Here is a 288,358-nt window from a genome sequence, read left to right as displayed (position 1 = left end):
AATCCCCAAGTTAACAACGACATTTCCTCATCATCTATTTAGCTGTTTTTGTGCCCATTACCTGCCGGTAGCACAAGATTGTTTCGAAAGATATCCTTGTAGGGTGCTGGGAAAAATGATCTACTGTCTGTATTGATGGACAAAGCATCATAAAGTATGGTTTTGTGGTCAAGGCCATCTTGTCTTGTTCCAGTCAGAACTTTCCCAGAGAGGTCTTATGTTTGAGACTCAGACTTAAGTCGCTCTGAAGTCGCATATACAGCTTTATACAGCTTTGGACTGGCACTCAAAAGACTAGAAACTTAACTTGGACTTGCGATATAAGGCTTTATTTGTAACCGTTTTCTTCGTGATCGCCTCTGTCTGATCTTCTGTAATATATATATATATATATATATATATATATATATATATATATATGAACTAAACTTTGATATTTTGTATGTCAAAGTTTAATTTCTATAGTGTTGTCCAATGAAAAGATATAATGAAGTATTAACAAAAATTTACTCACTTCTGTGAGATATTGTATACTGTATGTGTGTGTGTGTGTGTGTGTATGTGTGTTTGTTCTCGATATTCACATTTCACAAAAAAGAGACACAACACGCTCATGCTACAGCAGGGGTGGCCAATGTTAGGCAACAATTTTAAAATGGGACTCCTGAGATTTGGCGACCCACTTCAGTTACAGGCAATAGTTCTGCTCTGGTGACCAAGGAGCTGCGTCGGAAACCGATGTGCTAAGAAACAGCTGAGCTGTGACTGAACTGGATGTGTATTTGGGATGACTTTCAAGTGTCTTGCATCACTGGTGAGTGTCTTTGATTATCTGTCATGTCAAATAGTGACATACAGTACTTTCTGTTGTATTCAAACTTGAACTTTTTTTTTTTTTTTCTTGTAATACAGATGTCAGGACTACTTGATCTAGTGTAGTGGTAACTTTGTATTGATGTTGTACTGGTGTTAAATGGTTTCATTGATACTGTATCAGTCTCAAGAGTGCAATCCTCATGTTATAAATATGTTATAAGGTCATGGTCAAGTTTATTCATGTAGTACATTTACTACAACCCCAGTTGTCTGAAGTGCTGTATGATCTAAAAAAACATATAATGTCCAACAAAAAATGCAATAAAACCAGATTTTTTAAAAAAAATAAATAAGAAGAAGAGGCAAATGCATGACAGGCTTAACTGTGCCTAAAAGCCAGCACATAAAAGTAGGTTGTATGTAGGGACTTGAGAGCCTGAGAGTGTCTCAGCAGTTCCGACACTTAGTAGCATATTTTTATAAAGTTTAGGAGCAACTACTGAAAAAGCTCTTTCATCCATGGTTTTGTGCCAGTAATATAGCATATCATCCATTCATTTATTCATTTCATTTTATTTTGAACATTAGAAAGATGATTACAACAAACGGAAAAAAAAACAAATCAAAATACTGTTCAAAAAGGAGTGGGAAGAAGTTACAAAAACGTATTGAATCCCACCCCCTTTGCTTCAAACAATTAATTTTTTTAAATAAAATCCACGTTGAAGACCTTTTTGATCTAGCTTGTTGCATGTAAAGGCTCAGACCATTCTGTATGTGAGGTTTGCCAAGTGTAGGAAGGTACAGCTGAACATTATCAGCCAAGCAGCCAATTTTTAACTACAAAATATAAAGTAAAAACCATGGCATACCTAAGATGGAGCCTTGCAGAACTCCACGGTGGAGTGAGGCTGCTGCTGAAAAGGTCCTAACTTACAAGTAAAACTAAATTCAGACAACAATTCTGTAAGGTAAACTCCCCATGAAGAGCAAGAGAAACTTGTATGTAGATAGAGAGACAGATGGACATACGGACGGATGCCACTGGCAGCAGTGATGCATGTTTTGTGCAGCAACCCCAAGCTGGTAACTGTGATTAGAAATTAAACTACTGGCTAATATTAACTTGATGTGTTTATCTAGGACAGGGCTGAATTAAAGATAATACAGTACAAAATCTACAGAAAGAAAAGAGTCCATTTTAAAATGACACACACTTTCTTTACACAGGTCACTGCTCTTGTGTCTCCAGGCAGTAATTTCTTGTTTCCATTGCCAAATCGTGTCAAATCTATCTTGAAAATAAAATACATTGGTAACAGTTATAAGTGAAACTCCACAAGCCTACTAAATATCCTGCAGTTCAAATATCATTCTCTGGAAAATGCAGACCAGTGGCAACTGCCTCGGGCACTGTCAGTTACTGATGCAAGTTTTACTGTTACCTCAGTAAATAAAGTGAGTTCCTAACGGGTCACTGTACCGCGTCTCCCTGAGGCCATGTTCAAAATACAGAGGGAATGACAGGGGGTCAAATTAGAAAGCAAAAGAGTGACGCTTATTGTTATATCCTAACTGTCTCTGTTTCCTGAGGCTACAAATCACAACTTCTTTTGAAGATAGTGAAATAGTTGAACTGGACAAGGGCAATGCATCTAATTGTCTTCCTCTAGTAAACGTTCCTTTAGGGCTGTCTTGAGTTTGAATGTTAAAGCGTTATCTTTGTCACTTGGAGCATCTCTACAATTGAAATTCAGATGAACATATCACCAGCAGTGAAATCAATTGTATACATGCTTTTTTCTTTCTTTCTATATTCATGTACATACATGAGTATGATTCTGTTAAACTGTGTTACTCTGCTGTCCTTTTGCATACACCAGTGCATGACAAATGCAGGTTATTTCTCAAACCGACCTGTAACATTTCTAATTATGATTCTTTCCCACAGGAACGGCTGGCTGCCAGAGGCTGGAACAGTTCACTGAACTTCCAAAGAGCACAGCTGTTATCTTTGACTGGCGGTCAACAGCAAAATTAGATCTTTAGTAAAAGGTGGATTTAAATTTGGTCTGCTAACAGGCAACGGGACTTCTTTTCTAGGGTCTTAAAGGAGGTTCACCTCTGATGTAAAAGTTTTCTTCAGTTCTATACCTTCACCTTCGATATCTGATGATAAACAGAGGCAATAACCAACTATATATATATATATATATATATATATATATATATATATATATATATATATATATATATATATATATTAATTAGATATATTCAAATTATCAGAAATATAGGAGCATGTGAGTTCAAATGCATGTATAATCCATTCCACAAATTAATTAGAAGTCAAATTTAGCAACTTTTGGTTAGAACTGTTAAATTATTACATTTTCCCTGAAAATAACCAAGTTCAGTGAAGTGGATTGATTGTACTAGTCTAGAAGTCTGTGATGAATGCAGCACACAGAGCTTGGGTTGGTATAATATTTCGAAAATATTCAAACTCATGTTTAGATTTCAAAACCCAAACTGACCTTGTAAAGCATAATTCATCGAAGCTGCCTTGGTTCCGGCATTTGTACTCCTCACCAAAAGAATCTCAGTAAAAAAAGACTTCACGCACAGGGTCAAACTCTGTATGAGACTCAAGGTTAGCTGAGTTCCAACTGTATTAACACCTAGCAACTGTTGCTGCTAGTTGGACACCACATCAGTTTCACATCCCAATGTTAAAACAGCTGTTTCACACTAATACTTACACCCCAAAAGTGTTTTTCCCACAATCAGAGGAGTGTTGCTGCTCTGCAGAGTTCTTGTCACATGAGGTCCTGGATTAAAACAACAGGCCTCCAAGTACTTATTTAATATAACACAATTCTCTCACACTCACTCACACTTTCAAGCTTTTTCCTTTTTTTTAAATGATGCAAGCTTTTCTTATCGATTTTTTTTTTCTTTTTAAAAATGATACTCATTGGACTGTGTTTGTTCTGTTATGATTTCTGTTTGTATGTTTTTCCTTTCAGTTAGTGGCTTCAACTAGAAAACTAAGCCAGCAGCACAATGAAATGCTAACTTATTTTATTTCATTGACATCGAGTATACAATTTAGATAAACTGTAATGCAACCAAAGCCAGAATTCAAAAATGCTTGGGAAGAGACAGTCAAATATTCAAGACTTCCTGTGAAATTACTTTTTGTCTAAATTGTTTATGTTGAAGTGTGTAGAATGCAAATACATAATACAGATGTAGGTAAGGAGAAAATGTGGTATGAGGCAGCAGAAAGAGGAAGGGAGGGTTAATATTGATCATTTCAGCCAAAAAACCCTGTCATAGATGAGAATATTCTATATTTGCAAGAAAAACCAAACTTTCCAAGGATAGATCAACATCAGGACTCAGCACACACTGCTGCCTGCCCTGAAATATGCATGCAGTTGATAAACTTATCAAATTCTTTGCTATCTGAGAAAGCAGTCAAAAAATATGGTTTTAGGCTAGAGTTCCCATATTATCACAAGCATTTGCACTTTACATTGACATGGCTGTGAAATGTGCTTGTCCCAAAGACAACAAAATAATGATATGAGAAGAGCACAGCCATTGTGTCAACTGTCATACAAATGATCTTGTGGCCCTTCTGGACAGAATATGGCAATAGCACCATGATGAATTTCTGACCCTTACTGGGTAGTTTTGATTTCCTACCCTGACCAAGTTTCTGAAAGTAACATTTTTTCCTTTTCTTATTGGTGGGTAAAACAAACTGAATTAGGAAGGACTTTCAGAAGCATGTCAGGGAAAACAATTGTATACTGTATAAAAAGTACTGCTGGGCAATAATTCAAATCTTTAATCACAATTAATTGCACATTTCTGTGATTAATCATGCCTATTCATTTTATACAGTTGCAGTTAGAATATTTCTTGTAAATCTCAATTTAAACATTAATTAAATTAAAAAATAAAAAATATATCACAACAGAGTATAACATGAACAAGTCAGCAATGAAGACCTGCACAGAAGGCTGAATTTCTAGCCATCAGATGTTTTGTTGCTGAACTGGACAAAAAAAAATTACAATCTCAACACCTCCATCTTGTGAAGCAGAACCTAATTTTAAAGAATTTTAAAACTTAAAACTTTAAAATCAAAAGAAACTCTGTAAAACTGGAGAATTTTGGCCTTTACACTTTCCGTAGTAATGCAGTGGTACAAGTGCAGTAGCTACATCGAGAGCGAGTTTTCCCTGCGTGGAAGTAGCAAAGATTCTGAAGAGAAACAAACTTCAACAGAAAACCGGTTCATGTCAGCGTTTTAGCTCCACCTGAACTACTATAAGTGGTTGAGACTGGTGACCCCCTCCTGTGATCTAAACCAGAGCAACCAACTCTGAAAAAATTGTGTTAACATACAATAAAATAAGTATCACCATTTAACATTCAGCTAATGCGGAAACACTATAATAATGTGCCCAGCCCTAATAAAACAAAACACCAAAAGAACTTAAATTTGCTCATGTTATAACGCAGTGTGTGGGTAAATCAACTGCTCCTCAGTAAGACTAACATAAAGAAACAACTCAGAGTCTTAGATTTTAGTCTGCAAAAGCTGCATACAAACTGATGCAGTCCAGCCCATTTTCATTCTATGACAACATATCTCATCAGTGAAGAGTGTCATCATTTGAGAGCATCCGTTGCTACACAGCTTGCCATTATTATGAGGAAAATGGATTCCCATGTTTATGATAGCAGACTAGTGGACAATCAAGATGCCAGAGTGATTACAAATACAAACTCTGAAATTATTTTCAAACATTTATTTACAGCTGCAAAATCGTTATGGCTTTATATAGAGCCCATAGATTGTCTACTGGATGAAGTTCAGTAGAAACTGAAGGATGTAGCAGTACAATGACCCTAAACATCAAAGTAAATACACTACAGAGCTACTTCAAGCTCAGGAAATCTGCCCTTTACAGTAGCCCAGATTTTAACCCTTTAGAAAAACTGAGTGATGAAATGGTATGCCAACAGTGCTGTTCACAACAGACACTCAAAACCTCAGAGTAATTTTTCAGTAACGCTCCACTTTAACGTTGTCTGTTCTCCAGTTGCCCCTGACAGTTTACTTTCAAGCCGAGGCTTAATCATCAAATCCAAACAGCTCATGCGTTTGTACTCTGAGCACTAGAAATGTTTATTTTTGTATTTATTAAAAATTGTATAAAAAAGATTATAGAATGTATATGCAGATATTCATATATATTCTACATTTAAATCACAATCATATTAAATTTTATGGCCTTCATGGAGAAAAACTTTTTTTACCTACCATCTATGTAAAAGACACAACCTTAAGGATCTTGTGGTTCAGTCTTATTTTAGTTTTTATCACAGCAGAGGTAACACTGCTATGTCAAAAATAAAGTATTTAAATATTTTAGAATTCTAATGAAAATCTGAAAACATTACAGGGTTTCACAGCCATGACATGTTAAAGACTTATTCAGTGCTGTATATCTGCACTCATCTTCAATTAATTTCAGTGGCAAAACAACATGGAAAAACCTCCAATTATTCAAAACATCTGACAGTTTTGACTTGTTTATGAACCTCACATCCTCATGTTACGGTCTAACCTTTATAAAATCCCACTTTTTACTGTATTAAAATGAGTGATGCTGACTGTCTGGCATGCCCTCGCTGGCATTCATTTCATGCATTCAAATCAAAGCATACTCTAAAGCATTGTTTCTGAATCCTGGTCTGTTGGACTCTGCATGTTTTAAATGTTTCCAACTCCTGCACCTGACACAGATCAGTTGAACTGCTTGTCAAGTTTTTTGTAAGCATGTTTATTAGCTATACATTTCAGTTAAAGTGCGGAAACATCTTAAAACATGCAGGGCAGGGGTCCTGCGTGAGGAGCAGGACTGAGAAACACTGCTTTAGAGGCTGATGATTAAAATGTTTTGTAATTGCAAAGTGGGTTATTCTGCATTCCTGTATCACCTCAGTGCTCTCTGAATGCCTGAATGGGAGGAGGACAAACCAAAAACATACACCTCCCTCCTGGTATGGAAGCACCTGCAAGTTCCAACACTGAAGCTAAAGGAGCTGATGGGGGAAAGAAGGAAGTGTTAAGTTGACCTTGCTGCCTCTTACAGACAAACCTGGACATGTGACTGCTAAATGCACCTTACAGATGGATGGAAGCCATTATCAGCAGACCAAAACACATGCATTAAGGCTTTAACTCTAAATCTGCTGTCTACAACTGATCATGGTTTCAAATCCAGTTTTAAGCATCCCTACATCAATATCTTCTTCTCTGACACAGTTTCAGTCTCCAGAAACGGGCTGCTTGAGCACAGTGGGGAAAAACTGCCTTCCAGTCTGCTTCTATCTTGTTCCAGGAATTAACATATTCAAGTGACATAAATAACTCATGGCTTAAGTGTTACCACATACCTGCATGACTTCAGCTGGAAAGTTAAGCCACGTGCATCACACTGAGGGAAACAGTGACATAAGCATAGCCAGGTCGCTAATGCTGTAGCTGGACCCATAGGCACTGACAAAACAGTTCAGCATTATGCTCGTCAATTTTTGCTTCATTTGTCTCTGTATGATGGCACGCACTGAGCCGTAATGTCCACACACTGACAGCTAGCTTCGAATACACAAGCCATTGCACCCCTGCAGAGAGGTGCTTTAATATGCAGCTAACATAAGAGGTCAGCCTCGGGTTGATTAATGTTCCCTGATGTCCTTAAAGCTTTTCTTTCCTTCTGTATTTTTATCACACTTTAAAAGAAAGTACAGATCATTTGAAAAACATACCTTTAGGTAAATTTATGATACAAAATGCTCAATTTCTAATATTATAAATGCACATTTGAGTATGTAAATACACAAATTATGTGTCATATATATGTGGTCCTATATAAACACTTTACCTACATAGAAGGTTGTGACCTGTTATAACTTTTTTTTTCGGCTTTTTTTCAATATTTGGTAACAGAAACTAGAAGCACACAGAGCGAGCAGACCTCTGCCAAGTATTTATTTATTTATTTTTGTAAATAATTGGGGACATTAGTTTTTTGTTTGTTTTTTTTTTTGTTTTGTTTTGTTTTGTTTGTTTGTTTGTTTGTTTGTTTATTTGTTTGTTTTGAAGCGCCAAAGGCAAAATTAGGTCTATCTCCCCATTGGGCAGGTGCAAACCTATGTCACAACCCAGTGGTCACATGACCATAAACAGTTAAAGCATGCAATTTATCTCATGGTTTTAAGTTTCCTCCATTGGTTTTTGATAGAAAACCCTGTGCTTGTAAAGAATCCTTTAAAAAAATTCTTGGATCCAGACAGTGATCAAAATTTAATCAGTTGTTCCTCCTTTCACATCAGACATTTCCTAAAATTTCCATCAAAATCCATCCATTAATTTTTGAGTTATGTTGCTAAAAGACAGATGAATAGACAGACGTACAAATAACCTCTGCCTTGGTGGAGGTAACAATCAAACATAGCCATTATGCAAGGAACACTATTTTTAAAATCCTGTGTGTTTAATAGTTCATTTATGCTTGTTTTAGTCACAGTACCATCAATCAGCTGCTGCTCAAAGAGATGTCACCTTGTTCCACTAATTCTTACAGGAATAATAAGTCATACATGTTACAGAGAGGGCATGAAAGACAAAGGTGATGGTGGATTGTTTAATTTTAGTATTAATCAGTAGTGAGTTGCTAAACCTTAGAAACTGGAGTTTTTATCTCCAGTGTTCATTACATGCAATGACTCACAAACATTTCAGTGTTATTGCCCCACTTTTCTCTGATACTCATAGGATTGTGCTAAAATATGCATCTCACTGAACATTGGGCTTAAAATAAAGCCACAACACTGAAGATGAACATGTTTGGATGAACTGAATGATCGGGTAAGAGAGAATAGTATTGCTCGCTGATTGATCATTTAGGGATTAAGATAGAATCCTGCATATAAGAATTCTTATATTCTTAAATGAGTCAATTTGAATTGGACTATGTTTTATAAAAATTAATATGATATTTCAGAAATCCACAACATTTGTGGGTAATAGTTGTATGATTAAAGCACTAAAAGGGGGACCAATTCTGCAATGCAGCTTCATGTTTTTACCCCTTTAAAAATAAAAAATAGAAACTTAAAAACATTAAAATAAAAAAACATCATCTTTAAAACTGTGATTGTGATAGTGATAAAACTGTGTAGTACACTACAGATTAAAGTAAAAACAGTACATTTTTTCTTTCTAAACTCATTTCTCAAAGCTCCCAATATTACTAGTAAATAGTAAGCTATGTTTATCTATGAAGAACAAAATCCAAAATAAAATAACTTATTAACAGCTTTCCTGTCAAATATTGAATCTCAGAATGAATGTTTTTGGTTGGAAATTTCCCAGTTTGGATAAACCATTTACCACACTGGATCATTGGAAATATGAATAGTCATAAAACTGAAAAAGCTTAGTTTCTTTGCTTCTGAAAAGTTAAACTTGTCAACATTTTCAATAAATTTTGGACTCACATAAAGACTTAAAAAGACTGATTTTTACAGTTACGCAAGTGCGGCTCATCTAAGTTTGTGTTTTGTACTCTATTTCTGTTCTGTTTCATGTCTTGGTATCCCCAGGGGACTGGGGAGAGATCTTCTACTCAGTAGCTGTGCTGCCAACCTTGCTTTTTGATCATTGTTTGCTTGCCTGGGCGTGTGTTGTTGTGTTTAATTTTGCATACATATATTCATATATATATATATATATATATATATATATATATATTAACTAAATACTAAAAGCAAAAGCATACTCTGGATATTTAGACATTTTGGTAAAATTTTGCATTCCAATAATTCTTAATGCAGAAAGGAAGGAAACATATTTATGTAGCAGTAGGTCACTAAGACTCTGCAGAGGCTGGAGACAGCAACTGGAGGAGGGGCTAATTGGTAGTAGGTATGACTGCAGACTTTCACTCTGCTCAGATCCTTCATTCACACTCCACTGGAGAGTTTTGATTTCCTGTGCCTTCAGGAAGATCGACTTTTGTGGGGTTTTAGCATTGTTTTAAAATCTTATTAACATTTTAATTCTGCCATAACTTGTTAGTAAAGATGGAAAACTTGACTTTTATGTGCTTTGTTTATTTTTAGGCATAGCACTGATTGTTGTTTATTTTAGTTTAGTATTATATACTTCATCTTTATTGATTTTATTGTAGTATTGGATTTGAGTTTGTTTTGCTTTAGAGTTTTACCATTCTGTCTCTTTCTGTTTCTAGTGTTGCAGCTGGTGTGGTCCTCCATTCACCAGTGTGGTTAGGATACTGGGAGTTCACTTTAGATGGTGATATGGCTTGTGGTTGCACAAAGTTATTTGTGTGGTGTTTTTTTTTTTTGAAATGTGTAAGAATTATATTTCTTTTGACTACTTGGGATACCCCCAGTCCCTTGGCAGTGAGTGGTTGGTTTCCCAGCCGTAGCACAACTGTCTATTGTCTTGTCCTTTCTTGTATGTGCTCTTAGAGTTTTAGCTATTATAAAATAAATGGCATGTGTATGACCCACACTGACTGCTGTGGCCTCTTTATTAAAGTCCCTGTGTGCTAGTGCTTCTCACATAGGAATCACACATAGGTTACACATAGGAAACAGACTGGTATCACCCATAACCACACAAAAGAAAAAAAAAAGAAAAAAGAAATTGCCAACAGCAGCAAAAACTGACTCACTCTTTCCTCTTTCCACATATACACAAATAGAAAACATAAGTAGAACCACTACTACTAACTCTAGAAGCAGCACTTTACCATTGATACCGCTTTATTTCAACTTTTAACATTTTCAGCACAGTTGCATGCATAGCTGGAGTAAGAGTTTGACTTGGCCTGGTGTACATATCCAGGAGGGTAGTGTAGTCATTAACGGTCAGAAGCTGCTAAGCTGTGCTCTGTGTGAAAAAAATATTGAAAATATTTTGCTGTCTCTAACTTTCTCTCTGTGAGATTAGATGTATAAGCAAAGCCAGTTTCATTGCACAGATGTAGTGTTTAACTTATTTTATGATGATTTTCTTAGATCAAGCTAAAAATGTTTAACAAACTGTTAGTTGACACACTTTGTCTTAAAGTGTGTCTATATTAGGACACACTTAAAGTGTGTCTTAAAGTTGGTAGAGTGCTCGTCTTGTAGCCAGAGGGTTGCAGGTTTGATCCTGGCCTGGAGAGCTCATGTCGAGGTGTCCCTGAGCAACACACCGAACCCCAGATTGCTCCTGATGCGTCGTGGTTAGCGCCTTGCATGGCAGCTTTCGCCATCAGTGTGTGATTGTGTGTGTGAATGGGTGAATGTGATGTATAATGTAAAGAGTTTTGGGTATCATTTCAGGTATAGTAAAAGCACTATATAAATACAGACCATTTACCATTTAATGGACTGCTTTTGAGTCACAATTTCTAATGCATTTAGAAATCTAACAAAAGAAGCAAATAAACAGTCTAGTCTAGTAGCATTATTAGGGTGTATTAGTCTGGCTTTTAAAAATTCATTTTCATATGATGGAGGCTGGATTGCATGTTTACATGCATTTTAAAAGTCTAGTTTGGTGTGACTAACACTAATAATTTTTTCCAAGTGTCATTTAAACATAGCCACTAATAATGCCTTAGGATAAAACATGTCATGTCACTCACAACTGTGCCATGCCCCCAGTGTGACCCAGAAAAACAAACCACTTGGAGCTGTGAATTTGTAGTTATGAATATCTTGATCTAGTCTCATTAAATACAGCATAAACTCAATGTTATTCCAGGTCCATCCTTATGTCTCACACATGTAAGCCTTTTGTAGGCTTATTTAAAGGCAGTAAATGATTACAAGTAACTTATATCCATGTCTCAGCTTTTTCAATTTCACATTTTTATTTATTTATTATTTATCTCTAGGCATGGCTAACAGTGTCTTCGCTGACCCTGACAGGAAAAGAACAGCCTTTAATAACAGACGTCTAACTCTGTGGGGAGTTCCTGTTTGATTTCATTGCTTGAGGCAAAGCTGTCTGAATATTACCCAAAGTCCCCCTGTGCCATGCCAGGATGCTCAATCTCACTGTCTATGCTCGTCATATTTTTATTGGCAGCAGGAGGACTGGTGAAGCGGGTGAGCATGGGTGTGCATCACTGTGCTTGAGAAGCTGGGCTGACAGAGGTGATACACTGCTGGAAAAGATCATATGTGTTTGTGCATCCACATGTGCAAATAGCAGGAAGTTCTCCTGTCTGACAAACCTGGCCAAGTGGTCAGAATGAGAATATTTCTACAGTGTCCTTTAACCTCACAGGTCAGACATTGCTGTGGAAACTCAGCAGCCCAGTAGAGACGTTTTTAAGATCCAAGCAAAGCGAACTGGCCAGCTTGCCTCATAACAACACTGCTGATTTGTTGCAAACTCCCCAGCCTCAATCGCCTCATCAATCAAGGCTGCAGTCCTGCTGATGGAAACACAAGCACTCAGAGATCCTATGCCCTCTCATGCGATACACATGGCATTATTGCACTCGTATTTTATTTATGCCCACTAACAGTTTTACGTCCCAGACCTTGGGGATGATAATGTCCATGTAGCTATAATTCTAACATGATTTTGATAGGAGAAATCAAAAACGGGATGTTGCCAGGGAACCATTCAGAAACTCTAGAGCAGTTGGAAATGTATATGTGTATGCAACTCAGTGGTTATTGGGCTCTTTATGACAGATCAATAGCACTAAGATGCATAAGATGCAGGCCCTGCGTGGACTTGGGCATTTTTGTGTGCAGTAGACTGCATCATGGTTCATGATTTGGTTGAGGTATTTTTATGTGATGAATTAATGACAAAGTATTGTTGAAACACAAAATAATAAACAGCAATTATTTCCTTACCAAACAGCAGGTGTGTTTGTATTTGAATAGGTTGAGGACTATTAAAAGGGTCATAATTGCTGTGTTGATTTTGCTTATATATTAGTTTTAGCTGCATTTTTTGCAATCAATATAAAGGGTTTTTTAAATTATTTATTTGAAACATCACCATCCTGTTAAAGCTTTCACTATACTCGGTTAAGTGCACAGTTTACTTTCCACTAGTACTTCATCATGAGGAGTTGTGAAAGCATGAAAAGAGTCTTGAAACACAACATGCACTTGTAAACTGATAAATGAACGAATGTAAGTTGATCTGTAGAGGTCAAGCCATGTGTTGCGTTTAATAATCTGTATGCATAAAATATGTTTTGAACTTTTTTGAACAAAAAATTGTCACCGGTGAGCTCAATGGTAAAAATATCAATGTAAAATATGGATGTTTGTGCAGTGTGTTTGAATGTGTAAAGTTATTTTACACATGTTCAAGCTGCTTAATGTTTGTGTGTGGATTGAAACACATATTTGCAAGTAGCAAACATTGCTCACAAATGATTTTACTCATTTGTAAACTGCATAATACACATTTGTAAACGGTGTGGAACTATTTTCACTGGATAGACTGGAGGGTTTTGTTTCAGATTTGCCCTCATATGAGGTTAGGTGGAAATTACAATCATGGGGAAAAACTGCCAAATGAAAAAGAATTCTCTCTTTTACTAATCATTTGGCTGCAGAGACAAACCTATTTAGGGTTAGGGTTAAAGCTAGGAGAAGTTTCCACTGGCTAAATATACTGCCAGTAAAGCAGAACAGTATATAAAGTAAGCACTATATTAGAGAAATTTAGAGAGCATAGACACGTAACTATGACTAGCAAAAGCATAGTTGCTGCAGTCAAAGTCAGACAGACAAGCTAGAAAATTGTAGACTGTGTAATAGGTTTATAATATCACTGCCCCATCATTAAGGCAAGTGTAGTTCTGACTAATTGCTTTTTGTACTCTATTAAATTGTGTTTCTTAGATGTTTTCTCATCAAATATAAGACATTTTTTGTCTAAATCTCTTAACTAAACCAAAGCAGTCTCAGGAGCCAGTTAAGATAAAAAATATGGTACAAACAGGTAAGTAGGATTACTTCCAAATCTCACAAGACCATATGTACAAATCAAGTACAAGGCTTTAGTGCTTTAATCAGTTTCTAGATAAAAAAAAAAAAAATGCAGTTCGCTCCTCCAATAATCCATATCTCTCTTATTGATGCTTATCAAGCAAAATCATAGGCTTTTATACAAGCGTTTCTCAGCAGGGGCAGTACCAACCCTAGGAGGCATTTAGAGACTGTTTGGGTGGGGGGTGCTGAGAGCAATATTTTTAAAAGGAATGCGTTGAGGTGTTCTTGGGGAAGTTTGCTTTGATTGTTTGTTTGATTTTTAATGATTAAAGCTGGATTTATACCTGCAACTGAAGCTGGTGAAATGTGCTCTCGCTTTCGAGCATATGATTACAGCGTTGTGTTGCAGTTTCTCTTCCACGGTAACCACACAAATTCAGCAAGAAGCTCCCAAAATCCAGAAACACGTAATCACAAACCGACCAATCACAAGGGAGTACTGTAAACATAATCCCGCTGCAAGCAGGGCTGCACATCAGGTCTGAAAGAGGTGTGCATCGTGCCTCCACAGACCTACGTGGAGCATACGGCGGTGGCGACGAAACCAAGTGCAGTGTGAGTATAAATCCAGCTTAACACTATTAACCAATCAGAGTCTGGAAAAATTAGGTCCAACATCCTATATTCACCTTAGAAACACCAATGAAGATCCAGAAAAAAAGGGAACCTAAAGGTAGTGTATTGAAGGAAGAGGGCGCAGTCAAACCTAAAAAAGCTTTTCTTCCTCATTTAAATAACCTGGACCTTTGTGATGTATTTCCAACTACTAACTTCTAACAACTTTTTTTTTTTTTTTTTTTTTTTTTTTTTTTTTGCAGTGTTAGAAACTTGAAAAAGTGAAGGCACAATATTATTCCTCAAGTTAATCATTTATCGGTATCATGCAAAATATTTGTTTAATACGTATCTGTGCTGACCATATCAGCTCAACTGCACAACAAGGAAGAAGTTACAAATTCTTTGATACTCTCTGGCCAACAAGGGTAGGATTTCCTGTTATTTCTCTTTCTCCTCATATGATTATATTTTGATCATCATATTGCTAAGCTTTGGATATGTAATTTCTATTCACACATTTTCACTGCAGGTTTTTTGTTTTTACTTGTTTTGATGATATAACAAAATAATAAACATTAGGGTTGCTATTCAGCGAAGACACTTAGGGGACATTCACACCAGCCCTTCTTGATTCAAATCCTAGTCCTTTTGCTCAGTATAGTGTATAAGAGACAGTTTCAGTATCGTGTATAAAAGCATTCCAGTATAGTATTTGAGAGTATTTCAGTATAGTATATGAGAGCATTTCAGTATAGTATATAAGAGCATTTCAATAGAGTGTATAAGAACATTTCAGTATAGTGTATAAGAGCATTTCAGTATAGTATATGAGAGCATTTCAGTAAGGCAAGGCAAGGCAAGGCAGTTTATTTGTATAGCACATTTCATGTACAGGACAATTCAAAGTGCTTTACATAAAACAAAGGCATTACAGATATTTAGAAATAGTAAAAGGCATCAACACATAATCACAATAAAATAATAAATTACATTAAAATGGTTAAAAGCAAGATAAGTTAAAAAAGTATACTGTATAAGAGCATTTTAGTATAGTATATGAGAGCATTTCAGTATAGCATATAAAAGCATTTCACTATGGCATAAGAGCATTTCAGTATAGTGTATAAGAGTATTTCAGTAGTGTATAAAAGCATTTCAGTATAGTATAAAAGCATTTCAGTATAGTATAAAAGCATTTCAGTATAGTGTACGCGAGCATTTCAATATAGTATATGAGAGCATTTTAGTATAGTGTATAAGAGCATTTCAGTATAGTACATGAGAGGAAATTTCACAATAGTACTGTATATAAGAGGCAGTTTCAGTATAGCGAATGAGATGTTTTACTATATTGTGTGAATGATTTCAGTAATATATACGAGAGATTTTAATATAATGTGTGAATGACTTAAATTTCACATGTGTCTGTGAGAGGGTAATTCTGAATAATGTCTCAAATGGCCCCTCATACATTTGTGTTGATCGCTAACTTTATGGTCATAATTACATGTGTGCTACCTGCTTGTAGCAATCAGGTAAAGTAAGATCAGGTAAAGGTTAATTCCTTTAGTTTGACAGTTGCTCACACACTAACACAAAACAGACAACTTATTTGATTTTATTTACAGCTTGTGGCTCAAGATCAGAAATGCGATCCTTGAATGTAGGAATAGACCCTCCTTTTAGCTAAAGCCTGGTTGAAAATCTCATAGTGGTTCTAAGGGAGCACAGAGCCAAACTCAGGGCTGCTCAAAAGAGCACACTGACTTGTCTGAGTACCAGCAAAAACTTGAAACTTTCACATCCAACCTAAACGCAGTCAAGATAGCCTTTTATCAGAACAAGATCCACAATGCTCCCAACACACGACAACTGTTCATGGTGTTTAACTCTCTTCTATCTCCACCACCTGCTCAGCCTCCCACTGTGCTGACTGCAGAAATGTTTGCTTCCTACTCTACTGAAAAGGTCGCTACCATCAGTAACCAATTCACTGAGCCAACTCAGCCTTACCAAACCAGCTACTGGTGCCTCACTCTGCTCTTTCCTCTCTCTAAATGAGGACTAAGTCTCTAAACTTCTAGTCAACTCAAAACCCACAACCTGTCCTCTTGATCCTGTTCCCTCTGACATCCTGCAGAGCATTTTACCTACAATCAAAACTGCAGTAACCCATATTATCAACTCCTCTCTTAAATCCGGTGTTTTTCCCTCTGCCTTTAAGCAAGCTCGGGTTACCCCACTGCTGAAGAAACCCACACTCAACCCAGCCCAGGTTGAAAACTACGATCCAGTCTCACTGCTTCCATTCATGTCTAAATATACTAGAGTGTGCCGTCTTCAGTCAGGTCTTACAGTTCCTCCAAGACAACAACCTGTTTGATCCATACCAATCTGGCTATAGGCAAGGCCTCTCTACTGAAACTGCTCTCCTGTCAGTTACTGATTCCCTACGGCTTGCCAGATCCACTGGTCAATCCACAGTGCTGGACCTGTCTGCTGCCTTTGACACGGTCATCATATACTGTTCTCCACACTCTCGGAGATTGACATCTCAGGATCTGTCCTCTTGTGGTGTATGTCCTACCTCACAGGAAGATCATTCAAAGTACCTTGGCAAGGGGGAATGTCTAAACCACATAGGCTGACAACAGGGGTGCCTCAGGGCTCGGTGCTTGGCCCTTCTCTCTTTTCACTATACACCTCCTCACTCGGTGCGGTCATTAGCTCTCATGGTTTCTCCTACCACTGCTATGCAGATGACTCAGCTTTTCCTTTCTTTCCCACCTGACGACACAACCGTCTCAATGCGAATATCAGCATGCCTTGCTGATATCTCCGCATAGATGAAGGATCGCCACCTTCAGCTAAATCTGTCCAAGACTGAGCTTATTGTTTTTCTAGCCAATCCTTCCTTACCGCCACAGATAAGCATGCAGCTTAACTCTATCACGCTTGTGCCTACGTCTTCTACCAGGAGTCTTGGTGTCATGATAGGCAACCAGCTGATCTTTACGGACAATGTTGCCTCAGTTGCTCGATCTTGCTGATTTGCTCTCTACAACATCAAGAGGATCAGACCCTACCTGACTGAACACACGACCCAGCTCCTGGTTCAGGCTCTGGTCATTTCATGCATTGACTACTGCAACTCCTTACTGGCTGGCCTGCCTGCATGCTCAGTTAAACCTCTGCAGATGATCCAGAACGCAGCAGCACGTCTGGTCTTCAGCCAGGCCAAAAGAGCTCATGTCACTCCACTGCTAATTGCTCTTCACTCGCTTCCAGTGGCTGCACGCATGAAATTCAAAGCTCTGCTTCTTACAAAACAATAACCCAAACGGCTCCTGTTTACCTCCACTCCTTAATCCAGAGCTACACTCCCTCTTGACAGTTACGCTCTGCCAGCAGAAAATGCCAAGTGCTCCCACCACAACGTGGCACAAAATCAGTAGCTAGACTCTTCTTCTCTGTTGTTCCCCGGTGGTGGAACGATCTACCAAACTCCGTCCAATCCGCAGAGTCCTTATCCACTTTTAAAAGCAAGCTAAAGACTCAGTTGTTTAAGGAGCATTTCCACACTTAGACTACCGTTCAAAAGTTTGGGGTCACTTCCCTATTGAATCCCATGGCAAAGTGACCCCAAACTTTTGAACGGTAGTGTAGCTTAACTCTTCTACTCAACAGAATGAGTTAGAAAAAATTGTCCAGCTCTCTGGCTCAACCAAGTACTGAATAAGCTGTGTACACTTATACCCAAGTTGATATTGATTGATGAAATCGTAATGTTTGTATTTAAACAAAATGACTTACAAAAAACTTAAAAAAAAAAAAAAAAAAGTTATGCACTGCCTCTAGCACTACATGACAGCACCTGGGTCCAACTGGACTCACAGCATTCTGACTACAACTTAATGATACGTCCCATCTTGTTAGAATTCTTGCTTGTGTTGTTCTTACCCCCAAATGTAAGTCACTTTGGATAAAAGTGTCTGCTAAATGACTGCAGAATAGTAGAATAGAATAGAATAGAATAGAAAATCCCCCGTTGTATTGGCCTTTATTCATCCAGCAGTCTTGGGTGATGTGTCGGTAACAAATACAAATGTTGGTGCAACTCTTTGGTTGGCTCCCAAAAACAAATTCCATCCACTGTTGTCTAAATGTTGTTTACTTTGGGAATTTGAACAAATATAGCTTTCCCTCACAGCCAAAGAAGCATTCTTGCATGACATGTTTACACTGTAAAGCTGTGTCCACCACAGTGTCTTCCGCCTTACACTGAGCAGTGAAGACAACCAATAACTGAGCATAAACATGCATTTATGTGATGAAAAAATTGTGCCGTTCACTTGTCCGATGACTATTCAACAGTATAACACTGTAGAAAGCTCAAAAAAGTCGAAATGGCATAATAGGGCCCCTTTAATGCAGCGCTGCCTCAGGAGAGGAATGGAATACATTATTTAAAAGGTCATTTGAGTAGTCCAGCATGAATACAAACTCAGTCCATAAGAATGTTGCACCCCTAAACTAAAGGTGTCGCCAATCGTCTAGCGGACTATCCTAGTGTGAATGCAACCTTAAACTACATTCACATTGCAGGCTAATCTGAGTTTTTGATCCATGTCTTCATATCTCTGACAGTCTGAACAGCACAAATCAGATTTTTTCCAATCACACCCAGTCCGCTTTCTTATCAGATCCATATCTGATGTTTTTCTAAGTGACCTCAGTCTGAACGAGAACGTCCCCTTTCATCCAATTTTTACGTCACTGAAGTGAGACAGATGTCACAATCTGCCCAAGAGAAAGTGGGATGCAGCAAAATATAAACAATAAACAAAAAATATATCATATTTTTGTTGGCTCTGATTGCACAACAACTTCAAAGTGGAAACACACGCTGACATGTGTAGCATCCATATTTCCTCCTATAAACGCATGTGACATCATCGCCTCTTCTTGAGCATGCGGGTCAGTTCAGGTCCATAAACTGTTTAAACTGGAGTCTGATGGAGTCGAGCATTATAACTTGCAATGTGAACGTAACCTTAGACTACATTTTAATAGTGGAGGGCGGTAGATGTCCTGGATAATGGATATTGGGGCACTGGCCCAAAAAAAAAGGTTGAGGATTATATGTTTAGACAGGCTCTTACTCTTGTCTGTGATGGGAGACAGAAAAAGCCCTCTTAACTTCTTTTTCTAAGAGAATTTATTGGTCAAGACAGGTTTTAATAACAAATCTTGTTCTGGTAGAGGTTAGGTGTGCAGCACAAGTTACCAAGCATAAAGTGAGCCATCACAGTAAACCTGAAAACCACTGGTTAAAGGTGTTTTGTGGCACAGGGCCCATACAGTCTTCATATTGGGTAACGTTATTGTGCTGTGTCAACTTTTCAATCTCTGGTTTGTTCAGAGTCAGGAAAAAGAAAGTCTGTTTCTTTATTTGGTGATTTATTTCAGTTCTCTGCCATGCCAGGCAGTTTGAGTACACTTGATTTGTTTTGAGCTGTTTTGTTGAAAAAGGCTGTGGAATTGTTGAGGGTTTTGAGGCACAGTCTAAATACAAACTGGAGCAATATAACAGAACAAAAGAAGCTATAACAGACAGAAGGGAATAATGGAGCAGCTTAACCAGGGTTCTGCGTAAATAACAAGCTTACTACAATTATATGATGCTCTGTTAGCTTAATGATAACATGTTGTGAAAAGTCAGAGGGGTATACATTAGACCCTTTAAGCATTTCAGAATTCCACTTTCTTTTACTCAGAGCCGTATCACAGAGAGGAAAGATTAATATGCCCATTAGGGTCAAATGGTGATAATCACTGTCTAAAAAATTTGTCAAGCCTGACAGTCTGGAACATTTTCATTGCTTTTAGTATTTGATGCCACCTTTAACCATGCGGATGTTGAAAAGCTGTAAACTATAAGAACTGACTAATTAATGTTGAAGTCATTGAAGAAAAAATACTCACTTCAGGAATTTCATATAATTTTAATTAAAAAAAAATTAAACTTGTAATATAAAAGATTTGCATACATTAATTATACATTTATTTATGTGTGAATTATTTCCACATCACATAATTTCAAACTTTTTTATGATTAATAAGTTAAAAAATTTTTTGAAAACATAACACTGAAGTCTGAGTTTCATGGACTACGTTCCAATCAGCTTAAACACTCAGAAACCCCAGGACTCGGTTGATTAATTTTACTGAGAACTTGTGAAACTGCAACACAGTACATAAAATATCTGCATTACTAAACAAATAAGCATGGCGCGGAAGCAACAACAGAGGTTAGCTAGGCGAGCTATGTAGCTATCGTGACAATAATGCAAGCAACAAAAACGTGAAGCTAATTTAGCCAGGTAGCACATGATAAATATCTTGACAGTCTGAACATACACACAAGCTTAAACTCTCAATAGCTTGATGATACAAAATAGACACTATTCACAGACATGCTTGAGCAAGAGGAGAAAGAATAGGTCAAACTGAGGAGCTGACAGTTATATGTGCTCACACAACAGGAGCTGGAGACTGTATGATAAAGCCTCTTCCTGATTTCCCAGCATGCACTGCTCCTAGATTGCTCTAACTAAACCTGAACTGAATGAACAACACTTTAACTCAGAGCATAACACTGAGCATGGGTAGGAGATAATGTTATACAATCTTTAGTTTTCCAACATTAAAATAGGCATGCATAAAAGGCTAACTGTTACAGATGTCATTGTTTTTAACAATTACTATTTTAAACATGGGCTTACCTGCAAGCATCAACTTGCTGCTATTCTGTCTTCTCTTTTCAACCCCTGATGCTTGCTGTCTTCACAAGGGCATGTCTAAACATTGTTATCTGAAAACCTTGAGTTTGTGGCATAATCTAACACTGGCTTAATTTCTTTTTCAAGCAATTATGTTAGTTTTGTTTTATCTTTACATTTCTAAATGTAGTGATTGTGATCATTATGACTATAGTGATTTTTTTATTAGTCCAAAAGGCTCTCACCACAAATGTGAAAGGAGGAAAAGAAACGGCTTTAACCCTTGAAATCAATTTTTAACCAAACTTTTTTTTAAATAAAAGACACTTAACAAAACATGGGGTTTTTACTAAGTGTTTCTTTTCTGAACTGTTTGACTGCCCCTTTGCTTTTTTTGTTTGATGTGACTTACCCAAATGAAAACCCAGTATCAAGCTGCAAACACAGTGCTTGGAATCAAAAGTCCCTTTGTGGTGAAACATGTTTAAAGTAAAGCTTATAATTAATTTCTAACAGAGGAAAGTTAAATGTAAAGCATTCATGTCAAATACTAGTACTAATGAGAAAAAAATGCAGGTAACCTGAATGTATGTAAGAGGGCATGAATGTTTTTTTAAATATATCTTGCAGAGCATTCAGCCAGATGGTTGATGAATTCTTGCAACATACTGCTGAAAATTAATTGTTTTGGTCCTTTCAATTCTATCTTTCCCTTCAACAAAAATATTTTAATTTTGTATTAATCACATTTCAAGAAATGCAAAAATTAATTGTCATGCAGCACAAAAAAAAAAACCTGACTCGTCACACATCCACAAGCATACACAACTGTGTTGGTAGTCATGTCTCTTCCATAACTGAATGAATAATCTTTTTTTTTTTTTTTTTATCAAAGGTGGAATTTTAGAAACACAAAAGCTGCAATAATATCCAATCTGTAATGTAAAATTGAAATTACAGATAGCAATGTAGCTGCCTTCCTTTTGGTGTCAATAAAATAGGCCACCATCGCAGTCATATTTCCTAAAAATACATTTGATTTTTTAAGCCTAATATTATTATAGGTTTGGCAAGAAACAGATATCTCTTTTCCCATAGCTGTTTTTTTTTTTTTTCTTTTCTTTTCATGCATGAGTCAACCTGAGTATGCCTTTATGTTTCACTGAATCTACCTTTAATTGCAAAAGAAATTTGTGCGTGCTGTATTGAAATGAGAAAACTGAGGTACTTATGAAGAGCAGGCGTAAGCCTTTAATTCAATAACACAGCAGATTATAGGTAGCTTAGATTCTACCTTTGCGTGTAGCATTCCCTGTGGTGAGTGGATCCATTTGACCTGAAAACATGGTAATTGGAAAAAGGGCAGCATCTAATAATGTCACAACAACCCCCATGAGTATTTAATCACACTAATATATTTGCAAGAAGCAAATTCACAGGATTTCACCCTAACCTTTCCAGGGTTGTTCTGTTTTTGAAATTTGTTTGTGAAATGAAATGGAGGATGATCTAAAATGAAATCAAGTTTTCCCTGTTTCAAAATAGAATAAAAAGAAATAGAATCAAACCATTTTCTGGCATTTGTGTAAAAATTGTTGAAGCAACAAATCTCTGGTTAAGCATTTCCCTTGGCAGCATTTTTCTGACATCTGATACTCTGCTGCTGTGAGGAGACATGTTGTTCTGCAGTACATAGTGACTGAAGAATGTTGCAGTAAACACAAAGATGCACATGAGGTCTTTTTTGTTTGTTTTGTTTTTTTGTTGCTGTTGCTTTACTGCTGACATTCCAAACTTTGAGTTGATCATCAGCAGCAGCAGTTTAAGTTGTGTGCTGCTACATGCTGTTAAGTAGGTTTGGTTTCACACAGAGTGGAAGCTGTTTAAATTTTGTTCTATCTTCAAGGCTTTTTCCTTCCAATCAAAACTTTAATTTGACCTTAAAATCCCACATAAAACAGCACTGTGGATTGTGAGTCCAGGCAGGAAATTAAAATATATAGTTATATTTTAAGGAGATGCAACATTTACTGGATTTGTGAGCACCTGCACAGTGTCAAATTGGCATCCATTAAGGTGGCATTGTAAAAAAAAAAAAAGGTTTATTCAAGTGAGATAATCCTCTGTCCCAAAATATGCCATTTAAATGCAGGCAGAAAACGAGTACAATTACGTTCAAAGAATATGTCATTTCTCATGGTCACTGCATGCAAATGATAAAAATCACATCCATTATGAATATGTATCACTCTGTGTATTTTGGCACCAAAAACTAAAAAACAAAATGCTTGAACATCAGCCTGCACACATCTAGTGAACAAGCGCAGCTCACTTAGCTAATAAGACGTTAAAGAGGACCATGTTTACATTAGAGAAGTTCTACAATTATTTTGAGTTTGCGAGTGAAAAAGACAAGGGTAAACAATGACATGTTCCTGGATGGCAACAAATATTAGCAGCAAAAACGGCAATTCAAATTTCAAGAAACGTCTGCGAGCTGAGCCCAGCTCCATAACAAGATTATACTGGTTCTACAAACCCACAACAGCAGCTAGGTGTTGATTCAGCCAAAGCCACAGGTCTAATGGAAATTCTTGTATGCTGTGATGGAAATCTGGTAAAGAAGATGATACCAACTACTATAAAGCTGCCATCTTTCCAGGAAATTAATTAATTTCCTAAAATTTAGTAAGCCAAATGCATTAACTTTAATTTAGTGTTTCTTTAAATGTTACTTTTATAAATAATTATCTATATTATCTATCATTCACCTGCAGAGCATCACATCATAAACCAGTACATTCTAAAGAAAATGTCTGGCATTTTACCAAAGTACACAGTAATACAAAAGATATTTAAGATGCTACTTTTCTTAGCAAGTATTACATTAAAATAATATTACCTTTTGAGGCAGTAATCTCTAATTAGATTAGTTACTTTTAAACCTGTTTTCCAATGTTGACAATCACATTTGCTCCTATGTGGAAGCGCTTCTGTGAGACCTAGTTACCCCATGCACCTGCAGAGGTGGCACTGTACAAGATATAATTATTAAAGATTATGAACAAAAAACAGATATTTCTGTCCTAAACCTAACTAATTCAATCAGGAAATGGCAAAAGTGTTGTCATGTTGATAACTAGATGTGACAGTAAACAACTTTATCTACCACCCTTCCCCCACCACATGCAACAATCTTAATTATCAGATAATTAGCTTAAAGTATCAGCTAATTAATCCTGATGTGCAAATATTCAAATCCTGATTAGATTTTATAACTTCTTACATACCTAAAAGTCAGAAGTACCATTCAGCTTACTACAAAAATACAATTCACACTGCAACATCCAACCTCAGAAAGGGTCTTCTTATTTATCTTTGTTGTCATTTTAAATTCCAACACTGGAAAATGGGTTTCATAACGTGATACTTCTAATCTAGTAATGCAGAGACAAGATGTGCATGGATCATAAATTTAGTCTAACCATGTATAATCAGTCAATAGGATGCCACATGTTCAGTTGTGTATAACGTCTGCATAATTTTACAGTCTTGCTATATGACTTGTGTTAAGAATTGGTAGGACATTTTTATCTAAACCAGGTTAAATATGTTTTGCGATCCATTCTGGGATTATAGAGAAGCGGCATCATGCCTGCATGCATGCATGATTAAAGATTAACAGATAGCCAACACCATGAAATTAGAATTTTATTAATGTACCGGAAACATTAGCATATGAATGTCGCTAGCTTTGCATATGCTCATATTTGTAGTCTTTACTCACGGTTTGTGTTCCTAAATCTCAAGAGCGATTTTTGGTATCCCTGAAAATGAGTCCTCACGAAGCATCACTATTACAGGGAGTGATATAAGCAGCAGTAACAAAGTCCTTTCTATGAAATGGAGCCATCTTAAGGGTTTCCTGACAAAGAGCTGATTAATGTTGTTACTGAATAAAAGCCCATGCAAAACTAAGTGACTTTCTCCACTGTGTGAATCATCTTCAGTGCTCTGTTCCTATTTTATTACTGCTTCCCTGTGAATTATTTTCCCATCCAAATAACTCACTTAAATGATCTGTGTACAAGGGCAGAAATTAATATATGACCTTCTCAAGTAACATCCAGACAGGATCTCACACAAAACAGAGATGTGTCAATAAAAACGACAAACCTTTATTGAGACTATCATTTTCCTCCAACACCATATCCATGACAAGTATTGAAGAGGTGGTTATAGAGGTAGAGATAGCTGCTGTGTTCTTTATATGTAGCTGGAGACTGTGAACATGCTTCTTGCTCTTACTTAGTGATAAAGATGTTTCATTTCATTCTTTATTACAATATCACACTCCTCTGTTTCTTCATTTCTGATTTAAAGTATAACCTGTACAAGGTATAGATCTTATGACTTCCTTTTTAAAGTCAATTGATGTTAGAATACAAAAGATTCTTCTTACTTTTTCCCCCCATTCCTCGTGTGGAACAATGACATTATTCATATACTATTTCAGCATGCCACACAATGAGTCACTGTCATAATTTGACAAGTGTGTGTGTCTGTGAGAGAGAGCCATTTGTCCATGAGGATGTCGTATGGGGCCTGAGCAAATGCAGATAAAGTCACTTCAAGTGTTCTTGGAACAGACGTCGCTTCTGAGCCACAGCTCAACGCACTAAAATGACCTAACAGAAGAGAAGTGGGTGAGTGGAATTTATAAACCTCTGAGTGGCATGTTCAAACAGGCAGGAGGCGGGGGCGAGGGGTTGGGGGGCTTCTTTTTTCTTGATTTTAATTCTTTGTAAAACAATTATAAATGTTTCAAATTGCTCATTTTTAAATATTTGTTAGGCAAAAAGAAAGAAAACAATCACAGAAAAGGTTGTTAAGTTCTCAAATCATATGAAACAAATGACTTAAAACATATTTTCCAGTCTAGTCATCAGACTAATGGCATAATTAATCTCAATGTACGTCAGCTTAAAAGTCGTGGTGATTTTTTTTCTCTCTTTTTTTCTTTAATCACATCATAACAATTTGTAATGAAAGTTCATAGTTTTGTAAGGATATGTTTCAAGTAAGGCTAGACATTACATTCACTACATTATTTACCAGCTAAGTGTAAAACCACTGCTCTCACACTGTAGTCAAACCCATGTGAAAGCAAAATCAATTTACTCCACCTCCGCCCCTCCAACCTCCAAAAAAAGGGATTATGTGCTGGTTTGTAAGACATAGCCTCTCTCACTCTGGAGTGTTTTCAGAAAAATTATGTCATGTATCTTCTCAGTTTCTAGATACATAAAATGATCTGGCAATCTGGATTTTTTTTTTTTTTTTGGGGGGGGGGGGGGTTCATTTTTCTTTTGGCTTTTCAAAAGAGAGCTTTATGGATATAAATGAAATGCATTGTGGATATAAAGCTTGCCTTGATACTTAACTATTGTTCTTTCTTTTTACTGTTTTGTTATTTTTTCAGTTTGGTTATTTCTTACCTGATAAGGGGGGCAAAAGAAAGGGGTATAGTAAAGAGAAGGAGACAAAGATACAAAAGACAGAAACCAACAGCAAGAACTGTACATGCAAAACCTGAACAGAAAAAAAGACAACCAGCTGCAACATCTGAAAAAAAAGTTAACAAAAAACATCCTATAGCATCTGTAAGACAACAAAGCAGAGAATCATCAGGAGCACCTAAAGGAAGACATAATTACAAAAACATGAACAACAACCACAACACCAGCTACAAGTAAATGAAAACATAATTGTAGTTATTAGTTATTAAACATGTAGGACAACACAGTGACTGTATATCCACCTATTTGTGAACAAGAGTGTATATGCAAGTATGTGATTGTGAGTGCAAAATATAAGGAATAAGCTGTGTTTAATGATACAAGTAATCAAGCCAATTTGACAGTGCCTCCTCCAAAGACTAGTAGCAGAAAAATAAGGCTGGAGTATTCAAAGAGGCCTCCAAATTACAGAGTCCTATAAGTAATTTGTTTATACCCTTGGATATGACCCGTGGCTTCTTGTTAAGTATTGCCTCTGCAAACTGCAGGCAGAAAATATGACTCATTTGAGTGTCTGTATTATATCAGAGCAGCAGCTTGAGCCATGCACTTTGTGTGACATGAAAGTGAAAACAACATAAGTGCCACAGCTATCTACTAAAATACCTTAATCTAAATCTGGTTGGATTTAAACAACAATACCTCTTTAAAGTTGGGTCACTTTTTGAGATACTGGGGTCCGCCTGCCTCAAAGCTTGCACAAATCAATGACAGAGAATATTACAATCATCATATGTGCATGCTTTAAATTTTAGCCTAATAGTATGAAAGTTAGTATACATGGAAAGGTCAAAGTTTTATAGCACATACTTTTGTGAGACAGTAAATATAATGGATTTGTCTTTTAGGATCAGAGTATACCATGCAACCTGAAGCTTTGACTCTTTTAAAAGAAATAAAAAATAAACTTTATAGCCTCAAGCTTAGCCTGCAGGGTTTGGCTGGTGCTCAAGATGGACCCATGCAATGGTATATGTGCATTGTTTTTAGAAGGGTGAGGGCAACAGGGCAGCAATTGTTTTCCCCTCCAGGATAGTGAAGGGCATAGGGTGCTTGTTTATCTCAGCAGCAGATAAAGAGAAAAAGGTTGTAGAAACTCAGTGAAAGATAAAGCCAAAACTGAGAAAATATATGATAGAAACTGACAAGTGCAAACTACATATTTTTGTGGCAGAACATCATAGAAGTACATCAGTTATTTTTCAGTGTGACTGAATCTTTTTTTTTAAATCAATTAATGCAGAAATTTGTTTTGGTTTGTTTTTTTTTGTTAAGTGTGGGAATTGTCTAGAACTGCTTCTAAATGCCATGGTTTATTTTGACAAAGAAAATAGCAGCTTCTTGGCTGCCCACAAGTGAGTAGCAGAAACCACCGAGTGTTTCACATTTAGCATGACTGATTTAAATGCCACGCCAGTAATTGAAGTAGTTGTTTCGTTGTTTTGTTTTGTTTGGTGTTTTGTTTTGTTTTTTGTTTGTTTGTTTGTTTTTTTGTTGTTGTTGTTTGTTTTGTTTTGTTTTATTTAAACTAACCAGATAATGGAATTATTATTTTTAGCTTTTGGCACACCTACTATTAACTGTACAATGAATTGATGCCCACATGGTTGAAGACAGCATTTTCTTCCTTTTTTAAAAAAATGGATGGTTATCTCTTTTTTCAGACTTAGAATCGGAGTTTATTTGAACACACAGGCAGCACCAATGGAAGATGTTTAACCCCTCTAAATACGTACAGTAAGTCTATGGCTTTGCCTTTAAACTAAACATAGAAGGTTTGGAACAAAGCCTTGGCACCAGTCCGGAGGTCAACACACTGTGGAAGGGAACACAGATGTTCCTTTTATTAAAGATTCAAAAGCTTCTGTGTGTAGGAGTACAGTTGTGTAGGAGTGGGTGGGTCAAAGAGTTACAGAAGGCTGTGCAAACAGATGAGAAGTAGCTCCGTGTCTATTTGTGCATGTATTATTAGTGTCTGTGTTTGCTGACAGGTGGGGTTGGGGGGCAGCTCTGGTTATCTTACAAAGAAGTGCATAAGGGGAGAAAAGAAAGGATAACCAATAACAATAGAAAGATTCAGATATGGTTACAGGACAGGATTTTCAAGACTTAAAATAAATGTTTAAATATGACCTATTCAGCATATAGTAGATTACAGTTAGAATAAGACATTCCCACCATATCTCAGGCCCTTCTTGTCATTTCCCTTTTGACATTGATCTGACACTGCGTCATTGTTCAACACCTCACACTCCCTCAGCTCACATCTCATGGGGCAGCACAGACAGAATTCATTGCAAGTTTAATGCCAGAGTTACCATATGTCACACATCTGAAAGTAAATAAATACACTGAAGTCTAATTGTACCTTTTTGCACTGTATTTCAATATCTCAATTTTCAGATAGAAAACTGGCCAATCATATTTGATGCCAGGTCACAGCAGAAAACAGTGGAGTCCCTTCTTGCAACAGTAATTCCTATAGCATTTGTATGTAATGCTGCATATACTCAAGTACAGTGCATGTTTTAATTCATACATTTCTTAGTGACCACTTTTATGACATAATTTCTAATTAAGTACAATAATGATCATAAATCTTTGATGCTCCTTTTCTAGAAGTGGTCTGTGATTTTGCCTATAAGTTCTCACTTGAAAAGAGTCCTTTGCTGACTGATAATAACGTAACATCAAAAGAAAAGAAGAAAGAAAACCATTGTGTCTTATGATCTATGAGTCTCGGTTCTTTTCAGATAATACTATCAGCTACTGTATTGCGTCTAGCCAGAATATGGTAATTTTCTGGACTCTTCATAATATTAAAAATGTGTATTTTTGTCTTAAATAGACAAGAAAACAAAAAAAGTACCACATGGAAATCTGCATTTCAAATGGACAGAAATAAATATTAGAATATGACTATAGGGGCTGTGTGTTGGCCATGTGATGAACTGGCGAATCAACCAGGATGCACATTGCCTCTTGCCAGGTAGCAGCTGGGATAGGCTCCAGTTCCTCCATAACCCTGAACTGGAATAGACAGGCACAGAAAATGGATGGATGGATGGACGTACGGATGGATGGATGGATGGATGGACAGACAGAAGATATATTTAATTGGAAATAGCAGCGGTAAAGTTATAAATGACTGTGCAGTACTCAGTTTGTATTGTGCTATTTTTACACGTTATGAAACAGGTTGTAAGTTTAAATAACATCAGAAATCTTAAACTGAAAGCAACATGATGGACCATTTTCACACCCGACTGTTAGTTAGCAGCCCAATGAATCAGTTTCAGCTTACACCCCTAAAGTGTCATTTTTGGACATGGAGTATCTTCCGAACTAATAATGTAAACCAGAACATGTTTCAATATCAGCTTGGAAAATATCAGTGAAAAGTTTTACTAATAAAATGCACTACCATAACAGTATTCTAACCTAAATGGAGTACTTTTAATGTATAATCTTAACTAAGTCATGTAAAATTTTAAGAATGTAAAAGTTGTAATAAAGCAGTAGACCTCAAAATATAAAGAAAATTAATTTAAACAAGTGAGTGAAACTCAACAGACTTAAGGTTAGTCTTGAAAATTATTCCTATCCTTGGGAGTCAGGTGACTATTTCACACCTTCAATCTCCTTACAAAGTCTATGTCATCATTGCCAAGCCTGCACCATACTATCAGGTTTTAATTTGTCCAGTAGGTGCATCTTTTACTGCGGGAAAATTATTAATGGCAAGCTGGAAGCTGTAGAGCAGTTCCTCATATGTCGAAAAGTGGTAATAAAGGGGTACCTAATATGTTAACCAAGCATAGGTATGCAACATGTTTCGAATGAGAGAATGTGATGATCCCTGAGGAGGCAAATAAATGGACTGAAGCTTCAAGAAGACATGTGACCTAGTTGGCTTAACCTGCCATTGTTCAAGTTTGGTCTCAGAGCCAGCTGTGACACATCTTCAGCTGTCAACTACAATCATGGGCTATAGGACAGATGGAAGAGTAAGAGACTGCATAAATATGTGTGCTTCTCCAGATTGTCTGTGTAGGCGAAGATGTCAGCTTTAAGTGCTGCACGTCTGTGTGCAGCCTGGCCACCTGGGAACACTCTGACCATATGCACGGTAATGTTGGCAGACCAGCAGTGTTAACGGCAGGAGAAAGGCTATTCAGCTCTGCTTACTTCTGGCTTGGCTCCTAAAGTCTAGACAGAACTCAGAGACAGTAAGTACTGAATCCACATCAGAGACAACAGAACAATTTACACTGATCAATATCACTTAAATGTCAAATGATTCAAAGTTGTATAACTGTACAGTAATTGTGTTATTGTGCAATTTAAGTAAAAAAAGTAGAGTATTTTTATGTGTAAAATTAATAACAAATGGTTAGGATTTATTGCATATGAATATAGACCCCTACTAAACCCAAGTAAAGTCTGCAAATCTACAAAATGAGATTCACTTAATATGTTTTTAATGACAGACTAAATCTTCCTTTGCATAGAAGAAAGATGTTCTGCAATCTTTCAGAGAAAAATTCTTTTAGCTACTCTGTGCTGGAGGGGATGTCCTGCTCAATCTTTGTCTTTAAAATACTTCAAAAGTGCTCTGTTGGTTACAGGTCATAGTTTTTACATTTTTTACTTTAGAAATCATGATTTTGGCAGTGTGCTCTGGGTTCTATCTTGTCAGAATATTCCCTTTCTGCCAAGCTTCTGTAGTGTGGGAGTCATCTTGTCGGTGAGTATGGTGGTGTTCACGCAGCTGTCGATGTCATCGGATCAACACCTTCTGTACTCATTCAGTCCAGTATCATCATACTTTCATATTATCATTGTAGCTTGAAGCTGTAGGAAAAATCTTAATTAGGAAAAAACTGCGTGGGGGTGGGGGCCTTGAGCCTCATTTATACTCTACGTTAAATACATGTACGCATACAAACACAGCTTCTGCATCCTTATGTGCATATTTTGTCTGTCTTCAATAAGTAAAATGTAAAAATTGTGTGTGTTCAAATGCAGTGCTTGACTAGAGAAAAGTAAGTAGAGGAAGCAGGTGCGGATCTACAGACTGTCCTTTAAGATTTAAGATGAGCTTAAATCAGTGGTGTGCAGCTCTGGTCCTCCAGGGCTATGATCCTGCAGGTTTTTGGTGATTCCCTGATCCAACAAACGTGATTCAGTTTAAATGGCTCTCAACAGCTTGTAGTTAAGTTCTGCCCAAGCCTACATCAAACATGTGTCTGCCTCCTACTCAGCAGCCGCATTCTGTGGTAGTGCGGCTGCTGAGTAGGAGCCGCACTCTGTGGCAGTGACTCACTCGCATGTGATATTTCCCTAGTTAGTTAATTCTGATTACAGTAAACATGAGCACAATTTATGAAGCATTTAGATGTGAAAAAAATGCTGAAGTTTCAGTGACAGTTTTATGTGATCAATTTCACAGCAATGGGGCTGATCAATTAAACCACATTACATTCTGACTGTCAAACTGGGAAAATAAGAAATTGGCCACAATACGAATAAGAAGTTAAATATCTTCTGATGACTTCTGTACATGTCTGGAATATTTTCTGGTTTTATGTTATATGTTTCTTGTGGTTCTGTGTAATCATTTTCCAATTTTGATGCTTGCAAGTTGCAGTGCAAAGACATTAGATGTTAACCAACAAAATAACATTACTAACTTATTAAGTTATTAATAAAATAACTTTTCAGTAACTGTCTACTGCTTTATAAATGTAGCAAATTTATGTTATTAGTAATTATGATAAAACATAATGACATTCTGTAATAGAGAAACACTCTGAAACTGTACTGGACAATTCTAATAGTCTCTGTATGTCAGTGATCACCAGCTCTGGACCTCTTGGGCCAGTGTCCTGCAAGTTTTTAGAAATCTTCCTGCTGCAGCCCACCTGATTCAAATAAAATGGTTCTGCAACAGATTGTTGTCAAGTTCTGGACAAGCCTATGACTCATTGATTTGAGTCAGGTGTGCTGCAACAGGGAGGCATCTGATACCTACAGGTCACTGGCCCAACTAGTCCTGAGTCCTGAGTTTTTAGATATATAAAAAGCAAAGCTGATTATCTGAGGAATCTAGTTGTCTTCAGTTTTGAGAAACAGCATGCAAAAGCACTACATTTGGATGTTTGACAGATGTTTTGCTACACAGCAAAGTGATTGTTGTCTGCAGCTCTTTTAAAACAGACGGCTGATTTTCATCCTGTATTGTAATATAAATTCTTTTTCTGTACTTATTTAGATTTTTTTGTTGTTGTTTTTAAGCTTAAATATTGTCTTTGTTATCTTAGAAGGTACAATAATATCATCAATAGTTTTAAAGTGATTTTGTGGATCTGTAGTTCCATTTACATAAAAATAATTTTTACAGACTGCACTGCGGACATCCTCTGCCACCCTACCTCTAGATCCACGACTGGGAGTACATATGGACAGAAAGGAGTTTCCCCATTCTGGATTAAATGCCCTGTTTTCACTGTCCACTGTTCTCTAGTTTTGGAGTGCTATTTCTTCCTTATTTTTCTCTCCCTTATATATATAATGCACAGGCTTGATGGCTGAGTGGTATGTGCAATGTGCAATGTACAATTGACCTGGTGACATTATACTTTATGACAGACTTTGTCTGTGACAGGGTGGGGTTGTGCATGAAGTGGTGTCCTTGTCTTTAAATCCCATGTGTGTTATAAACATTTTTGTACTTTCTCACCACCTTGATCAGCCGTTCATTAAAGCTATCTGTTCAACCTCGCATCAGTGGAAAAGCAGAAGTGACAACTTTCCACTTCACGCATTTCCACGTTTACCATGCCCACCTAAAAAGTCCAATCAATCACACAATAGTTGTTGGAGCACAGGAGCCCTTTTCACCATCCCCAAAAGAGTGGAAAAGGCGACTTAGAAGGCAGCGTGACCAGACGATACCAAAAGGAGGACGAACATTGCGCTAGCTAGCCTTCCCAAGGTGGAAAGAGCTCAAGAAGGAGAAAGATTTTAAAAGGGATGATCAAGTTGCCAACTTTCTTCGCAACAAGTAAATTAACAGTAATGCCTAAATTAGCCTAAATTAAATTCAATTTTGTTAGACAGTGCAACAGTAACAGTAGTGTCTACGAAAATACAACAGCCTCTTCCATTTACCGGTGATATTCAGCATCGCTCTGCCCGGCGATGTTTTTAAACCTCCTGCCCCAGTTTGTAATGTCCATATGCTTAACCGTTTCACTGCTGGTCGGTTTTCATCACTATTCCTCACAGATCATGTGTTTCCTGAGAGTCATGACACGGATAAGCTTAGCTCTTGGTTTCATTCCACCTGTCAGACAATTTTAGATGTTGTGGCTCCTTTTAAACCCAGGCTCCCTAAAACTAAAGCTGAGCCGTGGTTGGATGAAACAACTTGCGCTGTCAGACGCCAGTGCCGAAAAGCTGAACGAAAATGGAAGAAGGATAAACTCCAGGTGTCGTTCCAGATTTTAAAGGACTGCTGGCATCATTATGAAAAAACTGTGAGAGATGTAAGAAGAAAATATCTGTCTGATATTATTATGTCAAATCGCCATAAGCCTTGGGTTTTATTCAAAACAATAGATTGTGCTCTCAATGTTCCTTAAAGTGTTGGTATTGATCCCTCAATTAAGGCATGTGAAAACTTTTTACATTTCTTTGTAGATAAGGTGACCTCTGTTAGGGCTCAGATTCCGTCTTCTGTTCTTGACCCATCAGTCTCTGTTCCCTGTTCTGCTGTTTTTCACCAGTTTGAACCTGTCTCTTTGTCTTTTCTTTGTGAGATTGATGGTCATCTGAAGCCCTGAGGTTCCCCTACAGATACTCTCCCACCACAACTATTCAAAGAGCTTATTTCCACTTCAGGACCATCGGTTCTTGCTGTTATTAACAGCAGTCTGTCCTCTGGTCAGGTTTCTAAAGAATATAAGCATGCTATAGTCCAATCTCTGTTCAAAAAACCCAACCTGGATCCCACCATTCTGTGTCATTTCCGACTAATTTTCAAACTTCTTTTCATTTCTAAAATCCTCGAGGGGATTGTTTATACACAGATAAAATAGTTTTTTAGAGGTAAATAATGTTTTTGAGATTTTTCAGTCTGGTTTTAAAATCTCTTCATAGCAATGCGTCGGCTCTACTGAGGGTTTTTAATTATCTTTTATTAGCTACAGATTCTGGTGGCCATGCAATCTTGGTTTTACTGGATTTGACAGCAGCCTTTGACATGGTGGATCACAACATTTTAATGACTCGTCTGGAGCATTGTGTTGGCATTCATTGTACTGCCCTGGAATGGTTCAGGTCCTACCTGTTTGAGAGGACATTCTCTGTTAAATCGGTCCATTTCCAGTCATCCCCTGCTCCACTATCCTGTGGTGTCCCCCAGGGGTCCATTCTTGGGCCTTTGCTCTTTTCATTATACCTCCTACCCCTCAGATCAGTTATTGGGAAGCACAATTGTGCTTTCCATCTGTATGCTGATGATAGTTAGGTCTATGTCCCTCTTAAACGCAAAGACTCTTATTCCTTAGAAAAACTCTTAATCCTGGATGACCTTAAATTTTCTCTATTTTAATGAAAAGAAGACGGAAGTTATGGTTTTTCTCCTGTCAACTTGGGTCCTCTGACACAGTATTTTAAAACTGATGTGACAAACTTGGGAGTAAAAATGGACAGTGATTTTAACCTAGACAGGCAGACCAGTGCAGTGGTGAAAGCTAGCTTCTTCCAGCTGAGGCAGCTGGCAAAGGCCAAACACATTCTTTCAAAGCAGGATTTTGAAATAGTAATTCATGCTTTCATAACAACACGGCTGGACTACTGCAATGCCGTATACTTTGGTGTCTGTCAGAAATCTCTGTCCCATCTGCAGCTGGTACAAAATGCTGCAGCACGTCTGTTAACTGGAACACGAAGGAGAGAACCCATTTATCCTGTTTTAGCCACACTGCACTGGTTGCCTGTTCTTTTTAGAGTTAATTTTAAAATTCTTTTATTTGTTTTTAAGTCTTTAAATGACCTTGCCCCCCACAACCTCTCTGAGCTGCTTCACATGTACTCCCCCTTCCGGTCATTTCGTTCAGCAGATCAGCTGCTCCTGGAGGTGCCGAGGACACGGAGGAAGCTCAGAGGGGACAGGGCCTTTTCTGTGGCGGGACCAGAGATGTGGAACTCTCTGCCGCTGCAGGTCAGACAGGCTTCATCACTGTTCAGTTTTAAATCCCTTCTAAAGACCCACCTTTTTTCATTGGTGTTTCACCCAGTATGAGTTTGCTTTTATTGCTTGCACTATTTTTATTGATTTAATTGTTTTAATGATTTTTTAATGATTTTGTTGTTATGTCTTTTATGTAATGTTTTGTTGCTTGTACTTATATTATGTTCAGCACTTTGTTCAGTGCCTGCTGTCGTAAAGTGCTTTAAAAAATAAAGTTGGCTTGGCTTGGCTTGCCTAGGCCTCATTGGTACAGAAGTGTATGTTAACATGGTTTTGGTCGCTTTCATAGTCATGGTAAAGACTGGTTTTTAGTCGCTGTAAAGCCAGACTAAAAGCTGGTGGGAAGGCTTTAAAAGCTGGCTTTTAGTGTAACAAAAAAATCAGTGCTGTGTTGAGACCAGTTTCCCTGTCGAGATTTGTTTCCCCTTTGAGAACCATTCTTCCTTCTAAGCACAGAGGAACAATATCTGACAGTGAATTTCCATCCTACAGATCTTTTCCCCCTGACCAATTATGATCCAGAGGGAACTTCTTCAGCTGAGTAAACACTATTAACTATCAGAGAACATGCTTAAATCAGTGTTGTCGAGGCTTTCTGACAGCCAGCAGCTACCGGTGTTGCCATACGTGTTTGAAAAAGTGAGATGCTAGAATGAACTATACGTTAGATTGTGATCCACGATTCCAACGTTAGATGAAAGTAATTCTTACACAATGTCCCTTCAAGGACACTGTTCAGGAGGCTAGCTGCTGCAGGAAATAACTGCTCTGGAACCTTTTGCCAATGTTGTGTCCAGGATCAGAGGGGTCGGCTGTGATTCTAGTTTCACTTCTCCAGGTCCTGGAGCTGTACAACCCCTGGAAAGAGGTTGCTGCCAATCACATTCTCTGCAAATTGCCACATAAATCCCTTGATTTATTTTTTTTGCTTTAATTTACAAAGCCTAATAAAACTGGAGTTTTGAGATACACTGATACAGATGGGCATTATCTGTATAGTCTTTACTGATAACCACTATGTCAAGTCCAAGGCGTTTGTCCATATTCTTTTTAACAGCTTATGTTAGGACCTGTGGATGTGAGGGAAAAAAAGACAAAACAACAGCCACTGATGCTGTGTAAATAATTGGATTTATTTATTTATTTTTATTTGTTTTGTCAATACAAGTCAACACAAACAGAAAAAGGCTCTCATAAAAATATGAGAGAGGAATGGGACAAAGAAATTGTGCTATGCACATGAAACATATTCAACACAGCCAGGCTCAGGCTGAAAACAAAAAGCAAACAGCAAACCTTACCAAATAATATATTCAAAATGGTGTACACTGGCACCAGCCCATAACCCTAGTGCATCTGTAAAGAGGTAAGTACTTGTTAAAAGAATTTGCAGTGTATCCCAACTTACCAACACCTCAACCTCTCTCCGTAAAGCTTTACCTCAGAGGGAGCTAGCTTGCCAGGTGTGCTCATCTTATCAAAGGAAATCACAGGGGCACTTAAATTTGTCTTAATGATTGCAGAGTTTCTAACTTGGGTGTAAGTGATCCCAGAGGAATTCATTTTTGCTGCACTGAATTTCTACTTAGGGACCTGTGTTTCCAGTATGGTTTCACCAAAGTATTTTTTTCTATCATGAGAGGAAATACTCTACTTGTGCACCTAGAAATGATGCAATTATCGAGGGATGACACAATATTGAATCATCTGACATTTAAGTAAGACTGCACAGGGGTGTGCTCACTTCTGCTCTATAAAGTACTGTGCTGTATGCAGTGAACTCTAATGAGAATAAATGGTGGAATAAGGAGTCTCATTTCCTCCACTGAAGTGTGTTTCTTCACATGGGATTTGTTTAATGTTGAACTTCTGTACGTTTTCTTATTCTCTCCTGTGTCAATTAAAACCAGAGTCAGTCCCTATTGAGTGAGTTTTAATATACACAGCAGTGTTCGCCCAGATACAAGCTCGATGGATTCAGAAAATAAATCCACTCCTCCAAAGATCCAAATCCTCACTTTCTTCATCAATGTGAACACAGTACTTTAAATCCCTACACAACTAAGAAAACAGACCCTTTAGGGACTTAACACAGTAATGCACTGTAAGCTAAGAGCATTATGCTATTTCAGATCTCTGTAAATTGCTTTTGTGCAGTGAAATAAAAATCATTAATTCAGTGTCAGGAATTGTTTTTGCAGCCCCCCAAGTCTCTTTCCAATCACTGGCTGAGTGTTCAACAGTGAGGCCATGTTCCTTATCTGTCATGACTTTAAGATACAGGAAGTGGTACTGGAAATGAGTCCAGTTTCCCCTCTCCAGCGAGAGAGCTTTGTGCTTTAATTGGAGCTCTATTTCAGAGGAATAAAGCAACTGGCAGTCACTATGCCTTTATTCATTGCAGGCGATGTATGTGGATTTTATTTCACAAAGGGCTTAATTTCCCGTCCTCTGATAGTCAGTTCTAAATAATATTTAAATGGGGAGTTGACAACACTGCTGAACAGCTAGATGACAGAATGGCTGGCTTAAAACACAATTTGAACAGTAGCAGCAGGCAAAGCAATTTTGATAAAAGCCAAAGAAAAATTACAGAAATGTGTTATTAAAGCCCCTCTTTATTGTAATCCTTCTAATTGTTATTAATTCTAAAAAGGCACAGTTAAATGTTGGAAAATCAGCGATTCTACAGCAAACGTTAGCTGATGTGTCTTATGGCTAAATGATATTTTTTGTGATTTTGCCAATATCAAGAACAGACAGTGGGCCAAACACAGCAGAAAAGGCTTCCTCACATCAGACGAAGAGCTGGAAAAGCTTCAGGCAACAATGGAGTTGGAGTGGTGGGCTATCTGGATATTCATGGATCACCTGATACTAAATGAGGCAAAGTTCTGAGCTTCTTCCACTCCAAGATATATAGATATTTTTACAATACAAAAAAAAACATTCAAAATATGTATGTGCAGCTATCCGAGATCAACATTTTAAGGGTTTAATCAGTCCTCAGGGAAAGACTTAACAACATAACAACTTAACAACTTCAGAGCTCCGCGGTGTCTCAGCACCTTCATCATCACATAACTTTTGGCAGATTTGTGTGCTCATACATTAACCAATTCTAGTGTCACCTTTCCCTGTGAGTCTCAGATGTGCTAACAAGTTGAAAACTGGATTTTCACCAGAGGCAGCCTTTAACCGATTCAGATTTCAAGATATGTTTTTCCTTCTTTATTCAAAGGCTGGGAAGAAAACGGTTTTAGAGAATGTCTTAAGTTTTCAGGAAATCCCCAGGTTTCATAAGTCGTTTTTTTTTTTTTTAATATTAATTATTTATTTTTTTTTTTTGCATGGATTGGGTTTCCTCTGGGTACTCCAGGGTATATCCCAGCACTCGTCTATTGGCAGCTGGGATAGACTCCAGCCCCCCTGTGACTCTGAACAGAATAAAGTGTTGCATATAGTGGTTATAATCAATGGATGGATGGAAATTTTGGGGGGTTTACAAAACGAGGAAACCACAGCAATGTCTAAAAACCAGCAAGTCATTTATCACACTACAAACATAAGATTGTAACATGAAAAGTAACATTTCTCCTTCTTTATCCAAAATCAAAGATATCCAGATTTTGAAATGCATAAGTATTATTTTATTTTATTTTTTTTTAGTTTTGATGCCAGATTTTGTATTATTTTTTTGTAGGTCAGGATTTATCCCCATGACTTAGGCCTGGTACACACATAAAAGATTATCAGGCTGTTTTTGTCCCTGTTTTGCCCCTTCCTGACCCAGGATGGCAAACGCCCAATTCTCTTGAGTCTTATAAGATTTTCTTATAAAATTATCCTTTGGTTGGTGGTGTGTTAAGAATGAATTTGTCCCAACAATCCACTCCAAAACAGGTTGTGGCGGACAATCCAAAGTATTGAACATGTTCAGTATTTACGACCAAAGATCTTTATGTGTGTGAGGAAAGCAGACGACGTCTGAGTTGTGACTGTGGATGGTGACGTGGAACAGAATGTAGCCAATCAGAGAGCGAGCTGGCTGGGGAGCAAGGAGGGATATAAAGTCCGTGTTCATGCTGTCTCCCACTTTTTTCAGTTCTGGCTTTTTCTGTTAACAAGACCACCATCATTCCCTCATCCTGTATGTCCTCTTCCATGCTGGGTGTTGTGTTTTCTGGGTGTTGCCAAGTTCTTCTTATTCGTTTTTTTTTTTTTTTTTTTCAGCATCTTTATGTGTGTGTTGTTCTGCGATGAGATTATTGGAGCATACCACACAGTATGATCAAAACTGTTAAATGCCTGATTTTTTTTATTTTCACGTGTGAGGTCTCGAACAGATAAAAATCTCATAAGATTAAAAAAGTCCTTATGTGTGTACCATGCCTTAGATGTTCAGATTGAAATATTTCTCATTTATTTTAAAGTCAGAGATTGTTTAGTTTTGATTGTTAGAAAAGAAAAACTTGTTAGAAAACATTTTTCTGCTTCTTTGGTAAAAATACATTTTAAACAATTATGCATTTTAGCTTTGTTTTAGTTTAGTAGTGGGTGTGCTAATGACAAGATTCCCTGTGTGTGTGTGTGTGTGTGTGGGTGTGTGTGTGTGTGTGTGAATGTGTGTCTGGTTGCGCAAAGAAATTCTGTTTGTGGTCATAAAGGTGTCTCCTTATTATCTAATATTAACCTTTATTTATACAAGTAGTCCCATTGAGATACCCAGTCTCATTTACAATAGAGGCCTGTTTACCTAACTTAACTTGCATGTCTTTGGATGCCACTTTCCACCTAATACATCATTGATATTGCTGGTTGAACACAGAAAAAACAGTTAACAGAATGCAGAATATACTAATACAGAACAATTCTATAACTACAATTACTAAGGCACAACCCTGCAAGGGAAGCTGCAAAGAAGCAGGAGAAAGAGCAATTCTATCATGTCTCCCACAGGAATTACTCTCTGAAATTTTACTCTTTTTTGTAGGACAACACTATAGAAATTAAACTTTGACATACAGAATATCAAAGTTTAGTTTTCATAGTTTGGTGTATATCAAAGCTTTATTTCTATAGTGTTGTCCTACGAACAGATATGGAATATTTTCAAAAATGTGAGGGGTATACTCACTTCTGTGAGATACTTTATATATATAATTATTCCATTCTGTTATTCCATTTGGCATTTGCCAGAGAACACCAAGATTGGCAACTTTGCCACTGGTGCCCTGTGCCCTTCACAGATGAAAGCAGGTTCACACTGAGCACATGTGACAGACGTCTGGAGACGCCGTGGAGAACGTTCTGCTGCCTGCAACATCCTCCAGCATGACCGGTTTGGCAGTGGGTCAGTAATAGTGTGGGGTGGCATTTCTTTGGGGGGCCTCACAGCCCTCCAATTGCTCGCCAGAGGTAGCCTGACTGCCATTAAGTACCGAGATGAGATCCTGAGACCCCTTGTGACACCATATACTGGTGCAGTTGGCCCTGGGTTCCTCCTAATGCAAGACAGTGCTAGACCTCATGTGGCTGGAGTGTGTCAGCAGTTCCTGCAAGACGAAGGCATTGATGCTATAGACTGGTCCGCCCGTTCCCCAGACCTGAATCCAAGTGTGCACATCTGGGACATCATGTCTCGCTCCATCCACCAACGGCACGTTGCACCACAGACTGTCCAGGAGTTGGCGGATGCTTTAGTACAAGTTGGAGAGGAGATCCTCAGGAGACCATCCGCCACCTCATCAGGAGGCTGCCCAGGCATGTAGGGTGGTCATACAGGCACGTGAAGGCCACAGACACTACTGAGCCTCATTTTGACTTGTTTTAAGGACATTACATCAAAGTTGGATCAGCCTGTAATGTATTTTTCTACTTTAATTTTGAGTGTGACTCCAAATCCAGACCTCCATGGGTTAATAAATTTGATTTCTATTGTTAATTCTTCTTCTTCATTGTGTTGTCAGCACATTCAACTATGTAAAGAACAAAGTGTCAAAGTGTTTCACAAGAATATTTCATTCGTTCAGATCTGGGATGTGTTATTTTTTTGAGCAGTATGTGTATGTATATATATATATATATATAATCTTAAAATTTGCAAAAAAAAAAAAAACTTTTTCAGATATCTACAAAGTGAAATCAGGATGGGGTCCTACTTAGAACAAATGCCACAGCCATTGTCTTTGTCTCAATGCTGTAGATAAGGTCTTAGTTTTCGTTTTAAAATGCCTTCGGTAGCTCAATTCTTGAGAAAGACTGCACGTTGCCATGATTTCAAATGAGCTGGAGACCAAGTGTTCCCGGAGCAATGCTCGGGCTGACTCAAGCACTCTAACCATAGCGCTCCAAATCACACAGCAGTGTTATCTGCCAGAGGATACAATCAAAGAAACACATCAAAGTTCAGTCTCTGAGGCTGATCTGCTCACATGTATGCCCACAATATGGGCCTGGTTATGAACACAAATGCAATCATCAAATCACTCACTAATTGCACATGAATACTCTGCAGCATGAGTCATAATGAAAGAGCAATTAGGCCTCTATCACTGACATGAATCTAACATAGATCTGAATTTTATGCAACAATAAAGGTATCAGCAGGCTTAACACGTGCTGTCTTGTCTAGCATAACTTTCACACCTCAGGGGGGAATCAGTGGGCTTCCAGTCCAGCTGAATGTCAGTACGTTCCCTCTTCCTTTTTATCATCTATTTCAACTTTTCATTTACACCACAACCTTTCTGTTCCTATTAGTGGTGTGCCATGTGTGACATCCGTTGCCATTTATTCCCATGCCTGCGACCAATCCAGAACTAATGTGCATTTCACCCCTGAATATGGGATCTGTGTGTGTGTGTGTGTGTGTGTGTGTCTGAGTGCAAGAGAGGGTCTGGTTGTGTTTCTTGCTCAGCATGATGGTATTCTCATGTTGCGTGTAATCTGTGTTAATAATGTTGTGGGAATTTAATCATGTGTTGCTGTAATAATAACCCTATCTCAGCCTGCCTCCCTGTATCTATCCAAATTTGAGTGGGGGGAGCGCCCCGTGAGGGGGCCCCGTTTTCCTAAGATCTGTTTACATGAGACTACAGGAAACTTTGACACATGAATACATATTAATGAAACCATTAAGTCACTTATTCACCATCTGATTTACATTGCAGAGCAGAGAGGTCCTAAATCAAAAGGATTCAAAACATTTTATAAGATTTGCAAATTAGATGAGACAAGCTGTTTATTTCTCAAGGATGCTGTGGCTTTTGGCCCTAAACTTCATTTTAATCTTAATTCCTTCATTAGGCAAATATGACAGTGGCTGCTACTACACTAATGCAATTTGTCGAACATCTCTATGAAATACAGAAATGTTTGCATGTGGGTGCATGCATTAATATAGCCTCAAAGTAAATCAACATATTTATATGACTGTAAACACACACACACATACACAAATTATGCATACGCGTTTTAATCTTTTTTTTGGCCAGAATTTCTTGGCCTGAAGTTGATGTTGTCAGCTCTGGACTAAAGTGCATTGCCATTCAAAATAGTGACAGAAATAGTTGTTTAGATTTATCCAATCAGTAATCACTGGTAAACCAATTCCTTCCAGCTAAGTCTGGAAGTCAACCAAGGCAGACTGGTGAAACTTCAAGGACAGATTACCTCAGGGGAAGAGAGGCATGAGTTCAGAAGACATTTTCAAGAGATCTCCAAGGAAGGCTGTAGATCAAAACACAGAACAATATCTTCAAAGTGTCCTGAGAGGGGAGAGGAGGAGACTGTTAAAATGACAGTGGCCAGGACAGAGATCAAACAAGAAAGAATATTTATTCAAACTACACTCAGGTTTGTGGCATTTGTGGCATCCAAAGTCTACAAAAACATAAAGAGGCTTACAATGCATCAAAAAAGAACTAAATGTGGAGTAGGAGAGAGAAAGGACAAGAGCAGGGTACTTTGGAAATGGAAGTCTAAATCAGACCCAGAACATCCATGGGATGGATCCTTCATTACTTCAGATTTTTGGATAAAGGCTTTAACCAGAACTTCACTACAACCCACTCTTTGATGATGATAATAAGTTAAATGGTCCAAGATAACCAACGATAGGAAGAGTAGAAGAAGACCAAGAGAAAATCCTTGGCTCATGTTAAGAGAGACAGTTAATGGATATTGAGGACAGAGAAGTGACCAGTGAATTTCTTGAAGCACCCATGGGTTAACATATGGCTAAACATACTCAGCTAGCAACAGGGACGGAGCGGTCATCAAGAAAACAGGGCATTTTCCTGGTAGGCCAACTTGTTTTTTGGACCGACACAGAAAGCCCAAAAAACACACCCTGATTAGAGGATGTGCACTACTCTAATATTTATCAATGCGTTGGAGAATAGATTTTTATTTTACTAACAAATTACACCTTTTGGAAGTGCTTAATGTGTCCGCTCACTGATTCCTGCTAACGAACTAACTAATCGCATGGTTTAAGGATTTGTACAGTTGATATTCACATTCAAAGGAGCACAAAGATCTCTCGTTAGCATGATCATATAAGGGCTGGTTTGGGCTTAAAAGCCAGGACCAATTTTTTTTTTTTGTTTTTTTTTTTCTTGTCCCAGTCTGCTCCTTCAAAGATTTGGTTTTCCACCATTCCTTACCATTTTTGTTTTGATTTTGAGAAAGATTTATATGTACAGCAGGGTCAGATTTGGGCAAATAAATGGGCCCCATACCAAAAAATCCCTTATGTAACATTCTGGGTGTGTGGGGTTGTAGAGAGAAACTACACTAATTAAGATGTTATGACCACTATATTTAAAAATTTGGTGTCATTGAATTGTGTAGTCTGCTTAAACTGAGCTTTAACATGGATGTGAAGTTGAAGCAGCAGAGGAAGATGATGAGTTCAGGGTTCTTCTCATTTTCGTGCTGTTTATGTTTTAATATTGACTGTTGCATTCATGAACCCAGCATTCACAGTCTTTATTTTCAGCTAAATTTGTAAATCAATTTTGCAGCTGTATAACATTGTGGGCATTTTAAAACTCTAGTTTGTGTTGTTATATTTAATGTTTACAGTTCTTAAGGCCCATTTATGCGTATATTATAGGTTTGGCTGGTTCAAACATCACTGCCCTCATACTTTCATGCCTCTCTGAGTTAGCATTGTTAGTTGTTAGTCAATATATTCACCAGAGGACAGTGCAAAGTTCAGAGTTCACCTCCAAGTTCTGACGTCAATTTTAGACAATAACAAACATGGGAACCATGGAGGAGATGTTAATGTTCATTCTCAGAAAGAGATTTAAAAAGAGGTATTGTAATCGACGGTCGTGGCCTGTGTGGCCATTAAATATGTTACTGCTTCTTCTTCTTCTTCTTTGTTACTTTTGCGGGTAGAACTATAATGCTCAACACTGCCCCTCTGTCAGTGTACATATCTGCAAGAGCCCCAAAAACGTACCAAATTACGCACATAAAGTACACAGAAAATGGATGAAATGCAATGTATCTGTGTTTGCGTAGTGCATAACTGGACCTTAGCCTACCAGTTGGAAAATCTGGCTTGAGTTGCACAAAACATTCAGAATTATCAACTATTTTTCTAAAAACACTTTTAGAGAGATGGGTGATGAAATGATGTCAGAGTTAGATTGCAGTTAAATTTATGTTGATCTCTGTGATTAGCATGAGAAATTTTCAATTACTCCTTTTACAGGACCAGCTGTGTATTCCTCAGAGTACTCCAGTTGGTGGCAATTGCCTCTAAGCTAGTAGCTACCTGTGAAGAAAACCCAAAGGTTAAAAAGCAGACTGAGTAAGGCAACAGAGAATGAACTCATGTTATCTTCACACCCTGTTGAAGTATTTGACAGTAAAGGTGGTTTGGATTCAGTAAAAATGATGAACAGCTCAATACTATGGGCAAAAAACTGCTAAAACAGAAAATAGAAAATTTGTTTAATCACCTAAAGAGGTATCACCCAGTGAGTATGCAAAAAGCATGACAGTGCAAAGCCGATGCAACTCAGTCAACCAGTCCTTGCAGTGCAAAGAAAAGTATTTGTGGCTCCCACCTCATATGAAAAGCATTCAAAACAAAAGATGTCGATAATAATAGCAGTTTGAAAATACATTGTGACCCTTACAGTCAGTACAGCATACTTTTGAAATTGATAGCATTAAAAACTATGTATCATGACCAAGATCAAGACTGAGCAATATAGAAAATATTAGTGTGATAATATCTATATTTTTTGCCATATTGCTCAGCCCTTTGCTTTTATAAACTAGACAAGAGACATTAGGGCATCAGTTTCCATGAAAAAAGGAGGCAAACACTGTGATCTGTGAAGATAAGCTGTCTCCTTTTTTTTTTATAGCGGAAGGTTCAGAGGTCTGCAGAAATGTAATGAAATGGCTCTGTGGTAGCTGTCTGCTGAGGAAAACTTGATGACTCTTTAGTAATTTCTTTTTAGAACCAAAGTAGAATTGGTTTCACCACCAGCCCTGAACCAGCACTGGAGCAGATTTGGTAGAAGATGATTTAAAAGAAACGACAGAAGAATTCTATAGAGCAGAGTTTGACTCTTAGTAACATGGAGGGAAGTCCAAAAGGTTGTAATGAAGGCCCCGATACCATCTGATCCCAGATGAAATAGATAACACCAATGTGAGAGAAGATGATGAAAAAGATATGTGGATCAAGAACGGGGAATCACAGGGGTCTTAGGATGTGGTGAAAATGATATTAATGTCCAACCAGCTAATACAAAAGGGTAAAGAAGAACAAGGGCAAATTAAAAGTTGACATGTAACTGGAGCGTGACCACAACCCACAGGACATCAGACGAATGAGAATTGACTATCTGGTTATTGAGCTTTCTGATCACCATGGTCAGAATCAGGAATCCCTGAGCGTCAAGAGCTATGAATAACCTAAGTGTAACCACTACATCTCATGCACAGGAAAAGTGGAAACAGAATCCTCTTCACGTGAAGGGCATTTAAGGGCTGGAAACCCTCATGAACATGCAATAACACCAGCTTGAGGGCAAAAGCAACAAATACTTAAAAAAGTGACTGAAGTGGTGGCATCTTCTGATGATTCTTGTAAACGTTATCTACTTGTTTGGTGGTATCTGCCTGGATGGAGGAATGTGCATGAGGCAGAGCCTGGTGGAGTAGAGAAGGACAGAATCAGGATTTGTATGCAACAGGAGGAACCTGTAGGAGGAGTGTGTCTGGTCGGTCTGTCGCTCTGTGATTCTCAGCAGGCGGAGAGCAGAAGCTCCCTCAGTTGGAGGAAGAGACTTATGAGTTGTATTGATCACCAGCTTGTGTGTGTGCTGTGACCAAGGAGTGAGAGTTACCAGCGGGAAAGTTACCAGCTGAGGATTCTGAAGAATTCATCAGAAACTGAGAGTAAACTGAAGAGATAAGCTCAATGGAAGCACTTGGTGTTATATATATATATATATATTTATATAGATAGATAGATAGATGTGTGTGTGTGTGTATTAATGCTTGGCAACGATTACAATTTTTAATCGTGATTAATTTCATGAAAAAAAAGAACAGCTTTTAGCTACATTTTACTCTTTAAACAGAAACAGTTAAAACATTTCTTTATATATATATATACAAGTGTATGGTGTATGTGCCCCTAGGGTATGGATGGGTTTGCAGAGGAAGACGGGTGGCTGGTAGTGTAATGCTGCGTGCGGTGCCCGTAGGGGTTAAATATTAGGGTGGTGTTACAGTGTATGTCCTGTTGCAGTGCCCTGTGGAGGTGCAGTGTGGTCTAAGTGGCAGAAACCATACACCTGTTTTAGGTTATGCACAGTTTGGGGAGAAGGACTGTGATGTTCACTCCAGAGTGGCTGGCTATTGTGATTCTTGCTACGTGTTTCTGCCTTTTACTATATCTTAATATCTGTAATGCTTTTGTTTTATGTAAAGCACTTTGAATTGTCCTGTACATGAAATGTGCTGTATAAATAAACTGCCTTGCCCTGAAAGTTAGAAAAAAAGATTTCTATATTGTGACTCAGGGGCTTTGTCATCCTTTGATTCCTGACATTGGGGAAACACACATTCACCTCCGGGGGAGACAAGTGTTTGCATATTACAATATGCAAACACAAATTATGGCTTGCCGTGTCCACCTGACAGCATGAACACAGACAAACAACTCCTCTACTGAAAGCTCTCATCTCATAGATTCCAAAAGTGTAAGTTTCATTTCCCTATGACCAAGATTCCCTGAACCAGAGGGAAAAGAACGCCCAGTTTATGCTTCACATTTGTAAAACCATCATAAAATATCTTAGCTTTGCTGTCTTGCCTCAAAACTTATATCCACCAGGATAAAACAGCATTTAGTTAAAAAAAAGAAGAAAAAAAAAGTTTCCTGTCCAAAAATCACAATTTTCTGCCCATTTGCATGAGTCGTTCTTTTTCTTTTTTAAGTGTCACACAAACATGTCTTCTTTTGATTGTTTACATCAGAGGCACTGCTGCAGCAAGGCCAGACATGGAGGAAGAGACAGTGGGCTGCAGGCCTCAGGATGTGGTTTCTCTGTGTTCAGAGCCAGAGAGCAAGAACTTTGAAAAGAAGAAGAAGAAGAAGAAAAAAAAAAGACGTTAATTGATTTATTAACATGGTAATAACATATTAACATTTTATACACACACACACACACATATGTGTTTTATACACACACACACATATGTGTGTGTGTGTGTATATATATATATATATATATATATATCACATTACTGCTCTTGGACGATCACCTTTCTTTCCCATCATAGAAAGGAAGAAAGAAAAAAAAACAATCTTGCGTGTTCTGCTGCACACAATACATGAGTATCATGTAATCTGCCTCTGATATACCAGAGCATGAAGGGATTACTAAATGTATGTACTGTCAGCTCCATCTTTGCAACTTGTGCTTGAAAATAATCTGCACCCATTTAAACTGGGCTATACAGGGACTTTATCTTGTTATTTTGCGATGCAACATAAAATTAATTGTGTAAATCTGTCTTGAAGTGTGTTAAAATATTTGAAGTGAGCAGTAAATCAGTAGTCTGAAAGAAATGGTACCAAGGAAAGGTCTGAACTTTGAGGCCAGTAGTTGAAGGGACTTTTAAAAATTTCATTTATTTGTTAGTAGAAGTTGGTAAATGCTGTGACCCAGAAAACAGATGAATGTCACTGGGTAAAGAAGTTTGAAGTCATGGAGGTTACTGCAGCCAAATTTAAAATCAGTATGTGGCAGATTACTGCAGAACAGACAAAAAAAAAAAAGGATAAAAAAAAAAAAAAATAAACTGGTGCACTTTCCTCAACCAATTTTAAGAGACCACTAACTACTGGTCAACGACTGAATCAACGACTTTCTCTGATATTAATGTTGTGGATTAGAACCAGATGATGTATAATGAAAAATCAAGTTTTACAAATGATGTCTGGATGTGTGATTGTCTGGAAAAGGACGGCATCATGTTGCCAGATACCTGAACAGTCCAAACAACTGTGTTTGTGACAGCAAAGCTGGCTGTGCTCCCCGAAGCCATCACTGTTCTTTGGCTTTCTAATGAGAGACGCTGCTGTTTGAGCATGTAGCTTCAGCACTGAGGCCAACCAGGACCAATGCCAAGATGATACAGGAGTTGGAAGCAAAACAGACATACACCTCCTCCTCCAACCTACATGACTTGTTCTATACTCATTGATTCAGATGGGTGAAAAATTAAAATAAGATCAACATAAATTATCTCAGTGAGATGAAGGGTCACCATAAGCTGCCTGAACAGCTTTACTGTGCATTGTGGAACTGTGTTTGTACTAGAGAGGTGGCAAAACATTTCTCATTTGTAGGTTTTTGGTAGCGGAGAGCTTTGATCAACTATTCAGCTCAAAATCTCTGAGGAGTATAACGGTGCTGATGGATAGGCAGACCACTTATGAACCAGTGTGTGGAATCCTGGTTGTGTGGTTGTTATTGGAGAAGATTGTTTTGCTAATATGTTGCAACTCTGGAAGATTTAATTGTTAATCTATTCATTTTTCACAATTTCCTCTTCTTCACTGCTGTGTTTGAAGCCATCAAGTATATTCATGTTTCATTGATCATTTTGGACTGCTGGGTTATTTTATGCTTTTTTTTTCCTTCTATTCTTTTTTTCTATTTGAATTTAACCTTGTACAGCCTGATATAGGAAAAATTCTCTAATTTTGTTCCACTTTAATTTAATCAGTCTTTACATTTGATAAAGCTGCAGCTGCATCGTTCTAAAGGGATATTCATATTCACCCTGAAAGTGGTTGTTTTGTTTTAGGCAAGCCTGGAACTTATATAGCATGCCATCTTTTTTTGTTTTACCTTGTCCTGTCCAGCATCATGACAACCTTATGGATACAAGGCTCCACCTGATACTTAATTACTATTATTATAATTTTTCAAAACCTGCTGAATTTTTATATATATCACCATTTCCGGTCTGAGTGAATGCTGGCGTGAATTACTGCTGCTGTCTTTTTTAAATCTCTATTTCTGTGATGGTCATTTCTCTCCTGTTTACGGCTGCTCTGTTTTCTTTAACCAGGGATCATATTTTATCGGATTACCCAAGTGATGCCTTGGCTTCTGCTCGTCTACTGGTTTCCTCTGGACCTGCCTGCTGAACCAAAATATTGATTGCCAGGTTGGCTTCTTGGTTTATATTCTATTGGGCTGCCTTGCTCCTCCTGTCCTGCTCCAATACTCGGCTGCTGATCTTCTGAAACTTAGTTTTTCTCTGGTCCAACTCAGCTCGACATCATTTCTCTTGCTTGTCGGAAACATACCGACATTGAGTCACAACAAAACTTCAACACTGATGACTCCTCATCCATCAACTCCCTCTGGTCTTTATCTCGTCGTCAACCAAGAAATTCCACAAGGAAAGTGAACCATAGTGTACTAGCCAGCCTTGCCAAGTCGGCTAATCATCTGCTCCACGATCTCATTACTGACTGCAAGTATGACTTTTGGAGTCTAACTTAAACTTGGCAACAACAAAATGACTCTTCCCAGCTGAATGAAGTGACTCCCTCTGGGTTTCTTTACATCTGTCAGCCCCGTGTTACAGGTCGCAGAGAAGGTCACGCGATGATCTATCACAAGAATTGGAAAGTCTCGCCGGGTTCAGTGCCTATATATCAGTCATTTGAGTTTCTGGTCATAAAACTGAATGGACCACCTCCAATCATAGTGGTCACTGTTTACTGTCCACCCAAGCCCAACTCTGACTTCATCAATGAGTTTTCTGCTTTCCTCACCCATGTTTCCTCCCTGTCATCATCTATAATTCTGTACAGTGATTTCAATGTTCACATTAACAATACTCATAATTACCTTACCTTTGGATTGTAGCAGTTTATAGAGTTCCACATGCACTTAAAAAGCTGATCTCCCCATCTCTGACCACATGCTTGATGTCACATTATCCAAACCTAAGTTATCTTGCACCATCCCTTTTCTTAATATTAAGGACATTAACCTAACTGAGCTGGCCACTGGTATCACAAACTTTCCAAAGCACCTATAAATAAAATGTATTATTATTATTATTATTATGGACTTGATGGAGGGACAAAGACGAAAGAAGAGAGCGAGTGAACAGAATAAAAGAAGAGAGAGTGAAGGGGACATTACACATCCTAACAAAGTCCAACAGTGTTCAAACAGACCTTGTGATCGCAGCAATATACTGATTTTATTATGCAATTTTCAAGCATAGGCCTGAAAATGGGCACAGGGCTCAAAGGGTTTAAATCAGTGCTTATGGTAAAAACACATTGACATCAAATAGATAACTGGAGCCCCTCCTGGAGCCACTGCACATATTTTCAGAGTGAGTTTTATTATATTTTGACTTTCTACGCAGATAGAAGCACTTAAATAAAGTAACAGCCGACCTGTGGCTGGTCAGTGACTCACTTCAACTACTATATAGTGTATTTATTTCTTACGAAGTGTTGGTTTAAAGGAGAAGATGCAATGCAATACAAATTATGCTGTGTTTAGCCTAAAGCTTTAATATTTGTATTTTTAAGGTTAATAGTTATCATATAAATCCAATGTTTTATGACTGTATTTTTGCCCCCTACTATAGCAGATGCCAATTCATGTTCTCTTAAACTGTTGGTCAGTGACTGCACATTAATGTCATCCATGGGTTTCTATGAAAAACAAAAAACATTTTATTTATCCCAGATAGAAACTGCATTGAAGTAGGGTGTATCTACTCTTAAATATGGTTTAAAAAGATTGATTGCTATATGTACTATAATGAATAATAATAAATAGGAAACAGCTGATCCTCTTGTTAGAGAGGGACAATGAAAACGTTCTTGCTGTCTGAAAGTACTTACTGAGTGGCGAATGCTTAAGTATTGTATGTTGGTAAATTTCTGACTCTTAACTTTGCCTTTTATTTTTAAGTGAATGCCAGTCACATAACTTGAAATTCTTTAGTTTTCCTTTTCATCTTTGAACAAAACAGCAGCCTTGCCCTTTTAAAATATTGAAGGTTTTAGATAACATGCAGCCCAGTTGTGAATTTTACCAACAGTTTTACAATTTCTAAAGCCATTTGTTTTGAATAGAAGGTAGAGTTCGATGTAGTAGGTGGGTTGGATGGCTTTTAATCAAATGCCATTCTTTTTATTTGCCTTCACCAGTTGCCCTTACTGTTTTACCTTTTTTATTTGGACTCTCACTTTCAGCAACATTAGCTGAAGTTTGATAAATAATAGCAGACCACATTTATGGGCATGTTTTAACAACATTCTGTGGGAAATCTAATTTTTCAAGTGTTAACAGTGTGTTCATTTGTCGATGGCTTTAATAACAAAGTAATTATGTGTTAAACTAATGTGTGCAGGATTTTCTCGACGTTTTATGGAATATAGAGTTCATTCGCATCTGTTAGACACAATTTTCTTCTTTACATGGTTGAGTGTCAGTTTGCAAGGAGTTGGCTGAGGTGCAACACCTTCTCTCTCATTAGGTTTACTAAACAGGATAATGATTCCCCTGAGAGTCTGCCTCTGTCACTCTGCATGCCCCGTCACTCCCTACACCACCATCACCATGGTGATCAAAGCCACATGTGCTTGCTGCTGTTGTCGGCAAGAAAGTATGACTGTATGGAGTGTTTTTACAGTTGTCACTCTGCTCCGAGCTATGGCTCTGGGGGATTTGAATTCGTGCTTCAAGCATTTTAAACAAACCAAGAAAACACAGCACAGTTTTTTCTTTCTTTTGTCTGACTGACACAGATTCAACTAAAATGAAACAGAAATTAGCAAAAACTGAGAGCATTTGACAATATAAATAAAACAGTACCAGCTTTGTTTGCAAAACTATTTCTGAAGAATATATATATATGTATATATATATATATATATATATATATATATATATATACATACATACATACATATGTATGATATGTATGATCAGGAAAAAAAAAATTGAATCATGCATATCATGCGAAACTTAATTTATTTTAGTAAATCAACTTGAAAAGGTAAAGTAATAATATATAGACTCATTATATGCAAAGTGAGATATTTCTAGCATTTATAATTTTAATGATTATGGCTTACAGCTTATGGAAACCCAAAAACCAAAAGTGTGAAAAGGTCTAAAGTTGTTGTATCTAAGTGCCACACTCTAATCAGCGTCTTAATCCCAAACACCTGCAAAGGACTCCATTTAAAAGCATTTAAAAGGTCTCTCAGTCTATTTCAGTACAATTCACAATCATAGAGAAGGTTGCTGACCTGACAGTTGTGCAGAAAACCCTCATTGACACCCTCCAAGAGGAGGGAAAGCCTTAAAAGGTAATTGCTAAAGAAGTTGGATGCTCTCAAAGTGCTGCATCAAAGCACATCAATAAAAAGTTGACTAGAAGGTAAAAGTGTGGAAGAAAAAAGGTGGAACAACCAGCAGAGATGGCTGCAGCCTGGGGTGGATCGTCAGGAAATGGCCTTTCAAAAATGTGGCCGAGCTTCACAAGGAGTTGACTGAGGCTGGAATTAGTGCTTCGAGATCCACCACACAGACGGATCCTGGACATGGGCTTCAAATGTCATATTCCTCTTGTCAAGCCACTCCTGAACAAAACACAATGTCTGAAGCTTCTTACCTGGCTAAAAAAAACATGAACTGATCTGGTGAGCAGTTGCTCTTTTCTGATGAGAGCAAACATTGCATCTCATTTGGAAATCAAGGTCCCAGAGTCTGGAGGAAAATGGAGGGGCAACAATCCAAGACATTTAAAGTACAGCATGAAGTTTCCACAGTCTGTGTTGATTTGGGAACCATGTCATCTGCTGGTGTTGGTCCACTGTGCTTTATTAAGTCCAGAGTCAACGCAGCATCTACCAGGAGATTATAGAGCACTTCATGCTTCCTTCAGCAGAAAAGCTTTTAGGAGATGCTGACTTTATTTTCCAGCAAGACTTGGCATTTGCCCACATGCCAAAAGAACCAAAATCTGATTTAATGACCAAGAGATTACTGTGCTTGATTGGCCAACAAACCCTTCAGACCAGAACTCCATAGAAAATCGATGGGTCATTACCAAGAGAAAGATGAGCCACATCAGACCGAGCAAGGCAGAAGAGTTGAAGGTCGCTATTGAAGCATCCTGGTCCTCCATTACATCCCAGCAGAGCCACAGTCTGATAACATCCATGCCACGCCACATTGAGGCATTAATTCGTGCAAAGGCAAACCAAGTACCAAGTTTAAATGCACGACTGTACTCTTCAGATGGTCAACATTTCTGTTTCTATTGATTTCATGTAATTTAATTTTCAGAGATTATGATTTTTTTTATTTTCATAAGCTGTATGCCATAATCATCTAAATTATAAAGAGTAAATGCTTAAAATATTTAATTTAGCATGTAATAAGTCTATATCTTATTTAAATTTTTTAAATTTAATAACTAAAATAAAGTTTTGCACAATATCCTATTTTTTTTGTTTCACCTGTATGTATGTATGTATGTATGTATGTATAGCTTGAACAAGTAGAATTATCATATAACAGACAAAAAAGGTGAGAAATATATATTGAAAATTCTGTTCAGTCTGAAATACTTCTGTAGATAAAGCAAGTAATTTTTTTTTATTTAAAGTGTCAATATATGTACTTTTTCTAAATTCCAAACCTGGTCATTTATTAAGAGAGCAGCACAAATCAGCTGCTGCACAACAAACAGAAAACAACACCAAACCAAGCCCTGCTAATTTGTTGTGACTGCCATGAATAAACATGCAGAGCATTCAGACGCAGGAAACCATTCAGCTGTTTGAAGTGGGACTAAATCGGCGCTTTGGGACAGATAGTCAAGCATTCAATATATGTTTTGATATTTGGCATGATTACCAAATATGTGGTGTTTGTAGCAAGGGATGCATTTTCTGCCTTTTATCATTTTAACAACAACAACAAAAAAAAAAAAAAAAAAAAGATGGAAGCAAACATCAACAAATCTCTGCAAGATAGAACAACAAAGACAAAGAACTGAAAGAGGGCAAGAATTTACACTGGTGTAATGCAGCAGTGATCAGAGGAAATACAGACAAGACACACAACACCTGCAGTGACAGATGGAGGTAGACCCGGTAAAGAGAACACAGGGCAACAGAGCAGCACAAGCAATGAAAGCAGACAGAGATGAGAGAGGAATAATAAGGAAGGTGGGAAGAATTTATTGCTGATTTAAGTGCTGCTCACCAACACACACTGCTTTTCACAGATATGAAAGTTTCATCAAAGATGGGCCTGATTTGATCAATAAACAGGAAGGAACAGTGAGAACCCAGCTTGTCCTCGGACGACACTTTTAAGGCATTGGTTTACCACCATCACTGTCTCCTCTTGGATCTGAGCCCAAAAGCAAGGTGACTCAGTTTGAGCAGCGCGATGATTTGTCGGGCTCTGCCACATAGAGATGATGGTCTATGGTGCAGGTTCACAGAAAAATTCACCAGCATTCCCCACACTTCAGCCTATTAGAGTGACAAAGTTTGGGAAACAGCTCAAGGTTTTCTTTGTTGAAATACAGAGCAATTACAAACAATTTTTCAATCCAGATGTACAAAAAATGTAGAGACTATCAGTCACATCCTGGGACCAGATGCCAGGAAAACTGGCAAAAGAATTAAAAAGGAAGAAGTGCAGCTCATAACTACCCCAAAACCTCAACTTACTGACACACGTCTCACACGTCGGAGTGAACAGATGCACTTTAAATGTAGTCAATAAAGCGGTCTACATAGGTCTTGTAACAGCTCACCTTCACTAACGTAACAGCAGGGGTTAAATTTGGATTTCTCATGTGGGATGCTCTATGGCTTCGGGGCTTTCATGAGTGCATATGTGTGTGTGTGTCAGCAAGTGTTGGGCCAAATACAAAGGCCGGCATTTGAAAAGAAAACAGTTTTTAGACATTAAAGACTTATTTTTTCCATGAATTGACAGGCACGGTCTGATTTGTGCTGACAGCCCTCTGCTCTGAAAGCTCTGCACATCAACCAGCTGGTGACAATAAAAGCTCTCTCTCCTGTGTGAGTCTGCATGATATGTAAGCATGGTGGTTTGAGGCTTCTGCTAAAAAAAAAAAAAAACACAAAAACAACAGAATGTGTACTGACTATTTCTTTTTTCTTCAATAACATTCCAAATATACTTGGAAACATACACTCATTGGCCACTTTATTAGGTACATTAGTCTAATCGCTCGCTAACACAAATATATAATCAGCTGATAGGTTTGCAGCAACTCAGTGTGTTGAGGCATTCTGACAGACTCAAGACTTGCTGAAGTTCAAACATGAGCATCAAAATAGGGAAGAAAGCGGATTTAAGACACTTTGAACATGGCAGGGTTGTTGGTGTCAGGTGAGCTGGTCTGAGTATTTAAAAAAAAGTTCTGATCTACTGCGATTTCACACATATAGAGGAAATTATTTAACAAAAGTCTGGATGAGCAGAAATCAGAATTATATTACAACTTGTAGATGTGAGAGCAGTCACACAGAGTCTCTTACAAGTCTAAGTGGGGCTCTGCAAAAGCAAAGCTCGGCAGGATATGTAAAGGGTGGATCACAAAGCAGAAGAATCATTCATCCACACCAAGTGTGTTGATGGTTTTCTTCTTTGTTTGTTAGGGTCCAGCTGTCCTGAGGCTCAGGGAGAGGTCAACCTACAGTTCTTACAGTGCTAACACTTCTGCATTCAGTGCTCTTCCACTGGGTGACAAGCTATTATTAAAAGGTTACACAAGCATGGCAATGCACGATGCAGTTGCATGAACATGATTATATGAAAATTGCTTTTACACACACAACCATCTCCACGGTTTAGAGAGAATGGTCTGAAAAAGAGAAAATATCAGTAGTCAACAGATGGTGGGGTCAGAATTTGGTGTAAACACCCTGAAAGTAGGGGTCCATCCTTGTATCAATGGTTCAGGCTGCTGCTGGTGTAATGGGGTGGGGGCTATTTTCCTGGCACATTTTGGGTGCCTTAGTACCAGTTGGGCAACATTTAAACCTGACAGCCCTCCTGAGTATTGTTGCTGACCAGTTCCATCTTATTATCACCACAGTCCACAGATTCTCATCATGGATGTGCAGCCAAAAAAATCTGAAGTAAATGTACGATGCTGTCATGTCAATATGGACCAAAATCTCCCAGGAATGTTTCCAATATCTCTCCCAAAGAAGCTCCAGGCTGATCAAGACCTCTGACTTACCATAAAGTAAGAAACAGATAACTGGGATCTTTAATAATTTTATCAGATTAAAGATTTATCAAGTTAGATCCTATTGGTATCTTCAAGAAGAATTTACAGATTACATCATTACATCTGAAGATGACTCAAGCAGACATGAGCTATTGTATCTGAAATATAAAAATTTTAAACCTGCTTTACGGCAGCTACAGCTGACAGTGTGCATGTGTTAAAATTGGCTGCTGTTGCACTGCACTGCTCAATATTATGCAAGAAACTGCTAAACTGAGATCCTTTCGATGCAACAGTTGAACTCTGTTCTTCACTTTGTCACACCAACATCACTAATAAGGGCTGGGATCATTCCTAAATAATCACAATCCTAATCAAAGCCTAGTTTTGATTCCAAAGTGGTTAAAAAAATAAAAGAAAAAAAGACGTAACATTACCTGTAATTTGATAATTCAAAATACTAGTATTTTTCATATGAAGCCATGTCATACAAATTTTTTAGTTATTTACAATACACTGATGCCCAGGCTGCTCTAACATTAACCTGCACACATCCTGACTGAGAGGTAACCTTTACTTGCAAAATGGCAGTCTATCTAGAACCTAAATGGTGGTCCTTTCAGGACCAGGATATGGCTCTTCTCCATTACTGATAGAAACTGAACCTTTTTTTATGGGTCTTTGATACTTGATATGTTTAATGTCTGTTTCAAATTGTGTTTTGATTCCCAACCCCACTTGAAAGTAATAAAGGTTAGACATTAAAAGTACATAATTTTCTCCAAGATCTTGTATTGATGATGGGAAAGTTGGGTTATTGCACAAAGCCTTCTCCAACACCTCCAAAAGATTCTCAATGCCGCTGAACAGGATGCTGATCATGCTGTGTCCGACCTCATCACTCCTGATGCTCTTACACTTACTGCTGCGAGCCCATTGCCTGCTGCGGCCGCACACCTGGGAGGTAAGGGGGGGTTGACACCAGGAGACATGGAGGAGGTCGTAGGAGGACAACCCAGCAGTATGACTGCTATCTGCTCCTTTGTGCAAGGTGGAACAGGTAGAGCACTGCCAGAGCCTTACAAAATTACCTCCAGCAGGACACTGATGTACATGTTTCTGCTCAAATTGTCAGAAACAGATGGCGTGAGGATGGTATGAGAGCCTTGAGAATTGTTTTAAAAATTTTCTACAGAACTTGGGTCATTTTTATTTTGAATATGATTCTGAAGACTCCATGGGTTAATGATTCTGATTTCCATTCATCACTCTCCTATTATTTTGTGCATAACACATTCTGCGACGTAAAGAATAAAGATTTTCAACTGGAATATTTCATTCATTCATTCAGATCTAAGATGAAAGTATTCCCTTTATTTATTTATTGAGCAATGTTTTTAGAGGGTAAATTGAGTGCATAAAAACAATTTCTCACCTCCTTTCTCAATATAAAACTTTTTTTTTTTAAATTTAACCCTTATTTAACCAGGTCCCATTCAGATTACAAAATCTGTTTTTCAAGGAAGCCCTGGCCAAGACAGCAGCAGCCCCAATTTCATTACACACAGTAGTGGTTAAAATAACTAATCAAAAAACATAATATATTACATATATATATATATATATATATATATGTAATATATGTAAAACTATATATATATATATATGTGTGTGTGTGTGTGTGTGTGTCTAGAGGGCAATAGAATACAGAAAGCATAGTTAGCCGGACGAGCAGTTTTAGACACCTATTGAATCAGCTTCTTAGCACTTTAAGACATTTTTAAAAGCTCTAACTGAGCTCAGTTCCTGCAGTTTTAAGTCTGTTTGTAAGCTGTTTCAGGCTGCAGGGGCAGACATTTTACAAGCTTTTTGCCAAATTCAGTGTCAGTAAAAGAAAATCATTAAGCACAGACAAAAATTACTAGGCTTAAATTAAAGTCAAGTAGGTAGGAAGTAGGTGGGAAGCAAGCCAAGAATGGATTTATAGATAAAATAATGCCAATGTGGAAGCCTGTGTATGGATAGGGAAGGCCACTGAACTCTAACTGGCATAAAGGGTGCAGTGGTAAGTGAGAGCTTTGCAGCCCATCACAAACCAGAAGCCACAATGGTACAGACTGTCCATAGAGCACAAGGACTGAACAGAGGCATGCATATACAGCAGGTCTCCATAGTCTATCAAGGGAAGGAAAGTAGCTTTGACCAGCTTTTTTCAGTTAGATAGGAGAAACAGGATTTATTCTGCCACTATCAGCAGTAGATTAGCAGTAATCTTTTCTTTTCTTCACCAAATTCCATAAATGATGGTTATAAGCAGTTATATACAGCAGTTCTCACTCTGTGACTCCTGTGGAAAAAATGGTGATAAATCTGTTGATCTGCTTTGTAGTCCCCCCCCCCCACCCCCCCACTTCAAATCCTCAGACACATTTTTTAACTTCCTCTCCCATCAAATGAGCCAGGATTGCAATCTGCTACACAATATGTTTTGCTCCACTTTATTAGGCCCATAGATAAACCTTGTGGATGGAACACAGGCTTGTGAGTAATGAAGGCCCCCTTAGCATAACAAGATCCCACCCTCCTTATACACTCCTTCCCCTCTCAATTTGCAGCATCTATGAGTTTAGCTGGTTATTTTCCTGATTTCCTTTCAGAGGACTGTATCTGCACAGATGCTGTAACAAAATGTAGTTGTTTGTAAATCTTAAAGGCAAACCCAATAGTGGAATGAGCAACGAGTAAAGCAGCATTTCATAAGTCATTGTTCTTTTAAGAAGTTTTACCTCTCATGCTTTAAGATTTGAGACATTTGAAGCCATTTTTATTATTTTTTTAAATATCAACCCACAGATTCTCAATGAGGCTCCTGTCAGGGGACTGTGAGGGCTGCTTCAAAAGCCTCAGCTCATGTTCATAGTGTATTTTGAGGTGTGCTTTGGATCATTGTTCTGTTGTAGAAGCCAGCCTCTCATCAGTTTCAGTTACATCCAGAATTTGATATTTAGTGGAATCCATTCTTTCCTCCATCTGTTCAGCGTTTGCTGTGCCGCCAACTGATGCAAAACAGGAACCACAGCAGAATATTTCCACCCCCATGATTTATAGTTGGAAATGTGCTTTTTAATCAAAATCCGGTATTTTTATTTTTTCTTCCTCTAAGACATACTCTGTTTTTGTGAAATCCAGATGTTGCTTTGCATATGTAAGATGGTGACTTCCTCCTTGGTATCACAGGTAGTGTTTCCTTCTGATGATTCTCCCACATAAACCGTGTTTATACATGGAGCCTACGCAGCAAAGTAGCTCACCAACATTTCTTTTAGTTAAAAAAAAAAAAAAAACAACAAAAACTTTAAAAGCATCTTTGTAGTCATGTGGAGTTTTTATTCTACCTTTTACCAAACAAATGTACAGTTTTTATCTTAGAATTATCTCACCTGCAATTTTTCCGTACCGTTTTCTTTTGTTTTGTTTTTTATGATCAGTAGACAATGCAAAAAACCCTTTGATAATCTCAGCTGTTTGTGACATCAATTAGCTTCAGTTTGGATCCTGAGCCTGATTAGAAAGGTGTGAAGAGTCAAATTATAAATGTGCGCTTGACTGACCCGTCTTCCAATGCATGAGTTAAACTGTGTTTTCCCTTTGTGCTTCGGCAATTATAGAAAGCTGTTTTATTGCGTTTGCTGCAGAGATAGTTTCACTTCTTTTGAATTCATGAATCAACACTTATTTTTCCAAAGGTTTTTGGATATATTTGCAATATTTGCATACAATTATATATGACCGTTCAGATTAGAAAAATTTACCACTTAACAATTCATAACACGTGATGACATCAGTCTGTTTGGGGTATTATAAATAACCTGCATAACTTGTGCATCTGAAGCAACTTTAGCATGTTAATTATCCAGTCGTAACATCAGGGCAAAGCCTCAGAAAGAACATATTAGGCATAAAAAGGCACACAAACAGTATAAAATCTCCAAGATTACATTGTTTTGCAAGCTGAGGAGCGATAAGGAACAAAAAGGTAATTCTCAGTGAGACTGAAAGGAAACGGCTTGTTTGAGACCTGTTGTATTGCTGTACAAGGACGTATGGAAAACTGGTCTGATTTTAAAGTGAGGCGTGCTGCAACCAGCTAACGCTCTATCAGGGTCTCTGGAGGAGTTTAGTAAGCAACTGCTCTGCTCTACCAAACGGCTGTTTGCATCACTGGGGAGATGTTTGTCTTTGGCTTTCCTCCAGATGGGGTGCTGCTCCCAGCGCTGAAAATATTCACCAGCTGCCAGGCTACAGCGAGAAGACCTTGTCAGATAGTGGGTTAACTGGTCTGAAGCATTCTCCCTCCCCTGACTTTTCAGTTCCGTCTCTGCTCAGATTATATGATGTTTCTGGGCTTAATCCTTTGTATATTTATGTGCAACTGATTTATGTTTTAAATGAGGCATATGTTCTGTGCCGTGCTGTTTAATGCCTTTTTTCCAAGAATAAAAATGAGCGATTAAAGTTCACACATGCTCTTCGCAGGCTTTGAGTCGGCTGTGAATTTGAATTAGAACATTTAACAATCCAAATGTACAGACCCCATGGCAAATCTGCATTTTCATTATCCCTACAGATGATTGGGTAGTCTTTTATGAGGAAATCCACTCACAAATCCAGTGAAAACTGAGGCAGCTGTGTGGCCAGTTTTGCACTGGAGAACATGAAACCTTCTAGGATCCACTGACAGATTCAAATGGGAAAGGAGCCAGGTATAGTACTATGTCAGCTGCACACTGTCCCACCTCAGGTATGAATAGAGCCCAAAATAGCTGTTGGTTTTGCAGTGGACATCTACAGAGAGAATTCACACGATGCTCCCACACCTGTCCAGCTGCATATTTTGGGATGCACACACATAGAAGACCGGTGATGGTGTAGATACAGAAAGAAAGGGTTTCAAAGATCCTGACTCAGAAGAATTTAAAGATAATCTGAACTCTTTGCAGCTGTTGATGGACTCACACCATCCTCACTACAAATGTTTCCATCCTTTACCAGCATGTAGTGCTACTAACCAGTGTTCTGTCATTGTTAGGTTGAGGTAGTTTTCATGACTTTGTCCTCAGCTCCTTCAGTCGTGAATCCTGTAAGGATGGTTCTGCTCAGTGAATGGGTATATGTTGGTCTAATGATAATGGACATTATAAACAAAAAACACACTAACAGCCACATAAATCATAAATGTCATTTGATTTATGACAAAGATGACAAGAATTTACATTTATTTTATTGTAAATGTTTCTATAAAATGAGTACAAATAAAGACAACAAAGAAGCGTAACATACGAGGACTCAGAGGGAATGTTGAAGACAAACTGCATCATTTCTGATGATTTTGCTTCTTTGTACATTTAGACAATATTTTATTCCCTTTTACAATAATTGATGTCTGATTGTTTGTAAATGTTCTGTCTCACACAGATAATAAACTAGTCTAGTCAATAAACTATAATAAACGTCTGACTATTATAATACCTTTAAAAAGGATAATCATAGATTAAATTATTTTTATAGATTTATTTGTGGTTTTAGAGATTTTTCATACAATTAGGCCAATACACTGAATATATATAAAAACAAAAACATGCAGGAAACAAAATTAAAAAAAAACCTTTAAAAGAAACGGAATTATAAACATGTTATAAATCAAAGTAGATGTGGATATATGTTTAAAGTCTTTACTTGTAAATGACTACTAACATGCTTATGAAAATAAGTAATGTAGTTAAGGTGTAAAAATGCTCATCTGAAGGTTTTTTTTTTATCATGTTGCATACTCCTAAGTAAGAAAAAGTGCTCAGCAATGCTGCAGCTTTATGAAGAATTGCCTTCTTGTTTGGGATGAATGTGGTACGGCCAAGTGTTATTGGCAGTGCACTTTGCTGGATCATATTCTGCTGAATCTTTCTGGGTCCTTTTTTTCCCTTTTGAATTATAATCTGTGACACTAATGTGCTTGAGTATTTTTTGAAAATCAGTCCCTTCATGGGGAACTTTGTAGGATATTCAGAGACTTAAAAAGTGACCAGCTGTTTCTTTAAAATATTAATAATGTCTATAATTTGCAGGAATGTCTGACTCTTTTTGCGTATGTACTTTGTTACTGAAAAAAAGGAAAAGAACCATGAAGATCTTTTGGAAACATTCGGATCATCTGTGGAGCAGAAAACACACCATGTGGTGTTTATTATTTCTGTGTTGAGAAACAAACCTCACAAAGCTCTGAGTTTGGCCAGGAGAGCCTCTACATCTGCCTCTCCATTGGCGTCACAGCTGCTGACTGCAGGACCAGAGGAGGATGGCTGAAAGGCGGGAGCCTCCTCGTCGACATCCGTCTCTTTTTCCATCACTCTGACCATCTCCCTCTCCACCACCCTCTCTCTGTCCAGCCCATAGACATGACCAGGAGCGTTCCTGTTCCTACGGCCTGACTCTGAGCTTGCAGATGCCTTGATCCTGGCTGCAGATGGATGGCCCTCAGACTCATTACGAGCCTCCTTGGCAGGAGGAGCTTTCGCCACCGCCGAGCTCGCATTTACATTCTGCCGCGAGCGAGACCTTTGTAAAGGTGCCTTGTTTTCTGTGAAGAGGGGGGAGAAACGGGGCAAAACGGTGAGTACAGCAGTGAAAGTGAGGAGGAGGAGATGCGTGACTGACTCGTTAAATAAATGGAAGGCAAAGAGGTTAATCAGATTACAGATTAAATTACAAGGAGCAAGGGAGTGAAGAGAAAGGGTGGTGATAGTCATAATGCAGCAAACATAATAGTATTCGGAAAGTAATGAACATTTTAGCAAGCATATGCACATGCAAAACAAATGTGAATGCATACACATGAGGCCAGTATTCACACTATTATTCTGGATGAATAGCCACAAACAGTGTGTATACACACACACTGATGAGAACGGATTTTCTGCAGCAGTCTGTGGCGTGCAGCCTGCTCTCTATGATGAAATGGATACGGCTGATCAGCTGCAAAACAAGCTCAGACACAATGTATGTTGGCCTTTTCCAATCTCCTAGAATTTTTCCTGCTTTTCTTTAAGTACAAGCTCCCACTCTGCTCTATCTTCCTTGTTTCCACCATCATCATCCATTCTCCTTTTGCTGCTCTTTGTCTCAGCCTTCTGCTCTCTCAGAAGTCCTCTCCATATTTCTTATTCTTCAAAACCTACTCCCAGGTAGACAGTGGAACAGAGCGACGTCCAGATGCCAAAAATCAGACCTGCATTCTGAATTACAATCCCTCTGAGTAGATCCAGACTTCATCATCAGCATGTGTGCACTGGAAGGAGAGGCTCAAATCCATATTCATGTGACCTTGAGCGTGAGTCTGAGAGGAGCAACGCGAGGAAAGACGGCGCTGCATTTAAAGTTTCCTGAGCCTGAAATGCCTGGCAAACAGGAGTCAAAACAGCAGAGCAGAACAGAGCGACCCGCTCTGTCAGCCAATCGGTAATGAGTTTGGAGCGTGGCCAGTCAGTCATGACAGTGTGTTTTATGGGCCGCCCTGACGAATGACAAGGAACGTCCCTGAACACAACCTCTGACAAATAAATAAGAATAAAGGGAGGAGAGCAGGCGAGAAGGACCCAACTGCAATATTAAGCAAAGACAGCCAACAATCGCACTCTCACATTCACACAAAAAGGTAAACGAGGCAGTGAGGGGCTTTTAAAGGACAGAATGTGTAGTGTGTTGCTTTGCTGGTGTGACTGAACATTTATAACAGATGAGGATGCAAGTCTTCAGATTACTCCCCCTTTTCACCCTCTCTTCCTGTTGTAGCATTGTAACAGCTAATAATTACCCCCCACTGTCTGTCCGTTCGCTCCACAATTTCCCTATCACGTCTTGCTCCTTTGTCCTCCTTCAAAAAACCTGTCATCTGCCCCCTCCCTTGCTGTTTGCGTCTGTCATAGCGACGTCCAACAATCACACTCTTCTGCAGCAAATAATACACTCCCGGATCAAGAGCTGTTGCCGTGCGAATAATCAATTGTATTATCAAATATTTGCATTTTGATGTCTCGTTTACAATCTTAGACTTGTGGGAAGAAGTAGAATCATCAGACAATAAATGTGACAAAATTCAAGTGTGAATCTTGATTAGCATGAATTACCATTTCACTTTCAGCTCTGTGTGAACCCATGATTATTATTTATGAAAAAGTACAAAGTGCCGTATCATGACATGATATACATTTACACTTCAAAAAGAAATGGAAAATATACACGCTTGAATGAGATCTTTTATCCTAAAGTGCATTTCTGCTCTTCTTAACAGGGCCACGGCCTTTAGTGGTGAACATGATCAAAGTGCTGGCAAGTTCAGTTTCTTCTCACTTTGCTTGCCTGTGACACCTAACTGCCCCTTCCTTTGAAGCTTCAGGAGCGTCTCTACAAATCTCTTCATCTAAGCTGTAAAACATGCCTGAGAGATGTAAAACATGCCTCATCTCACAGGCTGCACTCATTTTAACAACAACTGACAAAGGACCTGTAAGGGAGCTAGCCGAGTCAAATTTGATACCAAATTGTTTCTTTGGATGGTTGTGAATTTCAACAGGATAAGTGAGTCTTCTGTTGAACACATGATGGAAGGAGTCCAGGTTTGATGCTCTCAGGCAATTATGCTGTAGATTGAAGAACAGCCACACTTACCATTGGAACAAAAGTTTAAGATAATCTGAGGTAGTATCTCACTTTTTATTTCAGTGACACCATCTAAATAGGCTACTATCAAAAAGTTAAAAGAGCTCCATTGATTTAGCATTGCACTCTTAAAACAGTGACGGACAGTTAGGAAAAGAAAAAAAATCAATAAAGCCAAAGATCCAAACTGCTGAGACCATTACCCACAATGCAAATCAATGGCTGAAAGTTAAGTAACAAATTTGTGAGTATTATGTTGTAGCAGCTAAAGCAGTAACCAGCAGGTAGTTAGCCTTAGCTTGGTGGAAACTGACTAGACTTTGTACAGCTCACTTTGGGGATACATAAGTTCCATAAAACGTTTCCGGGTGTAGCGTCAGATGTGTAAATGTAACTATAAACATGTGTGGTATCCACAGAAAGTTCAGAATCGCAGCTAACAGCTCAGCAAAACCATTTCTATGACCACCAAACACAGTTAAGACAACAAACAATTCAAAGTCCAGGTACACAAAGTCCGAAAAACATGTAAACACAGATGATGTCTCTCCATGAACACGAACAAACGGCTCCTCTACTGAAAGCTCACATCTCACAGATTCCACAGCTGGAAGTTTCATCTCGCTATGACCAAGATTCACCGAACCAGAGGCAGAAGAAGTCCTGATTTATGCTCCATGCTTGTAAAAGTCAGAAAACATGTCTTACCTTTGTTGTCTTGCAGAAATTAAAACCACATTTATTTAAAAAATAATAAATAAAAAGTTTCCCGTCCAAAAATCACAATGTTCTGCCATCTCTATGAGTTTTGACTGACAAAAATAATTATCGGTTCTTTTTCTTCTTTCTTAAGTTCCAGACAGAAAACGTGTCTTCATTTTAATAAACCCGCTCTCTCCTGATTATCAAACGCACCGCTGCAGCAGGGAAGGGACACATGGATGCCATGTTTCTGTGATCAGAGCCAGCGGCCAGCAAAAAACAACAAAACAAAGCAAAACAAAACAAAAAAAAAAAAAAGGGCGATTAAAAAAAGTAACGGCATTAATTGTTGCGTTAATGTGCAATTAATGCGTTAACGTGCCCAGCACTAATATATGTATTTATGTATATATATAGCCGATCCGTAAAAGCATCACGATAAAAAAAAAAAATAATAAAAAAATTTGTGAAGCTCCTCATTAAAATGAACATAATTAAAAGATATTTTCTTGGAATGTCTATTTTTAGGGTTACTGTCATCCATCCAGTTTCAACTCTATGAACAATAATTGGGTGCATGCCCTTGTAAATGGAAAGGTTTCTGTTTTAGTTGTTGCTTTTACAAAGAGGAGTAGCACACAAGTAGCATTTGCAGCTTAGTGTCCATGGACAAATTACTCTTTAAAAAAGAAACAAAAATCCCAGCTAAAACAACACTGAAAGCAGAGCTGCTGTAAAAATATTACAAATTAATTTTTTTTCTCCTGTTGCATTTTTGTCTAATTGTGTCCTCATACAGAAATGTTAAACTCTTACTGATGTAGTAGTAACCAGTACATAACATCTCACCCTTACACTTTGATGTGGCAGCACTTCACCGGAAAACTTTTCCTGTCCGACAATTTAAAGGAGCATGAGAGGTATTCCTCTATTCCATCTTCAAAAAGTAGCAGACAGCCCTTCACATTTCCTTATGTAAGATCATTTGCTCCGTTTATATTTGCTCCTGCTGCTGATGCAGATGAGCCTCCACTCGTTTCTCTCCCTCCACCCCTTTTCCGCTCTCTTGATGTCTGAAAAAGTTAGTAGGGAGGCGAGAGACTATGAAGTCATCAGTGCACGACTCTCACTCCTTTATCTTCTTATTTCTGTAATTGCTAAAGCCAACAATAAGCACAACTGCATAAATAGCTGTGGAAAGGCTGATGCAAAAACATTGAACACATGAAAAAGCCAGTTGGCCGTTGAGTCTAAGCCATGGACACACTGTGATTGTGCTAAACCAGTCTGCCACAGTCCTCCGTCCAACACTCGTTTAGTTTGCTGGAAGGGAGGCTAGCAAAGAAAGAAAGTTGAAAAACATGGGGGGGGGGGGGGGGAAGGAAGGAGCTGGCAGACTGAGCTTCTTCCGCTCAGCTTTGCTATAAAATGTGTCTTTAAGCTGTGAATCTCAAAGTCCCCAGCCTTTTACCCAGCGACTTGCTCTGGTTGTGTTGGAACAGAAGACAAAGGAAATCGCAAACCAAACAGACGTATCGCTGCTCTGAATGGTTTGAGAACATCACTGGGAATTTCAAGATGGAACAACAGTAGTTCGTTACATGTCTGATAGGATGGCATTTGGTTGAAATGCAAAGGGCCCTGTCCAATAGAGAAAAAGGAGGTTTTTTTTTTTTTTTCTTTCTATCTGCAAATAACCACAGAGAGGAATTCACATTTTCCTCTTGTCAGATCATTTGGTCCATTTGCATTTGCCTCTTCAAATACGGATGCAGATGAGCCTTTCCTCTCATCTGTCACTTCCACCCTGTCTCTTCGCTCTTATGAAGTTTGCTGTATTTGATCACTTTAAGAAGACTCATAAAAAATAAGACAGTGAAGAGACTTTCCCCCCTCTCTCTGTCTCTTGCTGAGGAGTGACTGACACGCTGAAGTTAGCAAGATCAAACGCACACTTCTACACCCGCAATAAATCAAAAAAACGGCAAGCTGGCTTGGCAATGCGCTGCATGTTCTGTCTAAATGATGACTATTTGCCCTGTTTTCTGCATCTACAAGTGGACTTAGACACAACAACAAAATAGCAGCACTGTGCAACACTTTGAAATAGTGCAACATTTTCAAATGGAAATAAAGTAGTGTACTCTTCAATCACAGTGCTTTCACATTTATTTCCTCGCAGCTTTCCATAGCCACTGTTACTGTCTTCAAATTGCTTTTTTCCCCTTTCAAACTTAAACACAATGCTTATGATAAAAAATACTCACAGCTGTGAGTCTGAAAATGGAGCTACTTTAACAATGTATTACTTCTTTTTCGCTCTCTTTTTTGAAAGCAAGTAATTGAATGATTTAATAATATGAAGTTCAGATAAATGAGTGACAGCTCAGCATGAAACTGAGCCTTGTGGCACTAATAAGATAAGTTCTGTAAAGCCTTGAGAGCAGCTTGTTTCTATCTTGTTGCCATGTTATTTTGTTCAGAGATGATTTAATGTGCATTTATACAAACATGATGCTTGAATTAAAATGTGGTTTATAAAATGAACTTGTAATTGAGCTGTTGTGCTTTCTTAATCATATAAATTATGCAGCTATATTAAAAGTTGTAGGTCTGTTTCAAACAGGCAGAGAAGGTTTAGTTATTACCTCCGCCAAGGCGGGGGCGTCTGTTTTTTGTAAAGTTCTCAATGTTTCTTGTTAGCAGGTCCTTCACAATGTGAATAGACATATGCAGCTAGACAATGCGGATAGACATTTGGACATTGGTTCAGTCCTACTGCAACTAGACTTAAGCTTGTTACATACTTTGCAAGAAGCAAGAAGTTTGTTTTGGTACAGTTAATTCATACTCCACGAGAAGTTTCGTCCACGATGGGGTGGAGATAGCTGCAAGGGGATGTCTGTGTTTTTATGTGCAATGAACAACTGACCCGGTTATTTCATATTTAATGAGAAACTTCATTAGTGGCAGGGCGGGGCTAAGCATGCAGTGGTGTTTATGTCTTTTATTACCACATGTTTTATACGTTTTTTTACCTTTCTCACCATCTTGATCAGCTGTTAATTGAAGTTATCCATTCAGCTTCACCCAGAATCATCAATGCGGAAGTGATAACTTTCCGCTTCAGCTCTTCTGCATTAACAATGCCCACCTCAAAGGTCCAATCAATCACACAATACTTCTCTGAGCTCCACAAGAAAAGAGTTCTGCTTGGCTGATGTGTCGAGAACAAGCTGCAAACTGTACCCATTCATGTCCGAAAGAGGAAAATAACATCATTTTGATCTTGTGGCCTCAAGAACAAGAAAAAAAGGTTCTTGCAGAGTATGTAACAGCCTTTAGACTTTATTTTCCCAAGGGGAAATTCCACTTTTCCACAGACCGAGCCCCTGGACTCCCATCACCATGTAGAAAGTAGGCAAGCAAAACTCCTAAATGAAGCAACCTTGAACATGTTGGTGACGGACATAAGAATCCTGTCCATGGTTTGCAATCAAAGAGATGATCGAGCAGTTCAACCCAGAATATCATGATAACTACCAACCAGAGCAACTTTTAAAATTAAAAGTGAGCCATCATCTTAATTGTCTTTATTAATAGACAGCACATTACACTTAGAGATAACACCTCAAGAAGATGGAAGCTAATGTTGGTTTTATAAGAGCAGCTGCATGCGCGCGCACACACACACACACACACACACACACATACACACGTAGAGAAACTTGAACTTGTCTTATAGCATTTGGGAGACTAACATCCACTATTTTTACAATAATTTCAGTAAACTATGAGTTAAATACAGTGCCAATAGATCAGTAATGATGTATGACCACGGCGTGGAGTCTGGGTAAGTGGTTCATAGCAGAGAAGGGGGGCAGTTCCCTGACATTTATAGGTCACACTATGACTACATCCATGTCATAATTTTCAAAATGGACATGGTAAAGGTCTTTGCACACAATATGTACATAAGATATAAATGTTTACACCCACAGATCTTCAATATGTCAAAATTTGTGCAGTAAAGTGTGTGCATATCCATATATGTTTGCCCATATCAAAAGCACATGACAAAGTGAGCAGGGAGTTGGAAGTGTTGTTGGGGTGGTTTGCTGCCTAAATCCAATAAGAGTGATGAAAGGGCTGAGCTGGATGTCCCTCAAGTCCTCTGCCCCTCAGATTGAACCCAAGCCACTGTGAGCTGCAGCCAAGCATGACATTGTGTTAGCATGCCTTGGTGGATCCAACAGCGCTTCAAAAGCAAGCCTGCTTCCCTGTCACTGGTACTGCTACCCGGCTCATATTGACTCACACTGCTCAAGACGCTCAACTGAGAACAGACTGTAGCACAATTATTACACAAAGCTTTTGTTTGAAGGATCACAGGTTCAATCTCTTCGTTTTCATATGGAAAGATGCAATGTTTCACACAACACTACATGCCAATAACATCATGACATATGTATTCATACAAGCTTTTTAAAAGGTGATGTTTTGATAGCGAAATTAACAATATAAAACTAAACAATGAAAGGTACATCCAATGTTGCCGGAACAGCAAATTATTGTAATGTTCTATTCTAACATTTGGAGAGATGTAAAACAGAGATTTACACCTCTGCAAAATGGGATAGGGAATTAAAAATCTGGACCGTACATCAGAGCATGGCCAGCAACAGTGCAAATGTGCAATTTGTAATCACTGGTGTAAAAACAAAAAGGTACAATTATTTACAATATAAACAAAGAGTTTTGCCTGTACCACAAAAAGTGAACACACCTGGCAGATGGTTGTGGTGAGCCAGGCTCTAACTCCTGCTTTAAAGTAATTATATCTACATGCAGGGTAATGGACTGAGAATGTTCCTTTATACAGAGACATCACCACTTCCAGGGGTCTCTCATCTCTCCGTGTGTCTGCTGCACACACAGAAAAGCAGACATCAGACGTAAACACAGCAAGGCGACCTGACAGACTCGCATCGCCGCAATGAAGCAAACACATACAAAGCACACACATTAACAGTCTTCTCTCAATAAGCACTGGCTATTTCATGAATACAGCCGCATAGGCGATGTTCTCTGCGGCATCTGGCATGAATTAAACATGTCTGGGTTTCAGGCTCTGCTACCTGTTGTTGTTTGTGTGGTTACTGCTGGTAAATATCCCCAGCAGTCCTAGCCTAATACATATGTATTTCTCCTCAGTGACTTCACAGTAACTAAGGTTTTCTATCAGCTGCTTTCTCCAGCAGTGTACGCCTGTCACACACAGGGAGAGGATAACACTGATCCTTTACATGCATCAAACCATGAAGCTAAAACACAATCGCAAACGCAGTCTCAGACAAACAGAACAATACATTTCTGTTATCTTTCAATCAGTCGGTTCCATGGACTATTAAACCTGTTGACTTAGGAGTTTATGCAAACACAGACGATGGACTCGCCCTTTGCTGTCGAATGAGACTGCAGCGACGAACTCAGTTGGCAATCCGAAAAAGGTTTCTGTTTTTCCGTGAGACATTTTTAATCATGCTTTCATTTAAAAAACTAACAGTTTGATATCAAGAACTTTGTTTTTCTGGAGCAAACTACAGCACATAATTCATGGCACAAACTCAAGAAGAGAATACATTTCAGCACCATGAATGCTTTACATTTCTTGTGCATTTTGCCTGTATCGAGGTACTGGATATTGCTAACTGTAGTTGCATAAGTAATGTTTTAGTGTATGTACTAAAAGTCAGCTACAATTAGTAATTTGGACATATCTCTGGGGCACTTCAGTTGCTACTGAGCCCAACATACTGCTAAGGTTGTTGCTGAAAAATTTAAAAAGAAACGGGAAGTATAATATTTACATTTAAGGAAACTCAGTTTGACAAATGAAATATTTCGCTGCTTTTTTGCAGTGTAAAAATTAAATCACAAGCAAGTTCTAGATTTCCATTGCTGTTCCTGTACATATACACGGTTGCCTTGCACCGTGTGCTAAAACATATCCTTTTTCATTTCCTTTTTTCAGTATTTTTAATATTTTGCATGATTAGGCAGACATAACACCTTAATGTGCACTTCTGTTCCAGATAATGGGTAAAAGATGATTGCTTGGGCAGGAGGTCATCAGTATAATCTGTGGTTAGGAGCGATAATGAACAGTCAATAATTAATTAAGCTAACTTATTTTCCAAAATGTAAACCAATGGGTTTATGTTGTTGCACACAGCCTTTACTCACCATGTATCCATGGCAACATGATGCTACGTGGCGTAGCATCATAAAAGCTTATATCTGTTTATGAATCTAAATTTAACATTAACGTTTTCTGAAAAGCTCAGTTTAAAAACATGAAAACATATTGATGTTTATGTTCACACATGGTCACATTTGTTGTTTGCTGTTTTTGACTTAAACAAAACTTAAGTCAAAGAAATAAAATTAAAGATCTTTTTCTTCCAATTTTATATTCTCAGGTTATACAAAAAGAACAAATGATGCCTAAATTATTCAGCACCACCACCTCCTCTGGGTGACTAGAATTCAAGCCCATTTTGGCAACACGCAACAGAATCATCCCTCTTTACATTAAAAGCTGATTAAATATTTCTACCTCCAATATAAGATTTTTATTCTTTGTCTCCTTTATTCCCTCTAAGGTGTTTCCTCTCTGCCATTGTTTGCACTGCCAGCCGAGGGCTTCTGTTTAACACTCAGGCCGACTCTGACAGCTCTCAATATGCAGGGCCAGTCCTGCCAAACAGACTTATGAATTCCAAACAGCCTGGAGTCATGCTCCATATTTCATTGAAGTTGAATATTTAAAAAGATCAACCCACTCAAAACCCTATAAAACCTATCGTTCTGGGGCCTTGTGTCCTAAAAATAAAATCGCAACTGCCATATCGCATTACAGACAGCCACATCAGCCACCATCTTTTAAACATTTCCCTCTCTCTGTTCCCCTTTCTTTCCTTGACAAAAGCCATCTGGTAACCAGCCCGTCTCCATCAACACAGGTTTCACTCTTTCAAACAACTGTACTCTTCTTCATGCCTCCTTTTATCTCTTTCACTTTCTGTTTCTCTCCCACTGTCTGGAAATCACAAGTTTTTTTTTTTCTTCTCTCTTTCTCTTTGTTGCTGCACTTACTCTCACCTCTCAGCTGTCCTCCAACCTCATCTCTTCCACACAGACCACCAGGCTAGAAGAGATAGTTCTCAGTTCCCTTGCAACAGCAAAATTGGACTAGTGTCTCATTTCAAAAAGTGAGGAAAAAAAAAAGGTGACATGTCAAAATAGAGTAAAATTACACAAGACAGGCTTTAATGTAGCCTGCCTCTCACTGCAAAGTCTCAGTCAGATCAAAGTGGCCCAGACCCACCTTCATACAAAAAAAAAAAAAAAAAAAAAATCAACACTGACTCATCAAAATAGGAAGTGCATGAAAAGTATGAAAGCTTAAGTTTATGTCCAAACTACGCAAATAGCAAAACTTTGCACACCTTTTTCTTTTTTTTTAAACTTTAAAATAGTGATAAGCTTCTATTTCCCATGATATCTGTAATGTCATAAACAGAATTAGTGGAAATCCATTTGCGGTATTTGTGTCATAGTGCTCTTACTAAAACTTCTGTCAGTAAAAAGGACATTAGCACTTAAATGTCACCAATGATTGATTAATCATGGTCAAACTAAACCGAAGTCACAGAGCAACTTGACTTATAACTTAATATTGACTGATGTCAACTGTATTATGGTGGGCAGTTATAAACCTTAAAGCTCCTCTTTTCTAATAATTATATGACATTGCTTGGTAGACAGGTTAGACTTCAATTAATACTTAAACCCCGTCAGATATGTCAGAAGACAAATGCACCACCAATATATACCGAACGGACTGAGACCATTGTTGGCTATGCTCAGATTATCTAAAAACTTTTTATATATTAGTTACTGTGATTAAATTAGATTTGATAACAGATCTATTTAACATTTCAGTGAACAAATATCAAAATTTGACCAGATATTTACTCTTAAATAAAAAGGGCTTTACAAGAAAAAGTCAAACTTCTGAACAAGGCTGCAATATTTTCTCATTAATGTTGAAAATTGGTGACCACAACATGTGATCAGAAATCAGCATGAGAAAGGAAAATACTTGATTAAATAATTTAAATTCAACAACACGCAGAAGTGCTGAAATTAATACGTGTTCACACATGTAAAACAGGGACAGGAATAGGTGTTATTAGTGATAAATAATGAAAAACCTGAGAAATGTTGATAATATTGCAAACCTTTGAAAAATAATTCTCATAATTTCTTTTTTTAAATGTGTGCTTTTGTATATTCTGCGTGTTAGTGTTCTTGTTTAAGCAACATGATGATGGATGTTTCCAATGAAACTACGAAAACATTTCTGAAGACTATCAAGACCCAGCGCTGCAGACCACAGAACAGGCTTTTAACAGACTGGATAAAATTTACAGTATGCAAATTTTATGCTTCCACTTCATATCAGATATCATCCTTGATGAATAATCATGATGCACACATGCAAAAAGCCTGTGGGCAGAAACATGTGCACATACACCCGCCCACCAGTTGGCAGAAAAAACAGAAAAAAAAAAACAATCAGATCACATCAACACATACCAGAATCAAAACTGAGAGAGGCAAAACAGGGTGACAATAAATAAATAAATAGTATCATGAAACTCTAGATCTTTACATGGGGTGGTGCCTTTTATTCAACAGTTTGAGCCACATTAGAGACAGGTAAATAAACATCACTGTACTGATGTGTACATCAAAGGAGGAAACTGGAAAGAGAAACAGAGAACAAAGAGCATGTGTATGTACAGACTGACACCATTTCTATCCTGTTGCTGTACGTGTCCAGCTCTGGTTTTTGAGGGCTGCAAACTTTTTGGTGTCTCCCTGATCCAGCACACCTGATTCAAACTGAATGGCTCTCCTCCACAGCTTGTTGCAAAACATCCAAAACCTGCAAGACAGGGGCACTTGAGGACTGACTTTGGACACCCCTGCTTTATGTAAACCAGTTTCTCCAGCTGCTTCAACACAAAAGCCTCCATAGACTAAATAGAACTATAAGTAACTTTCTGTTGACACACTTAGATTTTTATTTGGCCGCACTACTGTCAAAGTGTAAAATGCCAGCGTTGTGTGTGTGTATATTGTATATATATATATATATATATATATATATATATATATATATATATATATATATATATGTATATACACAGACTACTTTGGTTAATGAAAGAAAATCTCACAATGGTCACAGAAATAACTTGAATTCAACCATGCTTCAACTCTATTATTTAAAAAAATAAACTCATGAAACTATATATAAGTATATATATAAATACACACACACATACATATATATATATATATATATATATATATACATACACATATATACATATATCATGGCTATATATACTGGCAGGGGATGTTAGCGATGCATTAAGATTGGTTTTTTAAATGCATCAGAATCGAATTGTGACGTGCCTAAAGATTCCCAGCCCTATGTTCAATAGAATAACAAGGAAATGTATGAAATGTAAAAGTATTTCCTACTTTGATGGCCCATTTTTTTTACTCTGACAGTAATAGCTCCACTAATTAGAAAAGATTCGAATGGGTCATGTCACAGGCGCTACATGTTTTTATCACAATGTACTCTATGGTTGAAAGGCTTCAAAATATTTTCTGCGCTTTGCACACACAAAGTTGGGTGCTGTGTTAGCATCATGTTGAGAATAAATCCTCAAGTGTTATGTGAGTTTGAGGGTTAGCCTGTCTATTTGTTCTCAGCAGTTTGATTCTGAGTCATCAGAGAAAAGAAAGCAAAATCCACATGGCATCACCACAGTGCTTTGGGCTAATATTGCTATGCTCTCCTACAACCATCGGAGCTCACTGACATATCAATGCAATTAGAGTCATGGATGTGTCCCAGTGAAGGTCAGCTAGCACCACTCAGACTAACACAGAGACAGCAAGCAAGTGAGAGAGCCAGGAAAACAGGCTGAGATGAAACAAATTAAGTGACAGGGCAGCATAGCTGAGTTTAGCTCTGCTTCTGTCCAGGGGCCTCTAACGCCAACTCTTACACTGGCCTGGCAATTAAAAATACATGCATCAATGATCTATGCAACTCTCTGAAGAACATAATCATAGATTTACACATTCAACACACATGCAAACGAGGAATGCCATTTAGCAGTGTGCAGCAAAATGCATTTTCATTGCACATTTCCTATACAATTAAACTTGATGGCCATTTTTTTCTTTTTTCAGTTTTGCATTCAATAAACCTTTAATCAATAAAGTAGACAAATGATGCAGTGAAACAGGAGGCAGTACACATCTTGGCTAAAGGGGACCAGTTCACCCAATCACCTCAAAAGATATAGATCTACCCAAAGAAAGCTGCACTTCATCACAAGCTCCAAGTCATCTGCAGGACAGACATCAGTAAGCCAAAGACAAGAGGTGCTGATGGAATAGGATCATATTGACTTTAATCAATAGGACTGAGAAATATCAGATCTCTCTTCTGATGAGGACAAAACATTTAAATTGTGAAGCTCCATTTTGCAGGGGTTGTTAGCAAACACCCAGGAGATACATTTAAAGCTAAGTGGATGTGTAGCAAAGACCTCAGTGCCAAGGTCTGTGCACAAGGCTGGTATAGATGTGTAGCTTTTTTATTGTTATTTTAGCTAATAAGAATCCCATAACTGATTTAGCACATCTGTGTTGAATTGATGGCTTAGCACAGAAATTAATATATCATTAAATGACGAGTCTTTAGGTTGTAAATGTTTTGACTAACATTATTTTGTAACTTGAAGTGTTGATGTATGTTTGTAATTTTATATGTAATTTTATTGGTGGTTTTGATTGATTTGTAACTTGGTTTGCTGCTGTCTTGGCCAGGACACTCTTGTAAATGAGATTCTTTATCTTAATGAGGTTTTCCCTGGTTAAATCGCTCTCTCTCTCTCTCTCTCTCTCTCTCTCTCTCTCTCTCTCTCTCTCTCTCTCTCTATATATATATATATATATATATATATATATAGAAATATCCTTAACTGATTTAGCCTGGAGGGAAAAAAAATTAGTATGAATGTATCATCCATCTTATGCCCACTGAAAGTTCCCACAGAGCCCATAGAAATCCATTCTCCCTTTAGACATTGTCTTTAGACTTTGTGTCAAGAGTCCATGGGGGCTTTACTGTGGACAGTAAAATGGATTACTACTATAACTGATTGGCAGGGGAACAGAAAAAGTTTGCAACACAGTTAAAGAAAAAGAAGCTTGAAGTAAAATTGTGTGCATGTGTATGTGCCTGTGTCAACACTGTAACTCAGAAGTTTTAGCTGACAAAGTACTGGACCTGCACACAAATACATTATTTTGGACTTCAGTGTCAGTTTTAGCCCTGACCCAAAGAAATATGTAGAGGAGATGTGGAACAACAGGTGTTTGCAGTGTGGGGTAATCATCTTCTCTGTATACGGTCTAGCTTAAAATCAGCATCTGAAGTCTTCTCAAAGATGAAAACCTTGCAGAATTCAAACATATTGTCAAACGTATACACCCATTCAGACGCAGAGGGTGTCAGTGAGATCGATGTGTTGGGCTTGATGTCTAAAATACAGCTGCATTGATTTAAAATGGTTAAATCAGGGCAAAGCTTGAGGAGAATCACAGCTAAATCGATGAAAGTATTTTTGTATAAGAAAAGCTTGAAAGATGAGCTTTTTCTTTCTAAAGATGCTCATCATGTCTGTTATTTGTGTACTTCCCTTTCTTGTATCTACCAGTCTTGTCAGCTTTGTGAAAGTTCAGTTCATTACCAACCCATGCTCAAAAATAAAGGTTAAAAAAAAGATTTGGGCACTGCTTGCCCTACATAACATTTATTTGGCAGGATAACCGTTCAGACTGAGGAACTGCGAAAATGTGAAAGAGATGAAGAGAAGAAAGAAGACACGAAGACAGTCCACCAGCTGTTTCAACATTTTTTTAATAAAATGTAAAGAAATCTAAAGAAATCAATTCTGTTCATTCGTTTAAAGAGAAAAAATAAATAAATAAACTTCAAAATGTCAGAGGATGTTAGTGAGGCTTAACCTGTTGCTACTTCATGGCTGGTGGCTGAGGATGTAGCTGTGCTGTTTGAGGCAACATCTTCAGGAATATTCTGTCTCTTCATTTAAATAGCAAACTATTAAATGGAATCGGGATTTCTAGAAATGCCTGAGGGACAAGCTGGAACGCACCTGTTCTCCTGTAGACTACAACACAAACCAATCACAGTACGTGAAGGTATGAAACTCAGAGTCGGACATGCTTGTCTGAAGGATGGGGGCCCCTGTAGGGAACTGCTGGCCCACAGCACTGCAGACTTTATGATGAAGTCCGTGCACTGCTACGTTTTCTCATAACTTTGCCACCATCAACCTCTGACAGTGAAAGGAGATGGTGGTGGACGTCCATGATAGACATCTGGAAATAAACATAAATTTGCTCATACAACTACCTGGGTATTTACCAGAACAATAAACTAGTGTGTGAATTTTAATAATTGATTTTACTGTTGTCCTATAAACAGTTTTTGTTTTGTTTCAAGTTGTTTTACTTTATTTTATCTCCTGCTGCATCAAGAACTTCGCAGGAGGAGGAGAAGGATGAAGTGGTTGATGAAGATGATGATTATTGCTATTATTCTTAGTATTAATCAACTTGGGTGCGACATTACTGATCTGTTGCTCAATAAATCAGGAAGTTAAACTCTGACTGAGCAATATCTGTTTATAACAAAGTGCAATTACAGCTAAAAAAATGCAACATTTTTTTAAAGGAACATTACATACGACTGTTGGCTTAATTGTTTTTCTTACTTCTACATCATTACTTGGAAAATTTTGTGCAATATTTCTGTATTTGTGTGTATGTTTTATTTGAGGATTGTTTTTTAGCATCTGGTCTATCTCCTTGCTGCTGCAATAGTGAAATGGTCCTCGCTGAGGGACAAAATAAAAAGATTATTCCATTCTGTCTACCAGACTTAAATCAATACAGGTATAACTCAAAGTATGGTGAAATAAAGTATATATATATATATATATATATATATATATATATATATATATATATATATGTGTGTGTGTGTGTGTGTGTTAAAGCTAATACATAGGGTACCAACCTGTATTTTTAATCTGCACAGTTACACCATGTATTCAGCATAATCACTGTTGTGGGTTTGTTTTCTTTAATCAGCCAATGAGGAGAACAATAGCTCAGTGTGAAACATCAGAGCATGCAGAAGGTGCCTGCAGCACAATCCTACTAGTAATTATCACAACACCAATCAGCAAACATACAAGACAAACACAAGAACAAAGACTAAATCGAGAGAGGAAATAAACAGTAAATAACTTATAAAAAGACAAAGCACCATGACAGCGTGTAACACCCTCTGTCTGGAAACAGACAAGGAAGCTTTGGTGCTGCTGTCTGCTGCTAGTATTGATCAGACTAGAGATATAAAACAAAGGTTAAAGCACAACTATGTAGGCATGTGTTCGAGCATGCCTCTTGACTAGGTTGGTAAACAACATTTATATCCAGCTGACACTACCTCATTATGATTTAGCAGAAAGTAATAGTAAAATCAGAAAATGCACTCTAATATTCTAAAATAAATGTCAGTCCCTGATGGCGGCACCATTACCAAACTTAGAAAAAGCAGACCTGTTATACACCCACATGAAAACAACAACAAAAAAAGTGTATTAAAAGACATGTATTTTATTATAGCATGAAATTGTTTTGTCTAAGAAAAGGCACAAAGAAATAATGATTTGCACATCTACTATGTCAGAGTACAGGACAGAGGCACGAAAGGAGGATTTATAACTAAACCTCAAGTGAGCCTGAGAGTTTTGCCTTGTTAAGAACATGTCACATTTGTAAATGGAACAGCGAACTCCAACAGAAGCAATTATGCTAAAACTGCAAAGAAATTCAGCAAGACACACTTCCACTTTCACACAAAGAGAGACCATGTGGTACAAAAGATTAACAAGAACCAGCAACAGGTGGAAAACAAATTTCAGATGAAAAAAATGTGACCCACCCTAAACATTTTTCAGTATACATTACACGTCTCATTGCCTTATCTAACTGTGAAGTAGAAAAATTGTTATTTCATTTAAGTTAAAGCTCCATCAAAGTCTTGACGGAAGTCATATTTATCAGCTACATGAGCCAGTGATTACAGACCTGCAAATCTATTATTCTAATACTTGACGGGTCTTTTTCTTGAGGTTAATTGAAATTAAACAATATATTTTCCAACACCAGCAGACAGTAAACATTACTCATTACAGTGAACCTCTGATGGTAAGACTTATCAAATCGATGTTGGCTCCCACACATTCAAATGCTGTAAACTGAAGACCAAACATACATGAGCAACAATAAAGAAGAAATAGCATGAACAGAGTGTTGACTCTGAAAAGGGAAGAGTGAGAGCAAAGTACAGACAAAACCAACTCATATCCACGGTGGGAATTACAGTAGTCACTGCAGTAATGCTTGGCTGTAGCTCTGGGCATGCACAAATCAGATTTTGTTTGCGCTGATTTCATATCTGCCAAACCACTTGGCGAGGAGGCCAGGCTTACGTTGTTATTGGAGCTGCTCAAGTCTGGACATAATCAGACATATCAAAACCCAGAAGGAAGATAAAAGGAGAAGAACCAGCTCACATATCTGGCAAGATCCAGGGGTATTATCCTGTAGTACGGCAACACACGTTTAGTACCGGTCGACAGAAAAAAACATATCTTGCTCAGATAAAGATAGATGAAGATTAATCACAATAAAGACAGCTTTTAATTGATAAAATTATTATGAGGAGGCCAAATTTGGCATCTCTGATAAGAACATCTTTGAGTAAAACCTAAAGCCCAGTACACACGAACTCTGGTATTTTGACAACTAGAGATTTTTCCATGCATATTCTATCATGACATGCAAACAGAAGACACAGAGGAATTATGGCTTATGGCGATTTTGGGGCACTAAAGCCAAGCTTTTTCAAAGAGAAGTTTGAGGTGAAAATTTTAGGTGACAGTTTAAGTGTAGACCAAAACACTGAGGGATGACTTGCAGTTTAAAATTGTGTTTGGCACAACACAGCAACCAGACCATCATTCTGCTTTGACACTGGACAGGACAAGTAAGTAAGTAAATAAAATTGTGTTGCTGCATCTCCTTAGTTTAAAGTCAGAAAAGTGCCAATCTCTCCTCTATATGACAAAGGTTAAAGGAGGCAAGTAAAAAGAGGAATAATAATCAAGGAATATATTACAGTCATTTAGCAGACGCTTTTATCCAAAGCAACTTACAGTGATTGGGCAGTAGCGTGAAGGATCTTGCCTAAGGACCCAACTAGAAGGTGTTAATATTCATCATGTGGAATCAAACTCTGGTCTCCTGCATGGGAGACGGATGCTCTGCCAACTGAGCTATCACAGAGATCCAAGAATTTACAAATGAATAAATTGTATCTAAAGAAAATTTCAGATTTTGCATATATATATATATATATATATGTATATATATATATCTACATATAGAGAGAGAGAGAGAGAGAGAGAGAAAGAGAGAGAGATACCATACATATGATACACACTGAGGAACAAGCCCTTAACACTCAGAGTCAAACATCTTTCTAATGTTACATGGCTTGTTTTCTGTTCTTCTCTTGTCTTTTTCTGTTTCTGTATTGGTGTTGATAAAAAAAAATAAGTAGTTTGTGTCTTACGTGCAGTTGACAGCAGAGTTCTCTCAGTTTGGAGAATCAGGAAAAAAATCAGACGGAGAAGCGAAGCTACAAGTTAAACAGGGAATTTTAGAACTATATTGTGGATTTTTAGTCACTTTTGTTTCAGACAGCTGTTTAATTATACCTCATTTTCGCAGGGGCAGAACATCCACATGGTCCTTCTAATCGCCTTATGCAAAAGTGACGTGGTGTAAAAATCCACAATATAGTCCTTGTGCAAGCCAAAGGAAGGTCTTTAAGGTCTGAATTGTTTTAGATGGCAAAAAGATTACCTCCTCTCATGTCACCCTTCATAGTAGTTTTTGGGTTTGCCTTTCAGGAAACCTTCAGATTCTCCAAACTGAAAGCACTCTGATCGAATTTACTGTGGGTAAAACAATGTCTGCTCCTAAACGCTTCAGACAGTCCCACTTCAGAAAAAAATATCCCCGCTGGCAATTATAATGTATCAGAATACAAAGAATGTTCTCACTGAAAAAATCTACAACATATTTCTTTCTCTTTTCTCCTTCTCTTCAATTAAACAATAAGCAAATAGAGAATGGCCTGTACTGAAGACCTTGCAATCAAGGTCTTCAGTACATCCAAACAGACATAGCTTTGTAAACAGATATACCTGGAACAGACGAGTAATCAGTTCAGATATGTTCTGAAACCGGCTTCTGTGTGGTGCAGGTTGGTGACTACAAATGGTTCACTGCCACAGGTGGATGGAGTAGGGAGAAAAGAGAGAAATGATCTTAGTAGAGACCATGTTTTCTACTCAGCATGTACAAGCTCACTGCTGTGAATAAAACACAGAGGATTCAGGAAGGACGAAAGGAAAGCCATAGGAAAATGACAGCTGAGAAGGAAGAATATTTTTTCTGTTTGTGCAGCGATACAGGAGTAGGATGGCCGATGTCATTTGAAAACACATCCATATAAAGAATAAAGATACTTTATATTTTTTATGCAACTACACACTTGCTACTGTTTACATTAATTTTCTGCTCACCATAGCAACAGGAACCTGACAAGTAGCGCCTAGTACACAGCTCAAGCTTATTAATTTATTATACTTGACTACCTGGATCTCATTATAATCTGATTACATGACCTGTTGAAGTGATGTTTGAAACAGCTGTATACACGCAGTTTTGCAGTTGTAAAATGGCCCCGAGACACAGACAAGCGTGCACAGACACACATCTTGCTAATGTCTCCTCCTCTGTGGCTCCTTTTCAAAATGCTCGTGGCATTTTATACAGGAAGACTGTGACGAATCTTGACAGTATATCCCTTGTTACTACTCCGTTTCCCTCTTTCTCTCACCCCCTACTTGTCATGCAGAAGGTGTTGCAGTGGCAAATAGGCGAAATGCCATATGGTGCAAGGGCTTTGGCATTTGTGTACACAGAGTGAAGACGATGAGGTCTTCATTATTTGTTTTTTGGACTACTGATGCATATACGGTAAGCAGACACTGTTGAAAAGTTTTTTTTTTTTTTTTTTTTTTTTCTTTGTTTTGAGTGTTCAACTTCACAATAACAAGAACTGAGAATTTAAGACAATGAGAAATTAGGTAAATTCAAAATACATGGCAGGAATAGAGGGCATTGCATGTGAACAAGAAGAGAGCTGGAGAAGTAATGAGGGCAAGAAAAACAAGCTAACGGGAAAAGCATGGTTGCATGAATGATGGAAATTGATGAGTGGGAGAGGAAAGGAGAAAGAAAAGGTGCACAACCTGAAAAGTCTCAAAGATGGGGGAAAAGGAGAGTGGGATTTATTTTCCCCTGTCAACAGCATTTAGGGCTATAAACACATACAAAGCTTCTGCTTCTGGGCACTGGGACAGTATTGAACATGCTGCGAATGCGTGTGTGTGATGGATGATTCTCCACATTTCTGTAGTTTGTCATCAGGGTGTTGGCCTTGTCATCACCTGGACTGAGTCTAATTTTCCCTCAGAAATCCCAAACTAACAGCTAGAAGTTCAGCGCTGGTCACTAACACTGGTGCAAAATTAACTAATGTTGCTGCTTTGGTTTAGAATATACAGTAAGATTAAGAATTAAGGAAGATATTTTCAAGTAATAAACTTCTCTGATCCCTCTGTTGCAACATCTTCAAAGAGGGTATTATGAATAAATACTGGCTATTGCAGATCAAAGAAAACTAAGGGAAAAAACAAAATTAATTGTATGTTTAGTGTCTAAACAAGCCCTAATGAATTGCATACAACATATATATGCTAAATACTCTGAGAGGTGCTCAGAACAAAGATAGTTGTGCCCGAGTCTCAAAAGTTCATTATTCCCTTTTTCTCTCTCTTGGACTTAAAATGGCAGCTAAGATTTTAAAACTGCAACATTATCTTCCCACTGCAATGTGGCCAATTAAAGGTTGCAAAGATACATGAAATGTTCTGTCAAATGAGTCATAACTGTGTGTGTGTGTGAAGATTTGAATGAGCGAGAGATGGAAAAAATCTGACAATTACAGGCACTTTTGAGAAAGTGGAACTGCTAGTGTTTTATATCATTTGTCATCCTGGTTTTTAAGGAAAGCGTGCGCTGTGTGTAACGAACAATATGCAAAACCTCAGTCTGCAGTAGCTCACATTGACTTGAATGAAAGCAGCTGTACCATTAAACCGAAATTCTAATTCATCCTGCCCAGATAAAGATCTAGGGATGGGAACAAGGTATAGTAATTAATTATTATCATTTAATTTGTTTCATGGTTAATAATTTATTTGCCAATTAAATGCCCCCCAAAAAACAAATAATAATAATAATAATAATAATAATAATATTGCCAAGTGACTCGTATTTTTTTAAATCAGTTACAATGTACAGCAAAAGAAATTTTAAGCCCAAATCTTCAAACTAAGAGGCTGGAAATAAATATTTTCCCTGATAAACCCAACAGCAGAACGCTTCCACAGTAAAAATAGATATTTTTTTCTTCTTTATCCTTGATGCTATTCAGTGTGGACTGAATAATGCAACTATATAATGTTTATTTAATGAACTTTGTAATCACTGACAAGTTGTGTGTTCCAGTGGACTTGTTTTTGGGCAGCTGCCCGTATGTCCAACTTATTAAGTGAGTGACCGAAACAGAAAGGGAAAGAAACTGAAAACAGGGAGGGGAGGAGAAAAGAGTGAGAGCAATGCCTCAGATGCCTGTAGCCTGCCAGTTTGGCTCTGGCAGACAGTGACCTTGTTTGCATGATTAGTGGAACCACTGAGGCGTGATTGGCCCTGTAACATTATTCTCCCTCTCTCCTCTTCCTTGCTGTCATCTCTTATTTATCAGTCTTGGTCTCCTTCAGTCCGCGTTTTCCTCTTTTTTATCCTTTATTTGAAAGCAGTTTGACCAATAGTTCAATTTATTTAACTGCATATGAAAAGATATTTCTTCCTTTGAAGACAGGGATTTCTAAAGCTTTACACTAGATTCAAGTAAGATCTGTTGGCAGCATTTTAACAATTTCAGCTATCACAACAGAAAAATACCACAAAAAAAAAAGAAAAAAAAGAAGAAAAATCACAAAAGCAAAGATCTGAACAAAGATAATAGTAAAGAATCTAAACATGAAAAAAATGTCTCATCTGGGAGACGAATCTCAGTCATCCAGGTCATGGTAAGTTCTCCAGCTCCGAACTGGCCTGAAAGAAATTTCAATATGATGACAAGATATTGTCCATCTAGGTTTTGTTAGAAATTTAACAATTTAAATGCAGTCAATTATATTCCATTAGAAGTTATTAGGATGAATTGAGTGGATTGTACAATAATATTATTCTGGAGTCTCCTGTACAAATAAGAATTTATATGAGGTAAAAAAGAGAAGAGGAAAATAAATAAATAAACAGATGGCACTTGAATTGAAGAAAAGATTGAACTCAGTTTACAATAAAACAGACTCACTGTGGCATTGTAGTTAAAATACACCTGGTGTTCTAGTCAACATCACAAGGTATAATTTTCTCAAAATAAATAAAAACTCAGTTTTAACACTTTCATCACAAGATTTCCCTAATATTGCCAGGCAAAACAAAACAGTCTCCACTTGTTTTAGCTGGTCAGGTCAGTGTTGTCTATCTGAACATACAGATTAACCAGAATTTTCCAACATTAATGTCACAGTTGTCCTAACAGGAAAATTAAATCATTACGTTTATTACTGGAAGGGGTTCTTGAGTCAATTGGTGTATCACAGTGGTCTCAAAAATCAATTATATCGTTGGCATGAGAGCATATCATGTAATTTGAGCAAGTTTCTTATATATTGCATTAGAATGGAAAACTATTTGCTTACGTATATATATATATATATATATATATATATATATATATATATATATATATATATCCTCCTTTGGTTAATTTCTTATTGAATTGTATGAATCCCTCCCCTCTCTTTCATAGACCTGAGAAACAGCTGTGTCCTTGAGGTAATGATTTGAGATGGTTTGACACAGACAGACTCAGGTGAAGACATTTGAATGACAGGGGCAAAATGGTGCTTGACGGGCAACCAGTTAGGGGGTGGTTTCAACTGTCATCTCTGTCAACATGGGAACAGGAGCTGGATGGAGGGAAAACTGCGGGAGAGCAAGTCTTTGAAAGAAAGGAGATATGATGGGTAAGCAAGTGAGAGATTTTAGATATGACGAAGAAGATGAAAAAGACTGTGGTATCCATCATTGCTTTAGTTAGAAACAACAGGAAATGTCTGAGCTCAAATTGTATGTCGTTATACTTTAAATGTGGTAGAATATACTTGGAAGTGTGTTATGCTACACACACACAAAAAGGGTTTACAATTTAGATGGAAAAAGAGGTTCAATGGCAACATCCCAGGAAAGAAACACGGGTTTGCTTGGAGTGTGCATGTGAAAGTATTGTGTACATTATATGAGGAGGCATGTGTCTTGACAGCCTTGGTCCAATTTTATGCTCGAATCAAGAGGGACTCAGTTTGTACTGTGTGTTGTGTCACAACAATCACAAACAATTTCTAACTCCTTTAGTTTTCGTCATTTTAATGTTTCATGCTTATTTTAAACAGGTTTATTATATTAATAAATTATTCTACAAGGACTAAACAAAACAGGTTGTTGAAGTGGTTTGTTTACTTAATAAAAACATGAAATGTGCAATTTATGTTTCAGGATCTTTGAAGCTCACGAAGGTTGGATGTAGATCACTGATATACAGCTAGAGATGTTTTGTTGGTACAGTTAAAGACTTTGCTTGGGCCACTTAAGGACTTTCCTAAAGGTTTTATGAAGCCAGTGTTTGCAACTGAACATTTTTACCCAGAATTTATCCACATCATTTCCCCCACCACGTGTTTGGGATGAGGTGATCACTTCCCTGATTATTTCACAAATATCATTTACAAATATGGCCAATGGTTAAATCTGCACTTCATTAGATCAGAGGAGTTTGCTTTTAATAGTTTGAGAGTCCTTCCTGTGCCTTTAGACAAACTTCCAGTAGATTTTGTTTTAATAAAGAATGGCTTCTCTGTAACCAAATCCTAATTAAAAGCCTGATTGGTGGACTGATGCTCTGATAATTGCAGCCCATAAGGTTTTGATATCTCCACAAAATAGCATTATCTCTCATAGCCACCAAAAGATATGTTCTTGGTGGCTGGTTTATCAAAGATTCTTCATCTTAGTTTGGCAGGGACACCTGATGTGTGTCACTACTGATTATGGAATTAATGTAAGCATGCACTAGTTAATACCTATGAAGTGTGGAGCATGTGAAGAATTACTGACAGCAGAAAGGATGCAGTTGTGTCATAACCAAGAGTCTGACTGCTTACTAAAAAGCTATAGTCCACTCTTTTAATTTCAATAAATTTACAAAATTGTCCATAAAAAGGATTGTCATTAATTAACATGTGTGCAGATTGAGTGAAATATTCGATTTTAGGATACGTCTGGAGAGAGAGAAAACTTTCTAAATGTATTATAAATGCTAAAACATTCAAAGGTGATGCACAACAGAGACAGTTTGCATTTCACTGCTGTCACATATGCAAATTAGGGATGAAATTAATTAAAATAACACAGTAAGGAGATGCAGTGTGAAATGTTAATTGAGAAGTAGGCTGAACAGAAGAAGGCCCATGTTTCACACTAATGTGAAACATGAGCAGAGGCCACCAGCATAATAAAAAGAAAAACAGTGAAACTTTAGCACTGGCAGTAAAGTCTGAGGACAGATGAAAATGCCTCTTTAGCAAAGAACATTAAAACCAAAAAAATAAAAAAAATGAGTTGGTTCTTTTTACTGAATCATTCATTGAACAGTTTTATTAGTTAAATCATAAATTTAGACAAAAATTTAGAAATGACTTTGATTAAAACAAAATACAGATGCATCTGAAGGATAAATCTTTGGTGATTTACATGTGCCACACAGCTAAAGATTTTATGCTCCTCCTTTTTGTCGTTGCTTTTCAACACAAACTCAATCTGCCCTTTTTTGACACATTCTTGACAGCTTAGCCATCTCAAACATCTGCTTAAGCAGCTTGCAATACTCAAGTCTTTATCACACCCTTTATTTAATTCTAGATGTTTATCCATCACATAATACAATCAAGCAAGAATCTAATCAGACACTGGATTTATTCTGAGACAACATGCAGCTATTCATTAAGAACAAGAAGTCCTGTAACAGATGGTATGACCCCCACAGATCACTGATCTCAAGAGCAAGTCAGCTTGGGATCATTTGAAGACTAATCCAACAACCTAAACCCACTGAAATGAAGAAAATTCTTCTTGGGGGAAAAAAAAAAAACCTACCTACCCAGGGCTTAAAAAACAACTGTGCACAAATGTATCGAGGGGAATCGATGCTGTTTTTTAACACAAGTGGACAAAGCAAATTCTGACTTAATTTAGATTTTTGCTGTTTAAACAAGTTTTTTTTGTTATTTGAAACTATTAATGGCTTTATTTTTTTAAAACATCTCCATTTAGCTTCCAAACACAGTAAAGACTGTATATGCACACACATTCACACACAGACACAGACAGGGGTAGCTGTGTGTCCAGACAGCCAACTGTGTGCCAAATGTTTAATGAACATCGGCTGGCACACTATCATGAGCAAACTGGACCACAGCACTGTTTGATGATTAGCTACAACCCACGGGGATACACACACACCCATGGATAAACACATAGTTTGAATCAATAGCAAGCATTCAACATATGCAGAGCTAATAATTTGGTTACTCCCAGAACACACTATGATAGCAAATCTATTTGTCCTTTTCATTGTTTCTCTTATTATTTTTAACTTTATAACTAATTTTGCTTCACTTTTTTTTTTTTTACTTAATTTCTCATCATTACTCACTGTCATATCTCAAAATTGTTCTTCCTTTTGATCATCACATTTTTTATTTCTTTTCTACTTCTAAAGAATGTGTCTACCTTCCCACAACATTGTCATAATTTTTTCTTGTGACAAATAACTAGTCAACATTGACAGCAAAACAAAGAGGTTTAATTTTTTCTGGGGGATTAAAAAAAGAAAAACTCTTTTGAAGCAAATGTAACAGGAAAAAGCATACCTGATTTTCAAATATGTATTAGTTGTGTGAGTCAAGCTCATTTTAAGTCAGCTTAATGGATAATATGAGATTTCATTTTAAAATCAGTTCAGATAGTTTTTCAAATAAAGACAAAAACCTACAAACCATGTTGGTTGCTTCAAATTAGTTTACAACGTTGTTGTTTATCTGTTAGCATTAATCAAAACTCTAGGTAATAATTACATTGATGCCAATGGTTTTGTAGGTACAGGGTTTAAAACTGCATGTATAAAAAAAACAAATCTAGTTGATGTTGGCAGACAGGAAATATTTTGTGATCTTTAAATTTGCCGAATGGGTGCTGACAAGAGCAGGTGTATCAGTACAGAGCTTAATGACATCTATTCAGTGGTGACACATTTCTTTTAAAATCATGACTGTCAATCTCATGACCATCAAGGTTTAAAGGATTTAATCTTTGGGCAACGCCTGTATGGATGCCAAATTCTATGGCAACCTGTCCAATAGCATATATTTCAGTCTGGAACATAATGGTGGATTAACTGAGCAAAAGACCAGCTGACAGATGGAATATCAAACTGATCTATCAAGCCACATTACCAGCCTTAAAAATAAACCTGCCAATACAACTAACATGAATATAAATATAATTGACTGGAAGTGGTAAATTACTTTGTTATTACAATGTGGTATGAAAATATCTACACCCCAGCAGTGACATGTGAACTTCTACACCAACCCATGTTACTATATGCCAGTGGCAAAGAATTTAAACTTGCACATGTTGTGCAGCTGTTGTGCAGCTAATTATCTATTTGACATGATACTTTCACATGAACTATTCAGACAAAAATAAATTCCAGGACTTTTTCAGAACTCTCAACGATTACGATTTCATGACCTCTCAAGGTCTGGAAAATAAAATTTTCTAGGGTTTTCATGAGTACGAGAACACTGTGTTAGAGATCTTCTTACAATGTTATACCAGGCAGGCAACACCCCTCATGTACCCATTTTCTAATGTTTCATATTTGATGCATTCAGCTTCTGAGTCCTATTGCATGATGATGCCTTCTTGCCCCTGCTGGATACCTTTTAGACTGCAATGGTTCAGACATTTCACGTGGTAATAAACATTACTCATATAAGGCGCATTCCGACAGAGAAGTTCTCAGAACGCAGTTCTAATAACTGTCCTAGTTCTAAGAACTACCTTCTCCTGGGGAACTGTTTCATGTCGCATTCGCACATGAGTTGGGGGCGGTAGCGGGACCGATGTGACGCATACGTCTGCGACAATGACGTGTGACTTTAGCGCCAAATAACAACAAAACAAAACCCGCTAAAAACAAAACAACACAGCAAGCTAATATGGAGAACGAAGAGATCGTAGGGTTCATGACCTGCTTGATGGAGAAGTTACTGATGGACGATACAACCAGGCATCTCACGTCGAGGCTGGAAGACTCCTGAAAGTCAGAAGATGAAGAATCCAGCGGCAGGAGATACGCCGCAGACAAAGGAGACGACATGTAAGTTTAACTTATTAAACATGCAGCGATTGTATACGTGTCTTATGAGTAAACGTTTCAGACGGTTTTCTACTGTCTGTGTTGAGCAGATTACAATAAGTAAATATTTCAGACGGCGGGTTTATTGTAACTCGTGTTCTGCGTTTCAGACGTTGCTGCAGCTCATTGAACTCCTCACCGTCCAGCTGGTCCGGAGCAAAGCTGATAACTAGTGGAAAAAGGTTGTTCTCAATTTTACCGATGAGCAGTGGATAGAGAATTTGTGTATGTCCAGGGAGACATTTCAATACATCTGTGGCCGCCTGAAGCTGCACTGGAGAGGATGGACACAACCACCTGCTGCAGATACTGAAGGAGATGGAGAACAGCCTGGATGCTTTACCTCCTGCCTTCCAGCTAATCACAACACACCTCTTCATAATAAGCATCATGTTCTGGAAGTTCGACAGACAGAACATACATGTATACATGATGTACACAGTTAAAGAGAAAACGTTCCATAGAAAATGTATCATTTCATTTTTTTTTTTTTTTTCTCATCATCTGCTATTAAGCTTTGTGTGTTTTATGGAATCATCAGTAGAAAGGTGAAGGAGTAATCCGTCAGTGAAGGGTTGGTTGTGACTGAGTTATGGTTTAGAATTATGAGGACATAGTCACACAGATTTAGCGTAGATGAAGGTAAAAATATAAAAAGGGTGGTGAAATGTTTACAGGTGTGTAATTTGTGTCTACAAGTATTTGATGCCAGATGTTGGTTAAACATGATAAACTTCGTTCTGTGATATGGAGCATATTATAAAGTTGATAAACTAATGTAATTTACACCCAGGGATAAGACTTAAAATGTAGCAACCAAAGATGGATTATTTAATATTTCATAGCTGTGATATGTTAATAACTACTCAATATTTTTATTAGCTAATATTTTATAGATGTGACCAAACCACATCTAACAGACACAAACTGAAAACTTCAGACTCTTTACAAAGTCATTTATTTTTTTTTTATAGTGAATACAGCAGAGCAAAAATAACTATTTACATGTGTGTATATGCTCTGCATATACACACTGGCTTTTCCTGCCGCACACAGGAGTCATTTGCTGCGCCGTTGCCCGAGTAGGCATGTCGGTGGTACAAGCTGTCCAATTTACTGTTTTTTTGGTTCGTCCCGCTCCGGTTGTCGTGGTCCTTAATTTATTTGTAGTGTTGTGTGAGTTTTCTACGTGCGCTGCTTCGCGTTATCCCGCGTTCTCTGACTGAGAGCTGATCGTCAGGAATATTTTTATATTTCGCTGCGAACCTTCAAAACCTCTCTGAAAATCCTCAGAAGAGCTTCGACCTCCTCGTCGGTCCATTTATCGCTTGCTCTGTTGTTGTTTTTGTCCGTACGTGCAACCGTGTTTTTAAATGTGGCGGGGACACAAAATGCGGAAATCTGGCAAGGGGCATAGCTACCAGTCACAAAACACCTACGTCATGAGGGTTCCTATAGAACCCCGTTCAGACCCTGCCTCGGAGCAGGAGCTAAAATGGTTATAGGAACTGGGGGCTTTGGTCCCTAGTTCCTATATGTCGGAATGCGCGAAAAAACGGCCTGGTTCCTGAAAAGGTTATAGGAACTGCAAAAGGTTCCTACAGTCGGAAAGAGCCTATAGACATCAGAGAGCGGCTTCTTGCAGGAAAAGCTTTAAAATGAAAAATATGTAGAACAAAACAATTACAGGCTATTCCAGTTCCCTTAAAGCAGGATTTATGCTCATGTGGTGTGTGCGTAGCTGACGATGGTGAAATGTGCTCTCGCTCTCGAGCGTAAGGTTACCGCGTCGTGTTGTTGTTTCTCTTCCGAATCTGTAGGTGGCAGTAGTACTGGCATCGGGTGGTAAACTCCACAGGGCTGAGTTCTCTCAGTGGTTCACTTCAGTTCCTGTAGGTATTTTCCTGTTTTACAACAAAAACAGGAGTCGACGTGGTGCAGTGTCTTCACAAGCTCGTGGAAGCAAACAAAATAAAAGTATTGTTTGTTGCTTTTAAAAATGGCCGTTGCCGCACAAATTCAACAAGAAGAAAACACAATCACAAGTAGACCAATCACAAGGGAATACTTCCGTGTAACCGTGCCGAGTAGCTGGGGTGCACGACAGGTCTAGAAGAGATGCACATCAAGCTTTCACGGACCTACGCGGCGCCTACTGGGGTAATGCGGTAACTGACCTTACGTGAATGCCACATGAGTATAAGTCCGACTTAATTCAGTTACTATTTTCAAACCCAGCATACACTCTCATTTTAGATTTTTACCAGTAAAGTTTGCTGGCTGTATCTTACATGAGTGTGACAAAACTGAGACAGACACTGGCAGCCAGACATAGAAAAAACCCAATTTAAACTAACTTTTGCTAAGGACTTAGCTCAGAAAGTCGACAAAACAACAAAATTAGATGATAAAAGAATAATAAATATATACTTGGTAAAGTTGTAAAACACTAGCTTCATCCCTGTTGCTGGTATTTACTGGATGAGCTCAGACCAACAGCTGACTCATGGACCGTAGGATTAGTCTATGATTAGCAAGTCACAATCACATCACAACCCTAGCACACAAAAAAAGCAACTTGCAAATTGAAGTAATAAAAAGAGGTTAGATCATGCTTTAGACTTATAAAATCGCTGAAAAAACATCACATACGCACATGCAAATAAACACAATTACTCGTATTCCCATTCTTGCTGTGATTATTGATTTTTAAAAGACCTAAAAAGCACTGTAGGATACTCATTCATTACCACATAAGGGAGAAGAAATGTGCTTGCTGTTGCATCAGTTTGAAAGGGCAAAAATAAAAGCAAGTCAAGTGTGAAAAATTCTAATGAAATGATAACCCAAGTAGTGAGTCAATAGTTCCCATAACTACAGCTTTAATTAATCCTTTTCCATCACACAGTGTTCCCTTATGAGGTTTGAATAGTATTCTGTATAAAAGACTTCATCCTTGTTTCCAAAAAAAGAAAAAGGATATGCTGGATAACTCTTTGGTTGCGTTACATATACACATAGGTAAGTGATGAAATGTCTTGCAAACACCGTGTTGGGCTTTTCTTGATTGATACTTTTGTCTCAACTATGTCTCAACTTAGTTATTTTAAGGTGTTATGGAAGCAGCGCAAAGCCCTTACTTACCCAGCTCAACCTATTTGTATTTTTCAGAATTTCAAGATTGATTTTAACCTGTTTTTATTAAAGCAACAACAAAAAATAAAAACATCAGATTAGAAAAGACTATGTGAATCAGGTATATCTACAAATTACTGCTATTTTCTCCTTCCTCAACTCTTCTTCTCTTCATTTCCTTTGCGCTTTTATTCGGCAGCATTCCGTCAATGTCACTTTTGTTTCAGCTCCACCAACTCATAATGTACATGTGCACAGACACACGGAAAAAACGTATTATCTGCGACACTCAGTCTCTGTACTTTTGTGCCTACAAAGTCCTCCATTGTTGTGACAGAAAAATAGCCTGCTCAGAGCTGGGCATCAAGGAGTCCTGACAGTTTAAACATAAATGCCCACTCCACCTTATATAAAAAAAAAAAAATAAAAAAAAAAAAAGGGGGGGGTTGTTTTTTTTTTTTTTTCTTGCATCAACCTTATTCCTTAACTGGAATATATGTCCCAAGAAAAAGCCAACACTGTATTGGTGCAGAATATACAGTATAGAGTAGGGATTCTCAAGTCATCTAACCATAATGATCATGTTTGTCTCAACAGTAAAGTGTTTCAGTATTATTAAAGTAATTGTAGCTGTGATAAAGCTTAAAAATACAGTTCAGTTATGTAGGCAGCATATTTCCGGTTAAAAAAGCACCTGTGAATTTCTTTCCTCATTGGCCCCTGATAAACATGACTGAAATTAACACTTTTCCGTCACTCTTTGGTAGGTTTAAAGCAAGAACATGATCAGCATGTTAATAATTTAGGTTCAATTTGTCTTTGTGGCATATAACAGAGAGGTTCCTCTCTTGTCAATGATAGAAGGAACATTTCAGATTTTCTTCAGCTGTGACGCTTTCGGTCTTTGTATTTAATGAGTCCCTGGGAGATGTTGTTAGCCACACACTGTCAGTCAATTCACACAGACGTATGTGTGTGTGTGTGTGTGTAGAGATGTTAAAATATTAATATGTAGAAATAGTTCAAACCAGCCTTACATGCATTTTAGTAGTCAACATGTCCCAGCTTAGTCTGCTAAAATATTACAATGTTTTTTCTTAAATTCACATGTAAAAAAATCAGTGACAAATTATTGACATATGTGTGTCTATTATGCACTTTAATAAAAAAAATGAGCAGAGAAAATGCATAATAGTAATAAAATGGTGCTTATGTCAAAATGCAGTAAAATAAATAAGTAAAAAAAAATGAAAGCAACAAAAAATAAGACAAAGACACTTTAAAATCCTTGTGTTTCTGCGTTTGAGTTAACCATTAAGCTATGGAACAATACTGTCTTAACAAGGGAGAGTACAATGCAAAAGCAACCTTGACTTAACTGGTAATTGTTGATGACAGAAAAAAAGAGGAGAGCCAATATATAATTAACTGAATTAATTAAAACAGTCTGTTGCTGGCTTAGAAGGTAACTATGGTCACTACTTTGCTTTCACATTTACCTGACAGTGGTCATCTTTAGCCTCTATAAATTAAAAATTTCTGTTTCACCAAAGCTTTTTGATGGCTTCTCATGTTTTATATTATTTGTTGTGTTTCTTGGGGGAGTTTACTCTCACAGAAGAGACCACATGACACAAGCCTTGGCCAACTACCTTTGATCTGACAAAACAGTCTAACAAATTAGCTCTTGCTGGGCAAAGACCTTTCAAATAAATGTGTAATTAAGCAGCAAGTTCCCATCATAAATTAATACCAGGGTAGGAATTATGAACACAGGAAAAAGTAAAACACAGCCTGTAAATACAATGTTTTGAAATGACATAATTATGGGTGACTCAAAGGTAGTTCCCTCCTTGCAAACCCTCAAACAATCAACACAGTTTGTTTACTGTGCTGCTTGTAGGTACTATCATAAGTGAAAACGCATGTCATGTGTGAAATCAGACAATCTGAAATTTACAGGTTTTCAAGTAAGCTGAGATGTTACTGTGGGTATTACAATTTTTTATGCTTAACTACCCGTCAGCAGGCTAGTTTTTTTTTTTTTTTGCCAACAGGAGACATTCAAACAACACTTTATCAAACAATCTGTATAGAAAGCCTCTATCTGCCCATGAACTGTGTTTTCAGCACAGAGGACAAAAATCAAGGGAGGCCAGATTCACTTACTGACAATACTGATTAATGATTAAACTTCCAAAATTTCTATGCCCTTAAATGGAGCTATTATGGGTCTAACAATGGTAGGAAAGCTATAAACTCAGTAATCAGTAATGTGTTTTTGGCAAAAAAAATATATATATAAATAAATAAATAAAGTGGTAAAACACTGACAATATTTATTGCCCTTTAAATACTCAACTCAACTTTATTTATATAGCCCTTTAAAACAATTCTCACACTGGGCTGAAAGCCAAAGAATAAAAATGGGTTTTAAGATGAGTTTTAAAAATAGACAATGAAGAAGCTTGTCTAATGTGGAGAGGGAGCTCATTCCACAGTTTTGGACCAGTGACTGAAAAAGCTCGATCCCCCCTGAGCTTCCGTTTGGACCTCGGTACGTCCAGGAGCAGCAGGTCAGCTGACCTGAGGCACCGAGCAGGAGCATAGGGGTGGAGTAGCTCAGAGAGGTAAGGAGGCGCCAGACCATTTAAAGATTTAAAAACAAATAAAAGAATCTTAAAATGAACTCTGTAGTGCACTGGCAGCCAGTGAAGTGAGGCCAGGATGGGGGTTATGTGCTCCCTCTTACGTACTCCAGCTAGGAGGCGTGCAGCTGCATTTTGCACCAACTGGAGACGTGTGAGGGAGGACTGGCTAACCCCGAAATATAACACAGCCTCATGTAATGCATTAGATCTAATAATGTTGTTTTAGGTAAGATTTGACTTCCAACCTATTTTCGAGGAATTACATTTTACATTTCTAGAAGCAAGAAACCTGTGTAATACCTGTTTCATATTAGGAGTTGTCACAAAAAACTGATGATAATTGTGATATTAGATGAATGATATATAAAGATCATGCTGATATTCTTATCATGCGATTGATCTAAGCAAAAAAAAAAAAAAAAAGCCTTCTTTTTCTATATAATATTTAAAAAATTAGGAATATCTTGTTTCAGGGCACATTCAGACCAGGACAGTACAAAGGACTCGGTTCAGGTGAGTAGGAAATTTCCCTCGGTTTGCTTTCACACTGCATTTCATACGGTTTTATCAATTGCTGGCTTGAGGTGATATTCCCTGTAATGACCACTGACTGCAAAGAAAAATGCAAAAAAAACAGCTCATTCAACACAGGTAAACAATAGAGCAATAATAAATTTATGCAGTCTTTGGGTTTATGTTTTTACTTTGGTGTTCAAGCCAAATACAGTTTTAACAAGAAGCTGCCCAGTATGAGAAGCATCTAATTATCCAGCGTGTTGCTGTATAGTAGGTTCTACGTCTATTTCTCTTGTTGGTTCACTTGATGGTCCATTTGCTTTTACACTGTAGGCGGACCCCTTTAGGGCTCACTAGCAAGTGAACTGAGGGGTGGGAGTTTGTACCTCACCTTTATATTCAATGTAATTTATTCACGGATAAATAAATTTAAATATACAATCATCAAACAATGAAAAATTGTATAAAATTTTACATTTTTAGTCAATATAATATTGTTATTGTGTATGCTTTGGCTAAATATAGAAGTAGTGAAAGCATGCCATCATGACAGCCCCATTCTTTTCCCATTTGATTCCCATTTGTTTTAAACCTGTTACACATTGCTCATAATCTGCTTTCCAGAAATAGCAAAAATGAAACCTATTTTCCTGGAGACCTAACGCTTTATTTTCTCGTATTTGGAGATGGACCCTCTTTAATTGTCTATGTGGTTTGTATTTAGGGCTTATGTATGAATCGATTTCCTCTAATATGGTTGAGAAGAGACCTTGATCAAGAAAGCAGATATGTGTTTAAAACATTCTTCACAAAATATCAAAACATATTACATACATCAGTGTAGTCTGGTTATTTTATCTGGTATTATTATTATTTTGTATTCAAGCAAAAAAGACTCTTAAGGCATGAGTATTTCACAATTACTCCTGGCTTTGATACTTCTTGCATTATAGTATCCCAACACTGGGCATCATCCTTTTCCCCTCTGGTTCATCAACCGTGCAGCAGGCTCACAGATCCAGATCAGAGGACATAGATCACAATGCACTCTGTGTATGTGTATAGGTGAAAAGAAAAAAAAAATTATGACAAATGAGTCACATGTAAGAATAGATTTAAAAGATACTTTGACATAAAAAAAAAATGCTGAAAACACAGCGATTTGTATACTAAAGGTTATTGATCATGGGTCTGAAAAGCTGGTGAAGCAGTGAAGTGAAGTGTTGGTGGATGAGCAGACAGAGCAATGACTGATAAGCAAAGCTGCGTACCTCAGGCCCTACCTGGCTCTGACAGGAACAAAGCAGCCGTCTGCAGCGTCTGTCACTGACATTTGTTGTAAATCACTGCCAATTTCATCATTCAAGACAGACAGAACGGGGAAGAGTGACAACAAAGAAAGAAATAGACACCTGTCCCCTGACATTGTTTATTCCATTAGTTTTCACTTTGAGCTCAGCTTCCCTGTCCTATTCATTCTTTTTTTTTTTTTTTTTTTTTGCTCTCTGCTGTGTTCCAGCATGCTTATCCAGAAAAAAAGGAGTCAATAAGTCTGTACAGAGCCTTAGGGTCTCTGCCGTTTTATCCAGAGGAATTGTGCTGTAACTAACCTTGAAGGGTCAGTTCACAAAAATTACAAAAATACTCATATTTCCTTTACCGCCTGGTGGCATCAATCAGTGCAGACAGTTTTATTTCTATGTGGTCAGATTAAAGTTGTGTCTATGATTCCTTCTGGCCATATCAGCACAATGAATGAGTTGTACTGTTTGTGACTTGGCCCATCTGATCCTTTGACATTTGAGACTCAAGATTAAGATGAAAAAAGACTATTTGCTAAAATATTTGCTAAATGAAAAATGGCTGTTCACTAGATAAGCAGAGTGCCCAGTTTTTTAAACTTCATCATATTAATACTGTACTTTTCTAATGTTCTTTTTACTTTCTTTTATTTATAATTTTAAATGACACTAACTTTAATTTCTTGCATATTAACTTATTTTCCTTTAGCTATTTCTCTTTATTTTATTTCTCTTCTGCACCCGCTTTGAATTACATGTACATGAAATATGCTATACAAATAAACTTGCCTAGCCTACCTATTAATACAATATAGTACTGTTGTGTTAAATTAAACTGGTGAACGCTCTCGGCCAACCAGGTGCTGTAGTCAGAAAGAAGTATATGAACCAAAAAACCATGTGTGTTTTCAGCTTCTCAACAAGACTATACATTTGACATTATGATGGCACATGCTAGGAGGTCTATAACAACTGTTTGGCCTATACAGTGTGTATATATACCTTATATTGCCAGAAGCATTGGATCGCCTGCCTTGACTTCCGTATTAACCTAACAGACATCCCATTCTTAATCAAATGAGTTCAATATGACTTTGGCATACCCTTTGCAGCTATAACAGCTTCAACTCTTTTGGGAAGGCTTTCAACAAGGTTTAGGGGGGTGTTTATAGGAATTTTTGACCATTCCTCCAGAAGCACATTTGTAAGGTCAGACCCTGATGTTGGATGAGAAGGCCTGGCTCTCAGCCTCCACTCCAATTCATCCCAAAGGTGTTCTATCAGGTTGAGGTCAGGACTCTGTGCAGGCCAGTCAAGTTTACCACACCAAACTCACTCATCCATGTTTTTATGGACCTTATGCACTGGTGCAGAGTCATGTTGGAACGGGAAAGGGACATTCCCAAACTGTTCCCACAAAGTTGGGAACGTTGAATTGTCCAAATCCTCTTGGTATGCTGAAGCATTCAGAGTTCCTTTCACTGGAACTAAGGGGTCAAGCCCAGCTCCTGAAAAACAACCCCAAACCATAATCCCTGCTCCACCAAACTTTACACTTAGCACAATTCAGTCACACAAGTACCGTTCTCCTAGCAACCGCCATACGATCGCCAGATGGTGGTGAAGCGCTATTCGTCACTCCAGAAAACGCATCTCCGCTGATCCAGAGTCCAGTGGCAGCGTTCTCTACACCACTGCATCCGACGCTTTGCATTGCTTTTGGTGATGTATGGCTTGGATGCAGCCACTCGGCCATGGAAACCCAATTCATGAAGCTCTCATGAAGCTCGGTGAAAAATTAATGCAATACTGGATGGAAATAAATCTTGTGACACTACAGAAGCTTATCGAAACAATGCCAAATGCACACCATAATCAAAGCTAAAGGCAGTCTAACGAACAAGTGAAATATTAGTGTGTGACCTTTATTTTTGTTTTTGGGTGGAGACTTTCTTTGGGGTGGGGGGGCAACCAGTTTATAATGTGGATTAAAATTATTATGATTGGGGCAGTGGTCAAAGGCAGTTTTAAAATTGGTCTATTATCTTGTCTTTGCACTCTTCACAGATATTTGAGAAATGTTTCATCAAACATTTTCTATGTTGGTTCTATTTTCCATTTATTTTCAGTGAATGGCTGTTTAACCCTGTCCTTTTATACAACTTTCCCTTTTATGAGCTTTCTCTGTTCTTCCTTTTTCAAAAAGTACTGATTAAAAATAATGTATGTATTGAGTTGTTTACAAGAATGCAATGCAAGATGGTAAATATTTTTCTCACTTCTTATCCTAATACGGTCCTTTCATCTCCCAAACAGATGAGGCAGATGGCTGCCCTTACTGAGCTGGTTTGGGCTGAATGTCTTTCTGTTAAAAGGAAATTCTTCCCTTCCACTGTTCTATGTGCGCTTAGGAAAGGAGATGTAAATCAAAGAGAAGATTCTGGGCAATCTACTGTTTTCCTTTGCCAATCAACTTTTTTGTGATTTGGCATTTTAGACTTTATTGCATTTGTTATAATTATTTGCATTGAATAGAGTTATAATTGGATTACAATAAGTTAGAACTTAATTAAACCCGTAGCATTAAACATAAGTAATCCAGTAGTTGTTTCTGTTTTTGTTGTTTTGACTGAGTGCAACAGAAATTATTGCAATATTACAACCCTTTTTCATAAAAGCTTATTGCAGCACAGGTTTTCAGGATTAGATGATGACAGAGTAGACTTAAAACTATGCCGGTTATTTAAAAAACTATCAGGAAAAGGCCAGGGTGTAAACTGTTAAAACGATTCCATCAAGACATATATTCAACTCTGAAGACGACACCTATGCATTATTTCATCTACATCCCCTTCTCTCACTTGGTTTCCACATTCAAGGCATCTGTCAGCTACCTCAAAAAATTAGAAGCAGTTGTAGCAAAGTGAAGTTGGTCTGCAGTATTTTTTTTTTGTTTGTTGGTTGTTTTGTTTTATCTCCTTTTGACTCTTCAAAGGAAATCATTTAGGCTTACTAAAGTGGATGTCAACTCTTTTACCCCTTTCATCAAAGTACAAATGCTTCCCTATCTTGGGAACTAAAAAAAAATAATAATGACTTACATAAAAAACAGAGAGAGGAAAGAAAACGACATAAGATTCAAACCAGTCATCTACCAAACCAGAGTGAACTGTCAATGTGTGAAGTTGAATTTGCACATGAAAAGCACAGAGGTTTAACGTTAAGTGTTTCATTTTTGATTCCAGTACACTGCCAGAAGATCAGAGACTTTTCTCTGTCCCTGATCTATTTTGGTGCTCATCATTTTCCCCTTCGAACACCTGAGACACATAATCACCCATTAAAAATGAAAAAAGAGTTGCATTTTGCCATTTCTTTCCCAGTAAGATGTTTTTAAATATGCCACAGCAGAGTGACGAGCTGGAAGGCCAACCATTATAATAATTAGCTAGAAAATGACATGAAATCATCAAGAATAGTTCTAGCTCTTTTTTGGCTGATATATATTTATTTTAGGGAAAGCAGGCCTTTCATAAGTGAACCCTTCACAATGTTCTCTATTCAAGCTTAAAACACACCCACAATCCATTTATTCGCTGTCATCATGTGGCTATTTTTTACAAGCACCCACGGACTATTCTTTGCATGTTTCATGAAACGATATGGGATCATCTTTTAGTTCTGCCCGTCTCTCACGTACAGATGCTTCGCATAATCACTCTCCTCCCTGATAAATCATGTCCCCTTTGCTGTAGCCCAAACACCTTCCATTGTAAGAGCTCATGCTCAAGTCACTGCACAGGCTCATGGATGATTTACAAGCAGTCAGCCTCTTTCATCTAAAACCCTCCTAGGTGGATAAGCGTCATTCATTAACCCTCTCACAGCTCTGAGCCCATACAGCCTGGCCAGTCTTATACTTTGTCTCGTAATACAAAAACAATATGGACATACTTCATCCTGGAGCCATATAAACTGTCTGTGAATGCTGTGTCCAAGCAGGGCAAATAGGGGTCATTTTAAAGCTTTCAATTGCCGTCTAGTCTAAGTCACAGAGCTGAAAAGTCAAGGCTTACGGCCATGTCAGAACTTATCGCCCTGTCTGCTCCCCTGTCCTTAAACTAACTGGAGCTTTTAGCTAAAGCTAAACTACTGATTCCCTTTATAAATAAAACGGAATGTGTGAATATTACATACCGAAAAATCCTAATACGGATACATGTACCGTTAAATTGGACTTGCAGTGAACATTTTCCACAATGGACAGGGGCTGGTCATCAAGAACAATTAATTCTAAAACTTTGTTATTGTTGTGGCATTTGTCAGTGTTTGTTGTTGCAATCATTTGTTGCAATTTTCCTTAAAAGCAACAATCTTGTCGCGTTTTTTAACATGATGGCACCTATATACCTATGCACCTTTATAAGGCTGCTGGTGTTAAATCTGGTAGCATTCTGGAAACTTCAACCCTGCATATTAGGCATGTCGCCGTTTTACTAGTGGGGTTTACTAATGAGTGATTAACGACAAATTGCTGACATAACACTAATGCTAAATGTTAGCACATCAGTGACTCATGTGCAGCTGCTTCTCTAACTACAAACTCAAAACAATTATGCAAGATTGCGTAAGTTCCTGTGTCTGTGCGTGGCGGGGTTGGGTAGGGAAAAATATTCCATTTCTGTGGTATCAGACGGTTTTTAAACAGAAATACTCGCCAAACCTGATTTCCTTACTTTTGGTAGGATCAGTGAGCATTTCCAAGGCTAATATCGGTATCGGCCCAACTTTACTAATAACTGATATCAATTATAACAAGCAACACCATTATTATTTGCTCTCCTTCATCCTTTCAATAATCAGATTCTGAGCTTTCTGAAAAAAATCCTGACTCATTTTATAAATAAAGCAAAAAATATCTGAAATAAAATAAATCTTGAAGAATTTGCATTTCCCATGTTAATTTTGCTACTTTTATGCAGCTAGAGCATACATTTTCCTGTATGACATGCTGCTCCCGCACTCTGGATATCATTCCCACTTGACTGCCTAAAGAAACATCCCCAGCAGTCAGTCCTATTGTCTAAAAAAGTTCCAATACATTCCAGGCTTCCCTGATTACATGCCGAAGCGTCCTTGGGCAAGACAAAACTTCACATTCCCGTTAGTTGTTCTATTGGGGTATGAATGTGTGTGTTAAAGCAAAAGCATTTAGAATATTACAACAGATTATTGTAATGTGCTGTATGAATGTATAGGTGAATATAACATGTACTGTAAAGTGCTTTGAGTTGTCAAGACTAGAAAAGTGCTATATAAGTAGAGTCTATTTACCATTCAAGAATCCCAGTTCCGTAGAAATAAATCTGAAGAAATAAGTGTAATCTCTGCACAGTTTATATAATTTATGAATAAAAAAAGTATTTTTTACAACTTTCAGGCAGGTTTGAGAGAACTCCAAAGCTAAGTCCAAATATTCTAAGTTTAATGAGAAAATATTTAAAGTCATTCAGTTTGGTTGCCCAAATTTTATCACTTCTATCGTTTCTAGTCTTGGTAATCTCTCAGATAATATGACCAAAACTATACAAAATCTATGCGTAATGTTTGATTCTTATTTAGTTTTGATGCTCATGACAAACATGTAGTTCAGTCTTGTTTTTTCCAGCTTAAGGAAACTGCTAAAATCAGGTCATTTCTTTCAACAGAAAAAAAAACAAAAAAAAAAAAAAAACAAGTCATGCTTTTGTCTATCCTTGCCTCAACTACTGTAATTCCTCATACTCTGACCATATAATTCATCCCAAGACTGTTAACCAGTCAGCCTTATTCAGCTCATGGTAGGGCTGGGCGATATGGCCTAAAAATAAAATCTCCGATTTTTTATAACCAAATCCGATTTCCGATTTTAATCGATTTTTTTTCCTTTTCTTTTACAAAACATAAATAAACTTATTAAAAACATTCATTTGTTTATATAGATGAATGCTAGCAAAAATAAAGCATATAATGTCATAGCTCTTCCACCATATAAACGACTTCATATCTTACATTGAAATATGCGACACAATGCATCCGTGATCTCTTTCCATCTGGACCCTTATCATACAGGATCCACTGCAGAAATAATTCCCCTGATGAAGGTTGTCTCTTAACTAGTGTTTGTGGGTTAAGTTGATTTCTGCATCTCAGAGAGCAGCATTTCTCACTGCAGTTATAAACACAGCTAAATCCCAGGCGTAAGTAAAGGGTTACTTTACTGAAAATCTGTCAAACACCGTTCTGGTGTGGAGGGAGGGCTAAGTCTGCTGCTAAGTAACTATGGAAAAAAATCCCGATTTTCAAAAAAATTAATCTCCAGAAATGGAAAATTCGATTTATCGATTTTATCGATTAATCGCCCAGCCCTAGCTCATGGTTTCTCCTGCCTCACCTGTGTGCAGCACTACTTTAGCCCTCTCCAGTCCTGCCTCTTTGCCAGATTATCGACAGTCTTATTCTAGTAAATGTCCAGTGTTCTTTTAATATGCTTTTTGGATGTCCAAGTTGCCGACTAAGTTCACGTCCCTGGATTATTCTGACCTTGCCTTGTCTACAATGAACCTCTTCTGCCTTCTGGATATCTGGACATCGACCCATGCTCTGACTCTTGACCATCAATTCTTGCCTAATCCTAAGTATCCTGTTATCTGTCCTCCTGCGTTTGACCACCGCCTGTTTATCAACTATGTTTCTGGATCTTGGAGTGGTACTTTAACTGTGGAATGTCATTCAATGTCAACATTTTCTTTCCCCTATGATCAGACTGCCACCCATGGAGTCCTCTGCCAAGCACTATTCTTAAACTTATTTTGAATAAATCCATTCCTTTAAACACTTACTTGTGTGTTGTGGCTGAATTTGGATGAAAGCATTGACTAGTTTTTCCAGCTCCTGCTGACACATCAGATCTTTTACCCTCAATATATTCTTAAGGTGATAATAGGCTGACTTTGTGATTCCCTTAATGTGTTTTTTTAAAATTAAGGTCTGAGTCCATCAATACAGCCAGATTTCTAGCCTGGTTGGTGGTTTTCAAGGTAAACACATACTTTCTTCAAACAAAGCAAGGTCAGAAGAGCTTTCCTGAACTTCCTGGCAGCGGAGACTGTACAGCGCATTCCCGCCTGGCTCATCAACGACCGTCCAGAGCAACATAGCCACCGGTTAACAGGACGGCACCCCAAGACATCCCTTTTCTTTCAATGACTGATGTAGCTCAACAGAGGCAAATGGGCAGAATAAGAACAGCAACAGTGTAATCATGTTTTGTGGTCGGTTTGTTGTGCATAAGCTTTGCCACGCTGTTGAGTTACTGTTAGACACGCTTCAAACACACAAGCATGTACACAAACGATCCTGTAGTCTAACCTAGCACTAAGAAAAACACTTCTAATAAAGTCATGCCTTATATAAGTGTTAAAAGATACCCAGAGAGAATTTACACTCCCACATTAGACAGACAGACAGACAGACAGACAGACAGACAGATAGACAGATAGACAGATAGACAGATAGATAGATAGATAGATAGATAGATAGATAGACTCACATACATAGACACTGGTTTTAGCGTTTAGAATTTGATTTAAAAAACAAATTAATAAAAAAGACAGACATCACTAGTTATTAACCAATTCCCATTTATTTCATCTAAATGTTAACTACATTTTCAAACTCATGGCCAGTGGTTTATGAAATGAGATGGATTTGATGAGTACTAGTACAGAAAAGTAGTAGTAGTATAGTACACTACCAGAGAATTATAACTTATCCCGTGGCATCTTAGCTTACATGGGTACAGCTACATTATATATGACCAAGTTGTAATCGTATGATTATACCCACCAGACTTTTGCTTTACATAGAAGACTCAACAGTGAGTTGGAGCAAAGGCTGTTATTAAATTAATAAAACACATATCTGCTAACAATTATATTTTAGCTGGATATAAATAATTTATCACACATTTTATGTAGTCGTAAGTGATAAATTGGGGGCATTAAATTGAAGAGTTACATTTTAAAAATTTGCAATAGCTAAAAGATCAAACCTAAGCAGGAAACAGCTACATTTAGATGTTGTGTTCATCTATGCTTTTGCAGAAAAATCAAATGACTCAGCCCTGGCACCATTTACAAGCAGCATCTCATCTCTGTGTGTAACAATGTAAGACAAAGCTTTATAGAGGAAACACAAAGTGAGGATAATGAGGCACACAAAAAAAGTTAAATCTAATGGAGTCAAATGTATGGTGACACTCCCTGCTCTGCATTTTTCGCCATATTAAGAAAGGCAAATAAGCAATTTGCCATTACACATTTTAGTAGTCCATTGTGAAATTATATGAAAGTAAATGTTAAGAATAATTCTACTTGACGGGAGATGTTCCAGATGCTGAATGTGTGAGAGTATGTGCACCAGTCTGTGTGGATTAGCACAGAACTAATTATGAAATATATTTTGGCAGTCTATTGCTTATTTGGTCAACACTTTAATATTCATTCAAACTAACAAGGCTGATTATCTCCCCATTCAGAAAAATAATCAAGTTTGTGTACAAATCAAGGATAGTCACAGATGCCACAGCCTGAAAACTAAAACAATCATCAAGTCTATTGGGCACAATCATTTGTTTTTATAAAGACATGTATTCAGACTGAAACTTGTCACTGATCGGTCATTAAGTTTCACAAAGGATATTTAATTTTAAAATGACCAAATTATATTCTGTTTATTAACTTTTCTTTTAAATTTGTTATTATATTCAGACCCATTTTGCCACTAGGTTATTTTTTGAATAACAACAGATAATTAACATAACCTCTTTGGTAATGCTTGGCATCCTGCAGTATGTACTACATCTGGAACACTGGATGGAAATGAACTACTATGAAGCTTGGAGAAGGAAATTTTAACACATGCTTCATTTCATTTCATGAAAGAATCAGGTTAATTGTTTCAAACAAACATGGAAAACTAGGTTTTAAACTAACTGAATCACACTGACTGTAAAAGCTTGGCTAGAAGTTGCAATTCATTCTTGGACAACAAACACAATACAGAGTGAAGATTTTAAATGAATAAAAAGAACAAGCAAAAGTACTTAAAGAATTACTCTTTAAAAGAAAAAAAAATCTAAATCCTAAGCTGCAGATCAAGGATAACATTAGGATCTTTTATTACCCAATGTTACAAAAGATGTCACAACTACTTCACCACAAATGTAAATAGCTGTTTTCAACCAGTTTTAATGGTGTCTATAGAGGTGTGAGAATTTTTTTAAAGTTCAGTGACATGTCAAAAGAAAAAACTGATATATGGGGAGAAAGAAAAAAAAAAGTCTGTATAGTGTTACCTTGTAGAAACCATGGCAGCTTTTTTATTAAAATAATCTTTTTGTTCATGCCCTTTGCCAGTTTCCTTTCCTTACTTCTCTGTCCAGTATCTATCTGCTTTATTGTGATGCTAAATGGTGAGTTTTGACATTCAGAAGGGCCCTGCCAAAGGACAGGCCAGTGGATGCAATACAGAAGAGAAAGCCTTAATGGGTTCAACTGGAATGGAAAGCATGCACTAGTCTCCACAGGCTGAAGGAGAGAGAAATGTCAAGTATGGTTATTACAGAGCAGGCAGCTGCACCAGGAATTTTCACCTGAATGAACAACAGTCATGGACAATGCACATCCACACTCTACATCTCCTCACATTAAGGCCTTGACTCAGGAAGTGAAATAACACATTCACAACTAGAAGCAAGCAATTGTTTTCAAAACCCAAACTTTAAACTATACAATTACAGGAGAATGCAGTAAGTCAAAGACAAAATACTGAAACATCGGCTGGTCGATATATCGACCGATATTTTCGCCGATATATCGACGCCGTCTTTTTGTTTTTCAAATTGGAAATTATCAAAGATGACCCCAAGATCTTTCACAGTAGGTCTGAGTCTAGAAGTCAGTGCACTAAGATCGGTAGTTCTAGGAACACCGAATGAAATATACTCGGTTTTGTCCTCATTTATGTAAAGGAAATTGTGGTGCAACCACTGGTTAATGTCAGTGATACAGGCAGCCAATGATCTCACTAAATCACCACATCCTGTTGACACTGGGAGATAAAGCAGAGTGTCATCTGCAGTGAAATGCTAAGTTGTGCCTGGCAATAACTGAACCAAGTGGCAACATTTAAAATGAGAATAAAAGAGGGCTGAGTATAGAACCTGTGGTATGCCAAAAAACAAAGATGCCAAAGAGGAGGAGAAGTCACCAAGCATTACACAAAAGCTTCTATTGGTCAGGTATGAGATCTATATACCTCAAAGATGTTTGTGTGCAATGGTCAAAGTGCAGAAGTCTCAGATGTGTTCACATACAGGGATTCCTCCACTCACAATCTCTCAATTATGCTATGTAGTTGAATTCTATTGAGAAATTGTATTTTCTAAGTTGTTAAATAGTCCTGCCTCTCCTCCTCTCGGGGATGTGGAACAGATTTAGATAGTTAGATTATTTGGTTTTTCTTTTTGCCATTCTTGTGCTAACTTTAGTTTTTTTGTTGTTGTTGTTTTTTTTAATCAATATAACATGCAGACATTTTACAGTTAATGAAATAATCAGCTGTAATATTTCATTTTTCAATTTCCCTATGGGATAAAATATTTTTCATTTTAGATTGAACAACTTAACATTATCACCACAGCATGTCATCTCTGCTAATCATATACAATTTCAATGCCAGAGTTTTTTTTTATTTCTCCTTTTAGAAGATTCTCACTTAATCTCTTTGGTGGAACTTGATATCTAGTCAGAGTAAAGGAAATATCAAAGGTTTGCAAGAAAACACCAACAGCTGACAATATACTAAACACAAAAACCAAATTTGTACTAACTTGTAGAATTAAAGTGTAAAATGGTTTCAGTCATTTTGCTAAGGATTTTTTGACTGAGTCAGAGATTTTTAATCGACTCACAAAAGAAGGGTATTTAAGATGACCCTGCCCAGACACAACATTGTAAAATGCATTAGCTTCATAAGCTCCAAGCTACCCTTGCTACTTATGTGGTTGACTGTCATTCTTTCTCGCTAGCATGCTAACACTGCGCAGAGATCTCAGCGGCACTGTTAGCAGGAAATGTCCTCAGTCATAGTGTGAGGTGCACAATTCAACAATGTAAATGGCTAATTCTGCAGCAGGGAAGAGACTGAAATATTTCATATCTTCTGTATGCATTTGGCAATTTAAAATCCAAGCAGTTTTTCAGCTAAAACAAATTCAGTTCTGGATGCTCCATTTGTGTGCTGCCTTTAAGCTAAGTCTAAGATCCGTCAATCAGCATCCTCAGTGGGCACATCCACGGCATCTCAGCCAAGAACACTGCTCATTTTTGAATGATTTCCAACCTTATTTAATGAACTTGCTGACTGGTTCTATCACTCCCGTTCGGCTGGGTGGCTAACAACATATTTTTCTGTGATAGGATGAACTTAAAATGAATATTTCTCTCTGCTTTACTCTGACTTTAAGGTCAAACTGTCATGTCCTGAATGGCAGAGAAAATGAAATGCTTCTGAAGTGTTCATATATCTGCAGAAATCCCAGAGAGAGTATTTCTTCATAAGATCACTTCAGCTTGTTTGCTAATTTGCACCCCTGAGGACGCTAATCAAAGACAGTGCCAAACTAATGAAGCTCTTTAGACCAGAGGCCAGAGCCCCAAGCCTCAAAGCTGAGTGTGCACAAATGTGTGCGTGTTAAAGTGAATACATGTGGCTGTACAGGGTTAAACATGTGAATGAGTGAGAGTATGGAAATGAAAGGGTGGTATAACAGCAGATCAGCAAAAAGCCAAAATCACACTCTCAAAGGGGGATCCGGCATCAAACATTTTGCAGCCTCAGGGTTGGCCTTCCCGCTCTGCCGGCATGGAATTTCCCGTCGCTGCACTAAGAGCTTCTGGATCAGTGAAGAGATGCAAAGCGGGTGGAGTGGCAGCAGAAATGACAGCCAGCATGAGGCAGTTTTGGAATAATGTGATCATTTTATCAACACACTCAAGTGGTCTAGAGAATCTTCTGCTACAGGAGCCCTGATATCTCTTTTTACTAGAGAATGCATAACTATGGATTGGCTATTGCAGGAAGATGGTTTCAATTTCTAATAATTCCTCCTTTCAGGTAAACTTAATAGCAGCTATACAAACAGAGAAGTGGCTTTTTCAGCTAACCACCACAGTTTTACCAGTTTTACAAAGATTTTTTTTTAATCTGGTGAGATTTGTTATCTGTTCGAGACCTCACACATGAAGATAAAAAAATTCAGGCATAACAGTTTTGATCATAGTGTGTGTGGTGAGCTGCGATAATCTCATTACAGAACAACGCAAACGTTAACGATGTCCTGCAACCGATCTAGAGTCTAGTCCTCCGAGCCAGAAATCCTACGTGATCAAACGTGATCTAACAAAAACAAAGAAGAAAAAACATAGCAACAACCAGAAAAATGAAGAACTATGGCAACAACTGAACATGGCAGATAACATAAAAGACAAGGAGATGATGGTTGTCTTGTGGTTATTGTTAACAGAAAAAGCTAGAACTGAAAAAAAAAAAAAATTACAGACTGGAGACAGTGTGAACACGGACTTTATATCCCTCCTTGCTCCCCAGTCAGCTCGCTCTCTGATTGGCTACATTCTGATCCACGTCACCACCCACAGTCACAACTCAGGAGTTGTCTGCTTTCCACACACACAAAGACTTTTGGTCGTAAATATTGAACAGGTCCAATATATCCGATTGTCATCCCATTGTGGAGTCAATTGTCGGGACAAATTTGCTTGTAACACACCTCAGACCAAATGATAATTTTATAGGAAAATCTTATAAGACGTAAGATGATCAGGCGTTTGCCGTCCTTGGTCGGGAAGGGGCAAAAACAAAAGGGGACAAAAACAGCCCAATAATCTTTATGTGTGGACCTAGCCTAACCAATGTAGTCTAAAGCATAAAACCAGAGAACTAGCCTACTAAGAAGCAAATTAAATAATGCACAGCTTGAGCACATGAAGGTCGAAATGACAGAAAATGTTATTTATATAGCACTTTTAATAGCAATTCACCAAAGGTGTTAATCACAGTGACAAAACCTAAGCACCACTTTACATAAAGGGCACAGATATGAAGGCATGATAATGCTCATTCTCCTCCCAAAAACAACATAAGTTCATATTATTATCTCCTGAGCTTTTTCGCTCCCTGACGGCAGTATGATATAGCTGCTGGCATTGGTTAATGTGGGAGGACCTGAAATGTGTGTGGCTGGAGCGATAAGGCTGCTGTAAAATTTAATTAGCACAAAGCCATGGTGAAAATGACTTAATTTCTTACTTCATTAATAACTAGAGGACTATGCAAGAGTCTGGTCTCACACAATGTAAATAACAGGTTCATGTGGAAAAGGAGTATAGGAAGAGGACAAAGAAAAAGCAAATATGTGAAAAAATGAAATTTCATCACCTACTACTAAAATGTGGACAGTTAGACCAAATCCAAAGTTTTGTCAATTAGTTTTGCTGCCTCTGTACTTCTCAAACAAGATGTTCATTAAAGCTGCAAGACAAACGCTAGCAAATAAATCCAATGGGAAAGTGAGTCCAAACTTTTGACTGGTAGTGTATATGTGAGAAGAAAAGAAAGAGGATATTAGAAGCCTGCTGAATAGCAATCCCACATTAGCAGCTTCACCTGCTGCTTGTGGCCTGAGCTGGTGTGAATGGACTGATTAGGGTCCTTGGCTCAACATGCTGAACACCACTTTCTATTTCACGACTCACAGCCTTTATTACAGCCTAGCTTTCTCATAATCCAGCTAAAAGTGGATATCTGAGAAGCCTGATCGGCTTAGGACTTGGCTAAAATCGTGGGGATGTGCAGCTGAGAGACATGGAGCAGAGTGCTGAGGTGTTTGTTATCATCTGCTTTCTATGTAGGGCTGAGTGCGAACAGAGGAAGCTCGGTGTCTGTGTCTGTGCATGGATGCATGTCCACTCTGCTAACATCCTTTACATTGACCCCTCCAGTCAGTCAACAGAATATGTGGCACAATAATTCATTTCCTTATCATTTGCCATTCTGTATAACAGATTACATAACACGCTGTATAATAATATAATTTTTAACATAACTTCACATTTGCATGCATTGAAATTCTGCACGCTTCAATTGGAAACATCTGAAAACACAGAATGCAGATCATAATCATATAAACAGTAAACCAAGTGGGAGCCATTACAAGCCATTTTTCATTAACTATGTCCTTGGTTTTGAAGTAGCACAAGCGACAAACAGCATTATGATCACAATGAGCATGATGTGGTGTATAGAAAACCATAATCTAAACCACTGTCAATTACGCGTGGGGAGTGTGGTGCCTTTGCAAGTATATTTGCCATTTTGCTGCCTTTAAATTAATATTAAAAAACGGATTAAGTTTGGAATTTGCTGCTTTAATTATCAGAATAAATATGGGACAATTAAAAAGCAGCTCAAAAAGAAATGTTAAATTGCAAGCAGATCAAGCTGAATTATAATGAGCGGTTTCCATGTGAAAAAAAGTGTGACGGTGTAAGCACGCTGTTGGGCATTTTAGAAAAAGAGAGTTCACATCAAGACCTGAACAAAGGTTAAAAAAAATCTTTCCATCATTTCTCTCTACAAGCCTCAATTATTATTCCACAAGTCTAAGAGCAAGAGGCTAAACCTAATTACATCAACCGCTTTGTTAAGGTGCCCTTTGCTCCATCTGTTCGTTGGATGTGTGCACCGGCTTAAACATGCAACCATATCAAATGCAGGTTTTCCAGTGGACAGATAAAGAGACGGACGAAAGCAGGTCAAGGTGCATTTTTCCCCATCTGGACATACCTTTGTCTACAAGAAGAGGTAAACATGTCAAACAGAAATCAAATATGCTAATAAGAGGGACTTTTTGACTCTGAGCAGACATAAAAACAAGAGCAGGACACCTGTCCAAGAGAAAGACAAAGCTAATGCCCCCGACCCACAAATGGCCTTCAACATGTGTGTGTAAGAGAATCAAACAAAGGGTTTAAGCTGATGATTCCTATGCATGAATGATTGAGCTTTGCACAGGTATGTGTGAAAGTGTGAGGCTGAGCACGGTTCGAGTAAAAGAAGCTTCTTGGCGATCATCTGTCACTTTAATGAAAAGCGCACAGGCTGCATGTGATGTGCGGATGATGTATTATGACCAAATGTAGATAAATCAGCAACTTCTGCAGTTACACGTTTGAAACCATGACGTCTTTCATCAACTGAAATAGAAGAAAAGAAGAGTGTGTAGTCCTCTTACTGAAATGATTTAATAACTGCTTCTTTTCTGCTTATGTCAAGTCTGAGGGAAAGTAGCAAGACAATGGAGGAGATGAAGTGAAGACAAAACAAAGTCAAAAAGTAAAGAGTAAGACTCAAAGTTTGGAGGTATGGGAAGCTCTCACATAATTGACAATGATATGAAGAGACAGAAATGTGAAAGATGAATAAAAAAGCACAAATGCAATCTGCAGGATACAGTTAGTTCGCAGTGGAATCCACACATCACAGAGGCCAAATCAAAAAGGTGAGCATCAAACAGCAGCTTCCATGGGAGGATCCCAGCCTCAGCTAGCTACAGTGGCTGCACAGTGAAGTACGTCGAGCATAGAGAACACACAAAGTTGGAACAAAACAAACTTCTGTTTCTTAATTCTTTTTTAACTTCACCTTCTTAACAAATTTGTTTGTGTGATTTTCTGTAGCAGATCCCTAGAAAGACACTGAGTCGAGCCTTAGATTAAGCCCATTAGTCATCTTCTGCTTCCATTTGCACCTTCACCCAAGCCATTTAAAGCCTCCACTGAATACCAGCTAGCATAAACCCTGGAGTTAACATTAGAAAAAAAAGACATAAATTCAGCGAAAACGGGGTCATAGAGTTAACTTGGCAAATATGGTACCTATCATCTTCAATAACAAAAGACTTGCTTTTAGTGTTAAGACAAAAAAAAAGCTTTCAACTTGAAATAAGGTAAAATAACTCCTGTCTCTATTTGGTAACGGAGTTCATGGACTTTGTGATGTGACCTTTAAATTAATTTCAAGCTCAAGCTCTGAGTTATATTGCTTATGATAATTGTTAGGTGTCAGGGGTCATTAAATACATCTGAAGTAGCTGTTCTTAAAACATAGGGAAATCTACCTCCCCTCACTCCACATAATAGATCAAACCAAGACAAGGGCAATGTAGCCGGAACACACAATCTTAATGCTTGTGCTGTGTTTTCACACGTTGAGGAATTTCCTCTTTGTCACTTACAGCAGAGGAAAAAGAAAGTGTAGCTGTTGGACTCCCTTCAAAGTCTACATACATACAACCAACTGGGGAGACTGCAAAGTTGTGATGAAACCTTGCAAAGAGGGCTAAAATAACCAGACACTGCCTGGAGAGATGTTTTCAGAGGGACACAGTTAAAAAGCTATAGCAGCTATATAGATTCAGTAAGGATCTTACACCTGTGTGGCTAACCGCCATCGATCTGTCATTCTGTGAAGTCCAATCCAATTTAGAGTGTTGAGAAGCCCCAGAGCCCTACGGCCTTATCCTAACCCAGGCCACAGCCACCGAAAAGCCTGCTTACCTTCATCCCTTAAAGTCGGCGGGTGGGTCTGTGTGCTTTTATGTGTATGTGTGCACATGTGCTGACAGAGACTGCAAACCAAGCTAAAGACCTTTGCTGCAGGCTCATGTTGAAGTGCGCTGAGCCACTTAAAGGGTAGGCCTGAAGAGGAGACATGAGACAGCGGAAGCTGAAGAAATGCCAGAAACTGAGAGAACAATGTCAACCCAGTTGTGTAATGGTGGAGTGAACTGCGAGGCATCTTATAATCCTATTTTCTATTGTGTGGCAATCAGAATCATCATGCCTACAAAGCACTGGCGCCACAATCAAACTACTCCACATTCTCATAACAGCCTGATAGAAAGCACCGATATCAGCCATCTGATGTGTGTGTATGGACAACAGACATACTTGAGCACTTGCCACTCCCCTTGGTATAAAGACTTAATGGCACCATGCATGTTCAGACTAACCCTTTAAATCCCCTCATCACTAACTACATCAACTTCTGACACAGATGTTTCTGTTTTAATTCTCATTGCTGCTCCACTGATATTCTGCAAAACTGCTGAGATCTGTTATTAAAGGGTATTTAAAACATGGTGGTAAGAAAGTGGACAAAAGCTGTTTAAGACTAAACTTCATAACCACCCAACTAAACGAAGAGGATCCTGTTGTTTCTCTCACTCCAGCAACGAAACCCAGGGCAATAAATGCTTGAATCTCCACAGGAGTAAAGGAGAGAAAGGAAACTAGGGAGAAGGGTTGAGGCCAGAGCAGAGGAGACTTCATACCAATAACAGGCAATTATGTATGGGGAGGGCCATTGCCTGGCCATGAGAGTATAGAAGAAGACAGCAGGGATATGGGATGGTAGGGAAATGAGGAGGAGTGTTATTTAGGAGGCAGATGGCAGAGAGGGGGAAATTAAGATGAATGGGCACTGAGAGGGCTGAGCTGGTGCTGGGGCTGGGCAGAGAAAAGTAATTAGCTGTGTTAGCTCTGGGAGGCTGGCAGTGAGTATGATGCCTACAGTGACAGGCGAAAGCTTTAAGCTTTATTAGACAAACAGGACATGTCTGAAATGGCCGGCAGGGGGCAGTCTGGGTAGTGACCTTGCAGTATCTTCTTACCTGAACAACATTCATTGGGGTCATTTTACAGCAAAGAAAGTGAGCAGAAGATCTGTTTCAGGATGCACTCCATTTTTTTTTTGTACTCTAAGACCCCTTTAATACAACACATCTCTGCCTTGTTCTTTCTTAAAGTCAATGAATTACTCAGGCACACAGACAAGAGGCATCTGAGTCCAATCTTTTTCTCCCACATTATTCTTTGATCTTTACCAAGTGTCTCTCTCCTTCTTCCTCACACCATTTCTCTCCATTTCTAATGTTACAGCTACATCTATCCATCTCTTTCCTCCCACCCCACATACATCCCTCAACCTCGTCCCTTTCCAATCTAATTCTAGATATGCCATAGCACAACAACGGCGCAAGGCCCTTTATCATCGGCATCAATGATGTGGGTGGATTGAGCTTGAATAATTTTATTCTTGTGTGTTTGCACCCAGCCCACTAGGACTTCCAATTACAAGTAATAAGAGGTAATAAGGTAACAGGATAATTTCTTAACCGCCTCAGTGAATTGCTCTAACAAAATCTTTGACAAGAGATGCTCATCGACAGATTGCACAATTTCTGTTTACAAGCTTGAGTAATATAAGACAATTTCATTTAGTGTAATTAACACTTCTTTCAAGCTACATTCTCAGGAATGAGCCCTTTAAAATGAAAAGATCAGCATAAAACTTCTAAGGAACAAGTGGCTTATATGCAATTTATGTCACAGCCTTTTCTCACTCTTAAAAAAATGTGAAAAATACAAAGAAAAAAACATCATGCAAGTTTAGAGTGAAAGAATGTGAAAGATCCCAGCTGCATTATAAAGCATCGAACTCAAAATGCTGCAGTTACTGAACAGTTCAGAGCTGCCCACACACTTCTTTGAGAGAATCTCACCACTGCCTCTCATGAGGCGGTCTCAAACTGTTTGATCAATGGTCTTTCACTTTTAGAAAAAACACACAAGGTCAAAAAGAGACAAAGAAAAGGAAAAGCGATGGCTGAAAAGATTTCTGAACACAGAAAAATGCTAAGCTTAGGTACCACCAAAGGGGATTTTGCATTAAAACACGTAGAAGACTTTCTTAACGCTGATTTCTGACAGCAGACTTAGAGAAGACAGAGCGGAGCATGCTTGAGGCTTTAGCTGTACTGGTTTTGATTTTTGGTTTTACCGTGGTTAACTGGCCTGAGAACCTGGCGGAAGGAGCTGGGGCTGATCATCTGCTGCTGGTTATCTGTAGGAAGGGCAGTGGACAAATAATGCTAACGCATACAATACTGAGACCAAAAACATTAAGAGGCATTCACCAACTAAGGAAAAGCTGTGAGGTAGTTTTTCCACAAGAAAATGTTGTTTTTTGGAGCCCAGCTGTGCCTAGTGTTAAATTAGCAATCCACTCAAATCATCTACAAATACATTCCTGCAATCAAAACACATGTTTGTTCTTATAGTTTATTAATCCCTCTATTTGGATCTGATGCTGCCAGAAAAAACTACAGCTGAGATCCGAACATCAAACAGTTGTAGCAGTGAAGTCAGGCCGAGGATTCACTGGTATTATGCGTCTACCAAGCATGTGTGCAAACAACAAACAGGGTATTTTGCAAGTGACTGAGGATGAGTATATGGAGCCATGGCACAGAGAGCTGAGAATACAATCAATCACTCACAGTTTCAAATCAAAACAAAAGAAAAATATATCAAACCAGCAAGGTAGAACCAGAGCTATTTAATCATTGATTTTTTTTTTGAGAGTCTGACAGGAACTACAACATTGCTCACAACATGAGTACAAGTCGATGTGCATATCTTTGTTAGTGTATAAAAGGGGAATATAAGACTAACCTCTGGGTCTTGGCACTCTCTTCCTGCGATCTCTGAATGCAGCTCCTGACTGCAGGGCTTCCAGCAAACTATCCATCACACCTGTCTCATCATTCTCTGAAAAAAAGAAGAGGATGAAAAAAAAGAGATACTGTAAGACAAAGGGAAAGAGACTAAATAATACTCTGCAAAGTGTGGTAGTTATTGGTAAATTGCCAAAAGTCAGCACAGAGTACAAAAAAGTTAGGAATGCACAACCATCGGGAGGCAAAGAAAAGGAGAAACTAGCATGCTGTGAAGACTCTTAGTTTGATATGTCACCACAAAACACATTCAGGGAGCCTTAGCATGCGTGGTACACTGTAAAGCAAGAAACCTGGAAAAAGGTTTTAATTCAATTTAAAATTCTTCCCTCAATATATCAAATGTTTGTTTTGTGAAAGCAAATAAATGAGCACAATGCAGATATATGTCATTTAAATTTCACCTATGTAACAGCAGTAGAGATGAAAACCTGACCTTCACATGTGGAAAACCTATTATGCTGACCAGTTACACTGTGAAAAGAGCCTCATGCGAATACAGGGTAAAAAGAAAATATGAAAAGAAAAAAAGTAATCAGATACAAATGGTGGGAATGGTCAGGGACAAACACAATCAATAAAAAGTTTTTTTCTGTCACAACAAATGTGAATGTGTGTGTAGGTGTTTTCTTTTCAGTGTCATTTATTTGATGTTTGTGTTCAGCTTTTGCCAGGTCCCTTGAAAATGGTAAAAGCTTTTCACCACCTAATTTTTAGATTGCTCAGAAGCATTTCATCTATTAACACCAAGGTATAACAAAGTAGATGTTTTACCAAATGCAATCAAAATCTTTTTCCCCCTTTGCCACTTGCTTTATTACTACTATGGTGAAAATAATTTTACCAAGAGCTTCGATAAGCAGGATTCACTCATGAGTTTATTAAAAATCTTATGCATAAGAACAGTCACACAGTCACAGGACATCAAAATAAACCAACTCAACAGAGAAGGTGTCTACCTTTCTATCTGCAAACCCTGAGTAAAGAGAGGAAGTTCTAGATGGGAGGAGGGAAGAATTGAAAATTCTGTGCTTGAAGTCGCCGTTATCTTTGTGCAAAGCAGGTGTTGTCGGAACATTTTGGTACAAGCGTATAAGAACCACTACATCTGCAGGCAGATTTGACTGGTGCAGAAGTCAAATCTGCTTTTGTTGCACCCATAAAGTGGAAGTTGTCTTTTTACACAGTTATCTTTAAACATGCTGACCTTCTTACCATACAAACTGTTTTACATGAAGGCATCTGAATTTATACTGTTCTGCATAAAAGTTTTAACCCATTGCCATAATCGTTTCTTATTTCAAAGTTCAGCGTTGTTGCACTAAAAACAGTGCTAAGGCACAGATTATTTAAAAAGGAAGGAAAAACAGGAATGTGAAGGTATATGAAACAAAACCTTTTCATTCAGGGTGCTCTTTGCAAATGCAGATACATCCTGGAGCAGGTCTGGACACTTTGCAGTGAGAAAACATTGCTCCCAGTGCAGCAGAATCAATCTGCTCTGATTTGAAAGTAACATGTACTGTGGTCATTACTCACGCCGCCTTCCTAAGGGTGCTTCTGTTTAACCACTAATCAGAGATTTTATTTTATTATTTATGAATGTACTTTAATGCTTGGAAAAAACCATTTTCTCTATTTTCTTATGTTTGTCTATTTTATCGAAGCATGAAGTTAAAGAAAAGTTGGGAGATCTATTCAGGCTTCATAGCCAAGATGTACCATCTGCCACGGGGTGACTGGTGAGTCCCTCCACTGATTTAGGGAAGGGTAGGAGGACAGTGCTCTGATTAAGTTTGGGTGTGCTGTAGTCACTCCTTCAATTTTGCTGACAACCCTCAGTGGAAAAATTACATACCAACAGAAAAAGCAAAGATATAGAGAGAATCTTCCATGACTGAAAATTCGCAGGGTCAAAGGTCTTTTCCTTTTTATGACAGCACATGAGGCAATGAAAACTTAATTATAACAGATTAATGCCAGTTGATCCGAGCATCTTTATATACATTAGGTCCACTTCAGTTTTTCTAAAATCAAACTTGAGCTAACGTTTAATTAAACCAAATCAGATTTTATTTATAAAGTACTTTTCATACAAGAAGTAGCAAAACGTGCTTCACATAATAAAAATAACTATTTTTACATGTTCAAAACGAAAGTGGTGTCCTAGTGGTTAGAGAGGTGGACTTGGGGCTGCAGAACCCTCGCCAGCTGTCAGTAACTGACCTCTGAGCTGTGCCCCGTCTAAGATGCCTTAAAGCCTCTCCCCTGATCTCTGTCAATCTTTCATGACACGCTCTCATGCAACATTAACTATGACCACGACAGTCACAGTGTACCGTGTAGCTTGCAAACTGATATTTTCATTTTCTACCATGCATGAAGCAAACCTACAAAAACTGTCAATCAGCTCCAAACTACAGTCCCTCGACATCTAAACTCCTCTACACTAAAGCTTCTGTATTGAGGGCAGATTGTCCCCACGGTGACGGGATGTGTTTGTACTAAATCCCTTCACAAAGCTCAAACAAAGCACACACACACATGGTAGATACAGTATATAATGGCCCAGTTCCTTGTCTGCCTGCTTGCATGTGTGCAATTTTTGTACTTTTCATTTGTAACACTTGCACTCCTCCTCTGGCTGATAGTTGCCTAGCTCTTCATTATTAGGGTGGAAAAGCAGCTGAAATTCTTCAGCAAACCAAACGCTCTTCGACGTCCAAATTTGTTTCCACCACTACGGCAATTCAACAAAGACAGCGCGTTTAACACTTGCTGCAACAAACACACACACAAGAATACAGATAACACTCACAAAACGCAAAACAGAGCAGATCAATCTCTTACAACCTTTAGTGAGCGCCTTCATGTGTAGTACTCGGTTTGACTCCAACCTACGAGAACATGAAACACTTTGTGTCTCACCAAACTCACTCAGATCTCCCGCCTCAGGAATGTATGGGAGCAAAAGCAGTCCAATTTTACACATCAATCACGTATAACTCAGACAGGCCAAGATGGAAAACTGCTTAAAAAAACTGTAGACATGGGTGCGTGCAGAAATTTAAACAGAAAAGCCTAACACATATTTAAATACTGACTTCTACAAGTTCACAAACTTTGAGAGATCACAGGCATATCATACGGGTAGTAATGGCAGAGAAACACGTGGCAGTAGAATACTAGATAGGCTAGCAGCTGTGAAAAGGCTTTGAAACGGTCCTTTAGCCTGTGGAGAGTGGTGGTGTGGAGTATTCAGAAAGAGAAGAAACCCTGGTGAGATGAAGTTATATCCAAGCTTTTACTGATTGGTGCTTTGATGTGTAAAGTGTCTTGTCTGTTTTATTTTACTGCATCCAACATTAGAGCTTTCTTGACAGGTGTGCAATGTGGAAGACAGTTTTGCATTCAAGAATCCAAAAGAAGATGACTTTTGTGAAAGTCAGTATTGGCCTTACAGCGTTGTCAGTGTATTTTAAGCAAGCTTGATGTCCATTAAAATGAAGCAAGGGCCAGATCTAAAAAGATGTGCCAAGGTTAATTAAAAATTGTGATAAGAATAAGTGGTGGTGGTGGATGTACAAGTGTGCTGGTAAGATAAACAAGATGATAAAAGCAAAGAGGGGTTTACTCGACAACAAAAAAGAACAAACTCTGGGAGCAGACTTAACACAAAGCTGGACCTCTACTTCTGGGGGAAAAAAAGCTGTAGCTACCCTCCCGTCTGAAGTGAAACTTCAATCACCAGCTATTTAATCAGAGCCAGTTCAGACGGTTTCCATTGTCTGGACAAGCCGCCTGTCTGTGTGCAGATGACTATTCTCTATTCAGTCCTGGACTAATGTTTTTGGCTACTTCACTCAGCAGGATGTGGCACTTATCATCAGGACAATGACCCAGTAGTGGCGGTATGTAGCAGGGGTGGGCCACAGCAAAGCAAGAAATGGGGTCAATTGGGCTGAGACTGAAAAGCTAAGGAGAGAAAATGACATTCCTGAGTACAATGAATGCAGGTCCACCACCAAGTTCCTTCGAACACCTTTATACATTTATGGAAGTAACCATTAGTGGTGCTCATAGCTCCAAAAGACTGAATATTTCTCAAAATGAACAGACATGCGGTTCTCCATTGAATCTAACATAGCATATCCCTCTGAGCTGATGTTACATGTTGATTAAATGCTGATTGGCTAAAAGTTAGCTTGAGCTTGGAGATGTCAACTACAACTGCTAAAAGAAATTATAAGCAGGATGAAGAACCGAAGAGGAAAAAAGAGAAAGACAGAGGCAAAGAAACACGGGTGAAAAAGCAAAAGAGTTGCTGCATTGAGCAGCAAGACGCAAAGAGATTTATTTTTGATTAGGGACAGACAAACAACAGCTTTAAATCTGAGCCAGCTATTACATTTCTACTTTATATTTATTTATTTTTATGTGGTTTGTTCAGATACACCTTTGCAAACAGTATGTCTTTTGGTTTCTATTGGCAACTCATCCAAACAAGCCATAACATGATGTTCACTTCTGAGAAGACTGACAACTGTCTTAAATGTCATCCACTTGTGAATCATCTTTTTCAGTGTAGAATGATGGACAAAAATGCTTCGGATGGCTTTTCCAAGCATCATTATCTCGGCAAGAAGATTATGGTCATATAGATACCTTGTTACAGATTGTCACACACAAATCCACCAATAACCACTTTATCCTCCTTATTTATGAAGATTCTGATGGTTTCAAGTCTTATATTTAGAGGATGGCCACAGGATGATCCATTTGATGTATCACACAATTAACCACTCAAACGTTTCACGTGGTATCAGCCGGAATACCTCGAGCCCTGTAATAATGTCTGGGAAACTATGAATGCATCTATTATAAAACAAATATTCAGCTGTTTACTGTAAATTACAACAGCTGGTTTACTAAAAGTTTTAGTAACTTATCTACGTATATGTACACATTTAAGCACACTCAGATATGTACCTACACACAACTTACCGTGGTAGTGCTTTTTAACCATTAAAAAACTTTGTGGCATACCATTGCACAATGGGCATTAGTACATTGTTAATATAGTTGCCCACAGCAACACAGGGAAACGGGCCACAGTCATGTGGATTCTACATGAGCACACAATAGAAAGAAGCTATGTGAGCACCTGTATAACACTAATGCATAGGACAGAGCCAATTACCCTTCCTACAGCGAAGCAGAGACCACTTTTTCTCTCTCTCTCTTTCCTGTGCTTCTCTTATACTTTTAGCATTTCTGCATGCAGTGTTGCATCTTTCGTTGCTCTTCTATTTGACATCTTAATAGTTCATCGCTTGTAGCCATGTAGAGAATGTTAAATAAAGCTCTGATGTGTAATTTGTCGCTCCACAAACATTCCTGCTCCCGGCCTACCCTGGGAGTTAATGCAACAGATTTGTCATACACCAGCCAGGCACAGCTAGGAGGAGGAGGAAGGAAAGAAAAAAAAAAAAAACACCTATTCAATCTGAATTTCAGTCTCCATAGGGCTCTATGCAAATTCACACAGGCTGACGCTCCCGCTTTCTCAAACTGCCAAAACACACTGAAGGCAAATCCAGGCTGCATATTATAGAGAAGGTGGAAGCCCAGTCTGTGGCGGGTAAAAGAGATGGAAGAAAATGAGAAGGAAGCAGGGATAACCTCACATTTCAGGAATGCATAAAGAGGCAAAGCTAAAACCAAAATAAATGCACATACTTGTCCCAGGTAACTAAGCTAAAATCTATTTTGATCATTTCCTCCAGAAAGCCCTCCCCCCTTCCTTTACTGTCTCTCATTGCTTTGCCCTTCAACATAATGTGCATACACAGCCTCTCTGGGGCTTTTTAGGGAATTGATGGATAATCAGATGATTACACAGAAAATCTCCATTGAGGACAATCCTCCCTGACAAACAAAGAGAAAGCTCTTTAGTTAATAAATAGGCTGAGAGACAGACGGAGTGAGAGAGTGAGTAAATCCTGTCCTGGGTTGACAGCACAATGACAACTCTCCATCACATATTCATTTCATCCAAACAATCTGTGAGTACATATGCACGAGAGTGCTCCTGTACATGACCAGGAAATGGTACTTCTTAGAGATGTCACGAGTTTGCCTTTAACTTTATCTTAAACTGAGCGTGTCTGAATACATTTCAAGCTTTAGGCATATTTGTATAAGCCTGTCTGAATATATTTGGCTGAACTTTAGTCGTATAATTTTCTCATTTCTGAACTAGTTTTCTGAACTAGAAAAAAGTTTGTAAAGAAACAACTCAAGCCTGGCTGTGAATAAGTTGTATGTCAGTGATTTAAATACCAAACATTCAGATCATTAATACCATTCAGGTAAAGCAGAGTTTCTTTATTTAATTGTGACCTAAAGTGTTATTTTTTGCAGTAACGTTCTTCTTTTTTAGGCATTCCTGCTGTCTTCATTTTCCACATATTTCTCTAGAATCTGCCGCATTCATTCACCGTCAACCTCTACAAGCTTTTGCATTGCATTCTTCAGAGAAGCCTCCATTCAGTATGATCCTGTTAACAGTACGATTCACAATAATTTATACATTTCAATCCATGTGAAGTGTTTGTTGTACACAATCGAGACTAAACAGAAATCAAAATATTTATAATATGGGGATAACTGGATAGTTTATCATATTCAAGATTTGATTAATAATCCTTAATGATGTTACAGATACAGGTTACAGGTAGGAGCAGTCTGAATGTGATGTCTTGGATTAAGAGCATACGCTTTGCCTCAAGCAGACATATTCAGACCATCTATAATCAGTCGATTGTGTTTTCAACATTGCCCTAAGCTGCAAGAAAGAGTTTGTGACCTCTTTGCAATTACCAGAATTTCTGAATTGATTATCTATACAATGCAGGTTGACCTAGGTCACATATACAAGAAAAACACAATCAAACTGAACAAGTAATGAACAGTAAACAATATTTTTGTAGTTGTTGAGCACAATGAGTTAGAGTATCACTCAAGCTAAAAGTGAAGTAATTTGTAGAGATTCCTTTAAGCAACAGTCTTCATGAGATATTTCCTGTGGCTAGTTTTGAGATTTACACAATGAGTAGGAGGATTTCTGGGATGTTTCTTGGATGTCATGATAGAGAGGCATGGCACTTCAATGACCCATGCTGCCTTTTACTTCTCCCATAAAATTCCCCGTTGTGATTTCTAATTATTTGTTCCATCACTGATCACACGTCGTCCATCCCTTGAGGAAGAAATGCAACCCCAACCACTGATATTGCCTGGACCTGAAGAAAAGCTTTCTTTATTTTTCTGATTATGCATGTTTTGGATCTGACAAACCCACCCAGTCTTATTGTTGTCTTTCTCTTGCCTTCTTTTTTTACTCTTCCTTTGCCCTTACCCTAACCATTCAAGAATTCCTCCCCTGAGCTTGGTTCTCTCTCAGGAAAGTGACTATTCTCCCAAATGTCATCAAGCTGTCCTTTGCAGGTCCCATGAAGGTGGATTTTTTCTTTGTAACATTGGTATTGTATAAATAAAATGGTTGATTAAAAAATGTCCTTAGGAGAGTTGCTTATAGCATGCTCCAGACTCCATTTGTTCAGCACCAATTCTCCTCCTTTGCATTTTTGCAAAGAAAGAATCTTTGTGTTTTACAAAAACTGTCCTTACTCTCTGTTCTCTATGATGCTTCTTTCAATGGACAATACTATGAAAAAGGTCTGTTCAAGGAATGACTCACACCAACCAGTCCTTCTTGAGAAGAGCAGAGTTTAAAATTATTGTTGCATGAAGCATTGCTGCATCAACCTAAAAAAATGGGGGGAGGAGGAAGAATAGAAGTACAATCATCATTGTTGAAGAGTATATTTTACCCCATGACACAATGTTTTATCCTCCCTACTGAAGTAGTTTCTAAACATAACCAAAGGTAATGGCCCATATCTGATTTGAGTTCCAGTCATATCTGCTGATTTGATTCCTTAATAACTCCTATTTTCAAATGCAGACTTATTAGATGAAAACAAGTCCATACTCAGAATGTATCTTAAAATGTGAGTTGATGGAATTACCAAGTAAGTTAAATTGCAATGTTTAAAAATACTAACCATGTATAACATGTAGTGAAGATGGTCACACATCTTTTCCATCTTTGGCTGTGAATTGCTTTTGAGTTTACTTAATAAAATACAGAAAGACAGTTCTTTCTGTGTTAGGTGCACAAGACTGTGTGTTTAACTGTAGCTTACATAAAAATAAAATCACAATTCCTGAGAAGTCAATGGAGAAATTCTAGCTATTGTTTTTTAAAGGTGTTGTATTTGTTGCAAATGTGTGTGTGGTACAGAATGCGTAGTTGTAGTACAGAACATCAGTCAGATACAGTACACCCTGCTGGACTCACACACACACACACACACACACACACACACACACACACACACACACACACACACACACACACACACACACACACACATTTTATAACTTCTCCATTAGGGTATGAGCCATTTAGTTCAACTGGACATGACAGCTGAGCAAAATAAAATGCCATTTAATCTGAGGCAAATGGTAACAACCAGATGAAAGGAAAGGGAAAAGGAAAGGGTTTGTACAGTACTGTAGCCAAGCCAGACCATGGTTTGGCTAGACAGTAGGCCCACAGCAGTACTTTGGGCAGGATGGAGCATCGTGGTTCTGTTTATGCACACTGACATCGACAGGAGTGCTACAGCGGCTGGCACAGTCATGGCAGCTGTGGATGCTCTCACAATTTCGACTGCTCTCCCAGTCTTGGCTTGACATTAGAAATGGGTCTGGGGGCACTGCACTGTTGAACAAGTTACTGGCACGTGTGGCAGTCCAAAGCAAAACAGGGCAAAAATAAAACTGGCAGTTGGAATCAAATTCTCTGGCAAAAGGAAAATGCTGTAGCAACCTTCCTTAGAGCTCCTCCTGCTACTGGAGGGTTAGCTTCAGGTTTTGGAGAGCAACATAACACCAGTCACAGTGAGGCAGATGTGCCAGAAATTGCTAATGCTAATAACAAAGTTGATGATCAATGTCATATTTTTGACACAGCATAACTGGTAACCCACGTACTACCTGCAAAGGAAACTGGCTCAAAGATTTTTGCATAATATTCATCTGTGATTGTAGATTTCACATCATGATTACCATTTGCAGGATTTAGTACACTACCATGAATGCTACCAAATGTTGTTTTGGATGACTGTGCGTTGTCATGCCTTTAAATAAGGTGATAATCTCTCAAACTAAATCAATATTCACAAGGCTAAATCTCATAACAGCAAGTTTGTTGCCATGTAGTACATGTGTAATATACCAGTGTATGCTTTTTATGTCTAGGAAACTACAGTTGATAGATTAATTGGTTAGTAATTGTTAAGATTATAGCTTTGGACTTTTTAACAAAAGATGAGGAAAAAGTGAGATTTTTGGGGGGCAAAAAAAGAAACGTTCTGAGTGTTTAAAATAACATCATGAGTAATTTGTGCATGGTGGGTCATACACCAATAGTAAGGTCAGTAGTCTGACTTTCACTATAAATATGTGCAAATAGGTTAATCTGGTTTGTACTATAAAGTGCTAAAAACTGCAGCTGATTTAGAATTTCATCAATCAAAATACCCACAAATGCTTTCTCTGTTTTTAATTTTTAAAGAGATGAATAATGTATTGTGAGAAAACAGCTGTTTCATCTAATCCATAAAAAATGAACATGTGTGATAAATGTTTTTGAATGATCTCCTACAGGAGTTGATCAAAGATTGATTTAGCACATAGCTTTTTGTAAAGTACTCATCTTTGAAATAGTTTATAGACAAAGCAAACTCAACAGTCTCTACCTGCATTGACTTCCAGTAACCTCCTCTTCTTCTGCTGTCTTTCCTGCTTTTCCCGCTCGGCCTTCTCCTTTGCTGCCCGTGCTCTCCTCTGTTTCTCTTCTAACTCCCTTCGCCTGAAGTTCTCCTTCAGAGCTTGCTGCGGGAGAGACAGAAAAAAGGTGATGAGACGACACAGAAAGAAAAAAACATGACGGATTGCTAAGTAGGGTTAATTACAGTAGTGTAGGGCCTGTCAAAGGCAGAGCCAGCTGTCAAGTCACACAGACATCTTTATCAGACACCATTAAAGTCAGATGAAGCCTCTCAGGTGCACTGTCACTCTAGTCTTGCCAGACATAAAATTACTTCACAGCAGGGACTTTGGACCCAAGAGAGTCATGGAAGTGATGGAACAATGATCCCAATACATGAATCGAAAGGACCTATTTTTTATGAGTCGTTTTCATCGGTTTGCGCCTACTTCCATTCATATTTATTTATATTTATATCGTACATACACAATATCATTGTTGGTATCACCTTATTTTATCCCCATGTGTTTCTTGTCTTTTTTATTTTTACATTTTTTAACAGTTTGTGCTGCATTCAATGTGATGTTTTTATCATCTGGCGGCTGATGTGTGAACTAATGTCTGACAGCAATATTAATTAAATGCAATACAATACTGGTTGTACAGCAGATGCTGGATGCTGCTTACAGGTGATAATGTGTGGGTAGATGTTTTTCTGACATTCAGTCGGAGGACCATCCATTAACCAAAAATAATCCCACACTTGAACCTCACTATGCAAGATCAAAATCCGCTATCAGATTTACATTTCAAGTAGAAGAACAATTAGGCAGCTTACTGCGAGAATTTGGCATTATCTCGGTAAGAGAAGCTTACTTTGGGCATATAGGCGCTTCATCACAGTGGTGAACCAAATTCAAAAACTCCACTTTATCCTCCGTATTTATGAAGATTTTGATAGTTTTCAAGGCTTACATGTAAAGAGTGGCAGCCAAGTTGACCCATTTCATATGTCACACAATTAACCACTCTGTCGTTGCATCTGACATTCTGGTCCACACTCCTTACGAACTGTAATGGGATTTGTTCATTCATTCATTCTCTGTACCGCTTGGTCCATTACGGGTCGTGGGTAAGCTGAAGCCTATCCCAGCATTAACAGGTGAGAGGCAGGGTACACCCTGGATCACCAGTCCATCGCAGGGCCAACACATAGGGGACAAACAACCATTCACACTCGCACACACTCCTAGGGAGAATTTAAAGTAATCAATTAACCTAACATGCATGTCTTTGGACGGTGGGAGGAAGCCGGAGTACACGGAGAGAACCCATGCATACACGGGGAGAACATGCAAACTCCACACAGAAAGGCCACTGCCCTCAAGGTTCGAACCTCTCCCCCAGCAGAGATTCGAACCAGCGACCTTCTTGCTGTGAGGCTGCGGTGCTAACCACCACACCACCGTGCAGTAATGGGATTTATTAGTACTTGTATCAGTAAGCTGTATCGGCAAGTATTCAAATGTAATGACTTGATCTTTGTTTAAAAGAATGTGGTAACAGTGCATCACTAGTTTGTATAGCTAAATATTGTGTACTGTACCCAAAAAGAATTTGTGCAGTACTCACTAAGCAAGTGGGCATCAGGGATTGCTACATATCGACATCAGTCTTGGGATATCTCTTTTATGTGACTAACATAAAAAATGGATTGTCAACAACCAAATCTGCCACATAAGTGATTACAATCAATCTGTCCATGAAGAATAATTCTACAGAAACCTTCTCCATCAAACATCAGCCGATGTGAAAACGGGCTCTATAATCTCTATTGTTTAACTCCTACAATGTCAATAGCCCAATAAAGCCACAGCCAAGAGACAGACTCCGTATGATTTAATAGACTGCTAGCATGATTGCCATCCTGATCAATAGCCTGTCACTGAAAGCAAGGAGGTCTGGGTTTTCATCAAACATCCAACTCCCCCCACCCCCTTGCTGTATTCACACCATCAGGCTTGACTGGCAGGTCAGTGAAATAACAGTAATACCAAAGCAACATGAAAGGATGTGCAGAAACACACACACACACACACACATGCTCCATATAACACCATGGTAAATAGATAACTACAGTGGCACAATAAAGAGGGGCAGCCATTTATTGAGGCCCACTGAAGCCTCTTGTTATGGCAGCATAAAAGTGACCACCATTAGAGAGGATACAGTCATATGGAATATAAAACAGTTTAGCATAGTCAATTTACTATCAATGGGTCACTTGAAAAACATAAATGTCAACTTTAATAAACACCATGTAATGTTACTAATAGCAGAGAAAACTCAGATTCTACATCTCTTAACTGGAGCTTGAATGCTGTGTTATCTGTCGCTACTGAATGTGTGATGGGTACAACTCCAACAGCATGATGCATCCTATTTGATAATCTCCTCATGTCTGCACATTGTGACTTTCATGTTTAAAGGGAGAATGTTTTTTTATTAATGAATTCACCAAATTGGGTCAGTTTTTTGTTTATAAATGGGTAAATCTAAAGTTTATTCAGATTATCAATTACCAACCAGTATCAGAAAATCTTTAGCCAGAGGAAAATAACCTTAAGCACACCGTTGCTCTGCCAAGACACCAGGCTGGAGGTATGTGATCATTGCCATATCCATTTGCCTGTCAGTAAGAATACTAATAAATGAATACATTAAATTTACCAGACTTAATTTTATAATTGTGGCCAAGATATAATTGAAGTGGTCTTGCCTTTACTAGCTCAGGTAAATCTTCGATTTAAACAGAATCTGTTTAATCCAAAAACACTTTAACAGGATGAATAGGATAGCTGTCCATATCCACTTTTGGAAAACCAGTAGCTCTTAAAGTTGCTGCCAAAAGGGTTTCAAAATTTCAACAGCTTTTCAAAATAAAATTTTGCTTCATCATTGTAGGTATAGAAAGGTCAAAATCAATTATTATTCTGTAGAATGGGTACAGAAAGGGTAACTAAACACATCATGGTCGCGCATTTATCCTCTCTTCTCCATATCATACACAGCAAATCCCTACATAGTATAAAGACTGAGTTTTCAAATGCATGAAAAATAAGAAAAAATCTGAAATGTTGGGAGGTTTGTTTCACAAAGGGCTGTGATTGACAACCATCACTCTAGTCTAAATGGACTGCACTAGCTAAATAAACCGACCTGAACCAGTTGTAACTAAACATAAAAAGTCAATGTGAAACTGATTAAATCAGATGTACAGACCATAATAGTTTCAATATTTTACTGCTGTGGACTAGGTTACTTTCTACCGTGGCACAGAAGCCCTGCTAATGATGTGAGGCCAGATGCCAGTGAGAGGGATGGATGATGGCCAAGGAGAGAGGAGGCATATTCAGGCATGTTGACTAGCAGCAGCAGTTTATCTGTTAATGTCAGTTGATGAAACTCTGTCAAACTACCAGGTCTGAAATAATCACTGCCTCGGCGTGATCAGGCATTGCTGGCAGTTTCACCATCTTTTCACAAAATCAATGTACTTGGCCTGACTCCAGTAATTCCAGCTCAACAGGTCCAGTGCATGCTTCACCCTCTCCTTAGCTCTTGATAAAATTATTCCACCTCTTCATCATCTCATCACTCCTCAGATTTATCAACAACAGAAGCTGTCTTGCAAATTCTGGTTTGTAGGGAAAAGACATTAGCACAAAGTTGGCAGGGTTAGCTAGCTAAATGTTAAATATGCGCCGGAAGCCACTGAACACTGAAATTATGACAAATGTCACACAACACAGGACTGCACATTTCAGTCTGTTCAAAAGGAAAATTATAAGAATGATGGTCAGTGTGGGTGGGAACATTAACTGTGTGCAGTAAGCAGAAGAAAGGAAGGATTAATTTGGTTCCAAGAATGACTTACATGCAGAAAAAGAACTTGAAATGAAGGAAGACAGATTTTGAGAGGTAGCTAGAAAAAGCCAGAAAAGATGAAAACCCAGAGGGTTTTGTCTTTTGGTCAAACATTAATTTCTACTGTAATATTGAGATGAAGGAAAGAGAGAACAAGAGAACCAGCTCTCTGAGGAAATTGCCCTCTGCTCTCCTTCATCACTGCAGGTCTGCTTCGCCCTCTTCCTCTCCTGGATGTCCACCATTAGACACGCTCAATTGGATTCCTGTCAGATGTGCGGCCTCGCCCTGGGTCTCCTTCCTACGGGTGACTGAGCATGCTGCATGCGTGCACAAGTGTGTGCAAGTCTTGGTGTAGGAGAAAAAAAATTACACAACTAAGCAGCTTTTCCTATAAAAACAAACATATTCTCACATACAAGTTATGCGAGTTTGATACACACACTCAGTTCGAGGCTCGGTTTGCTTCAAGCAGAGGACTGGACACGGCACAAACCTATTAGCATGGGCCTTGGCACAGCAGAGTAAATGCTGACAAAGATTTGACCGAGAGGTTACGATGCTGAGATTTACTGTACGCCTGTGTTCATTGACCTAGCCTTGGCTTTTCCCAAGATATGTCTGTGTGATGTGACAATTTGAACGAACTGCTGAGGGTGTAAGCTGCTTATGCCTTGACCTATCACAGGGGAATAAATAGCTACCTTGGGACTTTTGGTCATATAATGCTAGTCTTTATAACACTTGGCTTGTTCACCTTTCACTAGCAGAGTCATTAACTGTTACATTTGGTCAAAGCATAAAGGCTCCAGCAAAACTCAAACCCAAGCAATGGAAATGAAGGGAAAGGGATTGCACCTGCATGAAGAAGCATTTTCAGACTTCTAGTATTATGTGCCAATAAATGAACAGCTGTGTGGAACAACATTGGTTTATCATCATTCACTCTGGCTCTGCTTCATATCTGAAAACAGCATATCATGGGTTTGGGTTGTGGCTCTTTAAGAGAAGCAAGGATCAGAGCACAGAGAATCAGGGGATCAATAGAAGGTATAAAAAAGAAACAAAGAACGGTCATAAAAGCAATGCATCTGGGAACATTTTCTGGACTATTTCTTGGAAGCTGAAGACACTGCAATACTGCTGTTCCCGCATGAGCCACATACATCACACAACATATCCAGACATGTGGCAACACACATACAGACATGTATATGTGTGGCATCTAGTTTACATCTATTTAAAATACATTTGGGAAGAGGGCTGACATCAGATGCATTTAACAAATAATATAAACAGGAAAAACAACCGGCATGAAATCCATTAGTGGATGTGGTGTATATGTTACGTTGGGGGCAGGGCAAGAACTTGGGTAGGCTAATTAGCAGCTATTATCTGCATTGGCCTATGCAGCTGAAAACACTGATTAAACACAGTAGGTCTCCACACCTCCATGACTCAGGGCAGCATCAGACTGATAAGGCCAAAGAGCTCAGCAATGACATAAATGTCTGGGTGGGCTTGGATGACACGGACACTGTTCCACATTTACATGAAAGAAGAAAAGGTTGCGTCCTGATTCAGTTGATGAATAAAAAACTGTAAAAGGTAAAACAGTTTCCAAATATCCAGAACTTTTTTATTTATTATAGCACATTTACTCAAACTCAGCACAATACCCCTGCTATAACTTAGGAGTTTTTAGTGCTTTTAGGTGTATAGAACTAAATGCAGTATTGCTCACTTAATGGAAAAGCATTGAATGGGAACAAGCAATCACTCAAAAGTTAAGTTTTTCCCTGCATGGATCCCAGCTGTACAGCAACTTATTCCACATTCCTAAGCTTTGCAATATATAGTCAAAACAAAAGGGAACATGATAACACTTTTCTTTACAATTCTTCTTCACTGTGAGCACTCTGTTGCTCTCACTGACTGGTACAGTATAGTACTGCATACTCACAGTGAACATGGAGCGGAAGTTGCTGAGGTCAGTGAACACCTCTTCAACAGACGTCTTCTTGGGATCAACAGCAAAGTATTCCAGCATGTTTTGATACAAAGTCTCCATATTGCTGTGCATGATCACCAGCTTGCCATACTGCTCCCGTGCAACTGTGCTGAAGCTGTGAGGGGTGTAGTCAAGGTCAACATTAGCTCCATCACACATAACATTCATCAAATGCAGATCGCAGCCCTCCTTAATTTAGCAGAAAAGTGAGTGTGTTCGCTCTTGTTTTCACAGGGACTTTAAATCAGTCGGATGGAAACTGTGATGTTGCCTTTAGGAGCCCCGATACTGTCTGTCAACTTACAGTGTGAACTCCTTTGCTGCACGTCGGCATTCATGCTAATCTCCGGGTAAGGGTGTTAAAATATACTGCAAACATTAACTCAAGCTAAGAAAAAGTTAAATTAATTTAGAAACGATGGCACTACATTGTACAGGGTTGCAACTGTAGGTGGTGTACACAAGTCTATATTATCCTTACTTTCTTGCCCCAGTCCAACTAAATGTAGCAGCACAAACTGTCTCAGCTGGTTTTGCATTTTAGGCAACTTGTACTCGCACCTTGAAATGGTTCAGTAATAGCAACAGGAGCTGGTACTCAAAGAAATAATAGATTTAACCTTTTAACTTAGAGAAATGTATTAAGTAATGCAGAAATTAAGTTTGCGCATACAGTCGTCTTGCACCAAATCCTCCAGGTGCTCCAGGCTGAGACAAAGCAAAGGACAGCCATGCTTTGTTGGTATGTTTGTGAGTGGAAGCAGACAAATAGTGTAATAGCTCTGTCAACATGTGCTGCAAAGGTGTCAGTGTAGGAGTACAGCGAGAGCAGTGAAACACATCGTGCCAACCACCTGGGCACACAGTAGTGCTGAGCAAGTCTGTGACACCACACACAAAGCTCAACAAATAAAAAAATGTTGCAGGCATGACTGTGCTGTTGAAAATGCACTGTCTGGCAGAAAACAAGAAAATAACATTTGTTAGCTTTGATTACAGTATATTGCCATGGCATTATTATTATTTGTTGTAGTATTTTTTATTATAAATATATAAATAGGAATTTCAAAAAGCATAACAGTGCCAGTTACGCTTGTTTTAATAACGTTAACCTTTTGCTGCGTGAGACAATAAAATTTAAGTTACAATCAAAATGAAGAAATCTTCTCATTTTAAAACATGCAGGTTATTTTCTGCAAGCATCACTGAAAGTAATTGTTTTAAAAAAAAAAGTTTTCTCCTAGCTAACAGTCCCGCTAATGGCTCTGACACTGTTGTCTCACAGCAGATAAGAAGTGACAGTGACTGTGTGGGTGTGTGGTATCACACAAGTGTGTGGGCAGCCTCTCTGGCTCCTATTGTGCTCCTTCATTATAGCTCAATTGATGGACCTATTTGAGGTTTGGCCTCAGTTGAATCAGGCTGGGGATGAGACTACCAATTCACAGCTGGATAAATGCTGTTCAATAGGCACTCCTACCAGACTGACTTGCCGGTAATATGTTTCCAAGCCAGAAGCTGTGGGGAAAGAGGTATTAGCAAGGTCAGACTGAAAGGTGAAAAAAAGAAAAAAAAATAGCCAGGAGATATGTTTTTGATAAGTATCATAGAGTGTGATATCTCTCCTTTTTGTTCCTCATCTTCTGACTTCTTTCTCATTCCAGACAAAGCAGTTGCTCACTGCAGCTCAATCTCAAGACCCTCGTTTCCCCTCGAGCTTCCTCACTTACCCTCCACACCCACCGGTTCCATCATACTTCAGTCTCCATTTCTTCATTTGTCCATCCTCCTTCTGCAACTCTCATGTTCTAATCTGCCACCTTTACAAGCCTGGGCTCAGATTCAGAAGTGTAACACAAGACCAATAACAAGGTAAGTGTATACTGGAGTGACACATGAAGAGAAAATCAAATTTTCTCCAAAGTGACCTCCCCAGTTTCACGTGTTTGGCTGGCAACTGCAGATGTCGCTGTAATTTTGACCATCGCCAGCAACCTCAGTCCACTGCAGGTTTAGCTGTAAAAGTTTAATGTGAATTACAATGTTGTTGCTTCTCGAAAGGCTTCCTCAGAACAGACATTACTAATTTCTGTGTTAATGTAATGGTAAATACTCATGAATCTAAATGCAACTCACCTATAAACAAGGGCTACCAATGTGTAACAAAAGTTAAATATAATATTAATGGGAATAAGAAGTCTGCCTTATGAACAATAAAGGCCATTCGTTGAAACTCAGCTGAATTTAAAGCATAGAAAGACTGAATGTGTCTAAGAATTTAAAACAGAAAATCTAGATGAAATGTCTGAAACGGCAAAAATATTGAGTGTGTATGGCTGGTTGAGCATTTTTAATTCTACAGCCACTGTTGAGAAAAGGAAAACCCTGTTCAGTTATTCACTTATATAACTCATCTACAATTTATTCCTACCTTCACTTTTTTAAATTTCCCATGCCATATTTTCAGTTTCGATGGAGTTTTCAATCTCTCCCAACCAAGAACTGGTGAACAAAGAAGTGAAAGACTGATTTTTAAAATTCATTCGTCTGTGCTGCTCTCAAATTCTGTGCCAACCACCACAGCGCAAGCCATCAGTGCCCCAGCCCCAAGGCTATTGATCAAAACTACATGAAGGAGGCAAGGTACAGAGTGTATTATTGAACACACCTGGCCTGAGACATAGCTGTCAACCTGATCCTGTAGAGCTAACTCAGAAGACACTAAATTATTCACACTGCTGTCAAACAAATACAGACAGCTGTCAGCAATGGACCCAAATATCCCTAACGGGCACAGTGGAATTGTGTATTTGTGTGCCTACATGTAAGTGCTTCTGGTTTTTTTGTTTTTTTTTTATAACTAAATGGCAATTCAATAACATAATAAACTGCTCTTCTTCTGGGATAAACAGCTCTGACTTGCACAGCAAGAGCAAAAGAGAGTGGCAGCCAAATTCCCCCTATCTAACCCTCCTTTCATTTTGAAGTTGTCTTCAGTCTAAAGAACCCATATACAAAAATAAAAAAATTAAAAAAAAGACAGAGCTGAGACGGCGGTTGGCTCAATAACCTGACTAAGGAATGAGGCGGATAAGAAACCAAGGGTGGGGGAGCTGCACATTCTTATTCCCCTTTTCTTCTGTGTTGTTGCAGCATATCGTTTTTCACCTTTTATTTATCCTCTTTTTGAAAAATGCTGCATTTTAAGCATTTAATTGAATAATGGATAAAGGAATTGCATTTGCTCAGCCATAGTCTTTGACGGTTCCTTCCCTGTATCATTTAGTTAAGATAAAGTTTAAAAACCTGCTGTATTTCCATCCTTTGCAGCACCACGGCAATAAATATAAACACTTCAGTCTCAGCAATAATTTTTTGACTTTCCTTCTTGATTCATTACAGTAAACTTACCGTATAACACCCTGGAGCTGTGAGCATATGCATACACAAGAAAAAAGGATATAGCCATTTTGGCGAAAAACATGTCGTTAGGGTCATCAGGGGAGGAGAAAGTCTCCAGGTCTCTCTCCAGCTGCAGCAGCTGCCTCTCCATCTGCCTGAGGCTCTTTTCCAGATTCTCTGCAGACACTAAAACACACCCACATACATTCAAGACACACATTCACAGTAGCATGCACAAACACACCCACGTGCCACAAAAATATGGAGACAGAAGCAGAGAGAGAGGACAACGCAGTTATAGGTACAATCTAACGTGTTATTATTCCACACCTCTCAAAGAATCAACGAGGAACAACAAACAGTAAAATAACAGGGAAGGCAGCTCAGCTTCAAAGCATGCTTATTGTGGGTTCACCACAAGAATAAACAACAGGGAAAACAAACATCAAGTAAGAGCATGTCCAACACATAGCTCTTTATTATTCTGTTTGCTTCTTGCTTGTGTATGCTGTAAACAATTTAAAAATATAAAGATGGTACACCCTTTTATAAACTTGAGTGGAATCAGATGATTACATTTGCCTTTTATCCTTTTGACTCTTCTCTTATCAACAGGTGGATGGATCACAAGGGTGGAGAAAAACGAGGGAAGACTGAGCCAAACTTTCTGTTAAGTTGGTCATGGTTGACACTTTAAGCTAGTGAAAGAATATAACACATGGCTTGAATTACCCTGATTAGACCCTGCTTGACAAAAAAAAAAAAAAAAACGTAAGCTGCTTAATTTTAAGTAGTTTCAAATTTCCCTTGATCCTTATACGTACTTTAAGAAAAGGGAACTTCAGTGCAGCTAAGCTTCTCTTTGATTATATAAAATAAACCCCGTTTACTGATGGGAACCCACTGTTTTGGACACACATTTGTCAAATGTTTTAAAAAAGTTTGCAGTAGCTAAATTTGAATATTTCTTTCTTTACATGTTCTTTGATAGAGCACGAGTTTGGTCTTAAAGTTCAAAGTAAGCAAACAAATGCTCATGCATTCAATTGGCTGAGTGAAACAGGGCAGGTGGTACTTTTTATTTTGTTGTTACTTGTGATTGAAAAGGACTAAGCAATAACAGGTGAAATATGACTTTACATATTGTGAACAACATCTGTAACTGCCAAGTGATTATCACATCAGCTTCCTCTACTAATGCAGCTTTTACTTCGTTGTAAACGGTCCTTTTTCACTGATCTCGCCATCGTTTTCTTGCTCCTCTTCCTCAGACAGTGAGAGTCAAGTGAAGACACTTAAAATGTCACTGCATACGGTTCTTTGAAAATCTTGTCAAAGGATATTTTGGACAGTGATGTTTCAATCAGAGCAGTTGCTCTACATTGGCTCGCTGTTACATGGCTTAATTCAGTAAAAAAAAAGAAAAAAAGAAAAGGAAGAAGAAAGAAACAGATGAAGCATTTTTACTTCTTAAGATCAAGTGAAAATTATCATCAAGAGGAGAGATGATGTGGGACAACTGAAGAAAAGTCAGATAAAAGCACAAACATAAACCAATGACTAACAGGTCCTGAAATAAACCATTTTATGAGTTTCTAATTAATCTGAAAATTATAGTGCTAATAAAAACTTCAACTTTTAAAAACCCTTTCATTTGTTTCAAGTGTCTCATACTCTGCAAGCCACGTTTGGAAAATCAAGTTTGTTTAAAGGATGTAAAAAAAATAAAAAAAATAAAAAAGGAATAAAGCTCAACTTAAAAAGAAAGTTCACATATCAAAGTTAATTTAAAACAGTAAAACAACAAGTTTTAAATGGGATGAAGATGTATACATTTGCTTCATTGTGTTTTTACCCAATTTCATTCTTTTCTAGACAGACATTAAAAATGCTCCATTTTCAGAGATGTTGCAGAAAAAAGTTGTAGTTATTCAGATTCGATTTCAAAGGGCAGCAGGTCAATACTGTCAATTATGTGTGCTCCTCTGTACCTCTGAAACAACAGCTCTGTGCCGTGTTTTTGACAAGGTGCCTCCAATAAAAGAGATGACTTACCTCTAGAGATTCTTTGGTTAAATAAAGGTTATTAATAAAATGTCATAATGTGATTAAAGATACTACATCTAGTGACACAAGGACTCCAGGAGATGGCAAACCTGACAATAACAGCTAAATGATTAATAATTGCTTAGAATGACAGTAAATTGTGTGCTCTGCTAGTCTCTGTGTACCAGAACTCTAAATCCTTTTCACAGCCTGAAAACACTGACTGCTGCTACTACTGACATAATAGTAAATTACTGAGCTTGATGTTAGTGTTTTGTGGCTTTGGACTATCCTTTTCAATTAGCCAATTATAGATTATATAAACCAAATAAAATGAAAAGGGCAGCTCCACTGTGTGAGATCAGTGGGAGAAAACAGGGGGATATCCTCTTTTACCTCTGAGCTTTTACAGAAATTCTCAAGGTTGCATCAGTGTTTCTTATTAATCTTTGAAACTATTTTTTTGCATCTAAAATTATTAGTATGAGGAATGGAAGTGCCCAGTACTTGAGCAAGCAGAGAGCACTACTTCACCTGCATTTCAACATGTTTCCCTTTAGACTCTGCACTACCTGGCAGCAAATACTTCCCTGCAAAAGTTGTAGGGCACACAAAGAAGTCTGTTAATGCAAATTATTAAAACCCAGTGAAATGATGCTCTAACTGAGAAAAGAGCAAGAGCATGCAATACAAAACAAAGACGGGGTGTCTTCTCTTCTTAGCTTCACAAGACAATCTGCAGGCTTTTGTGATGAGGCCTGTTCACATAGAAGGACATAATGAACAAGAGCTGACATGAGGGTGACAAATTCAGAGGCATTTACTTCAGGAGGAAAATCTGCCTGGGAGTGTTTAGGAGTGTGACTGCAGCAGCTGGAATGTTTGACTAAATGCAGAAATGTGCTTCAAAGCAGAATGTAAACACATCTGCCAAGTACCACTGAAATATAATTGCTCGGTGGATGAGTGACAAGCTGAGTGCAAGAAACAGAAACAAAGGGGGTGCTCCCCTGTCTTCTTTGTTCTCTCTGGCCATGCTACTGTTTTTTCCCTCATTCTGTGCATTAAAGTGTGAGTGATTTTTATGGACACTGGAGGGGATGAATGCCTCTTTGGTTCAGAGGGGTAGCAGACAGATATAGGGTGTTTTGGAGGAATAATAATTGGAATATTTGTAGAGGTCAAATCCCCCATTGACATCCTTTTATTACTCTGCCAACCTGCTGTGTTATAAATGAGACAGAGTAGAGCACACAACCATGAATACACCCAAACCTGCTACAGACCAAGCTCCACAATGGATCATCTTCTGATGTATGGAAATTGTAGAGACTAAAAAATGCAGATCTGCCCGCTGAGGCCAAAGCTTGACAGACAAGTGGGACTAGACTGATGGTGCCAGAGGCTGGGGGTGGGGGATCTATAGGAAATCCTGGCCAACACATTCAACATGCTTAGCACCTACAGATCTGCATTCAAAAAGAGCAAGGCTGTCAATGAATTGCAGTCCAGAGAGCTCCTGCAATATACTTTAACCCAGAGGCTCATCACTCAGCCTGCATGCTCAAAACTACAAAGCAGAGCGTCGACAGCATATTAGAGAACCATCTCATTGTAGTCGAGTCCTCGCATTGTTCCTTAATGAGTCCTCAGGGCTGCAAGAATCTAAAGAAAATGGAGCTCAATAGCTTTTCCATCTTTACAGCAAAATAACTCGTGCAGGCACGTCTCTTAAGTATTACATAAAGAAAATAAGCAGTGTTTGTTCAGCCAACAGGCAGTATGTGAAGTCACAAGAAGTATCATGGTTGAACACATCACTGTCCCTCTGCTCCTAACATGAGATTTAAGCTGGATTTATACTTGCGTGGTGTCTGCATAAGGTCGGTTATGGTGTCACTGCCGTAGGCACCGCAAAGGTTCGCAGACACTCGACGTGCACCTCTTCCAGACCTGACATGTGCACCTGCTACGCAGACGGTTACCCGTTACAACTCCCTTGTGATTGTTCAGTTTGGGATTATGCGTTTCCAGATTTCTGGAACTTCTTACTGAATTTGTGTGGTAACTGCAATTTTTTGAAGACAATATCCAGTGGTTTAAGTATATGACAAGCTGATGAAATTATTTCTTCATTTGTTTCCATAAGTTTATGAAAACAATGCACCAAGTTGGATGCCATTATTGTTTTAAAACAGGAAATACCTACTGGAAGTGAAGTGAACCATCAAAAGAACTCCATCCTGTGGAGTTTACCAGCCGATACCTTCAGATTAGGAAGAAAAACTGCAACACAACACCAAAACAACGTATACCCCCTACGCTCGAGTGCGAGAGCACCCTCACCAGTGTCAGCTCAACGACCTCACGTCAACTCCATATGAGTACAAACCAAGCTTTAGCCAAGTACAATTTAACAAACCATCCTAACTGCTGAAAGTCTATTTATGCTCCCTTACATACAGGTACATCCGTTTCAAGCATTGTAATTAGGGCCCGACCGACTAATTGGCAGGCCGATTAAATCAATCGATATTAGCCCATTTCAAAATGGCCAATATTGGCTGTTTTGTTGATTATACATCGATTTAGTCTTACTTTCTCATGAACAGTAAATGCTGTTAAGTGTCAGAGTCTGCAAAATGATGTCCTTGCGGTGTTTGTCTACTAGCTGGAGCTCTGACTCCATTCAATCCCACAGTCATCGCCCTGTCACTTCAACAGAGTTAGCTAGTAGCTAGCCAGGTTACATTAACAGTGGTCTACGTGGACCTTCCCGACAGTTAAGTTTATAATAATGTTGTGAAATTAATGACTCAGCATGTCTCCAGTTTCAGTTTAACTCTGTCATGTGTAATGACGAGTGGCGTGTGCTTTGCTGTGTCGGTCAGCTTTTTATTCATGCTGCATTGTTAAACTTGTGCTAAATTAGCTTAAGGCGCTCCCTGTTGTAATGTTGTGGCTAACTGCTGTAAGCGAAACTCTTATTTTGAAGTGTGAAGCACCGGAACAGGATGTGCATGTAAAATGTTAGATCATTGCAACGTTGACTTGTTGCCAAGAACCGGCTGATGTCGGCAGGTCACACATATCATGTGGTTAAGTCATTCCTAAAAAACGGCCAGTCATAACACCCGTCTATGTGAGCAATAACATTGCTATTTTTTTCCTGACCTAGCATAGCATTAGCTAAGTAGCCAGTAACTGCAGAAATAATGTACGTGTACAAAATATCTGAGAGTACAGAACGAGCGTTCATCACTCTGTCAGCTGTAGGTTGAGGCATATTTTAGGAGGAGAGATATGAATGCAGACGGGAGGAGGTTTATTCACTGCAGCACCGAAAACCTATTATTATACAGTCTGTCTTCAGCCTCCGTCATAATGTCATGTCTCCCTTAGTTCTCTTTCATAATATTCCGCTCGATGTCTCACTATGGGATGCAAGCCTCTCTGCAGCCCTCAGAAGCATTAATCTCATTACGCCAACCCTGATTGGCTGATGAACGTGTGAATGTATCCGTCCGCATCATGTAGTGCCATCTGCCTTAAATAGCTCATGCGGACGGGCCAACTCATTCAAAAACCTCTTCTCACTCGGAGCATATCTCGCGTCCACGGCTGGCTAGCTTAACTGCTCACAGGCTGATCCTTCGGCTTCGGTCGCCGAGCGCTACCTAGCTTGGACTCTTGGCTCTTTGGTCACACCAGACCACAGTGCTTCCTTGCCCCTCCACGGTTCGGTCGCACTATCCTTGTCGCCCCACCACGGCGTCTCGAGCACCGAGTATTAGCACACCAGCTAATTTCTCGGTCTCCCCACAGTTAGCACACCAGCTAGCTGCCTCTACTCCCTGCCTGCACACCAGCTCGCAGGGAATGGAAGCTAAAACCCCTCACACCAGAGGGCTCGGAGACTCTGGGGCTCGTCCCTGTCGTTGCGGGAACAAGATATCGAGCAGAGACCCACACCAGGTCTGCTCGAGTTGCCTGGGGCTGGAACAGACCCGACTGGCTATCAATGTTCCCGGTTCGTGTCAGCACTGCTCGGTGTTCACCACGAAGAGTCTCCGCAGACGGCTAGCCCACCAGGTTAGCCTGTCTGGGCAGGACCCCTATCTCCCCTCCGCCGGTGCTGAGGTCGAAGAGGAAGAGGAGGAGAAGGGAGCTGCCGCGGTGGTGGTACCGCAGGCTGGCGCCAGCTGGGGCTCCCAGCTCGATGAGCCGCGGATTCCCCGCCGGAGGAAGACGTCCTGGATTTGGACTACGGGGAAGACGAAGATGTCGCCTCAAACTTCCTCATTTCTGAGGATGAAGAGGAGGACGACGTCTTCATCACTCCTACCCATGCTGCACAGCATGCGGCCTCCGTTGCTTCTCGGGATGGAGACGAGAGTGGCACACCAGCTTCTCCCCTCCCCAGCTCGGACATGCTCGACGTGTGTAAACGCGCGGCCGCCCGACTGGCCGTCCCCTGGCCCGCAGTCGTAGCTGAGACCACCAGATCCCGCTACGAAGGGAAGAGATTGCCCTTGGCCAAAAGTGCTACGAAGCAACTTCTCCCCGTCTTCCCAGAGCTGCTGGATGAAGTGACACGTTCATGGAAGGACCGTCCTTACAGCAGCAGGAGCCCGATTCCCGGGGCCTCGTCCCTCGATTGTGAGGCGATGGAGAGCCTGGGCTTGCTCCGCATGCCTCCGATGGAGCCGCTTGTTGCAGCCCACCTCCACCCCCGGCTGTCTGCAGTGTCCTCCAGGAGTCCCAGCCTGCCGTCTAAATCTGACCGTTTTCAGTCAGCCCTGACTGAGAAGGCTTATAAGGCAGCGGCGCTTTCGGCCCGGGCGCTTAATGTCCTCTCCCTGCTCACTGCTTACCAAGCCGAATTGTGCGAGGATTTTGGACACACACAGGACCCAGCAACGTGGGAGGAGATTCCGGTCATCACCGACCTATGTCTCCGCGTCCAACGCTGTGCGGTTCAGGCCACGGGCAGAGCGTTGGGAACTATGGTGCTGCAGGAACGGGCGCGGTGGCTAAACCTCGCCAACCTGTCGGATAGGGAGAAGGATGACATGCTGGACATGCCTATTGTCCCGGAGGGGATTTTTGGCTCTGCATTGGCTTCGATGCAACGGCGTTGTGAAGCCAAGAAGAAGGAGGATGAAGCTCTCCAGCTCTGCCTCCCTCGGAAACCTCCTACTCCCTCTCCGCCTGTGCAGCGCAAAACCTTCACGCCGGCTGTTTCTCAGGTTTCACGTTTCAAAATACCCAAACAGCCAAGGCCCCAGCCCGCCCCGCCTCCTCCACCCGGTCGGGCCGGCTGGTCTAAGAAGCCCTCGGCCTCTGTTGCAGCCCCGCCGGCTCCGCCCACGCAAGCTGCTAACTTCCAGGCCAGGAAGAAGAAACGGGCGGCCTGACAGCCCCGCATCTTGCCAGTGCAGCTAGACGTTCCTCGTTCTCTAGCTCCACCTGTTTGGCTTCCGAGCGTGCTCCCGGGGATATCCCCCGCCCCCGTCTCCCAGCTGACACGGACCGTGCCAGAGCATGGGGAGAGGAACGGACATTTGTCAGCAGAGGTTTTGGCGGTTGCCCCTCTCAAACGTCCACAAGCACGCACACACACATTATGTTTGAAAAAATTAAAATGTGTTCCGCTGCAGCATCCAGGCCAAAGGCCGAGGGCGCAGCTAATAAAAAAAGCCAAAATCATGAACAGCGCGGTGGCGGCACCTGCCGCTTCCCGGTGGCAGGCAGTTGCCCCTCCCGGGACAGCGGCAGCAGTACACCCATCGCTGCGCTGTCATCTCGGACGTGGATGCACGGCGCAGTCCGGGAACCATTTCGCTGTTTCGGCGAGAGAGGGCGCTACCGCATCACGGATAGAGCCTCCTATGGTGGACGGGCTGCAGGGTGCGCCTCCTCCCTTCCTCAGGTGGGAGAGGTGGGCCGCACACGCAGCCCCACCCTGGGTGTTAAGGACGATTTCGAGGGGATACAGGTTGCAGTTCGCCACCGTTCCCCCTTGTTTCGCCAGCATTTTGCATTCCCAGGCTCGAGGGGAGTCAGCCCACGTTTTACAGGGGGAAATCAGCTCCTTGTTAAACAAGGGAGCGATTTGTGTTGTACCTCCTGCACAGTGTCAGAGCGGGTTTTACTCCAGGTATTTTCTGGTCCCCAAACGGGGGGGGAACGGGATTCGCCCTATCCTGGATCTTCGTGCTCTGAACAGATATCTCCGGAAATACAAATTCAGAATGCTCACACACGCATCCCTGTTGCGTCTTGTGCGTCAGAACGATTGGTTCACTTCTGTCGACCTGAAGGACGCGTATTTCCACATCCCTATCTACCCTCCCCACAGAAAATTCCTGAGGTTCGCATTCCAGGGGATTTGCTACGAGTACCGAGTGCTTCCTTTCGGTCTCTCTCTGAGTCCGCAGGTGTTCGTGCGGTGCACGGAAGCGGCAATAGCTCCGCTGAGGTGCCAGGGCATCCGCTTGGCCACATACCTGGAAGACTGGCTGCTGCTGGCACAGTCGGAGCAGGAGTCCAGGGCGCACACGCATGTTCTCGTGGAGCACTTGTCCGATCTGGGTTTTGTGATAAACACAGAAAAAAGCGTGCTGTCCCCAGCGCAGAGCATAATTTTTCTGGGCCTGTCTCTGGACTCGCTGTCTTTCACAGCGCGCCTCTCGGCGGACCGCGTGAGGGTTTTCAGGACATGTCTCGGATTTTTTCGTCCGGGAAAATCGGTCCAATTCAGGCTGTGTCTTCGATTGCTCGGACTGATGGATTCCGCCATTCTCGTTGTCCGGCTTGGTTGCCTCCACATGAGGGATTTTCAGCTTTGGGTGGCCTCATGCGGCCTGGACCCCGCCCGTCATGGCGCACGCAGGGTGCGGATCACTGCTGCGTGTGCCAGGACACTGTGTCACTGGCGGATCCCGGCCTTTCTGACGCAGGGAGTCCCTATGGGCTCCATCCTGTCCAGGAAGGTGGTCACTACGGATGCGAGCCTGACGGGCTGGGGTGGGATCCACAAGGGCCGAACTGTGAGGGGCATAAACTTTCTGGAGCTTTCGGCGGTTTTTCTCTCCCTGAAGCATTTCCTTCCGTCCCTCGTGGGCCATCATGTCCTGGTAAGGACGGACAATACAACGACGGTGGCATACATCAACCGTCAAGAGGGTTTGCGCTCCCGCCAGTTACACATGCTGGCACGCAGACTGATCCTCTGGAGCAGCGATCGCCTCCTCTCTCTGAGGGCAACGCACGTCCCGGGAGTCCTGAATACGGGTGTGGACCTGCTGTCCAGAGGCGCGCCTGTATACGGGGAATGGACTCTGCACCCAGAGGTGGTGGGACAGATTTGGACCCGTTACGGTCGGGCCACAGTGGATCTGTTCGCATCAAGAGAAAATGCGCACTGCGCTCTGTTTTATTCTCTGCGCAGCATGGATGCTCCTCTGGGCGTAGACGCACTAGCGCACGTCTGGCCGCCCGGGCTCCTATATGCATTCCCTCCCCTGGCGTTGATACCCCTCACTCTGGCCAGAGTGAGGGAATACGGCCACACACTGATATTGATAGCTCCGCTTTGGCCTGCCATGCATTGGCTGGCGGAGATATATCAGTTGCTGCGTGCTCAGCCTTGGCAACTCCCGCTACGCAGGGACCTGTTACTTCAGGGGAGGGGGACGGTCTTCCACCCACACCCAGAACGCCTGGCACTGTGGGCTTGGCCCCTGAGTGGCTCAGTCTGTCAGCTGTGGGACTCCCACCGCGGGTGATTTCCACTATACAGAGTGCTCGAGCCCCCTCCACTAGATCTCTGTATGGTTCTAAGTGGGGGGTCTTCGTGGAGTGGTGCAATAGACACGGCCACGTTCCTCTTCAGTGCCCGGTGGGGGTGATTTTGTCATTCTTGCAGGACCTGATTGACAAGAAGAAAGCCTTCTCCACGGTAAAAGTGTATTTGGCAGCTATTGCTGCCTGTCACGTGGGGTTTGAGAAGCACACGGCGAGTCAGCATCCATTGGTCTGCCGCTTTATGAAGGGCGCACGCAGGCTCCTTCCTGTGTCCAGACCGCTGGTACCACCGTGGGATCTGGCTGTGGTTCTGGAGAGGCTTAAGGGCCCTCCCTTTGAGCCACTGGAGGGGGCAGATTTAAAACACGTCTCCCTCAAGGCGGTGTTGTTGCTGGCTCTGGCGTCAGCTAAGCGAGTCAGTGACATCCATGCGCTTTCGGTGCATCCGGCATGCGCCCAGTTTTTCCCGGGCGGTGTGAGGATGGTTTTGAGGCCCAACCCGGCTTTTGTGCCTAAGGTGGTGGGCTCATGTTCTCCTATTGATCTTGTGGCTTTCCCTGCCTCGTCAGGGGACTCGCGGTCACATGCCTTGTGTCCAGTACGCGCGGTGCGCGCTTACACGGATAGGACTGGGGGTTTCAGGCGGAGCGATCAGTTGTTCGTCTCCTGGTCTGGTCCTCATAAGGGAAAACCTGTCACAAAGCAGCACCTGTCACACTGGGTGGTGGAGGCGATTGCTTTGGCCTATACGGGTCAGGGTTTGCAGCCTCCTGGGGGCCTGCGGGCACATTCGACTCGGGGCATGGCCGCCTCCTGGGCCCTATTCAGAGGGGTCTCTGTTCAGGACATCTGTGCAGCGGCGAGTTGGTCCTCGCCTCTCACCTTTGTCCGTTTCTATATGCTGGACGTCTCCGCTCCGTGCGTGGCACGCACAGTTTTGCTGTCCTGACCGGATCGGAGTTCGTTTCCCGGTGGGTTGGTGGACGCTAGATAAGCTTGTCTGGCAATTCGGGAGCTACCACATCCCATAGTGAGACATCGAGCGGAATATTATGAAAGAGAACTTTAGGTTATTTGCATAACCCCGGTTCTCTGAGTAATATGAGCGAGATGTCTCACCAGACAACCCTTCTTGCTGGGGCGAGTGAGAAGAGGTGCTTATCTTGAATGAGTTGGTCCGTCCGCATGAGCTATTTAAGGCAGATGGCACTACATGATGCGGACGGATACATTCACACGTTCATCAGCCAATCAGGGTTGGCGTAATGAGATTAATGCTTCTGAGGGCTGCAGAGAGGCTTGCATCCCATAGTGACACATCTCGCTCATATTACTCAGAGAACCGGGGTTATGCAAATAACCTAAAGTTTTACTTTGTCATACAACTCTATCAAAGATGACATCTTGTTGACATTTCAGAAAAGCATATCTGGTTTTTATTTTGGTTCATATATGATACAAGCCATGATATATTTCATGGCAAAGAAAATATTGGAGTAAAGAAAATGTAATTAAACATTAAAGGGCATTAGAACGCTGCATAAATAATGTTTTGCCAACTTCACTCATGTTGGTTATATAAGGCATACACCTTATACATATTTTTCTACCTGTACTTTAACCTACATCTAATTTGCATCAGCGTGAAGTACAAAACAAGATGTATTTAATTAATTCATCATTAATTTATACTATTCATTTATAGATTGACCTTTAAGGTTAAATAGTTTCCCAGTTATTTAATGCTTTTTTGCATGTTTTTGGAGATTCTTCTTTTTTAAAGTGGTGGTGTTAGCGTTAATTAACCAGAAATGAAGTTAATTTATTCATTATCTACTTTAAAAAAAAAAAAATTGGCCGATTAATCTGTAATCTGAAATTTTTTCTGGCAATTATCGGAATCGGTCTCAAAAAATCCATATCAGTTGGCCACTAATTGTAATACATTGCCGCCCTTCATACTTCCATGTGTCTTTTACACTGCCGCGGTTGTTAAGTCAATTCATCCACTGGTGGAAGTGCCGAATTCAGAGTTCACTTCAACATTCTGACAACAGGTTTCGAATCCAGTTGGTGACAATAATGCTCTACTATAAAGTTGTTTGCAGCCACCAAAAACACTGACAGTCTTTCTTAAAAAGCTCCTATCATCTCTACAGTTGTTTTCCTCCTCATCATCTTCTTTCAGTTCCTCTGGGCTCCTGGGGCCTTAGGCCCTTTACTCGGGCTGCCCTGGATGGCCGGTCCCTGGCAGGGCCGGCGGCTGCCGATCTTGGCTCACTGGGACCTGTGCCCCAAGACCGCGGGGGGCTCTTGCTGGGGCTCTCCTCTGCCGCCCTTTGGGTGGGGCTGGAGTCGTCTTCAGGGTGGGGTAGCTTGGGTTGGTGCTCCGGGGCTACTGCTGAGGGCCCGGGTCTCTGGGCTGCCCTGGTCTGCCTCTTACCTACGTAGAGGCGTGGTCATATTGCACGATCTCACTCAACTCTCCTCATCACTGATCACTCCTTATTCCTCATCCTCTGCATGCTGACACAGTCACTGAGTTGTCCAGTAGGTTTATATACTAAGAGATAATTCTTCTTTTTTTGTTTTTTTTTTTTTTCTTTTTTTCCCTGTGAGTTAGTATCTGGTTGTTGTTGTGCTACTTTTGTGATATGTCTTTTTGATTTGGTTATTATTAAAGAACTCTTTGTGACTAGCAGCTCTGTTTTTTTCTGTAAAAGTTGTCGGAAATTTTCTGGTGTGTTTATGTACAAGTTTAACAGTTTGTTGTCTGGTGATGGTGTGGATTGAAGGGTCGTTGCCTTTTGTCTGTGATTTTGTCTCCTTTCTTCTTTCCCTTTTGCTATTTTCCTTCTTTTTCTGTCCCCTGCAGTCAGGTCCAGCAAGATTACGTAGATTCCATGATGGCTATTATTTTTGCTATTATTTTGAAAATTACTGGAAGCTTTTACACTGCTTCCGTGTCTGATTTCCTGTCTGCCCCTATCTGAACTGCTGAGTTTAATGCGTTCTGGACACGTGTTCCTTCAAAAATACTCTGCGCTTATGTTTAGAGGAGAGCCCCTACAAAGAGCTTCTGAGACGCTTCTGAGACGCACCGCGGCGTGCCCAGTGTGAACCAAACCATTGACTAAAATGGCCGTGAATAGCTGCAGAGGCTGTGGCGCAGCGAACACACACCAGGAGAAAATTGGGGGAAAATAAAAACTAACAAAAAAGGAAAAGAGGGCAAAACTAAAACCAAGAACAAAAGTGAAAGTAAGGACACACTGAAAAATAAAATACACAGAAAAATGACAACACCACCAAAAGAAGAGCAAAAATTATTAAAACAAAAGGCACAAAGCAACCCATACTTCAGTTTTCTTCCAATGAGAAAGAAAACTGGCAACATGGAAAGACGGGCTGTGTTGCACACAGTCAATTGTACCCTTTACAAATGAAAGACAAATCATGACTGCTACCTCTACCCAACCTTTTTTGATGCCCAAGTAAGCTCTTTTCATGCATCTACAGGCCTCTCAAATAGCTGTCAGAATTAATGAAAAGGAAGCCACTCAAAAGCCTAGTTTAAGAAGAAATGGGATTTATTTGACTGAATACCAGATGTGGAGTAATAAGACACTTAATGTAAGAGTGTCACAACAGTACACAAACAGAGAAAGACTCTGATGGAGAAAGACTCCTCCATTTATATAGATGCAAATATACTCAGTCCAAGCTCAGTGAAGTAAGCCGGTGGACAAAACCAAAAAAAAAAGATTTTAAAGATTGTGCTCTCCATTGATCTCAACCTTGTACTTATGACTCTTGGCCAAGAGATTGTGGTTGTGTGGCTTAGTTGGAAGAAATGAAATGCTCAACAGGGACCTCGTTATCTCCAGGTTTTCAAAGAAAAGGAGAGAAAAGAAACCCTAGGAGAGTCCTTATGAAGAGAGTCCAAACAATGAAGTCACAGAATCCATCCTCCTATGTTTTCTTCTCCTCACACTTTCCTTCCCTCCCTCCTGCTGGGAGCAGATCAGTGGGTAAAAATCGTCTTTGGAGCAAGAGGAAACATGCTGTGACACAACAACCTCGCAAACAAACACAAACAAACTTTGCACAGACTGCTGCTCACTGCTTCAACCTGAGAGCTGCTTTTAGCAATATGAACAAAGAACAAGACCAAGTCTCCTTTGACCACCCGGCCTGCTATGCTTGTTCGTAACCTTTACTGTACTCTAGAGACACCCGCCAGACTGCAAGCACTTTGTGAGCATCGCTGTGAAGCCATGTTTGTGTCTTTTTGTTGTGTGTGTTACCTTTAAACTAACAGATTTAAACAGACTATAAATCTTCATCTCGTTGGCTGACGTGACCTGATGCATTTGCTTAGAAAATAAACCTATAACTTGTAAATGTGCAACATCAGAAGATTAATTTAAGTATCAAACAGCAGAGCGGATGAACTAAGCGTAGCATAGATCAAACACTAAAATGATAAAATACATTGTTTACAGAATGAACAAGCATCTAATCCCACAATAACCCCTCAGAGTTATGTATGAATTTTAACTAACGTCACACAGCCTACTCACAAGAGAGGACAAACTCTGGATCTGGTCATAACCTTTGGTCTGTCCACTAGTGTGTCCTCTGTTATTGACCTGGGTTGTGTCAGACCACTACTGTGTGTTTTTTAATATCACCAGTTTTATCTAACAGGAGGTCCTGGTGAGAACTGTGAGGAAACTGTATAAGTTCTGAGGTGGCTGCAAATTTAATGAACATTTTATATCAAACTCCTGCTCAGAGTTTACCTGCATCATGTGATTTTATTGTTTAATAAACAACAAAAAAAATCAACACTGCAGCTTCACTTAGAAAAAGAACAATAAGATCCAAACCCACTCTCCGTGGAGAAATGAGGAAATCAGAGACCCAGAAGAAATTGCAAGAGCACAGAGAAAACAGAGGAAAACAAAATTAACTTCATTTTGCAATTTACCAGGAACAACTCAAAATTTACAGTAAGACTGTTAAACAGGCAAGAACACTCCACTTTTCAAATCTCATTTCACACAATAAAAACACTCCCAAATTCTTTTTTAAAACAATCAACCTTTTAATAAAGAAAACACAGATGGCAAGTCCTCCATGCCACCATCAGATGTTGCATTTGAAGACTCCAGTGACCACTTCAGAAGTAAGATCAATGCTATTAGATCCAGCTTTTTATCTCAACAAAATATTGATTTTAACATACTGAATGCATTGCTTTTTCCTGAGGAAGCACTGGAGTGTTTTGTTTTTTGATGTTAAGGTGCCTGGGTGAGTATTTTCCCAGTCAAATACAACTACTTGACAATAAAAAAACAAGGCAGTGTTCAGGTTTGTGTATATTACCTCTGCTTGCTCGATCCACATGCTCAAGGTCGTCAACAAACTTGATCACATCGGGAAACTCCTCCTCACAAACTTCTGCTAAGAAGTGAAGTAATGTTGTCTTCTGGTCTGCAGACTTTGTGTCTTTCAGCTGTTGTAAAACACAGAAACACAAACAAATAAATTTATGAAGTTTCTTTTGTTTCTAGAAAGATCTTCAAATAAGATCCTGTTGATTATAAAACTGTTCTGACAGGGTGAGAGGAGAGTTCAGACCAAAAGACAGCTCGCTGAAACTGCCACAGGCTACCCTTTAATTAACTAAAGACGATGGGTCTTATTCACAAATATATTCTTAAATATGTTTATAAGGAACTGTTGGTGAATGTGGTGCAATGTTCAACAATTAATAAATTAATTAATAGGGAAAAATGTGGAGTTTGTCTTGCTGCATGGACACTGATGTAGTTTCATGATGAAATCAGAAATGCCAACAGCCTGTTTGAGTGACAGCAGATTACCAGGAGACTAAAGTCACGAGTAGGAGTGAATTGTCTGATGATCTTATATTGTTCATAATCATTAAAATCTTAAAGATTTTATTAAATAAAGAATACCAGTGGCTGGACCAAGACTCTTAAAGAATAGCTGACCTGAAATGTTTTCTTCAGACTGTGGTGTGAACGTATATAGTTGCTGTTTACACTATGGCTGCATAGCAAATTGTATGGACTCCGATGCCATGTTGGCATTTAACACAACCCTTAAATCGATGCAATGGCCTGTGCAGCAGTGTTGTTTTCATCAACGATGACGAATTTATTTTGTTGACGAACCCGTTTTTCATGACGATAACGATCTCTCTGATGACGAAAACATGACGAGAAGTTTGTGAGATTTCGTTGACGAGACGAAAATGTTCAAGGGCTGATTGTCTGCCATTAAAAATGCACGACATTTCTGCCTATTGTGAGTGCAATCTGTCAGTCAACAATGCTGCTGCACCTTGGCCACGCCCACCACCAGACATGCGGCGGACACAGACAAGTAGTTTATTCGTAAATTTGTTAACCTTTCCCGTTTTCCTCTTCTGACCATGGTCGGAAGACACGGGGGAGATCCTTCTTCTCCAGGGCCAAAGTAGCATTCGCTTTAGGGTTAACTCCCAACGCTCCTCTCTACACTTGTTAACAGGGTGAAACACAAGGAGAGGAAGGCAGCGGCTGCGCTGAGGTACGGCTTTATTACAAGACCTCGTTGATACTTTTACACCACTTCCCCGCTCTCTTCACTACTGCGCAGTTCCCTTCGTGTGCACGTTCACTCACGCTCACACACACACAGAGCTGGCTGAACCACACACACAGCAGTTAGACACATCCCATAACACGTAGATCATGACGGCAGCGTCGACAAAGGGGTTTGGTGGAAGCGACGAAACAATATTTTAAGTATAATCCATCATAATTTCACTGGCAGACCAGGTTGAGACAAGTTCAGCATGTGTTCCTCATCCATTGCTCATATTTTGGTTGTGTGTATGTTCAGGGTCGAGTATTGCACTTCAGAATATTCTGAGAAATAAAGCCACATTTACTAAAGTAAGGATGTTGTTGCTCTTTGCTTTTTAGGAGTAATTGATTCCAGTATTTGCTGTTGGCTGGGAAACCTTCTAAGTCTAAAACCATTCCTTTTAATTTTGTAATTATTGATGAAAATAACCAAACAACAAGCTCACAATGCGTTGCTATATGTATGTATATAGATCTGCCATTTTCTTGTGTGACATTTTTGTATGATGAAGTAGGGCATCAATTCATGAAAAAAGCTGCAATATAGAAATAAAAGCTTTCTGCCCAACAGCAGTTAAGTATAGCACGGCAGAATTGCATCCCTGTTGATGGGAAAGTGTCGGCTAAAGCTATCAGTCTAGTAAAGGATCTGGTTATTATGAAGAAGCTGGACAGGTTAACTTATTTTATTTTATGAATTGCAATTCTTCTTATAACCTGTCAACCTTGATTCCACTTTTTAATACGTATAATTGACCTGAATTAATTTGTTAAAAACTAATACTTTTTTTATTTGACTAAAACTAGACTACAACCTTTTTGAGTGTTCGTCGACTAAAACTAGACTAAAACTATCAAACTTAGACATGACTAAAACATGACTAAAACTAATAAGCATTTTCACCATGACGACTAAAACTAAGACTAAAAAAGAGATGCCTGCAAAAAACAACACTGCTGTGCAGATGTCAGTAAGTTGTGTGAATTAGCCCTGCCGTATTTCAGCTCCTGTTTTCATCATTTACTTGCATTATTTTGAACACATTTAAATGTTTAGTAGAGTCAGTTCTGCTTTAATTATTGCTACCTGTAGCAAAAAAGAAAAAAAAGCGTCTGGAATCATGTTAATGTCCTTTATCTTAGTTAAGAAGGTGTCACTCATTTGCTTATTATTTGATGTCTGTGCTCTCTAATAGCACATTAGTATCACCTCAGTCTTCATTCGTACTTCAATCACTTACAATACAATGTTAAGCCAGAGCAGTCATGTCATTGTCATAAGGTGGAAAAGTGCCTTAAAAAATATAAAAACCCTTCCCAGAGGCCAAAGCATTGAGGGTAGACGGTGTGATGAGGTTTTAAAAGGCCACATCAGCCACATATCTGTTTCATGCAGTTTAATGTTCTGCAGCAGAGCTGCTGATTAGCTGCAAACTGATGCCAGCGCTACACTTCACCTAAAATAATATTTTTGTGTTCCCTGCTTCTAAAAGCTAAGATGCAGAAAGCAGAACATGATATGTTCACAGACAGATTCATGAAGAAACATGAGAAACAAAATCCATGCAGGTTGGTCTGCTGCCTCAAAGATTTAAGCTCTGCATGACTGATACATGCATACTGATATTAAAGGAATATGCAGAATTTAATTGTAAATATGATGTTCACCTATGTTTGGCTGTTTGGGTTTGTTTGCCACCACTTAGTCCACATTTCTCTGGAAGCCAAATAGAAATGAAACCCTTTTACTCCAAAAGTTATGTGATCCTTTGGTATTTTGATGATGGTGGTGGAGAATGGAGAGCACTGTCTGATATTGTGGTTGGAAATCTTATCTGGGTTGAGAACCAGTGAATGCAATATGCTATATGGCTCGTATCATTTTAAGTCATCAAACCTTTTAGTGACCCCTAATGCCTCATGAATCATGGAATTGTCATCTTGGAAAAGCCCAGTCTACGGAGGAAAAAATGTTTCATCATAGGAGAAATCACTCAGATGAATTTTGTATTGATCTGCAGTGACCCTTCCCTTAAAGGGACAAGTGGATCCAACCCAGGCTGCCACAAAAACCATCAAGCAACATAAAAGGTAGAAGAGTTCAAATATCTGGGTGTTGTTTTAGACTCAAATTTAAAGTTTGAGGCTCTTATTAAGAAAGTGTCTGATAAGATCACGTTTGCCTATAAAGGCTGCTCAGCTGCACATCCATGCATTGACTCTTTCTTACTTTGGCATTGTTTAACAGTTTGGAGTCAAGCAAGTCAGTCAGTGGTGGCACCTCTTACGTCATTATATAAACAAGCTTTAAAGTTTTAGACAAAGAAAAAAAATGGCATCCCTGTAATGTATTGAAGAAATATGTTTAGATTTTTAAAACTGATTTTTAAATATATAAATGGCTTTGTTCCATAATAGTCAAATGATAATAAAAATGTGACCACATCAAGTCAAATGAAGTACAGGATTCCACTGTCGCCTGTGCATGTACAGGATGGAGGGTGGAAATGAAGTCAAGATTCAATGCAATCTTTTTTATTTTTTTTTATTTATTTTTCCATGAACACAGTTATTATAAAGTGGACAAAAATTGAGCTTTCGTTTTTTTTTTGTGTACAGTTCTACAATCTTTAATATAATGGTTTGTATTTCCCCTAATTTGTTAGAGTTTTGTTTTTCTGTTTAACATTTGGAATCACCCTGGTCTGCTATTCAAGGTTTTCCTTAATGTGTCACCCCTATTTATTTATATTTTTTTTTTCAAAGAGAAACACAGGGTGTGTGATTCCCAAAGCAGATATGTACTCTGTGGCATACAAAAAAATAAGTCAGTTTAACTTTAAATGTATCGTTGTAGTTTTGTAGACAACACCAGATGGTCATATCTGCTGGATATTATGAGACAAATGAGCGTGTGTCTAAGCACGAGCCTCATAAGTGCTAAGTGTTGACAGTGCAACAGATGATTTTACTTCTCATACTTGTGCAGCGGATGCAATTTCACAATGTGATGACCCCTTGTACTCGCTGCCTCCCTTCTGTCCACGCACAACAATTTTTCAATTTCTCTGATAAATTTTCATCATTGCTCTTTTACAGTCTAATTCCAAGATGTCTCTCAGCGTCCCTGTTGATCATCCCTCCTGTGGAGTGTGTTGCTGTGTATCTCTCTAGGTGATCTATTGGTAGACAGCAGTGTACTCAGACCCGCTGGGTTTAATCATGTTTGCATTATCTCCTCTAATCAAACATTCTCATCTCTCTTTTCATTTCAGTTTCCCCCTTTTTTTTCCAACAAAAGATTCAAGCATTCCCTAACAAAGACCCCTTTCTGAATTTAGATGGATGGTAATCATAGCTGACAATGTAAACATTTTCCTCTTTGCAGTTGGGCTGGGTGCAATTTTCTTGTGCTGTGGAGTGTGCTGTGGAATTAAGTTGTCAAACTCTAGATCAGGCATGAAAGGTGATGTCTTCCTCTATACACATCCTGCCTGTGACATCGCCTCGCCATCGTCATACGGCATATGTCTATTAAGAGGGAGAATGAAAGAAACAGTAGTGTTTCACAAAAGACATAATCCGTAATAGACCTCTATTGATTGATTACATTACTGTCACAGTAATGTATCTAATCCATCATAGGCATATGAATTTATATTGGGCACATGCAGCAGTGTTTGTATGAGCATAAGTATCCAAATCTAACAGGGTAAAAAGGATGGCAGTGACAAATGGCTGCAGTGGTAGTTACTGTGGAAACTGCACTGCGTGTGTCAACAGCTGTAATGTAACCACTGGTGGAGTTTCCTATCCAGAGATTACACCCTGTTTCTTACCATCACTATCACACAGGGAAACCTAGTGTTCATGACACATAAAATCCACAGGTATGAGTCTCTGCAGTGTCAAATCATGAAGCATGAGTAGTTCTGCAGTGTGTGCAATCATAGTCTCAGCATTTCAGTGATGAGGAGAATGGAAAGTTTGTATGTTTGTGTTTGCAAAAGAAACCTTAACTATCAGCACGTTAGCTTTAATATGTTGACATTTCCCAGTTCTACCAAAATGCATTGTTAGTGACGCACAAAACTAGGGCCCGACCGATTTATAGCCTACTTAATTTTTACAGCAAAAGGAAGGATTCTAGTGTTGGATCAACCTAAGTTGCCCTGTCTGAACTTTTTTTTTTCCCCAACAGGTGGAGTCTAATTAATCTACCATGTCCATTTCTGAAAGAACAGACAGGGTCTTCCACAAAGCAATGCTGTCGGCTTATTCAGTTGTAGCTGCAGCAGAGGCTGTCCAGCAGCTGGAAAGACGGACATCTAACACCACATCCAGCTCCACTTTTGTCCTAGTTATTTTTGTGTGTCCCAGTGTTCCTTCCTCACTTAAGTTCCTCCTCTTAAGGTGATTGACTATTTGATCTGGCATTCTTTTTGTTTTACATTTTCCTTAATTATTTTATTAAAACGCAGAGTGCAATACTGGCTAAACAACCAGCTAGCTGAGCATATTGGTCAGGTGCTCATTTTGTTTTGTGTGTGTGTGTGTGTGTGTGTGTGTGTGTGTGTGTGTGGGGGGGGGGGGGGGGGGGGGGGGTTTTTTAGTCCGAGTACGTCAGCCTGTTGAAATTTTGGTTCAGGAACCAGCAAGTGTGAAAGGGCTAGAAGAGGAAAGTGGAATGGATGAAAGCTTGTGGATGGGCACAATGTCCTAAGGACGTGCTTTTAAGTTCTCAACACTTTTAACCCGACACCTTCTGTCGACCAGAAGTTGCGGATCTGTTGGTTATAAAAGATTGGACAGAAAATACTGAGGCAATATACTGCTATATGGGATCAAGACATTACACAGAATCCATTTATAAAAAAAAACAAAAACAAAACAAAAAAAAAAATAACAGGGTGAACCATTTTTAAGATCACCTTTTTTTAAATTATTATAGTTATTTTATACGTATCAAAAGTTTATTAAACAAGGTCTGAGTCAGAGATCCCTTGAACAGGAACCAGCTCATACAGAAAGCAGTTCTTGTGGGACTGATGGTGATAAAATCTAGCAGTTGAAAATGATCAAGTCATTTAGGAGGCTCAGACTAATATTATAGGAACTAAAAATAAAGCTTATAAAAATATAACAGAGGGCATTTGGGTGAAATAGGACTGAATATAAAATTAGACTGTAGCCATGAGTTAGGCAGGCCAAATTCATTTAAAGTTCAATTCAGGTCAGTGAAAATGAAGTTACTACTGCTACAATAGCCCACCTGCAAACAGCTGTATGAACTTTGTGAGAAAAAGTTTATCTCATAAGCTTTATTGAACACCACTGATGCAGAGCCATCCCCACCACAGGGATAAATGACAAGACAGTGTATGTAAACAGCCGATGAGAGGGTCGGCGTTTCAACCCTTACCTTACAAAGAGAACTGAGGTCGAAGCCGTAGGACTGGGCGTTTCGAGAGCCTGCATTCATGTAATTCCCCAGCAGCAGCACAAGCTCCAGTAAGCGGCCGAAAGAGCGGCTCTTCCTGACCTCTTCACATGCTGTATTTACTGCCAGGATATCTGGGCGTAGATTGTTTATCTGCTCCTCAAACTGGAGTCGAAACAGGATGTGGCTGAGGCGAGGTCGCAGCCGCTTCAGGCTGCTCATCTGCAGGCAGAGAAAAGCGATGCAGGCATTACGTGTTAGGGAAAAGGGGAATTATAGAAAAAAGAATAAAGTAGGGCAAAAGAAAAGCAGGGGAAATTATGTTTAAGAGAGAAAACCACTTCAGAGAGCACAGTTAAACTTAAAATATCTATAATTACACTTCTGGTGCTTTCACATGAAGTCGATCTAATTTAGAAGACATTTATGCAACTAGCATGCTGGAAAGTGTTGCTAGGCAGTAGTAATAGATGCTGGCATTGATTTGATTTGGGATGCAGGTCTGGTAAGTTAATTGTGGAGTTAGTGTCCATATAGGGCAGACAGTGGAGGGGGTGGAATATAGAATAGGCTGCCTTGGATTACCACTCTCACACAATTAGAGAAAATTGGAAAATATTGCATTGGGCCCAAGACCTGGCCACAGCCATGATTGTGTATGTGTGTGGGGCAACAGGGAGGGGGGCAGGTTCCAATTGTCTGTTTCACACAACAGCTGGCTGTGTGGTTTGATGTCCTCCATCAAGGGTTTAATTACAGCTACTGTAATCTTATCAAATGGCTATTTCAGTGAGTGACTGAGCAAGACGTGTGTGTGTGTGTGTGTGTGTCAGGGTATTTGTTTGACAAAAAGACAAGAGCAAGAAAACAAAGAGGAAAATTATATGAGAAAATTAAGAAATAACAAGGTGCAAAGGACTAAAACATAATGCTGAAGTGAAGCTTGAGGATAGGATAAATGATGTAATCAAGATAATATTGTGAGGAGATAATAAGCAGAAAAAGATGAAAGACAGCAAACATTGCAGTGAAATGTGGGCAGCTGTGGTTTGTTTTTAAGCTACAGAGAGTGATGGGTGTTGGATTGGAAACATGGAAGGGTTGAGTTGTAATAGACCAAAATGAAAGAGAGGTTTTGGAAAATGCAGCTTGTCTTTTAATTAAATTAGGAGGCAGGAGAGAATGAGAGAGAGCAGTTCAGCTGATGTCATGTATGACTGTGCCAACAAGAACTTGAGCATATATGAGCACAGAACTTAAAAAAATGAAGGAAACATAGCTTAAAAACTTCCGAACCAAGGCATATAATCAAATAATCAAGATATTGTTTCATAACACACGTGCACAATGTTCCCACATTCTGATTCATTTGTGCATTTTTTAGTTCTGCCAACACCCCAGACGAGCCTGGTTCTTCTTAATAACACATGAACCCCCCCCTGAAAACCAGAGTTGTGAAATGTTGCACTGGTTATGCATTGCATTTTTATATTTTAAGGATTGTACAAAAAACCAGCAATGCAGAGTACAACTGGGAATTAACAGCCTCTTTCTGCTCACAGAAAGATGGTGCTGAAAGATGCACAGTGGCAGCTATCTCTCATTAACTTTCTTTATCATTTAGATTTATAGGAGGAAAAGTGTATTTCCATATTCTTCCTTGATGCCTAGTGTGTAAATCTTAACTTTTGGAAACAGAGAGAGGACGCTGGGTCAAGAGAGAGAAAAAAAAAAAAAAAAAGCCAAAAATACAACAACAGCAAAAAAAAAAAACAATCTGTAATACCTGGAGCACGCAGGACAAGGCCTTAACACAAGCTGTAAAATGTAAACAACTGCCACCACAAAGCACTATTTATGCAAGCCAACCTTTAATAATTAGATAATACGCAACAATTGCTCAAAACCAGCAGGGATGGCGTGTAGGAACAGCTGTTATGTGCTGCCCTTTTTGCGTCCAGGCTGAAACTATGGTTCATTTATTTGTCCAGTGCCCTGCAGGTTGCAGGATATGTTCAGTGTTGCCACCTGACCCCACACACCAGCATCTGTCTGGGCTCCCGGACCTAATAACTTAAAAATTCTAAGCTCTGATTATATGAATAATAAGAATGTAAATACAGGTAAGAATATCTTTTATTGTGCATCTTTCGTTTGGGAAAGCAGCTGGAAGAGAGGGCTGAGAGGTCCTTTATTCTCGGTAGAAACAAGTTAATGCATTTATTTTTATACACAAAATCTATAAAAGTTATGGCACAAATCACTAATATTTCAGAGAAGTCGGAAAGTTTGATTGACTTTTGACTTATTTTCACAAAAACAGCTGTTTTTTTTGTTTGTTTGTTTTTTTATAAAGGAACCTTCTAGAAATATGTCACTTCTGTTTTAAAGGCAGGTTACAAGCTGTAAAGCTTTCTTGGAACAAGCATTACAACTACTCACAACAACACACAAGATGGAGGTCAAAATCGAGTGTGAGGGTGGCAGTTAAAGAAAACAGTAGATGAGATCCACGTGTCTGCACAATACTACAATTTAAAAAAAAAACATGCCCCAGAACCTGAGCTTTTCTGATCCATGAAAGCACACAGGCCTCTTTGGGCCCACTCAAACAAACTATATAAGCAGGTTCTTATTTGTTCTATGTCTCCCTAATGAACCATACACAAAAGCTCAATGCCTCCTCCTCCTCTCCTCACAAACAACCAGGTCTTTTTCATGCACACGTACAAAACACCGGGTAAAGGAAGCAGATTATCGGATGGTTTGTCAGTAAGTCTTGGTGGCTTTAAACAGAATACATAAAACCTGCTACGCCCCCCCCATCCAAAATTCTGGATAAGCCTCTTTTCTGATGTCTTTCAGACAAAAATGTAGACATATTCAGGTGGAATTGCCGCTCTTTAATATGCATAAATTAGTCCACAGGTGTGCTGTCTTTCTTCTTATGCCAAAAAAAAGGTAGCATTTTAAAAAGCTCTTGGTTGTGATAATCTTATGAAAGTGCTCAGTATGTGTGTGTGTGTGTGTGTCTGTGTGCTTTCATAGAGACACAAAGAAAGAAATTGCAACACAAGATGAGTTTACATGACCAAAACATTTAAGTGTAAAAATTAACGTTTTCTAACCCTTTGTACATTTTACAGCTTTGAGCAGTAGGATGGTGTGGAGTTGAAAGTTTTTTGGGTTTTTTTTGTCAATGGATGCATCTGTGTGAGAGATTACTCACCACAACCCCAAACTGCTCAGGCTCCGACAAATTAGAGTACTCATTTTCGTACTTGGCCAGTGCATTCAGCTGCTCCTGCTCTGGTAGGTGCTTTACAAGGTTCTGCAAACAGGATGAAAAAGAGGGAGAAATGAAAGGCAGAAGCAATCATGACACCAATGAGCCCAAAAAGCAAGCATCTCACTTTGGGGGAGACTGGCTACATCAGGGTTTCAACAAAAACACGGCTGCCAGAAGAACAATATTATATTATTATATTACATTCTATTATATTTTATTTATTTTTCTTTTATGTTTGTTGTGAATATACCTCAACAAACACTGCTTTTGTGGGGCAAATATTTAAATTCTTGGGCCGTTTTTCCTGGTGCCTGAACAAATATTGCCACATCCATTACTTTAGCTGTATTGATGCACTATAATTGCATTTACTTAAAGACTATTAATTGCTTGTGTGTTGCAATTAACAAGTGATAAAATGAATTATTCAGTATGTGCTTTGGTAGCTCAGGTTTGTTTTCATTAGTCTCAACTCAGCTTACGTTCTATGACAGTCAAATAATCTAAAAGTCTCACAAGCATTCATTAACTTCCACAACACTCAGTGCACAAATTCTGAGTCAAAAACTCAATTAGAGTTATTTTTACAAACTGGCATTTAATCACTTTCACACAGACTTGTTATTCTTACTTCTCTTTTAACATTTGCAGTGTTGAGTATGTTTTTGAGTTATCTTCTAATGATGAACCCTGTTTCTACAGCCAATTAGATCCAATGAAAGAATATAAAGGCATGCAGTGAAATTACTAATCTGCAAGGCTTTAGTATCACCATCTTAAACTAGGATGCAACATAAAAAGAAAAAATAATGATAAATCAATATTTATTTTGATACCAGCACCAGTGTGTTATTGTACAAAGAACTGCATTACAAAAATAAACATTTATGGTATATATGCTACTTTCTGTACCTGTCATCTTCCTATATTAATATCATATGTACATTATTGATAGGTTAATTTTCTAGGTATAAAATGTTTCTGGGTTACATTTATTTATGACTAAGGATGCACTAATGTCACTTTTTGTATCACAGAAAATGTTTTCTTGTTTTAAGTTGGTCAAAAGGGTGAAGTTTTGTTTTGTTATCTGGACTCAAACATCTTCGACAAACACGTTTCTTCTCTTCTTGTACGATTTTTCAGCGCTCTATGGACTAATCTGGTGGTTGTTGTGTGTGTTGCGGCATCTGGTGGTGCAGTCATTACTGAGGTGGCAAGTCCTAATTACGTATCAGCTGACATGGACAGCATCATGGTTATCTGGACCTTACAGCGTAAGAAAGTGGTCTACATTTATGGATAAAGGTATTTTATCTGGAGATCTTAAAGTTATTCTGTTAATACCAGTTAGACATTTATAGAGAACCAGGAGGGTCTTTGAAATAGAAATGCAACATTTTGATGAAAATTAATTGTGAAACAAAAATAAAGATTGCTAAATATAATTTAAAACTCAACAATTAATGCATACAAAAACAACTCAGATTGCCAAGTGTTTTCTAATTACACATTTTAAAGAGGAATTACATATTAAACTATTAATTCATTATTAAATACTGTGATTTGTAAATGTATTTTCAAATGCTATTTCTAAAAGGAGAAATAATTAATTCATAGATTTGGTTAAAAGTATATTTCCATTTCAAACATTTAAAAACGTACACATACACTGTAAATTCACCTCTTCCTGCAAATTTCAGCAAAACCAGTAAAAGCAACATAGTGTAGTAGCAGCAGCCAGATATTTTGCCACTTAAAAGGGATTATTGTATTCCTTTTGGAAGAAAGAAGCAAAGACAGAAGATGGAAGGACACATGAAAGTTGAAAGATAAACTAATAAAATGAAAAGTGTGTTGCATAGTTGGCATAAACACACCAAAAGTGTGGCTACAAACGCTAAAGCAGATTAAAAGAGGGGCAGCAAAAAAAAAGTCTGCTAAGCATCATCTGAGTAATTATTTATTTATTAATTAACAGACTGGTTGTGCTCACCAACTGCTTCCACACCTGCTGTACAGGAACTCTACAGATGCCCAGTGCTTCAGCCTCAGGCTCCTTGTCTTCTTAAGTTATACAATTAATCATGAAAATGGGCAAAGGCTGGGCCACAAACCCAACCAACTGTGGGAAGGGCAGCACTAGAAATTCACCTCTAGACTCAATTGAAAAGTTGCACATTGACACCAATTAAGTTTCCAGTATTCTTTCCATCTCACAGTTAAGTATGATCTGATTTAAGTAGCCAAAGGAAGTTATCCACTAACGTTCTGACAGAAACTAAACTGCTAAAAAAATGTATTTGTCCTACCTGGATCATGGGTTCAGTGAGCTGTTCCTCATCCACCTCCACTATCATGCGACGTATTTCCTGATAAGGCATACGGAAGGAACCCAGGAAGATGGCTGGAGAAAATAAAATGATTAAACACTTTTACAAAATTATTAAAAATGAATAAGACAAAAAATAAATAAAACATGCATTAAGAAAATGAAGCAGGAACCAAAGATCAAATTAAAGACACATCGCTGCTTGAGTCAGACATTAAACTGCTGTGGATTATTTGATTTTAAAAGTCACACTGGCTTAGCAAGCATGAAATCCTCAAGCAAATGATACGGCAAGAGCTGAATGGTAAATGCCATGTCAGGATATGTCATTAGTCTAGCAGCTGGGATCTTTAAAAAAAAAATAGAAAACATCCACATGATTCACAACTTGAACCACAGTGTTCCAGCCGATGTTTCTGGTGTAAAGAAATCCCCTGCACATGATAGACAGTAGAAGAAGAAATACCTGCCCAACAGAATTTCTGAAAGTTGAATTGTGCTTTTCTTCCATCACTGTCAGATGACACCATATGTCACTAATTAAAATTACTTGATAACCTGGGAAGGAAAATTAAATGACTTCTAATTTAATGTCACTCACTCGAGACTTTAAAAGATTTTACAGATGTATGTACGCATGGTGCTAAAACAGTCTTGGATCAGTGGATTTACCAGGAGATGGTGTGTACAACACTAAAATGGATCAGTATTAAACAGCGACAACCCTGGCTAAATCTGTCCTAAAACTGAGTTGACAGCATCCAAAGAAAGCAATAGAAAAACAACTGCATTAAAATTGAGCTTGACTGATTGACTACTTCTCCTATTTCTGTTCAAACTCATGCAGATATGCTTAGAAATGTGTCAACTACTGAAAAATGTATTTATTTCTACATCTATTTCAGTTTATTCAGCAAAAGATTTTCACAGTTAAACAGTTAAAAAAAAAGAGCAGTGCTTTTTCTTCTGCCAAATACACTCACCGCCCATATTATTAGCTTCACCTGCTCAATTTTTTGTTTACACGAATAGCTAATTGTTAACAATGTTACCAGCCAATCACATGACAGCTACTCAGTGTATTTTAGACATGAAACATGGTCATGGCAACTTGCTGAAATTCAAACTGAGCATCAGAAGGAGGAAGAAAGGGGATTTAAGTGACTTTGAATGCGGCATGGGCTGCAGATGGGCTGGTCTCAGTATTTCAGAAACTGCTGATCTACTGGGACTTTGAATTCACACAGGATCACTAATATTGGATGACAGAAAATTAAAAAAAAGGTTCCCTGGTCAAATGAGTCTTGATTTCAGCTCAAGCATTGAAATTTTAGGGTTTGGTGTAAGCAACATGAAAGCATGGCTCCATCTTGCCTTATATCAACAATTCAGGCTGGTGGTAGTGGTATAATGGTGTGGGTATGTTTTCTTGGCACACTGTGGGTTCCTTACGACCTACTGAGCATGGTTTAAACGCCACACTCTGCATATTGCTGCTGACCATATTCATCTCTTTATGACCACAGTGTACCATCTTCTGATGGCTACTTTCAGCAGATTATTACGCCATAACACAAAGCTCAAATCCTCTCAAACTGGTGGCTTGAATTAGGGATGTCACGATTATTTAATTGTACAATTAATCACTGTATTAAATGCTAAGATTAATTAATCGTAAAAATCCTTCAGTATTGTCACTTGATATAAAATATTATGTATGAACGATATCAGCAGATCAGCGCCACTTCCGGAGGAAATGAAAACAAAGTCCCATCACTTCCGTTCCCATGAGACCTGCAGAAGAGGCTGCCTGAGTGGGACACTACAGCAGAGGAAGAGTTTTTAACTCCAAACAAACGGATTAGGACATCTTTGTCAGGTTTTTTTTTTTTTTTTCAAGGGGGGGGGGGTTAAAGAAAAGCATGACATAAAAAAATGGCAGTGAAAGGAGGAAATACATCCAACACGTTTCACCACCTGTAGGAAAACAAGCAGCTTTTTACGGTACAGTAAAGGTAAATGCACAGTAGTTTGGATAAATTACGTCAATATTTATTTAATGTAACATTAAAATGAAATTTCCTTGTGTCATTTGCTATTTTGTAATTATGTATGACTCAGGTTGGTCTTACAGTGCAATGTGATGTGTTCACTGAATGTTATAGAGTTGAGAAAAAAAAATTAATAAAATAAAAACTAAAAACGTTTTTTTGTGACAGATAGTTTCGCTGGTCAGACATAATCGACCTGGCATGAGGTCTGTGGATTTCAGTCGTCTGCGTACAACAGTCACAGTCCGTGGAAGAAACCCCATTTAATTCCAGATATATAATATTTTCACTATTGTAGTTTTATTTATGTCCCAAACAAACAACGGCTTTTCTGCTTAAGCTGGAAGTCAAAGCTAGCTGGATGTTTTTTTCTGTTTCTAAATTTTCTACTCAAAAAAAAAATGTTCAAAACCATTTTTATAACGTGGTTGACAAAAAGAAGCCTCCCATGTCCAGGTAGAGGACCTGTAACCTTTTCCATCTGAGAGAAATCCAGAGTTAATATGTAGGATCTTTTCATTGTTTACACAGGAGAGAAGATTTGGCTGGAATGAGACTTCTTAGTTACTTTACTTTGTTGCTTTATAAGTTGGTTTAGCATTAAAAGATAGAAATAAAACTAAAAGACATAAGAGTGTTCAGGTGATTTTACACATTATAGTATTGGGAAATTGATTTACGCATAATATTCATGATGACTGTAAAATCATTATTATTTCTTTGACAATAATTGTACACTGAAAATGTACAAGCGTGACATCCCTATTTTGAACACGACAATGAGTTCACTGCACTCTAATAACCTCCACAGTCAATAGAACTCAATCCAATAGAGCACCAGTGGGATGTGGTGGAAAAAGAGATTTCCATCATGAATATGCAGCCGAATAAACTGCAGCAACACAAAGAATTTAGGTAGGTCTTAAGGTAAAAGGGTGTCCAACCCAGTCCTAGCAAAATGTAAATGACCAAGTGGCCAATAGGTGTATTTGCTAGATAATTAACATCCTGTCCCAAAGTGATGCTGACACCGACTCATGCATTCATCACATCTAAGACTGACTACAGTACTAAAATTTTAAATGGATCCCCAAACATTTCACTTAAAATATTCCAGTTAATCCAAAACACTGCTACCTGAGGGGTGTCAGGTACTACTACTGAGAAAGAGAGAGAGAGCGAGAGAGAGAGAGAGAGAGAGAGACTACTACTCTTATATCCTCCCTTTACTGGCTTCCCATTAAAATTAGTACTGAATTTAAAATTCTTAATGGCCTGGCAGCATCTTATTTGAAAGAATTCATTATTCCAACCCAACAGAGCTTTTTACTCCCAGAATACTGGCCTATTAGTGGTTCCAAGAATCTGGAAGTCTAGAACAGGAGGCAGAGCTTTTAGTTTTTAGGTTTCTCTCCTGTAGAACAAACTGCCAACTCGGGGGTATGAAATGCCAAAATCCTGATTTTAAGTCAAATCCTAAAACCTTCTCTTTGATGTAACTTCAGTCTAATTTACCATGGATTCTTTTACATGTTACTTAAAACTGGCTTTAAAAACCTTCTTAAACACAACAGACAAATATGCAATACTTGAGTATTTCTGTTTTTGAAGAAAATGCTCCAGTAGTACATACCAGACGTACATCAGAGACAAAAGTATGCAAACCTGCACATCAGCAGTTAATTTGAAAGTGATATGAGGTTTAGGGGTTTGGAATGACTATCAGACATGAATGCATGTCATCATCAATAAATCCATCAAATTCTGTCATAACAAATTGATTTTTGGAAAATCAGGCAACCAAACCTGAAAGGGTGCATGTGAGAAGACCTAGCAGATGATACATCAATGTGCAGGACCAGTAAAACTACCAGGAAACTGAGCTGTGACTGTTACAGTACATGGAGTCATACTTTTTCCACTAATACAATGTTAATTTTTAGCTATAAATATATGACCAAGCACATATATAGTTTTTCTCCTTTGTTTAACCAGCTTCTCTTCCTCTCTCTTCAGAACTGGTATAAAAACTACAATCTTTAGGATATACAGTATTTATGCAGTGCTATGTTTGATTAAAGTTCCTTATTTTAATGGTTGTACATCAAAACTCATTATGTGGGATACATTTGCACATAATCTAACCACTAAAGAATCAATCAGGCATCAAAACCTCAACCCCACATGCTCATTTCCCAGCCTCAATCAAAGCTTTTAGACTCTTTCCCTCCTCTGGTGGAACACAAACTCGCCTTTCTCCTGTCTTTCTGTTTTTTCTTTTTAATTCTCAGCTCCTCAGTCCTGCGCTATAATTCCAGCTGCATGATTTATCACTGTTATGGGGCTGATTAGTCCCATTTTCTTTTAACACACGAAACAAAGGTCACAGCTCCCCTTGATATAAGCCAATGAGGTGCTAAGATCTGAGAGTGCTTAAGAGATCAGCAGGATCCTCATTAATGCTGGGTGCTTTTAAAACGATCATTTTAAGGCTGAGCATAGATGTGTGAATGCATTTGTTGTGTGTGTGTGTGTGTGTGTGTGTGTGTGTGTGCGCGTGTGTGTGTGTGTGTGTGAGAGAGAGAGAGAGAGAGAGAAAGGAGTAAAAGGAGGAGACCAATGTGATGGTATGGTTTATTCTTGTTTTGTTTTGGGTTTTTTTTCTCTTCTTCTTTCCTTAATGGATCAGTAACACCATTAATTAGCACAGTGTGAACAGTTTAGTTGTATGTATCAATGGTCAGGTTCACATTAAGTGCCTTTTCAAAATAACTGCTATAGCATTAACCAAATGCATGAAGTACATGCAAACTTTTCGGCATCTCTGACACCATAAATAGTTCAGCGAGTTCAAGGTTTTAGAGTTAAGAAAACAAGGACCATAGAAATATTTGAGCACAGCAAGACACTTTAGCTCTGAGCTAACTTTGATCAAGGCCTCAGACATCATTAGAAAAGGCCAAGGGACAGAAATGTAAAGCTTTGAAAGTACTTTGCCTCCTCAAACCTGGTCATTACAACCGGCCATGCACTCCAAGCCCTCTGAAAAATAAAAGAACTAATGTGCATTGAGCAGGAGAAGATTATAATGAGAGCAAATAAGCATTAAAGGGCAATTAAGAGATGGCAGGTAACAGAAATGTTTGAAGAAAAGCAAATCAAAACCGTGTTTGTATCCTAAAGACTTTCAGGAAGATTTAGCAGATGCTGGGGTGGCACAGAAGATGGAAATCTGGACAGGACTCAAGGGAGCAGTGGGTGGTAGGTGACCAACAAATCCGGAAGAAAAAGCCCTCTGCGGGAAGAATTCCCAAAAATCCTAAATCATTGACAAAAGACCTTATAGCTGAATATGAAGAATTATAATATGTTCTATGTGTACTTCAACACGCTCTTATTTCAAAGCATGAATATGCAATTGTAGTTTCAGGTCATTTGCCTTTGTTGTTCTTCTGAAACTAGATGGAAAAACACTTATTTCTTAAATATTAATTTAATAATCTTTTACTTGATGCCTATACAGCAGCAGAAATTTACACCTAACTTTTGCACCTTATAATTCATCTTCTGCCAAATTTCCTACTATGACTGCAGAAAAAAAAGCACAAAAATAAAGACGCTAATAGCAGAAATGTCCTTACACAGCAAGAAAAAGTCACAAAGGTGTGTATAAATGTATATCTCAGTAGGAGTGGGATGAAAGGAAATGGATACTTACACAGATTCTGTGCAATCTTGGGCTCGAGAACTTTGAGCTCTTTAATTCTCTTCTTAATGGATTTCTTATCCTCCAGATCCTCCTCTTCTTTTTTGGCTAATAGAGAGAGAAATACTGAATTATTACACAAAAGTAAAAACTGCAGAAATGCATGCACTAACTGTACTGCTGACACATGCTTGACACGCACAAAGTCAGATAAAGGGGGACTGTTTGCTGGTCTTTGTCAGGGAACAAAACATTAAAAAAAGAACAACATGCAGAAAATTTTAGGAGACATTTTATGTGTGAACAGCGTTGGAATAAAGTACAGATGTCAAATTTTTAAGATCTTATCTTATAGTGTCTTTGTGGTTTCTCTCTGTCTCCACATATTTTTCCCACATTAGCAAAAATGCAATGTTTCTGACCAACAACAGAGAAAAAGGATTAAAGGAAAAGTCCTTAAGATGAGACTGTCAGTAGGATATTGGAGATCCACGGCTCTACAATAAACATAATGTTGCACAATGCTCAGCGTGTAGGTGAAGGTAAAGGAGCTAGTGGGATGTTGATGGAGCCACTGGTTAACAAGAGAGGCACTGTGACATCCTGATTAAAATCCTAACATAAACCAGTATAAAGACACACACACACACACACACACACTTAAACGTGCCCTCTTGAGCCATGTTCAAAAAGAGAAAGTCATGGTTGCTTTTAATTATTTAAGACGCAAGATTAAGAGAACAAAATGTGCATCCCAAGAGTACGTTGGGTAATTGTCTGGTGCTGTAATTATGTGTGTGTGTGTGTGTGTGTGTAGAGGAAAGAATAAAAGAAGGGAACAGTGTAAAAGAACACAGGGGTTAATCCGCAGGAAAGGTATGCCTGCTGTTCCACATGGGTCTCCTCCTTTCAAGGATCCTGTATCTAATTAAAAAGTGAAGAGGTATACTTGGAGCTCCCGCATGACAGAGACTAGTAGCATATCCAGAAACACACACACCTACTGCAGGACCCACCACGCACAGAAAAACACAAAACAGAGCCACACACTGAGCCATCCTTGTACTTACGTGGCTCCTCTGTTGGTACACTTTCCTCACAGTCTTTCAGTGTGAGAGAGAAAGGGAAGAGACACACAAGGAGAAAAATGGAAAATGTGTACCATGGTGAGAGGAGAGAGCCTGAAGCTGCAGCTTTAATGCTGCAGTGTAAAACACAGTCTCACAAAGGGAAATAAATGTTCCGTAAACGCTAATGTTAAATATGCAGATAAATACAGAGTAACTATTTTAAAATAGACTAATTACAACTTTAATAAAGTATTTCTCTAAAAGCTGACAAATACCAATATCTGTGTACAGTTTTAATTTCATAATGTATATTCTAAGCGTGGGTCAATACCTCTGTCTAGCAGGAGGGAAACTTCCCCATGCAGCCTTAGAGAAAATGAAAATGTTCACATAAAGTACCTTGTGATTGATGTACCATTTATGTTCATCTTTACTGATATTGCAAACCTAATCAAACTGAAATGTTTCCAAAGATGTCAGAAATGTGTTTTTAAAGCTAAAGTGTTTTAAAGCTTTAGAGCTTTACTTGTAGGGCTTCAAAAGGTTTTTTTTTCATTTCATTACATTAGTATTACTGAGTCAGAGTAGGGATTACACACTCTAGCTGTTACCAAAGTACAGAAAAAGAGCTGCATGTGATATTGCTACATAAAGTAAAATATTCATTGCCTAATACTTCCTTTAAAACTTTAAAATTGCCTTACCAAAGACATTAAGGACGGTGTGCACTTCATTTCCTAAAGTGATACTACACTGAATGTGCCCAGATAGCAGCTTCTTGTGTAAATACTGTATGTTCTACAAGTAATGGTGAGGAGAATTTTATTCCAGTTTGTTTTAATGAATATATTTATTGCAGAACATTGGTTGCTCAAGAGAACATGAAAGTAAAGTATGTTAAATTATAAGATGTAAATGAAAGCACTAAAAATGAAAGAGTTGAAGCATTTATTCATACAGGAATTTAATCTTGAATTTGGTGCGATAAGATATTAAAATGCAGTTTGGAAAACCAGCTTTAAAGCCTCCAGCTTTTTCTCCATTTAGATGTTGCATCGATCTACTTATCATAACATAAAGCCAAACAGAATCTCATCCAAAAGAACACAAACAGACTAAAACCAACACACATGGAGTTTCACAGTATCCACTACCCTGTTTCTGCACATATCAATTTACTTTGCTGGACCAAAGAAATCATGAGTCAACCTCACGTAACACTGCAAGACATACATCTCTACTGTGAGAGAGAAAGTGATAAGATAGAAATCACACTGCAAGCATACGCTTACACACACATGCACGCTCAACATCACCTCAGGTGTTATCAGTTAAATCAGCTAATTAGATTGCCCCCATCCAACATCGCCCCTCAATCTCTATAGCTTTAAAACTGCTCCTCTTCAGGGAAGGTCGCTTATTATACATCAGCCAATTAAAATGTGCTGCAGGGGGTCAAAGGTCACTGGTTAATCAATCAGAGGGAGTGGTGACGGTTGTACTTATCAGATAGCGCTATCGCCCAGGAAGTGTGAGAGAGAGGGATACACGCGTGAGCTCAGAGCAAAAAGCTGGAAAGAAACAAATAGTGCAGCAAAGGAACAGTGTGACTACTTTTCATTTTTCAGTCACAACGATGAGCAGATTTTTCCAACACACTGCTGGAATACAAAGCTTCATCTGGGAGAGAGTGCAAGAAAGAAAATGGATGTATTTCTAAGTCTGTGTTCAAACTGCTGGTCTTCATGTTCAATTCTGAAAGTATTTCTGAGATATAATTAGAAAGAAAGACACTAAACTTAACTTTTACCATGCGGAAAACACTACAGAGCAATCCAATCCCCTACAAGCAAAACAGCAGCTTTTTCCCCTGGGCGGTGGCCTCCATTAGAAATCTAAATTTCATTGTACTTCTGTAACCACAATAAAGTTGATTCTTCCTTTTTGCTTGGTTGTTCACATTATAATTCAACACGACCACCATCAGACTCCAGTGTGAACACCCTACGTCCCTGAAAGGACACACATGTGCAGAGGAAAATGTGATGTCACACACGGCACGCTGTGCTTACGGAGGAAAATGTGGACACTACATGTTAGCGCAAGTATATCCATTTTAAGGTGGTTGTGCTATCAGAGCCAAAAATTATAATATTGTACCATCCATTGGTCACATTCAACAGTGATGCATTCTCCCCCTTCCGTCACAGAATCATGACTTCTGTCTTGCTTCAGTGATGTAGGCCAAGGTTGATTTGAGAAAGATTGGATATGTAGTGGATTTAGTACCACAAATGAAATTGGCCAGGGTCAGATTTGAAAAAGACAAAAATTGTCATTAAAAAAAAAAAAAAAACTCACATGACTCACATTTGTGTTAAAAAGTCAGATTTGAGCTATTTTTGCCGGCAGTGTGATTGCAACCTGAATGAGCCTGCTGCCACATTTTCATTTACAAAAGAAGAAAATCTGTGTTTGACTATGTTGCCCATGGTTTTATTTGGGCAGAAATAACAGTCCTTACAGAAAACTAGAGACATTTTCTCAAGGAGAAACAAAACAACAGCAGTGTGTATCCAGGGGAGAGAGCTCCCGTTTGGAAATTATTTTAAAATCTGGGAATATCTGGGATGATGTGTCATTTGAAGGAAGATTCCTCCCAGTTATGAGAGTTCATTGTTAGATGGTTCAGACCTGAAAGTGTGAGGAAGGTGAAGCTCTTCATTTGAATCTTTTCCAGCTCAGGAAGTTTATTCCATTCTAAGTAATCTGCTTCAAGTCTCAGGCTCACTGAGTGAGTATAGAAATGTTTCCCTCATTAGTAGAGGTTTTTTATTGATTTTCTGTTCACCTTTTCTATTTCCTACTTTTTAAATGTAAGTCAAAAGCAAAAACAAAGCTTTGTCATATTGTTATCCTTAACCATAATACCATAAAGTAAGGACAAAAAAAGCAAAGAAAAATTATTTGATTTTTTTGTCAGATTTTTGTGGCAATAATAACAAAAAAACTGAATTGGAAAATAAGGACTGCTGTAATAGACACCTATTTTGACATATTTAAACCATGTAGTAGAGCTAGAGATAGGATAGGAGAAGGAATAAGTATGAAAGCCAAACTAAAGACAATGGACTTGTTTCCTCATTCTTTTTCTCCAGGGTAATACACTGCTGTGGAAGTACATTCTGCATTATTCCCACCATAACAACAGCAAAAACCAAATAAACATGTTTATTTGTGTTTCTGGCAAGAGAACATCAGTGGTTACACAAAAAAGGGGGAGAATTACTATTTTCTAAGGAAAAGCAAAGTAATATTTAGTGGCAGGGGTAAGATGGGGATACAGTGCCGGAGTTATAAGAATTATCTACCCTTCTCACTTGTTATAATTCTTCTGGCTGGTTTTGATCCCATTTCTGCAACAGTTTAAAGACACTTGACAGTGTGCAACGCTGCACGCACGCACGCGTTTCCCAAACAGCAGCCCTTCCCACATGGCAGTATCAGTGAATTCTGCCATCAAAGCACTAAAGGGAGAGGTGGATGAAATAAAAATGCTGTGAAAGAGCATGACTGATGCTGTACATGACAGGCAGGCCTCAGAGACAAGCAAGTTACACCTCAAATTTACCCTCTTCACACACACACACACATACACACACACCCCTCCTTCTCCTTGGCCCCTTTCACTCACACCACCACTTCATCTTATCAGGCTGGATTTCTAATCAGAGAAAACAGCTTACTGGAACTGGTGTACTTTTTTTCTTCTTCTTTTCAAACACACACATACACACAGAAAATCTCAATGGTATGGTCAAATTTCAGCATACCATATACCCAGTAGCTAACACTAAAGAAGTGATCAAGTAACGTAAAGAACTGTCAGAAGAATGGTTAGTCCGCCTTTCACCTGAGGGACTTCATTCCGAATCTATAAGCAGTGCTTTGTGTTTCAGCAGCAGACGAATCATGTTTCAGCTTGGAAATGAAACCTACTTGTGTGCAGCCTGTAGATCAGGGCTGGAGTAAATGTTTGATATTTAACCCCTGTTCCAGTGTCCTTTCGATTGCTTCAATCAGCACATTTTGAACAGAGTTAAATGCTGATTGTGAATGGAACAGACCATATACAGTCTCTGAATGGGATTTTTGCTGTAAGTGCAAAACAGACATCTACATAAGAAAATGTAAGAGTTAACATTTAAAACAGAACAAAGTAATCGCTGATATTTTTGGGGATAGAGATTGAATCTTTTGGTCTAACTTGTTTGAGTTCTGCTAGCAAAATCCCTCTGTATTAAGCCCTTTTTTTACAGTGGCCATTCAAGGCTGGATGGATGTCCATTTGTTAAACATTACTGTTGTGTGTGTAAGTAAAGAGACTGATAGGATGCTTTAAATTCACTGATACACATACGCAAGCAATGGAGGTAGTCACAGAGCCCACTCAGGTATAGCATGTTTTACAATGCTATTACCAGCAATGCTGTTGTCACTACCCTGATTCCATGATGCTACCTTGCTCTCTGTTAGCACACAATAATTTAAACACCTCTGTTCACCCTGTTTGAATTACCAGAAGTAACCGCCTAAGCCTACAGGGTGCAGGGAGTGTGAAAAGGCCTAGAGGAACTTTTAGAGACAGGAAAGCACCCTGTATGCAAAGAAAAAAAGAAAAACAGCTCTTAACTAAGCAACAGTAGAGGGTATGTAATGTGGCATTACATTGAATTAATCTCCTTATTAAAGAGGCAGCAAATTTCACCATCAGACTTAATGAAGTGTTTTGTCCACATCATTTGACTTGACAGTCTGCAACCTTAATCTAAACATCCCTAAAATACTTAATTTAATCATTTGATAGCAGAAAAGCAGCATAACATTTTACTGTATAATGATGATCAAAGGAGTACCTGAGCTGCACAACATTTAGATGTTCAAAGTAATGCAGAAATCAGGTTGGTAGGTAAACACATTGTAGACTGATTACAAAATTATTCGGTGCAAGATTTAAGAATCACGGCACAGAGAGTAAAAGTCAAAAAGAAAAAGGATTTGTGTCTTGTTTCTGCACAAGTCCTTCAACTCCGTACAGAGAATTGAGCACAAAGACAGACATGGATGTTTGGAAATTGGGGTCAGTGTGCTTCTACAATGAATTAAAAGTACTCGCAAAACTTTACTTGCTTTTCTTTTTTTTTTATACAGTACGATGTGAAAAGTTAATTTGTTCTCCTGCATTAATTTGTTTAATTTTAATGATGTAAATGTCTGAGTCTGAGTAAATTCAAAATCTCAGCATGTCTTACCTTTACATGTTAACACAGTGTGTTTGTAGTTACACCGTCCTTTAAAACCATATGCCTGCTAAAAGCCAGATTTCATGGTTTAGGCTCTGCTTTAGGCTTCTTGATGGTATTTTTTAAGTTCATTTGAACTTTTTTTTTTTTTATTACAGTAATTTATTTAGCTTCAAGAAGAGAATTATGTCATCTCAGGAGGATACACAAAAATCCTCAATTTATCACAAACATTAATGATGTGGAGACATGTAGTTTGACCGCACAGGAAGACTATAAAGAGATGCAATCTGAAAAGAAACTACATTTGTCATGCAAATGTGCCACTTTAGATAAAAAAAAATGAGTAAAGGTGACTGTTGGCCAAGTCAAGCCAAAATTTGATCCAAACTGAGCACATTCATCCCAACTTGAGCTGGGTGAAATGGTCTATATACCGAGGGTTGCATGTCCGTCGTGAGAACACACACAGCTGAACAATCTGAATCTCATCGTCACTGTGGTCATTTTTGAGGTGTGTTTTGCTTTTCCTTAAACAACATGTAGAGAGGCTTCTGGTTTAGCGAGGGAGGGCTGCTGAGAGTGTGAGAAGCCAAACTGCAAAGAAAATCATACGCAGGTGGCTTAACGCACTGTTGTGAATGTATATATTGCACGTTAATTCTTAATTGATCGACCATATTGGATACATCACCTACCCATACCCCAAGCAAGAAGTTGAAACCAATAAAATCCAGTTGAGCTGAATTAAATATCCGATCAACTCACAGCGGATTAAATCCTGAATGTTGAAAAGCCCAGCTTGCTCTTTTTTGCAGGCTGAAGATGAAGATTCTTGTAAAAAAAAAAAAATTGAAAAAAAGGTGAATATAGGCAAGAAATATTTATTTCAATGACATATAAATATAATATTAAAGTTATTTTAAAGCAAGAAAAAGTCTCCATTGGTCTAGAACCCAACCTCTTGTCAGCATGAAATACAAACAGAGCTCCGTGACAGATGTAAAATTAAAGTAGTAGTCCAAGTCTATGATGTTATTATTCTTCTAGTTTTAATATCAGCAGTCTGCATGTATTAACGCAGATTTAACTAACGGCCTGTGTAAGTGCTGTTTACAACAGTAGCAGTTGGGTCAAGCTGGTCAACGGTGTTTATGAGGCAAGCGGGAGAGCTAAAGTGTGACTGTGAATGCTTCAACGGCCTGCACGTTTATCCCGCATTTGTCTGTCCTGTTTCCAAGGAGACTCTTATCTTGATGAGACCTCATTATTTAAACATGATATAGTGACATGATTGTCTCTGCTGGAGAAAGCGCACAGCGAGGGGAAAGTTGAGAGGGCAGCAGTCTTCAAAGGGTAATTAATTCACTGCGTTGTTTCTAATAACTAATCAAGGCACTCTTGCAGGTAAAGTTTAAAATCGCTGCCATTAAGGGTGTTTCTGTTGTAAGGTTCATTCGAACGTCCTTGCAGCTGAATGTGCAAATACCACAATTACACCAACCGTCATGCATCTGTGACTTCAGAGGATATTACATTAATAAACAACCATAAATACAAATCTGCTAAATCTTAATCTTAACTAAAGCTACCTTACACAGACTTTAAAATTGTCTTTACCTTAGAACTTAATATAAGTTATGAGGATTTTTTTTCTGTCCCCATTAGTAAGACATGCCCTACAATGAAGCCGAAGGCAGATTAGTGTCCTCACAAAGCAAGAAATACCACAAGCCCACACACACATATCTATATACTTTTATATATTATTCACACACACCATCGCCTGAAGCAAAATCCACTACAAGACGTCGGATGCACAGGAGGGGGGTTGTCTGCAGCAAGTGAACAAATCCACCATTCTGACACATCTGTCAACTCTATAGTCAACAGAGGGGAGAAGAACAGTCAGACAGGCAGCACAGTTTGACTGTTGACTCGCTGTATGGTTCAGATTCCTTAAAGTCTTGAACTTCAGTCAACCTGACAAAAACATACAAGCAAGCACAAGAGATATCAGGCAGACATCCACTTGTCATTTGGACAATGAACACCTACCCTCACCTTTTCCTCTCTGCATTATCGATGCACCCAATCTGCCATGGTGCATAGAGTGAGAGGGCAGCTAGTTATTGCACACAAAGTATCCTCTTCCCCCACCGGGTGTCCAAGCACCAGTGAGTGTAAGACAGAGAAGGAGCCCAGTGTAATGAAGTGAAGGAGCTGTGTTGTGAGTGTGCTAATCAAAGTGAACCATGCAGGGCCACCTCTCCCTGTGATCCAGACTAGATGACCCAGGGCCATAATTAGTTGGAGACTTTCATTCTGATAGCAGCAAATTAACAGACTTCATTAGGCTTCTCTCTCCTCTCCCCATCTATTCCTATAAAACCAAAATCACTAAAAGTGCTCCTTACTGTTCAACAACACCCCAGTCAACGCTCCTTCACTAAGAAATGAACATATCTACATAGATAAGTAAAAACATGTTGAAAAATAAATTGGGATTTGTGAACAGAAGCTCCCTGACGCTATATCTAAAGATTCTGAATTTATTACAAGATTCTGTTAATCAGTGTGTACTGGCCTGTGGGGATAAATTTTAACAGTATTTTTATTCTCAGGTGAATAGTGCCCTCTATAGGCCTGTTGAAGACCCAGAAATGGCCTTTTAATGTGTGTATATGCATGTGTGAGCAAAAAAAAAGAGTATTTTCTGACTACTCCGTCATATCAGGTTTGAGGCGTTGTTATCTCCATTTCATTTCACTGACAGCACCAGTCTGATCTGAACAGTTGTTAAGCCCACCCTAACATTTCCCAAGTCATTCAGTGGATTGATGACAGCCTAAATCACTCACCTCTGAAGTCATTTGTTTTGTCTTACCCCCCACCCACCATTCTCTCTCTCTCTTTTCCCCATGCTCTTGCTCTACACCCCCCCACCACCACCATAAACAGACCTGCATGTGTGCATGACAAATCACATCAGAAAATAGTCCCATTGGCAAATATGTTTTTAACGAGGCCGCCCATTACTGTGGTGATATGAGAACATAAAAACACAAATTGGAACCAAATCTAAGTGCTGATGCTTGAGAAACTGAGGCAAAAGAAGAAAAGACATACAATGAAGGAGGGAAGGAAAGTGAGGGGGGAAAAAGCAGGTTTACCATAAAGGTGAAAAAATTTATTTTTAGATCTTCACTAATACATATGTGTGCATGTAAGAAAAGAATCATCTGGACATTGTCAGAAATCTAATTCATATATAAAAAAATAAATGAGCCGCATTTCAATGTGTGCAGTATATGATCAGACCTTCCTTTTTAACAACGAGAAAAGCCTGTAATGATTAGACGTCTGATGATTTCTCATAAAATGGAAGAATTTTTTTTCTGAAGCCACATAAAAACTCATTATAGAACTCATGGTGCTCTTCAAAATGTCAAAGCAAAAGCATTACGTGAGTAGAGGAAAACAGGAACAAGCCAGACAGCGACGCATGGGAGAGAAAGTCCATACACACACACACACACCAGTGAGGAGCAACACTGACTGCTAGACAGCATGAGATGGACATCCTGCTGTTGGCCTCAAATACTCAAAGTGGTTCAAAACAAACTATATTTAAAGTGTTTAAAATAATGCTAGCTGCTAATTCCTTCTGTTACTCTCATTGAGCAGAACTAAACTCCAAACCCTCTCACTCTAACATGTAGTTTGTATTTTATTTAACAGAAATTTGACAGAAATTAGTATTTTACAACAAACCTAAGCTAGACAAGAACATAACCAAAATGAGTAACTTTAAGCCTTAGCTGCTCATTCTTTTTTCTTTTGAAGGCCACCACCTACCACCATTTTGTTTATGTCCTCTTATTCCCACCTTCTCTAGTCCTCAATCCCCTTATAATTCCTGCAGTGGTGTCCACCAACCTCCTGAGCTCCTTTGTCGTCTTCTTATTCAAACTCTTATCAACTTCTCCACACAGTAGACTACAAAGGCTTTTGATGTTCTAAGAAAGATCCCCACCCTGTGTACGAGACCTATTAATCATCAACGATATGTTAAGTGACTCCAATTTAGATGCATTCTGCGTGTTACTGTAGTAAAGATTGAGAGTTCAGAAGCATGGATTAGAATGCTCATGAATCTTTTATGTGTCACACAGTTTGACGAGTCACTCTAAGCTGTCAGCTCTGACCGTGGTCTTTACCTCCACATGGGAGCTTTCCCTTCCCTTCCTTAACCCGCCCATACAAGCTTAAGCCCTCCCACACACAACCACCATTTCCATCAAGTATTCTACAAATATCTGTGTGCAGACTGACACAAACCCACACAAACATGTCTTCCTCCTAGGTCATTATATTCATATGGAAACAGGCTGTGTAATTATCTTTTACAGCAGTGCTGGCAGTGGGAACAGACCTCGTCTTTCCTCAACTTTCTCTTTAACAGGCCAAGGTGATCTGGAGAGCCTGGCATCCACTAAGAGTGCAGCCTTAATTCTATGGCAAATCCCGTTAAAAAAAAAAAAAAAATGCTTGTGCAGCATCTCGTCCAAGCCTCTACTTTTATCCCCTGAAAGTGGTTCATGCTTATACTAAGCTGCAAACTTTTACTACTTTAATTATGGTTTATGATTAACACTGATTCAAAACAAACATACAATAATAAGACAAGTCAAAATCCATAAATAAGCATAATTAAGCTGTAGGATATCAAAGAAACAAACAACCAATGAGAGCAGTGAAAAACACCAATGCTTATTATTAGCAATTGGCTTAAGAAACATTTGGATTACATTGTTTGCAGTGATAAAGCTAAAGTAACATCACTGCATACCCAGTATACAGATGTATCAATTTACTGGTCTAAAAATGTACTGCCAACAATAGCAGGCCCACTCTTCATAGCTACAATGCTACTCACCACACCAACGCTGCATGCTACGATTACAATGTAAGTACAACTACATTTTAGCCACAAAGTAGGGCCATTTTATAATTACTTTGGCTTATGTACCATCTTGCTGGTCTCATACACCCAGATTTTTAATAATAATTAAAAGCGCATAAAAAGAACATAAGTTTTAAACAGTACTATCCTATTAAATGTTTTACTCACCAGGCATAAAAATAATCTGAACAATTTGTCAAATATTTTTAAAGGACTCCAATGCTGTCAGTATTAAAAACCCTTGGTAGCCGCTAGCCAGTTACCACATCTTTCTGTGCTTTTTGTGTCTTTTCGTTAGTTCGTAGAACTATCTCTTGCTGTCTGTGGAACAACTACAGGCACATTCCGACAGAGAAGTTCTAAGAACGCAGTTCTAATAACTGTCCTAGTTCTAAGAACTACCTTCTCCAGGGGAACTGTTTCATGTCGCATTCGCACATGAGTTGGGGGCGGTAGCGGGACCGATGTGACGCATACGTCTGCGACAATGACGTGTGACTTTAGCGCCAAATAACAACAAAACAAAACCCGCTAAAAACAAAACAACACGGCAAGCTAATATGAAGAAGGAAGAGATCGTAGTGTTCATGCTCTGCTTGATGGAGGTGTTACTGATGGACTATAAAATCAGGCGTCTCACGTCGAGGCTGGAAGACTCCTGAAAGTCAGAAGATGAAGAATCCAGCGGCAGGAGATACGCCGCAGACAAAGGAGACGACGTGTAAGTTTAACTTATTAAACATGCAGCGATTGTATACGTGTCTTATGAGTAAACATTTCAGACGGTTTTCTACTGTCTGTGTTGAGCAGATTACAATAAGTAAATATTTCAGATGGCGGGTTTATTGTAACTCGTGTTCTGTTTGCGTTTCAGACGTTGCTGCAGCTCATTGAACTCCTCACCGTCCGGCTGGTCCGGAGCAAAGCTGATAACTAGTGGAAAAAGACTGTTCTCAATTTTACCGATGAGCAGTGGATAGAGAATTTCTGTATGTCCAGGGAGACATTTCAATACATCTGTGGCCACCTGAAGCTGCACTGGAGAGGATGGACACAACCACCTGCTGCAGATACTGAAGGAGATGGAGAACAGCCTGGATGCTTTACCTCCTGCCTTCCAGCTAATCACAACACACCTCTTCATAATAAGCATCATGTTCTGGAAGTTCGACAGACAGAACATGATGTACACAATTAAAGAGAAAACGTTCCATAGAAAAAGCATCATTTCATTTTTTTTGTGTTATGTGCAAAATAAAGATCTCATCATCTGCTATAAAGCTTTGTGTGTTTTATGGAATCATCAGTAGAAAGGTGAAGGAGAAATCCGTCAGTGAAGGGTTGGTTGTGACTGAGTTATGGTTAGAATTAGAGTTAGAATTATGAGGACATAGTCACACAGATTTAGCGTAGATGAAGGTAAAAATATAAAAAGAGGTGGTGAAATGTTTACAGGTGTGTAATTTGTGTCTACAAGTATTTGATATATATGCTCTGCATATACACACTGACTTTTCCTGCCGCACACAGGAGTCATTTGCTGCGCCGTTGCCCGAGTAGGCATGTCGGTGGTACAAGCTGTCGAATTTACTGTTTTTTTGGTTCGTCCCGCTCCAGTTGTCGTGGTCCTTAATTTATTTGTAGTGTTGTGTGAGTTTTCTACGTGCGCTGCTTCGCGTTATCCCGCGTTCTCTGACTGAGAGCTGATCGTCTGGAATATTTTTATATTTCGCTGCGAACCTTCAAAACCTCTCTGAAAATCCTCTGTGGCGTAGACGGTCAGAAGAGCTTCGACCTCCTCGTCGGTCCATTTATCGCTTGCTCTGTTGTTGTTTTTGTCCGTACGTGCAACCGTGTTTTTTAAATGTGGCGGGAACACAAAATGCGGAAATCTGGCAAGGGGCGTAGCTACCAGTCACAGAACACCTACGTCATGAGGGTTCCTATAGAACCCCGTTCAGACCCTGCCTCGGAGCAGGAGCTAAAATGGTTATAGGAACTGAGGGCTTTGGTCCCTAGTTCCTATATGTCGGAATGCGCGAAAAAACGGCCTGGTTCCTGAAAAGGTTATAGGAACTGCAAAAGGTTCCTACAGTCGGAAAGAGCCTTATGTTTATAGCAGACAACCACACCACAACTTTTCACCATATTTAAAAGGAAACTCAAAGAAAAATCTATGAGGATTGACACTGAAAATCCAGTGATGTTATGGTTTAGCAAACTTATCTTTTTACTGGCAAAAGACAAAGATGCGAAATTTCACAGATATTCTCGGATGTTGCCTGCCCTGGGCCTGTAAAGAATCCTTTAAAAAATTCCTGGATCCAAATTTAATCACTCGTTCCTTATTCCATTTCAGAGATTTCCTTAACATTTAATCAAAATCCATCCATTACTTTTTGAGTTTTGTTAATAAAAGACAGTCAAACAAACCAACGATGAAAACATGACCTCCGTCTTGGTGAAGGTAATTAGCACTATTTATGTTACATAACAGCTCATGCTTATCAAATCCAGGATTGGCAAACAACCACAACTCCAATAGTACTTTAATCCATCTGTTAAGGCATTTTGAGCTTATTGATTTTTACCAATACAAATATTAAAAAGCAGAGAAGGACAAATATAGTTAGTGTGGGGGTAATAAACTTAATTTCTCAGAGTTCTTGTAGCATGAAGCTTAAATAAAATTCAGATATTATAATTTACTCTAATACTTATATTAAAGGACAATTCCTAAAGTGGAATTTTTTAAATAATATGATGGAAAAACCTGCATCTTTTCTCTCTATTACAGGTTCAGCTAGACTTTGATTTCATGGCTATGTACATCCACATGCACACATGTCCATGATGTCATATCTAAATTCAGATTTTAGTGTAAAACCCTGATCCTATCAAACTCAATTTATTACTGAACAAACAAAAATTTTAACAGTTGCATTCTCCACGCCTCTCCATTTCTGTCTCTCGGTCTCTCATTTTGCAGTGCAGCAACTTTGCAGCAGAGTCTGGTTTTTAGCACATGCTTGTATCCTGGGGAGAAATGGCAAACTGATTTTGTGATCTTTGAGGGTTTCATCTAATTGGATGTTATTTATTAGCTGAAAAGAAGCCCTGGGAAAGGGCAGCTCTCATGTTGTTCATTTTCCAAACACTATAGCAACAAATCCATCTCTCTGTCATCTTTGATGAGTGAGGAGAGATGAAAAAAAAAATCTTGTTTATTCCAGGTATCAATTAAGATACACACGTGTGAACATGACGAAATAACTGCACATGAAATAGTACACATCTGACCGTTTCACATATGGAAAAAAACATTTTGTGACAAAAATAAAAGCAGCAAATAGCTTGAAAGGCCAATCTGTGGAGTCTACCAAGATATAAAGAATCAATGTGTGCATAATAGAAAAGCAGGCAACTTGCAAGCAGTTCGATGCTCATCATTTTTATGTACAACAGTGTTTCCCCTATATTGACTGTACTGTTGGAGCCATGCCTTCAAAATGCCAAGAATTAAATCGTTTTACAAGCACCTCAAAATTTCTTAAAGTGCAATTAAGAAATTTTGCCGCCTCCAGAAGCGCAGCAGTGGTAGGCTACTCTGCTGTCAGACATTCTCTGCATGTGAACGCAGAGTCCGCTGTGGAGTTCATTGAGAGGAAAAGTAGCTGCAGATAACTTGTTTTAGACTTTACAAAAGACATTTCAATACAATGTTTCCAAAAGGGACGCGTTTGAAAACCGATCACGTGCATGAAAATGGAGACACGCACCGTAAACATCAGGCGTGATACAAGCAAGTAAATTAGTACCCACAAGTCAAAAGACATTGCGAGGAGGTATTTCCGCACTGCAAGGGAATAAAAGTATTTGCAAGGAAAGGATCACCCTCGTGAGAGCCCATCAATCCAGTGTGCACTCATGACCAGCTCGCTCTCAACTCTGTCACTGCACACTCGGCTAAACTGTCCTTGCTCGCTTGACACCCTTGAAGTGGGGACTGTGGTTGACGTATCTGATCCTCTGGGTGGTTTCTGGCCGACAACAGAGCTTATGTCAGACAGAACTTCTCTAAAGTGTTGTCAACAAGTAAATAAGCAACACTGAACATATGTGTAAGGATTTTTGGGACACATAATGACATAAGGATATATATTCCACATAATGAATATATATCCTGAATATATCTTGTGTACTCAAGCAGCTGCATTTCACTAGTCTGCTGCGTTATTATGTATATTTATGCAGCAAGACAAACAGTGAACAGTCAGGCATGGCGAGAGGCAGCAGTCCTCCATTTTAAATTATGCCCATGTTTATGTACAATTGGAATATGTATACTGAGAAGGGATGATTTTCATTCCAAGACCTGTGTCAAATTTTGACATCACACAATCAAAGTAGGGCTGCCAAGATTAACTTATTACTCGTGAATACATTGATTATCAAAATAATTTAATAATCAGCTTCATAGTTGTTGTTTTTTTTTTGTTTTTTGTTTTTTTGCAGTGAAAATGTTATAAGTTATGCCCAAACACTAGTGATAATGCTAATTTAGTTTTCTATCACTACGTTACAGTGCTAAAAAAATCTGTTCCTTTTGACTTATATTTGAGTCAGAACAAAACTAAATTTTGGTGGATAATTTATTTTTCAGGTGACTACCTCATTTTATTTTCTAGCACTATGCAGTACTTGAAAATGTAGCTATGATTGATGCCACAGACAAATTAAGCATTTAGTTTTTGTTTTTTAAGCCTAGTGCCTTATTTTCCTTATTTTACTACAAGCTGCAAAGTTCAATAAAAGTTGCTGAATAAGCCATCATTGCAATTGTCTTTATTTTTACATTGAACATGACACTTCAAGCTGGAAGCTAATGATGGTTATACAGTATAAGAGCAGCTGCATGTGGGTGCAATAAGCTATAATTTACATATAATCCGATCAGTCGACTAATAGCCAAAATAATTGATGACTAGTCAATTAACAAAATAATCGTTTGTGGCAGCCTTAAATCAAAGATTTGTCCATTTCACTTTCTTTGTAAATCTGAAACGCACCGACTTCAATGATTGGGAAATCTCAAGTTATAAAGTCATCAGTTACATAAAATAGCACAAAACACTGTCTTGATCTTTTAAATATTCTCTCCATTATCCAGTATCCATCCATTTTCTACATCAGTTTTACTCGATTCCGGATCACAGGGGACTGGAACCTATCCCAGCTGCAACTGGGACAAGATGTGGGGTACATCTTGGACAGGTAACTAGTCCATCACAAAGCCAACACAGAGGCAAACAGCAAGCACACTCACACTTGCTGTTTAGGTAAAATCATGAATGATGCAGGCAGATGCACAGAGAACATTCAAACTCCACAGAGAAAGATTATATAAGATTTGAATTAAGCACCTTTTTGTTACGAGGTGAGGACAACCACCACACCACCACATAGCCCAACTTTACTAATATGGCGGTCTAGTTTAATATTAGCACGCAAACAATGAAAACTAGTTCAAAATATCAAAGAAATCCACCAGGCAGTTGTATGAAGAAGTTATGGAAGTGCATTTCCACTAGTCGATGACATACATGACAGCAATTTTGAAGAGGCGAGTTTAAAAAAACAAACTGTGAAATCATAGTAAAGAAACAATTCTGAATTTCATAGAATCTTTACTAATCAAAAACTAGTTCCATGTCGTTTTTGGTTGAGCAATCCTCTTCACATCTGAAATTTAATTAAACACCTAAATTTATTTTATCAAGCTGGTTGAGAAACACTTGGTGAGGAGAAGCGCAGCTTAAAGGTTATAATTAAAAGAAAATGACTCACCTTTTATTTCTGTTCCACCACAAACACGAAGGCAAATCATGTGGCCAAGCAGAAGTTGCAAGAAGAGAAATATGACAAAAGCAATAGAGTCAGAGACAGAAGAAAGAAGAAGGGTGGTTAATAGTGCTTGAAGAAAGCATCATTTTAGACGTTTTTGTCAGCAAAGAACAAACACAGCAAAGCATTAAAAAGTTGTCCTACTGCAAACTACAGAGAGTTTTCTATGGGTCCATACGGAAAATTAAATTGGACATTTAAGGTTTAGTTTATTTCTTCACAAGAACTATAATAAAAAAAATTAAGGAGATCATTTTTTTTGCAGACAGACAGAGCCAAAGAATTTCTGCCTATTCACAGAAATACTTCATGTTCTCGTCGTGACGAGTGATCCAAGTCACCAATGACACCGACAGCTGGTGAGGACATTCTGGTAATTACGTCACATCACAGGTCAGAGCCTGCATCTCTCATCTGAATGAAATCTAATATCACACAGATTGGTTTCTGTCATTACAAGCATTGATTTACTAATACTGTCTGACAGATCTTTAATGTGCGCCATTATGTTTTCCACACGTTCATCTCAGTGACTGTTGGGAAAAGAGAAAAGAAAAAAAGAAAAAAGCATGAATTCCATTTTGATGTGTAGAACATTATCTGAAGTGTTTCTAAATCTGAGGCCGCACAATCTTTGATGTGTTTATTAAAAAGAAGTATATTCAAAAGACTCGAATGGCATAAAATTATTTACTCGCTGACTTCCAATTCAATAGAAATGGTTCCATTAAGAAAAACACAAATGCTGTTTAGCTTGTGTGGAATCGTCAAAGTTGAACATTGCATCCTTTTACAGTCACTTTCCTCCAATGAATGACAATAGTTCAACCAATACCACTTTCAGTTCACCCTCTTTGAAGTTCGTTGATGAAGCTTGAAGAGGACGGACTATTTTCTCCCCCTATGGGTTCCAACCTCAACAAATGAAACAGTAACCACTTAGACAGCGATTAAAGCCCTCAGATGTCAAGGGGGCAGTGAAAAGCTCTGAGTTCAGAGGAAGACACTGTAGCATCATTAATGGTGCTTAATTCATAATCTGTGATTATTAACCACAATGAGTTAAACCTCACCTTTGGACCCACTGATTAGCTATGGTTACCACTTCACCATATATAATGAGGCTAAAAGTCAAATGAAATACTGTAGGCATTGTGAAGCAAAGGATAGCACACTTTACTTCGAAATAAGGGACTAAAGTTCATTAAGCTGGATTCAAATATCACGACTAATATTTAAGGTTTTTACGAAGAGAAAACTATTTTTAATGGCTAAATATAGGTTCAACTTGTAGAGGTTGTACCAACCTAGAGGTATATTTGTCCTGCAGACAATATAAGTGTGAAAATTTCTCAAGCTGAAGATAACATCCTGATGTGAATGAGACATAACGTAATCCAAAATTTGGGTTATATAAAATTGTAATAGATGCTTAATGATTGTGTCTCAATGGAATAATAAAGATAGATCCTCGCATTATTTTCAGCTGTGGAAAAGTGTAAAAGATGAAGAAGTTTCATCATGTAAACACTGGGTAGAATGTAGCAGTGCTGTACAATGTGCCCAACCTGGTGGTGCTTTTTAGAGATAGAAAATGCACCAAGTGCTTTGAAAGCTGACATTGGAGCACAGGAAACATAATGGAAAACACAAATTAGAAAAGACCTGGCTTAGGCAGTCACGTCCATGAAGGATACACTTTCCTCCACAATTTTCCAAAGTACAACATACTGAAATCAGTACACTGATCAAAATCAAATGATAAGTATCCACTTGTAAAACTGTCTCAACTAGTGGTTAAAATCAAGGTTCTGCCTGGAAATTTTCCATAAATATAAATGAAATTGTTCTTTACAAGATTTAGAACCTTTATCATTTTAATCAAATCTATTGAAAAATTGGTACATTTTATTTTATTAACAGAGAAACAACATTTAACATACTTATATATGCTACATACCGAGGAATTTTCACCAAATTTAAAATCACAATCAGAAACGGTATCAAGCATCTTGCTGGTTTACTGTTGTGGCTGCTTGTGTTTCGACTGTAAATTGAGATTGATATGATTTATTATCCATTTATTAAATAAACTCCAATTTCCAAAAGTATTGCAAGGGAATGCAAAAGTCATTCATTCATTCATTCATTCGTTCATTCATTATCTACCGCTTAGTCCATTACGGGTCGCGGGTAAGCTGGAGCCTATCCCAGCATTTCAGCAGGTGAGAGGCAGCGTACACCCTGGACAGCTCACTAGTCCATCGTAGGGCAAACACAAATAGGAACAAACAGCCACTCACACACACACTCACTCCTAGGGAGAATTTAGAGTCACCAACTAACCTAACATGCATGTCTCTGGACGGTGAGAGGAAGCCAGAGAGCCTGGAGAGAGCCCACACATACACGGGGAGAATATGCAAACTCCACAGGCCACCGCCCCCCCAGGTTCAAACCTCCCCCAGCCGACACTCGAACCAGCAACCTTCTTGCTGAGGCTGCAGGGCTAACTACCACATCACTGTGTAGCTCCGATGCTGCAAAAGTATTGCGTGCTAACGCAAAAGAAAAACATGATCCGTGTCCCCCGGGGGCGCTCCGTATAGAACCACAGCCTTTGTTCCGCTCTCCAAGAAAGCTGCCTCAAGCTGCTGGGCTACCAGAGAACTCTGTCCAACAACCATTACCACCTGTAGCCCCAGTAAATACAAGACATTGAAGACTGGCATAACTGTGACCAGGCATTTTGCTTTGTAGACACAGAACAGCGTTGTGGATAAAGAAGAGCAAGCGAGTCTATCCGAGAAAGCTGCCTCAAGCTGCTGGGCAAACAGAGAACCTGTGCAAGTGCTGCTATGCTGAGCTCACCAAAGTTGGACTAAGTGCCAAAGACACTGAAACCCTAATAGTGCAAGGATTTAATCTGTGTAAAATAAACAAATATACCCTTTCAGCTTCATGCTTTGGGATATGATAATATCTCTAGATGCTAGTCGAAAGTAATAGGACTCTTTAGCTTTTGCTGTAATGGATGAGGAATAGCAGAACCACGAAAAGATAGTTCTGAAAGCAGGTGAAAAGTACTGAGAACCATACACATGTATGCATGAGAAAAGAGTTGTATTAAAGTACATTCTCAACGGCAATACAAGCAGATTATATGTAAACACACAAATTAGGGCTTACAGAATAAGAACAGACAAGCAGCCCTAAATCCTGCTTAAGTTAATATTTCTTGGTAAGAGGTCCTAAAAGACTGTTTTTGCAATTAGCAAAGGACTACTACTCAACAAGAAGATGTGCAGCAGTGGCTCTATTTTACTTCTTTTTTTTATAGAAAAAATCTAATTACCCCATCAGAGAAATGGTATTTTTCAAAGAAATGCTTTCCAATTTTCCTGACATGGCTCATGAAAGGATTTGCAATAGAATTGTCGAATAGCTGGCTGAGTTTCTGACATCTTGTCCACTACACAGAGATCAACTCAATAACTCCTGCTCCTCTTGCTTTAAAAATATAAAGAAAAGTTGTATTTTTTTTTTAAGAAATCAAGCCGAGGCACACATGTCTACAACCACTTCATCTTGCACAGGGCAAGCTGTTCATTACATGCACAGACTCCTGCAAAGAAGCAGTTGCATTGCAAGAAGCATGAAGTAGTAGAATGATAAACAAGAAACAGCAAAGCTAGAGTTGGCTTTCCTGTCTCAGCTTTAAAATAAGGAGCATTTGACGAAATTAGAGGAAAGACTTCACACTAGAATAGGTTTGAGTTCCAACAATGTCTTCCACTTGAGATCTGGTGTCAGATCTTGAATGAAACAAAATATGTTAAATGGCTAACCTTTCATCGAGCCCTTTCTGCTAGCTATTTTAAAGCACCCATGGTGAGAAAATGCTTGTAAGGCTTGCATGTGGTTCATTATAGCCAGCGAAAACTGTTCTTCCTATGGTCAAACGAACCAAACCACACCAAACCCTCCTATCTCAATCTGGAGCCTTGGTGAAAACGGGGCTATAATGTTTGGTGGAGCAGCTGGAATCAGACCTGGCCTAGACACCCACCCCAATCTCAAGTAAGTTATGCTATTGGTGTGGAACACCAAAAGTGCAGTCATGTGTTGGATAAGGGAAACAATGAAACACCCAGATATGCATGCACATCAGGAAACCCAACACTTAAGCCCAAGGGAGAGCTACATACTACTGGCAACAAATGAGGCAGAGACAACCTCAGTGTGGTCTATCCGCAGTCCAGCTTGCAGGCTATACCATTTAATGTCAGATGTCAAAACTGAATACAGTTGTTTTTATGTAGTATATATTTAACCTTTAGTACATTTACACTGAATTTGCAATGGTTTGATATCTAGTGCAGTTGGTTTGTTCGTTAATACTATGAAGTTACACATATGGTTAGTGCAACAGATCTAAATGCAATTAAATGCCACAATCTTCACTTTTGTTTTATGAATTTGTGCCAATACAGATTCCCATTGCCAAACTCATGTTAAAAGACAAAGCTTTCCATTAGTTCCAACACTTCAGTTCATTTTTGTGTGCATTGAAAGTGTATTTAGGGAGAGCCAGCACAAACGAGAAGCATTCTCATGGAGTTCATAGCTGTAAAGCTGAAGCTTCACAAATAACATCAACATGCATATCATTATTGTAGTCATATTATAGTTATATTTGCATACTAATCATAGACATCAATGTCCATGTACTACTGAGTTTTGCATTACTGTATTGAATTGTTTTTGTTGGGTAGAAAAGAAGATCTAATTCAAAACAATTGTTTGTTTACTTTAGATCTTTAAGATATCAATACAGATTCAGAAATATGGAAACAAGAAAGCTGTATTCAAAGCATAAAATAAAACTGATATTATATAATAAATTTTACTTTAATAATATCAAATGAGAACTCAGGCTCTGCATTCTATCCATCTATAGTAGATTTACAAGAAAACAGTGGGCCCACAGTGGTTAGCCTTTATTGCCAGACTCGGGACTTGAACCCAGGCCCTCCAGACCCCGGCCCTTATCAAGCTGAACCTTGCATGAAATGCTTTTTGTAGCCATCAGAAAGCATCTAGTTACATTCTTGTTCACTATTTGACAGCATTTTGCAAAAGAAAATGGTTTGGTTAAAGTTCATGGATTTGGAGTTCAGTTCGAAACTGCAAAAGTTTGTTCCTTTTTTTTTTTAAAGCACGTCCAGTGGGTGGAGCTAAGTCACTGAGAGTAAAAGTGATCTGTTCAGGCTTGGACCCTGATTAAGCACTATACGTCTGATGGTGATCATATGAAATTTGAGTGATTTTTAAGTGATTTATATCGATTTATGTTGTGGTAGTGTCATATCAAAGTTTGGACACGACCTCCAGCGTACAGCAACTGTTTATACAGGACAATGTTAGTAATTTGTCTTATGGCCTTTAACCAAGTTTGAACTTATGTCAAAACAGAGAAAGTATTCTTTGACTTGAAAAAAACAAAAAAAAAATTACTCCCTGTTGCCTGGGGGCAGAGTTATCGCATAACGTAGTTCCTGCCATGTATATGTGTTCAGAATGGGACTGGAATCATCCATGTGCACCTTTTGCCCATAGCTTGTTTAATGAGTTCAATTAATTTCATGTTTCATGGCGAAATATCAAACTTTGAGGGGTCTTTATGCTAACGCCAACTAACGACGGCTAAAACGTTTAATGACTTTAAGTAAGACAATTCTTTGGAATATCCAGACTGATTTTGAGGACAATACAATGAAATCTGTAGGAGGAGTTTGTTATATATAACATCTGCAAATCTCCAAAATGACATCTTTGGGCCATTGCTGTTTAGGTATTTACTATACACCCAGAAGCAACAACAGAAAGGCGGAAAAGATAAAATTCCCACAGCAACAATAAAGCAAAACTAAAACCAAGCAAGTCCTCTGGATTTTTATGTCTCTCCTTAGGGCTTCACCAACAAGACTGGCGTAAAGAACTTGGCTGAACAAAGAATATAGTGCCAGTGTCAAAGAAATGTGTTATTTATGTCGTGATTGTTCAAAGATAACCAAAGAAGACATAAAATAGATCTTATTTTTTGTAACTCTCAAATGCTCACTCTAAATAATCTTATTAAAGGTTGTACAGTTTTTTGGCTGAGATAAGTTGAACAGACAAATAAAAAATCCCATTGTCTTATATTATTAATATAATGTGTTTTTCTCTTCCAGTTACACTAAAACCAATTTTATTTTAAAAAGACTTCAGCTGTTGTATCATACGTAAAAAATACATATTAGTATATTTCATTTTTGATGACGCTGAGGGCTACAGAAAATGCACCAGTGATGGTCTAAAAAAATTTTCCAGCCTCAAACCAAACTCTGCTGTTTGTGGACTGGGTGGCAAGACTTTTATTTATTTATTCATTTTCCTGTAGCAGGAACCACAAACATTACAAAAGAATAAAGAAGTTTCAAGAGATAAATTAATACTTAATGAGAAAAACTGAGTGAATACTGTTTCACAGTGTGTCCTTTTAAATGTTTAATGCTGATCCAGATGCTGCTGCTCTTAAGTGAGATTAAACATTACGCTACACGACTATGTTAATAAAAAGACAAGCCCACAAGCATGTACGTATACAAGTTCACCAACCGACACACAGCAGTGGCAGCAACTGGATCTGACAGCACAACCTACTATTCATGTAGCTCCTACAACCTCCACTGAGACAAGGAAAAGGAGGAAGGAAAACAAGTGAAGCGTCAGTATTCATTCAAAGCTCGTGAAAGGTTTGATTTTTGTCAAATGTTTGATGCCTTTCTTGCAACGGCTAAAATGCATTATTCATGAGCAGTAACGAGGCAGGCAGAAGGTGCGTTTACATGCCTCATCATAGAATGAGAGGCATGTCTCACGATCACAATAAAAACATTTCAACATGTGCCGACTCTGGATCATTACTCCCACAAAAACTGCAACTGTCTGCCAGTGGACATTCTTCCTTTACCGTCCCTCCCACGAGAACACCTGTTTGACTGCCTGTCTACCTGTTCGCCATTTAGATCAACCTCCATTATTCAGCTGCATGACGGCCAGAAACTAGGGTGCAGTGGTGTGTGTGTGTGTGTGTGTGTGTGTGTGTGTGGGGGGGGGGGGGGGGGGGTCTTCAGAGGAGCAGCATAGAGTTGTGACAGGTAGATAACACCTGAATGAATAATTCAAAGTGGTGTAAGCAAGCTGAGGCAGTGGCAAGACAAGAAGGAAAACACAAGATGTGAATAAATCATCAGTGACAGAACTAATAGACCAAACACAGGGGAGGACAAAAGTGATAACATCTCTGGCTACCTCCTGCTCTAGCTTTAATCATTCCAGCAATCTTATACAGGAATACTGAAGGTCTTACTAACCATAATAATGTGGAGGGGATGCAACCATGTGATGTTTTTATCAAGCAGAAAAATCGGTATTTCAGTTCATTTAGTCTGCTCAAGACCTAAATTTAAAACAGCAGAGAATTTTACTGCAAGCTTTCCCCAATCCAACTCAGCTAAGGAGCAATTTCACCTCATTCCACTGTACCGCACCAACATCTGCAGCCAAAGTGCTGTAGTCATGAGCCAGACAGGACAGACAGTAAGACAGAAGGAAAAGTAAAACTAGTTTGTTCAAATACGATGTGTATAAAGAGAAAAAAATGGCAAAAAAATGGCCTTAAATGGGTGGCAGGCACCCCGTTGCCATGGCAACAGGTGTTTGATTGACTTTTTTGCTCGACTCAGGGTGTTACACGTGTGTGCCGAGTTTCGTCTTCCTACATCAAAGTAGATGTTCGGGACCCCATTCATTTGGGGATTTTATTTTTTTTCTAGGTGGCACTGTCGAGCCACTTTTGCATTGAGGTGTATGCGGACCTTAGAATATTGCAATTTTCGCCGGGCTTGACGTGTGTGCCAAATTTCACAACTTTTCATGGATGTTTAGGGGGTCGTATTTGGCCTCAAAGCGCTTAGAAGGAGAAGTATGATAATAATAATAATAAACATTTCAAGAACAATAGGGTCCTTCCATACTTCGTATGGCTCGGACCCTAATAAACATTTCAAGAACAATAGGGTCCTTCCATACTTCGTATGGCTCGGACCCTAATAAAGACAAAAATGAATGTGCTAAATAAAATGTGAAAAGAAATTCCTACATATGGATACAGTGATGTTGGTAGGTTTTCAATGTGGTGAGTCCCCGGGACCCACAGGTGACGATTTGAGTGGGTCCCTGGGAAATTCAATGGGTCCCGTTTAATAACATTTCTTATATTCTTCTATTCCCTAAATTGTAGTGTTAAACTCCTTTGATGGTGGTATGGTATGACATGGTAGGGCTGGGCGATTAATCAAATTATAATCTCAATTACGATCTGGGTTTTCAACGATCATAAAAATAAAGGATACGATTTTTTGCTCCTTCTCAGTTTACTCTTGTGCTGTTTTCAGCTGCAAATCGAGCGCCACTGGCATTTCTCTGCTGCAGACTCCTCCCACAACCCCAACCATTTCGGTTTTATTCAACGCGAGTTGTAAACACATTTGAAGTTAGACTAAAGAGTCGTGACTAAATAATCCACCAGCTCCCAGAGACACAAAGAGAAAACAAACTTTATAAAGAAACAACTTTTTTTCTCACCAAAGACCAGTGCTCAGTCAACACAGTGAACAAGCCGGGATTTAAGAAACTCATCAACACTTTGGACAAACGGCATCACTGCCATCTCGTCACCATGTTAGTGGAGTGTCTCTCCCTGTCCTGTATGATGAGTGTCATGAGGGTGTTGTCAAGGACGTGGCTACAGTCCAATGTTTTCACCACACTGGTGTATAAACACTGGTGTGTGACCAGTGGTCAAGCCGCACCATAGAGCTATATAGAAATATCACGCGGATTTCAACGTGAAAACGAAATGTCTCCAGACTAATTTTTTCCAGATCACACTTGGCAGATAATAGCTGCTGGTCTAAGACACACAATAGCAGCCAGTCGATCGATGGGTCGGTCGGTTGGTCGATAGGTAGGTAGGTAGGTAAAAATGATGAAAAATGAATGAAAAGATTTGAAGATGTATATATATTTTTTTTCTCTCTCTTCAAGAGCTGGTCTAATGTAGTCTAGGTTCCCAAGAATTTAGTGGAATTGCCTGTTACACATACTGTATGGCAGATCGCAGCGTTTATTTACAAGTGTTGACAAAACTTTAGAGAAGTTCTTTCTGACATAAGCACTACTGTATATTTTGCCAGAAACTGACCAATCAGAGGATAAGACATGTCAGCCACAATTTCCTCCAGCAGTTGAACGAGCGGGGACTGTTTAACCTAGCGTGCAATGACAGAATTGAGAGTGTGCTGCTCACCGCCGCAAGGACATTGTTCCACATATGTGTGCACAGCCACGGGTGGGTCAATGTAGGGGAAACACTGAAGTTTCTTTTGCTAGTTACTGTGATTTTAAAGACGAGTTGTTTACGATGTATCGTTTTTCATGGGAAATGACTTTACTCACTATGAATCCCTTCAGATTTTACTGTGTCAGGGATGCGGGGTGCGTTTCTAGCAACCTCACTGTGGATGAAAGTTTTGGAAATCATCTGAATGCTTTCTGTCAAAGTAAAGCTTGTTTAAATAAAACAAAATATAATCTGCAAAACACAAACAGATGCCTCTAAATTACAACCAAATCTTCTTAGAATACAAGAAGATAGTCACAGCAGATGTGCATTAAATACATAAAACAAAATGTAAATATACTGAAATGGAGTCTTACCTGTTCTTTGTGAGCCAAAGGTAAGAGCAACTCTGTCAAGCAGTTCTGGTTTTGCATACTGGTCCTCATCAGCCAACACCCAGAAACATGCCTCTGACATTTCCTGGGGGCGAATCTGAAAACACAAGTTCACATCAACATTTCAGTTAAGCTCATTTCTGGAAAATGTCACAAGCTCGCAACCACATCAATATTTCAATGACAGACCTTAATAGACCTTATTTTAATTTAGTCTGATTACGGTCTAAGTGCACCATAAAGGACACCATTCCTGTTTACAGGGTACAGAGCAAGGTCCAATTAACAGGTCACACCCATATTATGCCCAGCTATGCCAGGGGTAGGCAACTACAGCCCTCAAGAGACACAGTTCTTCATGTTTTAGATGTCTCTCTGCTCCAAAACACCTGATTCAGTTTAAATAGTTCCAACAGCTTTTCAAGTTCTGCTCAGTGACTCATATTTTCAATTACATCACATTTTCATGATGAGTTAACTATTTACAGTAGAAAAAAGGTAGCTTACACGTCTCCATTCAGCATGAGTAAAAGAAGAGTACTTGACACTACAAGAGCTATACAAAGTCTGCCCTAATTGGGGTTTTGTATTCAGTCCAAATTTCCCATGTCTGCCCGAGTTTATCCTTCTGAAGTCTCACAGAGAGTAATCTTTTTTTATTTTATATATTTCCAATATTGTGTTGTGCCACTCTTCTATTGCAGGAGGCGCTGGACTGAGCCATCGCCTAGTTATAGATTTCTTACTTGCTGCTAACAGGGCCTGCAGCAACTTTATATCACTCCTCTGTGTCACTTCTGCACATTTCCTAGGTAGATTGAATTAAAAATCAGGGGTATTTCAGTCTTAAATAGCGTGTTTAATGTTTAGGGCAGCCCTAGGAAATATGGTGGTTCACCTCATCCATACCACATTGTTTCCAGCAGTTCTGAGCTAAGCCCCTGGCCCCTAGCTTCATGTGGAGTCCTAAAATACCGTATTATATTTTTCTATCAGTGTTCTTTCCATTCCTTGGAATTAGCTGAAGACCACTGGAAACAGCAAATCTACCCCCATGTTTCCTCCGAAATTCAATTGCTGATTCCCTTTCCCACTTTCTTTTAACATGTATGGAGTTCATATTTGCAGTGAGTAAAACAAAACCTTGTATAATTTGGAGATAGGTTTTGTGAAGGTGAATAAAAATGGTGTTTCTGTGCAACTGTAAAACAAGAAGTACAAAACTATTTTTATGTTTTTAAATACATTTTCACATGCAGGAGGACTGCTCACCAGATTAAATCATCAGCAACTAAATTTAGCAACTTTTAAGATTTCTAAGCTATTCTTTTTAAACTCTAGCAACTTTTTAAACAAACATGTCAATCTTTTAAGTAAATGTTAAATGACTTTTTGTGTAAATGATCCCTAGTGTTGTAAGCTTGTTTGCCTAAAAAGACATTGCAAGAGTGGAATAGAACGCTAAGGAGCTATTTCACTTCAATCAAATTAACTTTTTAATACCTGTTTAATAAGTGAAGAAAATGGAAAAGTAAGAGTACGACACTTGACAAGGACATGACCATGAGAGCGAAAGACTAAAATATGCAAATAACAATAATCAAACCTTTTAATACAGGTAAAAAGAACGTTGCACAGGTGCCCACCCAACTGTTCATTTATCAGAGTTTTCAGGCCTGATGGACTGAAATCAGGCAAACTGCTTGTATATATCGGACTAGAAGTCCTACAGTAAGTAAGTTGATAAAAGTTTGCGCACTCAACACAAAAGTTATTCAGAAGGTTTGTTTTGGAGCAACAGCAGGAAGCAATCATATTACCAATAGCTTTCAAAACAGTTGTGTCCCAAACCTAGCCATATGTGAAGGTCTCAAACAGCTGTATCATAAGATAGGTCCTCCACATACCCTTCTAGAGGGTTCACCTAAAATTCAAACGTATGTTTTAGTTTGCTGAACACCTGTACAGATGCAAACCTGATAATAAATTATTAATTAAACTAGAAACCAACATCACTTGTGGTGTGAACCAGTATTACTCTGCAGAGAACAACATCTGTAGTCGTAACAGGGAGGCTGCTCCGACAATAGCACCTCATCATCTGTTATAGTCAATTACTGGCTTGGCACAAAGATAGAAAATATGTTGTTTAATTCTTAGAAAAACATCTGTAATGTTTGGGTCTGCCAAAGAACTTCAAAAACAAAGTAGACGCTTCAATAAACTTTAGATCCCCGAAAACAACAACTGTGTTTTGAAGTGTCAGAAGTAAATCACAATGAGGTGTTTTCCTCCCAACAGAATGTCATTAAAGAAAAAAGGTGAATAAATATTTGAAACGCTGTGTGGTGTCTTACCTTGGACCAGTTGAGGCGCTTCATGGAGATCTCAGGCTTGAACTCCCTCTTAGGCCTGAGGCCATAAGGCAGTGTGTGGTGAGTGGGGGAGCCTAGAGCAAACCCTGGAGGAGGTGGAGGGGGGGCACCGAATGGAGGAGGCATTCCAGGTGGAGGAGGTGGGGCAGGACAGCCAGGCAGAGGAGGTGGGGGAGGAGGAGGAGGAGGGGGAGCTGGCACCCCCGGTGCAGGTGCAGAGTTTTGAGGGCCAGATGGTAATGAGGAGGAAGATGATGGCTGGACACTCTGCGCAGAGGTCAGGCCCACCGGAACAGCTCCAAACTGAAAAGCCACAAAAAAGGAATAATAATTATGATCAACAAACGGCTTTGTACCTAAAAATTGACAGATTTTCAATCTGAATATGATCCTTTTCTCTCAAAACAGCAATTACAGAACTAAAGAAATGGGTTAACACAAAAAGTTAATGAGAGAATATTGCAACAACATATTTGCCAAATGAAGTATCCAAAACAAAGATGCTGTTGAGCTGCCTTGTAGCAAAGTACTTAAAAAAAAACAAAGCTGATGACACTTTTTTTTTGTCATTGCCAAATCTTAGTCAACAAATCCCAAAGCCTGTAGCTTCAGGCTCCGTGCCCATTCAACTTCACATCCAACTTTAGGATCCAAAACCCTTAAAAACTCATTTATGAGCCATACTGTTGTAATTAATTCTTGATTTGGGTCTCCTTAGAGAATTCATTATAAGAAAAAAAGCAACACTAACCGTTTGTTTAGGCCCAATAATCCAATAACAAGACTATGACTGTGCAAACATGAGAACGTTCTAAAAACTAAAAATGCAAATGATATTCTGTTGATCTAGTGGATTTAGTTTCGATATTAAGTGATTATTTAACCCAGCTGAGATTCAATATATCTGAATGACCCTTCACCATTATAATTCATTTAAAGTTCAATAAACTACTTTGTTTTAAAGGTGCTTTGTTTTTACTGGGTGCACCTAGGGGAAACCTGTGGTGGAAAATACAATCACAACATGATTCTCATATACTTTCCTTCTAATAACCATTATGCCGCATATGAAGAAGCAAAGTTAAGTTCTCTCAACCATCCAGCAAATGCTCATAAACAATTCAGATTCTGTTCAGAACATATCCACAACATTTGTTTTTCCTTTTTCTTTTTTTTTGACAAAGCTTAAAATCTAATATTATAACTGGGCCTATAAGTATATTATATCATAGAGAGCAAATGGATTATTGATCCATGCACCAGTTTTAGATTAAAGACGCACACTAAAGGTCAGACATGGGCCTTTACTGTGCCACTGACAAGCACACATACACACACACGCACGACTGAAACAAACATGGGCAGACAGAGACAAAATGCGTGTGTGTGTACCTGCACTGACTAAACATACCACCGCCATCTAAAGCAAGGTACTATTTGAGTATTCATTCTGTGTTTGCTCACTCAAATTGAAAAATTATCTAGAAAAAAGGGGGATGTTCTCTTCCCCTTTTCTGAGTGTGTAGTTATCTTGCAGTGCCAGGGTGTGGGAGTAACTCTCTGGAGTAATTGGGGGAGGGTAGGGCTGAAGGGGTTGTCAGAATAAATTGCTTTTAGAACAATTTCCTCTTATGGGATAGAAATCAGAGAATTAGAAACGGCCAGCATGGAGGACCGGTCAGTGTTCTCATTAGACTTAGTGTCAGCTAGCCTGTAGAGCAGCCTCCATGTCTAACCAAAACTGCAGGCTCCAGTGGATAACCCCCACCCACCTCACCACCACCACCACCGTCCCAGTGCCTCACTGTAAAATAACGAGAATATCTCATAATGATAAGAAAGAAAAGAAAGTTGAATTGCAATTCTATGCTACATTTAAAGGGCTTTGTTGAGTGAGCAAATCTAGTGATCTTGAAGATCTTACATCAGAAAAAGACATGAAAATCATAGATATACCATAATGTACATGTACCTGGGACTTGAAGGCCTGTAGCTCTGTTTGGAGTTCAGCTATTTTTTCTTCACACTTCACCAGCTGAGTTTGTGCCTCTTGTCTGCTTAAGAATTCTTCATCAAACTTCAATAAAAAGCACAGATTAATCACACCACAAAATACGTTACTGAATTCATGTGACTAGGAATTAACTCAGACAGGATTTCAATCCTTTGAGAAACACTCATTCATTACTAACTCATTTAAGCACCATATACACATAACAATCACAGAGTCCAATTTTCTAATAAGGATGCCACCGGCTCCCGCCCCAACTTAGATTAATGACAGCAGCGAATTGATTTGACCTCCACTGTTTTATAAGCATGCACACGTGTTCATGTATACGTGTTACACAGCTAAGACAAAGTAAAATTTAAAAGTATTTTTCAGTATTTGTGCAGGGGTTAGAAGTTATTTTAGAATTTAAAAATCTAGCAGCATTGTCTTTAATGTTTTTACCTTGAGTCAAATGTTTTGCATTACAGGCTTCTTACAATAAGCTGCTGAAATTCTGCAAATCCACCTTAAATTTGCCATTATTAAGCCATTCTGCCACAAATTTGAAAGCATCAAATGCATCATTGTCCATTAGACAAATTAACTTAATGTTTAAAAGTTGTGTCATCTTTTATTATTATTAATGAAGAGCACCAGCACCTGTCTTGCAGTCCAGTAGCCCTTAAAAAAAGCCTTCTGATTTATCCATAGCAATGGTCATTACATCCACACAGTTTTGTCAAACTTTAGGACATTTTCTCAAAAGAATTGTGGATTTGTGCCATTTGTCTTTTGGTATTTTCTTACTTTTGGGACCAGTTAATATGTCTCAACTTAAACTACCATTGAATCAATAAAAATAGATGCACAGAGCTTAGAGTTAATGTTATGTAAACTAAAGACCTGCTGGAAATGTAACATAACTAATTAAAAAACTGAATAATTCGTCGGTTAACAATTATTTTACTTATCGTGTACAAAAGTAGATGTACTGACCTACTTGACAAAAAACATAGTTTGCTAGCTAGGGCTGGTTATCACCACTAACAGATTTTGATTAGTTTATAGATATTCATGTAACACCCCCAATTTCTTTTTAATATTAAAAAAGAAATCTCAGAAAACCATTTATAGTAGAACACTGAGCCTGTTTATATGGCTGTGAAAATCAGATATCTGGGAGTATTCAGATAACTGTAATAATCTGATCTGACGTGTCTACATGCATTTCTGAAATACAACATTGGATACTCTAAATATTCTTAAAGTTCAGATCTTAGATAATGGAGCACGGCTTCCTGTCATTTTTAAAACATTCTGTGTTTATTGAACCTGGCGGAGCCCGCGGTGTTAGCGTTAGCTGCTAACCTGAAAGGTGGTAAGCTGATAAATAGTTTAGAGGCGAATGTAATCCGATGGTGAGTGAAAAAAATCTGAACTTGACATTATCTCTGCAAATACACTGATTTTGGAGAAAATAGACACAGGAAACCTTTCGACTAAGATCTCATCAAGCATCGATAAGTCACACGAGAGTCCAGTGACAACAGTAGTCACTAGACTCAGTAGTCACTGGAAAAGCAAACATAAAAAAAAAGATATCGATATTGGATTCATTAAATTTAAATAGATTTAAACCAATTAAATCATTTTTTTAAACCCAGCTCTATTGTTAACTTGTAATTTGCAGCAGTCTTAAAAAAAAGTCCAATTTAAGTTGTTTTTTGTGTAATTAGTAACAACATGGGCTTAAATCCAGTAGTTCAAGATGCTCCAAACATCAAATACGTGACCAAAAGAAGAAAAATTAAAACTATTTTATATTTATTTATTGTTTAAAATTTTATTATTTTAACACAAACTAAAGAGGCATTATCAGCTGTGTTTCCTTCACTGTGGTCATGTTTTATTAAAATTTATCGTATTAAACAATTTACAATAAATGTCAACATGACATGGTCTTGTTGTGTCCTAATGAGCTAATGTATATTAATGCAGTAAAAAGAAAATCAAAGTGGATTTTTTGTCAGTACTTGCCTTCTGTGCCAGCTCCAAAGCTCTTTGTTCATACTCATCAATTCGAGCTTTATCCACACACACCTCTGTAAACAAATAAACATGGAGGTAAAAGAACACGTCAATGTTTTACTGAACAAATTTTGGTTAAAACATATTCCAAGAATTGTTCAACTTGCCTAAGAGGTGGCTGAAGTCAACATCGAGGCGCTTGCGGTAACCAAAGTCTGGGTCAGTACCACTGCGGTGCAGTACGATTTGAGAAACACACTCCTCAATAACCTTAAAGTACTGGGGCCTGGGAGTCAAGATAAGTGAAACAAGAATGTCAAGAAGAATTGGGAGGGGGGATTAAAAATTACTATTGCAAATTGTCTAAGCACACATCCAAGAGTCTGGCATTGTCCTGACCCTGAGATTCTCTTTACTATGATGTAAAATATATATGTCAATCTAGTTAATCACTCTCCAGCTAGAAGTTGCATTTATAGCACCATTGAGAGGCATGCCTGGCTGTCCACTGTCCTTTTATAACACTCACATGATGCCAGGCTGGCTACAAGGTTAGACAATTCAGGATCCGGTCAGTTATGTGTCGACCACAGACTTTAAAAAAAGATGGACGAAGTCATGTTGAAGTAGCTCAAAGTACAATACTGTTGACTGTTATTAGGCGCTGGCTCCAACACATCTCCGGCTCAAATTGACTCCTATTTAAAAAACGTCAATTTCTATTATTAAATACAGAGTCAATAAATGCTTCCCATGAGTCTTTATGGTGTCATTAGCTTGATTAACACTTGCTTATCTGTGTGTAGGTAGTCCTAAATATAATGCCATAGCTTAATATGGATTAATCACTAGTCAGTTTCATGTAAAGTATTCAAACAAATCCCACTTAAGACAGAAGCATTGCTTTGATGATACTTAAAAATAGGAGTTTTTTTTTATAGCAGGAGTTGAATAATTGAACATAGATCATTCCATAAAGCTCTGTGAATGCACTGATCTCACAGTAAACAAGAACAAACTTCCATAAGCAAAAGGAAAAATTCAAATACGACTGAAGATCAAGTGTCACACTTGGGGCCACAGAACTAATGCAAATGCATTGTTTGATCTGCTTATTATCTTACAACCAATGGCACAGGGTCCTAACCAAATCATTATCAAATAATTTGATGCTTCCAAACAGTGAGTTATGTGGAATCTGTTTCCACCTATTTTTGAAACAAAGATCAGGCTGGATCTGATTGTGCAAAGCATGCCTACGATTTGGAAAATGAGCTGCATGAAGCTGCATCATTGTCTAAATGCAGACGGAAATATTAGACAAAGAGAATATGCCAGGTTATCAGTCAGACTATCTGAGTTCTTTTCATTATTCTTTGACTTTCATTCCCAAGGTATTATACAAATTGTGACCTAGGGGTCTCCAGTCTAAATTCTGCACAGATGTATCTGTACACTATGCTGGCTACTTGGTTATGACTACTTAGTTACCTTGCCAGTATCTAACACCCTGCTGTGAGGTGCTGGATTGTTTCTGGGGTTTTTTTGCACAGCCTGCAGCTGGGGTCCTGCCTGGTGTGATAGATCTGGGCCTTCACTGCTCTGGTGTTCAAGGCTTGCTCCTGTACTGCCATTGTGTGTCCGTCCTGTCTTTCAGTCCAGCCCTCTCTAGCCATTGGTAGGACTTGTTCATATCTGCCACTTCTGCTAACTGTCGGTGGTACAAGAGTTACGTGCAGGGTTGTTTTTCTCACATAGTGATTCCTCCAACTCCTTCTCCTCCAGTTTCCGTTGCCTAAGACGTTCACAAAGTGCTGCGCTCCTTGGGTCCATCTTCCCAGTATAGTCATGGAGCTTAGATGTTTGAATAGTGGGTTTGATGCTCACTAGTCCTAAACTGTGCAACTGTACATTTTTACTATAAAATCTTGCTGTATGCTCTAATAATTTGCTTGTCCGAGTGTAGATCTCTGTTTTTGTTAACTCCACCAAGATGACTTCTTTTGGTATTGAAACTTGAAAAATGGTCCCAGAGCTTCAAGAGGAAAAAAAAAATCTTGTCCAGTGAACTCCACAGAAGTACAACCAGTTAGCCAATGTGTGCCGTGGCCGTGGCTAAACGATGTTGTCAAGCTCTATTATTGACTGTTGTCAACCTGAGCATCTCAGCGAGGAATTTATCTTCTGGCTCCCACTCCAAATGCATGGCCACAGAAAGACAACTGAAGAAACAAGCCTAACTGTTTCCACTGCAAAACACTGGTTTTACAGATACCTTCTAATGTCTACACACATATATGTACTTTAACACTGGACACACTGGTTTCTAGTCATTAGGGAAACCAAACAGGTCTCAAAACACCTGTGCATAAGCTTCCATACTATTATCTATTACTCCAGTTTTGATGGAGAGTTTATTATATAGTCACCTGACTAATGATATTAGAAATAAATTTCAGTAGCAGACAAATATGAATACTTAAGCATAAATTATGCAATCGTTTCATAACTATTGCTGTGATTTATGTGGTTCATCAGGTTATTTGTCAGGAGATAAAGACTACAGTCTAGACAGCGTGAGGCAGGAAAATATTATTATGCATTTGATTGATATTCCTGCACTCTTATCAATGCTATCCAAACAGATGGCATTAACAGAGGCAGCCATAAAACCACCAGCGTTAGGATTTTATAATCATTTCACACGAGGAAACTAATCAAACAGAGCAGAGTGCCAGACAGGTGTAATGTTTGGGAGGGAGAAATTCTGCAGGTGATCCATTTTGCATTCTTGGGATAAAAGCTCCATCTTTTGATCAACATAAGGTTTAAAGTCACACCCAGCTGTGAGTGGCCCAACATAAAATAAGGCTTTGAAAAAGACCTTTAATAGGATATGAGAAATGCTCTGGAGCCTTGGTTGCTGTAGATGAATTAGAGATGAAAAAGAAAGCATTCTCTTTGTTAGCCAAATTCACTCAGCCGGCCTTAAGCAGAAAGAGCCAGATCCCCTCAAAACCAAACCTTTCCACTAGTGTACATCATTAGAAGTGCTCAAAAGGGACTTGGACATTTGCTTTTGTGTCCATTTGGATAAAATAAGAGATTAAAATACTGACGATATAATGTCAGTTTTATATCAGTACAGTATTATCCATTCTTTCCTGAGACAAAGAGCTCTGGTCTATTAAGAAAATCTCACTACTGAAGTGAGCTGAAACAGAAAGATTATAAAAAGTCTGTGTTACATAGAGACGGATACAGAGGATACATGAGGAGAGGGTGATAAATCGCATGAAAGAAGAAAATGGAAATTACTATGAGAACTAAAAGTGACTTCTTTCTTGAGACTTTACATTATAAATACCGAATGTGTGAGCTGCAGATTTTTACCTGACCAAGTAGTCATTTCGTATAAGCATCAGGTGCTGCAGGATGGAAAGGAAATAGGGCTCTGCGCTGCTGTCCTTCACCATGCTCTGCACAATACTGAAAACATCCCCCGCATCAGTTCAGAGAGTCAAGGACTCATAGATTAATGGAAACACTACATTTTCACATAAAAAGGGAGAAGCTACTGGATCAAGAAAAGATGTACAAATCACAATTTTTTTGTTTTAAGTTTGCACATTTTAGGGTTATGAGCAGTTCAACCTTATACTGACCAAATTTAAAACAGACAATGAACCAGCTTTGAATTTCTATCTACACACGTTTCTGTTTCCAATTTTCACAAGGATATTCAAGCTCACTCCGGATGTCCTCCAATCTGTGAGAGAATTCCATCATGTCCTCCTCTTTATGCTCCTCAAATACCTTCAGCTGAATGTCAAGGGCCTCATTCCTGATGGTTGCTAGTTGCTATCAGAGGATCGAGACAGAAAAAAAGAATCGGAAGTAAAATCAGATGTAAAAAGACTACGATTTTAAGATAAATAAATTGGTTAGAAAGGCTCAACATTTTCAATAACATATGCATCAAAAACAGAGCAATAATCTGAAGACAAGCTGATTGTAAGCACTTTTCGTTGTCATGATATACACAGGTGTGGGCACCGTTGTCTCACTTTAATTTATCTGTTTCCTTGGCAGCAACAAGCAACATTGTTTACAACAGATAAACATGTTAGGTGAATGTTATAAAAGCCAGTAGGAAGATTACTGGCAAAGACACTACAAACTTTATTAGTTTCTGGCTGCTGAGGACGTTTCAAACTCTCCTCTGTGTTTCATAAATTATTGGCTGGAGCAAATCGACAATATTTCACTAAACTGGACAACTCATTTAAATATTAATACAAGGTGAGAGTCAGTTTATATTGTATGTGTGCGTGTTTGAGGTAATGTTTTGCTTACCGGCAATATCTCTTTGAGGCCACAGCGCATAAATTCATTTCTAATGTGCAGCCTGAAGTCCAGCTCATCAGGAGATGTTACTAGGGCGTTGATGAGCTGCATGCAGGCCACCTGCAACACGAAGGGTACAAAGACATCAGGTGGGGTGAGAGGAAGGGGGGAGGGGGGGTAATAGACAAAAAAAAAAAAGCAAGAATGAGATGATGGACGACTTTTTCCAGAAGTTGATGAAAAACATGCTGGCATGCATTCAAAATGAGTCATGTCCCTTGGAAGCAGAGGACCATAACTAATGCATGTCTATTTTCTCCAGTCACCAACTGGGGGTGGTGATTTTAATATTAATGCAGTCACTGCAGACCCGTACACACACAAAACTAACTAACTGTCAATTTAAGGGCAAACTTGCTCTTTTGGATGTTGTTTTTCCCAACCACCCCCCCCGAGTTTGGTTTACTACACAGGGACCGCTCCATCCTGTGACGCTTCAACTACACTCTTCAAACACAAACAGAAAAATCAATTATTGAACAGTAAAGAAATCCACTCGTGTGTGAAAAGAGGGTACGATGATGAGAGATATTCTGGAGCCTCGAGGACTGGTGTCATTTTGATAGCAAGAACTTATTTTTTCCAGGGCACTCCCGCTTAGAAAGAACCCTTCTTCAAAGTGCCATTTTAATGTTCTAATGAAAGTAGCTTTACTAAATCTTTGTCTCATCTTTTTAAAACTTTAAGCTGATTGTTGTGTTGTGAAGACTGTAAAAACAAAATCATAATAAACGATCATTTCACTGATCAGAGAACAAGGTGAAATCACCACAGCCTATGTAGTTATAGAGATATGCTTCACCTGACTTTGAAGTGTGTATTTGATTTCAGCTAAACATATAATACATCAAGTTTAGCAAACATTGCTTGGGAATGCAAATAAACCAAAGGAGCAAATTGCTTTAAATGTGAAAGCTGTAAAGTCACTGTGTGTGACTGTGTGTGTACATGCAATTATCACTGGTCACAACCTTAAGGTATTGACTTAAAATGCAAACATGCATAGCAAATGTTTAATTACATTATTTCCAAATCAATGCAGCCCTGTTTAGAACAGCCTATGTTCAATATTTAAAGTGTGTATCAGCAGGGAGTCCATAAGAAAGATAATTATGCATAAAAAGAGGGACATAATGGAAACAATAACTAAGTAGACAGTGTGTTTGCACAGGTAAAAACATATTTAATTATAAAGCAAACTCTTTGCTGAGTCAGTCTCTTTGGTTTAAGGAAAAGCTTGAGAAAGATACGTTGTTATGCATGCAGAAGAAAAATGTGTCATTATGTTCTACTGTTCTTGTTAGTTTTCTTTTTGTTACTGTTAGATCATTTTGTTTTGTTGATTTTGCAGATTATGTGTGCGTATATGCAAACGAGCTGTTTAGAGAAATGCCATGACTCGTGGACTTGTGCACTTGTGGGGGGAGCCTGGGCGGGCCTGGGGGTGGTGTACCGTGGGTCTGGGCTCTGCCGCTGTCCTCCTCCCCATCCGCTCATTCCCCGTTAGGCATGTGGGGGGTGGGTACCTTCTGGGGTCAGTGGTGGCTCATTGGCTGCAGTCGTGGGGGGCTCTCCTGGCCTGTCTTGCCCTGGGGGACCTCCCGGGGAGACCTCACGGGGAGCGGGGGTGCCTAATGCCAGTAGAGGCTCAACATCCAGAGGAAAGTTCGCTTCCCTCTGGACTTACATCCCTAGACCCTTCTTCTTTCCCGCTCTCTCTGTCTCACACACACGTAGGGATTTGGGAGGCGTGCATGCCATGCAGGGTGGAGCTAAGGGGGCCATTCAGTGGTCTCCTCGGATGCACCCCGTAGCGACTCGCCTTTCAGTTTTAATTGCACTTAGACACCAAAACACAAGAAACACAACACACAAACAACACCTGGGGAGCGTGTCATGCAGTGCATGTTGGGCGGTGCCTGACTCCCGGCACATTGCGGTCAATACCCCTCAGTTTTAATTGCAAACAACACACACTTCATAAACAATCAGAAGGAGGGAGAGGGTAATGGGGACCTCTCACACCCCTGTTCCCCCTGGGTGTGGCCAGGGGCGAGCGGGGTAGGTGGTTGCCCCAGGGGCCGGGACCCGGGGAGGCTGCGCTAGTGGGCTGCTAGCTCTGTGGGTGCTGGGTCGGGTATGGGTCAGGTGTGGGTGGGTGGGTGGGTGCTTGGGGTTTGCTGTCCTCTGGTCCGCCTGGGGTGTACCCCACCGGGCATGGTAGGTGGGTTATGTGTGACGTGACTGTGTGATTGTGAGTGCTTGTGGGTACGGCACAGGGGAGGGTGTGAGTGTGGGGTTATATGGGGTGAAGATTGGAATAGGTGGAAGGTGGGGGGAGGGGGTCGATGGCGCCCTGGTTCCCGGGGTGTGTGGCTCGAACATCGGGGTGTGTGCTGGCCTACACCGGGTGGTTTTCTGGGGGGGCCTGGTCCTCCTAGGCATGGTGTGGGCCCTCTGCCTTTGGGGGGTGGGGGGCCACCTCTGGGCTCCTGGGCCCTTCGCTCAGGCTGCCCTGGGTGGCTGGTCTGTTGTCTGGTGATGGTGTGGATTAAAGGGTCGTTGCCTTCTGTCTGTGATGTTTTTGTCTCCTTTCTTCTTTCTCTTTTGCTTCTTTTTGCTATTTTCCATCTTTTTCTGTCCCCTCCGGTCAGGTCCAGCAAGATTACATAGATTCCATGATTCAAAGTAAATAAAAAAATAAATGAATCAGATTGTCAAGAGGAGCCTTATCCATAGGCCTCCCCTTGGCAGATCAAATTTGTTCAGTACGATACAGCAACCAGATTTTCATTGTGCTTGCTATGATGCTGGACAGGACAGGTTAAAAAAAAAAAAAAAAAAAAGGAAATGCCACGACTCGGCAACATTAGCTGATTCTGTCCCTTATAGTCAATCAATTGCACTCTGTTGCATCTGCAAAAGAATATTTTAGAAAAAAGTGCCTCCCACAGACCTGAATTCTGTATGTTATGTGTTTGCTGATTCAATATTATTTCCAGGAATCATAAAAGTAATTGTGGAAATTCATTGAACTGTGGGGGGATTGTTTCATTTATTCTGTCCTCCTTAGTTGACATCAGATTCATGATGATGATGAGAATATCAGGTTGATGTCTTGTAATTATAAACAATGCATGTCTTTACTCTCTGTCCAGTATGTGCTCAAACTGACAATTAGAAGTCTAGACTCAGCTAAAGCATCTGGTGCTTAATATCCATGTGTACATAACTTGTAACTCAACAGTAAATGAAATTGAAAAAAAAAAAATACAAATGCACTAAAGACAAGTAATTTAGAACTGCCACAATACTGTCACTGCAACTAGTTATTTGATTGACAATAACCATCACTCAGTTCTGACCCAAAGAAGAGCAAAATAAGTGTACTTTGTACTCACTTGTAACTGAACGGAGCGATCTCGAAGTCCTTGCACAATGGGACTGAACCTTTCAATGACTCGCCATTCCCCTGCTGTGGTAATGGCCTCAAGGACCTTCTCCAAACTATAAGAGAAGAAGAAATGCATGAGCAAAAAATAGCTTACTTCTTAACTTCGTTTAAAAAAATTCTTCTGGCTTCTTTCTGCTCATATTATTTCAAGTTATGACTGAACCCACATATGACCGCACCATAGTGAGGCAACCAAAACCCTTTTAACCCTCCTGTTATGTTGCGGGTCAAACTGACTTATTTTAAAGTTTAAAATCATGTGGATTGACGGTCATATTTCTGTAGCTATAGCTACACCTTTAGTTTACCACCACCACAGTATGAATGTAGAGAGTGAATGAATAATGGTTTTAATGTAGTATTTTAAAAAGTGTTGTTATCAATTAAATCCATTATTATTATTATTATTAATGAGGTCAATTCTGAGAATGATGATTTGATAATAAACCAAATGAGGAAACTGTTTCATATTCATATTCCTCCAAGCAAGACATTCATACCATAACTGGTAAAATACAATGATCTTTATCCCTAAATACACATCAGGAAAACCTGTCAGCAGAGAGCATTATACCTCTCTGTACCAGGGCCCACTAGGATTGTAGTGACCGGTCAGCTTTTGAGCTGACCCTGTCTAACTCATTATGAAGATAAAAATCTTAACAAAATTTAAATAAAAAATGAAATGAAATTAAAAAGAAATAATAAATCAATGTCATGTAAACTTATTTATTTATTTGTAGATCTTTCAAATTTGCACTTAAAAAAAATTTTTTATAATGGAATTTGTTTTTATTAAAATTAGTAAATTATTGTCGCCCATTCTCTGGAAGAGGTAAAAACACCATTGCACTAAGTATTGATGGAAATGGTTAATAATTGGGTTAAGAATAAAATATAAACCATTTTATTGGGATTTTGGGGGGTTTCTGAGACTTCTGGATAACTAAACACACCCCAGGTCAAACTCACCCCGGAACATTATTGTTATTCCTGAGAAACTAATATAACACTATTTTTCCATTATGTCCCTCTTTCTATGCATAATATAAACTAATTTTTTTCCTTTATTAAAACCAAAAAAATCTGCATTTAAATATTATGAAATCAAACACAATTGTGCCGACATACGTGTTCTCCTCTCCTACAATGCAGATGGCCGACAGCAGCTTCACCACGTCGGTCATCATTGCAGGCTGGGTAGGATCGATGGCTCTTGCCAGTAAAGCAAGACTTTTCTCCTCCCCCAGAATTCGATCCAAGCCATACTGCAATAAAAACATAACATGATTAAACAGATATTCCATAATTTGGCCCACAGACAACAACAATAAAATGTCACAGGAACCAATAAAAACAACATTTATTTCCATAACACCAAGAACATAATAACCTATAATTTAAGAAGGTGTCTGAATGATAAAATGTCTAGGGCCATGTTTAAGGATAGCAGTGATTTTAGTTGCATCTGAGAGGCTAAGTAAAGGTCTGGCTCTGAACGCTAATTATGCCAATTAACTGCCAACAGGAAACATTAAATTTAAAGATTATTTCTCTAATTCAACAGTACTGTGCTGTGTGGATATTTGTTCAACCATGTGTTATTTACTAAAGCCAACAGATAAAAAAACAGTCATCTTACAGGAACACAATAAATATAGTTTTTATCAGAGCACTAGACTATGGTGACATTTGTGTGACAGCTTCAGCCTCATTAGGAACCATATTTATTGTTGAACAATAACAACCTGAGTTCTCTTATTGTTTGTTGTTCTTTTGTATTGAGGAAACCAATTTCAGAGCCAAACATAGCACAATATCAGTTGTTTGGTACCACTATAGATACAAATCATTTCAGTGAAAGAAGTATTTATCTTGCGAATGTTTTCATACATCTGTTTTTTATTTAAGAAACTATTTTTTAAGAGTCTTTGTTACTGTGCTTGTAGCGACTGTTTTTGTCTGCATTTTAAATTTCAAAGGCAAGGGTTTAACCAGGTTGGGATGAATTTATTCAATGCTTGTGGCCTTTATGGATTTCTACCCTTAAGTCTGCTGAATTTTCAAATTTAAGTGAAATGAACTGCCTCATTCCTGTTGTTTTTTTCTAAATCTACAAAGACTGTTTGACACTGCTTGAGATGGTTTGTCTTTTCATCATTTCTTAACCACTATTTAAACACACAGAACTGAACTGAGATTATGTGAAGTTTACATAACACAGTAGAAATAATGACTTAAGGTCGGTGAGTTCTCAGGAATTATAATATGCTGAGGTTCTGTAAAGACAATTTTGCAGTGTTGACTTTTAAATATGACATTATTATCCCATTTATGAAAGACAAAAGAAAATATGCAAAGTGTGTGACTTGACAGGGAAAGGCAGAAGAAGAAAAGGCCGCAGTGACAGCTGGCGTAGAACACCTGTCTTCTTGGCATAGTGGGTACCTCATGTCCCAAGATGCCTCTCCAGCCAGGGAAAGGTCTGGGCTGACAGAGGGGCCTACGGGTAAATGCTGGTGTCTGGCGCCTGTTGAGATGCAGGATTACATGAGACCTTACAGCACGATTTGTGCCAGAGGGGCTGTATATCTGCCTTGACTGGGTTTTAGCTCAATGTGGTGATTTTTTTTTTTCTTCCTCTGTAGCAACTCTTGTTCTAATAGGACACAAGGAGGAAAAGCTGAAGCATTGTGAAATAATGCTCCCTCAACAGAACAAGTACTTAGGTCTGGGCAGTAAGTCAATATTATCCACAGACTATATGTGGCACCATTTTATGGCAAAATGATCAATTCATTTTATAGTTCAAACCATTTCTGCTGCTTTAATAAAAGCACAAAAACATAACTAAGAATGAAAAATAGAGATCAGGGCTTTGAGAAATTAAAATGTACAAACTGATACTGAAATCAAATCAGACTGTAAATGATCAATTATAGAAAAAACTTTTATTCATTCAGATTATCATCTAAACTCCACATCTTTTGTTTTAGTGGCTAATGAGGTTTTAGTAACACATAATTTGTTTTATACAGCTGTCTGCTTTTCCGTAAGTCGACTGCCCATTCTGTTTCGTGACATTTATTAAGTCCTTGGAAGTATTGTCAAAACTGTGGCAAACACAGCACTGCAGATAAATTAGATCATTCCGTTGCAAAGGAACACAGGGTTATACTAGCAGTTAAAGACTTGAGTCCCACCACAAACTTCTCCTTAGAAACTACTATACCTGCACTCTGCAAACAAATTTATCAAAAGGTAAAGGATTCAGTGACCAAGCCAAACAATAGTGGCATAGTGGTGCCACTATTGTTATATTCATAATTTTAATTACTATCCTTTTTTTCTCTTCCCAGCAAAAGATAAACACTGTGTGTTATGAATAACAATATATGAGAGTACTTTGTCATATTTAATTGACCCAAAAATGGGCCAGCAGAAGTTGTGAAGGTCACATGTTGTCTGCTGCTTGGCTCCGGAAGAAGAAAATAAGAGACCACCGTTCAAACTGCTCAACTCGCTGTTGGGTAACTTTCTATTACTCTTTCTGTAAAAAAATCAAAGTGTTCAGCTTTGCTTGATGGTTTGTGACCATCCATCTTCCTTTTGATGTCATTCCAGAGGTTTCAACAGGGTTCAGATGTGGATATTGAGCTGGCCATGACAGACTCTTGATGTGTTGATCCTCCATCCAGACTTTGATTCCTCTGGCTGTGCCGCAGGGAGGTATGTGGAGTTATTAATGCATCCTTCACAAAGACACATCAGCCTGATTCCAGCCTTGCTGAAGCATCCCTGATCATAACCGATCCTCCTCTATATTTAACAGTGTGACACTCTGGTTTGCAGGCCTCTCCAGGCCTCCATCTAACCATAAAACCACTAGATGTTGGGCAAAGCTGAAAATGGGACTCAGAGAAGATCCTACTAAAGTCTTCCACTGTCCAGTTCCAGTGGTCTTTTCTTGACCACTTAAGCCTGAGGTCTTAGCTTCTCACTGATTGAGGTGAGTTTTGCATGACTCCAGTCCTGCCTGTTTCCAACTGTTCTTGCTGTGCACTTCTGCCCAGTCTTAGTTTGCGCTGTGTTTAACGGTTACTTGATGCCAGCCAAGGATTCTTGGGTGATGGGTTTACATCAACCCTTCCAGTTCAAAGCTGTTTTCACCCTCTGCCAGACTGGAGCTTAGTTGTCCTCATAAAGCAGAATGAGTGCTTGAGTAAGAATTTAACTTTGGTAGTAATATTTAGAGATGCTGATTTAAAAATAAATAGCAGTGGTCTTTATTGTTTTCGAGAGCTGTATATAAATAAGGACTGAGTGCATCCAGCTGACTGACCACTGGCTAGCAGGAAATACAACAAGCCAGTGAGGTAAGTTGGAAAGGTCATCATCAGAGCAGAAAAGTGAATATACTTAAAAAACTAAGTGGATATTTTCAATAAACCTGCATATACCCTACAACAGAGATCCCCAACCCGGGTCCTCAAGGCCCACTATCCTGCAGGTCTTAGATGGCTCCCTGCTGCAACACACCTGATTCAAATTAATGAATCATTAGCAGACTTGTGCAGAGCTTGTCAGAGAGCCGTTTAATTGAATTATAATAATTAAAAACTAAAATGATTTAATATTGGGTACTGTTAACACTAAACATCAATGATACTCAAGTTATTAGTTCTATACTTAAGTAGCTTTGTAATACAGTAAGAAAATCACTAATAAACCTATTTTAACTCATTGTGCACACCCACTGCACAACACCACCCAATCCTACACAGTAGGATAAACTACATTTAGATGTAGTTTAACTTTGCAGAGGAAAATCTGCAACGTCTAAAACAGAAAAACTTTCAAATGTAATAAAGGTAAAGAAACCAGTTTTTTCTTCCCTAATGACAGTGAACGCAGCATGGTTTTTCTAGTCACCTGCTTCACTGGAACATGCTACTCTGTCTGAACTGTTTCTTAATGGGTCTGATTCCCAGTGATAACAACTGTTCTAGTCATGCTAGGGAAATGGATGCAGTGACCATCCATCATATATAGTGACATTTGTGAGCATTGATAAAAAACAGTTACAGTGCTTGAGAAATAGCTTTGAAAACGTGCACCCGTTTTAATGTGCGTTTGAGGTGCGTTTACCTTACACTGAAGGCATCGCTGTGGTGACAACAACAGAGACCAGAGCTGAAGTGTACTCTGTGACATAAGACTGATCAATCTAAAAATGTTTTGATCGAACCCCAATCCAATACCCGAGGTAGTACAGAGACCTCCTACCCAATTTAATTAATGGTTATTGTAGATTACACAAAACCCCACTGAAAACAATTAATTTATGTGTATATTTTCTTATTCGCTCTTTATCCCACAAACACTCACTGATTGCACTTTACACACTCGCTCCCTTATACTCCCAGAGCCAATAAAGACCATTTATAGCAAAATGGGGATCATTTACAGGCCAGAGGCCTTAAATCTCTACAAATGTGCCATATTGACTGAACTCTAAGAGCATCAGGACATTAGTAAAACTCCTTTAATATGGCTCTTTTTGCAATGATGCTCTTCTGCTTCATTGGTCATAAGCCTTTGATAAGGAAAATCCCTGCTGCCCAATTACACTCAAACAACAGATGTTTGTGTGAGTGGGTTTAAAATAAAGGATTTCAAAAAACAACTCTAAGGTCTCCTAGTAGTAGTCCAACCCCTTACTCCATCTTTCCCTGATAGAGTCTCCCTGAATCAGTCTGCAAAACTTACTAGTTACACAACACAACAAAAGATTTAGAATAGTTTTAAAAGAGATAGTGCACACCTGAGAGTGCGCACATCCTTACAAAACACATAGGTATGGTGGACATTAAAGAGGTTCATTTATACCAGGTGGAAGCTTTCCACAGCTGCAAAGAGCAGCTTGCTGTCCAACCACATATATGCATATATTGTTATTACCTTATTGTTCATGAAGGCTTTGAGACACTGGACAACCTTATGTTGGTTCTTTTTGTCAATCTTCTCTTGCCTATAAACACAGAACAGTCATGAGTAGAAGTCAGTCTTCAAAACATAGTCTATACAACACTAACTGCAAACATCATCAGATATATGTGTATTTGTATTAGCTGTTGTAAATACAACTGACAACTGGTTATTATTTTGTTAGAATGATTAAACAATACTATCTGCTCAAAAATACTGACTGTTTATTAATCAAACAGCACTGATTCTTTAAACTTATTTAACAGTTGCATATAGAGAGGAAAGAGTGTAAAAGACAACAAGAATTAAAGTATAAACTTACTGTTTCTTGAAAAGCAACTTCTCCAAAATGTCCAGCAGCAAGCCAAGGCCCTCATGCCCAAAGCTCTGCACCCAGCTGAAAAACAAACATTAAATCAATACCAAAACAGGGCTAGACTGACATCTGACAAAAACTATTTCAAACTCAACCACTATGTAAAGCTCATGGACAGAAAACACATGTAATATTCAGTACTATGTGCTGAGGAAAAAAACGACAGCAGTAATACACATTTGATTTATACTTGATACAGAAAAAAATAGTGTTTACAGAGTACAGACAAAAGGGTAACAATAAATAGAAAACACATTATTTTAGAACTTTACCCCATAACAAAACAAACAATATCAAGAGACTAAGTATTTTTTTAGGCTAGTGATGATGTGCAGACTTGATAAAGCAATTTTCAATTCTTCAGAGAAGTTTTCACACTTTGTGCTTTTGATAATATGCCAAAGCAAAGCGGTCTCACAAAAGGCAGACTTAAGTGATTGTAATGCAATCACTGTGTCTACCACAGAAGTAATGAAGCATAAATGAAAATCTCCTGCTTAGGAATGCGAAGCCTTGTTGTAAGAATGACACCTTAGGAATGAATAGGTTAACACAGACATTGATAAGTACATGTTAACAGCTTTTATACCCTTAGATATGGAGCAAAGATAAAATAACATCCATTTCCTACGCCCAACTTATCCTCAGAGGGGGTAGGGGCTGAAGCCTATCCCAGCTGACAGTGTGAGAGTTAGGCAGGTTGCCTGTCTTTTACAAAACTAACTCGGGGTAGCAGGCAAACATACATGCTCATATTCATACCTCAAGTGAATTTAGAATCACAAATTACAGAGACTTCACCATGCATGTCTCTAGACAGTGGGAAGAAGCTGATTGATTTACCCTGAAAGAAATGACACCAGCACATCCAGAACAATGAGACTGACTGGGAAGTCAGTCTAGACTGCTCTTGCTGTGAGGTGCCAATGCTAACTGCTACCTAAGCCACCTGAAAGAAAATAACAGAATAGATATGTGTGTGTATATATATATATATATATATATATATATATATATATATAAAAGAGAGAATAGAATTTGATTGGTATGGAAGTTCTGCTTTAAGCAAGTGACATTTGTGAGCTGAATCTCCCCAAAAGAGGTTGAGCAAGTTCACAATGTTCCATCAAAAACAGCTATATGAAGATTGACTTTTTCCTGCTGCTCCTACGTGAATTTAGACACAGCTTATGGAACAGGTGCCTTTGGTGGATTCTACTGACTGTCGCTTTTGATTAAAGAGTAATATTGGAAGCTTAGGAGTAACATCTAGTATAGATTTATTTTTTTCTTTTTAAAGGGCACAATTTGTTCCATCCAGCCAAGGAGTCATTAAAACTGGTGGTTGAGGGGATCTACAAAGAGCATTAAACCAATGAACAAATATGCTGGTCAACATATAAAAAAAACTAGCAGAAGTTTTTATCTATTTTATCCATTTATCAACAGTGAGTTATCTTACTGCAATGTTCACTTCTTACAGAACTAACACTTATATTTACATCCACATTTTCTCTTTTAACATCAAGAACGAACTGACTCCTATAGCTGCACTTTAGTTTTTCTTTCCCTTGTTTCTGAACACAACAAAATATGCATGACATTTCTTATAAAACTAACAAAAGGAAAGGCACGAAAAGCAAAGTTTAAATGTGATTTTAAAAAGAAAAAGGAAGGAAATATGAACATGTATTGGCTGCTCACAAACTTTTTCATTTGAAGAACATACAGGCGAAGACAGAATAATAATGATTTTGGCAGCTGCACTTCCCATGACTGAACCTGAATACCATCTCCAAACATTAGCATTCACTGTCGCTGCTCTAATCAACAAGCTGGATGCCTCCCAGCGTCAAATCTACAGAAATTCTCAAGGTGACAAGATAAAGTAGGAAGATGTATTCTGAATTTAATTTCTTGAAAAGAAAGGTAATGTGTGCCAATACGATTAACAGTCTGTTGTCTCATTTGTAAAGAAGTCAAACAGACGGTGGCTTGCTGCTTAGTTTGTATTCTTGTCAACAATAAAGTAGCTGCACTAGTAATGTTTGAGGCACTGTTATATAAATATATCCTTTTCACAAACTTGGGCAAGTCTGAAATACTTTGCATCTAGAAGTTTTTAGATCTAAATCCCTGCCTTTGATTCTGATCACAGCTAATAAATGATTTATTCTTTACAAAAGAAAAAGAAAAAAGAAAATTCAAGAAGTAGATTGACCCTCAACAGCATCAAGTTTGAGTTTGTGTGTGTGACAGGGGTCAATAAAGACTGAGCCTGACAAAATGTCATTGCCTTGATGATGAAGATAGTAAAAGCTGCTGCCAAGGAAGCTGAGGAATGAGGCTCTCATGTTTAAGGAAAAAAAAATCAATTTAGCCTACACTTCTGAATGGCCCAGGCCATTCAGGTTATAGAGTAGGCAGGAGAGTTGACAAGAGCTTCATTGAAATGCATAGTTCTGTGGTAACTGCATGTTAGTTTTTCATCATCGGTTTGTGAGCCGAAGAGCAAAAGAAAAATAATCCGATGATCTATGGAAGGAATTATTGCAGAGGAAACCAACAACCCTGCACAGGTTCTGCAGCAATAATTTTAAAATTTGCTTTAAAACACGTTAGAGAAAAGTGGAAGGGATAGAGGTGACAAATCACCTTTCAAAAGCTTTTTGAAGTTTTAAGCCTTTAGACATTTAGAAGATTTCAAAGACCAGACACTGGCAGTGTAACAACCTTCCCCAATGTCTGGAGAAAAATCTTCAAAAGCTAAAACAATTGGCTAGAGAGTCAATCATTCATATGACTGTGTCCTCACTTTCTGTATCAAAAAGTTAGAGAGTTTTGATACAGCAAATACAGCAGGACTCAGACATGGACCTGCTGAATATATGCAAGTTTATTTATCATATTTATACTGGGAGTACAAACTCTAAATATATTTTTCTGCTTTTCCTCCACAGCTAAGATCTGTAATACACATTACTTGCTTTAACCAAAATGAAACAAAGATGTAAACAATTAAAAAAAAACGACTGCGTTAATAACAAGCTTGCTGTAGTTTAGACAAATAAATCTTTTCACAGAAGTTATGAGATATAAAACTGAACAAACTATAAGACAGCTGACCAGTTGCTACCAGAAATCCACATCATTCAACATATTTTTGGGTAATTATTCCCACATGATGACCCCCACTGAACAGCCACTGCCAAAAAATTCAGCTTGATAGAGTAAATCATGAGTGACCAATTTAGGCTTATAATATAACCAAATCTGTGCAATGTCTTACTGTTTATTCCTCTGCAATTAAGTGGTTTGTATTTGAAATGCAGTCTGAGTAAACAACTAAAGTATTTTATATTCAGTTTTCTAATCTAGCATACTCTGGCAGCCCTTGGGTTTCATTAGTTCCTAACATCTGGCACCCCTCCCAGATTCCCAATGAGAGAACTTCAATTACATGCTCTGCCCAAATGTCTTCAGTCTGTAGCCTTGCTGTGCAAAGCCTTTCACAAAACAGTTTTAATTTTTTTCTCTGTATAGAGAAAACTGGAGCAGTAATTTACATCTGGTTGATAGCAGCAGGTCATGTGTGGTGTACACTAATAACTCTGGAAACTTAAAATATTCTGCTTTTCTATCAGACTTGTTGGAAATATATATCATCATAGAGATCAGCCTCAAGCTCCCTAGATGTAGAAAAGATATTGTACAAAAGTAAAAAAAAAAAAAAAAAAAGAAAGAAAAGGAAAATTTGACACAATGCAATCAAGAGGAATTACAGCTCACTCTCAGATAAGAACGATGGTGTAGTCGCACCTAAAAGGATGCTTGGAAAGCTAAGCAATAACATCTCAGAAAGATAGCAAGTAACAGAGAGAGATGGGACATTAAAACACTAACACAGATCACCCTTTTCCCTTTTGAGAAAAAAAAACAATCATAAATCAAACAGAAAACTGAGGTGTCTTATCTAGCCAACTTCAAAGTTGAGGTAGTTTGACTTCTACCAGAATCTCAGGAGATCCCCTGTTTCACATCAGCGAGGTACACAAAACTAAAACAACAAAGCTTTTTTTTTTTTTCCATCTGTAAAGTTTAAAATGAAATTCATGAATGTAACTCCTCATTACAACAGATTCCTAAAGTAAATCCCTTGCCCACGTGGTAGCATTGGCTATTGATGAGTGATGGCTTTTAATGCAGTGATATGGTCCGAGATAAGAGGTGCCCAGCCAAAATTTGTTGCATAATCCACAAGATCAGATAACTTTGTTCTTGATGTGGCAAAAATAAGAAAAGAGTTAGTTTAGCCTGGTTATTTCATTTTTAAGGCAAAATTTTGGCCACACCGAGGCGGGGTTCTGCCCACATGACGTGCCGAAACAAGCTGCAACAATTTCCAAAAGGAGAAAGTGACCATTTTGTTCTCACCATCTCTTGAATTAGGAGAAAGTTTTCCGTGCTTGTGGAGTATGTAAAAGCTGTTTGTATGTAAACATTTTCATTTCATCTGTCATTTTTTCATCCTGTCCACTCCCAGCTTTTCCTGATAGCAGGTTGGGGGAGCTTTGTTCCTAATGGCAGAAACTAGTGTTTTGTGCCAAGCCTGTCTACATGTCACAGACCACATTCATTACTTATGGACGATTCATACTCTGCTGTTGTGAGAAATTTACGAACTCAAACACAGCAAAGGCAGCTTTCTGGATTTCTGTCCAACCACATACGTTAGATCAAAACTGTGATCAATGTTGTGCTTTGAACAATTTTCATAACTACACAGTAATTATAGTAATGATGTCGCCAAATTCACAACACAGATGCTGCCTTTAAGCTATTTGAATGGTGATTTTGTCAGATGGCACTGCAGTTCTAAAATCTTAATTTTATTAGAAGTGAAAGTCTTGAAAAACTTAACATGATCATTAGTTGACAATGGGCAGCTCTTCCGTCCACATTTCAGTTTCATTAGGCCATGTGCCAAAAGCAACAGAAATATATGTGAATGAGAAGCAGCTTTTGGCCTATTCTGCTACATTAATTAACACTTCTGCTTTAATGGATCTCCAGAAAGATGTTACAAAAAAAGGAACTGTAAAACTTGTGGAGTGAGACAGGAACTATGTTCAAGGTTAACTTTCAGAATGGTGTGAAGAAAAGGGATGTTTACCCAAAAGTAAGGCTAAACTGAAAATAAATAAATCCTGAGCTCTAAACATGAAGGTCGGTTTTAATACAATATCAAAAACCAATTTCCACTTCTTTGTCAGATCCATTTATCAATTCCATTTAATACAATTACATCTTGTAGCCTTGCTGGTCCTTTAGGCTAACACTGTGGCTATTCTTCAAAGAACGGGACAGAAAGCTGGAGCAGCTGAGGTAAAGCATACAGAAATCGGAGACATGCATCACATTGTGATGCTCAAGAAAAACAAGAAGCACAGAATTACCTTAAGGACTATGTGGTCCACCAAAAAGAGCTTGGTAAGAAAAAATACAAGTCTGTCAGCCTAAAGTAGCAGGGTGCAAACATGACATTTAGGAAAAGTGTGAGTTATTTGCATCATTGCCAAGAAAGTGACACTGTTCAGCATCCAAAACCTGTGGCAGACAAAAAAGCCTTTATTTCCAAATCAATTCTACAACTGAGGACTTTAATGGTGCTATTAGATACTAAGAGGCTGCTGCTCCAGCACCACGGTCCCCAGCCAAGTCAGATTTATGGTCCAGTCCTTACTGTGTCATTAAACCTAAGCCTGACAGTCTGTTTGATCAGCGGTGCTCTCATCAAACATTGGTGCCTACCAGCCACATTTTCCTTGACAACAGTCACTTTTACTAAAATTACTGCAACACAGAAAGAGGGAAGACATTGACAGATGGTGTGTACAACCACTGAATCGATCGGGTCTATACACGGTCTGGCAAAGCTTTGAAAACGAGAAAACAATATATAGTCTAGCTGCAGGCAAAAAACTGGTTGTGTTAGCATTATGAACAAACATAATACAAAAACAGCCCCTTAGAGTTTAAATTTTGGTTCCACAGGGGTGTTATAATTGAGTAAAGCAGTATGCCGTGTAATATAGCATACAAACTGGACCAGCAGCAGTTGCTGTGAGCAGAGTTGCTGAGACATGGATTTACATTTTTGAGAAGGTGAGTTCCTTGGAAGCTACTGTGTAGGTTATGATGCAGGGTTCAATGGCTAAACCATAGGTATGCTTCGAACTGATATTCAAGAGTTAATTGTCTTTAAGTCAGCTAGAACATTTTAAAAGTCCACAGAACAATTCACTAAAAACGTAGCCACTGGAGGCTTAAGCATAAGGTCAACATAAGCGTTGTTGATCTGATTTTCTGAAACATTGTTGAATTCAGTCTTTTAATTTTGCTCACACTGAATAAACCTGCCCAACATTACGTCTAACCTAAGGGACATGACAACCAATCCAACAACTGTTTCTAAGAATGGAGGAAAAAAAACAACCCTGGCATCATATCATCAACAACATAAAACAGCTAAAACGTTCATCCACTAATAGAAAATGGCTAGACTGTCTTGTGAAAGTAATTATAGAATTTACTGCAGCCACTGCTCTACTGAAAATTCAGAAGAAGTTTGCTGCTTCTCTCTCAGGTTTGGTCTGGTGAATGCAAGGCCCTTATTAGGGCTGCAACGATTAGTCGACATTGTCAACAATAGTCGACAACGAATTTAGCCGTCGGCAAAAAAAAAAAAAAAAACTACAGAGTGAGACATCGTCTTCTAATCCTATCTCTGCTGAGAGTTGCACAATGCACATGCACAAAGAGGAAAAAAAATACAGAGTGAGACATCGTCTCCTTTTTTTTTCTCTCTCTCTCTGCTGAGAGTTGCACATGCGCAATAAAGTCCGCCAGGGGAAAAATATGGTGGCGGACTAGGCAGCAAAACGGCGGCAGAGAATGTCAAAAGTCTGGGATAACTTCACGTTAAACTTACAAAATAAATTAAATACATGTGAGATTTGTAAAGCGGACCTTGTGTACCACGGAAGTACGTCTGCAATGCTCGAACACTTAAGGAGGAGGCACGTCGGACTTACATAATAACCTCATGCTAGATTTCAAAGCTGAAAGTGAAATAAGATCCATTCATAATAATCATGAGATACATAATCCGATTGGTCGACTAGTCGTTTTAATAGTCGGTGACTAATCGACCATCAGAATAGTCATTAGTTGCAGCCCTAGCCCTTATCAAACAAAACCTTTATCCTTAGGGATTTCTTTGCCTCCAGTGGACTGGATCTTCTCTGTATGACGGAGACCTGGGTCACTGTCAGTGAGTTGAGCGTTTTTTGGAACTTTTACCGCTGGATTGCAGCTATTTCAACTCCCCATGAACGCCAGGTTGAGGAGAAGGAATGGTGACTGTGTGTAGAAGTATGTACAAACATAACCAACTTTCCTATCTCTCCTCCTTCTCCAGCTTGGAACTTAATCTATTTGAACTTGTTCACCCTTATCCTGTACTGTGTGCAGTAATCTATTGCCCACCCAAATTCAATAAGGACTTTTAAAACTAATTTTCTGATCTTTTGGCTGAACTGATTCCTAAGTATGATCAAGTCCTTATTGTTGGAGATTTTAACATACATGTCTGCTGTCCTGACAGACCATTGAAAAAAGGATTTTCTAACTCTTTTTGACTCTTAACTTTGCGCAGTGTGTGGTTAGGCCAACTCAAGAAAAGGGACACACACTGGACCTTGTTTTATCTTTTGGTTTGGTTTCTAATCTGAGGATTTATGACACTGTTTTTTCAGATTATATGCCAATGGTATTTGACACTGCTCTGCAAAGCCAAGCAAAAATGGAAGAAGGACAAGCTCCAGGTGTCATTCCAAATTACAAAGGACTGTAGGCATCGCTATCCGGCAACTATGAAAGATGATAACAGAAAATATCTATCAAATATTATTTGACATATACTTTTAACACAATAGATTCTTAATGCTGAATCTTCATTTGAGGCTTGTGAAATAATTTCTGAATTTCTTTTTGGATAAAGTGGCTAACATTGGGGCTCAGATATCTTTATTGCGGCTAAATATCCAACGCCAACTTGCTCAGCTGCGGCAGGCTAAACAGGGGAGTGAACTTGATGCACTATGTACCTCATGTCTCGCAATTGTTTATTCATACTTTCACATAATCCATTATTATCCTCATTTGCGTGAATACAAAACAATGCATATCCCATATTTCTATGACTAACATCCTTTCTTACATCCTCTCGAACGCTTATGCGGTCAACAAACAATAATGCTCCCCGGCTCACCCCACCTCTACATCATCAAGAACCGGCCTAGGGCCCAGATGACATCAACTATTTATCACCACATAAGACCCAAGTGCCACACCCACTTCCCAAACACCAATTAAGTGGGTACACACCAACAAAGTACAAACATGAAACATGTTTATAGTTATGGCTCCTACAATTTTCTTCCTTGTCTGATCTAGCAGTCTATGTTTTGACCCAGTATGAACCTACCAGAACCCCCAGGTCATCTGGTTCCAGTTTCTTATCAGTTCCCAGAGTCAAAACCAGACATGGAGAAGCTGCATTCAGCTTCTATTCTCCACATGTCTAGAACAAACTCCCAGAAAGCCTCAAATCAGCTGAAACACTTAGTTTATTTAAATCAAGGTTGAAGACCCACCTGTTCTCTGCTGCATGGAACTAGTTTTTATTTAGAAATCCAGATCTGCATTTGGTTCTTTTACGCTGAAATCTTAACTTTATTTCGTTCTTTTTCCTGCTGTTTTTATGTAATCAATTTTATCTTTTTTAATCTTTGTTTTTCTTTCTTTTTTGTTCTTTCCCTGCACCTTGCTGTAATGTTTTTATGTTTTATGTAAAGCACTTTGAATTGTCTTGTACATGAAATGTGCTATACAAATAAATTTGCCTTGCCTTATGTTTCTTGTTCTGTTGTTTTCCATCAGTCTGAACCTGTATCCTTAGATTTCTTACAAGAGATTGTTGGTCATCTGAAGCCCTTGGATTCCCCTATCGACATCAATTCACCTCATTTATTTGAAGAGGTCATTTCCACTCTGGGACCACATTTTCTTGTTATTATTAATAGCAGCCTGTCCTCAGGTGGGGTCCAAAGAAATTGGAAACATGCCATAGCGTAGAAAATTAATGAAAAAGCCTAGCCTTGATCCCAATATACTGTCCAATTTTAGACCAATTTCCAAACTTCCTTTTATTAAAAAGAATTTGAGAGAAAATAGTTTGCATACAGTTGAAAGATGTCTTTAGAGGTATATAACATTTATAGGTTTTTCAGTCTGGTTTTAAGTCTCTTCATAGCACAGTCTGCTCTACTGAGGGTTTTTAATGACATTCTTTTAGCCACAGACTCCAAAAATTATGTTATCTTAGTTTTCATTGGACTTAACAGCGGCCTTTGATACGATCACTGCACATTATTATCCAGTTTAGAGCATTTTGTAGGCATTCAAGGAGCTGATCTTAACTTCTTCAGGTCCTACTTAGCTAAAAGAACTTTTTGTGTCAGCCTTGATTCTTTTAAATCCTCCAGTGCTCCTCTGTTGTGTGGGGTCCCACAAGGCTCAATTCTTGGACCTTTGCTTTTTTCTTTATTTCTCCTCCCTCTGGGTTCTATTTTTAGAAAACACAAGTGTGCTTTCCATTTCTTTGCTGATGACAGCCAGGTTTATATGCCTCTGAAACGAAAGAACTCTTATTCTCTAAAATGGCTGATAAAGTGCCTCGAAGATGTAAAGCCCTGAATGGCTTAAAATTTTCTGAATTTTAACAATAAAAAGACAGAGGTTTTATTATTTGGTCCTAGTGTAACCAAGGGATCCTCCCCTGTTGATTTGGGCCCTCTGACACAATTTGTCAAACCAACTGTCACCAATTTGGGTGTAAAAATGGACAGTGATTTTAATTTAGACAGGCAGGTCCGTGCTCTGGTAAAAAATAACTTCTATCAGCTAAGAAAACTGGCAAAGATCAAACATATCCTTTCGAGAAAAGATTTTGAGCCAGTTATCCATGCTTTCATCACAACACGGCTGGATTACTGCAACTCACTTTCTGTTGGTCTCTCTCAGTCATCTTTATCCCGTCACCAGCTGGTGCAAAATGATGCTGTACGCCTTTTAACAGGCACACAGAAGAGAGAGCAATTTCTCCTGTTTTAGCTTCATTACACTGGGGGCCTGTTGTTTTTAGGTTTCATTTTTAATATTTTTAGTTTTGAAGACATTGAATGGTCTTGCGTCATGCCACCTCTCTGAGCTGTTGCATGCCAACCCCCCCCTCCCGGTCACTTAGTTCAGCTGACCAGCTGCTCTTGGATGTGCCAAGAACGTGACGAAAGCTCAGAGAGGACAGAACTTTTGTCGTGGCAGCTCCTCGGTTATGGAACTCGCTGCCACTGCATGTTAGACAGGCCTCCTCTATGTCCATTTTTAAATCTCTGCTTAAAGCCCATGTCTTCTCTTTGGCCCCAGTGTGAGAGTTGACTATTATTATTTAATATTATTTTTGGTTTTTTAAATATTTTTGTTGTTTAATTATTTTAGTTGTGGTTTTATTTTGCATTTTTTAATTGTGTTTTTTTTTTATTTGTTTATTTTTGTATGCCTTTTTAAATGTTTTATGTGCTCTTACTGTTTAGCATTTTGGTCAGTACTTACTGTTTTAAAGTGCTTCATAAATAAAGTTGGCTTGGCAAACAGTGGGATCTGCTGATGCCAGGCTTGGGAAATTTCAGAGAGAGGAAACCAAAATCAGAGATTAAAATTCTGAGAAAGGAACAAAAATTTGGAAGCACTCTTACTGCAACAATAACAGTTAGCTTGCTACAGTGAATCTCATCTATAAAGAGATTAGCCTCAAGACATCCAACAGAGCAAAATGTTTCTGTATTCAATAATAATGTGGCTATTTTAATGCCCAAAAATAATGCAAAAAAGGCTTTCATTTTAGTGAAATCTCATAATTTCACCAAAAGAGGAGAAGGGTCCTCAAGCCCAGACTATAGTGTAACTGTGACATGGCCTGTAAGATACATACTACAGGTCTTTCATTTATTTTTGTTAATAAGGACTGAGGTAGCTGAAAGGCTTGATTATATATAGCAGTTTTCTGATTGAATGATAAAGGGACATGAAAACTTCATTTTCAAAAATGAATAAGAATAAAACATGAGGATGATCCCAATTATAATTAATTAAAGGACAAAGCTGCAAAAGATGGGCCTACTTGTTTCAGTGTAAGCGCTCCATTTCCACTGTTAGTTTGTAATAATGTTCTATACCTGACTGGGTTGCTGGTAAGGGACACACGCAATGAGTCCAGACAGGCAAACAGGCGTTCATCCATCACCCCTGACTTCAGCTCACCAAGGAATTCCTGGGGAGATATCTGATGGCTGTTTCTCAGGCTACCCTGAAGAAAGGGGAAAAAAGGAAGAGGAAATCTGTTAACTGTAGCCATCTAAAGCAGCATCAAAGTTAAAAACCAAAATGTAAGAACTGACAGAATGACCCGTGTTTGAGGCTGGTAAACTGGAAAAGTGCTGAGTTTGAAGCAAATGACTAATACACATATTACCAAATACGATGTGCGATTCTCAAGGTGTGGGTGCACTGTAAATAATCCCCCCCCCATTCATCAACAATTTGAAGAGCAAGCTTTATTTTACGCCAATTTCCAATCTGTCTACTTTTTTTAATTAAGTAAATAGATGGATGTTTCCTCAGTTTGTCAAGGTCATGCAGGCTAGATAGCACATTATTCTTCTCTGTGAGTTGTATCTACTAACCGGCCTAAACCCTATACAATTTCTTTAGAAAGAGCTCGACCAACAAATACATATCTGCTCTGCCAATCTCTTCAAACTCCCTTGAGCTCTGCAATGATTTCTCAAAAGTCCGTTTCATCTTCATTTAACGTACAATCATAGCCAAAAACAAAAACCTGACTAATAACACAAGCAGGTGCATTCCAAGGACTGCTGCCATGATATCCTCTTAAATTACTTGAGACAATCTTGAATCCTTTCAAAGACTGTGTAGTGTCTTGGTCCTGAGGGAACAAAGCAGACTCAAACCATGATCCTTCCTCTGCTACACTTCAAAGTTGGGATCTGGGTTTTTTTTTGGTTTTTAATTCCAAACTTTACATTGTGTATCTGCCAAAAGAAAGTTGAAGCTCAGTCTCATCTATTTTTAAAACATTCTCTCACACATGTTGTAAAACATTCAACTGATTTTTTACATCCTTGGACTCTTTTAGGATTGAATAATTTTTTCAGCCATCATTTATAATTGGAGGCCACTTAAAGAACTGGCTGAAGTTCATCTCATAAATGTAAAAACTACAAGTGGATTTAAGAATTTAACACAAAGATTAAGCCTGAGCTGTAAATGATAATTGTATTTAATTAAGAAATTATAGGTTCAGCTGTTTGTTTTATTACTGAAGTCAACTTGAGTTCATCTATCATTGTTAAGTAGATGACGCTCGGGCCATGTTTCATCATCATTAATGTAATAACGTAGCCTACTTCTGACTTTAAAAAGACCAAAACACTCCTGAAAAGTTAAGCATTTCATCTATAAAACTGAAGCCATGACAAGGGACACTGAATACTTATCCTGACCTGTTCCTATATCTAAAAATATTCCTGTTGTCACCTGACAAGATGTTTTCCTTGGTCTTTCTCCTGTCTGAAAACACTAAATTAGTGAATTTCTTTTTTGATGTCTCTCTAGCAGGGTCTAGAAACACCTGATTAAAAACAAGATACAAAGCATCATCAAAGTACTAATTCTATCAAGTTTAAATAAACAAATCTGGGCTAAAATATGCACCATCTATTTAACATATTTCTAATAATAAAAAACACAAAAGACTCTCAGAACATTGACGTATTTGTTATATAAGGAGTAATAACGAGAAACATGTTTGAAGATTCTGTCTTGGCATTTTAAAGTAAAACACAAGTTAAACTATTTCCTCCACAGCAGGGGTACTACAGACAAAATAAGAACTGGGGTTTCAAAGAAGTAAAGTGGCTATTCAAGACAACCACTGATTCAGACCACTCTGTTAAAGGTCAGCAATTATTTTGTGACACAAAATTGAAAGTCCTGGTAAGAAACTATTTTTATCTTCAAAATTCACAAACTAAACACACTAGAACATTTCAGTAAGGGAAATAAAGCGCAGACATATAATGCTAAAGGTTAAGGGGTGAAGCTGATTTGTGGTTAAAAATTGTATTAAATGAGATTTGTTTATCTTATTCCAGATGTTTTGGTTTTTAATTCATGATCTCTTTATCATCATGTTCATTATAGTAAAACACTTGTATACTGAAGCCATATCAACTGAACGTAAAGCTCAAAGGCCAGAAAGCTACAATAGTTATTCTGAGATCCCATCTTCTCCTCCATAGTCTAAGGACATTCTCAGTGCCACTTAACAAGTTCTTTTTCCTAAATTTTGTCTGTTCAAGTAAGTAGTCCAGTGTTGATGTTCTTTTCTGATGGTCATTTTAAGCTTCATGGTCCAGCCCCTCCCTGTCTGCACATTATGTTCTCATATACAGCAGCAGGTTAATTCAGTCAAAGCAAGTGTATTTATTTAGATGACACATATACACAAAAGCATGTGACTGAGCTGCGCCTAGGGCTAAAGCATTATGAAAAAATCTAATTGTTATTTTTCTGACAAATATTTTGATTTGGTTTGCAGTGTGATGTTTCACATTTCAGCTTCCAATGTGTGGTCATGGAGAAATATATAACACCAGATAGAGGATTACCACAAGAGATGACATCAAAATATGAACGCAAAGACGCTTAAGTTGAGATATGAACGGCTTCACTTACAAACTGCAAGATGTAACCTGTGGCAAAAACACTGAAGCCTGAAGGTTGCATTTCCTCTAGAACTGGTTTATTCCTTGTCCTTGTATTAAAACCTAACAGTGATGTTATTTATCTTATTTACACGTCATTTCTCTCTACTTGCTTTCTGTTTCGCACTTGGCAGAGTTCCTCTCTCTGCTGAGAAATTCATGTCCACCACGGAGACACAGCTGAACAAGCTAAATCTAATATCAATGTAATCATTTCTAAACCATATTGGGTCTTAAAATGGATCCAATATTCTATGTAGGTTTTATTAACAGAAACACGTTATCTGAGCTCTAAACTTAAAGAATATTTAGAGCGACACCAATCAGTAAAATGGTATTTATTCACCGGACATTTCAGATGTTAGACTGTTTACTGTCATATGTGCATTTTGTCTCAGCATTTCAGTCATTTATGTAAAATTAGTCCGCAATGAGGTTTGAAAATCTATGTGGCATAACTAAAATGAATCATTTATAGTGATAACATTATGGCGGTCAGTTTCCCACACCCTGGAACAACTATTAAAACTTGTCTGAGTCTTCACTCAGAACGAATGTATACATCTATCAAAGGCTAATTTCAATAACACTATTAATATTAGGAGTGAAAAGGAAAAACAGGCCTCTGTTCTACTCTTTCAATAATTTGTAAGACTGTGAAGAATTAAATATACAAACAAGTTAGCAAATTAGCATTAACCAGCCTTCACATCTTCAGACAAATCATAAGCTGATCAGTCTTTTACTGAAATGAATAGTCATGTCTGACCAAGCTAAACCACAAACAAGAACCTTTATTTAATTACTGTTTAGCATTATGACATTGAACACAAATTATTATGAAGTACAATTCCTTCAGCAGTAGAAAAACAATCATTTCCTACTAGATCGCCGCTGCTACAGCTGAATCTCGCACATCGCAGCCTTAAATAAATTTTAACCTGTAGCTGATGTGCAGAGCAGAAGGCTATTCACTGCTTCTCCAACATTCATCAAACTTTAAAAGCAAAACTTCCAGAGCAGAGAAAAAAAACATGGGGTTTGTTTTACTGTGAACCTCTTCACATGCATGTACCAAATTTTGGACCTTGGGAAGTTGTTATAAGGTCTCTTTATTCCAAGGGAGAAAGAGAAGTAAACAGTTTTACTACATTTAATTACATTTAATCACAACTACGTCAGGAAGCAAAAATTGAATAGCATAGACCTGGTGCTCAAATTATTAAGACCCAATCAACTGCAACAGCAAACTCATGCAGACAAAAGCTAATCAATTTAATTCCACTAGAGAAAAACATGGAAACAGAAACCAGTCCATCATGCAACATGGCAGCAGTCCTACTGGGTTGGAGTGGGTAGATTTAAACAACCTGAGGATATACTTGCTGGTTGAATGACCGGAAATTTTTCTCTAAATATTTCAGTCTTGAACGGTAATGACGGCATGTTGAAGACTTAAATAATTTGAGTAATATTTATGTTTTTGTTTTATTTTCAAGTCTTAACTGCAGAAGTAAAATGACCCTGTGAAACACAGATATAGCAAACAGCAAAGCACTTTCATGTCAACTTGAAGTAGCTTAAAATTTCAACATAATTTTTTATTAAAATATACATGTAATACTGCAAGTAAATGGTAGGAAAAAAGCAAATATAAAACATAAAATGTAGGCAGTAAATAATAGAAAGTTTAAAATAAAATTATTAAAAAAAAAAAAAAAGAAAAAAAAGACTCACAGTTTTGGAAGCTGCAAAAATATACTGGGTGACCATTTCTCGCTTTGTGTTGAGGTCTTTTTCCCTTAAAGGAGTCTTTTTGTCTTCATTCAAGTTCATATCCTCCTAAAAAGAAAAAAGAAAAAGGGAGAGGAGTAAATTTAATATGGAATTATAGTTATTAATTTCCATTTTCTCTGAAAATTCTGTTCACAAAACAATATTATACCCAGTATTTCAAATAACTTCACCCTGGCCAGAGCTTTAAAAGATTACTCTATGAGAGTACTTCAGTCTCTGACTTAAGTCATATGTTTCCGGCTTGGGATCAGACTTTCTAGGGTTGGCATTACTGGACTACCAGCAAACAACCTTCTCATCTTAATATTAATATTAGTGAGCCTTCACGCATTAGTTGAAGGCCCAGTTACAGTAACTAGTAATTATTAAAGGTTGAAAAACCCCTCAGATCCTTAGTCAGCATACTGATAAAGTAGACAAGCTGAAATCACGTTTCATTCAGGTACTTCACCCTGTATCTGAAAAGATTATGTTGGCCTTGAATTTCAGATCCAATAAAAACCAGCGGGTCATGTCATTGCACTTAACTAAAACTAAATAATTCTAAATATTAAAATCCATGGCTTAAATCCATAACATGTTCATTTACCTATTCCTTTTTTTTACCTTAATAATTTTAAAATACATCAGCAGTAGGAATAGAGCAACACTGAAGTCCATGTTTTATGGACTGGAATAAGAGTGGTGGAGTGGAGTGAGAAGGTCACTCCACGTCCTAAAACAGGTCAGTGTAAAAAGGTGTAAATTCTGTGGTACTTTGTCCAAAGCATTTAACTGACATTTCATTTATTCCTTAAGAAATTGTATCAGCTTGTTAAAAAAAGCATATTATGTCTCCTTTAAGGTCTGTGGGTCTTTTGCTCTTTCTAAAGTTGAATACTTGCTCAATTTCGACAACATACTAATCAAAAGTGCTGCCACATGCTATAAGACCTGGTTTTCATCACTATGAGGAAGCACTGCAGCCACATAATGTCTGCAAATATACACTACCGTTCAAAAGTTTGGGGTCACTTTGCCATGGGATTCAATAGGGAAGTGACCCCAAACTTTTGAACGGTACCTCAAAGCTTTACAAGAGCTACCTCAAGCTGAAAGAAAAACCATCACAAGAGGTTCTCTGGGGCAATAAATCCTGATGATGTAATGCATTCATATAAGCATGGCTGCAAGCTGCCATTCAACAGAAATTTCACACAATAACAAAACATACCATCATCTTTTCAAACAGCGCCAAGATTTCTTTTTCTGAGGTGATCTTTGAGGATAGCTCCTCAAAATGATGCAGAGTGGATGACGAAGAAGTCGACCAATCACTCGTGTTGTGTTTGAATTGTGTTAAGGGTGGCCGCTCCTTTTTACTACCTGGGATTCGAATACTGGCAAATCTGTCCAGCTGCGGAGAAAATAGAAAAAATGCAGTTAAGATTAAGAAGTTTCTACACCAAGTTGAGATAAATCAAAGATGTAAGAGATGACGAGCATGTCATGATAGTAAAGTGAAGATAGCTACGGTGCTGACAAAGAAATGATAGGTTAGAAAGAAAAGTAGTTTTTGCTCTGTCATGTCAGTATATCTGATTTCTCACAATAAAGACAAGCTTTATTGTCAGTAAAAAAAATGAGTAGATTAGTTGTTTTACAGTACAGTGATGTTAGATGGAAACAGAGATTGTCGAGAAAAAGCACACCAGTTGCTCCAATCTTACCACATCATCTGTGATGTTTTTAAAGGGCAAGTGCTACAAGTGGAGAGCAGATAAAAGCAAATCAGATTATGAAGCAACAACGTTTGTGCTATATGTATGTGTTGTAACGATGTTATTTTTACATTCCCTTTCCCCATATTTCAATATAATTTCTGCTCAGATAATGACTAAAGGAAAGTTTTTATTTTACCAGTGCAAAAGATTTACTTTAGATCAGCTTCTACAAACAGTATCTGTTGTCTTGACATTTAACATTGTAGACTCATATACTCACAATTTAGAAACTTACATTGGATCCGTCAAAAGATATGTGAAACGGATCAACCAGATGTTACACAAGTTTTGTGGCCATGAGACAGTATTACCATTAGGACACTGTGTGGTACAATAGTAGGATGTACCATACCTAAACTGGGGGCAAAATTATGACAAATCACACTCATAAATAACCACAGTCTCCATCATCAAGTTATTATGTATTCATTATGATCGCTCAGTGAGCATAATAAATTTCTACTTTTTCTTTCATAACAGAAAACATTTTTTCTAATGCACTGTTTATTTTGAGATTAAGGCTAAGAGTCATTTAAATCAGGGATCCCCAACTCCAGTCCTTAAGGACTGTCCTGCAGACATTCAATGTTTCCCTGCTTCAGCACACTTGACTCAAATTATGGCTTAACAGACTTGTGCAAAACTTTCAGAGAACCATTTAATTTGAACCAGGTGTGTTGCAGCAGGGAGACATCTAAGACCTGCAGGATAATGGGCCTTGAGGGCCAGGGTTGGGGATCACTGATCTAAATGGTTTAGAATACATCAGCCAACCTGCCGTTACAACCCTACTTACATCCACCAACAAATGCTCATTACTGGGTGAGAGAGTAGGTGGTTTTTATTAGAGGCAGTAAATTAAAAACACTTAGCCAAAACTTCGTCGGTGGAAGTGGATAACAGTTGTCTAGATAGAAAAGCATTTCATGTATGACAACTGTAGACTACAATCTCTGGGCATTGACAACAAGGAATTAACCTTTGTTCACAAGCTGAAAACACTGGGGTCAAACAGAGGCTGTGATTGCATTAAGGAGATCTGTGGGATACACAACTTTACAGCCTGAAAAAGAGGGATGTGTCTGCTACAATACAAGTTCAACTTTTAAACAGCAAGAGCTTAAATCAGTAATCCCAAAAACTGTGAGGATTTCTCAGATAGCAACATCTCCTAGAGGGATGAGGCAGGTGAATACCAGGCAGACAGAACCCTGATAGGTCTGTAGTAGCAGGAAACACATGGATTAGTGTTAGCTAAACCCTGTTCTAATTTTAACTATTTAACTTCCTACATGCAAAACAAAGTCAAAAGTCAGCAAAGGTCACGTTCTAGGAAAAAAAAAAAATCAAACATCTCAAGATCAGATTGTATGTACCTTTTATTCACTACTGCAACAATACTATAAAAGCATTTCTCTGCAGTGGTCCCATAAATATGTCTAGAAAGTATTATATCAAGAATGACATCTCCTCCTTTGTATTATATCAAGAATGACATCTCCTCCTTGGGTACCACCTTATAAAAACATACAAGTTGGCACTCATCTGCAAACTTCTATTTGTTATTTTTTTTAAGATAGTACCAAAGCTACAATGAAACTGCAAAGATTTTAAACATATAAATTGATATTGAGATGATTAATCCACAGTCGTTTTCACATTATGTTCATACCATTTACTGTCAAATAAACCACAACCTCACATTGAATGTTGATGAAAGTTCGTGTATTCCCTTTTTCTTAGTGGATTTGGCCATTTCCTGTGAGTGCGTTGTAAATTAATTATATTTCAAAGGAGGCTGAAAATGTGAGGATAGAACATTACTTTTAAGAGGGTATAAATTCAACAGTAAACGGTCTCCTATCAAATTTCTTTAAAGATTATCAGCTGCTGTGTGCAACGTTGTGCTAGAATACAAACTATTCATACTTACAAACTTTGGTTTGCGGTCTCCTTCATCGTAACACGATGTGCTGTGATGAGATGATCCTTTCTTCTTTTGAGATTTCACTTCTCGTGTTGTTGTGGTTTCAAACCGCTGGCTGTAACTATCCATGTTAACCTAGTGACTTTTACGCAGTCTGATAGTTACTTAGCAGGTAGGTCTATTAAGATCTGTAACGTTAGCACACACCCTTAAACTGTGGAGGCCAACACATGCAGACTTGTATAACATTACTCTCCACCTCTTAAAATGTTCCGTCAGCTAGCCAGGCTTGCATGCAAATTACACACATATGTCTAAACTAGAAAGTTCAAAACGTAAATGTTCTAGTTGGCAGACACAACAGCTCGTCTCGCTAACTAGCAAGTTGGCTAAACCACCATTCAACACTGGCTTAATTTAGCACTAATCCAATTTAAGAACTGTCACGTAACGCTGGAGATTCCGACAACGGAAAAAAATATATATATCGTTAAAAACACACAAACAACAGCTCGCTAGAAACTTTGTATGTCTGACCAATAACTAAAAGAAACGCTGTTGGAAGGTTGAAGCGTTTCTTAGAAAAACACAGATATTTTTTTGATAGACCCGCGCGACAAAAACGTCAGATCCGCATGTTTAATCCAACCAATAGCAATCACGAAGATTTAGATCTGGTTTGTGATTGGCACTGGATTGGTACAGTTCGGCCTCTGTGTTTTGCAACTGAACGACTATTTGATTGGTCGCAGTGAGCTGCCAATCAAACTTGAGGGTTGGTTCATTGTATTTTACCCGGAAATCCCATGTATGCAATGGTTATTGCTATTGATTACTTTAAGCCCCTGTTATTTAGACCCTGTATTATAACTGACCTATGTGTTCAATAAAGGATTTAAAAATAAATAAATGCAATGGTTATAATCTGGGTTAACCAAAGTGATGTACTAGGCATTGGATCTACCTAGGCCTCATAAATGTTTACTTTTTTTTGTTTTGTTTTTTATTATTCTTTTTCATTACTTAATTTAAACTAATACTTTGTTAGGACACTTCATGCAAAACTATTAAAGTCCTTTGTGCCCCAATTTTGAGATACTTAGTTTTCTTTATTTATTTTTAGCTCTTTCCTTTTGTCTTCTTACAGTTCTGGTAGGCATCTTAAAGAAGGAAATAAAAAAGTTTCATTTTGGTACTATTAAAGATTTATGAAAGTATGAATTTTTTTTTAACAGGACATTTTGGATAATTAAAATTGGAAATATAATCTAAACAAAACTATGTAAATAATATAATAGTACACACACATTTATTGACAAATGATTCTCTGATAAAAGATTACCATTACCATTACCTGTTTTCTGATTTGCTAAAAATACATAAACCAATGCATAATCTGAAACAAAAACCAATTAGCTATTTGAAATAGTTTTGCATTAGAAAACATGAAATATCAAAGACTTTGTACTTTCCAGCTTTTTCTGAGCTTTACTATATTAGAAACATTCACTTGCAGATATATTCCACATGAGGGGGTAGCAGTGGTTACAGTTTGTCTGCCATCATTCTTGTCATGCACAATCTATGGTCATGCCACACAGAAATTATGGAAATTACTGCCTTAATAACTTTATAGCTAAACTGTGTAGATGAACCAACAAGGCATATTTTAATCAATATAAGAAAGTTGCCACTAATAAGTTAAAGTAGCATTAATTGTGACTGAGAAGTCTCTTGTAGATGAAAATGCAAGGGTATCTTACATCACTCTATGCAGAATTTTACTTTAGCAAACAAAAACCTAAAAAATAATATATTAATAAACATTTACTGCAGTTAGTCCAAATTTGGAAAAAAAAAAAACTATTAATCAAATCATTACTGACTTTTCAGATAACTTCCTATCCCATCCAACATTTCCATGAGCCAACTAATTGGTGGTTGTGCAGTGCAGATGTTCATCAATACGTTTATGCTTCTGTATACCTTAAGTGCTCAGTACCATTACTTTTCAGTTTATTTTATTATTCTTATTATTATTTTTGTCCTTAAATAAATAGTATTTGTCGCAAATAATTGTGAATTTTAGGAGTAAACAAAGCACTAATTACATCCAGGAAGAAAAAATGGAGGTAGCGGAGAAATATAAATACCTGGACAGCTGATAACTCTATAGATGTCACACTGAGGCCCTCCACAAGGAGGGACTCTATTTCCTGAGGAAGCTAACATCCTTCAATATCTCCTCCAAAAGTATGCATATCTTCTATAACAGTGGCTCCCAACCTGGGGTCTGTGACCTCCCCAAAGAGCACAGGGGGTCCCCAAGGCTTTGAACATTCAAAACCATTAACTTGGGCTTCATAGAAGGACAGGACTCAGCCAGAATACACAATTTTTGGTGAGAATCTCACTTTTGAAAGCATAAAACCAAGCATGGTTTCAGAATGGGATGAGGCACGTTGTCCATGGCTGTTTTGTAGTATTTGCATGAAGGGGGTCGCCAAGGAAAACAGATTGGGAACCATTGTTCTATGAGACCTTTGTTGAAAGTGCAATCTGCTTTGCAGCCACCTATCTGTTGGGGCAGACTTAAAGAAATTAAACAAACTGATAAAAAATTTAGATTCTGTGCTGAGGACAACTCTGGAGCCACTGCAGCCAATAACACAGAAAAGAATGCTGCACAAGTTGCTGAACATAATGGACAACCCCTACCACACTCCCCACAACACCACAAGGAAACAACAGAGCTCAGTCTTTGTGCTGTCTTGTTATAATCATCTTGTTTCGTTTTTGTTTTGTTTTGTATTTAAATATATTTTGTGTTGTTCAGTTGTCCTTTGTTGACATGTTTTTTTAGTTTTGGAAAATTTGTTTAAGAAAAAAAGAAAGGAAAAGATAAGATAAATGAGACAACACTGGTTGACAATAATTTCTTTAAAAAAACACACAATAGCAATATCATTTTTAGTTAAACAAATAAATTAATTCACTTTAGTATATGCACATGGTTCAGAAAACATGATGGGCTATTACTCACCAATGCGGCCATGATCTTTCATCATCATTTATTATGATGCCATCAGCATAGGACTGTCATGCACACCCGGAAAAAATAAATAAAATAAAATAAAATAAAATAAAATAAAAAAAGTGATTACGCTAATCCTTTTATTTCTTTTGCTGACAGGTGTCTAATGCTGACAGCAGTCTTTCTTTTTTTTCTTTAAGGTTTGAGTCTTTACTTTGATACCCAGATTATCTGCACAGGGCCATATGAGGCAAATGTGAGTGCCAGACGTTAATCTGTTGTTGCTGCTGTGTTGTTGACAAGTTGCTGATCTTAATTGTGTGAACTGGGATTTCGGCATAGATAAAGTTTTCTGAACTGAATCCCAATTAGCTTGTCTGGTGGAAAAGGCAACAAGGTAATGGGAGAAAATTAGGGAAAAAATTTGGTAAAATCCTTTCAACACCCTTGGATAATATTTATAACAAACTATTGTTTATGTAGACACACAAAACCAAAGATATTTCTTTAATGAATAAACAAATCGATAAATGAACCACTATAAAACAATAATGCTCCTCTTAGAGAAACTCCAAACTGAATGACGGTGCATTGGAGTTGCATAGTAATTATTGTTTAATTGGCTTCATTATTTTTTAAAGAATTAGTCTCAGCCACCTCAAAAAAAAAAAAAAAAAAAGAACTGATTTTAGCTATCTCCTAGCTCATGGTTGTAATAAGGATCAATTTTTGATAAGGGGAGCTGTGATTTGTTATTATGCCCCTGTTATTACCATTATTACTTTGTCATCCTGCAAAAAAGAAGTGCTGGGACAAATTGTCAGTCGTGATAAAATGACATAAAAATGCATTTGTACAAGCAGCAATTGAATATGCTAAAAGCATTTGGCATGTGAATTTCACATTTGAAAATAATAGTTTTATCTAAGGCTAAACTGGGAGCTGAATGTTCCTGCTGAATGAGGCCTTTAGCCATGACATCAAATTTGACTTTCATTGAATTCTTCTTCTCAAAATCTTGTTATCTTCAAAGACCTTTATTCCATGAAATTTAGTGAAGGCCATCTGCATGACTGCCAGCAATGTGTTAGCGCTCTTCATCTAGCCAAACATGAGCCTGGTGGCAACGTGCCCGATAATCCTCTCAGACAATGTGAGATCAGGCCTTCCAATTCGGTAACAGAACCGCCACAGGGTTGTGCATTCAAAAACCTCAAAGGCTAAATGATCTAAATTTCTAAATTTCTTGTAAGATGCTGACACTGATCTTAGTGATTCAAATGTTCAACACAAAAAAATCCATATTTTTTTCTTATTATTTATTTATCTGTCCTTCATTGACTTGCATTTCAAGTCGGTATTGTCATAAAAACGTAACACAACACAATCCCTTACAACAGAGTGCTAGTTGTTAAAATGAGCCTTAAGGATAAGCAGGTATGTTTCTCAGAGCAGTGTGTGCTGGCAGTTCATTTAAAAGACAAAAACAGACTGAAAATGCTTTTTTATGCTTTATGCACATTACTGAGAGATTTTGGATGCAGTAGATGTTTTATAAATTTTATAATATCTTCCATCCCAGCTAAACATGTCATTTTATATTAGCAGCTATGCCAGAAATATATCACTTAGATCTTACATCACAATGCCTTGCTGATTTCAGTGAATGTGATGAAACAATGTTGAATATTGTCTGTTATGCATGAAATTGTAATCTTTAGCTATAGGCTTTTAGACACTTTCAGAAATAACCATAAAAGCTCTGACTGAAGGAAGCTTTATCACTGGGGTGGTCCATTACTATTGCTAGGGGGGTTAGAATGAGAGCAGCTTTGAAAACAGCCTGTCAAACCTTCATGTAGGAGGCAGTGTTTTGGCATTTTTGTGTGCCTATGCTGCCATCATGTGGCTTCAGTTAAAAATGGCATTGCCTACATATAAACCTGTATTTTGTTTAAATTAGTCATAAAACTGTATAAACTGTACAGCTTTTTACACTTGTCACAAATGCTAACAGTGGAGATACATTACAATTGTGGAATGAAATTATAAGGAATAGATTAAGTTGATACCAAAGGAACTGTCAACATCAAACATATTTAGTTGTTTCATCACCAAATCTGTCTAACACAAATAAAATATTTGATTTACAGTGTTCACAGGATGCTTTGATATCAGAGTTTATTGATATCTCTAGTAAAAACTAAAATCTATAAACTGCCTTTAAGAACATGACATTGACTTTGATTCTCCTTGTCAAATCTGTTTGGTTGATTCTAGGTCTTTTATTAAATCAATAAGAACAAAAGTTGGTTTTCATGTTTTGATTCTTGCCCAACATCCAACTCTAGCTAAAAAAGAACCACAGAAGCAACAAAAATAGAATTTTTCAGTAAATTTACTTGATTGTACAACTTACAAAACAGACTAAGAAACAACACACTGCAAATAAGAAAACAAAGACAAAATAACCTTATAGCTGAGGGGTCCTCTGTGAGTGGTGTTATCTCCTTCAAGACCTACCTTGTGAGCAGCTCTTAAGGGCTCCACTAACTGCAACAAGGCCTGAAAGCTTGCTTGAGCTGCCCCAGTAAACTTAATTTGTACTACTTCTTAAACAGTGGTTGAACTGAATTCTTTCCACCTTGACTTCTCTGCATAAAAAAATTGATTAATGAACAATGTGACATGAGGATTGTGGAAGAAGTTTGATGCATGCTGTGCAGGCTAAAACATAATATCATTTTAAACACAATTAAACTCCTTACAGACACAGTAGAAATGTTTTAAACTAATCATCCTTAACAGCTGCAGCCCTTTCTTCTGCCTAAAAAAGATTTCTACACCAGTAGTTCAGCTTCATAATTAAATTATGACAATAATACAACTGCGGAATAATTATGAAACAAGCTGCCTCTGGGCACAAACAAAAAACTAAGGAATATAGTTATGCAACTTATTGTCATTCTTCGTGCATCTTGTACTGCTGCTTTGTAAAACCCTGTGGTATCTAATGCCCTCTGATGTCAGAGCCCTGAAGTAACGTGACATGACTACAGTTTTTTTTTTTTTTTTTTTGAGCGTGAAGAAAAGATAAATGAGACAAAGATACACTAGACTGAATGAAACAGCATCAGATGTTCAATATAAATAGGACAAACCAAAACAACTAGCTGCTACACCTGTAAGGAAACAGAAAACCACCTGCAACATCATTAAGAAAAACAAAGCTAACAATCATTGGGAGTACCAATAAAAAGACAGACAATCTAGAAAAAGAAAATCATGAATCACAACACAACAACAAAAACATTGGCAACACAAAGAAATAACATGAACGTAATTGTAGTTACTGGTGATTAAACCCAAAGGACACAGTGACTGTATCAGTCAGCAAGTTAGTAAATGTGTGGGCAAAATATTAGGCATGAATAGTGATATTTATCGTGCAAATGCGACTTGTGCAAAAATCAAAGGCAAACCAGAGGGACCCAGGAGACCAGCAGCCTCCACAGAGTACAACTCACAGGTAGTCTACAGAGACAAACATGCATCCGCCTAGAAGGTGGCAGAGGAAGACCAAACCACAGCGCCCCACGGCAACGAGGCACAAGCTCCAGGAGGCCAGGGGACAGCAGCCGCCAGCCCTGCCAAGCACCGCTCCCCCCAAAGGCGAAAAGAGTGCAGAGCCCGAGGTTCCAGGAGCCTAAGAGTCAACCAGCCCCCTCAAGGCGGAGGCCCGATACCAAGGAGGACCAGGCCACCCTTGGCTTTCACCCAAAGTGGATCAGGACCCACCCCAATGCCCCAGTCAGGAATCCTGGGACCAACAGTTTCCTGACGCAAAAGCTTCTGACTTTAAAACTCTGCATCTGACTTTTTTGGATGGCACACTGACATTCATTATGCACATTTCTGGAGCCGTTGATGCCCTGCATTGTCCACAGGATGAAAAACCACACTTCACAACATTTTTTTTCCAGCCTGGGGAAAGAAGTGATAGCTGTGTTTTGCTTGAAAGTTGTTATGAACCACACCATGGCTGATTTAACAAAGAAACTCAAGAGGTAATTATTGGAGGAAATGAGGGAATGTTCAGTGTTGACAGAGCAGGAGTCAACATTGGACTGACTTTTACTAGCCAAAATCAACTTCAAGATTCCTCATAGTAGTACTCAAAGCCAAGTTAATGCCATCCAGATTAGTTTCATAGCTAGCCAGTTTTGTCTTGAGTTTTACAGGCCCAAAGACAATAACCCCAGTAATGACTGAATGGAAAAAGGAGAAAATTCAGAGTAATCCTTTATGTCATTAAGACATCATTCTAATCTGAGAAACTGGTTGGTTTCATTAAGCTTATGTATAAGTATATCTGAGTATCATCCAAATAGCAATGAAAACGTATGCCATGTTGTCTAATAATATCAGCCAAAGTATCGGCCAAAGTACAGAACCCTGAGGAACCCCATGACTTATTCTAATTCTAACTCTCGGCCAATAGATTTTAGTATAACAGGCGTATAACCAAAGCTGACAAAAAGTAAGGATTTTGACCCTCTTGGAACCCCGTACTAGCACAACGCGTCTTGGTCAGTGACGTATTAACGGCTGCTAGGTCGTTCAACATTCACATTAGCAAGCTTTGTTAGGAGGGCTATATAATGTATTACAGAGTTAGATAGTCGTGATTTAAGTATCCCTCGTCTAAAACTGTTGTTGACGTTAGTTACACATCTGGAATCGGGACGGAAATGACCGATTTGGCAGATTCTCTGACCAAAGAGGGCTGGTAGGTAGCACGATAGCTTATGTTACAGCTAACTGTCCAACTGAGGTTCCAAATTGTTCGCTATAAGTATTAATCAGTACTTCTGTACTATAAAGTTTTGCAAGAGCACAGCAACGAGATTACATGCGGACAGTTTAGGTTCTGTCAGGAATTGTAATTAGGTTACTAAAAGTGAAACACAGGCCGTCTAACAAAGTAAACAGCGAGATGTGCTAACTAGCTAATACACAGCGTGGACATATCAAATACGAGATTAGCTTTACGTAGTAATAACGCGCAGGGTTAGTCCGTCAAACCCGAGATCAATAATTAAAACAAGCTTTCTGAAAAATCAAGAGTCTTTGCAAATCATACATTTATAACAGTAAAACGTTGAACCGTTGGCTACAGTAATTGTAATAGAACACATTTATCGGGATAGCAGCATGACCAGTCCATCTGCTCTTAGTTAGTTAGTTCATCCAAAGATGTTAACATAACCAAACCTAGCTGGTATTATGATATATCCTGACATGACAGCACATGGTGCTCCCCAGGTTGTCCTCTTTGCCTGTACTCTATGAAAGGGAAAAGTAACGAAGTGCATTTACAGTACAGACATATTTCCATATTATGTTGCAATGCATTTTCTGCCCCTTGAAATGGTAGACTGAAACACTGCCCAAATTAATGGAAATGCTATCTATCTATCTATCTATCTATCTATCTATCTATCTATCTATCTATCTGTCTATCTGTCTGTCTGTCTTCTGAAGTTTTTGGAACAACATTGTTTAGCTATTTAAGATCTAGATTTAGCCAGTTGTTTCTCTTTGTTTTGGCATCTGTCACTGTACCGTGTTAGCACATCTTGTAGTTCAAGTAGAGATTTGCAGCTTATTCAGAACTCTGCAGCTTGAATCCTCACTAAGACCAAGAAAGCGGACCACATCGGTCCAGCTATGAGGTCTTTACACTGGCTGTCTGTACGTCAGAGGATAGACTTTAAAGTTCTGTTGCTGGTCTATAAAGCTCTGAATGGTTTAGGACCAACATACATCAGTAACCTCTTGAGTCAGGATGAACCTGCCAGAACCCTCAGGTCATCTGGATCTTCTTAGTTCCCAGAGTCAGAATCAGACATGGAGAAGCTGCATTCAGCTTTTATGCTCCACATGTCTGGAAGAAACTCCCAGAAAGCCCCAGATCAGCTGAAACGCTCAGTTTGTTTAAATCCAGATTAAAGACCCACCTCTAGTTTTCATTTAGAAGGCCGAATCTGCATCTTTCTTTTAAGCTTGAATTTTAAAACTTGGTCATATTTTAATACTGTTTTTGTCCAGTGTTCTTTCTTTTTCCTTTTTTTGTTTTAATGTTAAATTTTGTTTCTTGTATTCAGTAAAGCACTTTGAATCACCCTGTCATTGAATTGTGCAACACAAATAAACTTCCCTTGCCTGACAAAAAGTAGTGTGTAATCACTGTAGTATTTCAGATGTCACTGATTGTCAGTGGCTCTATCAAATTTTGATTACTCCCACTGAACATTTAATTTCAGTAAATGTTAAAATGATTAGAGAGTACAAAACGAAAAAACTTCCAAGACACTCTCCTTTAAAAATAACCAAAATGCATTTACTTCTATGGCGTTGTCATAGTGACCTTTAAAAACACAAACACGCCTCAGCCCACTGGCATTCATCAGGGAGTTAAAAAAAGAAACTACATGATTCCTATTTTAGCTTTATCCTTCCTCTCCATCTTTTTTCATGTTACAGGTACCTCAGCGATGAAGGCATTGCAGAACTAAAAGGATCTGCTGAGAAAATAACCCACAGTGACATCATTCGTATTGCACTTGATGTAAGTTTTAACTTGGCAAGTTTTATCTTTACATGTTTGTAGTATGACAAGAAATCTACTTTGTATCTGTGTGGCAGTGTGCAGATACACTCTTTAACACTGGTTTTGCTCTGTAAATTGTTGATGGTGTAAAATTGAACTATGAGCACAGTTTAAACTAAGTTTTAGTATGTGTGCTCTATGTATGAGTCTATTCTTAATGCAAGTATCTCACCCATTATTGGCAAACTGAGTAATATCTGTCCATCATTAGTAACCTTAGCCTTACAGAATGTTACATTTCCGTCACATGTTTCCTCTTCGGTCATAATTCCATTGCCAATCTTCTAGACATTAAAAGAACGTAAGGTCAGGGATCTATCAGTTTCCATGGAAGATGACATAATACAAACACAACCTAACAGTTGTATACATTCTGAAACACCATAGGGTTATCCAGAAAAGTGACTAAACAATACAGAAATGCATAAAAAACTATCATTAATTAAATAGATTTCAAGTCATTTATTTTCTTTCTCTGTTTCCAGAATTCAGTAAGACGTATATAGTATCAGATAAGCTCAGAACACAGCCTGATGCATTTACTACAAAAGACTTGACCTTAGATCTTGGCCAGGAGGATCTCACACATCCTTCCACCTGCTCCATCCATGGATTCAGTTTTGGGCCAGGGCCTTTATGGCCATAAAATGTGTGGAATGTAAAAATAAGTTATAAAGTTATTATATTACCATTGCTTTTTCGCTAATAAAACATTTACCGCCTTGTTTTAATGCCACTTTGGCTTTAACTGATTTTTAGAGAAATGATACTTAGACATGATTGTAATGAGATTATGACTGTGTTGTTGCTGCTGTCTTGGTCGGTGCTGAAAAAGAGATCTTTAAGCTCAATCAGATACTTTTCTGGCAAAATAAATACTATACTGTTGGAATCAACAATTACGTTTGCCCTTTTTGTTCATTAATTAATTTGACTTCCACCTGCCAGTTAAGGTGTCTGGATGGTAAACAGTAAACAACAGACATACCAAGAAGGTGGAAGCAAGCCTTGCAGCCACTGTTACAGAGCCTGAGATTTACTCATCAGGTTTGAAGACTAGCGTTTGGAAACATTTTGGTTTTCATGGACATGAGAACGGACAATAAAATATAATAGTAATACTGCAAACATCCCAGCCCAGGTTAGAAAAGGAGAAGCTGCTGCCGGTGTTGACGGTTTGATGTATGCTGTCAGAATAGCATACCATGATGTTGGCTGTCGGTTTAGACTACATTATCAAAACGGCATAGCTGTTACGTATGCTGTTACGCGTTCAGTCTTGCACAGTTTGGGTAAAGGCACTGGATGCTAATAAGTCGATGCTATGACATTATAGCCTCACTTGCAAAAACATTAAAAGAAAAGAATGTATTATAAGTACAGTTTCATACACCTTATCTGAGTTTTTAACTGCATTTTGCCTCAAGTTTAGTCATGCAAAAGACACACTTTAGCTATGTGCAGTTAATATGCAATATAATACACTAAACTAACTTGTGGCTTCGCGGTCGACATATGCCGATGCAATTTCTGAACAGTCAGTGGTGCTGAATTGATGGGTCATTTGCAGTTTTCTTTGTTACGCTTGCACATTAACCAAGGGTAGCTATTTTGACAATGTATGCCAAACCTACAGAACAGCTGTTGCACCTAATTACTGTTAACACAGTTTTCCTGTAGATTCCATGGAAAAAAATATGCACATAATATGAAAAATATGTTGGATTCGTGTTGGGTTTGTTTATGGTTTGACTTAAATAAAAGGGAGTTGAGATAATTTTGTTTGGTTACTTGAATGAACGGATATAGAATGGATTTAAAAGGATGAAGTAGTCACGCAGTGAGGAAAAAAACCCTGACAGGGTAAAATGGATGCATTGAAAAACCTGATAATCTTTTAATAAGTGAATCGAAGCACCCCGAATCGTAATCGAGTGATTCCAGTGATGAATAGTCTCAGGGTTTTTTTCTCCTGTTCTATGTGTTAAATGCTGGCAGATTATTTTGCCCTTTCTGTTTTGATAAAGTTGTATGTCCTTTGCAGAGTGATCTTAGGCCTATTGGCAGAAAATTTCTACCATCTGATATCAACAGTGGAAGAACTGAGAAGGTGAGTGCAGCAAAAAACTTCTCATATTTTCTCAATAATTTGGTTTAAGTTAAGCAACAGTTTTCTTACTGCACCATCAGTGCAGCACCTTTCCTTAATCTGAAAGGTATTTTTCTCAGGAGAGCCACTAGATGGTGCTGTTACACTGTGAAATGAGGGTAAAACTACAAGTTGAGCAACTGTAGAGAAAAATGTTCCAAATATTAAAACATGCAAATTTCTGTGTACATAGCTTTTGTTCCCTCCAAATTCAGAATATTAGACATTCTTATTCAACTCGAGTAGTCTCTAAAAGAGTGAATGTGACTTTTAGCTTCTATATTAACACTGCACCATGTACATATTACAGTATAATATCTAGAGAGCATTTACACATTTATATTCACTGAATTGCACAGTGTTATATGAGAGAATGCCTCATGTAAAGGATTTTAAACTAAGTGGCTGCAGTAAATCCAAGGATGAGCAGTTTGATGGGATAAACAAATATGCGCTGTTATTAACATGGTAAAGAAAAGAATGATTTCTATTATGCCTGGTACAAAATCTATACTAAGCACAAAGCTGTTGCTTGTGCTTCTCTGTCATGCTGCTGATTTACCCCTCAACCTCTTTTTTTCTTTTTCTTTTGGTTGTCTGTTGCACATGGTCAGTTGGAGGGTCCATGTGTCCTCCAGTTGCAGAAAGTGAGAAATATCTCAGCTCCTAAAGACAATGAGGAGTCCCAGGGAGCACCGCGAATGCTGCGCCTACAGATGACAGATGGGCACACCACCTGCGTTGGATTAGAGTTTAAACATCTGTCTGAGATCAGGTGTGTAATGTTTTTGTGCCAATGAAGTTATGGACTTTTATTTCCAGGGGAGTTAAAGTCACTGGTTAATGGTGAAAACTGTTGTTTTAAAAATTAAAAAAAAAAAAAAAAAACAGCATAAAAATAAAAAATGGCTCGCTACATAGATTCAAAACAGGCTGCATTCAGCTACTTCAGTGTTAGATTCTGCACACACCCTCCTCTTTTACCTCCTTGTCAACACTCTCACCTCACAGCATGCCTGAATTTCCCCTTTATCTGCAATTTCCACGTAATGGCAGCTGATCTAACAATTCGCAGCCTTAATTACATCTCCATCCAAGCAACGGTGGCCTTGGCGACTGCTGCCATGGTGACTAGCCAGTCTGTACAGGTGGAGTGGGCCAGAATGTGGGCCTTGACTTCCTGATGGGAAGAGAGGGGAGAACAGAACAAATCCCCCCTTTATGAGCAGCGCACACTCACTTGCAGCCGGCAGCAGTGGTTAGTGTTTCTGATCAAAGTGTCTGCTTCAGTGCAAGTAAGGCCATAAGTGGGCGGCAAAGAAGGATGAGATGGATTATAGGACTGTTCAATATGTAAGACAGCGATATAAAGAGAAGAAAATTAAGCTTTGAGTAACAACATTGAGGTTGAACAGTGTGTTTGTTAGTGTTTGTGATTGAATCAAGGATCGCCCGCACCTCATTTCCACGTTTTCTGCCTTTGTGAGAACACCATTTATCCCAGAGGTTCAGAGTCAAATCCATAATTGTTACTTTGGCTTCCAGCATCAGTAGCTGGAAATCCTTCTAAGTCCCCGTGCTTTCCTAATGAGAGAGGCAGAGGCCTTATCAGGCCTGATGAGATAGAGGCGCTTTTAATTTACCATGAGGATGGGTGAGCAGCTGGGATTATTAATAGTCTCTCCTAGCCGTGCCACCCATCTGCTGGAACTGCTCCATGTCATTTAGAAAGTATATGGCTAAGGTATGAACTGTTACGGGCTGGTTGACACGGTTCTAATGTGTTAAACCTTTGAGATGTGAGCAGCAGGTTAAAAAGGAGTATTTGCAAAATATGTTGTTTTTTTTTTATCGCTGTTATCTTTATGTCTCTTTTGTTTTTCAGTCTTAATACGCCCCCTGGAACGAAGGTGAAGCTTCTCGGTACCGTCCAGGTTAAAAATGGTGTTTTGCTGCTCGATGACTCGAAAATCTCTGTCCTTGGAGGAGAGGTTGATCATATGGTGGAGAAATGGGAACTACAGAGGGTGAGGGTCAAAATTTGAATGATGGCTCAGCTGCTTTGGCTGGAAAGAACAGAAATCATGTTTTAGTGATCATTTTGAATCTGTGATGAAAGCCTTCGCCAACCTGTCATTAGTGTTGCTGGGATTGTGTTTATCTTACATTTTTTAAATGAGTTTGATTTATCCTTCAACCTGCAGAGTCTGGCCAAACACAGCAGGAGTAACATTGGAGCAGAAGGTGGACCTCCTCCCTTTGTGCCATTTGGTCAGGTGAGGGGAAAAAAAGGAAAGCAAAATCTAACTGCATATTTTAATATCAAAGCCTGTAAAGTGTTTTGCTCTGATACAACCAGGAGGAGCACTACCTTTAAAAAGAAACGCAAAATAACCAGCAGAAATGATACTGTCAGGAATGTGAGTGTTTAAGAAACAGGCTTTCAGCTGTGATTTAATTCAAGCAAAGTACTGATGAATAACAATAACCTCATTAATGTATGCAGAGAGTCGAACTCAGATCTGACTCCACGAAGCTTGGCAATGTTCTCTCAGACCTTTTTAAGCAATTGTGTCTTCGTGAATCTTTGAAGTGGATGGCTGATTTTTAAATCTGATTTGTTGCGTTTCCAAAAACACTGTTGCAGAAGAGACTCCAGTTTTTATAAGATGAAGCAGGTCTCTTAGTTGTACAAGCAGCTATAATTACTGTGACCGCTAAAGAACTTCCAGTACTGAACCAAGAAGCTTTTGTCAGATTTAAAAAGACTAATTTCTTTCAACCGCTTGTGCTTTTAGACAGTATTAAATATTTTCTACATTTTGTGGCTTTGTACAGGGCAGACATTTTTTCTGAAAAATGAAATGCAGCATTTTAACATTGAAGAGATTGTGAGTCAATACTCTGGTAGGGATCACAGCTTTAGAAGGGGATGCAACTCTTGCAGCCTAACACTTGGATTTTTGGATTTTCAACCACTTTATACTCCAGATTTGCTCGAGCTTTATAGAGCTGCACGAGGAGCATTTGGGAATTATGAGTCAACGTTTTCCGATTCAGATCTTTGTAACTCTACTTCTGATGCTGGGTTGCTTAACAGCTTTGGTTTGGTTTCTTATATATTATTATGCTCCAAGATAAAATAACTCTGTAAAGCCCATTTGTGCCTGTATAATTCCTTGGCCCTTTGTTCTGCCTCTCACTTATTTATACCTTCCAACTTCTGTCACATAAAAGCCTTATCAAGTTTCTACCATCATGTTTCATATCAGCATAAAAAGTAGTTTATTCTTTAATCAGACATTAAATTTCCCAGAAAGAGTTTTGTTTAGACTTTATTAATTAACTTTTGCAGCTTTTCTCAGTGATGCACCTCCTATCAGCGGCTCATTCAGCATCCACCTTGCATCCTACCTATACTGTGAGCTCTCTTCAGACAGTAAAAGAAAGTCTTACCGATAATGTCCGCTTGCGTTTCTTTGCTGAATCAGCTACCGTTGCTACAAACAAACATGTTGCTAGCATGTGACACAGTGGGTAAAGCAAAACTAGGCTGCAACATCAGGACAAAGTTGTGTTGTGCAGTTTGTCGGTCTCAGAACGCTGCTCGGGAGCGTCAGCTCGAGAAATGCACATAAAAGATGTCACTGTGCAATCAAACGACTCTGAAACACAGAGTTTTAAGGCCGGAAAGTTATGTATTACGTCTTTAATTTCCACATTCAAAGTCTTAAAGGCTTAAATGTGCAGATGAATTCTTAATGGTTCCAATATAATATTGAGTTCTCTTATTCTTTGCTTAAGGAGCTGTTTGATTTATGCGGCTCTTCTTACCCCTCTTTGCAGAAGTGTGCAAGGAAGGATGATGTAGACAGTCGAGAACTAGATCAGAGGAAGACCCTTCAGATTCAAAATGTGGTCAAGAGCACTGACGAGAATGATGAGTTTGAAAAGCAGCGGACGGCAGCTATTGCTGAGGTGGCCAAGACCAAAGAGGTATGTATGTAACGTTTGTTTGAATTACTCACGTTGGCTTTGTCTCACACTATATTTATTTTTTTTACATTTAAACACCTTTAAGCTGTCACGCTGTGTTTGTCTAAGGCAGCGACTCATTTCTGTTGTTAACCTCGAATGTTGCACCTTTCCCTCACCTGCTGCTGAACATTTGATTTTCAGAACCAGTGTTTTTACCATGTTAACAAATTCTCCTGCTTATTTTATTGATTGCCGTTTTTGCAAAAGCTACTTAATGTGGCCGCTGTTTTAAAAGCTTGCTGCTTATTGACATTCACCGTAACCTGAATTGCTTTTTGACATTTGAGTGACTCTTTAAATTACGAACCATAATTACACTGTCAGCTGCAAACTTCTGTTTCTTGATTGGTTATGTTCTTCGTCCATCCCTGCAGCTCTATTGATCCTAATATTTTCTTTTTGTTTTTTTTTTCTAAACTTGCAGGGCCCCCGCACATTTGGCGGCGGAGGAAACGCAGGCGGTAATTTATCCAACGCTGCTGCCTCCTCCCGAGGCCGAGACTCCTACCAGCAGAGGAGAAGAGAAGACAAGGTTGATAGAACTCAAAGCAGACAGGAGGGAAACTACAGAGAGCTGGTGAGGAGACGGATGTGGTTCAAAATCTGCAGAAAAAAGCTGTCTGTTGAAAAATGGTTTTACCTCACATTACTGAAGGCTCCATTCACTGTTGCAAACCAATTTAGAGCTTGGCACTTGTTCTGTTTATTTCTTTTGTTTGGGTTTTTTTTTTGTGTGTGTTTTTTTTGTGTTTCTCTTTTTTTGGTTCCCTCGGTCAGGACTGAAGTCTTATTTCATGGTTCAGAGACGGAGTGAGGCATTGATTATGATATTGTAGAATGTAAATGAACTTGGAGGTCTGGTCAGATTTTCCAATCAAGTGGCAGTCCATTTATCTCGCTTTGTCTTGTGCCGTTGCAGGTTCCGGCTGAAATGGCCCAGCTTTGGGCTGAGCAAATAAATAGGATGGAGTAGGGTATCACAGCGTTTGGCTGAGGAATAAGTTAGATACGGCTTTTAAATGAAATGTGCTGTAATCCAAGATGAACTAAAGCTAAAATGGGGAGTTTTACAGTGGATTTGTTTCCTTTTCCACCATCCATCCACTCCATCTCTCTTTATCACTTTGAACCGTATTATTATTTTTTTCTCTCTGTCTGTACTTTTATACTTTTCTGTGTAATATAAATGGTTTCTTTATGTTCTTTCTCTGATTGCATGCTGTGGCTAGGTGGATGAACGTTCTTTGAGAGACATCATGGAGATGGGCTTTAATAGAGAAGCTGCTCGACAAGCTCTGATGGATAATAATAACAACCTTGAAGTGGCACTAAACAGCCTTTTGACTGGATCTTCTGGTTGCAGACCTGGTTCTGTTGGAGCTGAATCTCACAAGCCCCAACCCAGAGGTTCATATATATATACACACACATACACACACTGAAACTTGACTAATGGCACTGAATTAATTACTGCATGTTTTTATTTAATTGATGTGTTTAAGCATGCATAGTGGATCAGAGTTCTTCTTACGCAGATCAGAAGTAAAAACTGTTTGAGTTGGAGTAACATTTATAAAGAGCACAGCACACACACACACACACACACACACAGCGACATGTTCCATATGAATGCACAAAGAGCGGTCAATGGGAGCAAATGGGACCAAAATATCATGGGATTTATTTATCAAAGGAAAAAAATCTAATATTACATAATTTTATGTAAGAGAAGCTCATGAGCATCTACAATTAGGAATTAATGTAATCATGATATTAGTCAAGTGATTCAGTTAATAGGCTCTTTCAGTCTGTGTGAGTTGGTGCTCCCCTCCCCAGGATTAGTTGGCTGGTAAAGATCCTTCAGAGAAGGTAAAAGCTTGCACAGTAACAGAGGAATCTGGGCTCATTTTTCAGCTACTAAAGTTCTTTCTCACTTTGGCTAATGTTGACGAGTCCACCATCCCGGCATTAGTTTGCTTGGCTGGGCACCTTTTCTCTCCACCTGCAAATCTAAGCAAAGATCATCTGAGCAAGCCAGAATGATTTTGGAAAAGAAAATATTGTTTTCCAGCCAAGAGGCTCATCCCATCCATGAAAGATGGTGGTAACTTTTGATGGATTTTTTTCTACTTAAATTTTCTTTAATGACCAAATATATTGTTTATGTTACATTTAAGTTCTTTTGTAAACTTATAGGTTTTGTGTGAACATCTGATGATATTTAAAGTTATAATTTTGTAGAAATGTACTAAATTCCAATGAAACAAAATTAAAAAAAATACAACCATACACACACATAAAAAGGATGCATAGATGCTTTAAATGTTGAAATCCAGGGTAAGACTTTGTACACCTGCTGTTCTTAATCTTTCTTTCGGATTCTCTGCAGGCAGAGGAAAAGGAAGAGGCAGGTCCAGAAATGAAGATGAGGAGGAGGGGGCAGGGGGAAGACCTTCTGGACCAAGCACTCTATTTGACTTTTTGGAATCAAAGATGGGAGTTTTTTCCATTGACGGTGGGTGAAAAAAGACATTCAGTGCAGCACTTGACAATATTCCTTCCTTAATTTTCCAGTTTTTGGTTTGCCATAGTGATCACACTGGTCATTTGTTGCTTTGTTTTCTCAGAGCCAAAGAGCCTGGCGCCACAGAGACATGAGAACAAAGCAAATTTTCACACCAAAGACATGTCTCAGACCAAGTTCTTCTCACATAATGACCACAGGCAACAAAGAAATGACAAACCACCTCGCTTTCACAGAGACACTGATTTTCCTAAACCTGGTCAGGAGCCAGTTTCTGGCACGACCTCATCAGCTCACGCCCAGCAGTGGAAGGGCCAGGAGAGGTGGCCACGAGGCACATCTGACCGAGTGCAAAACGACAGGAGAGAAATGAGAGATGAACCTATTGTTCCTTCTTCCATGATGACTCAGCAGCCGATGGAATTAAGTGGATCTTACCACCAACGGTCCCGGAATGGAGATGGTGTCGGGAATACATCTGGACCGTCTTACAGAAGGGGGGTAAAAGATAACGGCCCCTCATCCAAACCGAATAATTCTGCAGGAAGTGAAGTGGATGGACACGGAAACAATAAACGTACAGACAGAAATGATGAAGCCAACAATAGCAGGAGGAAGGGGAAGGGTGACCGGCCAAACTCGGACCACTTTGATAGACAAAGGGATAGCGGGCCATCAATCTTTAACTCAAAAGGAGGACTCTCAGGGACTCCTCATGAAATAGGATTTTTACAGGGTCCTCGAACAGTGACAGGGCATCCTTCTCATTTCCAGAACGGAGAGTTGGAATATAAAAGAACTGGACCAATTAAACCAACAAACCCATCCTTTCCTCCTAACAGGGAGCAGGTACCCAAGAAAAACGCTCCTAACAACCCTGGTCCTAAAAGAAGGCCAGGGCAGGGCAAGGGTCAAGGTCCTCGAGGACCAGAGAAAAGTCATGTTACAGAGCATGGTTGGAAACCTGGAGATCAGTGTCTGGCACTGTATTGGGAAGACAGCAAGGTATGTTATTCCCAAAGATTCTTCCATAAATAACATAGTTAAATAACTAAAAAAGTCATTCGTTTACATCCTTATTTGACTGCAAGAATTAATCAACACAAGCAGTGTTTTATTTGCATGGCAGTTGTTTGTATTTAAAATGAATTTCTTTTGTTTCTGCTTGGTTGCGTCAAGTTTTACCATGCCAGAATAGACGCTGTTCATCCGTCCGGTTCTACGGCCGTCGTCGTATTCAGTGATTATGGAAACTGTGAAGAGGTCCTCCTGAATAACATTAAACCTATTGCTGCTGATGTGATGGTAAGGAAAAAGAAAACACCTCATCGTTTTAAGAATTCATTGCTTATATGAAGGGCTGCAAGTTTGGACCTTGGCTGGGGTTTTTCTTTGTGGAGTTTGCATGTTTCCCCCATGCATGTGTGGGTTCTCTCCAGGTACTGTGGTTTCCTCCCACAATCCACAAACATGCATGTTAGGTTAATCTGTGTTTCTAAATTGACCCTAGGACTGAGTGTAAGTGGTTGTTTGTCTCTCTGTTTTGGTCCTGTGATGGACTGGCAACCTGTCTGGAGTGTATCCTCCCTTCTGCCTAATAGCAGCATGGAAAGGCTCCAGCTCCTTGCAAGCTTAAATTAGAGTAAGCAAGTATAGATTATAAATGGAAAAAAAAAACAATACAAAAAAACAAAACAATTTTCTGGTTTGTACTCTGTTAAAGCCATTTATTCATCAGTATTCCACTGCAGTGCACAAAGCTAATCAAATATAAATGACATCTAGTCTGATTATTCACTGGAGCACATCACAATTAATATCAAATGTACAATGGCAGGAGGAAGATGATGGTTACTATGACAGCTCACTAGAGTTTCGCCGTGGGGGAGATGGGCAGCCGAGACGCACGAGACCCACGCAGCAGTATTACCAGCCACCCAGGGCGCGTGATTGATGTGTCCGCATTTACACTGGAAGGTAAATAAATAAGGGAAATGTTTACTTTTCACACAAAATTAAGCATCAGACATTATTATGTTGTTTTTTTCTTTTAATGTTTTATTAATTTCTCAATCTCCCTTTCTGTTTGAGGGAGTTTTAAATGATGTAATAGCCAAAGTTTAGGTTGTCAGTATTTGAAATTTCAGTTTATCTTTTTCTAGTTTTGCTTACATATTTTGCATAACTGAAAAAAAAAACACCAAAAAACACTCATTTGATATTTCTGCAGATTTTTTCCACAATATTGTTTAAACTTCCGCCTCCTCTGCTGGTACAATGCATGTCTGAACCAATTTAACAAGGTCTCCAGGACTTGTGATCTTATAAGATGGCCAGAGATTCTTTGGTCGGTTTAATCATACTTTTTGTCTCCATCTATCAGTGTGCTTGTCCCTCCTCCCTCCACTTTCTGCAACAGTCCAGAGTGCTTCCAGGATTTTTAAGCTTCCACGTCATCAGGACATACAGGACTTTTAAAAGGGCTTGCACATGATGCAGAACTATAGTGTAATAAGCTCCTGTTTATTATGTAAAGGACATATCAATTGTATATGTTGTGAAGATTTGTTCAATAGAGACGTAAAAATAAACTAATTAGAACATATCAGGTTGAGTTTACTGTGTTCTGTTATTTTTCTTTGTTTTTTTTTAAAAGAAATCTCCCAGGTCCTTCTTGTGATTGTGGTACCTCAGAAACGGCTTTAAATTTTACAAATGCTCACTTGGACTTGGATGAAGTGATAAGATTTTGGTTGATATGATCATATAATCTAAGAATGTTTGTGCTAATTAAAAAAAAAGGCAAGGGGTGAACATTTTCTATCCTAAAGAAGTTAAAACAGAAACGAAGGGATACATGGGTGTAAAATGCGGCTTGATAGGTTGGGGGAGGCAAAATATCACGAGGTTGTTAACCTTGTTACTCATGAAAATAGGAAAAGGATGATTAGCTCATTTTAGTTCACAAGTTAATTGACGCCGATTTTATCTGACGTCATGGCAATGTTTAAAAAAAAAAAAAGAACTCACATTTGTAATCTGACTTTTCGCTCAACTTAGCTCTGACATTTCTCTTCATGTAGATAAACATGAGCTCTACAAGTCCATATCAAGCAGCCCAAGCTCATTTGTTGTGCTCTTTGAAGCAAATCCAAAGGGTAAGACAATCTCTTCCCCCTGTAATAGAGATGGTTACACTGCAGAGATATCATTTTGCGCATTACAAAAGGGACTGTACATTGCTCTTCAAGCACTGCGCACACTGCTGGCTGTTTATAGACTTGTGCTGCGTTGGAGACAAGTTTTACACGTGAAGAAATAATCTCCACCTCGGCTCCAGTTTCTCTCTCAGCAACAGTGGGAGACAAAACGGACAATACAGCAGGGTTCAGCAGAGAGGTCACTGTGTGATTCTGTATCGCCGCTCCAAAGAGTTTGCTTTATTTTCCAAGCAAGGCGCCAAGTGAGCATACATGAATAATTAACAGCTGGTAATATGGAAACCTATCTGCAAGGAAGGAACTGAAAGTGAACCTGTTGAAAGTGTTCAGGGGGACTAACTGACAAGCTGGCTGCAAAATAATAAGGATTGATTTTCAATCAGATAAACAATGATATTCTGGTTAAAGGGTTTCTCTGGACGTCTTTCTCCTTTGGTTTTAGTCTATTTTCTGTTGCTGTTATTAATAAATGTGTAAACCGAGAGGAAGTCCTGCAGTGCTCCAGTAAGTGGCCACAAAATGGCACATACCTACAACTTGGTTAAGCTTGGTACAAATGCCATTTCATTGGCTTTATAACAGGCCCAAACAAGAACTGGTTTCCAAAAGATGGATGATTGTAGCGCTTGATATTCATGAAGGCACAATTATTAAGCCAGTGTCAAAATAGTAATGATCATAAAGCAATAAAAAAGTTTTGCTGAGGTCACTGAAAGCATCACATGTTGATTTTCATGTGTGAATAACTATGTTTATGCTGTCTTGGTGCCTTGATCGGAGCAGATCTAGAGCTTCAAATACTGGCTGTTTTATTTTTGTGACAGACGCCTTATGGTTAAATATGATTCCGAGCATACAATGTCCTACAAGCCAGTCTTTGGTTATGATTGAATTTTACATGACTGGCTTTACAGTGGGTGTTAAATGTATTGGGGCAGTAATTCACTTTTTAATGCTGGGGCTTGACAGATTTTAGCACAGTCGGCTTCAGTTTGATTGCATTTCCATTTATATTGGATTATTAGATGGTGGCATGATTTCTCAGTGGTTAGCACCTTCTCCTTGCAGCAAAATCGTCATATGTTCAGGTTTGACAAGCAAGTTTCTCGAACAATCGCAGGGGCATCAGTGTCAATAAACGTGCCTGTACGTGTGCCCTACCACATGCACAGTTCTAAAGTACAGATGTGATGTCTCCATGGTGACTGGAATGACTGACATCTCCAGAGCCATGTGGGTAATATGGTTAATTAAAAAAAGCTTTTTAGTTTCTGCGTTGGCTTTTATTTGGCTCCTCTACCTTGAAACTTGATAGCCCTCTGCAACAGGAGGACTGCTTTTCACTCCTCCAGAGAGAACAACCTTCTTTCTCACATTAACATCCCCTTTGCTCTGCCCCCTTCGTTTCCCACCTGCCTGCCTCTCCTCATATCCCCATTCACAGCTGTTGGCCATTGTCTTTCTGCTTACCTGACCCCTCACCTACCATCTCTGCACCATGATACCTTTGTGGCAGTGACATCTGAACCCTGTGATCCTGTTAAATGCACTCTTTCTTACATAATTCCTACATTGGCCTCAACAAACCAATCCTTTCTCTCCTTGTAGATGGGGAAAAAGGAGATCAGAAAGGAGGTTACATGAAGTGACTGCCCAAAGAGCAAATTCTTTAACAAGGTTGGATTTCCTGGTGAAATGGGAAGAAAAAAAATGCACTGAGCAAAGAGAGAAAAACCTTTTATATGCAATAGATATTTGCATGTATACATTTTTAGTAAGTTAGATTTGACAACTTAATTCCCCTCATCACAAGATGCTGAGGACTGTGTCCAGACAGACTTGCTTGACTGGTGATGTGTTATTTACTTCTTCCTGTTGTGGAAGGTTTCCATTTGCATGTGAATCAAAGAATATAAAGTCAAACCACCATCTGGTAGAAAGCTGCACCACTAACATGCAAAACATGTCCCTTCATGCTTTGAATCTCCAGGCAAATGTAATATGTATTGCAAAGTCGAGCTCTCACTCATGTCCGTGAAAACGCTGCAGCTGGAGTGTTGGAAAATGCCACCACTGCTTCCAACTTTTGCATATTTTCAGCCACGTACCCCAAACCGTCGGGTCGTATGTCAGATTTGAATTTGGTTTAAGGGATGAGAGACGTTTTACAAACAGGGGTTGTTGAAATCATTTAAGAGGAAAACATGAGTCCTTTTTAATTCAGTTTTCTTATTATACAAGCTTTTGGCTATCACATGTTTGACTTCTAGTAAAACAAAGAGAAGTCTCAAATTAAAAAGGTTAGTTTTCCAATTCACCAATTTATGCACAGAAATCCAGAACTAGTTATACACACTTTAACATTTGTGTTTTTGCATGTAGGCTTTATAAATCAAGAAATTCAGCAATGATTTATGGTTTCTACGCAGTATGCACATTTACTAGAGCACAAACTGTGGAAAGAAGTTGAGTACAGCAAAGCTTTAGATCCCGTGGGACTTCAAGTTTAACACAGAACAAGCAGCCGCTGGCTAACCAACCAGACTCAGCAGCGGTTGACAAGGAGCAGAAGAGGTCAGTTGTGATAAATGTGCCAATCCAAGCTGACTGAAACATCAGGAAGAGGAAGCATGAGATGACTGAGATGTGCCAGAACTGATGGAGCAAAGCCAGCAGTTTCTAGAGGTCTGCTAAAAAAGAAAAAATGCAGTCTAACGCCTTGGTTCATATTGACATGTAGAATTCCAACACATTATTTATTTTGTTGAGAGTTTGTGCCCATTTCATGTATTTCTGTGAGGCCGTCTTAAGGACGTATAAGAGTTGTAAAACTCCCAAGCCTCTGGTAAAGGAACAAACATTAAGAGGGAGTCAGAGACCAGCTGACCTCACAGTTCACTCTTGTTTTTACTTTCCTAATTCTCCCCTCAGCTGACATTTGGGATGACAGATGAGTTCTCACTTTAAACCTTTCTCTCTTAAATTAGATCTCAAAGTGTGACTCAAACTCCAAATTATGTGTGTACTGTAGTCTTAAATGAAGAAACATCATGCTTATTTAATGCAACTGGACCCATGGAAAGGAAAAAAAAGATAAAGTTTGGCAGAATTTCAAACTCTTGTGTTATTACTTGAACTGCAGTTCAGACACTCAACACTTAATGAGCGAGATAGGTGTTGCTTGTCAGTGGTAATGGCTGTTTTCAGTGTGCAGCAGACCATGGCCTGTATGGGTCATTCTTCAAACATCCTGCCAAACATTTGTTGCCAAGCACCTCTTGTGTTACTCATAACACATGACAATTTAATGGTCAAATGGGGCCAGTTAGTTTGACCAGAGACAGTTTGGACCAAAGGTGAATGATGAATCAGCAGCTGGTTATTGATCTTTACCATTACCACATATGGGTCTACATAGCAAAGCAAACATAGTGTAAAGCACCCCTCAGTCACTTTTATGGACCCTGTCCAGTTAACATCTAATGGCTACATGCCACATAAAGGAGAAAGGAAAGGGAAGCAGGGCTGAGTCCAGCTAATGTGTCTGCCTTTGTTATTTTTAGCTCTTACCCATTATTGTATTTTTGGGACCGACACCTGAAGGTTTCAGGCATTAAAAATATATCCACCAGCAAACTTTGTATTTTTGATCATCTATATAAATATAAATATAAATATAAATATGAATATGAATATAAGTATATATATATATATATATAGTTGCAATGTAAGCATCTGCTGAAAGCCCTGGATCCTGGCATTTATGTGGATGTTTCTCTTTTACAGAAGTCACTCACCAGGCACTTCTTAATCAAGCAGATGACAACGGTATTCCCTGACAACAGGGCAGCTTTCCCATCCACAAAGCAGAAAATACTCAGGAACAGTTCGAGGAACAATGCAAACACCCCAAAGCATGTATCCAACCTTTAAATTCCTGAGATTGTGGTATGACTGAGCATCCACTGGATGCACCAGAACAAGACTGAACCACTAAGCATCACTTTGAAACCTAAAGGACCCCAAACATTTGCTGCTATCATAAGTCAGAAACCACATGAAACCCAAGAGGTCACGTTTTCATTCTTCCATGTTTTTATTTTGACTAAAAAGTGTAGGTATAGTAGATTAATTCTCTACTTTATCATAAATGATTGAGTTGGAGTCGCTCTGCTGGACAAATTTTGTCACATCATTCTAAATTACCATCATCATCTTTTATGAAGCTGGATTCATGTTTTCAGTGTTAGAAAGCTGTTATTGGCATTGGACTGTAATTAAGATATTCATACCTGAATAAAACCTTGACATATACAGAACAAAAAAAGCCAACAACCCACATTTAGTCTGTCAGGCTGGTCAGATGAAAAAAGACACTTGGCCTCATGTTTTGTCTTCAACTTCTGGTTCCATGGCTCTCCTAATTAGGGTGATTACTGTATGTTGTGGATTTAGTGGATTGTGAAGCACTGATCTCCTTTTGACCCAGAGGGAGAGGAGACAATTTTGGGTCATGTCAAGGGGGGAAAACAATACAAAACTGTGAGAGCAGTTCCCGGAGTAACACTATCAGCTTCTATACTGTGTGATAAGCCTTGGTCAGCAAGCTGGAAACAGAGGTCAGGACCGTGCTGGAAAATGAGATAGCGACTTGTGGGTCTGACATTGATGTTGTAAATGGGCTCTAGTAAAACACTTTAAATGAGTTCAGGAACACCACTGTATCAGAGGTGGTACTGCTAAACAGCACCTTTGAAAAGAAAGATTATTGCCTGTCATCCCGACCCGATCACATTTAAACCTTTATAGATTCTAAATCAATAAAGGAAAATAAAAGACACACTTGAATCAATAAAAACATCAATACAAGGTCTGTGTTACTTTCACTTTAAACAGTCCACACTGTTGACTAACCTAAGCAGGTCAAGTGTTAACGGTGGTCTTCACATATTCCATTGAACTTTGGTCAGATGAGCTTGTCCTGCAGATGCAGTTTAGAGTTAAAGATCAAGAGTCTAATCCTGGGATTTGGTTATAAATAACTTTGCGGTTGATAATTTTAAATGTGATCCTGTAAGCTGCAAGGACAAGTGTCAAAGTGACACCCCACCAGCACGACAGTCATATGTAATGAATATTCTCTGGTGCTGACTTGTCATTAAATCAAAAAGAGGCACAATCTTTTCTCTTTCAGCATTTTTGTTAAGCAGTGTTTCTATCACTTAGTTTTGTAAATTTAAGTGTCTTTTGCTGTTATGGACTTTTGTCGGAGACCTGACAAAAAATAAAAATATTGTAGAACACTGTGGAGTTAACCTAGTTAGCACTTGTGTTTAGATTGCCTGTGAAATGGACCGCATGAGATATTCAACCATGTTAGGATGCCAGATCATGAGGCACAGAAAGGGAATTGTGGACTGTGTGGAAAAGAACTGACTGTTCATCACTTCACATTAAATTAAATGGTAAAATTACCAAGAAATTCACTTGAGTTCAAACTAAAAAGAAGAAAAGCAGAACTCTGTAAACACACACGTCATAATAATCAAAGTATCTTTACTGATATGATTTAAGCGGTTACTTAGAATATTATTCAAAACTGTAGAAATTGTGAAAGTATTTATGCCATATTGCATACTGACACAAGAATGCCCCCCTGATCTCTCCATTTACGACTGTAATTTCCTGATTAGATTTTATTTTGTTTGGTTAAAAATAGTCAAATCCAGTGGAGAAGAAAAGAGATGCAGAAAAAAACAGGAAAAAGAAAATGACCCTTACCAGGAATGAATGAATTGCAGGCTCAAGGCAAAATCTGCTAATTAATAGGTTTGAATTATGTGGAAAAATGGTCCCTGCAGAGTCCTACCCTCATAAATTAGCAAATTAAAAGAAAAAAAGTCTGCACAGTGGAAAGATATGTTTAACATTTTATTACAAATGGACAGATGATCTTAGAGGCTGATCCTACACGTTAAGTTAACAAAGACTATGTTGACGTTATGAAGGGTCTGTGCCTACATTAAGCAAATGGAAATACAATATGGGTCTAAAGAAATTATATGTGACATTAGCTTCACAATTTTAACAAAAATGCTCTAATATCTTTAGGGAAACAAGCTGTCACTGATTTTAAAACTATATTAATATTTAAAACTAATGTTGGTTTGAACAAGAAAAGAAAGTTTGTTATGGTCCGGTCAATTTATATCCCACAAGAAGCTCCGTCTGCGATGGGGCGGGTGTCTGTGTTATTATGTGCAATGAACAACTGGCCCAGTGATTTCATACTTAATGAGAAACTTTGTCCATGGCGGGGCGGGGGTGTGCACGCAGTGGTGTCCATGTCTGTCATAATCTGTCAGTTCTGGTTTGGGGTTTTGTTAGTCTGGTTGATTTGAGCTCCGTCTTTTCAATTTTATTTTGTAGTTATTCCCCTTCGCTTCCTGCTCATCAGCTCACCTGGTTTAATTAGCTAACTCACTTCACCTGTTCCTTGTTAGTTGTCCTCAGTGTATTTATACATTTTATATATTTTAATTTCTCTTTGCCAGATTGTCACTATTGTCTTGTCAGGCAGGATTTGGGCCCAGAGTCGTTACATACAACATGTTGTATTTATTTTTGTACTTTCTCACCACCTTGATCAGCTGTTAATTAAAGCTATCTGTTCAACCTTGCATCAGCAGAAATGAAGAAGTGACAATGTTCTGCTTCATGCTTTTCCACATTAACTACGCCCACTGCAAATGTCTGACCAATCACAGAATTCTTTTCAAAGCCCCACTAGAAGAAATGTTCTGATTCGTCTAGAACTGCAAGGTGTCCCCAACCATGTCAACGAGAACAAATTGATGTCACTGAACGGCCTCGAAAACAAGAAAAAGTTCATATTTAGGCCATTTACATGACCATAAAAATCTGATTATTGTGAGTAATCAGCTAATTTCAGTAACTACATGAATTGCGGAAATGTGACAATTGAAAAACCACGTTTTACATTTTTCAATCCGTTAATTGTATTTTGTTTAGGGTACACAGTATGTAGGAACATAAGACACAAATTTCCTGTTATTTTTAAAAAATCCTGACGACGCCCATGGAGTCCTCGTTAGCTGTCCTAACGTCGGAGCTAATAGCCTTTCAGAATAGGCTACATTTTGGTGCTGCCTTCATGCTCAAAGACGAGAAAATAACAGTTGGTCTTCACATGGCAATCATCTGCCTTTGGTCTTGGTATTATAAGTGTTCTGTTGCTTCTGTCTTTTCTGTTTATACAAATTCACAGATGTAAAATAACAAAATAAATAACGTTAATGAATATACATACACAAAAACATTGAGACACTGAGGAGAAAGTTTTTTTGATCTGATTTCTCATAATGAGATAACAGCAGTTTTCTGACAAAGCCTCAGATCCTGATTAACATTAGCCTTCAGTGCTAAAACTACAACAGCTACCAGACATCACAGGTGATTGGGTGACCAGCATAATGTATGGAAAGATAACTGTTTGCATATGTGATGTTTCAGGATGCTCCTAAAAACAATTTGCACAAGGGAAGTACTTCAAGTTCAAGGTCAAGGAATCTTTATTACCCCATGAGGGTAATTTGTTGTACAGCCAGCAGTAAAAACAATCAGTCATGAACACACAAATAACAATAAATATTTAGAAGGACTATGATAAAAATAATAAATTAATAATAAAAAAAATAATCTAGAGCTACTTGTTTAACAGGGCAATGGCTGCAGGGACAAAAGAGTATTTGTGCCTGTTAGTACTACATTTTAGTAGGATGTACCTGCACCCTGATGGAAGCAGCCAAAATTTATGAGGCAATGGGTGGCTTTGATCTTTGTTTACATTTCCTAAGCAGGACAGAGGGGGTACTAGTAATCATGGAATGGAGCTCATATTTACTTACTTCGCGTGGGGGATCTTATAGGGGAGGAAGTAGTCTCCAGAGTTCAGTTTTGCCACTGATACCTTTTAACATTGAGATGCTCTTTAGACTACTCACCAAAACATGCAAAGGTATTAAGTTTACCAAATCCCTCAGTAAGTCTCAAGAAAACACCTATTCACAATGACCTCTGCTCCAAATGAGGGTCCAATGTGTTGTCCTTTCTCGTTGCAGCTATATTTGCCCAGTGAAGTACCTAAAATCCCTTAAATCCCTGGATAAACCTGTAGACAATAGGGATTTGCATGGAGGCGACATAGCATGATCAACAGTGGAGATGAGTGCCATAAGGCATCCCTTTAACTAAGTGGCTTATTTGTCACCAAGGTTATTTGTTCATTTCCACCTGTTTCCTCTTACCGGAGTTTTACAGACCAGATTTACAGTATGGCAAAGGGCAAACACTTAGCTCGAGAGGAAAATAAAGGCGGATAACCACAATATTTCTAATAAATTCAGTGTACTCACAATATACATAGCAGCAGTATCATATACTTGGATGTAGATGTTTATATATTTGTTAAAAAATATTAAGATGTAATTGTATGCATGTGTCAGAGCATACAGTGGAGGGAAGAAACCTCCTATATTCATCAGTGGAAAACATTTATGCTACAATATATGCAGAGCTATTAAAATATTTAGTCTAAGCAACTTACAAAGAATAAGCCATAATAGGAATCAGAATCTACTACAATGAAGATAGATTCGACTTGTTCAGATGTGCATGTTCCCGTGATGGTCATGACGCTTTAAACATATCACTGGAGCAGGAGAAAAACTCCAGCTGCTCCTCGCTGGAGCGAGTGTTTCCATCTTCACTCACCTGGGAGAAAGAAAAAAAAAAATCTCATATTTTGGTCTGATTTTCAGCTGGTTGATGTGTGCTGCGATACGTGTGATCACCTGTGTGTGCGCACGTGTCTATGTGCGTGACATCAGGGTGGAACTCCACTGTTTACACAGAGAGTAGCTATGACATGCTAGGACAAAGGATAATGAGACTTTGAGAGGAAGTGGGACTTTAACCCGTTAAGGCCCGACCCATGAAAAAATGGTAATAAAAGTCCAATTTTTTAAAATATGAAGTCTTTATTTGGCCCTGTAATGAAATGTAACAAAAAAGAAAAAAAAAAAAAAAAAATGGGGAGGTTATCTACCATTTATCACCATGTGAGATAATAAAATATCATAATGTGGTTTTCTGCTTTTGGGTATGTATTAGGGAACAGAAGACAAGTATCAGATTGTGTTCAACAGGATTTTGAGCAAAGTTAATACCATAAAATGTCTCAGAAACTATGTGGCAAATATGTCACCTCGGGTTCTGGCACTGTAAAAGAAACTAAATAAATTAACTTTGCCTTGTGGTGGGTGTGTTGAACTCTGTATGTGAGTGGTGACATCACTTCCTATTATTTTCAAAACATTCTGTTTGGTAAACATGCCCTACTCTGCCTCTAGCCTCGGTGGCGGCGTGGTCGCATTTCCACCCCTCATCACTGATCACTCCTCATACTCTATATATATATATATATATATAAATATATATATATATATATATATTCATTAACAGGTGAGAGGCAGGGTACACCCTGGACAAGTCACCACTCCATTGCAGGGCCAACACAGATGGAGACAAACAACCACTGACACACGCACTAACTTCTAGGGAGAATTTTTAGAGTGACGAATTAACCTAACATGCATGTCTTTGGATGGTGGGAGGAAGCTGAAGAACCTGGAGAGAACCCACGCATACATGGGGAAGAACATGCAAACTCCACACAGAAAGGCCACCACACAATGTACCCAAATTTCCCTGAGGACTCTCCAAAGGGATTAATAAATAATTTAAAGTACTTAAAGTATTTAAAGTATTTCTATTCTATTCTACACCCCAGGTTTGAACTGCACCCTAGCCGAGGCTCGAACTTCTTGCTGTGAGGCTGCGGTGCTAAACCCCGTGCAAGAAAACATCATCATCATCCAGGCTCTGGGCAGCTGTCTACATTTTTGAAAAGAAAACACCCAAGAAAAGTAAATCCAAGAGGAAACAAGTTTACTGAAAATCTTCACACATTAACAGACAAACTAATTTTGGAACGAACCTCGAACTATACTGCATGAAGCAGATGAACTGAGACTGACTGGATAATAGTCCCAGAACTAAAAATAGAAGAGAGTCAGTCAGTCATTGGTATGTTATTCGATCTATCAGTCACTCAGGAGTTGTGGCTGTGAAAGGAAGGAGCAGAAAAGGAAAAAACAAAACCAAAAGATAAACTCACAGATCCTAAAAAATGAAGAGAATTAAATTAAAAACAGATGTGTTTTAATTAGTTGTTGTTTTCTTCTTTATCTTTTTTTTCTTTGATCATCTGTCACCTGTTACTTTATAGAGAATAATAGCACGCTCATCTATTAGAAGTACTCCTATTCCTAGCTCCTATGTTCTCCCCTGTTTTCAGCTGATTGAAGTTGAAATACTGAATGCTAAATCCTTCTTATATATTGCAAAAAATGATCTGACCTTGAAACTGCCATGCACGTGTTTTTATTTGTATGAGTGACCCGAGTATGTTCCATTGATCTTCAGCAATTTTCCATATCACAACATACACTACTTGAAGTTTTCACATCCAATTGGATACTGTTGCAATTAATAAAAATGAGTCATAGAAGCCTACATTTGACTGCTCACTAGTACTGCATGTGCCGCTGCTCGTTTTATCATTTCTAGGAGGAACAGAGATGCCTGTCTTTCTGTCTTCTTGCTGGTCCTCCAATAGGATTTACGCGATATAATCCCTACAATGAAACCCCCATCACACTTGATGAGCCTCTGGTCAGCTGGCTGTGCCTGGTAAACCTCTAAAGAACTGATTTTCAGCATTTTGTAACATTTTTTCTTGTCCTTACTCAAAGTTCAAGGCCAGGTGAGGGTGGGAACATAGACTAGTAAACATAAACCCTAGGGTATGGTACAGCAGTCATGTCAATATCACTGCACCCTAAGGTAAGTCACACAGAAAAAGACTTAAATGTTGTGGATATTTGGACAGAACCTGTCCATATTTGACAATAAATCTAGAAAGAAAGCCCTTATCACTGAAGATTAAAATGAGATCAGATGCAAATATAGCGTAACTCTACGTGGCTGGGGCTTTTGCAAAACTAATTTTCTTTAAAGGTTTGCACCCAGCAATAATCCCAGGCAAAAACCTGACTCACCCTAAACACAAAACACTCCAAAACAACCTGATTGAAGAATGTATTCAGTTCATTGAAGTGAACAATACACAGACTGTCACATTAGGGAGGCTAAACAACCACTTCACAAGTGTGTTTTGAGCTGGCTCCTCAAATCCAGACATAGCAGTTTACGAGTGTCTTAAAGAAAATGACATTCTTATTAGGATGGCAAAATACACCCCCAGAACATAGAACACGAATGGTCTCAAAGAGAGAGAGAAAAACAATAAAATAAAAAATAAAAAAAACAAACTTAACAAAAACATGAAACCTGAAAAAAGAGAAATATACTCCTTAAAAAGAGTGGCCATTGAGTCACAGTGTGTGGACAAGGGTCAGTCAGCATGATAAAACATGATGGACCCAGAGGTAAACCCCTGCAATAAGCATTTTAAACTGGACCAAATGACATAATTAACTCTGAGCTCAAGGATTTCAACTCAACACCAATCATTTGGAACTGTAAAGGATTTTAAGATGGGAGGCAACATTTTGAAGAATCAAGACAAGAAGTGCACTTTAGCTCTGATTCAAGCAGAGACGACCAACTCTGGATCTCTTGGGCCACTGTCCTGTAGATTTTAGATGTTTCCCTCCTGTTGCACACCTGATTCAAATTAAATGGTTTTCCAATAGCATGTTGTCAAGTTCTGCACAAGTCTCTTATGACCCATTGATTTGAGTCAGGTGCGTTGCAGCAGGGAAACTTCGAAAACTTGTAGGACAGTAGCTTGAGATCAAAAGTTGGTAATCCCTGGTCCGCACCAGCCTCTGCAACGACCCATCATTTGAGCCAGATATGCTGCATAATGGACATACTGAAAACCTGCAAGACACTGTCTCAAAAGGTCCGGAGTTGGTGATCCTTGAACTAAAGCATTGGTTCATGAGAGTATTATGTGCTACTAATCAAATACTGTGAAGACATCTGCATGCCACCAGACACTGTCCCCTGCTTTCCAAACAACAAGCCATGGCTAACCCGCAACCAGAAGGTACTCCTGGATGAGAAGAGGAGAGCTTTTAATTCAATTCAATTCAAACTTTATTTGTATAGCCCTTTTCATACATTGTCATGCAATACAAAGTGCTTTACAGTGTAAAAACATATATTAAAAATCTAAGAGTAGAATAATGCAAATGCTATCTACTTTACATTTGAAATCACACACATTCACACACACACACACACACACACACACACCCAAGCGTGCAACACACAGCACAAACAGATGATGCCACTCTTCTTTTCATAGAATTAAAAGTATTCCTTCTAGTTCCTGTCTCTTTAACTGAAACGGTTTAAGAACAAAGTTTGAGAGAGAGATCTAAAAGACAAGATAAAAGACGATTGGCTTGACACCACTGTGAGGAAGCAGTACCTTGGGGACCCATCCACACCATGAGCGCCCCGCCAGCAACCACAGAGGCCATCGCCACAGGAGCCGCCAAGATCGGGTCAGGCGAGGGCCCCCACCACAGCCACAGGACTGCAATGCAGGGCCCGTCAGCCATCCCGTCCAGGTCGACCCCCGCAACGACAACCCTGCAGGCCGGAGAGACAGCCCACGATGTGGAGGATCCCCATGAGGGAACACCGGAGCTAGAGGATAAAAGATAAAAAAGATAAAAGCTGAAAATAAAACACAGTATAAGATACTTAAAAGAGCATAAATAAATCAACGTAATAAGAACAATAAAAGAAAATTAATATATATTAAAAAGTCAATTTAAGACCAAGATACAAATGAGTGATAAAAATAGACAAAATAGATAAATAAATTAATTAAAATAACTGAATAAATAAACTAATGATATTGTTAGTCAAATAACTAAATGATTAAGAAGTTCAATTAAAAGCTAAGCTAAAAAGATGTGTCTTGAGCCTCTTTTTAAAAGCATCTACAGTCTCTGCAGACCCGAGGCCCCCTGGCAGGCCGTTCCACAGGCGAGGGCCACAATATTGGAACGTGGCCTCGCCATGTGTTTTGGTCCTCGCCTTAGGAATGACCAAAAGGCCGGTACCAGAGGACCTCAGGGTCCGCGAGGGTTTGTAGTCTAAAAGCAGGTCAGATAAATAAGAAGGCCCAAGACCATTAAGACATTTATAAACAAGTAAAAGAACCTTAAAATCAATCCTGAAACGCACGGGGAGCCAATGCAGCGATTTTAAAACTGGTGTAATGTGTTCCCACCCCCTGGTCCTCGTCAGAACTCGTGCCGCTGAGTTCTGGAGTAACTGTAAGCTAGAAGTACTCTTTTTGGGAAGACCAGAGAGCAGGGCATTACAGTAATCTAATTTACTAAAAATAAAAGCATGCATCAGCACCTCCGTGCTGGCAAGAGAGAGAAATGGGCGGACTCTGGCGATGTTTTTAAGATGATAAAAGCCTGTCTTTGTGACATTTCTAATGTGTGGAATAAAGTTCAGCTCAGAGTCGAAAAGAACACCCAGATTTCTCACACACTGAGAAAGTTTAAAGTCTTGTAGTTTGCATGAGATGCTCCCTCTCTTGTCTTCAGGACCGATAATTAAAACCTCAGTCTTGTCCTGGTTGAGCTGTAAGAAGTTCTCTGCCATCCATGACTTTATATCTAAAATACAGTTTAAAAGGGTGTTAACTGGTTCTAGGTCATCAGGAGACACAGCGATGTAAAGCTGCGTATCATCAGCATAGCTGTGAAAAGCAACGCCATGTCTCCTGATCACGTCCCCAAGTGGCAACATGTACAGGTTAAAAAGTATTGGGCCTAAAATTGATCCTTGGGGAACCCCACACTGCATTTCATGGATTCTTGAGGAGCATGTATCCATACTTACGAAAAATTTACGATCCGTGAGATAGGAGTAAAACCATTTAAGAACAGTACCTGAGAGGCCCACCATACTTCTGAGTCTGTGTATTAAAATCTGGTGATCCACTGTGTCGAAGGCGGCACTAAGATCCAGCAGCACCAGAACAGAAAGTTTCTGTGCATCTAAGTTACACCTAAGGTCATTAACAATCTTTAAGAGGGCCGTCTCAGTACTGTGGTTCATCCTAAAACCAGATTGATATCTTTCTGAAATACTTTGTTCAATTAAAAACTCATTTAATTGGCTAAAAACAACTTTTTCAATCATTTTACTTAAAAACGGTAAGTTGGATACAGGTCTGTAGTTATCAAGAATGTTAGGGTCTAAATTACTCTTCTTTAAGTCAGGAGATTGACAGGAGCTGAAGAGAGTGCAGCATAAGCTGAGGAATAAGCTGAGGGAATGTAAGGATGTACAAGAGGAAGCTGGAAGCCAAGCAAACATGAGGCAAGTGTGGACTGGGATGAAAAAGATCACTGGCTACGGAGCCAGGGCCTGATAACCCCCCCCCCCTTGCTTCCTCTCCACCCAACCACCACACACTCTCTAAGCCTCCAGTACTCTCACCCTTCCTCTCCTACTTCTTTGTAATAAACCTGCAGTATTTATACCCACATACCCTCTCTCATTTCAACTAGACAACCCCCCTCTCCTATGAATGCTGAAGCCCTATCCACCTGCCTGACTGTAACTTCTGACCTGGTAAGGAGGCAGCTAGAGCCACTTCACCAGCGGAAAGCTGCTGGCCCAGATAGCATCATTGCCAGGGTTCTGAGGAACTGTGCAAACCAGCAGTCTGCAGTTCTATCAACCTGAGTCTGAGTCTGGAGAAGGTCCCGGTGCTGCAGAAGATGTCCTGCCTTGTCCCTGTTCCCAAGAAGCCCACCCCATCTTGTCTGAATGACTATCGGCTGATTGCCCTCACATTTCACATGATAAGGGTATTTGAAAGGCTGGTCTTAGCCAAGCTGAGCCCGCTGGTGAGACCTTTGCTTAACCCACAACAGTTTGCCTACCAACCCCATGTGGGGGTAGATGATCCTGTCATCTATCTGCTGCACTGGCCCATCCACACCGTGATGGTGTTGGCGGTATGGTGAGAATAACTTTTTTTAAAAAAGATTTCTCTAGTGCATTCAAGAATGTTCAGCCTTTGCGTCTGGGTGACAAACTACCGGGGTTGGGTGTCAGCTTGTCCACCATCTCCTGGGTAACTGACTACCTGACAGGTAGACCACAGTTTGTTAGAATAGGCCCAGTCTGCCTGGCAGGGTGGTGAGTAATGTGGGGGCTCCACAGGCGACTGTGCTGCCCCCCTTTCTGTCAACCGTATACAGCACAGACTTTCAGTACAACACCAGTACGTGCACCTGCAGAAGTTTTCTGATAACTCTGCAATTGTGAGGTGTATAAATGGTGGACAGGAGAGGGAGTACAGGCAGGTGGTGGACAATTTTGTGGGGTGGGCTGGTAAAAATCACCTGATGCTGAATGTGGACAAGATTAGAGAGATGGTGATCAACTTCAGGAGAAGGAGGACAGCTCACCAGCCTCTTTGCATCCTGGGGAGGAACATCGACACGGGGAAGAACTACAAGTACCTGGTGTAAACATTGACAACAGACTGGACTGGAAGACCAACAGCCAGGCTGTTTACCAAAAGGTGATAAGCAGACTCTTTTTCTGAGGAATCACAGATCCTTCAACATGTGCAACAGTCTGTTGTTGCCAGCATCTTGTTCTTCACTGTGGTTTGCTGGGGGAACAGAATCAGAGCCAGAAACAAGGTCAGACTCAACAAATTGATGAGGAAAGCTGGCGCCGTAATTGGCTGCATGCAGGAAATATCTGAAGACGTGGTGGCAAGGAAGACTGCTTACAAACTGTTGATTATCATGGATAACCCATACCACCCTCTTCACCACGCATTGGACAGAGAGTGGAACTCCTTTTCCAGGCGACTCATCCAGCTCCACTGTAACAAAGAATGTTACCTGAAATCTTTCCTGCCGCAGGCCATCACTTTCTGGCAGTTCTTCTTTAACAGCTGGTTAACTCTGTTTCTTACTTTATTTCTGATTACTTCCAATTTAGATCTGGAATCCCTTATTTTGTCTCATTATTCATATTATTACCTGGATATTTGCTTGTGATTTTTATATTGTAAATAGTATATTTTTGCCAGTAAAAGCAGAATGAGACTCTTCTGCCCTGAGCCCCACCCCCCCGATGCAGGCTGCTTCTGATTGGTCAACTGCTGGGAGTAGTTGTTGGAACAGTGCACTGTTTTCGTCCTAGAAAACACAGGCAGAACCAAAGTAGTATAAATACTCAGTAAACAATTTTACCACAAAACATATAGCCATGCATGTATGAGCCTAAATCGGACTCTGGAAATGGGGGTGAACAAAGCAGCAACCCGCAACAACTTAACAACCTGCAGCAAGGAATGCAGCAGGACGTATTTGTTTGTAAATACTCAGCTTACCAACCATAGTCCAATATAACGTTGTTTGCTGTCCTTCACTTGCATTATGTATTTGTACATGCCCCTGTTAATAGGCGTACATGTGGCAAATGTACAACAATTCCAACAGAGGTTTATTGTGTCTGCTACAAAGAAATAGATAAGCTAATGATGCTACTTGCTAACCCTTTGATGCATTGTTACACTGTCAGCTGTATTTCTAGCCACTCCATATACACCTATTGTTTCACATGGCAAATCAGCTGGGTGATTTTAGCCTGGTTGTTAGTTTGTAGCGTTTCCATCTACAGTGTTGATCTTTCTGGTCATCATTACATGTGTGTTACCTGCTGGTAGTGATCAGGTAAAGTAAGTGTGGGTTTATTCCTTTAGTTTGTTGCTCACACACAAACTATCAAAACAAAACAGACAACTTATTTGGTTTTATTTACAGCTTGTAGCTCAGGATTAAAAACGCGGTCCTTGAATACAGGAACAGACCCTCCTTTCAGCTAAAACCTGGTCACAAATCCGTCATTGTATCAGCCCTTATTCATCCAGCAGTCTTCTGTGAAGTGCCGGTCACAAATACAAACGTTGACACAACTCCGTGGCTGGCTCCCAAAAACAAACTCCATCAATTGCTGTCTAAACATTGCTTCCTTCAGAAATTTGAACAAATGCAACGTTCCCTCACAGCCAAAGAAGCATTTCTTGTGTGACATGTTGACACTGAAAACGTTGTGGTGTCCACCGCTCTGTCTTATGCCTTACACTCAGCAGTGAAGGCATGTGTGCCTTTCTTCTTGTGAACATGCACAATCTGGAGAAGATGACCAATAACTGAGTCATCAAAGTAAAAAAAAAACAACTCTCCAAAACCTATTGTTGGAAACTGAATGAAGTGACACACTTCAATTCAAACATGCGTTTAAGTAATAAAAAACCACCGTCCCACACTTGTCTAATGAGTATTCAACACTATAACACTGTAGAAAGCTAAAAACTAGCATAGAAAGGGCCCTTTTAAGTGTGTTCTGTATATAGTATTTTTGCATCTTATAGTTTTAGTTTATATTTTTTTGTGTGTCTTTCCATATTGCTGCAGTAACACTGAATTTTCCCAGTCTAGGATTTAACAAAGTAAGTCTGATTCTGATTCTGATAAACTTCTTCTTGGCCAACTTGTCTTATAATTGTAATTTGTTAACAAAATGTAAGCCTCTCTGCAAAAGAATATCCCTTCATATTCTTCATTCTCTTCTTCTGGTCATGGCTGAAAAATCTTAAAAAAGATAATTTCCCTGTGTGAGCTGTTATGAAAAGTAAAGTTAAGTTGTCCAAACACGTGCTTCTTGTGGTGGTATGAGTATGAGTGTTCCCTCTCAGCAGCAAAGACTGAAGCATCAACTTGTTTTATCCAGCCACAAAAACAGTGTAGGTGGAAAGACGAGATGTTCAATACAAAGCATGTTCCAATAACTACTGTTATTAATTGCCTATGACTGAATTAAACTGTTTTTTCCAGTTTATTTTGTATTTTTTAAATTGCACCCAAAATTAGCCAGATGCCTGAGATTTCAAAGACTAACTGCCTAATTTTATTTGAATGCCAGCATGCAAACTTCAGAATAAAAGAAATTGACTGTGGTGAAGAGACCAAAGCAATTTGACTTTAAACGTATGAAAGAAGGTCTCAAAAATAAATTAAAAAAACAAAAAACAAAAAAGAGCAAACCAAAAACAAAAGTGAAATTAAAAACATGAACCAGTGCCTCTGTTTAACTTCATCCAGATGTAGGGTTGGTTTAAATTGTTCCATATGGCAGAAAAGCACTGAACTTGAGATTAAATGAGCCACACTAAAACATGTTTGCATTTTTTTTTTTTTAATGGAGTCAGAAACCATAGTGTGCATTAATATCCTCGTTTTCTCTTTTCCTCTTATTTTCATCATTCCACTATTCAGATGGAAGAAAATTAGCACGAGTTGTTGTTAGCTCCCTGGCAGAGTGTATAGCATAGCATTCATGTTTGCATTATGTGTGAATGCATAATTCTGGCTCTACCTAAGCCTTTTTCAGGCATGATATAACTAATCATGTGGTAAATCAGAGAAATGAATATATAATTCTTTATTCCTCTGAAAAACTGTTGCACATTTTACTCACCTAATTAGGTTAGCAGACTTAGTTCCTCTTGACAGAAGAAGCAGCTTCCTGAAATGCATGAGTGGTTGATATTAACAAGGAACGCTCATCTGGCACTCCATTAACCCAGTCTGCTGTTCCAGTCCAGTCAGACAATCTGACCATATATGGCGTGATCTCTCTTTGAAGTCTTTATTTCTAAGAAGGAACACTTTACACAGGCAATACACCATTCTGCCTTCATTCCCTTTTTACCTTGAACAGAGAAGTGCATCATAGCTTACTTTAATGCTTAGTTTTTCTTCTAATGTTGTATTTTTGTGCTAAGATCAATAGCAGGCTTTCCACAAATAAGAGAAAAACAGAAGTAATGTACTGGGGAAATGCTGAAAGTAATGACACAGGTATTGCAACTACAATCCTTTACTGGTAATTTGTGCTATTAAAGCTTGACCTGCACCCTATATATCTACTGTAGCCTTACACAATTATATATTGAGTAGTAACATTTATACCTCAAGTTAACATTCTTTTCCCTGTAAGAAGGGAATTACAAGCACAGCGTGGCACTGTACATTTTATTAGATTTCATAGACACATCTAAAATGGCTCAAAAACAGGACTAAACTGTTCTGCAGCCTCCTTGTCTACCTGTCTTTCTAGACCTTACTTCCTCACACTAATGCAGTTTGCCACAGAATAGTAACTGAAATCCAGATGTACAGTCAAAATTAGACCTAGTTACAATTCAAAGCATTTTCAAAACCAAGGAAAGATGTGATGGCTGATAATTATCTATTCACCACAGATGACTGAATCAGTATGCGTACAGTAGGCAGTCCAAACCATGAGCATGTTACATTTCACATCCTTGATGTGATTTTGTTTCAAAATTAGTACACAATGTCGACCTTTAAAACTCTTATTGAGTTAAGGTAAACTGACATGGGAAAAAATGAGAAAATTAACTTCAGCTAACTATTTCCAGTGACAAAAAACAAATATACACCCAGACACATACAAATATAACAAGAATTTGGCATTTCACTATTACGAAAAACACAAATATGAAAAGTTTTTCTTTACTGAAACGTTCACAGTGAAGTGGAAAGAAAAGTGGACGTGACTGTGTGGTCAGCTAAACAGACTATGCCATTTAATTAGAAAGTGGAGTTTATTCATTTTCTATACCAATTAATCAGATTCGAGGCTCACAGGGAAGCTGGAACCTGTCCTAGACGTTATAGGTGAGAGGCGGGGTATACCTTGGACAGGTTGCTAGTTTATTGTAGGGCTAAGACAAAGAAACAAACAAGCATTCACACACACAAAACATGCAGACTCCACACAGAAATCTGTTTGAACCCCTCCCACCAGCTGAGGCTCGAACTGACGACCATCTTGCTGTGAGGCTAACCACTATGCAGCCCAGGAGAAACGTGAGTTTCCCACTTTGATTAAACACAAACATCCACAAAAAGGCATGACAATGCATCTTTTTTGGAAGAAAACACTTAAGACATAGATGTGCATGAAATAGCCTACAATCACCTTTGTTATTGCCAGGAGTTTTATTGAAATGCAGCAGAAAACAGGTGGGTCTTCAAACAGGAATTAAATAAACTGAGTGTTTCAGCTGATCTGAGGCTTTCTGGGAGTTTGTTCCAGACATGTGGAGCATAGAAGCTGAATGCAGCTTCTCCATGTTTGGTTCTGACTCTGTATTCAAACATATGTCATTAATGGCTTTGGTCAGAGCACCTCAGTGCTGTGGTGCTGTCTAAAACCTGACTGGAAGACATCATAGCAATTGATTTGTGTTAAAAAGTCATTTAGTTGATGAAAAACAGCTTTTTTGATTATGTTACTTAAAAAAGGAAGATTTGAGATCTGCCTGTAGTTGTTCATTTGTGTCTAGTCTAGATTGTCCTTTTTTAGCAGAGGCTTGATTACGGCTGTTTTTAGAAGTTCTGGGAAGAAGACTGAAATTAAAGACAAGTTCACAATCTGTAACAGATCTGGTCCTAGAGTCTTTGAGACCTAGTACAAACAGCCACATCTGGGTATAACCTCCTGAAATACTTACCTTGATAATTCTCTATATATCATTCTACATAGCATTATGCTACTGAGGGCTGTAGAACCTGTAAATGAACAGATTAAAAAAACAACATCAAAAGAAAGACACAATAAACAAAGAAAATAATTGCGTGAAAAAGACCTTTGCAAAACTAATACAACCTTCATGAATTGCAAATTTTTGATAACTGTGGGTTTAACTAGGACATCAGTTAATAAAGACCATTTACCTGGTTGATAATATTTGATTAAGTTTTGAAAACTCACCAGTTGTTGCGGTTCAGGTTGTACCAACAGTAGTATCACACTGGTGAATCTTGCTTAATGAAAGTTTTTTTTTTCATATTCTGTGCTGCATTTTAAGTTGTGGAAACCAAAACCACCATCAAAAGCCAGTTTATCCTGGAACTGTTCTTGGATTGTTCAAGAACCACACAAAGGTCCACAAAATGCCATTCTCAGCTCTTACCCAATAATTAGGTGAATGACCCTCAATTATATATAACAGAGCAGATGCCACCAGAGTAGCAGCATTCCATTCACAGCATGACAGTACCACAAGGTCTGATGATGTTTTCTCCAATTTTAACCCTTTATGATCTAAGACTGTACTGGAAAAAGCCCCATAAAACTAAAAACTGTTTCCCAAAACCTTAGAGAAACTAGAAACATGGAGTAACAGGTCTACCCTAGGAGGGCATTTCACAGCCCTCCAACACATATGTTACCAAACCCTGTTCGAGTGGACACAAGAAAAAAACACACAAACAAAAACATTACCAAGCCTTGTACAAACACCACAGATCAGGTGTGCCCAAGTCCATTCCTCGTGATCTACTACCCTGCAACTTTTAGATGCGTCCTTTCTCCAACACACCTGAATCAAATGGCTGAATTCTCTCATCTGCCTGTCATTCAGCTCTGCAGAGGCATGGCAACAAGCCATTCATTTGATTCAGGTGTGGTGGAGAACCTATAAGTTGCAGGATGGTAGATCTCCAGGACCTGACTTGGGAACCCCTGCCATAGATAGACCAAAAGTGCTTGAAGTCTTTTAAGTCGTATTTATTCTGTGGTTTTCCAATCTTGTTGCGTCATTCCAGTAAAGGCAACTTACCCATGTTCTAAAGTTATTTATTTATGTATTTTTACTGTTTATCTTTTTAGTTACAGTTAATTATGTTCCATAGCTAGCATCCTTTCCCAAGAAAATAATAAATCCAATCCTGTTACTCTCCTTTTTTTTATATACCACAAACATACAAAAACTTTATTAAACAACATTTCTGTGGCTTGAGTGTTGACTGTTTTGCACTACAGTGTCACTGTCAGGGTAAACGCATTATCAAAAGCATTATCTTAAATCTTTATAAATGGCGGATATTTTGTCTTGTTTTATTTTTGCCGTGGGAACCAAAAACAGCTTCATCCAAATAGACTGCATCTGGGTCAGGATGTGAAATAAATACAATGGCTGAACAAGATGCAAATGAATTGTCATCATTTGTGAGCAAAAGTAAGTTGCTTAGAACTAAACTGACACAGTTAATTCCCTGGAAGCCCCTCTGTGTTTTGCTGGAATGAAACTGAATGAAACTGAGAGAGAAATGGGGACGGGGGAATAAAGGAAATTAGTAACGTAATCCACAGCAGGATCAAAAGAGTGCGATTGGATTATATTTTGTTGCATCACAGCAAATGAAAGATGTTTGAGATCAAAGGCAGTGATTTTCAGTGGGAGAATATGGAGATGCATTATTCAAGATTGAACACAGTGTGTATGTGCCTGTGTGTGTTTCATGTTCGTGTGAGAGGGGTCGTATTTGATGTCATAACTTGGGAAATGTAGCCTCCTCTATTCAGCAGAGCTGTGTAACCTAACCTGGGCTTCTCATTGTACCTTTATTTGTTTGATTTCAAGGCAGGGACTTACAATAAAGCCAATCTGGAAATGTGATCAGGCTGTGACTGATGGTAATTACTTGCTGTCTACACCATTAAGAATTTAATGTAATTTCAGATAGACTTTCCTGGAAGGGGGTAAAGGCATGAGATGGAAATAGATAGAAAGTGGGGTTGCAGGGGCAATGGTTGAACAGCTCCGGCAGTCTACTGTACACTGTATGTCTATCTGTTCATCTATTCTATATGAAATGCTCTTGATTTAAGCCCAGTTACCCTTCCAGAGTCTGTTCTGTCAAACTGAACTGTCTGCCAGCAGGATTACTGCCAACGGTGATCAACCATGGAGAAAAGCTGTGAAGTGTCTCTTGTGGGAAACACCCTATTGCCACAATGTTTTCAATCATGTTAAACTCAGACCAGGATTCATGTAATAAGATAGATATTTAAACAACCCACTTGAAGATTAAAAAACATTCAAGCTGAGGTCAAAGGTCCCGTGGAGGATCATGTTGGATAAACAAATGTATGGATCAACACTGTGTAGAAGGACAGATATGGATTTTACAATATTTACGACCATAACGTACTTTCAGGAAGTGTGGCATGCATTGTGATGAAGATAAATTTCAAGAATTTGATGATCACCCAAAGTAACATATTTAATCCAAAGTTTTCCCGTCTTTTTTTTTTTTTTAAAACAAAACAAATAATAACAAGATATATCAAAATGTGGAGGTTTTGACACTATAAACAGTGTTTTAGCCTTCTGTTTCCCATAAGCCACTTATCAGAGTGAAATATCTTATTTGCAAAGCCTTCAGATTCCTTTCAGCTGAGCTGTGGTTAGTGTTTTTTGTAATTCTTTTACAAACTAACTGGCGCCAGACATCTTAATTCACTGGACATGATGAAGAAGACACATGCTGCCACTGTAAGATCTCACAGCTGATGATATCAGCAAAAGCCACGTGAGGAAGTCAAGTAAGCTGTCAGAGGAGATGCACAGGACAGTGTATAGGCACAGTTCTGGGAAAGGATATAAAAGCATTTCTGCATCATTTAAAGCTCTTAAAAACAGAGCAGCCTTAATAACTCTAACATGAAAAAAAAAAGAAAAGGAAAAAAAGGGAGAAAACACAAACCAACCTCCTATGTCGGCTTGATAAGCCATGTTGGTGTGGGGTTAGAGGCTAAAGGCTAAAGAAGGGACAGGCAGTAACTATGGATGAGATCCAGAGTTTGTGTAGATGGGAGTGAGTTCATCACTGCAATGCCTGAATAATCAGACTTTTTCAAGAGAGATTAAACCAATGCTGTCTCATTAAATAAATAAATAAAGTTGGTCAATAAAACAAAACATAACACTTGACAATAAAGGTAAAATGACAAATCTGCATTAGAAACAATTTTAAATGCCCATATCTGGCTTTTTAAACATCCTTTTGCTTATGTGAAACACATGCATGCTCAAAAATTTTAAAATGACATTTTCAAGATTCCATTAATGTAAGATGTCTCCATTTAGCTTTCCATGAAACTATTGAACCACAACTACTGGATGTTCAAATACACTTAGAAGGTGATGAGAGGAGGTGGCATCTGAAGTTGTGTTATCATCACACACAAAGTTTGAGTAAATTCTGAGCTAACAAGCAACAATTTATTTTCACTTGTGCTCAGTTAGGCATAGTTTAGCAATAAAAAATACAATACATGCAATAAAACTTAATAAAATGTGATATAAATAAAAATGTAAGGACAAAAAGAAATGTGATTATGTTTGTTTAATAAATACATGGTTACAGGATGACATCACATCATCTGAAGGCTTCAACATAAATGGAAAATGTTTTATTCTTAAAATTTTGGACCTTTATTGTTGTATGACCTCTTTTTGGGAAACAGAGCCAATAGAGCTTATGTGTAAGATCAGTAAGGAACACCTTCTCTTACATGTATTATCTGATCATCTTGTCACACCTTTTCACTGTATTTCCTTGCTGTCAAACTCACCTCATACTTAAATTCTGTCATTATGGTCCGATTATCTCCTACCTGCTACATTTTGAGCTAATCACTCTGAATGATGTTTAAAAAAACTAGCTTCACCTCCTCCTGACACCAATGGAACCTCATCAGAGGAGACACACTGGGTCATATCCGATCCCCTTCATGTCAATGACATCAGAGTTTAATAAAAAATTCTACTACTTTTGTATACCAGTAGTTTTTGTTAAATAATTTCACTTTCTCTTCTGCATTAAGTCCTTGTTACACTTTCTCTTGTAAGGCTTGGCTGCTTATGTGTCACTAAAAGACACTAAATGAGCACCTGTTGGGGGTTTAATTCCCGGTATCATGGAGCACCTTTCGAAACCCCTGAAAGTGTGCACCAACGCTTCCAAACTGGCTGATCAATGTTTCACCCAAGATGAATTAGAGAATGTTCTGAAGGAAAAATGTGCAAACCTAATTTCCAGGAGGATGCCAAAGGTGCTTCAACAAAACACAAGGAAAATGCTCTGCTTATCTCCATAAATGGGTTATTTCAGTATTTTTTCACACAACTGTTGGGAGTATGCAGACTCTTAGTCAAATGAAAAAGGATTGGTTTTTAAGGGATTTTTTTTTAGTAAATAGTTGTTGGAGTTTCTGTAAACCACACCAAAAGCAAAAAGATGTTGATTTATCTAACTTAAGTTTATTAAACTACCCAAACTGTTTAAAATGTGATGATTGCACTTCTTAAATTTGTACTAACTAAATAAAGTGACAAGGAACTCAAATACCTAATAAAAACACAAATAGCATTTAATTTCATGATATGTGATGTCATAATCAAATGTTCCCATTCATTAAGAGAACCAGTGTTTGTTTTTGCACATGTGATCTATAATAGACCTGCAGGGCTTGTATCACTGTTTCCTGTCCCAACACGCTGATGAAAAGTTTAAACTGGTGAGAGAGAAATGTGATCCACTAAAATGAGACCTCTGCTGTTATTTTTGCAATTTTTCAAGTGCTGCAAATGTTTGCACAGTGCAAAAAACAAATGTAAAATTGTCCAGACACCATACTAAATTATGTGTCACTTGGCTGCAAAATGTGACTGCAGCCAGGTATGGAATGCATTGTCAGGGTATTGATTGCGTATGGATTTTGCTTGATAAATGAGTTGATTTAATTGTGTCATGGCACTTGATTTGCAAAAGATTATCATTGTAAGTAACCGTGTTACTTGGGTCGTTGTTCCTTCAAAACATGGCTGTTACTTTTATGAATTAACATCCCAATCTCATCATACTTATCTTAGACCGTGAGGCAGATTAAAAGTCATTGTTCTTTGTCATTTATTTTGAGATATTTTGTTATTATAACAGCATCTTTCATTATTATCTGTCATTACTGTGTACGCATTCATTATGTGCATGTAGTATATCATCTATCAGCCTATTTGTGTAATGCACAGTGTTTGGCCAGAAGTGATTACTGAGGATTACACTGAGCCAAAAGCTCCTGATGTGCTCTGTGCCTGCATGATGTTTTTCTGTCCTAAAAAGTCAGTGATGACTTGAGAAGCTGCATGTGTGAGCACAGGTTTGTTTGCATGTTTGCAGGTTTGTCAAAGCCCAACCCAGACAGGTTTCAGAGGTACTTGAATACAACCAAGTTCCTCACTTGGGAGTGTACAGGCTGTTATCAAGATTACAAAAGAGTCTTAAAGCCTTCTTTGTCAACACAACTCATAGAAAGTGTTCAAACAAGCTCAGTGGAGAGACGAAAGCAGTAGAGGAGAAAGTGTCAAAACCACATTTACAATTTCCTGAAAGGTATTTCACAAATTTGTAGTGGTATTGAAAAAACACTGATTGCCACTGCAACTCAAAATAGGTGAGAGAAGTTGAATCGACCTTCCAATACAGCAAGGTTTTTGTTTTTTTTCCCCTTTCAAAGTGTTACTCAAGGTGTTTTCTCACCAGCTCTGACCTAAGGAGGTGATGACAGTAAAGGATGTTGACCAGGCTGTTGATCTTTAGTTGTTTTGTTCTGCTTGGATCTCAGGTGATACAGTGCAGTTTTGAATTTGATTACCAGGAATAATCTTAAAAAAAGACCATGCAATCTGAACTGACTTGATTTCACTGACAATACGTGTAAAAAAAAAAAAAAAAGAAAAAAAAAGAAAATCCAAATACGTATTTATTTTTTACACACAGCATTTTTACCTCTGACTCAACCAAAGAGTTTGAGCCACAGATGGAAAATCTGCTTTTTGTGTATTTGCAAATTTATTATAATCCAAAGCATATGCTTGTATTAATATGAGGTAACCTTAGCCAACATCAGGAAATCCGGAAATTACATTTGGTTGTTTTCTGTTAGTTGCTGTATCAAATGAGTGCACACATTCTTTTAAGCCAAGGATAGGCAAGTTTGGTCCTGGAGAGCCACAGTCCTGCAGGTTGTTGATGTTTCTATGCTTTATAACACC

At 38.6% G+C, this 288,358-nt stretch overlaps 2 protein-coding genes across 7 annotated transcripts; one reads left to right on the top strand and one right to left on the bottom strand.

Annotated features, from left to right (window-relative positions):
• Window positions 1–63,228: 63,228 nt before the first annotated feature.
• Window positions 63,229–240,150, bottom strand: LOC121644020 (protein diaphanous homolog 3-like). Of its 5 annotated transcripts, XM_041991717.1 has the most exons (29): window positions 239,554–240,150; window positions 237,567–237,599; window positions 237,071–237,253; window positions 235,798–235,902; window positions 231,451–231,581; window positions 220,040–220,114; window positions 219,691–219,760; window positions 214,861–214,997; window positions 213,677–213,782; window positions 210,225–210,335; window positions 209,611–209,729; window positions 209,262–209,378; window positions 206,036–206,154; window positions 205,878–205,942; window positions 203,820–203,924; window positions 201,830–202,150; window positions 199,455–199,569; window positions 189,570–189,578; window positions 172,396–172,491; window positions 166,607–166,701; window positions 164,235–164,336; window positions 160,988–161,227; window positions 154,295–154,424; window positions 139,110–139,234; window positions 135,599–135,763; window positions 129,698–129,833; window positions 119,746–119,841; window positions 119,072–119,134; window positions 63,229–64,599 (listed from the first exon to the last, which is right to left on the bottom strand). In XM_041991717.1, exons 1-29 carry the CDS (start codon window positions 239,674–239,676, stop codon window positions 64,232–64,234), a joined length of 3,660 nt encoding a protein of 1,219 aa, XP_041847651.1. In that variant the 5' UTR covers window positions 239,677–240,150; the 3' UTR covers window positions 63,229–64,231. The 5 variants fall into 5 exon arrangements, with proteins under 5 accessions (XP_041847651.1, XP_041847672.1, XP_041847658.1 ...); XM_041991738.1 differs by lacking the exon at window positions 119,072–119,134; XM_041991724.1 differs by lacking the exon at window positions 189,570–189,578.
• A 7,015-nt stretch (window positions 240,151–247,165) lies between these two features.
• On the top strand, window positions 247,166–260,570 carry tdrd3 (tudor domain containing 3). Of its 2 annotated transcripts, XM_041990056.1 has the most exons (14): window positions 247,166–247,370; window positions 249,128–249,212; window positions 251,299–251,364; window positions 252,018–252,178; window positions 253,289–253,430; window positions 253,608–253,679; window positions 255,250–255,399; window positions 255,866–256,018; window positions 256,671–256,848; window positions 257,831–257,956; window positions 258,069–258,970; window positions 259,145–259,270; window positions 259,803–259,942; window positions 260,349–260,570. In XM_041990056.1, the coding sequence occupies exons 1-13, from the start codon at window positions 247,333–247,335 to the stop codon at window positions 259,917–259,919; spliced, it is 2,316 nt and encodes a 771-aa protein (XP_041845990.1). In that variant the 5' UTR covers window positions 247,166–247,332; the 3' UTR covers window positions 259,920–259,942; window positions 260,349–260,570. The 2 variants fall into 2 exon arrangements, 1 of the variants encoding a protein (XP_041845990.1); XR_006011018.1 differs by lacking the exon at window positions 260,349–260,570 and having other exon boundaries at window positions 259,145–259,615; window positions 259,803–259,874.
• Window positions 260,571–288,358: the final 27,788 nt, after the last annotated feature.

Source organism: Melanotaenia boesemani, chromosome 1 (genome assembly GCF_017639745.1).
Source record: "Melanotaenia boesemani isolate fMelBoe1 chromosome 1, fMelBoe1.pri, whole genome shotgun sequence".
In the NCBI taxonomy this organism is placed as follows: domain Eukaryota; kingdom Metazoa; phylum Chordata; class Actinopteri; order Atheriniformes; family Melanotaeniidae; genus Melanotaenia; species Melanotaenia boesemani.
Note: the sequence above shows the minus strand (reverse complement) of the source record. Positions and strands in the feature narration are given on the sequence as shown.

Bases quoted from the DNA above. Each gene is read 5' to 3' on its own strand.
- tdrd3 (XM_041990056.1), top strand. From the start codon at position 247,333: ATGACCGATTTGGCAGATTCTCTGACCAAAGAGGGCTG. The intron at 252,179-253,288 runs GTGTGTAATGTT...TTTGTTTTTCAG, and splicing joins AAACATCTGTCTGAGATCAG to TCTTAATACGCCCCCTGGAA. The intron at 259,271-259,802 runs GTAAGGAAAAAG...GTACAATGGCAG, and splicing joins CTATTGCTGCTGATGTGATG to GAGGAAGATGATGGTTACTA.
- LOC121644020 (XM_041991717.1), bottom strand. From the start codon at position 239,676: ATGGATAGTTACAGCCAGCGGTTTGAAACCACAACAACACGAGAAGTG. The intron at 210,336-213,676 runs GTGAGTACAAAG...TTCGTGTTGCAG, and splicing joins ATCGCTCCGTTCAGTTACAA to GTGGCCTGCATGCAGCTCAT. The intron at 161,228-164,234 runs GTGAGTAATCTC...CTCTGCCTGCAG, and splicing joins CTGAGCAGTTTGGGGTTGTG to ATGAGCAGCCTGAAGCGGCT.